The 284013-nt window shown below is 44.2% G+C and overlaps 11 protein-coding genes, 1 long non-coding RNA gene and 1 other non-coding gene across 59 annotated transcripts; 4 read left to right on the forward strand and 9 right to left on the reverse strand.

Annotated features, from left to right (window-relative positions):
• Positions 1-7803: 7803 nt before the first annotated feature.
• On the reverse strand, positions 7804-20066 carry UNC5CL (unc-5 family C-terminal like). 2 transcript variants are annotated; one of them, XM_002746518.6, is made up of 9 exons: positions 20019-20066; positions 15527-15971; positions 14720-15020; positions 13739-14001; positions 12904-13005; positions 12561-12628; positions 11565-11665; positions 11300-11413; positions 7804-9798 (listed from the first exon to the last, which is right to left on the reverse strand). In XM_002746518.6, the coding sequence occupies exons 2-9, from the start codon at positions 15909-15911 to the stop codon at positions 9576-9578; spliced, it is 1557 nt and encodes a 518-aa protein (XP_002746564.1). In that variant the 5' UTR covers positions 15912-15971; positions 20019-20066; the 3' UTR covers positions 7804-9575. The 2 variants fall into 2 exon arrangements, with proteins under 2 accessions (XP_002746564.1, XP_008992633.1); XM_008994385.5 differs by having other exon boundaries at positions 20014-20066.
• Positions 20067-22586: 2520 nt separating this feature from the next.
• TSPO2 (translocator protein 2) lies at positions 22587-25755 on the forward strand. 2 transcript variants are annotated; one of them, XM_008994379.5, is made up of 4 exons: positions 22587-22628; positions 24157-24349; positions 24736-24877; positions 25117-25755. In XM_008994379.5, exons 2-4 carry the CDS (start codon positions 24177-24179, stop codon positions 25312-25314), a joined length of 513 nt encoding a protein of 170 aa, XP_008992627.1. In that variant the 5' UTR covers positions 22587-22628; positions 24157-24176; the 3' UTR covers positions 25315-25755. The 2 variants fall into 2 exon arrangements, with proteins under 2 accessions (XP_008992627.1, XP_008992632.1); XM_008994384.5 differs by lacking the exon at positions 22587-22628 and adding an exon at positions 23668-23731.
• Positions 25756-34389: 8634 nt separating this feature from the next.
• On the forward strand, positions 34390-46007 carry APOBEC2 (apolipoprotein B mRNA editing enzyme catalytic subunit 2). Its single transcript, XM_002746520.7, has 3 exons — positions 34390-34675; positions 42326-42890; positions 45603-46007. Exons 1-2 carry the CDS (start codon positions 34545-34547, stop codon positions 42867-42869), a joined length of 675 nt encoding a protein of 224 aa, XP_002746566.1. The 5' UTR covers positions 34390-34544; the 3' UTR covers positions 42870-42890; positions 45603-46007.
• OARD1 (O-acyl-ADP-ribose deacylase 1) lies at positions 45239-55627 on the reverse strand. 5 transcript variants are annotated; one of them, XM_008994402.5, is made up of 6 exons: positions 55545-55627; positions 53276-53355; positions 52880-53024; positions 51833-51891; positions 50604-50716; positions 45239-48903 (listed from the first exon to the last, which is right to left on the reverse strand). In XM_008994402.5, the coding sequence occupies exons 2-6, from the start codon at positions 53312-53314 to the stop codon at positions 48801-48803; spliced, it is 459 nt and encodes a 152-aa protein (XP_008992650.1). In that variant the 5' UTR covers positions 53315-53355; positions 55545-55627; the 3' UTR covers positions 45239-48800. The 5 variants fall into 5 exon arrangements, with proteins under 5 accessions (XP_008992650.1, XP_008992649.1, XP_002746568.1 ...); XM_008994401.5 differs by lacking the exon at positions 55545-55627 and adding an exon at positions 54144-54170; XM_002746522.7 differs by lacking the exon at positions 55545-55627 and adding an exon at positions 53995-54170.
• NFYA (nuclear transcription factor Y subunit alpha) lies at positions 54652-81715 on the forward strand. Of its 31 annotated transcripts, none has more exons than XM_008994389.5 (11): positions 54652-54762; positions 56863-57039; positions 60692-60827; positions 62485-62571; positions 65407-65553; positions 70983-71114; positions 71584-71689; positions 72903-73069; positions 74287-74460; positions 76077-76178; positions 79107-81715. In XM_008994389.5, the coding sequence occupies exons 3-11, from the start codon at positions 60753-60755 to the stop codon at positions 79158-79160; spliced, it is 1044 nt and encodes a 347-aa protein (XP_008992637.1). In that variant the 5' UTR covers positions 54652-54762; positions 56863-57039; positions 60692-60752; the 3' UTR covers positions 79161-81715. The 31 variants fall into 31 exon arrangements, with proteins under 31 accessions (XP_008992637.1, XP_054109941.1, XP_078225237.1 ...); XM_054253966.2 differs by having other exon boundaries at positions 72921-73069; XM_078369111.1 differs by having other exon boundaries at positions 62485-62568.
• A 1011-nt stretch (positions 81716-82726) lies between these two features.
• Positions 82727-179726, forward strand: LOC100393267 (uncharacterized). Of its 7 annotated transcripts, XR_013534209.1 has the most exons (16): positions 87807-88744; positions 90698-90909; positions 96182-96539; positions 96994-99589; positions 99909-101750; positions 102396-104434; positions 111524-111796; positions 112725-117166; positions 122470-123087; positions 124602-124825; positions 125746-125863; positions 126993-152160; positions 173343-173748; positions 176137-176377; positions 177406-177533; positions 178317-179726. XR_013534209.1 is itself a non-coding variant. In XM_078369128.1 (9 exons), the coding sequence occupies exons 1-5, from the start codon at positions 82731-82733 to the stop codon at positions 99943-99945; spliced, it is 528 nt and encodes a 175-aa protein (XP_078225254.1). In that variant the 5' UTR covers positions 82727-82730; the 3' UTR covers positions 99946-100075; positions 100815-101750; positions 102396-104434; positions 111524-111796; positions 112725-113235. The 7 variants fall into 7 exon arrangements, 6 of the variants coding, with proteins under 6 accessions (XP_078225254.1, XP_054109946.2, XP_078225258.1 ...); XM_078369128.1 differs by lacking the exons at positions 87807-88744; positions 96182-96539; positions 122470-123087; ... (5 more) ...; positions 177406-177533; positions 178317-179726 and adding an exon at positions 82727-82866 and having other exon boundaries at positions 96994-97049; positions 99503-99589; positions 99909-100075; positions 100815-101750; positions 112725-113235; XM_054253971.2 differs by lacking the exons at positions 87807-88744; positions 122470-123087; positions 124602-124825; ... (4 more) ...; positions 177406-177533; positions 178317-179726 and adding an exon at positions 82727-82866 and having other exon boundaries at positions 112725-113235.
• On the reverse strand, positions 136338-141352 carry TREML1 (triggering receptor expressed on myeloid cells like 1). 2 transcript variants are annotated; one of them, XM_002746524.5, is made up of 6 exons: positions 141262-141352; positions 140774-141106; positions 138285-138387; positions 137807-137895; positions 137255-137307; positions 136338-136913 (listed from the first exon to the last, which is right to left on the reverse strand). In XM_002746524.5, the coding sequence occupies exons 1-6, from the start codon at positions 141302-141304 to the stop codon at positions 136599-136601; spliced, it is 936 nt and encodes a 311-aa protein (XP_002746570.1). In that variant the 5' UTR covers positions 141305-141352; the 3' UTR covers positions 136338-136598. The 2 variants fall into 2 exon arrangements, with proteins under 2 accessions (XP_002746570.1, XP_008992635.1); XM_008994387.4 differs by lacking the exon at positions 137255-137307.
• Positions 146198-150854, reverse strand: TREM2 (triggering receptor expressed on myeloid cells 2). The gene is made up of 5 exons (XM_002806700.7): positions 150781-150854; positions 148979-149329; positions 147511-147601; positions 146564-146757; positions 146198-146471 (listed from the first exon to the last, which is right to left on the reverse strand). Exons 1-5 carry the CDS (start codon positions 150818-150820, stop codon positions 146455-146457), a joined length of 693 nt encoding a protein of 230 aa, XP_002806746.4. The 5' UTR covers positions 150821-150854; the 3' UTR covers positions 146198-146454.
• On the reverse strand, positions 163893-163999 carry LOC118153230 (U6 spliceosomal RNA). Its single transcript, XR_004742487.1, has one exon. It is a non-coding gene; the product is annotated as a U6 spliceosomal RNA (small nuclear RNA).
• On the reverse strand, positions 176401-194879 carry TREML2 (triggering receptor expressed on myeloid cells like 2). Of its 3 annotated transcripts, XM_078369108.1 has the most exons (7): positions 189815-194879; positions 187462-187623; positions 186229-186411; positions 183726-184046; positions 180110-180500; positions 178285-178388; positions 176401-177978 (listed from the first exon to the last, which is right to left on the reverse strand). In XM_078369108.1, exons 3-7 carry the CDS (start codon positions 186287-186289, stop codon positions 177905-177907), a joined length of 951 nt encoding a protein of 316 aa, XP_078225234.1. In that variant the 5' UTR covers positions 186290-186411; positions 187462-187623; positions 189815-194879; the 3' UTR covers positions 176401-177904. The 3 variants fall into 3 exon arrangements, with proteins under 3 accessions (XP_078225234.1, XP_054109937.2, XP_054109929.2); XM_054253962.2 differs by having other exon boundaries at positions 187462-194879; XM_054253954.2 differs by lacking the exons at positions 187462-187623; positions 189815-194879 and having other exon boundaries at positions 186229-186499.
• Positions 194302-204513, reverse strand: TREML4 (triggering receptor expressed on myeloid cells like 4). Its single transcript, XM_002746525.7, has 6 exons — positions 204332-204513; positions 203777-204121; positions 203263-203313; positions 202709-202769; positions 195321-195452; positions 194302-194878 (listed from the first exon to the last, which is right to left on the reverse strand). Exons 1-5 carry the CDS (start codon positions 204390-204392, stop codon positions 195356-195358), a joined length of 615 nt encoding a protein of 204 aa, XP_002746571.2. The 5' UTR covers positions 204393-204513; the 3' UTR covers positions 194302-194878; positions 195321-195355.
• Positions 204514-238249: 33736 nt separating this feature from the next.
• LOC118152858 (uncharacterized) lies at positions 238250-261436 on the reverse strand. Of its 2 annotated transcripts, XR_008480639.2 has the most exons (4): positions 261359-261436; positions 256706-256823; positions 238559-238631; positions 238250-238444 (listed from the first exon to the last, which is right to left on the reverse strand). It is a non-coding gene; the product is annotated as an uncharacterized LOC118152858 (long non-coding RNA). The 2 variants fall into 2 exon arrangements; XR_004741792.3 differs by having other exon boundaries at positions 238250-238631.
• A 1919-nt stretch (positions 261437-263355) lies between these two features.
• TREM1 (triggering receptor expressed on myeloid cells 1) lies at positions 263356-277280 on the reverse strand. Its single transcript, XM_002746581.8, has 4 exons — positions 277206-277280; positions 273012-273371; positions 271457-271649; positions 263356-265893 (listed from the first exon to the last, which is right to left on the reverse strand). The coding sequence occupies exons 1-4, from the start codon at positions 277252-277254 to the stop codon at positions 265788-265790; spliced, it is 708 nt and encodes a 235-aa protein (XP_002746627.1). The 5' UTR covers positions 277255-277280; the 3' UTR covers positions 263356-265787.
• Positions 277281-284013: the final 6733 nt, after the last annotated feature.

Consider the following 284013-nt stretch of genomic DNA (forward strand, 5'->3'; position numbering starts at 1 on the left):
ATGGGGTTGGGGTTGGGCAGGAGTTTTTGAGTGGCATCACAGTCCAGGCTTTAGAATGGGGAGGCTTGAATGAGCCCAGATCCTTCACATGGGAAAATCACTAACCATCTCAGCCCTCAGCTCTCTGTGAGACAGAATCCAGGGTGATAATGGATGTGGCACAGCCTAGTGAGCTGCAAGGGGCTATCACAGGTGAGGGCTGATTTTTGGTCTAAGGGGATCTGCACACCCCACCACCAAAGCTGCCCTTTGGGAAGGTAACAGATGACCCTCTCCAAGGTCTGAACAAGTTTCCAAAGGTAAGCTGCAAAGAGCTTGGCAACAGTGTGTGTGTGTGTACCTGTGTGCATCTCTGTGTCTGTGTGCACACATTTGTGTGCACGTGTATGTATGTGAGCAAATACACATGAGCAGCACCAGCCAGCTGGGCAGCCAGTCATTTATTCATATGGATGACTTGATTTTTGATTGAGTTAACAAGTACTTCTTAAGCAGTTTCACAAAGGCCTGCAGTAAATTGGATGCTATACAGGAACCCTATAAATTTTACAACCCAGCGTTCTTCAAATATTGGAATAATATAAAAGGTAAGTAAGGAGTAAGGGGAAAGAAGAGCAAACACTAGAGAAGGGGGACCCGTGGGAAAGTGGGTTAGAGGAGAATGAGGAGGGTTGGTTGTCCTTCTGGTTTCCAAGCACCAGTGGGTCCATTCACCAATGAATACAAACCAACCCATTGTGCAAATCACTAAACTACATCGTCTGTCCTAGTCTGAGCTCATATTCACTGCAACAGCTCACGTGGCTGAGTCCTTATTAAGCTCTGGGCACTACACTAAGTGCTTTATATATTCTGTCTCATTTAACCCTGACCACCTTGAGGACTGGTACTATTATTGCGGCTCTGCTGTTAGCCTATTTTATAGGTGCGGAAATGAAAACACACAGATGTTAAGCAACTCACTCAAGGTCACACGGCTAGTAAATTGCAGACTCAAGCCTCTCTGCTTTCTAACCTAACCACCATGGGTAACACTTGTTTGGCCATAGGCCTCAGTCTCCTGTTTGTGAAATGGAACCACTCTATCAAGCTCTGCTTGCCCAATGCGTTGTTGCAAGAATCCACTAAAAAGTGATTGCCAAGGTGCACTGTGAACTTAGAAAGCCTAATGCAAAAGAACCAAACAGCATTGCTCCGAGTTTTGCTAAGATGACTCTACCTTAGGATCATCTAGAGAATAAAACAGTAGCAACCAGGATTAAAGTAAGCCTCCACTGTTTGGAAACAACTCTACAGGAAGGCTGTTGTTGATGTGCCTGACAGAGAATGGTTCCACGCCTAAGAGCTCACGGTTGTTTTTACCCCAACCACCTTATCAGAAGATATAGGAATCAATGTAGGTAGTGACATGCTCTGAGGACTCTCAAGAAGTCATATGGTGAGCTCCACATGCAGAAAAACTAAAAGCCCCTGGCAATAATCAACACCAACTTGCCAGCCATTGAATGGGTCACGGTGGAAGTGGATCCTTTAGCCCCAGTCAAACCTTCAGATGACTGCTGCCTCACAGAGTCCCTGAACCAAGAACTGCTCCTGACTCCTTCAGCCACAGACCCAGTGAGAGATTATAAATGACCACTGTTTTAAGCCACTAAGTTGGAGGGGTTGGTAATTTGTAATACAGCAATAGATAATTCATACAGCACCTATGATGCCTTGTTGCTTAAGTACAACATTGTTAAGTATTAATCAAAATTCTTGTTTTCAATGCCAAGCAAGAGAAACCAGTTCTGGTACATGTAAGCCACAGGGGAATTTTCAGGGAGGGTATCAGGGCTCACCAAATCCCAGAAAAGACTGGAAACTTGAGTTCAGGATCCCCTGGCAACATAACTCCAGCCCCAGTTCAGGGAGAGGAACAGCCAGTTGTGGAGACGTAGCCACACCTCCATATCTCCGAAGAGCCACTAATCATTCCACACATAGTGATTTAGTGCTTTCAGATTGCCATAGTGGAATACCATAGACTGGGTGGCTCAAACAACAAACACTTGTTCCTCACAACTCTAGAGAAGGGGATGTCCAAGATCAAGATTCTGACAGATACAGTGTCTGGTGAGGGCCCCTTCCTGGTTCCCAGACCACCATCTTCTCATTGTATGCTCATGTGGTAAAAAGTAGAGAGAAAAGAAGCAAGCTCTCCTGGGTCTCTTCTTCTAAGGTCACTAATGCCATTCATGAGGGCTCCACCTTCATGATCTAATTAATTCCCAAAGGCCTCACTTCCTAATAACATCTTATTGAGGGTTAGGATTTTAACATATGAATTTTGGGGGCATACAAACATTCAATCCATAGCACATCCTCAGTCTACTGTCTGAGGATTTGGTGTCTAGAGTGACAGAGATGTGATCATGTTCCAGCCCCCTGGCTGCACCAAGGGCAAGAGAAAGCATCTGCCCCTCGGCATTATTTCCCTCCAAGACAAATCCCACTAGGGAAAGATGATTCTTCAAAGCAAGTCATGGTGCTTTTAGAGAAGGGGATGGGATGCCCTGTAGCCGACATCAATCAACGTCCAGCCCAGTGGTCATTACATGGTGTTACAAAGACGAAGGCCTTGAATAACATTGAACCAGGCCATATGTAGGCTGTGGGCTTTATAGTCATTCATCCTCACAGTAGTCTTTCAAGGAGGATGATATCATCCCCATCATCCAGACAAGGAGGCAGAACCTCAGACACATTAAGTAACTTGCCAGAATCCACGTGGAAAGAGATGACGCTGGCTTCTAAGTTCGAGTCTGTGGGATTCCAGAGTCCTTACTTGTCCCACACAACCAGGCTTCTAACAAGGGCCTCAAGGGAATGGAATCACATTCTTGCTTTGATGAAGTCAAATAAACTAAAAAGAGTTTATTAAGGGAAAGAAACAGAGACTGAATTAAAGGATTCACCCGATCTTCTCCCAAGGAAGAATGTGCCTGAGTCATATCTGACTAGCTTGACCCAGAAAGAAGAGGGTAGTCACAGACAGAAAGGAAGGACAACACAGGCACCCAGAGACAGGCAGTCTCCATAACTCGAAACTTCCCAAGGTCTTACACCCTGTGTACTGAACATGGTCCACTTCTGCCACCTAGCCACAGATGGTCTCCTCAGCCAAAGCACGAGAAGCTCAACTGTGCTGAAACCCTGGGGGTGGGTATGCAGTGAGCACAAGCCACAGGTAAAGGCTTTCCTGGTAGATTTCCAAGATGACCAATGCCACCGGGTCCCCTTCTGTCACACGCCTTCTTTATATTTATCTGAGATTCCAGGGACAGGATGGCCAGCTCCTTTCTTAGATTGGGGAGTGGGCCCGTCCCCAACCCCATCCCCATCTACACTTTCTACCCCACTAAAGAACTTTTCTGTAATCCCATCTTCACCCCATTAGGCATTTTCTAAACATTATTCTTCATTTTCTAATTGTGTCTTTTCTGGGTTGTTTGGAAATGAAATCTAGTTTCATCTGAAGGTTGAGAGCTAATATAAAACGTATTCCTGTCCTTGGGCTAATATCTTCATGGCATCATGACACTTAGCATCTAGGATTGACGTTAGCTTTTTGTTGGCCAGAAGCCATAACATCTCTGCCAACAAGAAACTAGCATAGGCTGGATTAAAGTCAGCATGGGAAAGATCACCTGAAGATAAGAAAATAAATGAAGGGCCACCATGTTTCTGAGCACATAGTAAATAGTCAAATATGTGTAGAGAAGATAAATAAACATAGCTGTGTGAGGCTTTCAAAAGGATGAGGATGACAGGTCTCACCAAAAAGCATTTCCAGGCTTTTGTATTTTACAGACCAATATTTTTGTGTTTTGTTTTTTTAATTTGGGGCAGGGAAAATCAACATAGGATTAGTGTCTTTTTTTACTTTACCGAGTAGAGACATTTTAATAATGCTATCATCTCTTTACCATCCTTTCATAGGTTAATCGGCCTGTTAGCACAAGCAAATTAAGAAGTACGTGATCACACAATAAAGAACTGTCTTTCCAGAAAAAATCATTGGCACACTGGATACAGGTCTTTGTTTTACACACGCCTGCCACCACCACTGATGCCACTTCTGAGTAGTGGCATCCCTCTCTGGCTAGTTTAAGCACAAACAATATATTATGAAGCCCAGGTAGATGGTCCGTAAGTCACTGGAAAGGCTGTAGGGATATACTCCAAGCTGAGTTCTGTATTAACTCCCCGAACTACGCCAGGCAACTTGCCATTGAGGGAGCTGCTGCCACAGCCGCTGACCACTCTAGATCCTCAAAATGAGCACCAGCCTCATGCCCCGTTCAACTCCCTCTATTATTCAATTACAAATCAAAGTCCTACATGAGGTCGGCTGATTGGCTGAACCTACGCTTGTCTAGATCCCCATCTGCCAAGGAGTCCGGGGAACGCACTTGGTTTTCAGCCTCTGCAGTACACGGAGGCACATGGGACTGGAGAAGGCATTGAGTGAACCGATTCGCCACTGCTGGTGAGCTTTTTTTCAGATCATAGCATTTATAAAACACGTCAAGGTCTAAGCCTAGGTTATAGAATCACATTTGGGGGTAGGGGCATGAGAGCCCTCCTAAGGAATGTGTGCAGTCATGCTGTATTGAGAAGCCTCTGAAGGTCAGTGGTCTTACACAGGTACTTTATCACGGTTCTGACAGATACAGTGTCTGGTGAGGATCCTCTTCCTGGTTCTCAGACCATCATCTTCTCATTGCATGCTCATGTGGTAAAAAGCAGAGAGAAAGGAAGCAGGCTGTCCTGGGTCTCTTCTTCTAAGGTCGCTAATGCCATTCACAAGGGTTCCATTTTCATGACCTAATTACCTCCCAAAGGCCCCACTTCCTAATACCATCTTACTGAGGGTTAGGATTTTAACATATGAATTCTGGAGGCACACAAGCGTTCAATCCATAGCACTCTGTCAGAACCTTGATATGACACCTACTGAGTGCATGGCTGATCTTGACAAGGGGATTTGCTACCTGAGGCTATAGCGCGCCCACACCCTGACTGTAGTAGACATCTGTCATATTTGTGGCTTCTCACCAACTTTTGGGTAGCTTTTCCATATTTGGGGATATTCTCATGTAATAAGCCCCATCTCCCTGATATTGAAGTCAGAGTTTGAGTCAGAGTTCAGAGCTTCCAGCTGTCTTTCCAGCTAGGCATGTGGTCTGAGCTCTGACAACCCGCTGCCTCCACTAGAGAGCCGATTCAGAAATGAGTAGCATAAAGAGCAGGCAGTGCGTGGAGCTTCCGTTTTTGCTGGCATGGAAGGCAGCAGAGGCCTTAGCTTCAGAAGTGATGGTGAGGTCTGGTTGGTGACTCAGAAGTGGCATCAGTGGTGGTGGCAGGAGTGGCTAAAATAAAGTACCTGGTGTCTACTGCTCAGTAGCAGCAGCCGTAGTAATACCAGATTTCCCCTTCATTTTTCAGTCCAAAGCACAGTTTAGGGGATTGTTCCTGGAAACTTTACCCAAATCTATTTCTCAGCCTCCAAATGATTGCTTGTCCTAAGTTTCCTTTAATAAACCCCATCTGCCTCAACTAGCCAGAGTGAATCCTGCTGTCAGCAACCCACAACCCACTTGAGGTGCTAGGTAAGCCAGGAACACTGACCCTGAATCCACTGCTTCTACACCACGCTGCAGTGTGAGCCATTTCTGCAACAGAGCATATCAGCCTGGACCTCATCTCCCATTGCCTTCTTGAGTCAGGTACAAAGAAGGGTGGGAGGAAAGTGTCCTTCCCTCTGACTCCCAGCATCCCAGGAGCTCCTACGGAACAAGAATGCTCTTCTTCATTGGATTTTTATCACCAACAGTTGGTGCAGGGCGTAGCACAGAGTAGGTATTCAGCAAATGTTTGATAAATAAATAAATAAATAAATAAATAAATGGTTAAGTACACTAGAAAGTTAGACCCAGCTGGATTCCTAACGTAGATCTGTGCTGTCTGTTAACAGTACCCGGTAGCCACATATGGCCGCTAAACAATTGAAATGTAGCTAGTGCAATTGGGGAACTGAATTATTCTTTTCTTAGAGATGGAGTCTCTCTCTGTCGCCCAGGCTGGAGTACAATGGTGTGATCTTGGCTCACTGCAACCTCTGCATCCCGGGTTAAAGTGATTCTTCTGTGTCAACTTTCCGAGTAGCTGAGATTACAGGTGCACGCTGCCACACACAGCTAATTTTTTATATTTTTAGTAGAGACAGGATTCCCCAGGTTAGTTTCAAACTCCTGAGCTCAGGCAATCCACCAACCTCAGCCTCCCAAAATGCTAGGATTACAGACGTGAGCCACCACACCTTGCCCTGAATTTTTATTTTATTTCAGTGAACTAAAATTTAAAAACTGATATCTAATTCCATTTTTGGAAAACTTTTGGCTTGTTTAATTTGTGTATGTAAATGTATGTTTTAGCTATAAATTGTATAAAAGCTAAATTCAGATCAAATCTTTCCAATGAAAAATTAGCATACAAATTGCTGTAACTGCAATGTTTCCAGATTCCAAATACTTAATATAAAAACGAATGTAACATATACCATTAATTTTGTATTGATTACATGTGGAAATAGTATTCTGAATACATTAGGTTAAATGAAACTTATTATTAAAGTTGACTTCACCTGTTTCTATTTACAAATTTTTTTTTTTTGAGATGGAGCCTTCCTGTGTCGCCCAGACTGGAGTGCAATGGCATGATCTCAGCTCGCTGCAGCCTCTGCCTCCCAGGAGCAAGCAATTCTCCTGCCTCAGCCTCCTGAGTAGCTGAAATTACAGGCACCCGCCACCACACCTGGCTAATTTTTTGTGTATTTAGTAGAGACGGGTTTCACTATGGCAGCCAGGCTGGTCTTAAACTCCTGACCTCGTGATCCACCTGCCTTGGCCTCCCAAAGTGCTGGGATTACAGGCATGAGCCACCGCGCCTGGCCCTCTATTTACGATTTTTGATGTGACTACTAGAAAATGTAAAATTGTATATGTGGCTTTCCTTGAATTTCTGTTAGCACAGATCTGAACGTTAGCATAAATACCACTCAACGATCAAAGGGGATGCCAAGGACGCATGTTTCCTTTGAGCACCAGAGGCTCCAACCCCACAGACCTAGGCCCAACCTTACCCCTTCATTTCCCCAACCCCACTCCCAGACTCCAAATCCAGCAGGAGGAAGTGTAGACGTGGGCCTCTGCAACATGTGAAAGAGCAGAAGTCACAAACTTGGGGTTTGTAGGCAGGTGATTTAAGCAACCCTTTATCAGGGAAAGGGCTGGAAGTAAGGCCACAAGCAGTGATCAGTTGTTCTATTTAAAGGCAATATAAAAAAAAAAAGTCCTCAAGTGTGGGTGACCAGTGTGCCACATCTGCCCAAGTCTATGAAACCAAAGGCCCTGGGACAGCCTCTAATACGATAGCTTCATTCCAAGGAAGACATTAAAGCCCCCAAAGAGCTGTTCTGGTTAGTCTGAGTCAGGGCTAACTGTGAAGTCTCCTGATGCCACTGGGGCACATCATGTCTCAGCATTAGGTGCCAATACAAAACCTGCCGACTGGGTTTGATGTGAGAAAGGAAGGGTCTGCTTTATAGGAATCACTTGACCTGCATCTACCCTAGGATTGCCAAGCCTCCCTTTGACAGCACTGGAAACCCATTTTGAGAAATTGGAGTTGGGGCCAGAAAGCATTCTATCCCCATCACAGGAATCCTGTGGCTTCTGTTTGCAACTCCAGAAAACATGAAACCCTTAAAATGATTTATTCAGGGTAGGAAGGAACACAATGATGCCTTTGGCTAAACAGTGCTGGGCTACTGCACAGTTTAGTCCTGAGCTAAGTGGAGGGGCAAAAGGCAGGGCATCAATCTGGCATGACTGGCAGCCCCCGGTAGGATAAGCAGGACAGATGAGAAGGGTAGGAAGGATGGGTGGGGCTAGGGGAACACAGAAGGGACGGAAAGGCCTGGTTCTGCAGGCTTGCATCTAACAGAAAAGGAAGTGAACCTGCCTGACTTACCATGCGGGGCTCAGATAATTTTCATACTGGAAGCACAGCCTATAAAATGCTTCTCTCAAACCCATCCCCATAGGTGCCATTTTACCAAATCATTCCTACTCACATCTAAATTTGCCAATCTGAGGAAAATACAGTGAGTAACAAAGAAAGGAAATTTTCATATTTTATTATTCATCATTGATAAAAAGTTTTAATATTTTTTAATTAAACACAGAAGAAAATTGTGTTGCCAGAGAGACTGTTTGCCTGTCTTTGAACAAATTAACAACACCAGGTGCTGAATAAGTATCTGCTGACTGAATGGGGTGCTCTTTCATCCCTATCCTTTATTTCCCGACCCTAAACTGGATCTTAATCCATGGGGAAAATATCCCCACCCATCCATACCTAGAGTAGCCCTCTCTTTCAACAGTCTTTGATACATAACACTGGTTTAGAGGCACTTGCCTGAAGGGAAAAGACTGGGGGTTTCAGACAGAGAAAGAAACACACAAAGACAGGCCACAGAGACTAAGCAAAGACAAAAAGATCTTAGACAAGGGAGAGAGAATAACAGAAACAGGTGCAGAGAGGGAACAACTGTGGGAGGCAGGGACAGAAAAACCAAGTCAGAGAGACTTAAAACGCACACAGCTGGAGATAAAGAGATAAAAGGGTTGGGCCAGAATGATCATCTTGAAGTTTCTACTCAGCTTTCATGTTTTCGATAGAGATAATGCCAGCGAGAGGGGAAGACGAGGCCCAGGCGGGAGGATAAAGAAAGAAAGGAAGTTAGTAGAGGCGGAGGCAGACAGCCAAGCGTGCCTGGCCGGGAAGCCTCGTCCTACCCGGGTCTCACCCATAGGGCTGGGCTCCCATGCCCACTCTCCGCTCCTACCCTACGTCCAGCCACCCTCTTCCTCCACTCGCACTTAAAGATCTCCAAACCACTTGCAAGTCAAATCCTCTCTCGCCAACATCCTCCGTGAAGCATCCTCGCTGCTCCACCCCACACTCAGCTCTTCCCCTTTCGACTCCTAAAGCCACACCCAAATCCCCTAAAGACAGTGCAGGGCTGTTTTAGAGTTTGCACTTGGCTCCCGTGAAAGAACTGTGTGCTTGGCAGGGCTCCAGACCCTACCTCCTATATTCCAGTATTCTTCATGACACCAGCCCAGTGCTGGGTCTTCCTAAGTGCTGAGTACTTGGGGCCTCAGGGGCCCTAAAGTGCACGCGGAGACACTGGCCGTCCCCTGGTCAGTTTCGGCAGGCGGGCCACGCTGAGGCCATCTCCTGGGCTCCCGCGCCCTCTGCCGGCCAGGAGGGGACCCGCACGCGGGACAGTCTGCGACCCGAAGGGCGGTCTTACTGCTGGAAGACGGGCGCGGACGTCCCGGGCACCGTCAGAGGGTTCAGGGAAGGCTGGTGGGCACGGCCAGGAACAGCTGCTGTGTTCTTCTTAGGTGTGGGGGACAACCCCTCTCGCCCCCACACCTCCCCGGCCCTGCCCGTGGCGGCGCTCAGAGCTTCTCGTCCATCTCCAGGCCCTGGTTATCCTGAGCGCCCCCGCGCTGGGGGCCAGGGCTGCCTCCCTGTGTCCCGTTCAGGTAGTTCTGGATGGCGGAGGCGCAGTCCAGCCGTTCCATAACAGTCATGAGGTAGTGCAACTCCTGCAGGCTGCCGTTCTGCTCCTCAAACAACTCCAGGATGGCCGCTGCGGGGCTGCGCTGGCAGGACAGGAACCTGGGCGGAGGCAGGGGAAGAGGAGAAGGAGAAAGGAGCAGGGAGGGGCTCCTCCCCTCCTCCAGGCTCCCTGGGCTGCGCTGCGGCGAGCTCCGTCCCTCCCCCACCCTGTAGCTTTGGTCCTGGTCCTGCTCTTGCCTGCCTTCCAGGGGAAGCCTCAGAACTTTGAAACTTGAGATTATCCGGGCTTGGAGGCTAACCTCTGAGCCCTACTCCTCTCTAGACCTCAGTTTCCTCTTACGAAGCTGTGGACTTAGATAGAGGACCTTTAAGTTTGCTCCAGCTCTGATGTTCTGTAATTAATTGCCTTCTCTACCTCCCCCACCCCAAATACACCCCTAGCCTCCTAATTCCCTTCTTCCTCTCTCCTAGGCCACAACATCCTGCCCACTACTAAGGAAACACTTGCCCTAAACCATGGCTTTTTATCACCATCCTCCAGTGCACAAAAACCTCCCAGAGTCTCCATGCTTCATGAGCCTTTTCGGCTCATTCACCACCTGGCCTTGTGCTCTCTTTCTGCTTTCTCTCCCTTCTCCCATTCTCTCCCTTAGCTCAGGCCTCTCTCTTTCCCGCCTTGCACACACTACACCCCAAAACTGCTGCTCCCCAAAACAGAATGGCTGATCTCCTCTTCCCCATCACTTCCTCCCGGAAGCCCTTTGTAGTTCCCCCCTCCCAGGTGGAAGAGACCATTCTGCACCCCTCAGTTCAGACTTCTGGTCATAACCCCACAGTTCATTATTATTCTTGCTTCCGCTGTTTTCTGTCTCTCTTCAGTGTTATACAATAACGGATTCTTATAAGAAGGCACAAGGGACACTTGCCATTATTTTTCAAGCTCTCTGAACCCCTTACTAGTGTGTGTGCTCCTAGGAGCTGGGACTATGCCTCATTCATCTTGTATCTCAGTGCTTAGCAGTTTCCAGGGCATAGTAGGTACTTGATAAATGCTTAAATAAATGAATGATTTAAAAATCCACCCTGTTTTCAGGGTCCAGCTAAGCCCATCAGCTGGATAAAGACTTCCCTGACCACTGCACTCACAGTCTAGTTTTCAGAGCTTAGCTCAGAAATATTCTGCTGCTTTCTTTGTGATGTCCCTGACAGGGATCATGACTGCACCGTCACCCTCCTTGCTAACATTTATTGAATTAACATGTGCCAGGCACCCAGCTACATGCTTTACACACATTATCCTATAATCTGCCTTTCTAATCCTCAGGGCACAGCATGGCAAGCACGCAACACATACCCAATGACTTTCATGTTAATGGATTCATTGTTAAATGTGAATTGAGCACCCACTATACACCAGACATCGTTCTAGGTACTGATGATACAGTGATTAATAGAGCTGCCCTTTTATAGGAAATAGGGTGGAGAGTAGCAATTCTCTGACTTTTTAGTCACTCCCTTGCCTGGGATCCAGTCTCCAGAGTGTCCTGAGGACCCTGGCCCCAGCCCAGCATCCTCTCCCAACCACAGACCCTCTTCCTACCGGATCTTCATGCCGCAAAGCCCCAGGTGGGAGGCCAGTCTGCGCCAGTCATTGCCTGTGATGCTGTTTGGCTCCAGCAACATCTGCAGCTGCTCAAAGAGCTCTGGGGGCAGCCTGAGGCAAGAAAATGGGCATTCTTGGAAGAAAGGGACAAAAAGACCCAGTATGGTTCTCCCATACATACTTGAAATGCTGTAGTCACCCTGTGGGTGCTGGGGTAGGAGCCCAGCATCCCCCAGGCAGCAGCCCAAGCAACCTGTCTCACCTATTGCATGGGGGCGGCTGGGAGACGGGAGGTGGTGCTGCCCAGGACTCCTCCTCTGACGCCTGGAATCTGAGGATTTCCATATACTTGGTCTCCAAGCCCTGAGTCAACATGGGGCAGGGAATACACTTAGGGGTCACAAGGCACCCCCGAGGAAGAAGCTAGAGTCCTACCTCCATTCCTCATGTCTCTCCTTCAGTCTGTCACTCAGAGCCACCTTACCAGAAGATACAACCCTGCTCCACCCAGCACCCTCTACCCTCTGTCTCCCCGACTTCAGAACCCCACCCTCAGTCTTATGTTTGCCCACTGAGCTCTTTGGAAACTGGGGCATGACGACCAAATAGGGCACATCCTAAGCCATTGGGGAAGTCCACGGTGAGTCATGGGGCAGTGGGAGGTCATCCAACCCCAGAGACACTGATCTCAGGCATGTGTGTTCCTCCCTCCATTCCACCTTTCCCTTCCTCTTCTCCAAGTGACAACAGGGTATCTGCCTGCTCTCCACTAAGACCCCACTATGGTTCCCCGAAGACTCTCAACTCTGATTTCTTCGCATCTTCCCTTGGTGCAGCAGGAGGAGAGGAGAGGTAACTAACTCCCATCCCACCTACTCAAGACCCTCTTCCTGGTCACTTCCCACAATGAAGATACAAAACATCATCTCTCAAATATAGACAGTCAGCCTAGAGAGAAACCATATCAACCTGATGCCCCGGTTCTCTGAGTTGGGAGAAGGGGTTAAACTAGGGTTTGGTTCTTTTTAACTTCCTGCTGGATTCATTCACCAATAGACAAGGAGAGTCAGGGATCAAGTCTAACCCGGAGCCCAGATGATCTGAGACCCTCAAAGAGCTGGTACGGGGGCTCTGTGGAAAATGCCATTCTTACCTATGTGACTGGGACCACAGTTACGGGACACCAGACCCTGTGCCCACTTTGCCCAGGATTCCCCCCCAGGCCCTGCCCTTCCTTTGCCCCTCAGCTCCAACTCACATCCTGGAAGGTGTGCATGGTGACAATGATCTCATTGGCTAGGGCTGAGCAGTCCTCATTCTCACTGGCTATAAAGAGAAGGCAAGAGTGTGGCCAGTGAGTGAGGAAAAGGCCCGGGGTAAGAGCAGGAGAAGGTAAGGGACTCTACAGTAAGACTTGGGAAATCTGAAGAAGCTGGGGTTGAACACTTCATTTTTCTGTCTGCAAAGATCTGTGTAGTTCCTGGCCTTTAAGGGAAGGTCTGTGTGCATGGCTGCATGAGGGTCTGCAGAGCTCCAGGGTTACAGGGAAGGGAGGAGAGGAGAAGAGAGGGGAAGAGGTGCACACAGGGCTCCTGGGCTACCTGTTTTTCTCCGGAAGCAGAAGGAGCGGAAGGGGCACTTTCCATGCCAGATGTGGAGATGGGGAACCAGCTGGCAACTGCTGTCATCCACATTCTCCCAACCTGGGGATTAGGCAGAGAGCAGAGGGCCTCAGAGTGGGGCCTTCCACAAGTATTGATGGGGTTGTAGGAAGGCATGAAGACAGAACAAAGGCAGGAGGGTCTCAAGGGGATGGGAATCCCCAGAGCCTAGCAGGGACCCCAAGAATCCCCTTGCATCCTGTAAAAGCCCTCCATTCCTCCCTGCTACTGTGGGGTATAAGCCCTCTCCTCCCCACCTCCCACCTGATATCACCCTGTCCTAGAGGTGAGTGGCAAGGCTTCAGTAGACAGCAGAGTAGTCAAAGCCTTAGGGGCTCCATGAGGCTACTGCTGGCCCAGAGGTCACAAAAAGAGACTTGGGGCCTGGTACAGTTGCTCACGCCTGTAATCCCAACACTTTGGGAGGTTGAGACAGGCAGATTACTCGAGATCAGGAGTTCGAGACCAGCCTGAACAACATGGTAAAGCCCCTTCTCTACTAAAAATACAAAAAAAATTAATCAGGCATGGCAGTGGGCACCTGTAATCACAGCAGCCCTGGAGACTGAGTCAGGAGAATAACTTGAACCCAGGAGGCAGAGGTTGCCATGAGCTGAGATCATGCCACTGCACTCCAGCCTGGGCAACAGAGCAAAACTCCATCTCAGGGGGGAAAAAGAGATTTGGGGTCCCTAGATGTCCAGGGGAGGCCCAGAACCCTTCATTCTTGTGGGGCTCCTGATCATCCTGTCCCACGGGCCAGTGCCTCCCTCACCCTCTGAGATGTAAGTGAGCTTCAGGCACTGGTCGCCCCTGGCCCCAGTGAAGTCGAAGAGCTGGCAGGGCCCACGCAGGCGCCCACCATGGGGCTGCTCGTTGGTCAGGGCCCACTGCAGGGCACAGGGCGTGTTGTTGAGGAAGTAGACACGCAGCTGCAGGTGAGACTGTCCTGGTGCCAGCGGTGAGCAGAATATTGCCAGCTGCAGCCATTTGCGGGCTTCACGCCCCACAGGTGCCTCCAGCACACAGGTGTAGAGGCTGCAGAGGGAGCCGGTGTCAGACACTGGTGTGCAGGGAAGGCTAAGACACCAGCACACCTGCCACCAGGCTCCTGCAACCCAAGGGGCCTCTATGGGCTCTTCGAGGAGGTTCAGAGAGCACTTGAGGGGAGCACATAGGGATGTGAGGGATGAAAAGTGAGCACATCATGGTGACCGGTGACTGAATGGGGAGGACAGCTGGCAGGGGAGACAGGGAAAGTGGGCTCAGGGTCACCACGCTTGGGAGGGCACCTGCACATGGCTATACTCCTATCAATTGGTAGCAAGGAGGCTGGGAAGCAGAGGACCTAAGACTCTAGAAAGACAAAGAAATCAAGGACAGAGATGGAATGGAGTCTTAGAGAACTGGTGCGAAGTTTGGGGACAGACCTGAAAGAGGCACAGAATAGACAGAGATAATTTGAGAGAGAGAGGTGGGGAAGGGCAGGTCCCCTCTAGATAGAGAGATGGGGCTGAGTCAGACACTTCCAGACAGAGAGACAGCAGTGGGATTTGCAGTCCTAGATATGATTGGTATGAGAAAAACTGCTACAGACATGAGGAGAGAGGACCCAGAAAGGGACAACAGGGCATAAAGGATTTGCAGACCATCTTCTATACAGAGAGACGAAGATAAGGCAGACAGAGAAAGTGGGCAGGAAAGACAGCCCCCAGAGAGATGGGTGTGGGAAGACAGCCCAATGGCATGTGCCTACCTGAAGTGGGAGAGGTGGATGCGACACTCATCCCGGGAGGCATGGGTCCCCGGCCTCCCCAGCGGCCTCCATACCTTGGCATCCAGCAGGGCAGTGTTGCTGCTATAGGTGCGAGCCTGGCTGGGCTGCTGGGCGCAGTGTTTGAACGTGAGGATACAAGGCTTCAGGAAGGAGGCCCCATGGGGTCCACACGCCACCACAGGGCTTACCAGCCCCTGGGCTCGGGACAGCGATGGGGCATCTGACAGGTCCCACACCAGGATCAAAGACACCCGCTCCTGGCGGCCCACAGCCACAGCACCTGGGGAGGAGAGCGAGAGCTGAGATGGGCCTGCAGGCAGGCACACCCCTGCCCTGAAAGAGGCCAGGCCAGAGAGAAAGGAGGTGGGGCAGAAGCCCAGGAGAGACATCCCCAGTGGGACGCACAGGGAGGTGGTATGAACAAGAGCAAGATGACTGTAGAGCTGACTTTAGTGTAAGCAAGGCACTGCCCTTTCCTCCCAGGCTGCTGCTAGCCCATAGTGCGCCTTGTGTGAGTTTGCAAATGGTGCTCTTCCCTCCCTTTACTGCAGAATCGTCACAGCATGCTGGTTCATCAGAACAGGGCACTTTACTTCCACCTGCCGGGAAGTTGGCCTAAAAGATATGTGATATGTCCATCCCTGAAGTCAATAAAGCTGTACTCAAAATACAAACAATTATCAGAAGTAAAAGGTGTCTATGAACATTGCTCCCTCAGATGTGGTGACCTAATGCACGGTCTGAATCTAACAACTGTATGCGGAGAAGAGAGCCGGGAGCTGTTACCTGGCGGGATAAGCAAGGAGATGCCTGTATCCTGGAGCATCAGGCAACCACCACGGTGATCCACCTCTCGAGCCGAAAATACCAACAGTTTGTGCATCAGCTGGCGGACCACGGTCTGGCCTTGAGTGGGCGTGTGCAGCTCCTGGTAGAAGGCAGCCAACTCTGGCAGTGTGGCTGGCAGGTGCTGCCTTGAGACCTCGTCTTCTGGTGGGGGGGTAGGCTGGGACACTGGTTCCTCTTGACCATTTGGCATCCAGCAGGCCTGCAGCAGCCTTCTAGGACAGTGCCATCGAAGGCACTGGGCCAGAAGAAGGACACTTGCCACTGGGACCCCCACCAGCAATAGGAACTGGGAGGGTTGGAACGAACTCTCCTGGGGGCACATTCACGTGGTCACTCAATGCTGCCGGCTCTCCTTCACCCCGGGCCAGCCAAAGCCAAAGGCCTGGAGGGGAAGAAGGGGTCAGTATCAGGGTAAGCCCTTTTAAGTTGTGGAGTTGAAAGCTTGGCTTCCACATAACTGCAAGTTGTCTTCATTCCAGCGCACCCTGCACACTCCTTTAACCCCTCTCTCTTACTCAAGAACCTATTCTGGCTCCCCGTGACCTCATACATCAAGATAAACTGCTCTGAAGTAGAGTGAGCTTGGGTTTACAGTTAGAGAACATGAGTTCAAATGCCACCTTGGTCACTGTGGCTGGGTAAGCTTATCATATTGATGTAGGGCAGGAGAGCCCCAAAATTGGGGCTTAGCCTGGGAGGGTTTGTGGCTTCACCTAGGAAAGAACTCAAGGGAGAGCCAGTGGTATTAGACAGCAACTTTCATTGAAGTAGCAGAGTACAGCAGCAGCAGAGGTATGCTCCTTGCAGAGCAGGGCTAACCCTAGGCAGTGTGTCCAGATTGGCAGCTTGGGGGCATTTCTGTCATCATATTTATGTCCATTTTTAATTACATGCAATAAGGGCCGGGTTATTCAGAAATTTCTAGAAAAGGGGTGGTAACTTCGGGTCACTGCCATGGAAAGGGGCAGTAACTTCCAGGCATTGACATGGCAGTGGTAAACTGTCATGGCACTGGTGGGCATGTCTTATGGAGGGGTGCTTTGGTGCCTCTTCCCTGTTTCAGCCAGTTTTCCATCTGGTCAGGAATCAAGTCCCACCTCCTGCCTCAATATTGCTTAATGTATCTCAGTTTCCTCATCTGTCCAAATATCTGCCTTGATCTACAAGCGCTGATACAGAAAAATCTATAAGCAGAAAAAGCAAGTTGCAGAGAGATAAAATATTCTGAGCTCATTAATGTGAAAAACAAAACTGCATATAAATAGATACATATTTTTGGATGCATATATATAAATGTAAAGGTATAGAGAAAGGTCTAAAGCAGTAGTATATAATAAAAATGTAATGTGAACTACACATGTAATTTTAAATTTCCTGATGGCCACATTAGAAAGAAGAAACGGGATAAATTAATACATTTTATTTAACCCAATATATTCAAAATGTTATTATTTCAACAGGCAATCAATATAAAATTATGAGATACTTTTACTTTCTTCTTTCATACCCAGTCTTTGAAATCCATGTGTAATTTATATGAACAGAACAGCTCACTTGGGACCGGCTTATATTTCAGGTGCCCAGTAGCCACATGTACTAGTGAGCCCAGTCTTAGACCATGCAGCTCTGGAAGGACACACCCCCCAGACTATTCCCAAGGGTCACAGCACACTGAGAAGGTGGAAGGGGTGAACCAAAGCTTTGTATTTTCTTAAATCCTTTTCTCTGAACTTTGAATCTTTCACATCAAGCATGTATTTTGTATTAACTTTGTAATTTTTTTCTAAAGCTGTTAAAAGTGGGGAAAAAGTGCCTCTTGGGTAATGGTGAGGATGGCATAAGGTCATGTGAAAAGTATTCGTACATGATAAAGCACAGTCCAAGTGTTTCTTTATGTCCCTCCTTCTGCCAGAAAGGCCTGAAGGTAGCTCACAGGGATAGGCGACATACAACAAGAGTAACAAAAGCTAAAAGTGGAAGCAAAAAAAAAAAAGAAAGAAGAAAAAAAGGCGAGGGCCTACAGTGAGGCTGGAATGAGGCAGCGCAAAAGTACACACTCGCCTCCTGGTCACCTTGCTACCCAGCCAGGCCACAGGCTGAGAAGTCCCAGAAGCTCTTTCTGAGACCCTCCAGAACCCTCCTCCGCCTCCTCCTACTTCCCCTCTTCCAGTCCCTGCAATTTCCATCACCCCTGCCCAGGAGCCAGCCCAGGCTCCCCACACCTGCTCAGTTCTAGCCTCTGGCTCTCGCTCATGGTGTTTTCTGTTTCTCCACTCACCTGCACTCCCCACTTGTTTCCTCTCCCTACGTGGACCCTCCCGTTCAATAGCGCCTCCCGCTGGCGCACCAGCCTCTGACAGTCTCCAGCTCACTGAAACCTCCACAGCCATCCCACCGCACTGAGTCACTCTTCATTATGTGCTGCCATGTGTGATTTTCCCACTCAAATGAACATTTTCTATGCACCGGCTGTGTATCGGACACTGTGGGAAGTTCAGTCCTGCCAAAGATGATGTCTTATTTCGCTCTCAAGGAGCTTCTGCAGGAATGGAATTCACTGGCTTGGTAGCTGAGTTTTGTGAGGCACAGAATCCTCCTTCGGAGCCCTGGGAGGCCCCTCCAGTTGACTCACTAGAGGCTGCACTGGGACAGCTTCCCATGTCCAGTCCTCCCCATGCCCTTCACTCGCACTACCCACCTGGAACTGATGTTTGGCCCACCTTCTTTCTTCCATCCTCAGGACCCATGAAAACTAAAGCCCTTTCCCAGTGCCTCCCAGACTGGGGCAGAAGCTCCACTCTATCCTCAGGATTGAAGACTGGGGCAGGACCTGCTGCCCCCATGGCCTCACTGAAAATGTGAAGAGGAAGCAGAAGTTTGTTCTCTTTGCCTAAAGAGCCAGTCCTGCAGACAATGCACCAGCCTTCTTCAGCCAGGCCTCTTGGAGGGCACACAGGTGAATCAGGTGATGGGAAAGGGTTTGAAGCAGCAAGCGGCCCTTGATGTCCCATCATTCCTTTTGGCTCTCCCACATTAGTAATCATTATTTCAACTGTAATAACAATAGCTAACATTTGCAGAGCTTTACTCAGTGCCCCTGTGTTAAAGCACTCTCCACAGCCTGTCCCATCTCATCCTCACAGCAGCCTTAGGAGCTAGGTGTTATTTTTATCTCCATTTCACAGATAAGGAATCCGAGCTTTCTCCCCACAGTGAGGATGGATAGGGAATTGCTAAACAACTGAAGACAGGCAGGCAGAAGGAGCAAGGATGAGCAAGGACTTCCAGAGACGCCCCCTTTTCTCTGTCCACCCCTTCTTTTTCCTCAAGTATCTTTCTTTCCTTCTCTAGAAGAAATGAAGTTGGAAGAGAAAGAAGCAAAAATGAAGTAAAAACAAATAGAAGGAACGGAAGGTGCATCCTGAGTTCCGCGGTTATGCCCAACCCCCACCACACCCCCACCCACCAAGGCACCAGTGGCAAGGGATAGAATGGCTAAAGGGAAGAAAAGAGGCACCCCACCTTGCTTACACAGCAGCAACCTCCCTGGGGCCACCAAAGAGCAGAGTCCAGATCCCCAGTGAGGTGCAGCTCACTGGGTGGTGCAGCAGAGCCCCTGGCTCAGCCTCCTACCCTGGAGCAGTTGGCATGCACCGCTCCCAAAGCCCCACCAGGCCTCTCCTACGGAGGCCATTCCTTTATCTGGCCTGAAGCAGGTTAACGCCTCCTGGGCCAGCCCCGGGTTTCCCAGGCTGACAGCTCTTTCAGGCTGTCCTGGCCCTCACTCTATCCTCCCTCTGGCTCCAGAACGGGGAAAGGAACTCGGAATGGCAAATGGCCCCATTCTTGCTGAGAGGTATCTATGGCACTGCAGCCATTCAAGTGTGACCTGGAGCTTCCCAACCCCATGCCTGGACTCCTCATTACCCACGTCTCCAGTTTGTCTTAGCCCAGACCCCAGATCATCCGGGGTAGCAGGTCCCCAAAATGAGAGTCCTTTAGAATGTTGCCATCACCTGTCCCTAGGCAGTTGCATCCTGCAGCACAAAGATCCAAACTCCTGCTGACAAGTTCTGCTCACATCCTTTAAGAAAACTCTCAACCCTTCCTCCACCTCACTGGTTCTCCCTGTGCCTCCCCAACTCCTGAGAGATGGCCAGCTACTACATAACAAGTACTGGAATGGATGGTCCAAACACAAGCCATGAATAGCATTTGTTAATATAATAGACATTTCCGCAAGACATAGAATCCTCCCAGTAGTCCTCATACCCATTGACCAAGTCCCGTTTTCCTCCCCTCCTCCAGCAGAGAGTCCCTACACTCCAGCAGGCAGGCTAAGCTGGGCTGGCTCCTCCCTGGAGCTCCAGGTAACCCCATCGCAATGCCCATCCCCTCTCCAGCTGCCCCAAGGGGGTGCTCACCTTACCGTCTAGGTACTCTTAGAGGCTGCTGGCTGGTCCAGTTCCTTCTCTAGAAAGAGGTCAGCCAGACCCAGTCAGCAGGCCAGGAGACAGGTGGAAGTGGGCGGGGAATCCAGGCAGGAGTGGCCTGGCATTTCCTGGCAGAGTCCTGCCTCCCAGCCACCCTAAAGAGGGGTGAGGGAGAGTGTCCCTATCTATTGGCAAAGTCCAGCCCAGGTAAGGGAGTAGCTAGAGGATCCCACAAGTCAGTGAACTTGCCAGTCTAGGTCTGGAAGGAAGGAGGGAGGGAGGGAGACAACCTAGGTATAGGTGCTGCACCTTGAAACTCCTCCCTACAGTGCCCTCTGCTGGCGAGTGGCTGTCCCTAGCCAGAGGCTATTATTAATTTTTTTTTCTATTTTTTAAGAGATGGGGTCTGAGACGGGGTCTTGCTATGTTGCCCAGGCTGGAGTGCAGTGGCTATTCACAGGTGCGATCCCCCTACTGATCAGCACGGGAGTTTTGACCTGCTCCGTTTCCAACCTGGGCCAGTTCACCCCTCCTTAGGCAACCTGATGGTCCCCTGCTCCTGGTAGGTCACCATATTGATGCCCAACTTAGCGCGGACACCAGATCGGCATAGTGCACTACAGCCCAGAATTCCTGGACTCAGGAGATCCTCCAGCCTCAGCCTCCCCAGTAGCTGAGACTACAGTCACGCGCCACCACACCCAGCGAGGCTATTATTAAATTGCAGATAGTAGGAGAAGGGAATCTTAATCTGAGTTTCTGAAACTATAACACGCACAAGTGTCACCTGGGAGATCTTGCTAAAATTCAGGCTCTGATTGTGTAGCTCTGCTGTGGGGCCTGAGATTCTTCAGCTTGAAGAAGCTCCCGGGTGATGCCAATGCAACCGGTCCAGGGAGCTTAAAGAGTATCTAGTTCCAACTGCTCCCTGCACAGAGAAGACTTAGTGGAGGCACTGAGAGGGTTAATGACTCCCTAGGTGCTGGTGGACTTGAGATGTACCCATATCTGTTCCTCACACAATGTGCTTTCTACTTCCCTCACCCAGAGTTGGCAGGAGACACTGCTGCTTGGGAGACAGTTGAACTTTGGGGCCGTTTGCCATTCGGAGTTCTTAGAAACTCTGCCTAGGAGAGATGGTATCACAAGAGTAAAAACTCCTTGTGGAGAGGGACATTTCCCATGTTGTCTGCTATCCCCTCAGCTCCTGGGACAGCCTGACAGATAGAAAGTGTTCAATAAAGATGTCTTGAATGAATGAGTGAAGCAGTTGAGGGAAGAAGAAGCATTTTGGATCCAAGCAGCCAACTCTGAACCCAGGTGAGCCACATGTGTGATATTGGGCAAGCCACTTACCCCCTCTTAGCCTCACAATTCCCTTGTCTGCCAAATGCGGATAAGAATATCTACCTTGTGTGAGATAGTAATTGTCGTTATTGAGCTAATATATGTAAAATGCTCACCACAAAATGGGTGGTCAATAGGTGGTAACCGTTGTCACCACAGTCTGGCCTCCTGTAGTTGAGGAGGCTTGGCGAATACCCCCAGGCCCCTAGTTATCATCTCCCATAGAAAATAAGTAACTTCCTCTGCCTTGTCTCAGTTAATAATTCTCTAGCCTCTTGTCTCTGACTGCAATCCCTCCCCTCTGCTTCTTTCCCTGGTGGAGGTGAGAGGGTGGGATAAATCTCCCAGGGGAGCCCACTTCCCTAAAGTGCAGAGATGTAGCAAAGGAATGGGTAGAGAGCAGGCAACCTGGGAAGCAGACCTCATGCCTAAAGACAAGCCAGGAAGGGGTGCTCGGAAACTTGACGGGGAACAAAGGGAGTCAGGTAGGACTGTTTGTCTTTGTTGAACAAAGCTCTGAGTCACACAGGAGACTGGACCTTGCCAACAGACAGGGACACTCTTCCCTACCCCTCTTTAGGGCAGCTGGGAGGCAGGACTTTCTGCCAGGGAGGGCCAGGTCACTCCCGCCTGACTCCCCACCCACCTCCACTTGTCAGCTGCCTCCTCCTCTGAGTCCTAAAGTCCTAGGGGTTTGTGAATCATCTGTCAAGCTAGGGTTCTAAGCCAGGAAGGGTCATGCCAACCAGAAGGCTATAAGCAGGGGCTGTGTTCATGGATCATGAACTTACTTCCAAAGCTGGTGCTTGCCACCCTTGGGGACAATCCCAGTTATAGGGAGGATCTGGAGAAATTTGAGGGCTCCTACCACTCACTCCCATGGCCACAGAGCTGGTTCATGGGATGCAGAGACCACAGGCATCAATAGCATTATAACTTGGGGCTGAGCTGTCACAGGAGGTCCAGGTGTCACAGTGTTCAAACCCTCACCACAAACCCTCAAACATTTCATCAAGCGGTAGCCTCCAGAGGCCAGACATCAAGAAGGGTCTGGCAGGCCAGGGGGCCCCTCCTGAGAGAAACTCTTTGGAGCCATGAAACAGCAACTTGGACTTCCCAGCCAGTGTCACCACCCTTGTCATCTGAGAAAGGCAGACCAGCTGGGAGAACCACTCCACCCTTCTGCCAGCCCCACCCTCCTCTGCCGTCCACACATCATACGTCATCAGGCACCCTGCCTGGGAGGTGTGCTGCCCGAGGTAAGGGGAGCCCAGGCCTGGGAACCGGGAGGCACTGGGAGTGATGAGTGTCAGGAGAAAAGAGGATGGGGGCGGCAAGGGGCAGGGAGGGGGCCTCCACCACTGGACAGAAATATAGAGAAACAGGAAGGCATAAGATGAGCAAATGGGCAGTGAGGAGCAGAGAAAGACGAGTGAAAAGATGCACAGGCAGGCATGCTGCTCAGCTCTGTCCCAGAACCTCCAGGACCAGTGTCCCTGACCCTTGACAGAAAAGGATGGATTAGGGCCAGGCACAGTGGCTCACGCCTGTAATCCCAACACTTTGGGAGGCTGAGGCGGGGGGATGACCTGAGGTCAGGAGTTCACCAGCCTGACCAACATGGCGAAACCTCATCTCTACTAAAAATACAAAATTAGCCGGCGGTGGCGCACACCTGTAGCCCCAGCCACTAAAGAGGCTGAGGCAGGAGAATCATTTGAACTTGGGAGACGGAGGGTGCAGTGAGCCGATGAGCTGAGATCTCACCATTGCACTCCAGCCTGGAAAACAAGAGCAAAGCTCTGTATCAAAAGAAAAAAAAAAGGACGGATTAGGTAGTCAGTCCAGAACACTGAAAATAGATTGTTTTCTGCTCTTCAAATCTGGTCAATCATGGCGGGAGGCTGAAATCATGAACAAATGAGAAGAACGATATTAGCTGGGGCCTTGGTTGGAGGAGGGTCTGTACATTGTCCCACATGCCAATGACATTCAAAGCAACATGCCAGTCAGCATGGCAGCTTTTTAATCAAAGACCAGGCGTTGTTTCCTTGAAAAGTCAGGCCACAAGAAACCTGGATGCTTGTGCTTACCTGCTGACCCTCTGGAAATGGAAAGATGGAGCAGGAAGCTCATCCCCCACAGCTCCAGGGGTAGAAGAGAGCTAAGGCTGCAGAGAAAGGAATCCACAGTGTCAACAGGCTGAGTGTGAATTTGGGCAGGAGGTCAGCCTGGGTGGGCCCCATGAGTATACCAGTCTGATACTGTGAGATAAGCCTAGGGCAGATGGGCTACCCCATTCGTGACTAGAAAACAGCCCCAGGAATCTCTGGCTCCTGCTTTCAGATCGTGGTCTTTCCAGGTTAGTTGCTGTCAGCTTAGGTAGAAAATTTCTTGGTGAGGGCCAGCTACACCCTGAAGAGCTGCCCACTGTGGGAGGCAGAAAAGCTGGTCACTCAGGACCTGATCTCCAGGAGTCAGATGCACAAGGGGGAAGGACTTTCACTCAGAAGTGGTTATCAGTGCTGGGCCAAGTGTCCACCAAGTGCCAGAAGAGTGCTATGGAGAAAAAAAGTCCACGGAAGCCAGAAGATGGGCAAGTTGGGGCCTGGGGATGGAGAGTGCTCAGAGGCACAGGACTGGAGCTGGCCAGGGAGAGAGGAAGGACCTCCGGGATTAGACTTCCTCTGAGGGGCTCAAGCCAGGAAATGAGTCAGGTTAGGAGGCAGAGACAGACGAGGAGACACAGGGGAAGGCTCATCAGTAGCATGTTCTCTGCCTTCCCAGATTTTGCCTCCTCAAGGTGAATGCGGCTTCAAGGGGCCATCTTTGTGCTCTTGCCCCACCTGGGGCCCATCCTGGTCTGGCTGTTCACTCGTAATCAGATGTCTGGTTGGTGTGAGGACCCGAGGATGCTGTCCTGGTGCCCGCTCCACAAAGTCCTACTGCTGGTACAGACGATCATCTACTCTGTCGTGGGGTGAGTCCTTGTTTCTCACCTATGGCCCCAGTACCCACCGGGTGGGAGCAAGTCCCCTATATGCAAATTACTGCCATATACTGGCCTTCAAAGGCAGGCACTTTGTCTTTCCACTTATGGTGGGCCCCCCAGAAAGTAAGAAACCCTCTGAGGCTGCCTGGGGTTCCAGCTAGCTTTTCTTCCACCCTAAGTCTCCCTACCCCCTCCCCGACCTCGCTGTGCCAAGCTTCTCCTAACAACGCCCTCCCTGGCCCTCAAATGATGCCTAGACATATCTGCCCCCATTTCAGCCCATAAGGATATCCAAGAGTTTTTGTGCCAGAGAGCCTCCTCCATTTGCCATGGCACCCCCTCCATTGAGTGTTTTTGCTGCCATCTCTCCACAGCTACGCCTCCTACCTGGTGTGGAAGGACCTGAGAGGGGGCTTGGGGTGGTCCCTGGCCCTGCCTCTCGGCCTCTATGCTCTTCAGCTCACCATCAGCTGGACTGTCCTGGTTCTCTTTTTCATAGTCCACAACCCTGGTCTGGTAAGGCAACGGTGCTCAGTAGTAGAAGTAATGTGGGAGAGGGTGAAACCAACAGACCCCAGAGCAGATAATTCAGCAGAGCAATCGAGTGCAGGCAGATAACAGGTGGGCAGATTTCTCTGCACTCCCACTGTGTGCACAGAGCCCCAGGGACTTAGCTTGATGCTGGGCTGGGTACTGCAGAAAGGTGGAGGAGCCGGTTCTCGTGCAGCCAGCTGACCCTCAGCCCCTGTGCCCAGGCCCTGCTGCACCTGCTGCTGCTGTATGGGCTGGTGGTGAGCACGGCACTCATCTGGCATCCCATCAACAAGCTAGCTGCCCTGCTACTGCTGCCCTACCTAGCCTGGCTCACCGTGACTGCAGCCCTCACCTACCACCTGTGGAGGGACAGCCTTTGTCCAGTGCACCAGCCTCTGCCCACGGAGAAGAGCAACTGAGGCCCTAGGGAAAGGGAGAGGAGGGATGGCCAGGGTGGGGAGGAAGAGTCTGCAAGCAGGGCTGTGGAGCTAGGGCTCACCCCAATGGGACCACACTCCTGGGTCCCCTGGTGCCTTTTTTCCTTAGAAATCAGAAAAATGGGAAAGCGGGGGAAACTAATTTTACATCTAAATAATAAAATCCTATTAGTAACTCTGAGGGTATGATGTGAAGCGTGTGTTTGAATGTATAATATGATGCCTAGGGCGGCAGAGTGGGAATAGAAGCCTGTATGTGAGTGTGTGCACAGGAATGAATGTGTGAAGGCAAGGGGTGGGCTTACCAGTTTGCCTCCACTCACATGCCCTCCCCACATGGCAAAACGATTTAGCACTCAGACGTTTCATTATCTGAAAAACGAAAGCCTTTTACAAAGTGACAAAAAAGCCAAAACAGAAAAATACACTTAATAGAAGGGCACTAGGAAGCCAGGCCTGGTGACTCCCACCTGTAATGCCAGCACTGGGAGTCCGAGGCAGGTGGATCATGAGGTCAGGAGTTCGAGACCAGCCCGGTCAACATGGTGAAACCCTGTCTCTAAAAATACAAAAATTAGCAGTGATGCACACCTGTGTCCCAGCTACTCGGGAGGCTGAAGCAGAAGAATCGCTTGAACCCGGGAAGCAGAGGTTGCAGAGAGCCGAGATCATGCAACTGTACTACAGCCTGGGCGACACAGGGAGACTCCTCTGTCTCAAAAAAAAAAAAAAAGATACTAATTATATATGTTAAGGTTATGTAGTATATATTATACATTAATTTGCATATCAGATTTATGACACAATATCCAGTTATAACATATTATGGTTGTATGATATATAAGTTATGAATGTCTGATAAATAAGATTATAGACCAGTTTTGCTTTCATACATTCCTATGCTTTCCTTATTTTACATCAATTAATTACTATTAGAATAAAGCAAAGAACATTGAAAAAAAGAGATTAAGCCTCAGGGTGCTGACAGGTGAATTCACAGGAGCTGCATATTCAGACTTCTATCTTGCTTCGCTTTTTCTAAACCTTTTAGTGGCTTTTAAATTTTTGTCTCCTCCCTTCTCTGATTTTCTTCTGCCCTGGTTTTAAGGCCCTGATGGTGGCAAGGAGTGACCGCCCCTGGGTTCACGTCCCCAAATCTTTAATAAGATCAGCTGGAAGGCCCAGACACCTTGCAGTAGGGGGTCTCCACCTGCTACATCATGAGATCACTGGGAGCGTTTAAAAATCCTGATCAGCCTCTCCAGGGAGGAGGCCTGAGCACCAACATTTTTAAAACTCCCTGAGACCTTCTCAGGTGCAGCCAAGGCTGAGAACCACAGCTGTTGGGAGCTTTTTACATATTCCAGGGACCCCGCTAAGGACGCATAAATGAGAACGTTGCGGGTGGGCTCCTGGCATCTTTAGATTTAACAGCTCCTGAGCACTTCTGTCAGCCGCTTGAGCACAGATCATTTCTCAGAGTTCGTTTAGCCTTGACAATCTGAGGTTTTGTGAGCTGAGTTTTAGAGCTGAAACAAACTGTGTGCTCTCGGGTGAGAAGCCACGAGGGCAGCATAATTTGAGGAGAGGAGTGGCTCTTTCCAGAGCTCACCCAAGAAAGGGAGTCTGCAGCCTCCCCTCCTCCACCAAGGGCATGCTCAGCCCAGAGCGTCAGGTCACCGGCACCCCAGGAGGACACACACAGTGTCCCACCCACCTTTGTATCTCCAGCCCCAGGGCAGGGCAGAGCACGGAGTAGGTGCTAGTATGTTTTTATTTGTTGATTAATTGAATGATTAAATGAATGCATTGTCATGCGTTCAAAACAAAGGCTGACCAGCAACCTGCCCCCACCCCTATGCCCCACCGCTACTTCGGAACAACTGAAAAAACAACAGAAAGGTTTTAATCATTTTGGAAACTCCTGGTGCTAGTGTGCAGCTCAACCGAGAACCACGGCTGCAGGGCATTGCTTCTCAGTGTGCTCCAGAGACCACCTGAGGGACTTGGGACTCCAGCCCCACTTCATTTCAGACCCAGGAAATCAGATCATCTTGGGGAATGAAAGCAATAGGGTACAGTGTTTTGCATAATGGCCAAGGAGTCAGACCAACCTGGGGTTGGATACTGACTCTGTTATCTATTAACTGGTAAGCTGGTGCAACTTTTAGCTATAAATACTAATTGACGGAGATGAGCTCAGAAGCCACATTGCATGGGTTCTTACCCCAGCTCCACTACCATTGTGTGATCTTGGCAAGTGGGCACCCTAGATGTATCTTCCATTATCATTATTATCATCTCATAATAATATATGCGTTGTAATATATGCTACCAATTTTATCCAGGTTACCAGCTCATTCTAGAAGTTAGGTGGAACCTCCATAAAGATGTCCAATGCCTATGGTATTACTCTGACCTCCTCAGGGCAGACTGGAGCCGCTAACCCATGCTTTGGACTTGGCCCTAGAAGAAAGCTTAATTTGGGCAGCATCCCAAGCCCTGGGCTGCCATGACTGCCTGATACAGCATGAGCCAAACTAAAAAGATTTTTGGCCTTGTGCAGAAACTCAGCATGAAAGAGCAGAATCCCAAGTCCGAACTCTTATCCTCTGACTCCAAAGTTGTCCTTAAAATCCCCCTCTGCCCCAACTCCTTGGTTCCTGGTGAAGGGAGCCTCTAATCCCACAGTCTCCCGACCTCCCTGGGCCTATTGTCTTTCTCCTTACCCTACTTCCCAGTTCTGAGCCCAGCCTGGTGGACACCTGCCTTTGGCCCTCCTCTCTTGTTACTAATAGTTGTGCCTAAATAGGCTTGGAGCTGCCTCTTCTCTTTGTAAGTGTATCCCAGGATTCCACCATCCAAATTCTGTGTGTGCATTTTGTTCTGAGGCAGTATTTTTCCATTTGCCTCTGATTTGGTAAGTGCGAGACAGACAAGATCATAAGGCTCTGCAGATCTCCCGTCCAGTGGCTGGAGAGGCACTAGGTAAAATAGCAGACCCAGGAGGTGGCATATCTCATTCTATTGTATCCTAGTCCATCCTTTCCTCCCCTAAATCTTCACTCTTCCTCACTTTGCCGTTATCTGCAGAATGGAGACATAGAGGAGCTAGGTGAGAGGGCAGACTGGTAGGTCTATGTCCAGTGGACAAAGGTGGGTCAGCTGGGCTAGGAAGGGCAGAGCGCAGGAAGTGTTTATTCTGCACGTCTCTGGCTGCTCCTACCTACAGGCAGGTAGAGCTGATACACAGGGGAAGCCTGGAGGCCCCTGAATGTTGTCAGGCCTGGGCCAGGGTTCCAAAGTCTCTTTTCTTTTGTGAATAGCCACCATTTGCTTTATCTCTTGGCATTCCCATGTACCCCAAGCCCAGTTTCAGAGTCTTCCTAGAGGTCCCCTTTCTTGTAGTTCCAGAAACCAAGCACACAATCCCTTTGTTTTAAAGATTCTACTGCTGATTCTCATTAGCAGCTCACAAGGTACTCAGTCCAAAGCCCAACTTTGCTGAGGACTCTCAGATCTCGACCTTCCTCTTCTATCCTCAGGTAGAGCCCACCAAAACATTCGCCTGCCTCCCAGACTCCTCCCCCCAGTCGCACCCCCAAATGTCAAGGACACTCCATATGTTCAGGCTCTTCTTCTGGTATGCAAGCCAGGGGAAGCCATCCTGGTCATACCAGGGCCTCGACCATGTTCATCTGGGCTTTTGTCCCTTTCAAGTTTCCCTGGCCCACACAGAGATTATCTGCTAAGAGAAGCACCAGAAAAATCCCTCTAACACTTCCACTTGCGCCTACTCCAACACATTTCTCATCTAAAGGGCTGAAATTCTCCTCTCAAAAGTTGATTGTAGTTTATCACCTCCTCCCAGTAGGTTCTTTGGCCTTGCAAACACCCCTTCAAAGAGGAATTAGTCACCTTAATATACATGATCCTTATCAGATCACTTTCTTCAAAGACTGAAAGCGGCAGCCCTGGAAGCCAGGCAGTGCCACAGGAGCTGGGCAGTGCCAGGAGTAGCCACTGGAATGGAGACCATGGTGACCAGGACTAAAGCCCCAAAGCGGCAGCCCTGGGAGCCAGGCAGTGCCACAGGAGCTGGGCAGTGCCAGGAGTAGCCACTGGAATGGAGACCATGGTGACCAGGACTAAAGCCCCGGGAGTCGCCATTTTGACCAGGGCAGCATGTCCCACATGGCAAGGCAAGCATTGTGTCCTCTACAGAAAACCCTGTCCTGCCCTGTGATTCTGGTGCCTTCTCCAATCCCAGCCTCAGACTCTGGGAGACCCTTGGCCCCCTCCCCTCTTCGCTGGCCAAGGCTGCTCAAAGCCCTGAACGCCTTGTGTTTATGTCAACAGAGCAGTTGCTAGAGGAAGCAGCCTCCCGCCCTCCAGAGGGGTGCCTGGTGCCCGAGGCCTGTTGTTTGTGTACCTTGTCTCAGTAGTGACCGGAGGGGCAGGCACGCCTGGGCTGGGTGTCTGGGGCAACGTGCTGTTGGGGTCCCAGCTGTCCCTGCACATAAAGCACCGACTCCATCAATGCACCCCTGAGGTATCCTCTTTCACGGAGTGAGAATTTAAACCTTCCTCTGGTGAGGTTTCTATTTTCCACCAGCCCCCCTCCTAGCCTCTCTGCTCCCTTCCCAGTGAGGGCAGCTCCATATCCAGCCAAGATCCAACCATGCCTGACCCTGTTCTCTCCTTCTCAGCCACCTCCTAGAATCTCCGAATGTTTTCTGAAATGACCATAGGAAATGGGACAGGGAAAGGCAGGCTGCAGCATATCTCAGGCCTAACCCAGCTCCTTCCAGCCACTGCCATCCCTACAGAGGGGGCAAGGGCCTGCAGAGACAGGCTAAGACTTTTCCAATTCTGGTTTCCATCCCCACTTGCTAGCTGTCTGGTATCCTTACCTGTACCCCCACCACACAGATACACACACACACACACACACACACCCTTCATGTACCAATTACTTGCTAGAGCCTGGTCTTCCTGCAAGAACTCCTTCTCAGCCTCTTCAACTCCTGCTGGTCTCTGTCCTTCCCTTCTCCTGGCGCCAAGCCTCAGGGGTCCTGGCAGCAGATGAGACTGAATGGTGGAGGAGGTAAAAGTATGACTCTGGAAGCACATGGCTCTGCCCTCTCTAGCTGCATCACCTTGGGTAAGTCACTTAACCTCTCTGGTCTCAGTTTCCTCCCCAGAAGAATTAGGATAATAATAGTACCTACCCCAAACATCCTTGTGAGGAATAAATGAATTAACCTACATGATGTTTTTAGGGCAATGTCAGGCCAGCATCAAGGACAGTGTTAATGTCAGCTTTCCTTGTTACTAAATTCCAGGGAATATAACACAGTAGGAGAAGCATGGAACTTAGGAGCTGACAGATTTGGGTTCAAATCCCAGCACCCCACTGACTCCACGTGTGACCTTAAATGAAATACCTTATTGCCCAGAATCCTCCTGTGTAGCAGGGGGACTACTGATAGAACCTTACCCAATAGGGTTAACATTGGGAATGGGGTGTGCCAGCCCTTAAGAGTATAGAGGCAGCTGTAGGCAGGGGAGTCAAGCTCCTGGCATCTGATTCCCCAGATTAGTTGCTGCACTCTGGGGCAAGTAGGGTAAACTGGTCTGACTTGGAAAGAAGAGCCAGGGACCAGCCAGGAATTCAGGCCCCCAGGAGGTGCCATAAATAGAGCAGGCCAAAGGGCCTCTAGGATGGCAGGCTGGGAGAAGGGGAAGGCTCAGAGGAGCAGTGAAAAAGGAAGCTGTCAGTCATCAGTCTGGGGGCGGGCCCAGGGTCCTTTCCCAAATGTCAAAGGAAAATTGTCTATAGGTAAGGTAGGAGAAAGGGGTCACTCTTCAGAGAGGACCAGCCTGAGACCACCTGTGCACCATTCACTCTGAGCTGTTGGGAGAAGCAGGAAATTCTCACCACACCATTCACCTGTTGTCTTCACAGGCCCATTCTGCACCCTATTTTCAGCGCTTTGGCCATTTTGAAATAGAAAGCAGTAGCACAGCCTGTGTCACAGATGAGAAAACGGAGGCCCAGAGATGTCAAGTGATTTGTCCATGATCACACAATGAATCAGGGGCTAAGATGGGGATATGAACACAGAATATTTTTTGCCTCCTAATCCAGGGTTATACATGACAGCCAAAATAGAAGAACCTGCCCTTAGGGAAGAAGTCTTTCTTGCAAGGGAACAATGAAAACTGAAAGGGTCCATCCTCCTCGCTTTCCTCCGCAAGGCATTTTACTCTTCCTCCGTTGATCCAGGCATATCACCGCAGCTGGGCCTGGGAAGTGGGGGAGGGATGCATTTGTATAATAATGCGTCTGAGATGTTTAGTCAAAGGCAGCTGTGTGCAGCCCTGGGCATAACACTGAACTTCGGCTCGGAAGACCTCAACTCAAAGCTCGATTTTATACAAATCCCTTTACCTTTCTAAGCCTGGAGTCCCTCATTTGCAACATGAGCCCAATAATTCACAGTCAGGTGAGACTGGTGTAAGGACTAAATGAGACATTGCATGCCTGAGTGCCTGATTAATGCCCCAAATACGATAAAGGCTGGGAGCCCCTGGTGAGGCAGCGCCTTATTCATCTCTGTATTCTTGATATTTACCACAGCACCTGGAACACAGGAACCTTTGATAAATGTTGACTGAACAAGAGAATGAAATGAACTCTTTGCATTTAAATGTGGTATATTTGTGTGATAACAACATTCTTTGCAGTTTATCAGCTGCCACTGTCTTTTTGTTGTGGACATAGGCATTATTACCTCTACTCTGTGCTTTATTCCCCTGGAAAAATTTCTGAAAAAATAAGATCTGGATAAAAATGCTTTTAGTGGCCAGGAGCGGTGGTTCATGCCTATAATCTCAGCACTTTGGGAGGCTGAGGCAGGCAGATTACGAGGTCAGGAGATCGAGACCATCCTGGCCAACATGGTGAAACACCGACTCTACTAAAAATACAAAAAAATAGCTGGGCACGGTGGCCCGTGCCTGTAGTCCCAGCTACTAGGGATGCTGAAACGGAGGAATCGCTTGAACCTGGGAGGCAGAGGTTGCAGTGAGCCGAGACTGCACCACTGCACTCCAGTCTGGTGACAGAGGGAGACTCCATCTCAAAAAAAAAAAGCTTTTAGTAATAAGTCTAATGGTAGGGCGACCATATAATTTGTTGTCCATAGTGGGACACCTCTGGGAGTAAAGGGGTGCTATTAGCAATTATGCCTGGACAACAGGAAGAGACCATGAGCATCCCTGGCAAACCAAAATGCTGGGCATCACACTAACAGAGCACTCTGCTGTTTAGGAGGAGGGGGCCTAAATCTTCCAAGCCGTCTTGACTCTTCTCATCCCCACTGTGCAAATCCATTTGGAGCTGTTTTCAGATCTGTTCCCCAGTGTTCTACTGTTCCTCATTTTCAACCTGCAAGTGACCCTGACTCCTTCCTTCCACTTCCCTGAGAATGGCCTACAGTGTCTGCACTGCTCCAAACAGGAAGACTTGTGTGCCGCTAAGTACCCATCATGCGAGCTGCAAAAATCATCTAGCCATCCTCTGCTGCTGTTTCAGCTCAGGGTCTTTTCTAGGAGCCCCTATCATCTCTCTGGCCGCGGTAGGCTTCTCACTGGTCCCCAGCCTCTGCTGTCTCCAGGTGCTCAGACCACCGCTCATCTGTTCAGAGACAATGGCTTCCCACCCCATTCAGAGAAAAAGCAAGGTCCTTGTAACAGCCCATAAGGCCCCAGCCCCTTTTACCCTTGTTATCTTCCTGGCTTAATCCCTTAGACCTCTCCAGCCACTGAGATGTCCTTACTAGTTCCTTAAACACCCCAGGAATGCTCACTTCTCTGAGCCTTTGTTCATGTGGCTTCCTTGCATCAAACAAAAGCTTTCCTCTTAGGTATCCAAATGATTAGCTCCCTTGCCTCCTTCAGGTCCTTTTCAGTTGTCTCCTTTTCAAAGTCCTTCACCCTGGCCATCCTATAAGGTTGCAACCCCACCTCTTAGGACTTCCTGTCTCCCTTTCCTGTCTTTTCTCCTTGGCACTTATCAACACCGCATAGACTATGTATTTTACTTATCTTATCTGTTGTCCTGTCCCTGAGGCTCCACAGAACCTCACAGCAGGGATTTTCATTTGCTTTGTTCTTTTGCCATATTCCTGGTACCTGAAACAGCACCTGGCATAGAGTAGATGCTCAATAAACATTTGTTAAGATGAATAAAAGACTGACTGCGAAGGCACAAAGCACAGAGGTTGAATATCTGGCCTGAGGAACAATGGCCTGCGTTTTAATCCTGGCTCTGCACACTTCTGTGAGTCTCAGTTTACCTGTGTATAACGTGGGATAATACACATTGCCTCCCAGGGCTGTGGCAAGCATACATCTGATTTCATTTAAACCCCTAAACCCACTGCCTGGCCTATTTCCAAAATCTCTGAGCTGAGTAAATGGCAGCTATTGTTACTCAGGGAGGCTCCTGATCGATTTGACATTTTGCATTATGGCTTCGTAACAGGCAAATCAGCACCCACCGCTTTTGAGTCACAACTCACACACCTGCTCCCCAGACTGTCAGTCTTTAGCCCACCTCTTCCTGCGCCCCTCCTTTCCTGAACCCAAGTTCCCCCAAAGGAAATGGCCTGTGTCTCTTTGCAGTCACCCCCTTTCAACACACATCTCCTCCTGCTGAAATCTCAGAAGGCCACCCTCCTAAATCTCAAGATGCCCACCCTGTGGCCCCTTCCACACTCTCCCCCAGTGGAGCTAGGGAAGTTGGGTGGGAAACAAAGGTGAGAATACAAGGTGAGCTAAGAGGGAGAATTAGAGGAGAGTTGGCCAAGCCATACCCACCTGCCAGCTTCCTGTCTTTGCCTACTGATAAATAGGGGATACTAATGGCCAGATTTTCCATTCCCCCACAGCAGCACCCGCCGTCACTCAATTAAAAAAAGATAGAGGGAGAGAGTCTGGGGGAGGGGCAGGAGGCCTTGGCTATAAAGCCTGTGGCTGAGTAGGGAGAGCACGGGAGAGCACGAAACCTAGCCTGCTGGGTCCTTTTCCCCACATCCCTAGCCAGATTTAGCTGCTGACAGCTGCTTGGGACTCTGCCGCCAGGGCCTGGCCCAGATCTGCCTGCCTCTCCTCTCTCTCAGTGACTCCTGAGCCACAGCCCCTCCATGGCCCAGAAGGAAGAGGCTGCTGCAGCCGCTGAGGCTACCTCCCAGAATGGGGAGGACCTGGAGAACCTGGAAGACCCTGAGAAGCTGAAGGAGCTGATTGAGCTGCCACCCTTCGAAATCGTCACAGGGTAAGCCTCAGATGGGGCCTGGGTTCCGCTCCCTAGAAGAGTGCAGGCTTGGGGTAGGCTGTGGCAATTCAGGATGGTTGTATTAGGCGTCAGGGCCAGCTGCAACCCTGCAGCAGTGAGAGTGCACCAGTGGGCATGGCAGGGGTTGTAGGAGACCCAGCAGCAAATTCTCATGGCTTTTCAGGGTGACACCTTGGGCTCTCTAATCAGGGAGAGGTAGGAGGAGCTCCTTGGAGGCAAGGCCCCGGAATAAAACCACCTTTCAGGCCTCTCTGGATAGAGGCTTAGACCCAGGGAGTCTGGTGAGGACAGAGAATGAGGCTGGCACATATAATAGCTCTAGTCAAAATACCCCTTCCCTTCAACTTCCCTCTCTGTTCCTGAGTTGATATCTCCACTATCCATAGGCCTCTAGCCCTTTCTTTAGAGATTTTCCCTGGAGTAGAAGCTCCCAAGACAGGAAAGATAGATCCATCCTTTCCCAAGACTGAGAGAGAAGCAGCTTTTTTCTTATTAAATCTTTTCTGAGTCTCCTCAGGGGCTGTCTCACAGAGAAACAGAAATTACAGTGCAGGTAATGCAGACCAGGAGCTTATGGACACAGGAGCTGTTCCAACATGCTCAGGCATTGCCTGGAGGAACTGCGACCCAAAGAAAAGGGTCTACAGCCTGCAAAGAGGGGGCTGTGTACAGGGTACCTCTGTCTTATCCAGATCATACCATTTCCAGGAATAAAACTAAGTAGTCTTCTTTCTCTTCCCTTTCTATTCCTGCAGTGGAAGAACCTGCTAGATCCTAAGCAAAGAATAAAAAGAAAATATTTGAGGCCACATTTCCTCCCTGAACCAAACGTTTCCTTCATGGGGTCTCCAGGAATGCCCACAGGCAGAGCAGGTGGGAGACTAAAAGAAGTTTCAGGAAGAATGGAGGCATGATGCTTTCAAGGGGAAAATGAAGCCCTGAGTAGCAATTTGGACTTGATATTTTAAGTTTGGCATGTGATTTTCCAGTCAGCCACAGTTTTAGCATTTATAACATGAAGAAGCTATACTAGTGAAGTCCCTTTCAGCTCAGATATTTTCTGATTTCTAAGAGAACCTAAGGGAAAATGTATCCTATTTCCTGAGGCAAGAGTAGCCCCTGAACTTCCATTTGCCCATGCCCACCCAACTAATCTCACCCTCATCCTAGGATTAAGGGAGCAGCTGGGCACAGATTAATATAGACATAGGGAAAGCCTAGGGCAACCTGGCCAGGAGAGTCCTCAATTCCAGTGGCTTCTCCAAGGAAGGAGAGCCTTTTTCTAACACCTAAGCATGCTGGTACACGCTATCCCTAGTCATACACACATGCATGTACACAGACGCCACTCTGTGTGGCATTTCAACACAGGGGCAGGGTAGGTCAAGAACAGAATTATACTATGTTTGTTGAGCTAAACATGCCTTGGGAGTCCCAGAGCAATGGATCCTGAAGGGTTAAGTCCACTGATATAATTTACACTGGTCCAGGGCTTTATAATCACAACATAGTTTCATGAACATGAGCCCATTCAACACTCAGCACAAAGGGAGGAGAGGGAGATAGTATCCTTTCTACTGGTGTCTTATTCATTCTGGGTCCCAGGTTTCCCAGAGCTCCACATTATCTCCATCTGGGAGGTAGTGAGGGTCAGAGGCTTCCTAGGACTCAAGGGTCAGAAAAAAAGGAGGCACAGAAGGGGCAGCATTCTGAGCATTCTGAGAGCAGTTCAGGTGGGAGGTAGAGCCCTGAGTGTTTCCTGGCCACAAGTAACAGCTGTGGAGAGCTGTCTCCTGAGCCACTCTGGGTAAACAGATGGCTTAAAATAGCCCAGAGGTGCAGCTGGGTCTGTGCAGGGACAAGGTGAGGAATAGCTTTCCTCTCCTTCCCTCTCCAGATGCATTCCCCCAGGACTCCCTCCTGGAGTCAAGGGGATCAGCAAAGCAGCTCCTTTTCTAGCCTGGTCTCTAGAGGGCAGATCTTTAGTGCTCCTTATATTTGGGCCAAACATTAGCAGAAGAGCAGGTGGCTCTTCAGGAAACAGTCCAACATGAGGAGGGGGTAGCTGGAAGAAAGGAGCGATGCCCAGCTAAGAGTGATTCTGGTTGAACAGAGCACTCAGAATAGAAAGTGGCACTGAGCACATTAACAAAATAACATGGTAGAATGTTCTGGAAAAGGATCTAAGACTGCTGTAGCGTGCTGAAGCCAGCCCCTGTTGGTTCACGAATCTCTTCCCAACTCTGCATCCAGTGATGTCACCTCAGGAGCTTGAAACCTCTGTAATGGGAGTACTTACCTTATGGAAATCAGCAAACTTTAGAAATCAGGGATTTTTTCTTTTGTCAGAGAGCTAAGTGTTACACTTACCAGCACACCACTGAAAAACAGAAACCTCTCAAAGTGAGAGGAAGAGTAATGGAAAATGGATCCGGTTTGTTAATTCCTAAGATGGAGCTCTGAAGGATACAGTTTGAGGCCTGGAAAAGGCATCTTATGTATCATAACATCAATTTACTTTTTTGCGGGGAGGGGGAGATGGGGTCTTGCTTCTTGCTCTGTTGCCTAGGATGGAGTGCAGTGGTGCAATCACAGCTCACTGCAGTCTCAACCTCCCAGGTTCAGGTGATCCTCCTGCCTCAGCCTCCCGAATAGCTAAGACTACAGGTGCATGCCACCACACCCAGCTAAGTTTTGTATTTTTTATAGAGATGGGGTCTCACTGTGTTGCCCAGGCTGATCTCAAACTCCTGGCTTCAAGCAATCCTCACGCCTTAGCCTCCCAAAGTGCTGGGACTACAGGCATGAGCCACTGTGCCCAGCCTATACTAGCTTTGAGTGTCTATTGTTGTCCAAAACCTGAGAAGTTGGATTACTCACTCTTTCAAGTGAGGAAACTAAACCTCAGATGGATTAAGTCATATGGCCAAAGCTTGTAGATGGAGTAGGATGTGAACCCCAGGACTGTCTGGCTCCAAATCATCATACTCTATCCAAAAACCAAGGAGGATTCTTTTTATGTTTACTGAATAGGAGTTGTTATTTACGCCTGTTTCCTCCCTTAGTATTTAACCTCCATGAGGACAGCACTTTGTCTGTTTCACTGCTTTATCCTTAGCACCTAGCTCCTGATGGGTACTCAATAAATATCTGTTGAATAAATGAAAGACCTAATGAATAAGAACTTCTTGTGTGGTTCTTAGGCTGTCTGTCAGATGTTAGGATAGGGAGTGAACTGGGAGTTTCTTGAGGACAGCAGCTCAGGATGCATGAAGATCCAGTGGCACTAGGCTTAGATAGGAATTCCCCTGGCTCACGCCTGCTTCTGGATACAGCATGTTTTAGGGGAGCTCTGCGGCACCAGGGCTGGTTGTCTACCCAGCTCTCCAACCCAGTGAGAAGTGGCTGTGGCTCTGCCTGGCAGCACCCTTGATGTGTGTTTGGCTTTGTCTCTAGTTATGTTGTGTATGTTTTTGCAGAAAGCAGAACCTCCTATCCAAGGGATTATTATGGAACAAAGATAAATGGCATACAGAGTGATTTTTCTTCCAATCACTTCTTTAGCTACCAGTAGTTTACTCTGGCCATGTAAGGAACACAGAGAGGCAGTGTCCAGAGGAGAAGGGAGAGATAAGGAGTGAGGGGACTTCGACACCAGTTAACGCCAGCCACAGCCTTTTACCCTCACCCTGGCCTCTGGAGCACGCTGGGCGGTGTGCCATGAAGAAGAGAAGACAGCCCACTGACTGGCCAATCTGCCTTCCACAGAGGATTGGGGGCAGGTCAAAGCTCAGGTGTAAAGACCATGTCTCCCAGGGAAAACAGGCAAGTTCAGGGCCTGCCTGGGGCAGAATCCTATCCAGTCCCGCAATCTGGAGCTTCCTTCTCAGATCTAGGGAGTCAGGCTGCTAGAACCCTTGACTCCTGCTCTTACTACTCTTTCTGATTATGCCCACTCCTTGAAAACCACTTTGAAAAGTGGTCTGAGAAAGCAGAAGGCCAGTGAAACCAGCAATCCTCCCTCTTTCACGCCGGTCACCCAGAGGTCTAGTGAGGGAAAGCTCAAACAAGTCAACACACAATTACCTGTGAGTAGATTTTTCCACTCACAGATTATTTTGGAGCAAATGTTTAATCTCAGCCCAGCTTCAACTGCCCTCTGGGTTGCTTCCTTTCACAGCATAGATTTATGCTTAGAAAATTCAAACATTCTGAACATGAAGCTGAGAAAAACATGTATTACATTTACTCACATCCCTTCTCCCTCCATCCAGCAGACTATCTTCCCAGTTTTATTCTAGATATTTGGACTCTCTGTTTCCTCCCAAGTGAACTGAAATGCCCAGTAGCCTGGGTCTAAGCAGATGAAGTGTAGCTGGCCTTGTTGGCAGAAAGTATGAGGAAATGGTGCTTAACAAGGTGCTGAGGCTGGGGACAGGGAAGAGAAATCAGGCTGTAGGTTTCTATGCATGAAGTGACTGGATCAGGGAAAGAAATCTACCAACATCAGAGTCTCCCCTGACCACCATTCACACATTCACACACACACACACACACACACACCCCTCCATACCCCTTAACCAGTAAAATATTTTCTAGGTTAAATGTAAAGGGCTATAGTAAAATATGGTACTTAGGCATATCACGCTACTTAAAAAAAAAAATGCTAGTGCCTTTATTTAACAATTTAGGTGTCATTATTTCCTTCCTTCCACTAGTGGGCATAATAGTGTTATTTTGTGAGTCTACAGAATTGCCTGAGATGGCCACATTGTCTAGCTCCCTGGAGAAATTCCAGACCTCTACTACCTCTGTTCTGGTTTTCCCCCAGGACCTAGCTGTTTTCGTCTGTGAGAGGCCTAAAGAATCTCATTTGACCTTTTTGCTCCTTCTAGAAGACCAAGAAACCCATTCAGAAATCAAGCAAGTTTAGTCTCTGAGCAAGCCCAAAGGAACGACTAGGAACCAAACCTTCCCTGCCTTTCCTTTGATCCTTGAAAGCACTTCTTTTCCTAAGGCACCTAGTCCAGAAGGCCCAGCGGAGGGACACAGTAGATTCTAGGGCCGCTGGCCGGAGGCGTCGGAAACGGGTATTTATAGAGATGACCTTTCTTCCTCTCCCTTGGGTTTCAGGTTTCTCTGGGTCTTCTCCTCTTGACTGGGGAAGAGGAGGGGAAAATATCAGAGGTTAAGAAGGGCAGAGAGAAACAGCCACCACACAACCATCCAGGCAAATATGCATTGCATGCTTGGCCAAATTCACACTGGCCTAAATTCATACTTTCAAGTGAGATATAATGAGCAAAGTTGGAGCAATGATTTTGGAAGCTCCAGAAAGAAAGAAGGGACCACATGGCAGCTACTGCTTAAACCTCCAAGCTATTTGAGTAGCCATGAATACTTCCAGGGGTCCCACCTGATAATCCATCATGGTGGCCCTGGATTAGACTTCGGGAAGGGGGCAAAAGGCCTTGAAGAACAAGTTTGGGCAGGAAAGGTAAGCTCTATCCTTCTCAAAAGCAAAAGTGAAGGGACCATTTAGCAACTGGTAACATTCAGGAGTGGTCTGGTGGGGTGAGTGTCATTAGGGAGCACTCGCTATAAGTGAATGCCCAACAGGGATTGAGAAGAGGAACAGGGAACATCAGGTAATCCATCCTCCTAAAATGTTAAGTAAACAATAAACACCTCCAACTAGGGACAGAGGGGCTTAGAGAGCTAAATATAGTACCTGAAGGAATCCTGGGGCTGGGTCCTCAAACACATCCATCTCCATAGTGGAAAATGAACCTGACAGCAAGAGACATGGAAACTTGGGTGGATACATTTTGGAGACGGGCGGGGGAGAGGGAATCCTGCAGGGAAATAAGTCAAGTTTACTCATATCTTTGGCATCTGCTGCTTATCCCTAAGCAGCCAAGGCCCTAGGATACCAGGGATTCCCCTGCAGCCCAGAGAGTCTGGTGACTTCTTTGGGGAAAGAGAAGGAGTGGAGACAGGCAACAGTAGAATTAATAGTGCCACAGGTATCCCTTGGGACACCCAAAGAGATTACATTTTTAAAAAGAAAAATATTTAGTCTTTCTAGCTGGTACTCATCTCCTCTCCTTCTGACATTCTTCATCTCTCCTATTAAAATTTCATTTTCCTTGGCCTTTAAACTTGCACAAATCTTGCCTATTTTAGAAAAACATACACATACCAAAAAAAAAGGAAAAACAATCTTCAACTCAGATGTCCTCTCTGGCCTCTCTCTTTTTTCTTATTATTATTATCAAATTTTTCAAAATTCTTGGGCTTTTCCTGCTGTTTTCATTTCCTAACCATCCATCTCCTCCTCAAAGGCACCCACACAGTTCATCACCAAGTCTAGAGTCCTAAGACACCTACTGGACTTGTTCAGTTTCAGGCTTTTCCTCAGCTTCACACCATCTGCCTACTGCTACCACAGTAATCTTCCATGGACGCCACTTTTATTGTTTTTCTTCTCAAGAACCTGTGACAATTCTCCACTGCCTTCGGAATCAAGGCTAAATATTCAAGAACCTTCTACTGTACCTATCCAATCTTAGTAGTCTTATAATGTTCTCAGCTGTTTTATTTACGTCTTCTCTGTCCAACTGCAATCTAGCTGCCAAATTATAAGCATCTGGAGGGCAGAGACCAAGTCTTTTAAGATTTTGAAGTGACTCAGTACTAAATACAGGCTTAATTATCCCAAGATACCCTTGAGTAGTCTGGCCTCACAGATGATAACTCTTAGACACTTACCATGTGACAATCCCTTCACCTGAAAGTAAATATACACTTGAGAAATAGTCACTAGGAGAGCATGGTATTGCAAGTTTTAGGCCATTTCATGCCAAGATGCCATTTACGTGAGTTACAAGGAAGAGAAAAGAAAGCATGAAATGCTCTGCGAAATCTTTGTCTTGCTCCATCATGAGAAATTTTATATGCTTGCTACTTACCTGGCCACTTATTGGAATCATCCAGAGAGCTTTTTAAAAATACTGACGCTTGTTCATATCCTTCGCCCACTTTCGAATCGGGCTGAACAATGAGAACATGTGGACTCAGGGAGAGGAGCATCCCACACTGGTGACAGTTGAGGGGCAAGGGGAGAGACAGCGGGGGGTGGGGAGGGATAACATGGGGAGAAATGCTGGATATAATATGCACCTAAAGTAAAAAAAAAAAAAAAATGCTGAGGCTTGGACTACCTCACCACATGTTCTGATTTCATGGGTTTGGCATGAGGACCAAGCACTGAAATTCTTAGTCTTCTAGGTGATTCTAAGGCAGATTAAAGATTCCACTGATTTAGACATGTAGGGTTGTGTTCTGCTGGAAGAGTGATGGTGGAGACAGTGTTTGGAGACCCTTCCTAGTAGGGTGATCAGCATGCATACCTCAATCCAAATTCTCCTCCCTTTCAGATAAACCCTTCTGGATTTTTTCATGGCTTTTTTTTTTTTTTGCCACTGATGTTACCACAGGCAAAGCCTGTTTATAGTAAGAATGAATGGATCTTTGAAATACTGTTCTGGAAGGGCTACCTACTCTAGACTGGTTCTAGAAACAGGAACTTATCATTCTTTCCTGTCCTTTTATCTCCTTGACCTGCAGAGAACGGCTGCCTGCCAACTTCTTTAAGTTCCAGTTCCGGAATGTAGAGTACAGTTCCGGGAGGAACAAGACCTTCCTCTGCTATGTGGTTGAGGCACAGGGCAAGGGGGGCCAAGTGCAGGCAACTCGGGGATACCTAGAGGACGAGCATGCGGCTGCCCATGCGGAAGAAGCCTTCTTCAACACCATCCTGCCAGCCTTCGACCCAGCCCTGCGGTACAATGTCACCTGGTACGTGTCCTCCAGCCCCTGTGCAGCCTGCGCTGACCGCATTACCAAAACCCTTAGCAAGACCAAGAACCTGCGTCTGCTCATTCTGGTGGGGCGACTCTTCATGTGGGAGGAGCCAGAGATCCAGGCTGCTCTGAAGAAGCTGAAGGAAGCTGGCTGTAAACTGCGCATCATGAAGCCCCAGGACTTCGAGTACATCTGGCAGAATTTTGTGGAGCAAGAAGAGGGTGAATCCAAGGCCTTTCAGCCCTGGGAGGACATTCAGGAGAACTTCCTATACTACGAGGAGAAGTTGGCAGACATTCTGAAGTAGGGCAACTGGGCTCGGCTTCACGTGAGTTTTCCCAGTGCCATGGCACCATCACTTTAACTCAAGTCGAAGGTGTGAGGTCAGGTAGAATGAGTGATACATCTGATTTTCCTTTGGAGAGGTTTCATTTCTCTGCTTTTGACTGGTTATAAAATGTTTAGAATATCATGTTTCTTTCATCCGAATCCCTGTCCCTAAACTTTTCCCTCTCTCACTTTTCTATCAAAGTAACTTTCCCCTAACTTAAAATACTTAAGATTGACAGGGATCCTAAAACTTTCATGAGACAAGATGACCTTCTTTAGATTTAGATGGCACAAGGACCTGCTACTGAACCACAGCAGAGAAGATACCGAAATCCTCTGAGAATGCCCCTTTGTATATGTCAGGAATTACTAACTCTAGACACCTTTTAGATGCCCTGCTCCCATATCCACTGGTAATCTTACCATTCCATTTTTCTCTAATAAATATTTTCCAGTCCTTCAGGGCCAATTTCTTCACTTTTGGTAATTTTGAAATTCCCGAAATGGACTGATATTTAACTTTTTTTTTTTTTGAGACAGAGTCTCGCTCTATCGCCAGGCTGGACTGCTATGGCACGATGCCGCTGGCTTACTGCAACCTCCGACTCCCTGGTTCAAGCGATTCTCCTGCATAAGCCTCCCAAGTAGCTGAGATTACAGGCAGGTGCCACCATGCCCAGCTAATTTTTGTATTTTTAGTAGAGATGGGGATTCACCATGTTGGCCAGGATGGTCTTGATCTCCTGACCTCATGATCCGCCTGCCTCAGCCTCCCAAAGTGCTGGGATTACAGGCGTGAGTCACCACGCCAGGCGGTATTTAACTTTTTTTTAGCCAGACATGCTTTCATGTTTTCAAACAAATGGCTACACTTTGAAGGAGACCAATAATTTCTATGTGAATGTATAATACAAGAACATTTTCCTTATGTTGAGAAGACCTCAGCAGAATTCATGAGGGATGCCGAATGCAGGAAAGGGGATGATGTAGCAACAAGCTAGTCCATGCAGGAATATTTAAAGGGTTAAAAAGATGTTTATAAATCAGGCAGCAGCTCAGAAGTTACTTCTTACCGATAGCAAGAGGTGATAGGAGAACTGGAAGTAAAAATTAGCTATTTAAGCAAATAATTAGGACACAATTAAGGCCAATTTGGCCTCTTGCTGAGGGTAAATTAAACTCTTAGAGAAACAGGCCAATTACCCTCAGGAAAGAGGGCTAAGGGATCCTTCACTATCTTTTTTTGCATTTAGTCTGATCGGAGTTTGCACCTACCAAAATGCTATGACTAAGCCCCTTTGCAAGGCCCCAGTTACTGACCAAAATCTTCCAGTATAGAGAAGGGGTCTTCACAACACTCTTACCAAATTTAATTCTGCAACAACTCACCTATTACTAATACATGAAAACATGCTTCCATGAGGATACTTTTGGTCTTTCTTACTCTGACCCCTTAACAGAAGATGTCGTTTCATAGACATGTTTAGGAAATATCAATATTCCAGGGCTTGATGCTGGCAGGTGTTTTCTCTTAGACAGGCACACGGGGACCTGATCATTCTCAAGCTGAGCATTTGCCAACCCATTAAGACACAACTTTCAGGAAAAAAAAAAAAAAGACACAACTTTCGGCCTTTCTCAGAAAAAGCAGAAGCCAGCCACTGAATTCAGCGAGCCTATGGCAGGTCATACTCTGTGGTACTCCGCTCACATAAAATAAGACACTGACAATCGGTACGGGTGAACAGTAGTGAAAACAGATTTCTGAGGGTGCCTTCTGAAAATATAAAATTTAACTTTTAGAACTCCTTGAGGATTTTGTTAGTGTATGTACTATCATTATAATTATAAACCCAACACAAACTCTACAGACTAACTGGCAGCTTACTTTTAACTGCAGTATACTTTCCTTTTAAACATCTTTCAGAGTCAAGGGCCTAGCTGCCTAACTAGCAAGTCCTTGGGACTTTTTTTTTTCCCCCAGTGATTTTTTTTAATTAAAATTAAGCATTTCAAAGAAGATTTAAAAGATTTTAAATTTTAAATTGAGGGTTGTATCTTATACTAATCTAAACAGAAGTAAAAGAAATGAATCACTATTTGAGGAAAAATAAAATATTGAAGTCAGGTTATTTTTAAATATTAGTAGACATCTTCAATTTTAACCCTCCTCCCGTCAAATGTAACTGCATTTTCTGGACCCATTAACATGCTTCCCTGTCTATTTGAATTGCTCATGTTTCTGAAGGGAAAGATTAAAGATATAACAAGTTAAAAAAACAAAAACAAAACTGGTATGAGATGGAGTTGTAATCTAAAAGCCCAAAAGAACAACAACCCTTCTTATCTCGAGAAATGAGCATTTATTAAATGTCTTATTTTACATATTTCTTACTTCATCTTTCGTTTATTTAAAAAAAACCAGAATAGTATTTCATCCTATATCTAGTCAAAAGAACAGAGTTAAAGATCTCTTCTGGGGCTTTTTCTGTGTACACCACATCAAAACATGAATAAAAGATTGGGTTCTTATTTACTCAATCCTGGTCAATTTACTCGATCCTGGGTAAATCAGAAACCAAAGGAAACTATGAGAAATTCAGGGACTTGTTGGGAAGGGCACACAGAAACCTTAGTTCAAAAAGAAACTAGTCATTGTTGGGGGCCAGCAGGGCTCTCAGTAACACATTTTCTTTTTTGTTTTACCAAGGTCTTCCTGCTGCCATCCAGAGACAGCAGTGACATGTATAGCCATCTGGGACATGCCTGCCTAATACCATTTGGAGCTGGACAACATTCGACACCAACCAATCTTCCTGAACAAGGCCCTTAGAGGACTTGAAATATACTTCTCATGCCGTAGTTCATTTAGGCTGTGCCTCTCTCTCTAATGCTGCTCTTGGGAAGGAGGAAAGTGACCTGCAAGGAGAGAAATGCAACCATACATGGGCACCAGTCAACTATGAGACTGAAGGTCCTAACTGCTCACCCAAGGGGACTGCTTAATGCAAACAGCCTCAGACCCAAGGTTTAGATTTCTGAAATGTGCATTTTGAGTATTTTTTTTAAAAAAGAAAAACAACAACATTAATAAAAGTGGTGTGTTTTTCCCGTGGCCAGATTAAGAAACTTGAATATTTCAAAGTTACCACAGACAACTGAGCCAGTCCCAGACACAGGGACGCCCCAGGCTATGAACCAAGTCATAACATTACGAAGTGGGAGGGAAGGTTAAACCAGGACTTGGCTAGACAATACAGAATAACTCTCCCATACAGACATCTTACCGCAGTCAAATGAGGGCCTTTTTCTTTCTCTGTAGGCAAGTAATACAGTAGAAGGTGGAACAAAAAGCATGAGAAATCCAAGGTAGCCACATCCCAAATACCAATTAATAAGCAATTAGATTCTTGATTAGCAAGGAGCGGGTGAAAAGTAGGAGTTTAATGTTCAGATACACAGTCATTTTAAAGTATTCAATATGTGGTGTTTGATGATAATGGCAGGATGATGTCAAGTCTCATTTTTTAAAGGATTGTTTGAGTCCTATGTGGAAGCAAAAATTCACAAGTAAATTCCTGGGTGTTTGCCAAACTCTAACTACGTTTCCAGGAATAATGTGTTCACTCTGATTACCGGGACATGCCTTCCTTCCCCAGGCTTCAAGTGTGATAAGTCATCGGAATTTGACCCAAGACTACTATCTGCAAATAACAAAGTACATTCCTGCCAAGTCCCAGAATTCTACTTACAGCCAATCCTGGATGAGACTAGGTTTTGTTTGAAGAATGAAGGCTCATACTCCATGAAAAAAAAAAAAAAATTAAAATAACCATAATCTCTTTAAAAGTAAAGGAAATCTAGAAAATCCATGTTTTGACTTGTGTTAAGATTTACAGATGGTACCCAATTTACAATGGTTTGTCTTGCAAGTTTTTGACTTTCCAATGGTGCAAAAGCCACACACATTCAATACACTCTTCAACTGAACTCAACTTAAGATGGGGTTACCCAGACATAGCCCTAACGTAAGTTGAGGAGCATCTGTAATTGCAGAGTTAAACAAAATACTGTAAGTTTCTTTAAGTTTCTACTTATCCCCCACTCTCATTTTCAATTTTGTGTATTTAGACAATCTCTCCTTCCTTTTTCCCTTAATTTTATGTGGACAAAAGCAACACTTCAAGAAAAGCTTCAATCTAAAAGTTTGATAACGAACTTGACCCTCCACTGCCCCTACCCCAACAACATGAAGAACTTGTCTGTTCTGCCTAGAAATACAAAAGTGAATTAATTTTTTAACCTGTTGCCTCTTATCAGGCTGATACGTGATAAAAACACAAGTCTAAAGTACAAAGATTATATTTAACCAGTACTTTCCTGGTGTTTAAACCAGCCCCTTCTAAAATACAGTTGTTCTTTTATACTTGGGAAAGCAGCAAGTCCTGTGACAGTCCCAAAGTCACTCTGGGGAGAAAATCAATAGCAAGTCTGGCTGTTTTTCAACACCACAGTAAGGGGGAAAAAAGAAAACATCTAGTTTCCCCAATAGCTCTGATACTGAACCACTGGCTAAATCCATGAACTTTATTTTCTCACCAAGAACACAAAAGAGGACTGGTCTTTGTAGCTTCGGAAGTAAAGGGGACTATTTAGATCCCAGTTGGCTACGCATCCAAATCTTCTATGGAGGTTAAAAACACAAAAGCGGCCAACCAACTCCACCACCAAATTATACGTTTTTTTAATTGAGACAGGGTCTTGTTCTGTTGCCCACACTACAGTACAGTGGCACAACCACAGCTCAATGCAACTTCAACCTCCCAGGCTCAAGCCATCCCCTCCTGCCTCAACCTCTAAGGTAGCTGGAACTATAGGCGTGCACCAACACATCGAGCTCTCTCTTTTCTCTAGAGGCAAGGTCTCGCTATGATACCCAGGTTGGTCTCAAACTCCTGGGCTCAAGAGATCCTCCAGTCTCAGCCTCTCAAAGTGCTGGGATAACAGATGTGAGAATTTTTTGAGAGGAAGTGGCCTTTATTTTTTACAGAAGATTCATATGGATTTTTGAGAATCACTGATTGATTGGTCACTACTCTGTGCTAAATACTCTGCTAGGCATTTGACATATATTATTTCACTTGTTTTAATGATTAAATTCAGACAGGTTCAATCACAGAAACCATGCAGTGGACAAAAGAGAGAAAAAGTTCACCATGAGGAGATTCTAAAAACCTGCCTTTTGACTTGTCCAATTTTCTTATTTTTCACTTTGCTTTTCCTCCCACTTGGACTCTTTGTCTGACTGTTTGAAATTAAGCTGCAGGTGAATCCTCCATTACCCAAGACCAGAAAAAACAGACATAAGCACAGAACCTCCTAAATCCCCCAAAGATTTATTTTTCCATTTTTTTATCACCACAAATTTTTTGTTAACAATGTAGAATTGTGCAATTAAAATGAAAACTCTCCCCTCAGAGGATTCTGATGACATAAGGATAACACCAAGTTATGTGCGCAAACGACAAAAAAATGCCAAACTAACTGGAATGATCATCTTTCCTGAAATTTCTCTTAAAAAGCAGAGACGTAGAACCAATGCTGCCACCTAGCGGCCAGCCAAACAAATCAGGTAGAATACTGGAGCAAAACAAAGGTCAGTCCCAACAATCCAGTTTCCAGGCCTATTATCAGGCCACCCACTCCTTACTTTTCTGCAAAAAAAACCAAGGAATATATCATAAGCAACCCCTCCTCCACAGTCCTAGTCCAAGTACTTGAATACAGCAACCGAAGTTTGTCTTGTGAAACAGACTACTTCCCATGAAACTTTCCTCTGCTCATTTTAACGTAGGTCTGCCCAGTCAAGGTGACACAGAACATGGAAACATCCAAAATGTTTATTGATTCAGAGTGTGTACACAGTAATTTTGATGTCTGTTGCCTCAAATACCTCCTCAATCATCGCAGATACATTTTCCCATTGCAGACGATCAAGACCACATCCAATTCTGAAAAAGAAAATATCTCCATTGATGGTGATGAAAATATATGGGAATCTGCTCCTTCTCTCTTGTCAGCTATATCCACTCAAAGCATAAAAACAAATAATCTAGTGTCACACCCTTATAGGCAACCATGGTAGGAGTCTGGAAGTCAATTCTTGTTGTGAGTCACCTAAGACCATTCCTGGACAGGAATGACATCTAAAAACTATCGCTTGTTTTTGTCTAATAAGATACCACTTTCCAACCACTTCATATTACATTTAGAAATGTGTAACTGTCATGGCATGGGAGACTCATTTTCCCTCTATGACTACTGACTAAAATTGGCTGTGGATGGATGGGGAAAGGCTGGTATTTTAAAAATACACTTACGGTACAGAATGTTAACAAAAATAAGGAGAAAAGGGATGAGGTACAGGATCTCTGCAAAAAAGAATCAAGATGGAATGCTAGGAAATGGCAAAATGGCTGCAATCCAGGAATAAGGTTTTTGCAACACCTTGGTGAGAATAAACTCAGTAAACTCAGTCCATAAAACTCTACTACCTGACACCTTCCAAGATGTTACTCTAGTGATACTCAACATCCCTACAGAAAAAGAGACTCAAAATTGCTAATTTCATCTCATAATTTGATAATTAAGTCGGTAAAGAACTGTGATTTTAAAAAAAGTTTCTGATACATACACCATATATATATATATATCCAAGACCAGTGTAAAATAAGAGATATTGCAGCCACATTCAAAGTAACATATGGGACTCGAGATAAAACTGCATGCATGCTCAGCATTGACTCAAAACTACCAGGGTGACAGGAAGAGCTGAGGCCCATTTCCTGAAAAGAAAACAAAGGAACTACTGAACCCTCAAAGACATTCCCTTAAGTTCCCAATAGCTAAGGTCTAAGAAATTACATCAGGGACAGATCCTCCAGCTATTACCCACACTGACCACAAACAAGCATGCAGTATAAAAGACAGTGACAATTTACAACGTTCCTGACACAAAGTAATAGGTCTGGGAGACAGGAAGTGGTCCAACAGGGAAACCACCACTATTCAGTCTTGATTCTTTAGCCTATACTGCTTCAGGAATAGAGGTCCAGCTTCACGCAGAGGGTGCTAAGAATTCAACAAATGTGACTGAATAACAATGGTTCCTCTCTGCTAAGCTGAGACAGGTGTGTATTTCTTTTTTTTGAGACAGAGTTTCACTCTTGTTACCCAGGCGGGAGTGCAATGGCACAATCTCGGTTCACTGCAACCTACACCTCCTAGGTTCAGGCAATTCTCCTGCCTCAGCCTCCCGAGTAGCTGGGATTACAGGCACGTACCACCATGCCCAGCTAATTTTCTTATATTTTTAGTAGAGATGGGGTTTCACCATGTTGACCAGGATGGTCTGGATCTCTTGACCTCGTGATCCACCCGCCTCGGCCTCCCAAAGTGCTAGGATTACAGGCTTGAGCCACCGCACCCGGCCGACAGGTGTGTAATTGTCATGATACATTCAACTCAAGCTAGAAAATGGCTGTGTCTTGGCCTAAGCCCAGACAACTGGTTTACTGGTGGTTTTACAAAATTTTGACTTTTGTCCACCTTTAAATCTGCGTTTTGGGTTAAGCTTTTAAGTTGTCTTTGGGTAAGACAGTAAACCCCACTAATCAATTAAATCTCCATTTAGGGCCATAGATTTCCTTGCCTGGGCATGGAGAGGTCGGTGACTCCATTCTTCAGACAATGAGACTTCATTGCCTCTAAACTCTTCCGTAAGTTTTCGTAAGTTGGCTTGTGCGAAGCCCTTTTCTTTGTAATCTGAACACAAAGGATTCAAACTTTCATCCCAAATTGATAGCCAAAGAAAATCATCCCATTCCCCCAACATCCTAATAATGAAAAAAGGGCATTTTTAATTGAATTAGTCTAGAGCAAGGATGACAAATGTCACGTCATATTGCCCCTTCCACACTGTTACGGGAGATCCTCAAGAAATCCACTAAGTAAAGACTGAGAAACCCAGATTCTGCCACGTAGTAATCTTTCCTCTTCCCAGGAAACCCAAGATTAGCAGGTGGTGTCTAATGTCAATATTTTTAAGCAAGGTAGGTAAAATTCTCTGTGCCACTTCTAAGAGATAAGCTGCATATCTGTAACAAGGAAGAACGCATACCACCTGAAAATTTCCTGATTAAAAAAAAGGTCTCTCTTTATTTAGCAACTATGCTTGCTTGCTTGATGTCTCTTTATATAAAACAGAAAAAACTGGTAGTGTCCCAAAGTAAAAACACTGGAAGCCACATAAGCTTTAAGGACAGAATTCAAAGGGGTTAGGACATCTCCCTACTCAGTCTGCCATACAGATCAGGCTTGTAGGGGGTTAGCTGTAAGTTACCCACCACCATCACCAAGGAAGCCATACCCTTTCAGGGACCAAATAACATCTTGGACTGTTGAAGAACCCCACATTCAAGCAGTAGTTAGGAGAGGAGCTAGGTATTATTTGGCACTGCACTTATTTTTTTTTCACTCCCTTGCTGTCAGTGTGCTATTTGACATGGAGTAAGAGAAAAGCTCCTTTGAGGGCTCTGTCTCTTGAGACATTATTGCTTTTACCTCACTCTGCTTAGGAAATACAGTATAGGAGGCATTCCTAAGGTTTGCAAGTCTCAAAACAAGCCTATGGTAAATGGCACAGGACTTTCCCACACAGCTGGGATGTCACCTCACATTCCTTTCTAACCCAGTGCTCCAAGTAGCTGCCATCACTGGACCTGAGTAGTCATAAGATAGGAAGCTTTTTGACATTCTTAGTTGTCTAGAATGGAACATCATGATCAACACAAATGCAGTGCAGTCCATCTGTTCACCAATCCTTAAAATGTATTAAGAATCGGCCCTGAAAAAAAAGAAAAAGGGTTGGTCCCATCTTACCAAGTAATATATATATCGCCCATCTCTCTTCAGAATAGCCACTTCTCCAGATTCCTTTTCTAAGAAAAAGTTATTTAATAGTAGAAATGAAAAAGCAACCCAAACACTGATCTCTATTCTTAGATTTTAAAATCTTTACAAGTTTACCTCAGAACTAATTTTCAACATTGAAGGGAATAGGGAAGACCTACTGTCTCCCACAAACACTTTGCTTTTTATCAGCATTCCCAAATACTACATTCCCTAACTTACAACTGTTTAACAAATGTTTCCTCACAACCCAACTTTTGTCCTGCTTCTACTTTCAAATAAACCCTCACTTGTCCACAAACTTTGTCTATTACCTTTAAATTGTTTTGGAATGTATAGTTTATTTGCCAAATGTGTATTTATTCAATAATTATCTTTTTACATAAAAAGAGCTGTATAAGGCATTACAAGGAACACAGACATATAAAAAAGGAATTAGGACAGAATTTTCAATCCAGAGAAAGTATAATTGTTATAAATACCTACAATACAAAGCAGTAAGAAATTGCCTTTGTTTAAGGCTAAGAATCACTGTGGACACTGATTCTGTCAGCCTGGAATGTGGTCTGAGAAACTTTCAGAAGCTTCACAATAGGACTTTAGTGCACGTTTCTGGTTTAAAGTCACCAGTAGAAAGGGATGGGAGGGGTCTGTAAGGAAGAAGAGGTTTCTAAATTCCTCTTTGAAGAAAAAGCAGAGCATTGGTAAGTAGAAGATCTTAAATGCCAACCTATAGACTGTGCTAAGCATTTCAGAGTTACTACAAGTTTCTGAGAAGTGCAGTAATATCGTGAAGAAGGTTTTATGATAGAGGAGAAAGAGATTAAAAACCTTCATAGGAGTTCAGGTTTGATATGTTAAGGGTCCAAACTAGAGGCCATTCTTGGGGAGGAAAAATCTAAAAACATTTGGTTCTTAGGAATCCCCTCTTTACACGTGTATCTTGTTTATTAAAGTGTAACAGATCAAGAGGTGCTCTAGCCAGGGCAAACCAGGTAATCGGTTTCCAAAACTCACGTTGATTTAAAAGTTCTTCTACCCCTCCAAATTTCTTCTTGAAGAGGACAGCTATCCCAGCGTCCATGCGACAATCCTCACTGATACAGTGGGCTAAAGAGTCTGTTTTGGGGCATGCAAAAAGGTCTCCTTTCACATAAGTGATCTAAAAAATGTGCAAAGGAAAAGACAATGTTTTATTAGATGCAGAAAAATACTAAGCTATGTATTTTGTCCCCCACCACTACCTCTCCCTGTACCCCCCTTCCTGCAATTTGATTTAAAGCCAAATCTGCAGGATTTGACTTAACCACAATGAATTACAGCATGTGTAAAAGGAAAGTAATTAAAAGTGTTTAGGCTTTTGACCTGCACTATGAATTTCAGTTCACCAATAAGTGAATAGTTGTTACGCACTCTGCTTCCTTCTGGATCTTCATTAAGACTGCTGGCCATGATACTGAGTCGCTATTTCCAGAATTTAAGTGTTTCTTCAGCTATGAGAAGAAAAAAGAAAGTAAAAACAGGCAGTCTCAGTATGTAATATTGATTGCACTGTACACCCACTTAATAGGATTTTTACGCCAACGTTTAATCGATGAATGCGAGTTCGTTCGGCCCCTGGGAAGTAATTCAAAACTCTTCTGGAGCAAAGAGAAAAAACGCTTAGGTTCGGAGGCTGCCTGGATCTGCTCTCATTTGGCGCTTTCCTGGAGCGCCCCGCTCCGCCAGCCGAAGCAAAGCCCATCTTAAGACACGCCTCCTCCTTTCTCCACTGCCGCTCCCGAGCAAGGAGGATTTAGGACACTCCCCTTTTCTCTGCACGACTCAGAAGTATTTCCCCCGTGGGTTTGGCTTAGAAGAAAACAGGAAGGACTTGGCCACAGTCCCGTTAAGCCACAACCGGAATGTACCGGGTACAAGCGTGAGCCCCAGGCGTGGAGAAAGGAAGGCGGCCTCTCAAGGAACGTTCACCTCCCTCTTTTTTTTTTTTGGGCGGTGCATGGGAGAAGGAAAGAGTCTAGAGGAGCCTCCCATTCTCTGTCTCCTACTCTAGGGCGGATCCACGAGGACGCAGGGTCTGTCCTGGGGTCCTATGGAGGGTGCGGGGAGGCTCGCTCAAAGCCGCAACTTACCCGAGCCACCCTTCACTTGGAAAGGAGTCGGCTGTTCGGAGGTCCCCCGCCCCGCGGGGAAGAGCTCCGGATACGACCCTGGTAGGTGGGGAGCAGCGGACCAGCCCAAACCCGGAGCCAATCCCGCCACAGCCCTTAATTGCACGCACCTAAGATGGCCGCCCCCGCCCGGTAGCGGGGCGGAAACGAGCCCCTCTAGCTTGCTAGCCGAGCCCACACTCTTTGGCGATGGCCGCCGAACTTCCGGCAGTAAATTCCGTGGTTTCCCGCCGCCGCCCGCGCATGCGTAACGAGAATGCCCACTACAAGTGAGGAAGGGTAGCGCTTGCGTATTAGCCTCAGGGGTGTGTCCTAGTGGCCTCCTAGAAAGGGGTGGGCATTTGGCAAAGGGGCTAGTTAGCGCCTGCGTAGTACTAAGCTCAAGGTAGTGTTTTGAGTTGAAGGGTCTGGCGATTCTTGAAGGCGCCTGCGTATTTCTTCGACTGGAGGTGATGTTAAATCAGGAGGTGGGCGTGGCTGCCGGGGACGCCTGCGCGTTGCTCCTCCAAAGGGGTGGGGCGAGCCCAGAACTAGAGTTAGGGGGCGTGGTCTCAGAGGCGCCTGCGCGAAGGCGGTTGGAGGGAGGCCCGATTCCCCTTTGTTCAGGTTCGCCATTTTGCGAGGCAGCGGCAGTGGCGGCGGCAGCGGCGGCTGGAGCCTCTGATTGGGTTTCGGAGTCCGGTACTGGAGCCAATCAGCGCGGGCAGCGAACCGGGGGAGCGAGGCACGGTGAGTGTGAGGAGCCAATATCCAGCGGCCCAGAGCCGGCCCCAGCGCCCCGATTGGCGGGTCTCGCTGACCACTCAGGAGAGGCCCAGGCGCCTGTCGAGCCCCGGGAGTCGAGCTGAGCCTAGCCGAGTGGGGCGGCCGGCGGCCCCGACCCGGAGTCTGCGAGTGCCTCGGGGCACTCCCGCCCGAGGCCTGCAGGGGCCGCCCCGCGCCGGGATGGCACCCCGGGAGCAGGCACCTCGGGGCCCCGACCTTCGCAGAGTGCCAGGGCCAGTTGGGAATGCGTCCCCGTTCCCCGACTCTTAGGCCCAGGTTCTCAGGCCCCAGACCTGGAGCCACGCGCTCCCTGGGCCTCCGCGATTTTCTCCTGGTCATTCTGGCTGCACATTTAAACCCGCCCTTATAATCTCCACGCTCCGGCCCTTGGGACTGGAAGCCTCCCCGGGGCCCGCGCTCCCCACCCCCCGCAAGCCTGGTCCCTCTGTCTACAGTCCCTCTAGGTCGGAAGGAGAGGCCTGGGGAGGGTGCGAGTCGCGGCAGCGGGGCCCCTAGTGCGGCTGGCAATGGGGGCTGGCCCGCTGTCGCCTCGGAGCCCTACGGGCCCGCCCCCGCAGTCTCCCTGGCGGGGAGTGGGGGCCGTCAGTTCGCCCATTCCCCTTGCTTCGCCTCGCCCCACCTCCCAGCCCGCTCCGCCCGAGTCTCCGGCCTGGCGCCGTTACCACCCCTTTTGGCTCGTCATTTCCTCTCCCCCCCGCCCCGTTCGCCGAAGCGGGACCGCACACCTCAGTCTTGGAGCCCAACCAAGCGGTCTTCCTTTCTTGCCCGGGCTGTAAGACCAGTCCGTTCGGTGCCTGGAACCTCACTCTTAGAAGATTGATAGTCCTGCGTATTCTTTTTCCCGGAGGCTGCGCAACTTGCTTTTCATATTATTAGTCTTAACCACTGCTCATTTTGTGAATTATCCCTCCCGTGTGAATGTAGTACATTTTTTGAGGGAAGGGGGTCCTTTGTTTTTGCTTTCACCTTTCTGTGTTACTTTTTGTCAGGTTTGACTCAGTCCACTCATCTCTTGGTTTATTTTATTCTGATACACTTTGTTATCCTGGGTTAACGTTTTCTCAGCAAATGTTTAGAAACTTTAACAGCGTTGTGAGGTTTTCCTTAGGTTGAGAGGTTGCTGTTGCCAACCAATTATCCAGCAGTTAGTATATGTCAGATATAATCCATGTGTTGGGGAAGGAATGCATAGAGGTAAATAAGAACTGTGCGTACCTGATGGAAATTGACATGTGAACAGGTAGTTAATACCTTAGTGCTATAAAGGGGCCAAGTTCAGTGCTGTGAAGTATCAATGCGTGAGCTAGCCTCCGTGAAAGGCTTTTCAGCGCTGCACTTTTGATTGGCCTTGAAGAATGATGGTAATTCTTCAGATGGAAGAGCATTGCTTGCAGAGAAGCATGTGCTGAGGAAGCAAATTATACTGTTTGAGGTGGAAAGATGGGATAGGGAAGTGGGCAGTAGTAGTGATAGTTTAGTGGGGGAAACCCAGTTGGTAAACCACTTGTGTGAGTTGCTAAGGAATATTTTGGAAACCGTTATTATTTTGTGTGGAGGTTCAAGTAGAAGGGATCTAGAACTCTTATTTTTTCTTAAGATTGAAAAAACGAGTTTCTGACTTGTTTTAATGGGTTCTGCTGAGTTCCTTGGGGAAGTGGCTGAGTTCTTTGGGGAAGAAGAGGAGATTTTTGTCCTAGGACTCTGAATTATTTTCTCTCATGTGAATCTTCTGGTGCATCCTCTGGCACATAGAGGAGGTCTTCAGTATCTGGTGCTCATTTCTAAATTCACATTTAAGGTTATACAACTGGTAGGTTTCAGAAAACTCGTATTCCAGTGCTCTTTCAATTACTAAAACTTTGGGGACAGGTTTTATTTTCACTTTTTAGGAAGAGTTTTTGATTGTTGTTTAAATCATTTTCTTATTTCATTTGATCATCATGTTATCCATCTGCATTAGCAGATGAGATGATATGGCTTGAATAGTCTAAAAAACATTGATAATTGCCTTTGAAAAGTTGTTTTGTTTGTTTTTGGATACAGGGCTTTCATCTATTATCCAGGTTGGAGTACAGTGGCGCAATCATAGCTCACTGTAACTTGGAACTCCTGAGCTCAAGCCATCCTCTCATCTTGGTCTCCGAAAACATTGGGATTACAGGCATGAGCCACTGCATCCTGGCCTGGGATAGATGTTTTAACCTTAGGATTTAAAAATAGGTATGTACTGGTCACTTCAAAACTACTAAATACTTTTGCTTGGCATCTTTCTAAAAAGCATTATAATCCAGTCACTTTTTTTGCTAAACACCTTTCAGATCTCCACCAATCTGCAGAAGAATTTGTTTGGCATTTTGAGAGACAGGAGTTGGCCCGTAGCTTTTCTTCAGATATGGGACCTTTTAGTCTGCTGTTCACATGCTGAAATATTTCTGTTCTTGTTTTTATGCTCTCGTGATTTGTAGTACTTCACCTTCTTCCATATCATCACATAGCTAAATCTTTCTCTCACTTAAGACCAGTTCATCCTGCAGACATCTGATAGCAAAGAAAAAACAAAAACACTTCAAATAGTACCTTTTTTGTTTAAGCCTTGTTGATTTATCCCCTGCTGGAACAAACCTTTGTCCTCCAAATTCCCATGTTACTTTATCTCTTAGGATTCCAGTGTAGGTTTTCACTCCATTACTAAAAGACTCTTTGAAGTTAAGATCTTCCTTAGATATTTCTTTTTATTTTTAAAACCTTCAGAACACTGTCTGGCACATGGTATGTAGTTAGTGGAGAGAAGTGCATTAGAAAGCTCCAATCCAGAAACCTGTAGAATGATGGGGAAGCTGGACAGCCCTTTGCTGTAGTCTAGTCTTTTATCAAACATGTATCAGGACCCACTTGTTGAGTTGTGAAAGAAACTGAGCTAATGATGAGCAGTTTTAAATAATAGAAGGTATCTGCCATGATGATGGCTCACGACTGTAATCCCAGCATTTTGGGAGGCTGAGGTGGGAGAGTCCTTTCAGCTCAGGAGTTTAAGACCAACCTGGGTAACAAAGGGAGAACCCCTTTCTTAAAGAAAGAAAAAGAATAGAAAATATCCAAGGGCATCTTGTGTTGTTTAAGGGTAAATACTGTTTCATGATCCTTTATTTCAGTTACATGTTTTACACATTATGTGTGCGCTGAGTTGTGATAATGAAATGTGTTTCTTACTAAGGGTTGTGGTCAAAAAAGTTAAAAAGCTCCTGGTAGTGATTGTCAACTGTGGTAATCTTAGGGTTTTTCATATCCTTATATTACTAGTTGAGTTTCTGAAGATTTTAGCTTTGGAGTGTGTGTGGGTCCACATAGAATGGGTTCCTAGTGAGTGGTTGGCTAAATTTCAGCTTTTGCACCTTGGCATAGTGGGGTAAAGAATTGCACTGAGAAGAGAATGCACTAGGAAGACAATTTTCATGCTAGCCAGAATAAACACTCGTATTATTTATTCCTCTCTCTTTGAGGAAAAACCATTCAAAACTTTGTGTTAGGAACAAAAGCTAGACAAACTAAATCTGTCTAACTTAGTTTTTCATAATCTTGGGCAGAGAGGCACTTCGGGAAAGACTATCAGATTGTGTTGCAGTCTTGCTAACTAAAGCTCACAGTAGTAGGAACATAGGGATTTACTGAAGCCAGTTACTTACAGCATTAACCATTAACAGTATCAATATCATGATACAGGCTAAATCACTGTCATTAATGTGAGAAAAAACTCCTGTTAGATTTGAAGCTGCATTCTTTTTTACTCTTCAAAGTATAGTAGATTTAAATATTGCTAAATTGGTTTATTTGTAAACCAATTTGTTAACCAGGATAAACTAGTTAAGAAGAAAATCTGTGTGTTACATCTGTTAGTCATTATCATGTGCTTCAAGTTATATTTTACTCTTGTAAATGTACATCTTAAGATGTAATGGTCTGGGTATTAGTCAAGGAAAAAAATATCACACAAGAAGGAAATTTGGAGTGGGGGAGGCATTGAGACCGAAAAGACATTCCTTTCATGATCCTTATTTTTAAAGTCAGTTTATTGAGAGATAGTTTAGACACAATGTGTAATAATTTTAAGTATTTTGATGAGCTTTGACAAATCTGTATACCTGTGCAACCACTACCACAATGAAGATAGAAAACATTTTCATCACCCTACAACGTTCCTAATGCTCCCTGCCAGTCAGCCTCCCTCATTCCTGTCTCCCTGTAACCTCTACTCCCAAGGAACCACTGATCTATTTTCTGTCTCTAGATTACTGATGTCTTTTGGAGATTTTATATAAATGGAATCATATATATTCTTTTACATCATAATAAGTTTACAAACACAAATGTATTGTGTATTAGAGATAAAATAGAATTTAGGGAAGCCTGTCAGTGTCCCTAATAGACTCACAGTCTGGCTGAAAACCTGATTTTCCATTCTGTACCTAGAATCTCTGAGGAGCAGACTTAGTTGTCAACCAATTCCAAAGAGACTGGTGTAAAAATAAGAAAACCAGTTGGCCAGTGTGGAATGAAAAATAACGATTGAGTTTACTTATGTTGCTGATTATATTTATTCCTTGTTGGCCAATCTATATGTAAATCCAAATTATAGCTAGAAATCTGCCTAGTGAGCATTCCACTAGCACAAGAGCAGTGCTTCGGAGAACCATATGGCCACAAGTCATCTTGCTGTGATGACACAGCCTGTTATTTATGGCTTATATAGTCTTACATTGTATCCATTTTGATTATGTAATGGGCTTAATTTTTATTTTGATTAAATTTTATTATATTTTTTCCCAACATTCTGGTATAAGAATTTTCAAGTGTGCAGTGATATCAAAGGAATTTGAAGATAAACACCTGTATACCTGCCAGTTAGAGTCTATTATTAACATCTTACTATAATTGCCTTACCAGATATTTCTCCACCCATTCATCCAGTTTTCTTTTTTCTTTTTTTTTTTTTTCTTTTTTTTGATGCATTTCAAAGTAAATTTAGATATCAGTACACTTCTTTCTAAGTACTCGGACATACACTTGCACATATTTTGATTTCTTCTTTCAGACTGTATTGAGACACCCTTACAAGTGACTAATTCCACCAGCATGTGTGGATTTCTGTGGAGTGGTACTCTACTTTGCCACCACAATGAGCAGCTCAGTTAGGTCACATCATTTTATCATTCAGATATTGGAATTTATGAGGGTCTGGTGAGAAATTGGAGGGAAAGGACTATCTACACTTTTGTTTATGTATCTGTCGTCCCTCCCATATTTCCAAGATGAATTGCTCGTTTCGAATTTATATCATTTAAATTTTTAAACAAAGTCTTTATTAAAGGTCTCAGATACCACTTCAGTTTATCTAATTGTGTCCTTATTTTTGAAAGTGGATCTTCAACTCTTAAAGTCTATGAGAAGGGTAGATTTTACCATATGTAGTGGGCTTGAGTAACATGTTTGGAGGGAAGCAATTATGTGTTACAACTTAAAGAAGCTTTATTCTCTAGAGTATATGTGCAAACCTGAAAATCAGTGTTAATATAGGCCTTTTATTAAAGTGATGTTGTAGCTTAATGAGTAGCTCTAAGGTGCAGATATTGCTCTGACAGTTTTGAAAGGTAAGATTGCCAATAAGAAATGACTGAAAGCATTTTAGAAACGTGAAAATAGCGTTGTGTTATGATTGTGCCATGTAATCTTAGTTGAAAATGATACTAAATATAAACATTTCCTATTATCCTGTTTTCTTGTAAATAATGTACAGTGATAAATTATCCAGGTTGATTGCCTGGTAAGGCCTTTATTGACAATCTCACTTTAGTTTCTTTCCCCACCTTTCTAATAGGAGTGTACCTCACAGCCTTCTAGGATCTCCAGAGTGGACAGGAATCTCACTTGGAGGGACCATGGAGCAGTATACAGCAAACAGCAATAGTTCGACAGAGCAGATTGTTGTCCAGGCAGGACAGATTCAGCAGCAGGTATGGAAGTAAAACTGCTTTAAACATTACATCAATGAAACTGATAACAGCACCCTTCAATTGGTTGGTGTATTACCCAGGGGAATTATTTGAAAGGTACCAGATCTTGTGAAATACTGGGTCTGATGGCTTGTGCTAAAGTGCCATGTCCAGCCCGTGACCACTTAGAATCTACTCTTCATGGGTGCCTGGTTATAGTAAATTGCATCTTTTATCTCATTAAAAGTAAAAACATCTAGTCTGGTTTTCAGATGGAAATTTGGACTTTTCTTTTTTTCTGGATTCTATTTGGTCTTTTTCTCTTCTTGTTTGAGCTTAACCTGTGATTTAGTAAGCCTTTGACCACAATAGACAAACCAACATGGCTTCCTAGAAATCTTCTGTTCTTTGATTTGGTCTGCCACATTTTTTTATTCAGAAAAGTTGTGGTTTAATATTAGGATAATATTTAGACAGCAATTCTTATAGATAAGCACATATTAGAAAGGAATTTCCTGCTGGTGGTTTATTCCTTATTAATAGATTGCTTTCTTGAATTTATACGCAGGTTACATTTTCTGATGCTTTATGCTTGTGTTTATTACAGTAAAACTTCACTTATTTCCCACCCCTCGAAAAAAAGAAATTTATTATGCTTCTATTTGACCTTAGGCCAAGATTGATATTTTGGAGATACTTTGTTTTTGAAATGGAATTTAGCTAATATAGAAAAGTAGTAGGGAGGGCAAAGGAAGTATTGATGATGAGTTGTTCCCATCTAATGATCAAAGGAAGGAGCTACTCTTAATGAAAAGACAAACTCCCTTGATAGCTTTCCCTTCCACACAGCTGCTGTGGCTCTGGCAGTTTCCTTCAACCGCCTTTTTAGAGAAGGGGATTCCACAAAAGGCCCTCCATTCAGACCAGTGCCCTGGAGGGTGGGTTTTTATTCCTTCAGAATTTACCATTCGTGGATATAAAATAAGGTTGAATCACTGAAAACATGGCCCTCAAAGCAGTCCAGTTGGGTAGAAATAATCTTAGTTTTGAAGTGGGGCATGCTGATGCATGCCTGTAATCCCAGCTACTCTGGAGGTTGAGACAGAAAGGTTGGCTTAAGCCTGGGAATTCAAGACCAGCCTGGGCAAAACAGCTAGACTCCCATCTCAAAATAAGTAAATAAATGAAGGTTAAAAAAAAAATCATAGTTTTGGGGCATAAGAGCATTGACCTCATTAAGATGATTTTGGTTCACGGTGATTGCATTTAAGCCCCAGAATTTTTTGGTAGTTTCAGGGCTATTAAAACCTAATCATTATTTTCTTGTGAACGCATTAGAGGAGTTAAAAAGGGCATTAAATAATTGTGTTAAGTAGAAGTATCAGATTCCTATTTCTAGAGGGAAAGATTGCATTACAAATGCATCAATAGTTAATGATGACAACTATTTTGAGTTTTTGAGTCCCATTTTGAGGTCCACTCTGGAGGCAAAGGGCTAATATCTTTAATCCTACTACCTTCAACAAAACAGCTTCAATATAGGGAGTCTGTACATTTTGAAAGTCCTGTGTAGGGTGGGGCTTCCCTCCCTCTCCTCCAAGAGGTAAGGTGATCTCATGTCTTGAACTACACATTTCCTTCCTGACATATTTCAAGCTCTTCCTGTTCCTGTTCTCAGCAGCAGGGTGGTGTCACTGCTGTGCAGTTGCAGACTGAGGCCCAGGTGGCATCCGCCTCAGGCCAGCAAGTCCAGACCCTCCAGGTAGTGGTACCCTCTCTGATTCTCTGTGAGCACTGCATGAACTTCTCTCCTCATGTCTGGTGCTGTTTGTGTTAGGATCTCCAGTAGGAATGGCAAAGTCAGTTGCATGTCTTTGATGATGCTAACTTGTCTTTGAGGCTTATAAGATGCCAGTTTCCTAATGTTTCGTGCCAAGTCATATAGATACCCCATATCAATTTTCTAAGAATTGGATTTGACTAGTGTGTTTCTTTGAAAATGCCTACAAAAGATATGTTATAAGTGACAGGAATAAATTCTTAAAGTGACATTAGAAACTCTGATCCAATTAATTGCATGGTAAAAATTTTGTATATTTGTGTTATAATGGAGAAGGAAATATATACAAAGATAGACACATGACTGTCTAGGCTAGGCTGTGCTTTATTTTTGTTAAAGGGGCAACTCAACTGAAAAATTAGACTTGGCAAGGTTTATCTAAGCACTGAATCTTGTTAATCTCTTGTTAACTGCTATTGTTTCCACTACCTTTCCTGGGGAAATAGTGACCTGTCTTATCACTAGATCTGCAGAGACTACCCCAGATGCCTCTTGGTTAGGCAGAAGCAGGATATACTTTCTGTAAGTCTTAGGTGTTAAAGCCACAGTGATAATTCTTGATTAATCAGTACAGTTCCTTAACATTGTGTATGGCTAAGTATCTTAAATTGGGTTATAATTTGGCCAGTTCCTGTAAGAAATAGGAGTAGGAGCACTTGTCTACTCTGGGTATGTAGGTTACTTTTATTAAAATGACTATATTTTTGAGAAATTGGCAAGATTTGGGTACCCAACTTTTTCCCTCCATTGAATTAGAAATGATTCAAAGTCCAGCATCTCACTTTATTGCTAGTGCTGCTAAGCATTCTGCAGATAACTACTTCTTATTGTCATCATTTCACTTTATCCTTTCAGTCCCACGCCTACCCCTGCCACCAAAAGTGTTTGGTAATGATGTACAGCCAACTTTGAACATAAATTGAGCTGAAAGAAACTGACTTTGTAGGCACTCCAAAACTGTATTCAAATCTCACAGTCCAACAGCTTGTTAATGTTTTTCATGCTTGTTTCATCTTACTCATATATAAAACAGTATTTTGGATTGTCATTAACCCCTTGTGGAATAGAAATGTAACATGCTCTTAACTGTATGGCTTCTTGTTCGATGCATGTGTCTTTGTAATCATTTTTCTGTTGCAAACACAGTGAGCTCTTTGGAGTATCATATATTTATCATGTGCATGAATAGCATATCAGTGGGGGAGGAAATTAAGATGATGAATAGATAAAAAATTATTAATAGTTGTATCTTAAAACTTGTGTCTCCTACTTACATAGATTTTATTTAAAAGAAGCGGAAACACTTTATGGAAATAATAGGAACCTTTCCTCTAGGGATCCCATTATTTGGAGAGAATTTTAAATAGTTATTGGTTATTCATGCTATATGTATTCTGAGAAATCTTTCTTGATACAGACTATGCCAGCATTGGTGTAGCAAAGGGGATTTGATTTGGAATGAGGAAATAAGGGAAGGAGATAGCATGAGAAAGTCAGGCTGTAAAGTCCTTAAAAAAGTAAAGGTTCTCAGTGGACAGTTTAACAAAACCTAGGATTTCAGTGTTCCTGGTGATTCTAATACATTAGTGGTGTGGCGGCAGTGGTGCTGGTGATGGTGATTGTAGGGAAGATCTTACTATCTAACCTACTCATCTAGGACAGAACGATCTTTTAACTAATTGTTGTTATTTGCACATACTTTCACTACCATTAAGTGTGAGTATTTCAGTCATGAATATTCTCTTGTGTTACAAGTAATTTCTGTCAAAACAAAGATAGAGTCTGAAAATGAAAGTTTTGGACCAATCCATGGATCATTACAGTTTACTTCTAAAGCATTTTTAAAGTGCTTCCAGAAAGCATTCTATTAGGTATTTTGTATTGGGACTCAAGATGTGACAGAGCACTTGTAGTGACCTGGCTCCTACGGTAGTCTGTGTACTCACAGGAGCTTGAAGTTTGTACACTTGACTGCTCTGTGTAATTTCAATATTTGTTGTTGCTTCTGATAAAGCTAAAATAACCATGTGGATATAACAGAGGCCAGTGTGAGGAATTCCACCATAGAGACTACAAACTGACCAGAAAATATTTTTAGGAAATCTTTAGTAGTGGGCTCTTTCAACAACAAACCTATCTAGAATTAACAGAGTAAAATGAGCAGGGTAAAGGTATACGTTAGACATTTCGTTTTAGCTTGAGAGACTATAGGGAGAAAAGGGTCATCCTCTACATTAGCTTCCTTACAGAGCTGCTTGCTGTCCAGCCTCTTAGAGTCATTGCTGGGTAGAGTTTGATTTACTTCCTTCACATTATTTAAAATTTGTACTCAACCACCATCACCACCATCACCTCTCCCTCTCATTCCCTCCTCTCCCAGCCTTCACTAGAGACCATTTCTGGATTGGTTTAAACAGGCAACTAACCTTGCCATTATGATTAAATGTTTGTCAGTGACAAATGTTTATATCTATTGAGACTTCTCAAAGTTCAGTGACAAATGCCTTATATCTATTGAGACTTCTCAGAGACTCTGGATATACTCTATTATGTCTGACCTTAAAGTATTGAAATTGGCATGTAGTAACAGATATCATAGATACTTAAAAATAACTTAAGGACTTAAGACATACTTTCTTAGTGTCTTTTCTATCTTTTCCTTCTCTAGCAAGGCAGAAGAATAGTTCCAGTGATTTTCTTTTGGTAAAAACCAATTTGTATCTTATGTTATTTCATTGTTCTTATTTTATTTCATTCTAGGTCCAAGGGCAGCCATTAATGGTGCAGGTCAGTGGAGGCCAGCTAATCACATCAACTGGCCAACCCATCATGGTCCAGGCTGTCCCTGGTGGACAAGGTCAAACCATCATGCAAGTACCTGTTTCTGGAACACAGGGTTTGCAACAGGTGAGTAGTATTAAAAAATGTTGAGTACTATATCAGATGAGACGTTTCAAAGAATAGATTGTTACAAACTGATCATTGATGTTGCATTTAACTGCTTCCTGACCCACATTTTGCATTTAGTTGATTTTCTGCTTTTGTAGTTAGTACCAGTGATACAAACTAGAACTATGCAGAAATTGGACAGCTCCAGTAAAGATTAAGATATTAGGCATGAGCTTGAATTGCTATAAAGTATGTAAAGAGGTTAGAATCTAGTTTATAGTATATTTTATTTTAAAAGAAGCAAAAATGAATATTCTTAGAAAGTTAGAAAAATAACAAAATAAGCAAAAATGTGTCAATTAAGTAGAAAACTGACATATAGAAAGGGTAAGTAAAATCTAGATTGTTTAAACAGACCAATAAAACAGGTAAATCCAGTTGAAAGACGGATTGAGAAACACAAAACAAAAGTAAGCAAAGATGTAGAAGAGATTAAAGGAAGGTCAGGCGGGGTGGCTCATGCCTGTAATCCCAGCGATTGGGGAGGCCAAGGCAGGTGGATCACTTGAGACCAGGAGTTCAAGACCAGCCTGGCCAACAGGACAAAATCCCATCTCTACTAAAAATACAAAAAACTGGTGTGGTGGCACGTACCTGTAATCCCAGCTACTCGGGAGGTAGAAGCATGAGATTTCTTGAACCTGGGAGGTGGAGGTTGCAGTAAACCAAGATTGTGCCACTGCACTCCAGCCTGGGCACCAGAGGAAGATTCTGTCTCAAAAAAAAAAAAGAAGAGATTAAAGGAAATATGTGGAAGTGTTACATACAACACTGTGGCATCAAATTTTAAAAATTAGATATATCTCATCAGGATGGCAAGAACCAAAAAGAGTCACTATATCCACTGCTAGGATGGATGTAGAGAAAAAGAATTAATCATTATTTTTGGTAATTTCAAACGGTGAAGTTATTTGGGAAAGGCATCTCACTATCTGTTAAATACAATGAACACTTGAGCTAGCAGTTACACTTCTGAGAATCCTATAGGAAGAAAAGCATCAGTACTAGGGAGACATTACAAAGACACTTGTCATAGCATTGTACTAGCAAAAAATAAAATTGTAATCTGAGTGTCCATTAATAGAATAAGGAAATGGTTGGAATAAATCTTAATATATTCCCATATGGACTACTGCATCATCATTAAAGGAAATGAACTATGGGCTGGGCGCAGTAGCTCATGCCTGTAATCCTAGCACTTTGGGAGGCTGAGGCAGGTGGATCACCTGAGGTCAGGAGTTCGAGACCAGCCTGACCAACATGGAGAAACTGCATCTCTACTAAAAAATAATTAGCTGGGTATGGTGGAGCATGCCTGTAATCCCAGCTACTCGGGAGGCTGAGGCAGGAGAATCACTTGAACTCGGGAGGCAGAGGTTGTGGTGAGATTGTGCCATTGCATTCCAGCCTGGGCAATAAGAACAAAACTCCATCTCAAAAAAAAAAAAAAAATGAAATGAACTATTGAAGTGGGTGGGTTAATATTGAAATATTTTTAGTGAAAATAATTTGCAGAGAAATAGTGTGTGATCTCATCTTTGTAATTCATAACCAAACCCCCATGAGTATATGTTTATAGACATGGAAAAGGGAGTATGAGGGAGAACTATTAGCTTTTTACTCTACGTAAATCTTTATCTTGTTTCAACAGTTATCGCAACCACATTAACGTCTTAATTTTCTGGAGGAATTTCAGTTGAAAAAAGCAACCATGATCACACTGCTTATAAATCAAACTTGTGCTTTTTACGTATTCTCTTGTGTTTTTATCATAATTTTTTGGCATAATTGTACCATGCATGCGAGGTTGTTTCATTGTTGTTATTGTTGGTTTTTTTTTAATTCTTTCATAATGTTCAGTCAATTTGATGAATCAGAATTTCTAATTTATAAAATATAGTTAAGGATTTTGGTTTTCATTTGCTTTTGTTGGTAAACATACTTGGGCATGATAGTTTTATTTTTCAATTGAATTCTCAGGGTAATTTCTTTGGATTGGGGATTGCTTGGCAAAGGGTAAGAGCATATTTGAGCCCATTGGCATATTTTTGCCAAGATAGAATTATAGTTGGGATTAAAAATAGTTTTTCCATTTCTCCATGCATGAATATATGAGGCTTTAAATATCTTCTTAGCATGTGCTTTCCTCAATTTCCCATTGCTACATCCTTTCTGTTCCTCTGTCTTTGCTTCTGTTCTTCTCTCCAGCCCTGCTTGCTGTGCCGCCTTCTCCACTGTTCAGTAGAGACAATGTGGTATAGTTAGAAATAGTATACTGTGAGTGTAGTGATCCAGCTTTCATCACCAGGTCTGCCATTAAACAAGCATTCTAATCTTGGCCAAGTTATTTAATTATCTGTTTGCTCATCCAAAAATAAAATTTATATGAGATGACATCTAGGGTTCATTCTAGCTCTAAATTCTGTGATTTTTATAGGGTTTTATTTTGCTATAAGGAACCTTGAAAGAGTTGTTTATTTCCCTGCTTCCAAGTAGGGCTATAACTAACTGGGCAGAAAAATATATATTCTGTTACATAAATAAAGCTCTAGGTGAGATTCCATAGCCTACCTTATAATGCTTTATGTATAAGAGGTTTTTTTCTCTCATTAGTGTTCTTTGAGTAGCCATTTGTTAAAGAAGAGTACTTCTTAACCTTTTTTGAAGTATATTCTCTATCTTAGAATCCTAGTAAAGCTTGCACCCTGTAAGAAAAAGTACAGATGTCCAGTCACATGCAAAATTCTACATACAATTTTAGATTAAGATCCTTGGCCTGAGAAAGACACTGGAACCAGAAAGACAGCCAAGAAACAGATAGAAGAATGTTGGAAGTTGGCATATAATTAAAGTGGTGTAAACTTCAGTGAAGAAATGGCTGAAGAATGATACAGAAAAAAATTTGATTTCTACCTCATACTATATTTTTTTAAATATTTGCTAGATAGATTAAAGATCTAATGTAGAAAAGCAAACTTAGAAAATTCAAAAGAAAATACCGGAGTAATTTTTATACAATAGAGATGGATTTCTTAAAAACAAATTGACTTTACTTTAAAATATGCATTGAAATATAAATGTAACGAAGGTGAAGACTTGGAAAAGATATTTTTAATACATATTACTGAGTTTGTATTCAGAATATATATAAATAACTTTTATGTATTTATACAAAAGTAGAAAATGGGCAAAGAATATGAATAGATGGACATGGAAACCTAATAGCCAGTATAAACTCAGAAATGAAATAGGTTCACATAACCAGATAAATTTGCTTAATTATTTATTTGCCAGTACTTTCTGAATGCTAATTATGAGCTAAGTATTTGGAAAAAATAATTAAGAAAACCTAGGCAATCTATCCCCTAACAAAGGAGGAACCATGAATGTCGCTAAGACATGGAACCCATTGACCTGTTTTTTTCACCTTCGTTTTATTAGTAGTCCTTTTTTCTATCAACTGGTAGATTTTGTGATAACTTAAGGTTCCAGGCATGTTCTTCTCTCCCGACCAGGTTGGTCCAAGTTGAAATTTTGGATGAAAAGCGACCTGGCTATAAAAATCCATCTTTCTGAAAGTATCCTCCTTCCAAAGTGCCACCTCTGTTGAAGCAATGCTCAAATAAAAAGTTTGTTGATGGAATGAATGATTAAAGAAATAGAGAAGGGAGGTGAAGGGGCTTTGGGGGAAAACCTAGTTGAGTAGCCATGTATTCTCACTTTTAAGTTTGGGAGGTATTTTTGAATATAAAATACTAGAAATTTGAGCTGTGGGGTTTTCCTAACTGCTTTCTCTTTTGAGCTTAAAAAAAAATGCGTCCACTAGTTATGTGAAAATAGGATTTTGTACACCCAGCATTTAAACTGTATTGCAGTTTTTTAGTTCCAAAATTTTAGAGAAATATTTTTCAAGCTTCTTGTCAGGTTTCTGATAATACTCCTAATAAACTGGCTATAGCCATTTAAAAAAGAAAGAAAATAGATTTGAACAGCACACGATCGCTTGCTTTCCATAATTCTATCTAAGGTTTAGCTATCCAGTCCTAGGACCAAATAGGAGATACAAATTAAATCAACAAAAATTTGACAAACATTAATGACAGTAGTGAGTACTGGTGAGGTTATTGGAAACTAACAGGAGGAATATAATCTGTCACATTGCCTTAATTATCTATTACTGCATAACAAATTGTCCTAGAAGTTAGCAGCCTAAAATAACAAACATTTATTTTACAGTTTCTATGAGTTAGGAATCCTGGCACGGCTTTGTTGGGTTCTTTCAGGGTCTTTCTCAAGGCCCTTATCAAGGTGTTCTCCTGGGCTGCAGTCACATTTGACTAGGGTAGAATACATTTTGCGTTTTTTCTTCGTTTGCTTTTTTGAGACAGTTACTCACTATTGCCTAGGCTGGAGTGTAGTGGTACGGATCTTGGCTCACTGCAACCCTGCAACCTCTGCCTCCCAGGCTCTAGTGACCCTTCCACCTCAGTTCCCCAAGTAGCTGGGATCACAGGCATGTGCTGCTATGCCTGAAATAATTTTTATATTTTTCAGTAGATAGGGGGTTTTGCCATATTGCCCAGGCTGGTCTCAAACTCCTGACTGGATCTGCTCACCTCAGCCTCCCAAAGTGCTGGGATTACAGGTGTGAGCCATTGTGCCTAGCTCTCAACATTTTTAATATATTTATTATTTCCTCTGTAAAGAAGTACTTCATCATTCACCAAAATGACAAGGTTAAAAAATAATAGTAAAAATACTTCACAGTGTTTTTTGTTTGTTTAATTTTATTGAGACAAGAGTCCTACTCTTTTGCCCAGGCTGGAGTACGTTCAGTTTGTGCAGTGGTACGTTCTTGGCTCACTGCAACCTCCGCCTCCGGTTCAAGTGAGTCTCCTGCCTCAGTCTCCCAAGTAGCTGGGATTACAGGCATGCACCACCATGCCTGGCTAATGTTCGTATGTTTAGTAGAGATGGGAGTATCACCATGTTGGCCAAGTTCGTCTCTAACTCCTGACCTCAAGTGATCCACCCACCTCAGCCTCCCAAAATGCTGGGATTACAGGTGTGAGTCACAATTCCCGGCCCAGAGTGTATTTTAAATATACATGCTTTTCAGTATATATAATCATGCCACTGCTATCTTTTATAAAAACTGACATTGATTTCTTAATATGAGTTATCCAGACAGTGTTTGAAATTCCCTGATTGTTTCATAAATGGTAAATAACTTGTCTCTACTTCATAATCGAGGGCAGAGCAGGACTTCTTTTTTCCTCTTCAGAACATTTTCTGCTTTCTAGAGAAATGTGGATAACTCTCGGGAACCGAAGGAGACCAGTGTCAGTAGATTACAATCCCCTTTTTTTTTATGTTCTCTTTTGCAGATACAGTTGGTCCCACCTGGACAGATCCAGATCCAAGGTGGACAGGCTGTGCAGGTGCAGGGCCAGCAGGGCCAGACCCAGCAGATCATCATCCAGCAGCCCCAGACGGCCGTGACTGCTGGCCAGACTCAGGTAATTCCACTAGCTTTGTCACAAAGGAACACAACTGATTTGGAAGAGTCATATTTCATGTATAGTAAAAACGGGATGAAAACCATTAAAAAAAATTTTTTTTTTTTTGGCCTGGCACCATGGCTCACGCCTGTAATCCCAACACTTTGGGAAGCCAAGGCAGGTAGATCACCAGGTCAAGAGATTGACACCATCATAGCTAACATAGTGAAATCCCATCTCTACTAAAAATAAGAAAATTAGCAGGGCGTGGTGGCACATGCCTGTAATCTCAGCTACTCAGGAGGCTGAGGCAGGAGAACTGCTTGAACCTGGGACGTGGAGGTTGCAGTGAGCCTAGATCACGCCACTGCACTCCATCCTGGTGACAGAGCGGACTCTCTCAAAATTTTTTTGAGGACTACATGATTCTTTCCTTTGTTAGTATATTTGGGATCTATTGAATTGTGTCATTATTTATTTCCTCCAGACACAGCAGCAGATTGCTGTCCAGGGACAGCAAGTGGCACAGACTGCTGAAGGGCAGACCATCGTCTATCAGCCAGTTAATGCAGATGGCACCATTCTCCAGCAAGGTAAGTGTACCCATAGGTTTCCGTAGGACTTCTTGGGGCAACTTTATTGTCCCTTAGGCAGCTGACATCTTTAGAATTTTAGTGGTGAACTTGACACCACATACGTTTTGGACAAAAAAAAAAAGGTTTCCTTTAGCTCTCCAATGATTGTTAGTTTTTTGTTACCATCCATGACCAACAGTGATTCCATGTGTAGGAGTTCCAACAGTGGCTGTTAATCTAGGGATTGTGTAAGCATTTAGGGAAGAAATATTTCTAAATAGGAGATTAGAAATAGAGAGTTTATTAGTAAAGAGAAATAGATCAAAAATCAGGTTGACTTTAGAGTACTATTGCGGCTTATGTTTTTTTCTGGGTCACTCAGTTTCCTTATATAACTACATATATACAGCACTTTTACTAAGAAGAGTTCTCAAAGAGCCTCCAGTCTAGTAAGAGAGACTTTTGAACAAATAAATAAAATTCAGGGCCCTCGCAGAAGTATGTTCTAGGAATGGATAATGTAAATAATGGAGAAATCTGCTTGGCCTGGGAGCAAGAGTGCACAAACTGAACTTGAAGGCATTTAGAAGCACTTCAGTCAAATTGTTAAATCAAAAAAGGACATCTTTGTTAGATTCCATGACTTTGTGATTGAAAATTTGCAATATACAAGGTCCAGAGAGTGCAGTAACTATATGCTCTTGTATAATTCAGGGGAGGCCCTGAACTGGATTGAGCCCAGGCAAGAGCTCAAACAGAATGATGAACAAATCCTCAAGTGCTGCTGTTGATAGTTGGGGGACTTGGAATGCTTGGTTTAATTTTAACTTTTAATACTACAACTGACTCATTGTCAGTTTGAGATAAAGTATAAGTTTATAAAATCTCTGTCGTGAAGCAGATTGCTCATATGTCCAAGAGCAATAGGTATAGCTAGTCAGGCTGACCTATAGAAGAGGAGGCTTCCAAACCTTTTCACCTTTTGAAACTGCTAAGGACAGAGTTACTTACAACTGGGACCTAGATACTTAATAGAATTTCAGATATTGTGATTACTTGGATTTTATGTAGCACACCAGAGTGAGAGAGTACTTTTTCTCCCTTTGTGTTTTTCAGTGTGTTCTGCCAGGATGAATGAATGTGTACCAGATAGAAGAGGGACTAACTGTGTTCCCTTCTTTCTGTTCTGTGTGCCTGTTTTTTGTTTGTTTTATGTTTTGTTTTCTTAAAGTTACAGTCCCTGTTTCAGGCATGATTACTATCCCAGCAGCCAGTCTGGCAGGAGCACAGATTGTTCAGACAGGAGCCAATACCAACACAACCAGCAGTGGGCAAGGGACTGTCACTGTGACACTACCAGTGGCGGGCAATGTGGTCAATTCAGGAGGAATGGTCATGGTAAGATAATGTATTCTTCAGCTTTGTCTTTGATATTTTCTTGAACATGCAACTTGATGCCTCATAAAATCTGTTTATTATACTGACCTCTTGGGATCGAGATTGATCCTTAGGGCACTGTCAGTAATCTACTTTTACAATAACATTATGACAAACCATAATTCATTCTGAGCACCTACTATGTGCCAGGGACTGGTCTAGATGCTGGAGATAAAGCAATGGATAAATAGTGATTTTATGCAATTCTTTTCAGAATTCAAATAATGAAGGGAAGAATATACTAATCTTTGAGAATTAGAAAGTAGCATTGTCCATGATGGATGAAATAAGAAAGAAGCTAGCAATTAGAAAGACTGTAATTGATAGAGATACCAAAAAAAAAAAAAAAAAAGTGTGATGTAAATGTATTGGGAAGATACGAAGAGTTGGGTGGTATGAGTGAAAGCCAAATCCTCATGTCAAAATGGGATGTTATATGCATAAATTAAGAATGAGTAACGGAAGTCTGGACATAGTAAAGGAAGCTGTGAAAAGGAAGAGAACAAAGCCTGACTCAGTGGCATGCACCTATAGTCCTAGCTATTTAGGAGGCTAAAGGAGGAAGATGGCTTAAGTCCAGGAGTTTGAGCTCAACCTGGGCAACGTATAGAGACCTTGTCTCTACTAACTAACTAAATGATAAATAATTTTTAGAAAAGAATCAATATAGTTATTCAAAGTGGTTATAGTTTGGAAAGAGCTGTGGGGTACAGGCATTTGTTACTTGTTTTCACATACATTTAGTACAGTGTTTTCTTGGTGTTTTTAAAGAAAAAATAGGATTGAATTATAAGTTAACTATTAAATTACTTTTATAAATATAGACATTTAGTAGCACCTGGTCTATATATTTTTGTGCTCTTTTCTGTCTCATGACTACTATTCCTGACCATTAGATGGCAGCAGAAATATCTAGAGCCACAGGTGGACATGAATTTGGGCATGGTTATATTGTTTCTCAAGGTGGCTCCTGAACCCCCTATGACACAGTATCTGGGGTGTTTGTTTAAAGTGCAGATCTTTAGTGTAAATTTCTCAAGGGATCTGCATTTACCCAAGTACCCTCTAAAAGTTACTTTTTGTGGCATTTAGAAAAAAATGGATGAAGAGGAACCAAAAAACTGTTTCTGTGTCCATACTTCATGCCATCAACAAGCTCTGGTTTTCTGTTCACACAGATGGTTCCTGGGGCTGGCTCTGTGCCTGCTATCCAAAGAATCCCTCTACCTGGAGCAGAGATGCTTGAAGAAGAACCTCTCTATGTGAATGCCAAACAATACCACCGTATTCTTAAGAGGAGGCAAGCCCGGGCTAAACTAGAGGCAGAAGGGAAAATTCCGAAGGAGAGGAGGGTGTGTAAAACATTGCGAAGGACATAGGAGAGAATAGCAGAGTTCTACTTTTGAAATTATCTTTTATATGGCTTGTTTTCTTGAGTACCTTCCAAACAGTTGACATTAGGTACCTGTTGTCTCTGGTAAGAGTTAGCATTTGTTATTACTGTATGCAACTGCAGTTATAACAACAAAAACAAACAATGGCTTAAGTAAGATTTTATTCCTTTTCATACATAAAAGTAGAGCACAGATAAATTATCCTGGACTGATAGCACATTTTCACAGTTCTCAAGACCTGTTTCACTGCTCTAATATTGCTAGGGTGCTAAATACAGAATTTGGTTTACTAAGATTCCTGCTTAGGTTCCAACCTAGGAAGAAAGGGAACAAGAAAGGTACCCTTTCTTTTTCTTTCCCTTTTTTTTTTTTGTGTGATGAAGTCTTAGTCTATCACCCAGGCAGGAGTGCAGTGGCACAATCCTGGCTCACTGCAACTTCCACCTTCCAGGTTCAAGCAATTCTCCTGCCTCAGCCTCCTGAGTAACTGGGATTACAGGTGTGTCCCACCACACCCAGCTAATTTTTTTTTTTTTTCCAGACACAGTCTTGCTCTGTCGCCAGGCACCAAGCTGGACTGCAGTGGCGCAATCTCGGCTCACTGCAATCTCTGCCTCCTGGGTTCAAGCAATTCTCCTGCCTCAGCCTCCTGAGTAGCTGGGACTACAGGCGCGCACCACCACGCCCAGCTAATTTTTTTATTTTTCAGTAGAGATGGAGTTTCACCATGTTGGCCAGAATGGTCTCAATCTCTTGACCTCGTGATCCACCTGCCTTGGCCTCCCAAAGTGCTGGGATTATAGGCGTGAGCCACTGCGCCCGGCCAATTTTTGTATTTTTAGTGGAGACAGAGTTTCACCATGTTGGCCAGGCTGGTTTCAAACTCCTGACCTCAGGAGATCCACTCGGCCTTGGACTCCCGAGGTGCTAGAATTATAGGCATCAGCCACCACACCTGGCCAGTTACCCTTTCTTATAAGGAAACTTTCAAGAAGTTCTGTACCTTTCACTAGCCACAATTAAGCTACCTGATCACACTTACATGCAGATAAGGCTAGGAAAGTCCAGCCAGGTGTGGTGGCAAATGCCTGTAGTCCTACTTGGGAGGCTAAGGTAGGAGAATCACATGAGCCTAGGAATTTGAGGCTGCCGTGATTCATGATCATGCCACTATAGTCCAGCAGCGAGGGTGTCAGCATGAGACCCCGTTTCTAAAATAATAATAATAAACTTTAATGCCAGGAAAGTCTTTACTGAACACTCATTTCCCCAAATGAAATTTGGCCTGTTGTTACAGCAGAAGGGAAGGGTATATGTCGGAAAGTATAGGTGGTAATCTCTGTTACTTTTTAAAATTCATGCTGGAAGCATTCACATTCTTACAGTAGTTATATATATGGTTAGCTGTCTTAATAGGTGTTTTCTCCAAAGCTTTCATCATCATTCTAAGTCATAATTGTCCCTGTGGCTTTGATCCCAGTTGTCTTAAATTTTGGAGAATGGAATTTGTACACTAGATAACTGTGCTGGTTCTGGATAGTATTAATAGTTAAATGGTTTTTTTCTTGTTTCAGAAATACCTGCATGAGTCTCGGCACCGTCATGCCATGGCACGGAAGCGTGGTGAAGGTGGACGATTTTTCTCTCCAAAGGAAAAGGATAGTCCCCATATGCAGGTAAAAAGACTTACACCTTTTATTTTTCTCTTTATTACCTTGTATTGACCTGAGTTGAAGCCTTCAGCAGTATCCTCTTGCTATGTTCATACTTTGGGACTACTCACATTCTCTAAACTGGATGCACTCTGTGTCTTTTTAGATTCTCTTTTATCCTAAAATCACCAGGCCAGGCATGGTGGCTCATGCCTGTAATCCCAACACTTTGGGAGACTGAGGCGGGAAGCCCAGGATTTGAAGACCAGCCTGGGAAACATGGCAAAACCCCATCTCTACAAAAAATACAAAAATGATGCAGGCCTGGTGATGCATGCCTGTGGTCCCAGCTACTTGGTGGTTTGAGATGGGAGGATCTCTTGAGCCCAGGAGGTTGAGGCTACAGTGAACCAGGATGGCACCACTGCACTCCAGCCTGGGTGACAGAGTGAGACCCTGTCTCAAGAAGAAAGAATACTAAAGGTTTTTAATCCAGTGGTCTTTCTTTGCTCTTCATCTTTATCAGTTATTACTGTTAATTCTTTCTAGAAAATTGCAGTTTTCTTAATTTTCAAGGAACAAGTTTTATTACCCCATCACAAATATAATTTGAATGTTTACTTTTTTCCCTTCTGATGTGAGCCTGGTCTAATCCTCTCTTATTTGGCTTTGATTTATAAAATAGCTGCCTAATTTCCTTTCTTCTACTCTTGTCCCCCTGTAGCCTACTTGCCACATCTTAGTGTGGTCTTTTTTCAGTGTTTATCCTATCAAGTCACTGTTCTGATCAAGCTCCTTCAAACCCCACCCTTTCCCATTTGCACTTGGACTAAAATCCCAAGGGCTTACTACCACAGCCAGCAAAGCCTTACATGCTCCAGCTCCTGTCTACCTCTAACTTCATTTCTACTTCTTGGTCTCTGTGCTTTTGCTTACTGTTCATTGGTCTGTTTCCTGCCATGGGCCTTTGTCCTTAGAATTTTCAGTCTGTATGCCCTTTAACGGCATCTTTTTTCATGGCTGTATTCCTATCTGATAGGTCTTAGTTTAATTAAATACCCTAGCCTACCCTATCTAGAATAGGTCTCTTCTCTCTGTTTTCTTAAAACATCTTGCTTTTCTTTTTTGGGGTGGGGGGAGGTAGGAGTTGCCCAAGCTGCAGATATGATTATGGCTCATTGTATCCTTGACCTCCCAGGCTCAGGTGATCCTCCCACTTTAGCCTCCCAAGTAGCTGGGATTATAGCCGCACGCCACCATGCCCAGCTAATTCTATACTTTTAGTAGAGACGGGGTTTCTCCATGTCGGTCAGGCTGGTCTCAAACTCCTAGGCTCAATCGATCCTCCTGCATCAGCCTCCCAAAGTGCTAAGATTACAAGGACACACCATTGCACCTGGGCCTTTTCTTTACAGTATAATAATAAGTTTTTGAATTTTTTCAAGATTGTTTCCTTCACTAGACTGTAAGTTGTATAGAGCACAGAGAATTGTTTTGTTCTCTGTTGTATTTATTGAACTTAATTCTATTTAAGTAAGTTGGATTTAATTTAGATGTATTTATTGGGTTTAGTATCCACTTCTGAACTAAGCAATCAGTGTTTCTTGAATTAATAGATTCCTCCCATTTACTGACACGTCATTCTATATGAACATCACATTCCACCTGCACTATTGCAATATCCATCAAATTAATCTCCAGTTTCCTCTAATTGACCTTATATAGTATTGCCAGATGGTCATAAAACTGTTTTTTTTTTAAACTGCCAGTCCCCAGATCAAGGATACATGCTATTAACAAATAGTTTCTCATTTCTTAACTGCATCAAATGTCAAACTATTTCTGTATATCATCTAAGCAACTGTGCCTTATCACACCTCTCAGTGATCAAACTCGGTTTCCTCAGTGTCCCCACACATGAACACTAACAACTCTTTCAGTGCTGTTAGTCCTCACCTGTAGTGTGAGAGCTCCTCCCTTCTCATTGCTATTCATTCATACAGTGTATGAATGTGGGCCTGCCAGATACAGGAGGGCATGTTGCCATGTGCTAACAATATGAATCTTGGTCAGTTCAGCCTCTTTTATTTTTATTCGTAAAGTGGAATACTGTTGATACTTCTTCACAGGAATGTAGTAGGGATTTCATTCAGTAATCCACATTAGGCATCTATGTAGTGCCATACCTAGTGCATGGTGAGTTCAGCAAATGCTAGTTATTGTTTTTGCTCATTGTTCAAGACTCAGTCTTCCATCTCCAGAAGAATTTCAGCTTCTTCTCAGATCCTCCCTACCAAGGCTTCATGGCCTTGGTATGGGAGAACTAAAGGTGGTTCTGGCAGAGGGTTGCACAAAGCTTCCAAGGATTTATTCTTAACACTGTAGGTCTTAAGTAAAAAACAGCATATAGAGTTCAATGGAAAGAAGATTAAACGGGAGTCAAGAGTTGGGGGTTAGCCTTTGCTGGCTCCTAACTTTCTAACCCTAGTGCAGGCAAATCACTTTACCCATCTGGCCTTCAGATTTATCTGTAAAAAGAGTACGTTAAAGTGTATAGATTCTAATGATTCTTTCCAGCTCTGCTAAATACTCAGTATTTAAATGATGATCAAAAAACAACGACAAAAACATAGCATGACATGGTTTCTCTGGGCCTTTCCCTAGCCACCTGAATACCCTTAACTCTTAAGTATAGAGAGCAACACAAGATTTTTAGGAAGTGTTTCGCCATGGAGTGCAAACCAGATTTAAAATTGTTAAGAATAAGGTTTATTGTCTCTTCTTTCCTAATAGGGCTGCACTTTAAGCCATGTATGCAGTCTTAAGGTATATTACAAACCTTTGATTTACTTGGTAAAGTTGTGTGTATTCTCTTGAGGATAAGTAGTGAGAGCCATGAGTTCCTGTTGCTTTTGCAAAGGGCTTTAATCATCACATCATCTTCGTCTCTAGGATCCAAACCAAGCTGATGAAGAAGCAATGACACAGATCATCCGAGTGTCCTAACCCCAGGCCATGTGATGGAGCTGATCAAGGTCCTGTTCCTCACCAGTTTCTCACTGTTCCAGGAAATCGATCAACTCATCCAGTGGGACATTGACGATCACATTCTGCCCTTTTCTACAGGACAGAAACCACTTAGTTTTTAATAAGTGGCTCAGTATTACAATTGCAGCGATGCCTGGCAAATTGAAGTTGCAAGCCTTTGTCTTACTCTTTCAATCAGGACCTATTTCACAGTGTTGATGCCACTAACATTTCAAGGATTCAGATGATGCAAGGAGACACACGCCAGCCCAGCAGTAAATAAAGCACTTATGTTGACTGGTGAAGTCGGCCAACTCAGCAGGGAAGAACAACCTTCTCAACCAAAACTGCAGTCAGGAAAGTGGCAGCCCACTCCTTCCCATGGAATTTAGACAGCATTTATCCCTCTGGTAGGGGATCTCACACTGAGTAACTGAATGGACGCTTTGTATTCAGAGATGGCTCCCAGGCAAGGAAGTTCTGTCTTGTGATACGGAAATAATAAATTCCTGAGGTACATTCTTCTAATCTGTGGTAATAATAAGAATTTCTGTCTGCCCAGATGGTAGGTTGATATTTCTGAACTCAAGCCAAGAAAAAGCTAACTCTGGGATAGAATGATAAAAGACTGAAGCACTAAAAATATACATTGCTGAATCTCTTTTTCTAGCTTTGAAAAGTTGTGGTCTGCTTGTCCCTCTGTTGACTGGTCATCTGGACCATAGTACTTGCCATGGCTACTTCTAAGACAACGTAGAGGGTATTGGACCTTGAAACTGCCTTTCCTAAGTAGAGAAAAAGACTATTCAACAACTTCTTTACTGAAGCACTGAGGACATTTGTAGTAACTCCTAAAGGGAGAGCCAAACTATAGATTTTCAATCATAGACTTTGTGACAGCATTTGGGGAACTGAAAGGTTCATGTGTTTCAGCCTAGGAGGAGAGACGGGGAGACAGAGAGAGTAGCATGTATACCCATACGTTATAGAGCATAATTCTCCAGTAGTGGATACGGGGAATGGATCATTAAGATGAAGAGAGTAATTCTCATTTGCTCTAGAACCTTTAACAAGCACTGAAAGGAAGAAATCTGAGATTTGGTCCTTGACAGTTTCTGGAAAGCACTGATCAGTCATGCTGTCCCAGACAGAGTCCAGGTTACCCACTAGAGCCCAAAGTGGATGTTGGCTTCACTCTCGCAGCACAATGCTGGCCCTAGAAAGCAAGCATTCTCATTCTTCCCATGGCAGCTGATTCTTTGGTGCCAGTTTTCATGTTTTCTCCATAGGCCTTTTGCAGAAGTTTTCTCATTGCATCCATAACTGTGAGAATAAACTGCAGACTAGAAATAGACATGCCTGCAGGGTCAGGAACTGGTCTATTATTAACCAGAATAGGTTGTGCCTCAAATCTGTTTCTTTTCTACATGATGAGCCCTGAGAGAATTAAGATATTTCAGAAAAGTTGGCTGTCTTCTCTGGAAACAAGGAAAACCCAATAATTCTGAGGAACATGTGGGGTTAAATACCAAGAATAAAGATTAGGCCTTTCTTCTTTGACTTCAGCTTAACTGTATTAAGACAGAAAATAAATTAAACCCTGTAAAAACACCACAAGAAGAGATCATTGTAATGATAGAAATAGAGGTACAGAGCTATGCAAAGGAAACCGGAAGTGAAATCTTCCCAGTCCCAGGGATCTGGTAATCTATCCAGGCTTCCAGATGTCAAAGTGCTGATCCTTTGGTAAGCTCACTAGAAACTTCTGGCTCTCTATAAAGAGTTTCAGATATTAATGTTATTCAGTAAGTCCCAGTATTTCAGAGGATAGATTACTAACAATGAGGAATTTATATTCCTTGGTTAATTTAGGAGTCTAAGATGCAGAGTTAAGAAATTACTCAGATCTAACTGAGTGCTTAAGCCGCCAACAGTTATGCTATTTATTTGTGTCTGTAAGTTTGTACATAGTAATGCCAGCCTTGTTGCTGAATTTTTTATTTGGGGGTGGGGGGCTTAGTTTGAATTTTGTTTTATTTGAAATGCTTCAGTTGTCATTTTGTCATTGCATTTCAAATAGCTCATGATCCTTTTCTTGTGGTCACTTTAGCACACTATAGTAGCCCACAAAGTGGGGGCAGGGTATTGACGTTCAGATTTTTTCTTTGTTACTAGTTCTTTTATTCATTTTTATTTGTAACTCTAGTGATGACTTCACAGATGCAGAGTGAATGGATAAATGAATAATTGGTTTAATGCCTAGTTATGCCACTTGAGTGCTTTTTTTTTTGCAGGATAATATTAAGTGTATATATTTTAACTGCACTGATACATTGAACATGTCAGTGTCTATACCACTGGACCAACAGAGCATTTTGTGGCTATAGGGTGCCTGGTAATAATGTCTTGATTCTTCTTTGGGACTCAACTATATCGAAGGTTTTTTCCCCTAGCAGTACGGGGGGTACAGGGGATCGATCATTGATGTCATTGCAATTGTTATTTTTAAAATAAATGTATAAAAACACCAAAAAGTAATTTGACTTTTGAGGAATCTGCAACTCCTAGGTTCTAGGTTGTGTTTCCAATGCTGAAATTGCGATCTCCACCGACAAGATATGTCTGCATGCGGATGGTGTCACTGTAGGCAGTGTCAAACTTGTAATGTTTGGGCCTCTTGGCTTTTATCTCCCCTTAATTTCTTTCCCTGGCCCTTCCATTTTCTGTCACCTGCAGGCTGATCATACATTTGATGCTACTACTGTTTATCAAAATGTGATAAAGTAATTCCATGAGGAAAAATAGCCCTTATCACAGAAGCAGGCTTGATTAGGTACTGTAGAATTTCAGATAGTGAAGATGTACTTTTTAGAATTTGTTATATTTCCCCAACACAAAAACACTTTTCTGATGGTTAAAAATCCACAGCATGCTCACCTTGTTACTACCAGGAATCTCTAAGCAACAAAGACTAGACGCCTCCAGTATGCCATTATCACACACAAGAGACAAACAGCCCAGGGGAAGCATTCGTGATGAAACCAGTAGACCTGCCCTGGCAGCTAAAAGAGGAGAAAATCCTTGACAATGAAGGAAAGGGACTAACAGTATTCGATAGCTTTAGTCAAACTGTACTTAAGAAAAAAACAGTTTGCCTTAGATTTATGCCAATAGAACTTGCCCTTACCAAATTCAGAGATGACCCAAGATTCTACTTTGGTATGGAGTAAAGACTTAAGATATGTATCTCATATCAGCAGCTTTATCATAGGAGCGTCTTCACCTCCCCTGTTTCCAGGAGATTAGAAAAGACAGCTTTGCTCCTTTGAAAACGCCGACTGCCGCCACCTCCAGTGCCTTCTTCCCGCGGAAGTTGGCCCAGCGAAGGCTGCTGGAAGCTGGTGGGGCGGGGACTGCGGCGGCTTCCGATTGGCATTGCCCCAAGGAAGTCTGTGCGGATTGGTAGGCGGGAGGGCCCCCAGCAGAGCCTGCGATGCGGATTGGCTGCTGTACGGCTGGACCCTGTTTCCGGTTCCTAGACAGGCAATCATGGTGACTGGCGAGCGGCGGCTGAAGGCCCGCTTGGCGGCGCTGCTTCCCGACCTTCTGGTCTTTCGGAAACCGCGGGGATCGGAACCTGAGGTTGCCACGGCCCAGGGCGTCCTCCTAGGCGTCCATGTGACGGGTGAGGGCAAGGGCTGGAACTTTAGTCTCCTGGCCTGCGGGAGAGGAGGCCGTTGGACCTAAGCTGCGACGGTTACAGGCCTGGCCTCCCGCGAGCTAAGGCAGAGTTTAATTTCGTGCGGCGGCTTCCGCGGGAAACTTTGAGGGTCTTCGTTTTAGCGCGGGAGGACGCCTTTTGGGATGAACCAGCTTAGCCCTTGAGTTCGCCTCAAAGATGATGAAATTGAAACTCAGAGAGAGGAGAGGATTTTTACAGGACCACGTGGCGGGCTTTGAACCAGTTTCTCCCACCCCCGAGCATTTTCCATTAAGTGTTGTTTCAGACACTTCTTTTCTTCGTTCATTCAATCTTGGCATCCATAAGCATGTGCCCGCCGTTGTTCTAGGTTGTAGCGATCTAGCAGCCACATCTGAGAGTCGTTCATTTAAATAAATACTCTGTGTCGGGGATATGAAGATGGGTAATATCAGGTGCCTGTCTTCACCGTGTGAGTTCTACATGAAGCTTAAATCCATTTCCCTTGTCAGTCGTTCTCTAGCCAGACATGAGGAGGAATTCTGTGGCTTCCCATAGTCCGACAGCCTAAGAGAGTGGAGGAAAGAGCTGGCTCCAGATGAAAAGGGCACTATCTCCAGCTCCTGGAAGCAGAGAGGGTGGTCCTCTAGTTTCCCCAGTGGCCCCGGCAACCAGCCTGGCCATGAATAGTTTTTTTTTTTTTTTTTTTTTTTTTGAGATGGAGTTTCACTCTTGTTACCCAGGCTGGAGTGCAATGGTGCGATCTTGGCTCACGGCAACCTCCGCCTCCTGGGTTCAAGCAGTTCTCCTGCCTCGGCCTCCCGAGTAGCTGGGACTACAGGCATGCATGCGCCACCATGCCCAGCTAATTTTTGTATTTTTAGTAGAGACGGGGTTTCACCGTGTTGACCAGGATGGTCTCGATCTCTTGACCTCGTGATCCACCCACCTCGGCCTCTCAAAGTGCTGGTATTACAGGCGCGAGCCACCGCGCCCGGCCGAATAGTTTCTAAGTTACACCATGTTCATGGATAAAGGAATTACTCAGCTTGAAGGGATCTGTTTCCCTTAGCCAGATGTGTGGGGGCCAAAGAGTTTAGGATTTTCAGTTAACTTGGGGACTTCTGCTTTGTTGGTCAGGGTTTACAGCATTAATGGACAGGTTCAGCCTGATCTGCAAGTCAGAATGTGACATGGACAAACTGGCCTACATCTTCAGTTATTACATTAGTGACATCGTGGAGCATCAGTGATCATTGTAGGGTAACAAGATGTGGTGCTGGGCTCCTGGGGGTTTATAAAAGAAGGGGGCCAGAAGTACTTTAAAACAGGTACCAAAGGGTCATTCATTTAGCAGCATTTGTCTTTGGTTTCTTCAAGTTGCCACTGAAAAGCAAGACCTTTGCCTATTATCTGCCGTTCTACCTAGTTTCACATTCTATTGACTCAATGTTCAAAGGTGGGGAGGGGGAGCTAATTTACTTTGGACATTCGTATTTTATTTCAAAATAAAGCATTCCTTAGGTTGTCTGTTATTATAATAATGTATCTCAAGTGTGTATATAGACATAATTTATTAAACACTTTTTCATTCTGTTATTACATTTTGATCCAGTGAGGAAGGAATAGGAGTTTTCTTATGTTCTGTCATGTATTAAGCTTTTAGATGTTTGTCAAATGTCCGATATCTGGAAAAAAGCTCAATTGTGCAGTACACGTTTTAAGTACCTACTCTGTGATAAGCACTGTAATAGGTGCAGGCGAGGCAAGAACCCACTCTTGAACTTTTTAGTCAGGCTTACCCAACAGAAATTATTCCAACCTTATTATGCGTTTTAGTACTTATGTAACATTCTCTTTGTTTACTGACAGTGCCCTATATGCTTCTGTGCAACATTCTGAGATTCACCAGAGTAGTTACTTTGTGGCATCTCCATTAAGAATTTCATTATTTGGCTCACCCCTTATCCTTAAGGAACACATATGAAAGGTCTTTTGCTTTTTCTCATCAGGTTTGGATGAAGGGGAAGATAAAAATTCTACATTGTGTATGTACTCTAATACCAGCAACTGCTGGGTACTAGAAATACAGGGGAAAGTAAGACAGAGTATCTGCCCTCATGGAGTTTCCACTTTAGTGGGACAGACAATAAACACATTAATTGTAGCTTATACATTCTATTAAGGAAATAAACATAGTATAGCGGTAAAAAGAAACCGCAAAATAATTTTAGGGTAGGGGAGTGTATGAGACAGGGTGGTCATAGGAAGCTCCTCTGAGGAGGGATTATTATTACTATTATTTTATTATTTTTGAGACAGTCTCACTCTGTCGCCAGGCGCCAGACTGGAATGCAGTGGCACAATTTCAGCTCACTGCAACCTCCGCCTCCCGGGTTCAAACAGTTCTCCTGCCTCAGCCTCCCGAGTAGCTGGGACTACAGGTGCATGCCACCATGCCCAGCTAATTTTTGTATTTTTAGTAGAGATGGGGTTTCACCATGTTGGCCAGGATGGTCTCGATCTCTTGACCTCGTGATCCGCCTGCCTCGGCCTCCCAAAGTGCTGGGATTACAGACTTGAGCCACTGTGCCCGGCCAAGCAGGTATTATTCAAGCTGACACATGAAGGATGAGGGGAATAGCTTGTGAAGAGCTAGGAGTAAAGCATTTCAGGCAAATTACTAAGTGCAAAGATTCTGAGACAGGAAAGAGCTTGGCCTGCTCTAGGAACTAACAGAAAGCCAGTGCAGCCAAAGCATAGCTGGCAGGATGAAGAGTGGTTTGAGTCAAGGTTGGGAGAAGGTAGCTGTGAGATCACCAAGCTCTGTAGTCCATAGTAAAGAGTTGAATTATATATTTCTTTATAAATGAAAACTGGAAAGGTCTAGCAGGAGAGTCGTATGATCTGATTAACACTTTAAAGCTGATTTTGGCTACCTTGTGGAGATTGAATGCTGGTGGAGAGTGAATAGTAAGAATAGAAGCTGGAAGAGGCAATTGTTCTGGAAAGATGAAGAAGATTTGGTGTAATGCAGTGGTTCTCAACCTCAGCTGTGGTTGCCTGAGGAGCTTTTTAATTGTCTTTTTAAAACTTTTTAAAAGTATTTATTTATTCATTTATTTAGAGACGAAGTCTCACTCTGTTGTGCAGGCTGGAGTGCAGTGGTGTGATCTCAGCTCACCACAACCTCCGCCTCCCAAGTTCAAGCGATTCCTGCCTCAGCCTCCTAAGTAGCTGGCATTACAGGTGCACACCACCACACCCGGCTAATTTTTGTACTTTTAGTAGAGACGGGGTTTCACCACATTGGTCAGGCTGGTCTCGAACTCCTGACCTTGTGTCCACCTGCCTCAGCCTCCCAAAGTGCTAGGATTACAGGTATGCCACCATGCCTGGCCTTTTTTTTGGCGGGGTGGGGGGACTAGGGTCTCAGTACGTTGCTCAGGTTTGTCTTGACTCTTGAGTTTAAAAGGTTCTTCTGCCTCAACCTCTCAAATAGCTGGGACTACAGGTACTGTACCACCTTGCCTAACTAAAAATCTTAATACTGAGCTTCACCCCAGGCCATTTAAATCAGAATTTCTTTAGGTCGGCCCAGGAATAAGACATTTTAAAGTTTCATAGGCAATTCCAATGTGCAGTCAAGACTGGAAATTGTTGGTGTAGAGGTATGGCAGTGGAGCTGCTTGGGGTAGCTTAACCTAAAATATATCTTACAGGTTCAACAGACAGGAGTTGCTAATAGATTGAATTTCAGTGGGAAATGGTAAGAAAAGGACTTAGTTTTTGTGGCTTTCATAAATGAATTGTCATTTACCAAGACAGAAAAGACTGAACATTGAGAGAGAAAATCAAGAGTTCTGTTTTGAGTATGTTGAGTTTGAGATGCCAATAAGTCATTCAGGTGAAGAATGACTCCATTTAAGTGGAAAATTCAGCTATGATGGAGCCTGGAGCTCAGAGAAAAGATCTCTGTTAGAGATGAAACTGTGAGTTGATGGCATAAAGTAGGACTTAAAGAACCAATTGAGTTCATGTTGGGAGACCTTAAATAAAGAGAAAGAGCCTTTGGCTGAGGCTTGAGGAACTCCAGGGGAGGGTTATGATGAGGGAGAAAGAACCTACAAGAGAGACTGCAAAGCAGCCAGTGAGGTAAGGTACTATGATGACCCTGAAGCCAAAGGAGAGGTATTGTCTCTAGAAGAAAGCTGCGGCTAGCTGGGTTGAAAATGACAGCTGTCAAGTACAATGAGGTCAGAAAAGTATTGAATCTAGCAAGACTTGCTCTTGATGAGCTTGATAATTTGAAGTGGTGGTGGTGGAAGTTAGATTGGAGTAATCTGAGAAAAATAATGGCAGAGAAAACATTTAAAAGGAAGAGTAAATGGGAGGTGAGGAAAGTACATATTGCCAACTTTTTTGAGATTGGGGGTTTTGTTTGCTTATGAATGTAGCAGGAAAAACAAATGGAGCTAATAGGCAGAAGGGAAGGTAGAACCAAGAATATGTGGATTATTTTTGTGTGTTTTGGTTTCATTTTCTAAGCTACTGATGGGAATGTTTCAGTAGAGAGATTAGGAATGGTGTGAAGTTCTCGAGAAGGTAAGAGGGAACAAGATTCCTATCAAATAATGGCGTGACTTGGAAGAGAACAGGAATACTTCCATTTTAGAAAAGATGTATGTAGGTACAGATGGACTTAGGGGAGAAAATGAAAAGTAGGAAGAAGGAGCCCGAGTCTTGGAGTGAACAAATGGACAAGAAAGACATGAGGATAAACTCAGTAGGCCATTCTTTTGACCATAGATGATTCTGCCATGATCTGATTTATATCTGACTTTGAAGCATTTTCCTCTCTCTTCCTTGCTTTATTTCAGATATGCTCTGTTTTGGAGGGGATATCCTAAATATCACAGGTATTTTTCTGTTTTTCTGAATACTTAAAAGACTGAGTGAGGAGGACTGTATTTAGGTGGAATTTGGCATATTTGTTTATTCAGCATTGTTTGATTAATAGGCACTGGACCCTGGGGATACAAAGATGAGGAAGACATAGTCTCTGCCTCAAAGGATTCTCTAGTCTAATAGAAAAGCTTTGCCCAAATCAAGCTCTCACATGCTTTACATTTTTGTTTAGATTGAAGGACAGGAAAATAAGTGTATATGAAGCATTCTTGAGAAAACTAATGAGAAACTTGGCCATTAGTAGCAGAAGCTAAGCATGAGATGGGGAGGAGTCAAGCATGTCATATCAGGAGAACTCAGGATCACTAACAGCTGTGTTCCCCATAGTTGGCCTGTCTTCTCATTTAAACATAATAAAACCAGCCATAAAATTAGATACGAAGTCACTGCATTGGTTTAAAGGACATATGTTAAAAAAAAAAAAGACAAGAAAAAGAAAAAAATAGATACGAACTTGAATCCACCTTTTATGAACCTTTTGCTAGTACCTCTCCTCCCCTGTTTGGTAAGGAAAATTACCAAAAATATCCTTAGGACCATTTCAACTTCTACCTATGTAATGAATGATTTTGAGGATCTGAAGCAGTATTTTAACCTAGCATAATATGTATACAGCAAAGAAACCGTGCCTGATAACTTACATGATACCCACACTGGGTCACGTTGATCTTCTGCATTATTGAGGACTTTACCCTAGACCAAGTAAGTCTAGATATTTGGTCCCCATCAACTGATCCTGTATCTCTGCAGGGAACGTGCTTCTGGCACTCTGGAGAGTAGAACAAAACCAACTGAGTGACATCATTACCTTGGTGGCAAAATGCAGTCTGGAGATACAGGAGAAATTTGGGATCTGTCATACCAGAGAAGGCCAGGACCTGCAGTTAAAGTGAAGGTAGTACCTCCTAAAAAAGTGATCCAGTTGGTAGGGGGCAGAGGGGAGAATTCACTATAAAAACCTCAAAAGATAAATGATAAACCGGGAAAAAATATTTGCAATTCATATAAACAAAGGGTAAATTGCTCTACTAGGGAAAGAGCACCTAGAAATCAAGAAAAGAATAATACTATGTAAGAGAAAAATGGTCAAAGGACATGAGTAAATTATATATAGGCAACGAAATGCATGTATTTTAGCATGTGAAAAGATGATCAACATTCATAATAAGAAAAATGCCAATTGGAAGTACATTGACTACCTGTCTTACCTATAGATAGGCAAAAGTTCAGATGCTGGACAACATACTCTTTGAAAGTCTGTGAGGAATGAGCTTTTTCATACTGTGAGTGAACAATGGTATAAGGGTGATTTGGCAATCTTTATTATATTTATTTTTATTGTTTTTATTATTGTTTATGTCAACAAAAAATAAACCATATATATATTAAAAAGTCTTGTTTTCGCTTACATACCACCTATACTATTGACTCTTACAAGTACATTATTCCTTAACCTGTCAATCCTGGACATTTATCCTATAGGTATACCTGCACACATCTGAAATGTTGCATATGTAAGGTTATTGATTGTAATACGGTTTGTAATTTTTAAAAAATTGAAAACAATTCATCTATAGGAAACTGGTTAAGTAAAAAATATGTATATTCAATAAGATTATCTGCAACTTTTAAAAAATAAGATGTCTTGATATGGCCATATCTCCAAGATACAGTAAGTGAAAAAAAGTAAGATGCAAAACAGCATGTTTAGTATGCTACCATTTGTGTATGGAGGAAAAATAAGAATTTAAAAAATTTGTTTATATCTGTATAAAGAAACAGTGGGAAAATATATGAGAAATCAATAATATTACTAATATCAGGAAAATAGTAAAGATGTGCATGTAGGTGGAAGCTAGATTTTAAAATATACTTTAATATAGTTTACTTTTTGAACTATGTTATTGCTTGACATAATCAAAAATATAATACAATATAATAAAAATTTAAAAGCTGCATATAGAGGCCAAAGTTTCACCAATGGCAGAGTCCGGATTGGAGGGGAAACTCAATACACAAAGCTACTTCACAAGTGTTCAGAAACGTCTTTTAAGGGCAAAAGTTGGCTACAGCTATTATGTTTTGAGGAGCAGTGATAAAGAATTATATTCTATGTTATATGGCATCTCTTTTGTCCTGCCATCTTTTTTGCCTCTTTTGGTTTTTGTTTTATTAAGGATAATTGATACTATACATTGGCATATTTATACACTTTTGAAACCATCACCACAATAAAGATAGTGAACATACTTATCACTCAAAAAGTCTCCTTGTGCCCCTATATACACCCCTTCTTCCACTACTCCCCTCCTCCATCTCCAGACAGACAAAATGTCCATCTCCAGGTGTATTATATAAGAGAAGGAAATATGGTGGAAGCGACCCCACCCCCTGAGACAGAGTCTCGCTCTGTAGCCCAGACTGGCATGCAGTGGCATGATCTCAGCTCACTGCAACCTCTGTCTCCCGAGTTCAAATGATTCTCCTGCCTCAACCTTCTGAGTAGCTGGGATTACAGACACCAACCACCACGTCCAGCTAATTTTTTTGTGTGTGTTTTTGATAGAGGCGGGGTTTTACCACGTTGGTCAGTCTGGACTCAAACTCCTGACCTCGTGATCTACCTGCCTCAGCCTCCCAAAGTGTTGGGATTACAGGCATGAGCCTCTGCACCCAGCTGGAAGGTATTATTTTTAAAGGTTATCTCACCTAAGACTTCTGCAGCTGAGGGCAATAACAAGATTGGCATGATACATAAGGAGCCATGTGGGGATTCCATATCCTTCCTGTTGCATAGTTTCCCAACTGAGTTTGGCTGTTCTCCATTTATCTCATTTTTTCTGGATAGGTCTGTCTGCAGGTCGGATTTCCCAGGTTATTGTTGGAGATGAGCGGCAGCAATACCTCTTGGTGATTGGGCGGGATGTAGACGATGTCCAGTTAGCTCAGCGTTTGGCTCAGGCAAATGAGATTGTTTTGTCCTGGAACTGCTGGATGCTCTGCAAGCAGTATATGTTTGAAGTGGAAGTCATGAGGAGGATGAACCTAACCCAGATGAAGGTATAGAAAAAATCTGTTTTCCCACTAGTTGCATTATGATAAAGTTGGTTGGAAGTTTCGAGTGACTTTTTAAAATAGAAAGCTGCGGAAAAAGTGTATACATGAATGAATTTTAAAAATAGTTGCTTCCAATGTTAACATCAAATCAGATTGATTTGCTTGTTATAACTTATTCAAAATGGATAAAAATTATATCTTACATGTACTTAGTGCTTTAACATTTATAGAATACTTTATTATATGCTACCAATGTGAAAATTTGTATCCCTCTTTGTTTTTTACTTTTTTTTTTAGAGACAGGGTCTCGCTTTGTTCCCAGGCTAAAGTTCAGTGGCACAATCACAGCTCACTGCATCCTCAACCTCATCCTTTCAAGTAGCACACGCCCCACACTGGGCTAATTATTTTTTATTTTTAGTAGAGATGAGGTCTTGCTATGTGCCCAGGCTGGTTTCGAACTCCTGAGCTCAAGTGATCATCCCACCTTGACTCCCAAAGTGCTGGGATTATAGGTGCGAGACACCAGGCCTAGCTCCTCTTATACATGAGGAAATTAAGGTCACAGAAGAGAAGTTACTAGCATATAGCAGAGCTGGTAATGAAACCCAGATCTCAGTCTTCAAATCCTGTGTTGTTTCATTACTTATCCCCCGGCTGCCTCTTATAAAATGCAAATGCTCCCCCAAAATAATTAAATATGCTATTAATGTGATGTAATTATAGATACACACTTATAAAATGTTAGTACTGGAAAGGAATTTAGAGATTTTCTGATCCAAGCCTTATTTTAGAGATAGGAAAGATGCTACAATTGCTTAATAGATACTCAGACTCTTTGCCCAAGGCAAATACATGTTAACACTTCTTTCAGGTTTGGTGGGATCTGAAGATACGCCTACAACCTACCTCCCTGTCTTATCTCCAGCGTGGATATGTTGGGCGTTATTAGTCAGGGTTCTCTTAAAGGGATAGAACATATATATAAAGGGGAGTTTATTAAGTATTAACTTGCACAGTCACAAGGTCCCACAATAGGCTGTCTGCAAGCTGAGAAGCAATGAGAGCCAGTCCGAGGCCCAAAACTGAAGAATTTGAGTTTGATGTTTGAGGGAAGGAAACATCCAGCACTAGAGAAAGATGTAGGCTGGAAGACTAGGCGTGTATCGCTCATTTCATGTTTTTCTGCCTGCTTTATTTGCTGGCAGCTGATTAGATTGTGCCCACCAGATTAAGGGTGGATCTGCCTTCCCCAGCCCACTGACTCAAATGTTAATCTCTTTTGGCAACACCCTCACAGACACAGGCAGGATTAATACTTTGAATCCTTCAATCCAATCAGGTTGACACTTAGTATTAGCCATCACATGGGCCATTCCTTCCAGTGCTGGTCTGTTCTGTCCTTGAAGTTTGTATTGACCTGTGGCCTTCAAGAGTCCCACCCTTGGCCCTTACTCTTAAGAGTCATTTCTTTGGCCTTTACAGGCTGTCTTACAATGCCCTTAAGAATGCCTTTTGTCACTTTTAGCCTGTAACTTGGTCATTTCAGTCTCATTTAGTTTAGAATATAATAGATGTTAAGAACTAGATGGGGTATTAGAATTCATCAACTTTGACCACTTTAATTTAAAGAAACTAAGATCCAGAAAGGTTATGCTAGTAAACCAAACAGATGTCAGAGTCTCGAAGCTAGGTTTCAAGATCGGTGATTTTTTCCTTAAATATAATTGCTAATTCAGTATCTCCCAGAGTGTGTTTGGTAGAATGTTAGTCCCTTAATGTGCTCATGAAAAAAGAAAAGATTTTCATGGCCAAATATGTTTGGGAAGTGATGCAAATTATATTTCCTTCTTCAAGGTTCAAATGAACATTAACACATCAAAGGTTCTGAGTAGTGTTAAGGGAAAAAAATGGTTATATTTAGTTTTAGTCAGCAATACCCAAATTTACTTGGTCATCAAACATTCTTCTTCAGAAAGATCTATAAATATCCAGAGGAACTAATGTTCTAAGGAAGATATTTTTAGAAATGCCGACCAGATGCTAAAGCTTCAGAGTTACCTGTGTAGCCTCGGCAGCAGATACTATTGCTCATTTCTCTCTGCATCACATCAGCTCTCACTCAGACCCAAAACTACTTTCCGTGTCTTCTTTTTCAAAGATCCTGTTCACCTTGGGACATCCTCTGAATTCGTTTTTCTAATCTGAGAAATAGCTTCGGCTTTTAGCTCTTTTGGAGGAAGGATGATTCCCTGAATATTTCTTCAGGATATTTTTGAGACATAGGGAGTGAAGTCTCAGAATATCATCATTTTTATGGTTTTTTAGTGCCAGAAATACTTTATATATAATTACATATATCAAATAAAGAATACATTCTTTATCAGTGCAGAAAGGTCTTAAAGGAAAGAAGGAATATGGATTTCCAGGAAAAACAAGGAGGAATTATATAAAGTATAATAGAAAGAAATAAGAAATAACTAAGTGAGAAAAGTATTATTTGTTTCATGATTGACTTGTTAATAGCAGAGTTTCTGGCATACATAAATGCATTCATTCAACAAGCTTTCCTTGAACACAGTTACGAGCCAGGCACTGTGCTAGGTGCTATGGACATAAAGAGAACTAAGATTTTACCAGTTTAGCCGGGCGCGGTGGCTCACGCCTCTAATCCCAGCACTTTGGGAGGCCAAGGCGGGTGGATCACGAGGTCAAGAGATCGAGAACATCCTGGTCAACATGGTAAAACCCTATCTCTACTAAAAATAGAAAAAAAAAATTAGCTGGGCATGGTGGCGCATGCCTGTAATCCCAGCTACTCAGGAGGCTGAGGCAGGAGAATTGCCTGAACCCAGGAGGCGGAGGTTGAGGTGAGCTGAGCCGAGATCATGCCATTGCACTCCAGCCTGGGTAACAAGAGCAAAACTCTGTCTCAAAAAAAAAAAGATTTTACCAGTTTAGCTAAGTAAACAAGTAACTTTAATACAATGAAATTAAAGTTCAGGAATAAAATGCTATAGGAATTACAACAATGTGTTATGGGAAGACATAGTTAATTCTCCCTAGCGGTACCAAAGAAATCTTCACTATAAATATGACTTTTGAGCCAGGTTGAGAAGAAAAGTAGTTCATCAAGTGGAGAAGGTGGGAAGGGGCGTTTAGGCAGAGGAAGCATCATGAAATATTAAAAGATTTTCAGTCTTACTCTTCCTATGACAGCAGAACTGACAGCATGGTATTGTCTTGAGTGTCTGTTCTTTTCCCCCTGGGGTCAGCAAGCTGAGAGAATGAATAGTAAGAGACTCTTTTTTTTTTTTGAGACAGAGTCTAACTCTGTCTCCCAGGCTGGCATGCAGTGGTACAATCTCAGCTCACTGCAGCCTCTGCCTCCTGGGTTCAAGCAATTCTCCTGCGTCAGAATCTCTCAGCTGGGATTACAGGCGTGTACCACCATGCCTGCTAATTTTTATATTTTTATTAGAGACAGGGTTTCACCATGTTGGCCAGGCTGGACTCAAACTCCTGAGTTCAGGTGATCTGCCCACCTTCGCCTCCCAAAGTGCTGGGATTACAGGCATGAGCCACAGCGCCCAGCCAAGAGCCCTTAATCCTGTCCTTTGAGGAGGGCAAAGAATTTTGATGGCTTAGGAGATAATAGTGTTAACATGATTGCTACTTCTCACATTCTCTCTGAACTACTGAAAATTGTTTATAGATTTAATGTGAGACTATACTTCATTGCATAATCTTTCTCTGCCTACATATCTTGTTACCTTTCACATGAAATCTTCATGTCGGTGAGTAATTTCTACGTATTCTGTTATGTATGAATTGCTCCTTATCACCTTTGGGCTTTTGCATCCCCTAGAACAGTATATGACCTCTTTAAAAATAATTCATATGTCTAACACTCTCCTATCCCTAGACAGGTAAGACCACTTCTCCCATTATCTCTCTCAACTCCAAACACCTCTGTTCATGTCTGTGCTCCAGCCGTCCTGAAGTATTTAGCTTTGCATGACCACACCAGACGTCTCAAAGCCTTTGCCTTTTCCCACCAGAGTATCATTGCCCCACCTTTGCAGTTTCTTTGACTTTCAAGGTCTGACCAAATGTCCTCTCCTTTCTGAATACTCTGTCTGCTCTTCAGTGTGAATTAGTACATCTGTTCTGTTAATGTGCTCTATCTATCTCTAATGTGGAGTATTTGTCTTGCCAATATATAAGTATCTCTTCACCTCCCTCAAACCTACCACCCTCCTCCCTAGATTTAACTTCTCTAGGGCAGGATATTTTAAACATGGAGCCAAGTACTCTGTACTATGCACACGTCTCGGTGCTTAGTGAATGAAATGAATGTAAGTACATATGAATGAATTTTAAAAATATTACTCATTAAAAAAATTTGTTCCAATCTTAATTTACTTCAGAAACCCATCTGCAGTCCTGACATTCTGATTATTCCTTAACTATGCATTCTAGCATTATTTGATCCATTAACCCTGTATTGATATCTCTTGATCTACTCTCATTTTGGGGTTTTATTTGAAGCAACATGATATAGTAGAAATAATATTGGTGTAGGAGGCAAGAGGCCTGGATTCTCATTCTGACTCCACTGTTCACTTTTGCCATATAACTCTGGGAAAGTTAATCAACCCCTTCAATTTTTTTTTCAGATGGTATTTAAATATTTGCCTTACCACAGATGTAAAATTTTTAAAAATCTTTTACTGGCCAGATGTGGTGGCTCACACCTGTAATCCTAGCACTTTGGGAGGCCAAGACGGGTATATTGCTTGAGCTCAGGAGTTTGAGACGGACAGCATTGTGAAGCCCCATCTCTACCAAAAAATACAAAAATTAGTTGTGTGGTGGTGGTGTGCCTGTAGTCTCAGCTACTCGGGAGGCTGAGGTGGGAGGATCACTTGAGCCTGGGAAACAGAGGTTGCAGTGAGCTGAGATTGCACCAGTGCACTCCAGCCTGGGTGATAGAACAAGACCCTGTCTCAAAAAGAAAAAGAAAAATTTTTACTAATAATAACCCCCAACTAAAACTCCTGAATTAGGGGAACCATTCTGGTTTTTGTTGTTGTTATCTCCCTAATATTCAGTACTTTGTACCCCTCATGTTATATAGACTGACAGCAACTTCTGGCCTTTTCCATTCTCAAATGTAAAACTAGACTTCTGGGTCTAGGGAGTGGCAGGTCTAGTGCCTGACTTGGAGGCTTCCAACTGTATATTTACCCATTGTTGCTTTTCTGATCCCTAGACTTGTTTCCATCAGTGTCACCAATGGACCAGTGTTCTGTGGTGTGGTTGGAGCAGTAGCAAGACATGAATATACATGTAGAATAGGACATTGGACTGCTAGCTTTGTGACTTAAGGGAGGAAAGAAGAAGACGTAGTCCAAAAATTCTACAGCTGTCTTTCTGACAGTTATTGGCCCAAAAGTGAGTCTTGCAGCCAGAATGATAACTGCTTATCCAGGTTTGGTGTCCTGTGATGAGGTAATGTATCTAAGATTCATGCTACTTGCTTACAAGTTCAAGAAACTCCCAGAGAAAATGATGAAAAACATCTCTGACCCAGGGAACATATATGAATATCTTGGCCACAGAAGATGCATGTGAGTATCATTGCGTGATAGGTTTACTCTCATCTCTTCCAGAGCAATAAGTTTTTGATTACATGAAATTGGAAAAAAAGATGCTGCTAGTACTGGCATGCTGGAATAAGACACACAAAAGGAGGGTTTAGTGTCTGAGAGCTTTAGCTTTTATGTTTAGCTCTTAGATAGTTCTTCAGCGAATGTCCTGCTCTCCAACAGGAAGAGAATAGCAGTATGTCACTAACCCAGATCTTCTTTGTTCTTTTTTCTTTGTGTACTTCACTGTCCATTTACTTCCCCGAGCCTGGAACAATCAATGTTTCCTCTTTACTCCCTCTTCCCCCAAATTTTTAGTTTTTAAAACCCTTTTATTTAGAGCTCTGTACCGCCTTATCTGAAAGCATTTTCTTATGAAGACAGCTGTTCCTAATCTATTTTTAATAAATACACTTCCCTTTGTTCTTTTTCTCAGAATGTTTGGAAAAAGACATTTGGCAAGAAAGAGAAACATAAATCACCCTTTGTTAGGTATGTTTTCTTTTGTAACTTAAATCATATTTGTTTCAGCTGTAGATGGCTAAATGTGATTTAAAAAACAAAACAATGCAAGACTAAATGCTTTTAAGTTTATTAAAAAATAGCAACCTTCTTAGTGAAATTTTGAAGAGAACGTACTATTTCTTTTTCATGTCAAATATCCAAATTTCAGGTGAAGTCCTATAAGTGCCTGAGAAACACCAACATTTAATAATAATCTTTGTTAAGTCAGAGTTCAGCTATTGAGATCAGACCAGCTTATTGTGGATCATCTTTAGAGAAAAATTCCTCATCCTTAGCTTCTGGGTTGGGGCACTTTCAGGCTGCTTGGTGCCAGTGGCCTGCCTGAGAAAAATTCCTCATCCTTAGAATAGTGAAAATAGCACCAAGACTGTGATCACCCACACTATGTATTCCCTATCTTTATGTTTATTTTAGTCTATGCTTATTAGTCCATTATTTGCACATAGTAGTAACAGATCTTGAAGACTAAATTGATTTTAAGAAAATTTTTACAAAAAACATAAAAGGTACTCATGTCCAAAAGATGCCTAATTTTTCTGAATGTTGCTACGTAGGCTCTGGAATAAGCCCTCAAGACCAACATATGTTAGCTCAGAATTGATTTTCTGGAAAGAGATATGAAGCCCCATCAATAAATGAGATTTTTACAATTCTGGAGGAAAAAGGCCATTCTGAGAGTTAGCTTTGCAAACTGATTCAATTCAATAGAATATCTACTAAGAAGCACAGGAGTGTTAGGTGATCCCTGTCTCTCTACAAACCGGGAGAAAGAACTGGAAGTGTTCCAAGTGGCACAGCAAAAGTGTTTGCATCAGAAGAAGGGACAAGCAGTTCTGTATGAAGGTGGAAAAGGCTATGGAAAAAGCCAGCTGTTGGCTGAAATAAACTTCCTGGCCCAAAAGGAAGGGCGTAGGTAAAGACTCCTGCATTCTGACTTAGTCAGAGCCTATTTCTCTTGGGGCTTCTTTCCCTTGTTACTGAGACTCTTGTGTCATTAGATTCAGCATTCTTGGACTGGTGAAGCGAGTAACCTATGTGTGGTATGTGGGACTCTTGATGACCATAGTAATATTCACCAGGGTGTTGCCATTTATGCTGAAGGAAGCAGATTCCAAACAGTGCTTCTATGCCATCCAGACCCTTATGGCCATCTTCTTTGAAACTGATACATGCCCAGCCTATTACCGGCAAGAGTACCTACAAAGACAGCTTCATGGGTTAATGGAAGAACAACTTCACTGCCTTTTTAATGACCTCTTATTTGTGAAGATAATGAAGACATTGGCTTTCTGAATTAGATTACTATTACATTTTGTGGATATTCAGATTTAGGATTGTCTTCTATCTAATAATCTGAGGATACACATATGCGTATATGGTGGGACCAAGATTTGAAATTCCTTCAACACCAAAACTCAGGCTTTCTCCTTTCTAGTTGAATGTCCTGGAGCAAATCACTTAGCCTCTCTGAGTCACAGTTTTTTCATCTGTGAAATAACAATTATAGTACTGTATATGTTTTAATGTGAATTTTAAAGTAGATGGTAAACAAGAGATAATGCAATGAAAATGTATATTTTCAAGTGCTAAATGCATTTAAGGTGGCCATCACCAGTGGCATATCCCCAGGAATTATATCCATGTGTTCTTGAGTTGGTTACAATTTCTTTTATCTTTTAACCATAACTTCCTGTTCCCTTACTGCAGAATATATCTTTTTGAAACCAGCATCTGTATCTCAAAAGCCTTCAGAGGTCTAGGGTGTGTGGGATATCCAGTAGTAAGCAAACTAAAAATTCACTGGTGCACAATTTGCTTTATTTATCCTCTATCACTTCTAATCTACCCACCCTGCAGAGTATTATGGAATAGAAAATAGAGACACTAAGATCTGTCTAATCCTTCAACATATCCCTCTCTTAAGGTAGGCCTTGCTTGGGACTCTAAACTCTTGCCTACATAGATTAGCAGTCATCTCACTTTGGCTCTCAGGTCCCTCATAGTTCGCATGCCCCAACCTAGCACAGGAAACAATGTTAGGTGATGTCTATTGCATCTTGTTCTGACAAGTCTCATGTATAGGTTGGTCCTGGTATACTTGGAATAATTAGGATACTGGAGCTGCCCAAAATGTCATTGCTAAGTTCAATCTGTCATTTACTCCTTAGTCATAACCCTCTAAGGGTTTTTCTAGAGTCTGGTATGGAAAAGAGATAGATACCTGTCTCTAACCCTTCACGAACTCTCTCACCCTTCGAACTATATATTAATGTTAGATAGGCCCTTGTAACTCTGTGCTCAATCTTGCAGAAACCCATTCTCAGTCCAAATAGAATTGTTTGGTGTTCCCTTTGGAGAACCTGCATGTTTTTATTAGATTTTCATGTTAAATGCTAACATGTAATAATTTTCCTGGTCAGTTTCCTTTGTCCTTCAAAGTTTCACACGTGGATGACGAGGCCAGACAAAAGAAGGTTAAAGCATATTTTATTAAAGTACTTCAGGAGGTGGGTACTTTCACTACGTATCATTGACTCTTAATATGTGGAGATTATGTTTATTTTAATCTGTCCACATCACACTTTGATTCAGGCATTTCTTGGCCTGCCTATCTGTTAATATCTTCATTTTTATTTATCTACTTTTAAGCTTGGATTTATCCTGTAACACAGCATGGCATACTAGAAACGATCTTTGCTTTTTTCAGATCCTGTTTCTAAATAAAATTTTAGTAGTTTAATTTAACATAGTAGTTTCTAAATGCAGTTGTATAGCTATTTTACCTATGATTCATTAAAAAATGCTGATACTCAGGTTCTACCCTAGGATTATGGAATCAAAAATCTGTATGAGCAGAAACTGATGTAACAACCATTCTGGAAAGCAATCTAAAAGTAGCCAAATTTTAATAACATGTATCTCTAGACCCAGCAATTCAACTCCTGTATATATATCCCAACAAGTACATTTTTAACAGTGTTTGTGGAGGTCAGGTAGGTATCAGCATGAATGCATGCATGAATATGATGGAACAAAATGCAGAATTTAGAAATAGGGGAATATATGAAAATATAGCCTTATGAAATGATCTTAAAAACAGTCCTGGTTAGAAAAAGAGAAATAATGGGATCTGTAATACAGTTGCAGTTACTTAAAAACAATGTACTTGACAAAACAACAATGCACATTTTGTAAGAACACTATAGAAACAACTATGCAATAAACACATTAGAATGGTCACTTGAGGCAGTGGTTTTTTTAAGTCTGTTTGAATAGGGGCCGGTAATTGGGAGTGTAAACAGGTTTTTCAAAGTCTGTATGAGTGTGGCTTGGTAATTGGTAGTGCTGCCAAATACTCCCAGGTGATTCTGATGCATAGCCTGATTTGGAAATTGCTGTTTTAAGGTATTATGAGTTCCCACACAAGATGAAGCTTTTGCCAAAATGAAATATTTGAAAGCTTCAGGTTTGATTTGGAGAATATGTTGATGCTTATTTCATGTTTCAGTTAGAGTATTTTCTTGTCTACAGAAACCCAGTACTTTTTTAGGGATTCAATTTTATATTTATAAAGTAAAATATTACCTGGACTTCGTACATTTTGCTCTGAAAACTCTAGCCTGTGTTAACATTTTATTTAAATTATTGATGGGAAATTCATGGTAGATTTGAAAACCAGGTGACTTTATTTTTGATCAGAGGTCGTTATTGTTTCTTTGCTGTTCTTTCCAGGTAGTGAGAGAAACACTACTGATTTTCCTCATTGATGAGGCCCAGGATATGGATGCAGCTTCCTGGGAATTTTTGAAAACATTGCTCTCCAGTATGCCCATCATCATGGTGATGACGTTGACCCCTATCTTCACCCTGTGTGGCTGAGCCCAGCATTTCCTGCAGAGCCCTCAGGCTATCCTTATGCCTATTTCGAAATTGGCAACAACCTCACTGTTGAGAATGGCATGTTGGGAACTAGGGGTGGTGAGCATCCCCCAAGAGCTGCAGGTGTGAGTGGCTAGGACTAGCTGAGCACTTCATTAAGGGAGAAGCCAGTGCCATAGTTTAAGTGAGAAGCTGCAGGTCTTACTGGAATTGGGGGAGAGAATGGTATTAGTAACCATGATGAGGCCCTGAGACTAGATATAAGGGAAACAGTCTTCTTGTAATCAAGTAAGGGGCTGCCTCCCTGGGCTCTCCACCTAGGTTTTCACAAGACAATTAGGACTTGGGTGGCTTGCTTCATGTGTCAGTTATATGTGATCAGGCCACTTTCCGCCAGACCCTTTAGCAAGGGGATGTTTGTTTCTTTCAACATCAATAAAAGCAAAATAGTTGAGAAAGAAAAGTTATTGCCAAGATGCATTTCAAGGCCAATCAGAAATTACTTTTTTACATTTCTGTGCTTCTGCCTCCCTCTGTTAGTGTTTGCCATGAAGAGCTGACTTTAACAAAAGAAGATTCCTCAGTATGAAGTACTGTTATGCTTGGCTCCCCTAAAATGGTCATCTGTAATGTGAAATCCCTTATCTCCCTGCAGCTACCTTCACAGGTGCTTTGGAAACCCCCTTTATTGTGAGGTCCTATGCCAAGACCTTCTCTGTAAGGACATATTGCTCTTTCATGACCTACAAAAGGAGGAAGAGGAAAACAGCAAGTGGAAAAATCTCTCAGGTAAGCTTAGTTTCCCAGAGTTCTACCCTGGTCCAAAAGCCACTTGGCCTTTACAAGGTACATACTTTTTCTTTGCTAACATTATAGGCCACACTAGGCCTTACCAGATAAGCACACAATGCAAATATTATACAACGAGGTTGAAAACACTCAAGACTTGCCTCGGAAAACTTAATCCAGTCAATCTACAATAGTTCCTTTTATAAGCAGCCCAGGAAATTAGGATTTATAAACATGAAAGTCCAGAATAAAGAATTGTCCCTTATTGATGAGAAGAATGACTTGAAGATTTGGATGGGGGATAGAAGAAGGGATGAGAGTAGCAGAGGAATAAAGGGTAGAAGTATGTATAAAAGCAGAAAGGCATCCCAGAGCTGTGATGTAATAGAAGCAAAAGCTGTTATAAGGTGAACAGGAATAGTGATTAGGTGTAAGATACCAAGTGGTACAGGGAATGTTGTTAGTTTATAAGAGAAAATTAGAGAACAGGTAGACAGGTGAGGTAAAACACTTTAAACCACAGTACATTCCAGTCATCTTCATCCTTATAGGTTTTTTTTTACTAAATTATTGTATTTTTGCACCTTTAAAATTACAGTCAGTGAGAATGGTGCTTTCCTCAGTCATAGCCTTCTTTCTTTATAGCCATTGCCATGAAATCCACAATGTATAGTATTTCTCCTGCCAACTCTGACGAAGGTCAGGAACTTTATGTCTGCACAGTCAAGGATGATGTGAACTTGGATATGGTGCTTCTCTCACCCTTTTTGAAAGGTAAGTCCCTTGAAGACCTCAAGTGAACCAATTACAGATATCATTGCAATTTGTAATTTGGTGGGTGGTTGAGTATAGGTCTCTAATTATCATTCTGGCTTCATTTCTTCTGAAAAAGAAATCTACCTTCTAGAAATAAGTTCTGGCATTGACTGAAGAGCTCTTTGAAGACTTGTAATGCTACTTGAGTAAGGTTTTACTTAAGTGAGCTCATTGTTCTCTTTGGGACTGACTGATGACCTGGAAAAGTTTTCCAATTATTTAATTAAAAATAGGTCCTTAGTTTCCCTTTGTGCATATTCTTTTTCCAGAGTAGACAGTAAGCAAAGGAGATAATGTTGCTGAGATTTAAGAAAATCCATGGTGTTAGTGAGGATACAATGTTATGCACATAGCAAGAGTTTAATAAAAAAAGAGTGCAAAGTAGAATGACTGTTGCCATAAAGAATAAAGAAGCTATCAGAATCAGGTAGGCATAGTTGGAGAGGGGATGTTCTTCTTAGAAATGAATTGTTTCTTATTTTAATATTTTATTCAAGTGTCTGGTGGGTAAGGTACTAATACTTGAGGAATATTGTGATGAACAAGCATACCTTCAAGTTAGTTATAGCCATTGCCATGAAATCCACAATGTATAGTATTTCTCCTGCCAACCGTGAAGAAGGTCAGGAACTTTATATCTGCACAGTCAAGGATGATGTGAACTTGGACACGGTGCTTCTCCCACCCTTTTTGAAAGGTAAGTCCCTTGAAGACCTCAAGTGAACCAATTACAGATATCATAATTAGACACACACATGAAACAGCAGTATAGGACACCATGGTAGTTAAGGGCCAGGGCTCTAAAGTCAGAAAACCTGGGACACCATGGGCTCCTGCACTTACCGGCTATGGAACTTTCAATAAGTTAGTCAACTTCTCACTCATCAGTCAAATGAAGATAATAATAGTTCCTACCTCATGGGGCGAGTTGAGGATTAAATGAAATAATTTAGGACATAATAAATATTCCATGACTGTTAGCTATTACATTACAAGCTCTTTACTCTGGAGGTTTTAGGTTCAACAGAGACAGTTTACAATGATACAACTATGATAGACCATACTTGGCAATGGCTTTCCTTAGAAGGAAATACAGCATGCTAACAGGACAGCGGCATGTGCTTTTCTTCAATGAAAGTTTTCACAGCAGCTTGCATAGCCTTCCAGGGGCTAATCTCTGGAGCCTCAAGTAATAGCTCAGCTATGGTGAATGAAACCATGACTCATGGGTGCTTAGAAGACCAACTAAAGGCTTTGTTTCTTATAATGGTCCAAACAGGCATCGCTTTCAGGATCTCCAAGGGGCATGGCCGATTACAAGAATTACTATACCCAAGGAAACCCAAATCTGTGGCTTACCACAAGTTAATTCAGTTTTCCCAGTCCAAATTCAGTTTCCCAATTAGAGGTTATTCTTAGCATAAGCAATGTTACCTGGCAACACAGCTGATATTCTAAGTGTTCCTAGGAAACAGGAAAATTAACCCAAGGTAAACATTTTCAGGTAAGGAAAAAGGGCTTGTTAATTCACAAACTAAAATGAATAGCTCAAACACCCTTGGTCAAGATAAAAGGCCAAACTATATTGTGAAAGCCCATATATAAGTTGTAAAAGTGCCTAAGAAGGGGACTAGCATGATTATATATAGATATATAATTCTGCTACCAGTTAATATATTATTGGAATAAGAATGGGAGGAAATTAGATATGTACAAAACAGGGTATTATAATGATCCAGTTGAAAAAGAGTATTTGTAATAACATTGTTTAGGAGAAAACATACTCAAAAGAAAGATGAGGAGACTGAGAGAGAAGATGGCACTGTAGGACCAACTCAGGATTGCAGCTCCTAGTGAAACCACAGATGGTGAGTGGATGCCACATTTCCAGATGGATCTTTATTGCCCACAGACCAGGAGATTCCCAGGTGTAGGAGCCCCAAGGGCCGCCAGTGTGGCTGTTTGGGCTGGCGTGGCTGTTTGGGCTGGGGCTGCAGAGCAGCGGCACTCCGTACAAAATACACTGGTTTGGTTGCCCTGTTAAACCAGCAATTGGAGATTTTGGAAGGCAGATTAGCACATTAATCTGATTAAATGGGACTTAAACAGAAAGCCAGGCCAGGAGATTCCCAGGCAGCAACGTGGTTCCAGCTGGTGCAGTGGGTCACTGCATGGGAAATCACACAGATCCCAGCGCCCTTTCAGCAGGTGATTGGAACACCTGGGAGAGAGTCAACCGTTCAACTTAAAAAAAATAAAAAAAGGGCTCTGAGGCAGGGAGCCAGGTGATCAGGCTCGGCGGGTCCCACCCCCACAAAAACAAACAAAACAGCCATTGGAGATGCTCAGGGTTGAGAGTTTCATGGCAAGCACAGCTGAACCCGGCATGGTGCAGCTCAGAGGGGGAGAGGCGTCTGCCATTACCGAGGCACTCAACCCCGATGGAGGTACACTGCCATTGCTGATGCAGCCTGCCATTGCCAAGGCAACCCGCCATAACAGAGAGAGTCTGCCACTACAGAGGCAGGCCATCATCACCACGGCAGCTCTAACCACACCCATATAAACAGGAATACAGGGAATTACACATGGCAGCAGGGTGGAGCCCACAACAGCAGGGCGGAGCCCATGGCAGCAGGGTGGAGCCCATGGCAGCTCAGCATAGCCACTACAGGCAGGCAGTGATTAGACTACCTCCTTGCTGGGCAGAACAGTGCAACAGATACTCATAAATAAAGCCCTAACTCCACGGGACAGAGCACCTGAGGAAAAAAAAGGGGCTTTATGAGTTCTGCTGCAGCAGACTTAAACGTACCTGCCTAGCAGCCCTGAATGAACAACGGAGCTCACAGCTCAGCACTTGAGCTCCTATAAAGTACAGACTGACTCCTCAAGTATAAATTACAGACAGTTTCCTCAAGCAGCTCCCTGACCCCCGTATATCCAAAGAGTCACCTCACACAGGACTGATCAGACTGACGTTTGGCGGGCATTATTCAGGGACAAAGATAGCAGAAGAAGAAACAGGTAGCAGCAACCCTCATGGTTCCACAGTTGCTACAGGTGTATTCCAGGCAAGCAGGGCCTGGAGTGGACCTCAGTAGTACTACAGCAGAGGAGCCAGACTGTTAGAAGGAAAACTAAGAAACAGAAATACTTCATCATCAACAATCTGGACGTCCACTCAGAGACCCAATCGGAAAATCAGCAACTACTCAGATGACAGGTGGATAAATCCACAAAGATGGGAAGAAACCAGTGCAAAAAGGAGTAAAACACCCAAAACCAGAACATCTCACCTCCTACAAGGGACTACAACTCCTCACCAGCAAGGGAACAAAGCTAGACGGAGAATGAGTGTGATGAAATGACAGAATCAGACTTCAGAAGGTGGGTAATGAGAAACTTTGGTAAGCTAAAAGAACATGTTCTAACTCAATGCAAAGAAACTAAGAACTTTGAAAAAATATTTGAGGAAATGATAACAAGAATGGACAACTTAGAGAGGAATATGAGTGAATTGAAGGAGCTGAAAAATACAACACGAGAACTTCACAAAGCATGCACAAGTTTCAACAGCCGAATTGACCAAGCAGAAAAAAGGATATCAGAAGTCAAAGATCAACTCAATGAAATAAAGCGAGAAGCCAAGGTTAGAGAAAAAAGAGCAAAAATGAATGAACAAAGTCTCCAAGAAATGTGGGACTATGTGAAGAGACCTAATCTACGTTTGATAGGTGTACCTGAATGTGACGAAGAGAATGAATCCAAGCTGGAAAATACTCTTCATGATATTATCCAGGAAAATTTCCCCAACCTCGCAAGGCAGGCCAATATTCAAGTCCAGGAAATACAGAGAACACCACAAAGATATTCTGCAAGAAGAGCAACCCCAAGGCACATAATCGTCAGATTCACCAGGGTTGAAATGAAGGAGAAAATGCTAAGGGCAGCCAGAGAGAAAGGTCGGGTCACCCACAAAGGGAAGCCCACCAGACTCACTGCAGACCTCTCAGCAGAAACCCTACAAGCCAGGAGAGAGTGGGGGCCAATATTCAACATCCTTAAAGAAAAGAACTGTCAACCCAGAATTTCATATCCAGCCAAACTGAGCTTCCTAAGTGAAGGAAAAATAAAATCCTTCACCAACAAGCAAGTACTCAGAGATTTTGTCACCACCAGGCCTGCTTTACAAGAGCTCCTGAAAGAGGCACAACACATAGAAAGGAACAACCAGTACCAGCCATTCTAAAAACATACCAAATGCTAAAGAGCATCAACAAAATGAAGAATCTGCATCAACTAACGGGCAAAACGGTCAGCTAGCATCAAAATGGCAGTATAAAATTCACGCATAACAATATTAACCCTAAATGTAAATGGGCTAAATGCACCAATCAAAAGACACAGACTGGTAAATTGGATAAAAAGCCAAAACCCATCAGTGTGCTGTATCCAGGAAACCCATCTCACATGCAAGGATACACAAAGGCTCAAAATAAAGGGATGGAGGAAGATTTACCAAGCAAATGGAGAGCAAAAAAAAAAAAAGCAGGAGTTGCAATTCTCATCTCTGATAAAATAGACTTTAAAGCAACAAAGATCAAAAGAGACAAAGAAGGCCATTACATAATGGTAAAAGGATCGATACAACAAGACGAGCTAACGATCCTAAATATATACGCACCCAATACAGGAGCACTCAGATATATAAGGCAAGTTCTTAATGACTTACAAAGAAACTTAGACTCCCACACAATAGTAGTAGGAGACATTAACACTCTACTGTCAATATTAGACAGATCAACCAGACAGAAAATTAACCAGGATATCCAGGACTTGAACTCAGACCTGGAACAAGCAAACCTGATAGACATTTACAGAACTCTCCACCCCGAATCCACAGAATACACATTCTTCTCAGCACCACATCAAACCTACTCTAAAATTGACTACATAATTGGAAGTAAAGCACTTCTCAGCAAATGCAAAACAACTGAAATCATAACAAACAGTCTCTCAGACCATAGTGCAATCAAGTTAGAACTCAGAATTCAGAAACTAACTCAGAACCACACAGCTTCATGGAAACTGAACAACTGGCTCTTGAATGTTGACTGGATAGACAATGAAATGAAGGCGGAAATAAAGAAGTTCTTTGAAACCAACGAGAACAAAGACACAAGATACCAGAATCTCTGGGACACATTTAAAGTAGTCTCTAGAGGAAAATATATAGCAATAAGTGCCCATATGAGGAGAATGGAGAGATCCAAAATTGACATCCTAACGTCAAAATTGAAAGAGCTGGAGGAGCAATAGCAAAAAAACTCAAAACCTAGCAGAAGACAAGAAATAACTAAGATCAGAACAGAACTGAAGGAGATAGAGACACGAAAAACCCTTCAAAAAATCAATAAATCCAAGAGCTGGTTTTTTGAAAAGATCAACAAAATAGACAGACCACTAGCCAGATTGATAAAAAAGAAAAGAGAGAATAACAAAATAGATGCAATAAAAAACAGTAAAGGGGAAATCACCACAGATTCCACAGAAATTCAAACCATCATCAGAGAATATTACAAACAACTCTATGCACATAAACTAGTAAACCTGGAAGAAATGGATAAATTCCTGGGCACTTGTGTCCTCCCAAGCCTAAACCAAGAGGAAGCTGAAAGTATGAATAGACCAATAACAAGGTCTGAAGTTGAGGCAGCAATTAAGAGCTTACCACACAAAAAAAGCCCAGGTCCAGATGGGTTCACAGCCGAATTCTACCCGACACACAAAGAGGAACTGTTACCATTCCTTCTGAAACTATTCCAAATAATCCAAAAAGAGGGAATTCTTCCCAAATCATTTTATGAGACCAACATCATCCTGATACCAAAACCTGGCAGAGATTCAACAAGAAAAGAAAACTTCAGGCCAATATCCATGATGAACATAGATGCAAAAATCTTCAATAAAATACTGGCAGACCAATTGCAACACACATCAAAAAGCTTATCCACCATGATCAAGTAGGATTCATCCTGGGGATGCAAGGCTGGTTCAACATATGCAAGTCTATAAATGTAATTCACCACATAAACAGAACCAAAAACAAAAACCACATGCTTATCTCAATTGATGCAGAGAAGGCCTTTGACAAAATTCAACAGCCCTTTATGCTAAAAACCCTCAATAAACTTGGTATTGATGGAACGTATCTCAAAATAATAAAAGCTATTTACGACAAACCAACAGCCAATATCATACTGAATGGGCAAAACTGGAAGCATTCCCTTTGAAATCTGGCACTAGACAAGGATGCCCTCTCTCACCGCTCCTATTCAATATAGTACTGGAAGTTCTAGCCAGAGCAATCAGGCAAGAAAAAGAAATAAAGGGTATACAAGTAGGAATGGAGGAAGCCAAATTGTCTCTATTTGCAGGTGACATCATAGTATATCTAGAAAATCCCATCATCTCAGCTCAAAAACTCCTGAAACTGATAAGCAACTTCAGCAAAGTCTCAGGATATAAAATCAATGTGCAAAAATCACAAGCCTTCCTCTACACCAATAACAGACTTAAAGAGAACCAAATCAAGACCAAACTCCCATTCACAATTGCTACAAAGAGAATAAAATACCTAGGAATACAACTAACAAGGAACGTAAGGGACCTCTTCAAGAAGAACTACAAACCACTGCTCAACGAAATAAGAGAGGACACAAACAGATGGAGAAACATTCCATGTTCATGGTTAGGAAGAATCAATATCATGAAAATGGCCATACTGCCCAAAGTAATTCACAGAATCAATGCTATCCCCATCAAGCTACCATTGACTTTCTTCACAGAACTGGAAAAAACCACCTTGAACTTCATATGGAACCAAAAGAGAGCCCACATAGCCAAGTCAATTCTAAGCAAAAAGAACACAGTGGGGGGCATCACACTACTGGACTTCAAACTATACTACAAGGCTACAGCAATCAAAACAGCATGGTACTGGTACCAAAACGGAGATATAGACCAATGGAACAGAACAGAGGTATTGGAGGCAACACAACATATCTAAAACCATACAATCTTTGATAAACCTGACAAAAACAAGCAACGGGGAAAGGATTCCCTGTTTAATAAATAGTGTTGGGAAAACTGGCTAGCCATGTACAGAAAGTAGAAACTGGACCCCTTCCTGACACCTTACACTAAAATTAACTCCAGATGGATTAAAGACTTAAACATAAGACCTAACACCATAAAAACCCTAGAAGAAAATCTAGGCAAAACCATTCAGGACATAGGAGTAGGCAATGACTTCATGACCAAAACACCAAAAGCATTGGCAGCAAAAGCCAAAATAGACAAATGGGACCTAATCAAACTCCACAGCTTCTGCACGGCAAAAGAAACAGTCACTAGAGTGAATCAGCAACCAACAGAATAGGAAAAAATTTTTGCAGTTTACCCATCTGACAAAGGGCTGATATCCAGAATTTACAAAGAACTCAAGCAGATTTACAAGAAGAAAACAAACAAGCCCATTCAAAAGTGGGAAAAGGATATGAACAGACACTTTACAAAAGAAGACATACATGAGGCCAACAAACATATGAAAAAATGCTCATCATCACTGGTCATCAGAGAAATGCAAATCAAAACTACATTGAGATACCATCTCACGCCAGTTAGAATGGTGATTATTAGAAAATCTGGAGACAACAGATGCTGGAGAGGATGTGGAGAAATAGGAACACTTTTACACTGTTGGTGGGAGTGTAAATTAGTTCAACCATTGTGGAAGACAGTGTGTCAATTCCTCAAAGACCTAGAAATAGAAATTCCATTTGACCCAGCAATCCCATTACTGGGTATATATCCAAAGGACTATAAATCGTTCTACTGTAAGGACACATGCACACGAATGTTCATTGCAGCACTGTTTACAATAGCAAAGACCTGGAACCAACCCAAATGCCCATCAATGATAGACTGGACTGGGAAAATGTGGCACATATACACCATGGAATATTATGCAGCAATCAAAAACGATGAGTTCGTGTCCTTTGTAGAGACATGGATGAATCTGGAGAACATCATTCTCAGCAAACTGACACAAGAACAGAAAATGAAATACCACATATTCTCACTCATAGGTGGGTGATGAACAGTGAGAACACATGGACACAGGGAGGGGAGCACTACACACTGGGGTCTATTGGGGGGAATAGGGGAGGGACAGCAGTGGCGGGGAGCTGGGGAGGGATAGCATGGGGAGAAATGCCAGATGTGGGTGAAGGGGAGAAAGACAGCAAATCACACTGCCATGTGTGTACCTAGGCAACTATCTTGCATGTTCTGCACATGTACCCCAAAACCTAAAATGCAATTAAAAAAAAAGAAAGATGATGAGTGAGTAACCATTAGGTTGTGACAGAAAGGAAAAAAGTTAGAATTATTTTAAGGTTTAGGGCCTGGTGAATACTAATTTAATACTAACATTTATGTTACAATGTAGAGAGATATATTGAATGGCTTGAAGTTAAGATCTTTACAGTTATCAGAGACCTGAGACAGGAAACCTGACCTACATGTTTAGTTGAAAATAAGAAGAAAAGGGTCTGGATACTAATAGGTCAAGTAGATGGGAAGCATTACTATAGCTGAGTGATGATTTTTAGGTCTACTGAAAAAAGCTTTTGGTGACCATGGGAGAACAGCTTCAGTAGTGTAGTAAAAAACTGACTGATGTTGGCAGAGCAATGAATGGAAAATGAAGACATAGCTATAAGGCTCTTGCAAGAAGTTTGACTAAGTGGAGAAGGGCAGATTGAGGTGGGGGCAGTAGAAGGGGTACGTGAAAAGCATATCTTTTTTTAAAAGGTACAGATTTTCAACTTGATATATTCTAGATTTGTAGAAGTCTTGTTCATTGCTGATTGACTGATTGATTTTGGCAGAAACAGCAGTAAGCCAACTCGATCAACTGAGCCCAGAGGAACAGTTGCTGGTCAAATGTGCTGCAATCGTTGCTCACACCTTCCATACAGATCTGTTGCAGCACCTCCTGCCTGGCTGGGATAAAAATAAGCTACTTCAGGTGTTGAGAGCTCTTGTGGATATACATGTGCTCTGCTGGTCTGAGAAGAGTCAAGAGCCTCCTAATGAGCCCATATTAGTGCCTTTCTCTATCCACACCACTGATCAAACCAAAGAAAATAAGACAAAGTTAGGTAAGGAAGGGCTGTTCCCTTTTTCTCAGATCTGAACGAATAGTCCCTGTGGGGGTATCTGTGTTCAGAAAAACCATCAATTTCGTATATCAAGGGGTTCTCTCATTTGTTTAAAGATGGTGTTTTGTTATGTTGCCCAGGTTGTAATTCTTGGGCTCAACAGGTGCATACCATCACACCCAGTTTGAGGGCTTCTCTCTCAAAGCCTATGACTAAGAAACAAAAAGAAAATTATCATTTAAACCATGAAGGAGACATGGATATAGTGAAATATATATATGCTGTATTTTTCAGACTTGTCTTTATTTCAGAAATTCTAGCTCCTTGTTAACCCAGATGTTAGTATTTTGTTTTGATTTTTGGTTCAGAAAATATTGACATAATCTTTTATTGGCTTCTAGGTGCAAAGAATGACATAAAAGGATAAACCATCCCCTATTTTAGAAACTCCCAAGGAAGACAAACATATGTGGTATTGAAACAGACATGAACAAAGCAAGATATAAATAGCTTACAATCTTGAATTTTCCACCTGAAAATAAAATTGTAGCATGGACTACCCAAAGCACATACAATTTTCCTTTGACTTTGAAATATGTTTGAACCCTATATTTGAACAGAGCATTCCCTATGATTTAACATTTATAATAATTTGAAGTAAAATCTCAATTTAGAGAAACTATTATGAAATCAATGGTATATTTTTGTACTATTGATCATTTCTTCTCTGTTATACTTTATACTAGATATGGTCAATATCGATCTCAGAATAATGCAAAAATTTTTATACAAAGGAGGCGGTAATATCATCCTAAATTTACAAATAGAATTTTCTTCTACCCTAGCAGCCATGTGCTTGGGACTCTGCCATATTGAAGCTCGAAAAGTTTATAAGGGAAAATCTCACTTAGATTTTCCTAAATTCCAGATGGTGGTTCAGCCTCTCTTCTCACACTACAAGAAGAATTATCCCTACCTCAAACTGCGGTGTTGGAATTTGGAGTGCCTCTACTACGGGAAGCTGCTTGGGAGCTCTGGCCCAAGGAAAAACAGCTAGCTCTGCACCTTGAATGTGCCTGCTTTCTCCAAGACTTGGCCTGCCGCTGTGGGAGCTGCCATGGAGGAGACTTTGTCCCTTTTCATCGTTTTGCAGTTGGTTCTACTAAGAGTTCCAAGGGGACCTCTCGATTCTGTACTTACAGATACTGGCTCAGTGCTAACACAAGTGATCACAGACAAATTGCAGCTGCCTTCTCCCCAAGGTAAACTCAGGAGGCAGAAAGAGGATATATTGGTATTCATGTATGTGGAGTTCTTCATCAAAAAGTTGAAATGAGATTAAGGGAGAAAAGTAGATAGAAGGAACCACTTATTTATTCCTGAAGTACTAGAGATTTAAAAAAATGTAATGTCAGAATTAAAAGCAACATTAGAGATCACATTTGTTTTGATTGGCAATCTTGGGCAAATTACTTAACCTCAATCAATTGGGGACAGTAATAACATCAGCTTCATGGGCCAGGTGTGGTGGCTCATGCCTGTAATTCCAACATTTTGAGAGGCTGAAGCAGGTGGATCACTTGAGGTCAGGAGTTCAAGAGCAGCCTGGCCAACATGGTGAAACCCCGTCTCTACTAAAAATATAAAATAGCCCGGTGTGCTTGTGTGCACCTCTAGTCCCAGCTACTCAGGAGACTGAGGCATGATATTCGCTTGAACCTGGAAGATGGAGGTTGCAGTGAGCCGAGATTGCAACACTGCACTCCAGCCTGGGCGACAGAGTGAGACTCTGTCTCAAAAAAATTAATTAATTAATCAATAATAACAATAGCAATTTTACTGGGTCATTATGGGGATTAAATTAGTTAAAATATGTAGTATGCTCTGAACAGTGCTAGACATATGGTGAGTGCTCAATACACTTTAGCTATCGTTTTGATTATTACTATTATTTTTCATCTCGGTACACATATTGAGTCCTTGTGTGTATCAGATTCTACGCTAAGGAAAATGATGTGAATAAGCCTTGGTCTTTGCACTCCTGAAGCTATCTGTTTGGGGGTTACTACAGACATAGAGATAGAGAATTCTAGTATGTCATGGTAAAAGCAATGAAAATGAGAAGGGGCCATTAACTCAGCCAGGGAAATATGTCAGTGAAGACTCTCCTTTGAAGTAGATCATGTCAGAATTGTGTCTTGAGGGATAAGGAGGAGTTTGCTACCTGAAGAAGGTTTTAATAGTGAATAGATGTTCACCGTAGCCTGATAAACTATATCCCAGATGAGTTCATTCATCTTTGTTTTAACCTTTTCAGTCAGCTTACCTTACAGAACAACTCATTGCCTCCAGCTGTCAGAAAGTTTCTTTTTTCATAAGCATGTAAGCTGCCTCCTTGCAGCTTCACCCATGTTTCATAGTTATACCCTCTCCCATACTGGAAAATAGCTATCAAGACCCAGCCAGATCCTCTCCCTACTTTGATAAAAGAGGAGTTGGTTTAGTACTGGGGGTGGGGTGATGGTATGTGGAAAATGATAGATAGTTGCTGGCAAAGGGCTAAAATGAGGGATTTTGTGTATGATCCTAATTCCTCTTCTAGCTGTAACATCCCAACTATGAAGGTAGACCAATGACTTGGAGCAATTAGTCATTGGTTGATGAGCTCTATGGGCTTTTGCACCTTTTGTGCTTTCCAAAGTCTAGTATTATAAAGAAATTGTGCTATTTTTCATATTTCCTGTGTGACTCTTTGTTTTTGAGAGGTCAGCTTTTTTGCTTTGGATTAGACAGCCTGGTCCATCTATAGGAAAAAGGCCCAAGACCTTCTCAGCCCAGCAGAACCCTGAGGAGGCTTCCCAGACCCGAGGCCTTTGTGCATAGCCATTACAGACCAGGCACTGTCTGACTCCAGAGGGCGCTATTACAGAGGATATGATATGATGGTGCCTCTTGGAGTTGTGTACTGTGGTAGGGCTGCCAGTATCCTCTGTTATCTTAGCTGTGACTTAACATCATTATCATCAGAAAGCCAGTCCTTTTACTTAACCCAAATCCTCTCTAGAACAGTTCTCTTAGACTCCGTATCAATCCCAGCATCCATGCTGTTAGTTCCAATGGGTAACATCTCAACATCATTTCTAATAGTTGCTGTTATGATCTATTAGAAGGCAGCCTCAGAAGAAGAGTCAAATCTGTAGGATAAAAAGGTTATTTAAAGGCTTGCTAGGTAAAGCTGGAAAGCTCTCTTGGTCACTGACTAGGGAAGTGTGGTATCTTGTACTATCACAATTTTCTTCACTTGGTTTTAGCCTATACAGTTCATTTGGATCTGATCATGAACCTGATCCATACATATTCAGGGATTTCCTCTATTAGAAATAGCCAGCAAACCAGGATGGACACATTCTTTATTTTTCCTTCATTTTGAAAACACTGAGTGTGTCTTTCAAAAACAGAACTTGTTTGAAGGTTTGGGAATGAAGAGTTACTATCTGAATCACAAGCAATTGTGAAGGAATTTACAAAATACCATCTTAGTTTTGTGTTGTAAACTGCAGAGGAAAGGTAGTCAGGAATTTAAAATATCCTCAGTTCATCCAAACACAGAGAATTAATCATGTTTTTTTTCTCCCTACAGATAGTTTTCAGTTCCAAATGAAACCATCCAGAACTCAGGCAGCCTTCTCAAGTGCATGCTGCAGGTAGAGATGCTGAGGGTGAGCAAGGAGGGGCCAGAAGTGACAGAAAGATGACCATTAAACTGAGCCACTTATGTCAGTTGCAGATGGGCTGTGGTGACTCTTGTACTCAGCCCAGTATTCGGGTTAACAGAGAAGATTTGGAAAGGCAATTTTTGATTCTTTATAGGAAAATTATTTCCTAATGGTTGAGAAAAACTTTCTTTAATACCTTTTTATTTGTTTGTTTTGAGACGCAGTCTTGCTCTGTTGCCCAGGCTAGAGTGCAGTGGCATGATCTCAGCTCACTGCAGCCTCCACCTCCTGGGTTCAAGCAATTCTCCTGCCTCAGCCTCCCAAGTAGCTGGAATTACAGGCACATGCCACCATGCCTGGCCAATTTTTGTATTTTTAGTAGAGAGATGGTTTCACCATGTTGGCCAGGCTGATCTTGAAATCCTGACCTCAAGTGATCCACCCACCTTGGCATCCCAAAGTGCTGGGATTACAGACATGAGCCACTGTACCCAGCCTTTTAATAGCTTTTAAGTGCATTTTATAAGTAGCATATTTTTTTCTAGCTAGAAATTTGTCTTCTCAATTCTTTTTACCCCAGAGGATAGTAAAATGAATATACATTTCCTAACCATTTACCCCCTGGGTCTCTGATGCTTATCAGTGTTCGATGTTCCTACCTGGAGTTCAGCAGCCATTCTACATGCAGTTTTTTATCCCACTTATCTAACTTGATTTCTTACTATTTTCAAAAAAAAATCCATTCTACATGAACCACCCCCACACTAACCTGTATGTCTTTGTTCACACAATTCTCCCTTGTTAATGCTGAGTGACCTCCACATCTCCCCACCTATCAGTGTGTTCATCCTTCAAGGCCCTCCTCAGTCTCCACTTTGTTTAGATTATTATAGCTCAGAGAGGTCTGCCTTTTGAGCTCAGCTTGCCTGTGAAAAGTGCACTAGATTAATAGTCAGAGAGTTCAGCTCTAGTTTTGGTTCTACTTCTCAGTAGCTATGAAGCCATATGTAATCTCTTGGAGTCTCAATGACCTAAAGGAGATAATTCTTGCCTGCCTGAATGACAGGGTTGTTGTAGGATAAAATGTGGTATTAGAAAATTCAAATACACTAACAGAAAAAAAGTATCATTATTTATTGCCTTGTATCATTTTTATGTTTAATGTAACATTTAGATTATTTAACTATTCAAGTGTGGTATTTCTCCATTTAGATTGAGGTATTTAGATTGGCTTTCAGCTTTTAAAAGTTCCTAATAGAGCTTTGCAGTTATAGCTCTGGTTCCTGACTTTTAAATTTTTATGGAGTAATGGAGAAGGATAGACAAAGAATTAATGAATGATACCAGAAAGCTTCCTGGAAAAAGTGACTTTGAGACCTGGTAATGCCCAAATAAAGGTTGCTACTCTCAGTTATTCATTTTCTTTCCACAAAGAACAGAGGAAGAGTTCCTAGATCAAGTGAAGAGGAAGCTGGCCCAGATCAGCCCTGAGACAGACCTGTTGACCACAAAACCTTGTCACTGTAAGGATATCCTGGAGTTAGTGCTCTCACCCCTCACCCAGCATTGCTTGGTCATTGGAGAAACCACCTGTGTATTTTATTACCTGCTAGAGGCTGCAGCTGCCTCCTTGGACCTGTCAGATAGTTACATGGTGAGCAGGTTCTGCAATCCACCCTTCAGCTGAGCCTTTTACTGAGAATTTGATTGAGATTTCTTAACATTATAACCATGAGTGAAAAGTGGAAGAAAGCAGGAGAGGGAGAAGAGCTAGAAAGAAGGCAGGGAAAAAATGAAGTGGGAGTGTGGGAGCAGAATAGCACCAACCCATGTCAGCACTGCCTCCGACTCTTGCACCATCCAGCTCCTGTTTCTAGCTTGAAATCCAAATTGTATTCAAATTCTCATCTCGACTCTCATCATAACCTTACTCCAGCCTTTGCCCTAATCTCACCCCAGTATCATCCTAATCCTAATCCAGTTTCTTTATCCCTTTCCCTGTTTGGAGGCCTTCTTTTATTTGAGGAAGGCAAGCAGTCTTCTGGGCCAACCCTCAGCTTTTCCATTTTTGAAAAAACACAAGGTAAAGATCTGTAAGTTTGATAAGGCCACTTTCTGTCTTCTGTCAGAGGTGAGGGCAGAGGGTGACCTTGAAGTGCTGGCTATTTCTCCTTGAGTGTTACCCCATTATTTCTTTTAAAATCATTTTGTTGTTTTTTATGTATGATTGTAAATATGATAATGTGATAAAAGGTTATACACATTTAAAATGTTTATACACATTCTCAGCAAACTAACACAAGAACAGAAAGCCAAACACTGCATGTTCTCACTCATAAGTGGGAGTTGAACAATGAGAACACATGGTCAAAGGGAGGGGAACATCACACACTGGAACCTGTTGGGGGCTGGGGGGCGAAGGGAGAGATAGCATTAGGAGAAATACCTAATGTAGATGACGGGTTGATGAGTGTAGCAAACCATCATGGCATGTGTATACCTATATAACAAACCCGTACATTTTGCACATGTACCCCACAACTAAAAGTATAATAAAGAGAATAATAAATAAAATATGGAAATATATAATAGGTAGAAAGTGAAAGAGCTCCCACTAATCCTACTCCCTGCACCATAATTAATAATTGTGTGCATGTTCTACCAACTGTACACACACAGCCATATCATTATTGTTTTCCATTATTTTTCATAGGATCATATTCTACATTTTCTTATTCTTGCAGCTTGCTTTTATTCTTAATAGTTCAGACTGAACATGTTTACATATTGGTATGCATATTGATCCACCACATAGTTACAACTACCAAGTACTCCGCTGGCTAGATCATAGCTTAGCTACTCCCTTCTTCACGTGCATTTAGGTTATCTCTAATTTGGAGATTATTACTAACATTACTATAGTGACTATTCTTCCCTAAATATCTCTTTCTCCCCTTGTGAGAGTGTTTTCTGTAAGAGAAATTTTCAAAGGTGGAAATATTAAGGCACAATTTTAAAATTAATAAATATATCACCAAATTGCCAACTGAAAATATTATATCAACTCAAGTTTTTCCCATTTCTTCATATCCTTACTAACATCAGATACTATCAGTCTTTTCTAACCTTGCTAATTCCTAGACAAAGTTACATTGTTTTAATGTTTCTCTTAATTAAAGGTACATCATTCTTCTATGTTTATTGGTCATTTGTATTTCTTTGTGACTTACCCATTTATGTTCATTGAAGTAGATATAAGCTAGTTTTCTCATTGGAGCATATGTAAACTAATTTTATTTTTTTATTATTTTTTTTTGTAATTGCTATTATGTTTATTATTGTTTTTTTTTTAATTTTTTATTGGATTTTAGGTTTTGGGGTACATGAGCAGAGCATGCAAGACAGTTGCGTGGGTACACACATGGCAGTGTGCTCTGCTTTTCTTCTTCCCTTCACCCACATTTGGCATTTCTCCCCAGGCTATCCCTCCCCACCTCCCCCTCCCACTGGCCCTCCCCTTTTCCCCCCAATAGACCCCAGTGTTTAGTACTCCCCTTTCTGTGTCCATGTGTTCTCATTTTTCATCACCCACCTATGAGTGAGAATATGCGGTGCTTCATTTTCTGTTCCTGTGTCAGTTTGCTGAGGATGATGTTCTCCAGATTCATCCATGTCCCTACAAACGACACACTCATCATTTCTGATTGCTGCATAATATTCCATGGTGTATATGTGCCACATTTTTCCAATCCAGTCTATTATCAATGGGCATTTGGGTTGATTCCAGGTCTTTGCTATTGTAAACAGTGCTGCAACGAACATTCGTGTACATGTGTCCTTATAGTAGAACGATTTATAGTCTTTTGGATATATACCCAGTAATGGGATTGCTGGGTCAAATGGAATTTCTATTTCTAAGGCCTTGAGGAATCGCCACACTGTCTTCCACAATGGTTGAACTAATTTACACTCCCACCAACAGTGTAAAAGTGTTCCTTTTTCTCCACATCCTCTCCAGCATCTGTTGTCTCCAAATTTTTTAATGATCGCCATTCTAACTGGCGTGAGATGGTATCTCAATGTGGTTTTGATTTGCATCTCTCTGATGACCAGTGATGATGAGCATTTTTTCATATGATTGTTGGCCTCATATATGTCTTCTTTCGTAAAGTGTCTGTTCATATCCTTTGCCCAATTTTGAATGGGCTTGTTTGTTTTTTTCCTGTAAATCTGTTTGAGTTCTTTGTAAATTCTGGATATCAGCCCTTTGTCAGATGGGTAGACTGCGAAAATTTTTTCCCATTCTGTTGGTTGCGGATCCACTCTAGTGACTGTTTCTTTTGCCGTGCAGAAGCTGTGGAGTTTCATTAGGTCCCATTTGTCTATTTTGGCTTTTGTTGCCAATGCTTTTGGTGTTTTGTTCATGAAGTCCTTGCCTACTCCTATGTCCTGGATAGTTTTGCCTAGATTTCCTTCTAGGGTTTTTATGGTGCCAGGTCTTATGTTTAAGTCTTTAATCCATCTGGAGTTAATTTTAGTGTAAGGTGTCAGGAAGGGGTCCAGTTTCTGCTTTCTGCACATGGCTCGCCAGTTTTCCCAACACCATTTGTTAAACATGGAATCCTTTCCCCATTGCTTGTTTTTGTCAGGTTTATCAAAGATTGTATAGTTGTTTGTATGTTGTGTTGCCTCCGGTGCCTCTGTTTTGTTCCATTGGTCTATATCTCTGTTTTGGTACCAGTACCATGCTGTTTTGATTACTGTAGCCTTGTAGTATAGTTTGGAATCCGGTAGTGTGATGCCCCCCGCTGTGTTCTTTTTGCTTAGAATTGACTTGGCTATGCGGGCTCTCTTTTGGTTCCATAAGAAGTTCATGGTGGTTTTTTCCAGTTCTGTGAAAAAAGTCAATGGTAGCTTGATGGGGATAGCGTTGATTCTGTAAATTACTTTGGGCAGTATAGCCATTTTCACGATATTAATTCTTCCTAACCATGAACATGGAATGTTTCTCCATCTGTTTGTGTCCTCTCTGATTTCGTTGAGCAGTGGTTTGTAGTTCTCATTGAAAAGGTCTCTTACGTTCCTTGTGAGTTGTATTCCAAGGTATTTTATTCTTTTTGTAGCAATTGCGAATGGCAGTTCGTTCTTGATTTGGCTTTCTTTAAGTCTGTTTATTGGTGTAGACGAATGCTTGTGATTTTTGCACATTGATTTTATATCCTGAGACTTTGCTGAAGTTGCTTATCAGTTTCAGGAGTTTTTGGGCTGAGGCAATGGGGTCTTATAGGTATACTATCATGTCGTCTGCAAATAGAGACAATTTGGCTTCCACCTTTCCTATTTGAATACCCTTTATATCTTTTTCTTGCCTGATTGCTCTGGCTAGAACTTCCAGTACTATATTGAATAGGAGTGGTGAAAGAGGGCATCCTTGTCTAGTGCCAGATTTCAAAGGGAATGCTTCCAGTTTTTGCCCATTCAGTATGATATTGGCTGTTGGTTTGTCATAAATAGCTTTTATTACTTTGAGATACGTTCCATCGATACCGAGTTTATTGAGGGTTTTTAGCATAAAGAGCTGTTGTAAACTAATTTTAATGTAAACCTTAAGATAATTTGGTTAGGAGAGTAAACTTAATGTACATAATGTCTTGAAAGACAATGGAAATATTAGAATTGTTACATTGTTGAATTATTTATGCTTCAACCAAGAGGTCTTCAGAGCAAAGTTAAATAATTATTCTTTCCCCTTATAAGAGAAAGTTATTGTACAGTCCTCCCAAGATTGTTCTAGAATCACATAGACTTTATTACTTTCTTGAGGGATTCAGCCTTAGAATGTGAAGATACTGGATAACTTCAAGGTAGTTCCCCAGCTCCCATTCCACATCTACTATGGTTCAACCTGTTTAGGAAGGAGAGAGAAAGGATTTGGTGATATTATAGATGCTTTCAATGCCATGTGAGAGCATCTGGGTCTCCACTCAAATGATGGTCCCATCTCAGTCTAGCAGCATATTTTAAATCACAGCCTTCTTCTACTGCCCACTGACAAATGTGCGGGAGATGAGAAAGGAGGGTGCTTTTGCCATCCTCCTTGCCATCCTATTTTCTCAACCCTTTACTTGCTTTTGGCCATACTGATGCTTGTTAGTGGGACTGCTAACCAGGCTGTGCTCTAGCTCAGCTCACTCTAGCACCTCAGAGCATAGCCTGGTTGGCAGTCACACTAACAAGAACCTCAATTACCCCAATTACACATCTCAAAAGAGCCAGTGTGTTATATCCAAAACCTTATATTTGCATTACTTCTTGTTTTCCCATCTCCAGGTCTGCTTCAACATGGGACACATTACTTTAGCCAAAAAATTGGCTAGGAAAGCCCTTCGACTGCAGAAAAGGAATTTCCCTTGGACCTGGTTTGGTGTCCTTTTCCAGACATTTCTGGAAAAGTATTGGCATTCCTGTTCACCAAGCCAACCTCCAAATAATCCTAGTGAGAAGTGAGAAGCCTCCCTAAAACTGTAGTTAACTGGCCTGAGTTTTGCCTTTTTTACCTAAAACTACTCTTTTACAATCAAGTAATCTTCAAGCATCTAACAGGCAAGCAGATAAAAAGACATATAACAGCCAGCATACATATATATGCATGTAACAGATAAGTGTATAACATACAGTTCTCACTCTTCCATCTTACTCCCCCAGTCAATTATGTGTAGCAAATAGGGATTCAAAGAAATAATCTTTTTTTGAAAGCTCTCCCTGAACTTTTCTTGATCAAGAGGGACTAATTAAAATGGCATATGAGGTTAGGAGTAGTGAGATCCGAGAACTCTTTCCGCATTTGGACATCTGTAGATGGCCTCATGATAAGCAGACTTGGAGCTCTTATGAAGAGGAAAGGTTGGACATTAGTAAAGAATAAGGGTGTGCTAACCACCCTGTGTCTCAAAACAGTAAGAAAAAGTTGGCAGTCCTGCAGCAGTGGGTGCATTGCCTCTCCCTACTCTGGCAGCTCTATAACCTGGAGGCCACAGCCAGTAGCTGCAGGTTTGCTTGCCTCGCTACTCTGATGCAGGAAAATTCAGCTGAGGAGCTTGCAAATGAAGCCCAGGTAAGCAAGTCCTTTGGACCTCACTTAGAAACCTCAAGTGCTGTGGAGAAAGATCCTGCCAAGTTCCTGGTTTTAGCAAGGTTCCCCAACCCAGACTTAACTGGACAACACTGATCATGTGTTCAAGCGAGGTTTCTTAATTTGCAGTTTATAGATGGGTTTCCAGGTATGAGATTATCTGTGAACTCTCTGAACTGAATGCAGAATTTTATGTGTATATTCAAAAGAACCTTTAGGGGCTGGCAGGAGGAAGAAAAGGGGTCATAGCTTTCATCAGATTCTCAAAGAAGCCTGTGATCTAAAAAAGGATTTGAAACTGCTGATTTAGGAAAAAACAAAAGAAAACGTGTCTTCCTAATTTTAGTGTCTTATCTTTCTGTCTTATCCACATATGCAACAGCAAACTATTTGGTGAACACCTCTTATATGCCAGGCACTGATCTTGACTCCAGGGAAATATAGTAAGTGATATATACAGCATGTTGGGTGATAATCAATGCAGTGGAGAAAATTAAGTGGAGACAAGGGGATGTGGGATTCTGTGAGGTGAGGGATGGGGTATAGTTTTGAACAAAGTGGTCAGGGAAAGCTTTACTGAGCAGGTGACGTGAGTAAACATCTGAAGGAGGCAAGAAAGCCAGGCTGTCTGGGAGTAGAGAATTCAGGCAGAAGGCACAGTAAATGCCCAAGGCATACCCTCTGTGTTTGAAGGACAGTGTGACTGGAGGGAAGGAAGAGGAAGCTAGTGAACCAAGAGATGAGGTCAGAAGGACTGGGAAGGGGTAGGATGGCAAATGGTGCAGACCTTAGATAGGCCACTGTAGAAGTTTTGGCTTTTACTCTGATGGGAAGCCATTAATGGGTTCTGAGAAGAGGAGTGACAGTATCTACTTAAATTTTAATAAGATCATTCTGTCTACTGTGTTGAAAGTATCCCAAAGGGGTCAAGGAAGGAAGCAGGGAGACCAGTTAGGAGGCTATTGCAGTAATATAAGCAAGAGATGGTGGTGGGAAAATAAGTTGAGGCTGGTCTTTTGTCAAAATAGAGCCAACAGGATTCACTCATGGATCAGTTCTGGAATGTGAAGGAAAGAGTCAAGGATAATCCCAAAAGTTGTTAGTTGAAATTACAGAGGGATAGAGATGCTCTTAATTGGGATAGGGACGTCTACAGGAAGAACAGATTTGGAGAAAGATTTGGGAGCTAGGCTTTGGGCATGTTTTATTTTAGATGCCTATTGGACATCCATGTGGAGATGAGACTGGTTAATACGAGTCCAGGTGAATACACAAGTCTGGGGTTCATGGGAAAGGTCTGCACTGGAAATAGACATATGGGAACCATCAGTGTGCAAATACTATTTAAAGCCATAGGACTGGGTGAGAACACCAAGGGAATGAGTATAGAAAAGAAAAAAGGTCCAAGGACTTTGTTAACAGCTCCAGTATCAAAAGGTCAGAGTGGTGAGGAGAAACCAGCAAAAGAAATTGAGAATAAGCTGCCAGGGAGATGAGGAAAACCAAGAAAGCATGACATCCTGGAAAGCTAGGAGAGAGTGTTCCAAGAAGAGAGCACTAACTATGTCAAATGTGCATGTAGTTATATAGAAATCTAGGCAGCAGCCCTGAAGAGCTCTACACAGCAAATATCAGAGGTCTTAAATTAGAGAAGACAAAGAAGTAGTTTAATCATTGTTTTGAAGGTGAAAGTCATGGATTGGAGAGGCAAAGCAGAAGCATGTAGAGAATCAGTTTGTTTAAAGACAGGCAGTGAGAATGATTCAATTAGAACTGCAGGGGTGAAAAGGAGCATATTTTTCCAGCTGGGTTGGAGGCAAGTGGTAGGGATACCAGGAGTTCAGACTGAGTGAGCATCAAGGCACTATAAAAGGCTCTTACAGAGGAAAGGAACAAAATGGAAATGTCATGTGAATGTACAATGGGAATATTTTGCCCTGTGTTTGTTGTCCTGCAGGTTGTCTCTACCTACGTGGACCTCTCTCAGTTCTCCCAGACCATGGGCAACAAGGAGACATGGCTGCACAATGAGCAAATGGCCATCCAAAAAAGCAGTTTATGTTGGTTCTCCAGGGAGGGATTGTTGGTCACAGCTCAGCTCATGCAGGCCCTTGCCTACACCAAGCTCTGCCTTGGCCATCTTGACTTCTCCATCAAGCTGGGTAATGGGACTTAGAGCTGGTGAGTCTAGGGCTTTTAGAGAGTACATGCTCACAGCTAGACCTCACACAGTGCTCTTGAACCTCCTCAGGTTTTCAAGCTCGCGAGATAGGCAGATACCTCAAGAAACCAGCTCTGGAGAATCTGGTCCTCTCAGTTCTCTTCAGATCTGCATTTCTGAAGAAGTATTATCTTTCCCTTGGCCACTGCAGAAGCATTATCTTAAGTGTGGAAGAGTCAGGAGTGGAAATGAAGTCAGAGCTGCTATATATTCCTCAGTACTTGGGGCTCATGGACAAATTTTCTTCAAAAAGAAAATTCTGCAGGGAGATAGAAAACTGTAGCAGCTCAAGACCCTGGAAATGGTCTCAGAGGCAAATTCCCACCTCCTTTGCCTAAAGATGGGTCTGATCCCAGGCACAGATGTTCTCTATAAATAGAGCTGTGAAGAGGAGATCTAGGGGATGTTAGGCTGCTTTTAGGGTATAAGACCCCTTCCTTTCCTACCCATCCTCCTTACTCCCTAGCTGGTCCCAGTGGCTCAGTCTCTTGGCAGATTTGGTCTGTGTGTCCCTGTACTGGAGAGTCAGTGGGCACTCATTTCCCAGGGTTATGATGTCCTTGACCTGGCCTGCTTTTATCCTGCTTGCTTAGGTCTGCTGCTCTACAGAAAAGGTAAATCTTGCACAGGTCTCTGCTGTACTCCTGAGGGATTCAGACCTCAGATAGGGCTCTAGGTTTGGAATACAGGCAGTCATGAACCTGTCCCTCAGGCATGGCCTCTTCCTCTGACCTCTGGCTCCTTAAAGTCTGGGTACCATGCTGTGATTCAGGGGTGTCTACCTTTGGGGTATTGTTTCCTTCCCTGTGTCACACACCTTCTGTACTTTAGTTCCTACACTAACAATATATGCTAGCCTGGTTACCTTCTGTGTTCACAGGATTGCTGTGTCGGCCCTTTAGCAAGTGTCTGCATTTTGTTCAAATATATGAGCACAGCTGTGTTTTAATCTCTCAGAGCAACGTCATGCTGGGAGTCCACTCCTCCCTGGCCATGCGGTAATGTCTTACTCAAAGGCTGTGGGAAAATATAGACATTTAAGCCATTTAGCTATCTCTCTCCACCAGGCAGGACTGTTGAACATCTCTAACCAACTTTTAAAGCCTATATACCTCCTACCCCTCCTGTCTTATTAGAAGCGCTCTTGTCCTTTAACATGTTTTGGCCTATAGGTCAAGGGTTAAGTTTAGGTTTCCATTTAAGTGCTAGAGTAACCCATAACAAGGCTAAATATGACTGGTCTCCTTTTAAGTTTCCTTGTATGTGAGTTAATAGCCTTGGTCACTTTCAAGCATCACTGCACTTCTGACTGTCCAGGAGGTCTTAGAGCCTTAAAGAAGTGACGGTTTTAAGCAAAAGCCGTGGCTGATAAGCAGTGGATATTGCTGAAAGCTGTTACTTTTTTCCTCCAGTCACAGTGGCACCTCTTTGAGCACTATTTCTCTAAGGCTTGCCAGTTGGTGAAAAGAACCAATGCCTCGATATTTGGTGCTCAGGGCTTTGTCCAATTCCTAGAGTGCCATGTGCTAATGTTACAGAAAATGCCAGAGGGTATCTTCATGCATATTCCCCTAGAGCTTCGCAGCCAAAACCTCGAGGTACCTGTTTCTCAGCTGCCCTTCAACTAACACCTAACTCACTTCGTTCTACCCTATGATGCTTTCTGCCACCTGAATCTCTTCCTTACTTTCCCTTTTACTGGCTCTGACTCCCTTTACTCTGAACCCTTTGTTTCTCCACGTAGGAAGTTTCCACCTCCCTTATGTATCCTTCCAGATATTATTGCATCCAGGTCTGGACTGGGTTTCTTAACTTTCCACCTTTGCCAGCTACTACCCAGTGTCATTAAAATATTGACATTTAGCCCTGCTCAGTGAACCTATACTCTATGGTTCAGTCTATAATTTGACACATCTACCTACAGCCCTTCTGAGTCTAGAACACATTCCAATTCCTCTGTATCCCCAAATCAGTTTTCCAGGCCCACTTTACCTTCAGTAACTCCTTCCTGTTCCCCTAGTCATGAGTGAATATGTTGAATGAGGACCTTTGTAAGTTCTGATGAAGTGGCATGTTAGGGGAATGAAGCACTAATCCCAGAGCTAATGTGCCTTCTTTTCCTTTCAGTACTTTAAAGAGTTTTTCTCTTGATGTGTGACCTGCCCTATCACCAGTGGGTATCTGAGCTTAAGGCCTCTGTAATGAGATATGAAAAGAGAATTCATGTCCCTGACTGACAGCATCAGGACTTTTGATACCTGCTTCACCAGGATTTGGATAACAGGAGACTTTCTGGAGGAAGATAACTCTTAGAAATTTAGGATACAGAGTAAGCATTTCTTCCTGGAACCTTGTGTGAGAGACATAAAGACAGTCTCAGATTCTTACTCACAAGCAGTTAAAGGCTGTACCTCTGAAGTAAAAAGGGACACACAGATATAAGAAGTTAGTCCTTGCTCTAGAGGTAAGTATAGTCCTCTTCCTAGTGCTAGCTAGACCCTGCCTGGACAAACAGGAATACCTTACTATTATTAAACAGCAATGTCTTCAGCTTCTCTCAGCCCTTTGTTTCAGCATTGGTAACCCTTAGGCATAGAAAGTTCTTTGCTCTTAGCCAAAGCAATTGAGTTGTTTCCTTGGAGTAACTGGATGGTCATTAAGGAGAGGAAAAGGTCTTAGAAGTCGCAATATAATGTCTATGAAGGTGAATGGTAAGATTAGGCAAGAAAAGGACAGGAAAGAATGTATTTCCTTTCCTCAGAGCCCTGCAAATCTCCTTTCCCAGGGCTGCTAGTTAAATTTGTCATTGCTGAGGACATTCTTTATGTTCCTTTCAGGATTTGACAGAGTGGCTGATGTCAAGGAGAGAAGGATGCAAAAGAAACTCAATATGTATGTGTTAAAAAAAAAACAATACTCTGAAGGGACCATGATTCTTTTATTGTATATAACATAAGGAAATGCCCCCAAATTCTCCTTTTAAAGCTATAGTGTACATATTAAGTATCCTAGCCTTTACAGTTACTGCTATCTATATCTTTCTCAAAATAAAAGCCTGTGTTTTCTGAGACATACCACTTAGATCTTTTTTTAACTCCTAACAGTCATTAGCACAACTCTACCAGAAGTTAAAACCAGGAGTAGCTGGGAGGCCGGAAGGCCTTAAGATGAACATCTTCTATAAGATGGGATCCATTAGCAGATGAACAACTATGACCCTAATAAAGAAGTTGTCATTACTTAAGGAAGGCTGGTAGTGCGAGTGCCTTGGTGTTGCCTTCTTTTGGCACAGATATGGTAATGGGCTCCTAAAAAGTCAAGGAGTCTTTTCAGAGGTACAAAGGGCTGTGGGAATGCATTTCCCCTTAGTGCGATGTGATTTGGGCATTTCCAGGTGAAATTGTGAAGTTGCCAGAGTGTGTATAACTTTAGCTTTCTTCCTTTTTCTCCTATTTGGAGTTGCTATCTTTGGCCTTTACCTGTTTGATGGTCTTTCTTCCACTGAGTATGATCTTTCCATTGGTTTCTTATGCTTTATAACTAATCATCTAGTGTCCATAGAGTGAATTTGCTAATGTTATGATAGTTGCAATTCGTTATTTACTTACTTGCGCTTGAAATACATTGTTTAAATCCTCTATCAACTCTGTGAGGCAAGTACCCATACTACAGATGAAGAAATGGAAGCCTGGGAAGAATTTACCCCAACAAACACAGCCACAAAATGGTACAGCTGCGCTTTTAACTCAGATTTGATTCCAGAGATGATGCTAGACTTTGCAGACTTCCATGGAAACCAGGCTTTCCTATACCCAGTGTTCACTGTTCTCTTCAAATGGCCAAGATCAGAACTTTAAGGACAGGAAGGGAGATGTTTATGAAAGGGAGGCCTGTACTTGCCCTTTAAATCATGCAATCTAATCTATACATTTCCTCCTTCCACTTTCTCCCTCTTGATACCTTTCTTCTTCTTGTCCCTCTATTCCCTCCATCTTCTTCCTTGCATTCCTCCCATCTTACTTCCTCCTTTCTTTCTTCTCACCCACTTTCCCCTCTGTCCTCCTCCCTCATTCCTTTAAATTTCTGGGAGGTAATATAGAGTAGTAGTCCAGACAACGACTCTGGAACCAGATAGGCTGGGTTGAAATTCTAACTCTGCTGCTTAATAGCTGCATTCATTTGGACATATAATTTATTTTCTATATGCCTCAGTTTCCTTTTCTGTAGATGGAGATAATATATCCTTTTGTCCTAAAAACAGGACAAAAGACTGTCATTATGAAGATTAAATGACCTGGCACATAGTAAGCACTCAATGACTGGTAGCTATTGTTATTGGTTCAGCTTTTATAATTGAAAATAGATGTTACATTTATGTGGTACAAAATTCAAAAGAAACAAGTCTGTAACAGTGAAAAACTCTCTCTCATCTCTGTCTTCCAGATACCAGTTGCCCTCCTCAGTGGTAATTAATGTTACCACTTCCTTGTGTATCCTAGCAAAATTATTCTATGTACATGTAAGCAACAGTATAAAGTGACTGCATCCTTCTTTCCCACAAATAGTGGTGTTAGATAATAACAACCTATACTACTGTATCCTTTTTTTTTTTTTTTTTGGCTTTCCCTTTTGGCACTTTTATAAATTGAGATAAAATTCACCCTTTTAAGGTATACAATTCGGTGCTTTATAGTATATTTGTAAGATTGTACAACCATCACCACTCTCTAATTCCGGAACATTTTTATCACCCCAAAAAGGAACTCTGGTCCCATTAGCAGCCATTTCCCATTTCCCCTTCCCTCATTCTTTGTTAACCACTAATATACTTTCTGGCTTTAAAGATTGGCCTATTCTGGACATTTCATTTAAATGGAATTATAATATATGGCCTTTTCTTTCAGTTAGCCTAATGTTTTCAAGGTTCATTTATGGTGTAGGATTACTTTTTATGGCCAGGTAACATTCCATTGTACCACCTTGTGGCACATGATGCCAGGTTTTGTTTATCTGTTCATCAGTTGGTGGACATTTAGGTTGTTTCCACTTTTTAACTGTTGCTATAAATAATGCTATGGTAAACATTCATGTACACGTTTTCGTGTGAACATAGGCTTTCAGTTCTCTTGAGTATATACCTATCTGGGCATTCCCAGGAATTGTCAGGTCATACAGAAATTCTGTATGAACTATTTGAGAAACTGTCAAACCTATTCACCAAGGCCACTGTACCATTTTACATTTTCACCAGCAATGATTGAGGATTCCAATTTTCCACAGCCTAGCCAACATTTATAACTATTCCAGTAGGTGTGAAGTGGTATCTTATGATTTTGATTGTATTTCCTTAGTAACTAATGATGTTGAGCATCTTTTCTTGAGCCTACTGGACACTAGTATGTCTTCTTGGAGAATGTCTATTCAAATTATGTGCCCATTTTTTAATTGGGGTTTTGCCTTTCATTGCTGAGTTTTATGAGTTTTTAAAATATATTCTGCATGGTAGATCCTTATTGGATTTGATTTGCAAATATTTTCTCCAATTCTGTGAGTTGTCATTCCACTTTCATGATGGAATCATTTTGCAACACAAAAGTTTTTTAGTTTTGATGAAGTCAGTGCATCTGTGTTTTTCTTTGGATCCTTGTGCTTTAAGTGTCATGTCTAAGAAACTATCAGCTAATCTGAGGTCACAAAGATTTACTCATGTCTTTTTCTAGGAGAGAAAAATTGACTGTTTTGTTTTAGCTTTTACTTGTAGCTCTTTGATGTATTTTGAGATAATTTTTGTGTATCATGTGAGGTCACGTTACAAAATCGTGCTTTTGCACGTGGCTATTCAGTTGTCCTCGCACCATTTGTTTTTTAAAAAAATATTCTTTGGCTCATTTGTTGTCTTGATACCCTTGTTGAAAATCAGTTGATCTTAAATGAATGGGTGTATTTCTGGCCTCTCCATTTATCCTACTGGTCTGTATGTCTATCCTTATGCTAGTACCATACGGTCTTGGTCACTGCAGCTTTATAGCAAGTTTTACAATTAGGAAGTATAAATCCTTCAACTTTACTCTTCTTTTGCAATTTTTTTTTTTTTTTTTTTTGCTATTCTGGGTCCTTTACATTTACATATGAATTTTAGGATTAGCTCATCAATTTCTGCCAAAAGGACAACTGTAATTTTGATAGGGATTGCATCAAATCTATACATTAATTTGGGAAGAATTGCCATCTTAACAACACTAAGTCCTCTGATCCATGAAACTCTGATATCTTTTCTATATATTTAGGTCTTCTTTAGTTTCTTTCAATAATGTTTTGTCATTTTAATGTACAAATATTACACTTATTTTGTTACATTTGTACCTAAATGTCATATTCTTCTTGGTACTATTATAAATGGAATTGTTTTCTAAATTTCATTTTTGGATTGTTCATTGCAGGTATACATAAAAATACAACTGATTTTGTGTGTATTTATTTTTCCTTTTTTCTCAGACAAGTTAGAGAATGTGTATTGATTTTGCATCCTGAAACTTTGCTGAACTTACTAGTTCTAAGTTTTTTTGTAGATTTCTTAAGATTTTACATATTCAAGATCATGTCATCTGAAAATAGATGGTTTTCTTTCTTTCTAATCTGGAATCCTTTTATTTCTTTTCTTTGTCTGATTTCTCTTTCTCAGAACCTTTAGTACAATGTTGAATAAACGTGGCTAAGAGTGAATATTCCAATCTTGTTCCCAATCTTGCAGGGGAAACTTTCAGTCTTTCACCTTTAAGTGTGTTGTATGCTTTTGATAGGTGCCCTTTATCATCTTGAGGAAATTCCCTTCTATTCCTAGTTTATTAAGTACTTTTGACATGATATGGTGTCAGATTTTGTCAAATGCTTTTTCTGCGTCTGTTGAGGTGACCATGTGGGTTTTGTCCTTTGTTCTATTAATATGATATGACATCATATTGACTGATTTTTAAGTGTAAAATCAATTCTGTGTTCCTGGGATAAATCCCACTTTTTCATGGTGTATAATACTTTCTATTTGTCACTATATTCTATTTGCTAGTATTTTGTCAAAGATTTTTAGATCTCCATTGATAAAAGATGTTGCTTTGTAGTGTTTTGTTTTGTTTTGTTTTGTTGTGATTTCTTTTTCCGGGTTTTGGATTAAGGTAATACTGGCCTCATAGAATGAGTTTGGAAGAATTCCCTTTTCATTTATTTTCTGCAAGGGTTTGTAAGGGGTAAGTTTTAAAATTCTTTAAATATTTGTTAGCATTCACCAGTGAAGCCATCTGGGCCGGGCTTCTCGTGAGAAGTTTTTTGATTGCTAATTTAACCTCTCTACTTGTTATAGATCTATTCAGATGTTTATGTCTACTTGAGTCAGTTTCAGTAATTCGTGTCTTTCTAGGAATTTGTTCATTTCACCTAGGTTATCTTAATTTGTTGATATATAATTGCTCATAGTATTCCTCTATAACCCATTTTTATTTCTTCATGTCAGTAGTTCTTCCTCGTTTCATTCTTTATTTTAGTCATTTGAGTCTTTTTTTTCTTGCTAGTCTAGCTAAAGATTTATCAATTTTGTTGATCTTTTCAAAAAACCAACTCTTGGTTTTGTTGATATTTCTCTATTATTTTTCTGTTCTCTATTTCATTTCATTCATTTCTGTTCTAATTTTTGTTATTTTCTTCCTTTTGTTTGCTTTGAGTTTAACTTGCTTTTCTGTCTAGTTGTTTCAGGTAAAAGATTAGATTGCTGATTTGAGATCATCTTCTTTCATGTAGGTTATTAAAGCTGTAAGTTTGATTCTAAGCACTGATTTTTCTGCATCCCCTAAGTTTTGGTATGTTGTATTTATATTTTTATTTATCTCAAAGTGTTTCTAATTCCCTTGTGATTTCTTCTTTAACACAGCTGTCATTTAGACATATGTTGTTTAATTTCTACATACCTATACATTTTCAAAATTTACTTCTGTTATTAATTTCTAATTTTATTCCATTATGGTAAGAGAACATACTTTGTATAATTTCAATCCTTTTAAATTTATGGATACTTGTTTATGGTATAACATATAGACCATATATTAGGCCATAATATACGTAGAATATGTATTCCTCTTGTGTACATGCAGCATTCTCTAGGATACTCTAGGATATTAGAGAAGGCTGCATGTACACATGAGAGGAATGTGTATTCTACTGCTGTTAGGTGGAGTGTTTTATAAATCTCTGTTAGGTCTAGTTGATGTACAGAGTTGTTCATGTCTACTGTTTCGTCACTGATTTTCTGTCTACTTGTTCTGTCCATAATTGCAAGTGAGATATTAAAGTCTCCAACTATTACTGTTTAATTTTCTATTTCTTTCTTTAATTCTGCCCATTTTTGCCTTGCATATTTTGAAACCCTATAGTTAGGTGCATATATATTTATAATTGTTGTATCTTCTTGATGGATTTGCCTTCTTATCATTATAAGAATTTCTTTTGGTCTCTAGTAACAATTTTAGTCTTAACTATTTTGTCTGATATTCATATAGTCATTTCAGCTCTCTTTAGCTAGTTTTCATGGTGTATGTTTTTACATTCTTTCACTTTCTATCTAACTTTTTTCTCCTATAGGCAACATTTAGTTGGGTCATATGTTTTTAATTCATTCTGCTAATTTCTGCCTTTTGGAATTAAACATTCCAAATTCGTTTACATTTAATGTAATTACTATAAACTTAGATTTATGCCTGCCATTTTATCTGTTTTCTATTTGTCTTATATCTTTTTTCCTTTCTTCATCAACTACCCTTCTGTTGTGTTAAATAATGTTAACTTTAGATTTATAATTAGTACTCTATGAAGTTCTCTTTTAAATGAGCTAGACAGGGAGAAAGACAGTTTTCTTCAGTAAACATTCCCTGTATTAATACCAGCCTTTGGTTAATTTCCAGATTTTTTTTTGAGACAGCGTCTTACTCTGTCACCCAGGCTGGAGTGCCGTGGCATGATCTTTGCTCACTGCAACTTCCACTGCCTGGGTTCAAGCAATTCTTCTGCCTCAGCCTCCTGAATAGCTGGGACTACAGGCATGCACCACCACATCCGGCTAATTTTTGTGTTTTTAGTAGAGATAGTGTGTCACCATATTTGCCAGGCTGGTCTCAAACTCCTGACCTCAGGTGATCCATCTGCCCCAGCCTTCCAAAGTGCTGGGATTACAGGTTTGAGCCACCATGCCCAGCCTTCTTGTTGCTTTTTGGAGGAGATAATTTTCAAAGGTTCTTACTCTACCATGTATCAGGTTTAATGTATGAGTTCTTTTATGGCTTTTGGTGTCATTCTTTAAAGGAATTTTTCCTCTAAAATTATTTTAACTATTCCTCAACAGTTTTTCAACTATCTTTTAGGTCAACTTTATCAAAATAGTATTTGCTTATAGGAAAATGCACCCATTTAATTGATAGGTTTTGACAAATATATATATATCTGTAATCACTAGCACAATCATGATAGAGAACATTTCAACCAAAAAAGTTGTTTCACTTCCCTTTGTCATCATTCCCATTTCATCAATACTCCCAGCTTCAGTACAAAATACTCTCATTATTTTTAATTGTCTTTATTTCTCCTTTGTCATTTCTTATTTCACTCTTCTTAAGTTGCCTAACAGTGTCTCTTTAATTTCATTTTTTAAAGAATTCATTCTTTTATGTATTAATTATATCATTTTTCTCTTTTAAAATTAACTATTTGAATAAGATGCTTAATTGTTAAAGAGTGTGAATTTTCCTCTGAGCACTTCTTTAACTGAATTCCAAAGGTTCTGCTATGAGGAGGTCATCTTACCATGTTGCCTGCATTTGCCTTACTTTATATTGAATATGTTTCTTATTAGAAAATTTAGAATGGCAGTATTTTCATCTTAGAAGTTACTTTTACAACTATGACTTTGGTTGGTATTCATAGATTTCCTACCATGATCAATGATGGAATTTTTATATTTCCTCTTCCCCACCACTTAATTGATAGTTATTTTTCTTAGTATTTTCCTTTGTACTCAAAAGTAAAAATGTACTTTTTACTTCTGTCATATTCTAAAAACTTCTAAATATATTCAGACCATGGTGAGTTTTTCCAGAGGGTTCTTTTTATTCTCTATTCTGCCCTTTTTTCTGCCACTTCCCCTTTCTGGCAGTCCCTCATCATAAGCTGATTGGTGGACAAATTGGAGCCCAGGACACACCACTCGTTCTTTCTCCTGAGGTGCCTATGTCAAGCTCAGGATCCCTCCAGATGGTGAAAACCTCTTTATGCCTAGCTGTTTGTGATTGTAACAAGACTGGGTTACTAAGCGTTTTAGCACAATGTGGGCAAATACATACATCCCTCAGTATCTGTGGGGGATTAGTTCTGAAACCCCCTGTGGATACCAAAATCCATGGATGCTCAAGTCCCTTATATAAAATGGTGTAGTATTTGCATATAACCACACATCTCATATACTTTAAATCATCTCTACATTAAAATACCTAATACATTATAAATGTTATGTAAATAGTTGTTATACTGTATTGTGTAGAGAATAATGACAAGGAAAAAAATCTGTACATGTTAAATGCAGACATAACCTTTTTTCTAATATCTAAAGAAATATTTAATCTAATATTTAAAGAAATATCTAATTTTTTTTCTAATATTTTTGATCCACATTTGCTTAAATCTGTTAATGCAGAACCCATGAGTATGGAGGGTTTACCATATTTTCAAATACAACAGTTTCAGCAGAAGAAATTCTGGAAAGTCCTTAAAGGTTCTTTCACCCCTAGCCTGGACTGACTTTCATTTATACTTGACCATGGCCATACCCTTACCATTCCCTTTTCCCTCCCCTCAGTTCATTTCTCCACTGGGCCCTTCTCAGGCTCCAGGGTTTAGACCAAAGGAAACAGTCTACCAGATGGCCACCTAGTTAAGAGACAGCCAGCTCTGGTAAGACTGATGCCTGTAAAGGTCTTCTGGTGCTAGAAAATCCTTTGTCCTGCCAGGGAACAGACTTGGTGTCTATTTTCATTTCTGTACTTATTCCTATATCTTTTCAGTCCCATTTCTCACACACCATTTGTTCTGGGTCTCTTTTAACCACCATTAACCTAATACCACCCCCACCCCATCACATGTTGTCACATCATGTCACTTATTCACAAGGTGCAGAGCAGAAAGGAGAAGACCTTCTTTGACTCAAGAAAATGAATATATACTTAGAGGTATCACAAGAGAAGCAAAAAATACTTTTGAAGAAGACTTTTCAGTATCCCTTGAATCAAATCATTATAGTGTTCTGACCAGGGAAGGAAACCATTTCCCCACTGAGAGACAGGAGATCATACAGCACAAAACTTAGACCAGAGTCTTTTCAGTTCACAGGCCAAGCAATCAGTCAGACTTGGACAGTTTCCTTTCCCATTCAGTCATTAAGAGTTTGCACATCATTATTAGGGTTTATTTAGCCCAGCATGTAATGGCAGAAGAACTAGTGGGAGAGTGGGTGGCAGGGAGGTCTTCCCCAAGACATCTCAGTCATATCTGAGCATCAGTTTCCCTGTCAGTAAAGTCAGGACATTGGATTCGATCTTAAAGTCCCTGCTCAGATAACCTAAGGATCCTAGGGCATGAGTTGGCTGGCTGGATGCACAGAACCCCCAGGGATGGTCCTCATGAGTTCACATTGTGATGAGCAGCTTAGCTGGATGGAGTCTGATTGTTAGGTGGATTCTGGGCTGGCCCACAGGAGGCCCCTCCACCTTTGTCCCCTCCTGGGAAGATTACTGTGGCATATGTCACAGGCTCGGAGCAGACCAGGACCTTAGGAGGTAGTGGGGGCAATGAGGATGGGGCTAGGGGTGAAGGTTTGCCTGATGGGGGATCAAGAGGTAGGCTGGCATAGGTGGTATCATCAAATGAAGGTGGCGAGTCAAGCCTAACATATGGTACATCCAAAGGCAATTCAGCAGCCAGTCCAGAGTCACTGACATGGTGGACCACTGAGGAGGGATTCTGTAACAAAAGCAGGCAAATCAGGAATGCCTCCCTCTGCCCCAGAACTCCCTTTGGTGGGAAGCCCAGGACCGCACTAGATCTATCTCTTGAGTCCTGAGTACATCAGTGGGCAAGAAGGCTTCATTTTGAAGATTTTCAAGCCCCAAGTTTTTCCCCAAATCTGAGAAGGTGGGATGCCAAGGGAGACATTAGTGTCAAGTTTACAGCATTTAGGAAGAGGGTTTGAACCCCAACTAGGTCCCAGTCCTTTTTCCACCCCGTCATCCTAGGACCTCTCAGTGAGTATGATGGATGGAAAGTCTGGGGAATTTGGCTATGGGCCTGCAGAGGCCTCTTACCATGCCTGAAACTCTGCTGCTCAGGAATCGGCCACAGACACCCAGCCTGTTCCCTGGCAGGACAGACAACAGCAGCATAGTCTGCTTCTGGGGCTGGCTCAGAGCCTTTCCCTCATTCCCTTCCTTCAGAAGCCTCTGAAATCTCCTCACTACTGCAGACTCACCTTCCCTGGACCCACCACCAAACCTTTACCTCTTCCATCTCCCCAGCCTGCTGTAAATCTCCCCACCCATTTACTGCTTCCAGAGCTCCCTTCCACCCACCTCAGCACTCAGCCTACCTCCTAAAACCCTTTCTTTACCTTCTATAATGCCCTTCCACTGTATTGCCCTACCCCTTCCAATTCCTGTCTTTCTGTAGGCCTGCTCCCACTGAATCTCCTTCCCTCCCCTCCATCCCTCAGCCCTGGGAATTCTAGGATATGGGGGTCTTGAGACAAGCCCAGACAAATCCATTTGTAGGGGGACCTAGACTCCTGGCCTTATCTACACAACTAGTTGATAAAGGAATGTTAGGGCCAGGCTAGGCTAGGAAGAGAGAAAGCCACCTACCTTTTTTCCTTTTGGCCATCACAGCAAACAGCACCACTGCCGCCACCAGCAGGCCTAACAGGAGCACAGCACCCCAGATCAAAGGAATGCTGAGGAACAGAAAGGGATAGGCAGGCTTAGACCTGAAGCCTGTGGGGAGCTGCTGGCCAGGAGCCCTGGAGCAGTGACAGAAGGGTCACATTCTTGGTTGGGAGAGGTAGATGGAATGGAATGAGGATGGCTGACTGAGGCAGGGAAGAAGAGGGATGCACTAAGATATCCTGGCCAATGATTCACCAGCATGAAGGGACCATGGCTGAACCAGGACAGAGAAGGGGTGTGTGTGTGTGTGTGTGTGTGTGTGTGTGGTCTGTCCAGAAGCTCCCGAGATGTGGGAAGAATCATAAACTTTCCCTTTGATCTAGTTTGGAGCTCTAAACAAGTTATTATCTCTACCACCACCCTTCTCCTGGCCTCCCAAATCTAATCTTTTCAGTACCTCTTCTCATCCTGGCGGGGTTCCAAAGGGTTGGCACTGCCTGCAGGGTCTGAGAATGCGTTCTCAGACAGGCTGCCAAGCTTATGAGTCTCTTCTTCCTCCTCTGTCAGGCCAGGAACACAGTCAGAAGGAAACATTTAATGAGTGCATTATTTAATATCCTGTTGAGGTCTGAGGGACTGGAGGAGTGGAGCCAAGGCAGGAGAGGTCTCCAGGAAGGAACTCAGAAAGGGGAGGCTGGGATGTTCCTTAGGGGCCTGTCACTCCACAGGTCAGGAAATGGCACTGACTCTTTATGTCTTTACCTGGTTGTGACTATATCCACTTTTCCCTTTACCACCGGCTCCCCCCATCTTCCCGCTGCATTTCTTCGCTTTTACCTGCTCCACCCTTCACCCCTCGGGCCTTATCAAGCTGTTCAGTCTATGTAAAAACACCTGCTGGGTGATTTGTACAGACCACCCCTTCCCACCCCAGAATAGGTTTCTCCAACTCTCATCCTCAATGGTGACCTAGCTCCTGGCTCTCAAGGGTCTCAAATGGGGCCTCTTCACATACCTGCAACCCTGCAACCCCACCCCAAGTTCTGCCCTCCAGACTGAAGAAAGTCTGGGTGGGCCCTCGTGTGATGCAACATTAACCAACTGACCTTCCCTGAGAGCCTTGCTGGGATCCTGAGACTGGGTTTGAGGACAAAGCCTCTGTCACCCCTGCGATGTGCTTGACCTCTGGCTGCAGGACTTGGGGTTGGTTTCTCTGGGCCTGGAGACTTGTCTTAGCAACCAGGGCAGTCCTTTCAGACCTACTGGAATGGGGCCTTGCCTTGTTCTTGAGAGAGTCATCCTTCCGATTCCCCATCCTATGCCACACCAGGAACTGGGGCTGCTGTGGCACATGTCCTGCCCTCCTGGTGCCTATTGGGCCACCTATGACCACCTTCTCTGAAGCTAAATGCTCACCTGAGCTGCAAGCCATATCATCTCTGAATGCCATGCTCCACCTGCCTGCCTGAACGTCATCCTCCACAGTACCTGCCCCATGGCAGCAAGTTGGGGCTGCCATGTCCCTGTCTCCTGATCCTCCTCTCCTTTCCAGGTCCCTGTTTCCCTGATCCTCCCCTCAGAGAGTCTAATCTTGTCACAATTTGCTTTTTAGGGAGTTAGAACTTGAATTTAGTAACTCAGAGTGTCAAGGAATGAGGAGGGCAAAGAATGACAAAGATTAACAATATATAATATAAAACAATAACCACAGGCTTGAGATGAGAAGAATGCTAATGACAACTTAGTCTACCCTCTTACTGAGAGGGAAAAAACAAGGGAAGGAGCCAGGCATGGTGGCTCATGCCTATAATCCCAGCACTTCGGAAGGCCGAGGTGTGCGGATCATTTGAGGTCAGAAGTTCAAGACCAGTCTGGCCAACATGATGAAACCCTGTCTCTACTAAAAATATAAAAATTATTCAGGTGTGGTGGCGGGCACCTGTAGACCTAGCTACTCAGGAAGCTGAGACACAAGAATCACTTGAACCCAGGAGGCCAGGGTTGCACTTGGGCAACAGAACAAGACTCTGTCTCAAACAAACAAACAAACAAACAAACGAAAACAAGGGAAGGGAAAATGCTCTACTTAATTTTATTATTTGGGGATTGGGCATAAACTCTTGAGAAAAAGAAAACCTAAAAGTGAAAAAATGGCCAGTATCCATAAAAGAAAGAGTGGCCATCTGTGCTTCAGGTAGCTGGCCATCATTTTCCCTCTAGAACCTTAATTTTTAGAACATCCCATCTTTCTAAAAAAAAAAAAAAAAAAAAAACTTTTTAATATTTTAAAATTTTATTTTAATAAATGCTTACATACTAGAGAAGTTATAGGCTGTGGAAATGAAACCTGCAAAAACAGTGTTTTCAATACTGAAAATAGGGTCAAGAATATTGGCTTAAAATATTACTGACACTTTTCCCATTTGTAAAATGAAAGGAGTTGAAGTAGTTCGGGCACTGAATGTACGTGCTTGTAGGTGAGACATACTAGATACCCTGCGAAGACCTATAAAATTAAGTAAGGCATGAATTCCATAACTTTTAAGCCATCAAGCCCGCTTTGACAGGAATAAAACACTGGAAGCTACAAAAATTACTTCTGGTTTATACACTCAGATTCAACATTGCTTAAAACATTTCTAAGTAGAAAATAAGGTAGCATCAAGAGTGTTGAACATGCTGGAAGAAGAGGCCAAGCCCCGGGGGTGGGAAGGCCATGCCTTCCTGTGGGGCAGCGCACTAGCGTGGAACGGGGAAGGGGATGGTTTTCAGCTGATTTATCTCAGTCTTCCCACCCAGTTGAGTTTCCGCTCCCTGCAGAGCTGTCAAGAGGATATCTCCTCAGAATGCCTCCTCCCCAGCTCCTCAAGATCCCAAGAGCCCTGGCAATAGATGGAGGTGGGGAGGGTAGGTCCAAGAGGTGGCAGCTGGCCTAGGGTAACTCACCTGGGGGCAGTATGTTCAATGAGACTCTGTGCAAAATCTGGGGCCCCTTGGCCCCCTCCACCATGCAGCCATACTCGCCAGCATCCTCCTCCTGCAGGGTAACCATTTCCACCTGCAGCAGGCCTCCACCCAGGTCCGTGAGAAATGTACGCCTGCTCGCTGGAGCTCTGCGATCCACAGCTGAGGACACCAGGGGCTGGCACCCCTCCGGCGAGAAGCGACACCACACCTTCTGAGCCTTGACATCCTGGAGCTTATAGTGGCACTGCACAAGAATGGAGCTTCCCACAGGTGCCTGCAGCACCTCTGGGAGACTTCCAACTACGCCCTGACCTGGGGAAGGAAATAGGGTGGGAATGTTGGGCAGGAGTTGGGAGCACCTCCCAGCCCAGCTGCTGGCATGGGTGTGGCATTCACAATAACACGATACTCCTGGGCATGGGGCTGAGCATATGGGACCTGGAGCTGCAGCTCCTTCTGAACCTTACCTTCTAGTCCCAAGAGCAGCAGCAAGAGCAGGTTGGGGCCCATGGCTGTGCAGAGAATTGTCAACTCCTGGACTTGCCTGGGCACTGAGACAGCATTCCTCTGAGGGCAGGAAACATCTGCCTCAGACAGTCACGTGGGGTTCTCAGTGACCATGGGGTGGGAGGCAGAGACTGGTGGGCACCTCCAGGGGTGGGGATAGGGAGCTCTTCCAAGCCCTGGTTGGCTCAGTGCTCAGGAACTACCCCGAGGGTAGGGGTGGGCAAAACAGGGTGAGAAGACCCAAAGAAAGCCAGAAGCCTGTGGGGGCTGGAGCCCAGCTAAGGAGTGAGAGGGGAGAATTGTGACAATTGGAGGACAAGAGAGAAAGAGAAAGGTGATCTTCAGGATCTTCCTAATACAGAATCTGAGGGCGCACAGCTGTGGAGGAAGGTAGAGTACCCTGCACCTCACCCAAGGCCATTCTCACTCTCAGTTCTTTAGGCGTGCCCCCCCCCACCACCCAAGCTTTCAAGAGGTTGTCCTTGCATGCAGCACAGCCTCAAACAGGAAGTTTCACCTTGATCCTGTGCCCAGGACTGGGTCTTTCTTCATTTACTGTCCTGGACACTCTAGACCTTTTCCATCAGGATCCACTTTCTTCAGTTCTTGGAAACAAATTCTTTCTTTGATACTTCATGTCCATTTTCTTCTCCCCTCCATTTTTCTGCAACTCTTTAACTAGTTGGTTACTAAATGTCATGTCTCATTTTTATATGTATTCATCTAATTTTTATATCTTTTCTCTCTCATTTTCCATCTTTTTGTCTGTTTTGTTCTGTCTTCAAGAAGATTTTCTCATTTTTCTTCCATCTCTTCTATGATTGTCTTTTAAATGTTATTTTTTATTTTTTAATATTTTGAATTTGTAAGACAAGATATTTCTTCTTCTTGGAGCATTCTTCAATTCTGGCAGACTATTTTTGTTTCATGACTGCTCCATCTTCTCTGTTGGAAGACAATTCTTCATGAATATTTTCACATTGCCGCAAGTTCTAGTCCTGCGCAAAGGGCACTGGCCAAGCTTTGCTGAAGGGTGATTGAATAGCAAGCATGCCTTGAGTGCAACATCCAGAGACTTGCTAGCATTCTTCCTCTTCTTCACCGGAGATTTGTTTACATTCCAGAGTAAAGGTCTCTGCCCCCCGCCGCCCCCCCCAACTCCCCATCTCTCTTCTCTCTCTCTTTTCCAGAGAGGAAGATATACCAGAGTCTCTATATAAACTCCAAGTCTCATAATTTGGGGGTTTCTCTCCTGTGATGCAAACTCATAGCCTGAACAGGAGGCACCTGGCTCTCATTCATGTTGCCCTGTGGAATTGGGCTCAGGGAACTGGGACAAAATGAGAGTAATAAACCTAATAAACTATCTGACCTCAGACACAGGGAAAGCACCAGTGGTCAAAGAGACTGCAGCAGCTTGGGATGGGCAGGAGGAGTGTAGCACCCTCATTTAAAGGGCAAGACCTAGAAAAGGGCCTGGAAAGGTCATTCCCCCTCACTCCCATTTCCTCCCTTCTCTCTTTATGTTTTCCTCTCTTTTTCCTTCCTTCCCTTGGGAACAAGGGAAAACTGGGAGCAGAAGCTTGAGAAAGCCAGTTAATGTGTTAAGCTGGGCCTCAGGAAAGTGACCAACTTCCCCGTGAAGTGGAAGTGAAGACTGGGTGACCAACTTCTGAGGGATTTCTTGGGACATGGGACGTTCTCTGCAAAAACTGAGAAAGCCCTGAACAAACCAGGACAGCCTCACTCTAGTTGGTGATGTGTTTACATCTTACCAATACATATCAGGCTTTCTTTGATTTTCTTACAAGAAAGTTATTTTCACACTAACAAACCACCTGGGCATGTTGTGTGAAGAGGGAAACTATTCAACACTGAACTAGGTGTTGAATATGGTCCATTGCTGGGTGATGGGACAGAGGTGATCAGGCAAGATCCTGGCCTTCACAGAGGCATCGTGTTGCTGGGCATTAGATCGAGGAAACTAGTGTTTATTGAGGACCTACTATGTGCCTGGCCAAGGATCTTCACAAATGTTCTTTCTTTCTTTTTTTTTTTTTTTCTTTTGAGAGAGAGTCTCACTCTGGCACTCAGGCTGGAGTGCAGTGGCACAATCTTAGCTCACTGCAACCTCCACTCATAGGTTCAGGTGATTCTCTGCCTCAGCCCCGCAAGTATCTGGGACCACAGGCATGTACCACCATACCTGGCTTTTTTTTTTTAATTTTTGGGGGGCGGGGGTAGAGATTGGGTTTTGCCATGTTCTCCAGGCTGATCTAGAACTCGGCCTCAAATAATCTGCCCCCTCAACCTCCCAAAGTGCTGGTATTACAGGCATGAGTCACCACATCCGGCCACAAATGTTATTGCTTTCAACCTCACAAAAACCATGCAAAGTAGGGGAAGTGGTTGTTTTGTTTATTTATTTCTACAAGTGAGGACGCTGAGGTTTAGAGGGATTGAGGAACTTGCCTAAGGTGTCTTAGTAGAAGGCAGGATTGAAATTTGAGGCCAAATGGCCTCACTCCCCTTCATTCCAGGGTGTTCCCAGAGAATCTAAGGCAGAGGTGCCCGTGGTAATTCCAATCCAGAGGTGGATGTCTCTAACACAACAGAGAAGGAAAGAGAAAGGCCAAGCTCCCATAAGAAGAAAAGCCTGATTCTAGGCTGGGGCTGATGGCAGCCACTGTGCTCCAGCACCAGGCAGGCCCTGGGGAGCCTCCCAGGCCATTTCATCAGCATAGGTGCCCACAACTGGGGCAGGAGGTAGGTGGTGAAGGTGCAATTTGGGGTTGGCTCATTCTTGGTGTCTATACTGTACCCTGGATCTATAGAAATTGGAGCACTGCCCCAGGACACAATGAGGAAGTTGAATGTGCCCCTGAGCCAGGGAGGCCACGGGAATACAGATTGGACCAGAATCCCAGGGCTCTAGGGCAGGAGCCAGCAGAGCAGCTTATATGGGGAGTGGACAAGGCAGGGTTGGGGCACAGTTGGAACCAGGGGAGTGATGTGTTGAAGGGAGGCTAGTACATGAGGACTGTGCCAGGGGCTCCATCCTTGTGATTAAAAACCTCAGGGCCAGGTGCAGTGGCTCACGCCTGTCATCCCAGCACTTTGGGAGGCTGAGGCAGGTGGATCATGAGATCAAGAGATCGAGACCATCCTAGCCAATATGGTGAAACCCCGTCTCTACTAAAAATACAAAAAGTTATTATTATACTTTTAAGTTCTGGGGTACATGTGCAGAATGTGCAGTTTTGTAGTTCTCATGGGATCTGATGGTTTTATAAGTGATGGTTTCTCTGAGCTCTCTCTCTCTCTTTCCTGCTGCCTTGTGAAGAAGGTGCCTGCTTGCCCTTCACCTTCCACCATGATTGTAAGTTTCCTGAGGCCTCTCCAGCCGTGCAAAACTGTGAGTCAATTAAAGCTCTTTCCTTTATTAAAAATGTGTGTGTGTGTGTGTGTGTGTGTGTGTATATATATATATACACACACACACAAAATTAGCTCAGCATGGTGGTGCACACCTGCAGTCCCAGCTACTTGGGAGACTGAGGCAGGAGAACTGCTTGAACCCAGGAAGTGGAGGTTGCTGTAAGCCGAGATTGCACCATTGCACTCCAGCCTGGTGATAGAATGAGACTCTGTCTCAAAAAAAAAAAAAAAAAAAAAAAACCTCAGGTGCCCAAGTCCAGGTTAGGTGGCAAGGGGCAGCCATCTGAGCTGTGGCCACAGGGGCTCCTGGGTATCCACTTCTCTAGGGTTTGGTCCAGAGAGCCTGAGAATATGGCCAACTCTCTTCCTCTTTCCCCTGCAGCTCACCCTCAGGGGAGTCTCCTCCCAGTTTCCCCCTGACTCTTGGCCTGGCTGGTGTGTGTGCTGAAGAGAGACATGAGGTTGCGTGGGCTGCCCTGGCTGTCCCCTTGGCCCTGAATACTCCTCCCCGTGATGTCCTCATGGTTCACTTCCTTGCCCCCTTCAGGTGTTCCTCAAATGGTACCTTCTGGCTGCCACATTTAAGATGGCATCATCCCCTGTCCCTCCTGCACACCCATACTTCTAACTCTGCTTCATGTTAATTTTTTCCTCAGCACTTTTGCCCTCTGACAGGCTATCAGATTTACTTACTGTGTACATGGTCTGTCTCCTCTCCTTACAGTAAAAGTGAGCTCTGTGTGGGTAGAATTCTCACCTGTTTTGTTCACTGTTATATTTCCAGTGCTCAGAATAGTATCTGCCACAGACTGGTTGCTCAAACTAATAGTTGTTGAATAAATAAGTAAGAGTGAGTTAGAGGAAAGAGCACCTTGAACACCAAGTGAAATTTGGATTTCCAGGCTCTACTGGGGATTTTGAGTGCATTCCTTTCCCGTGTTGAGCCTCAGTTTCCCTTCTATACGATGCGGGGCTTGAACCGTCAGCTCCCAGTTTGATATGCTGTGCTTTATCAAATGTGATATGCTGTATTTAACAAGCCCTTGCCATTTCTCTGAAAGGGAAGTGACATGATGAAAACAGAGTTCTAAGGAGATGAATGGGTGAGTGTGCCAGGATTTGACCTTGGTGGGGGAACTGAGTCAGCTGGAGGGGTCTTTGGGGCAGGGAGGCCCCATAAGCCAAGGGAAGCTGATAGAGAGGGTGAATGCTGGGGAGGAGAGCAGAGGAAGACTGGATGCTAGAGAAATCCCAGAGGAGGAGGCAGGACTTGGCAATCAGATCTAGGGAGGGGAGGAAAGAAGAAAAAAACTGGCTGACTGGAACCTGTGAGAATGAAGGGATGTGGTATCCTATGGTCCTGGGCCTCAAGGAGCCAGGTCTCTTATCTTTTTCTCATCCAAATTTATTTTCCTACCCCTGTAGAAAAAAATGAGACTTTTATGAAGTCCAAAACTATCCAGTTAAATATGACAGTCTTGGATTTATTTATGAGTGTTTAATGTCCAATGCCCAGAAGTTGTCAGGTGATCTTACCACCTCCCGTCTCCCCCAACTTGTCCTTGCTTCCAGGATCCAGGAGAAGCAGGGTTCAGGCAGAATAGCCTTTTGCCAGAGCAGAAGAACAAGGAGTCCTGGTGACCAAGTGGCAAGTGTGCAGGCTGGGCTGGTCCCTGGTGGGACTTATCCTGGACTTTTCCTCCCATCCTCTTCCTTCACGTGTCTCTCAGCCCTGCAATAGTTCAAGGACTCATGCGGCCCCTCTCATTGCCACCTCCCATTTCTGCCCAGTCCACCCTCAATGACTGTGCTCTCCAAGCTCACCTGGCAGAGTTTGGAGCTGGTGCCCCGGGTCATGGCCACAGTCCAGTTCACTGAGTGGATGTGTCCTTAGCTTCTGCCCATGCCAGGCTGCAACCCAGAGGGCGCTGGCTGCTAGAATCTTGATGAGAAAGATGCAGGCCAGGAGGAGAAGAATGGAAGTGGGTGGCAAGGGGATTTCTTCTTCCAAGAGGCTCCTTGGAGAGACAAGGAGGGCAGGTGGGAGCCTTGAGATGGCCTACAGACTAGAATCTTCTCTCAGGGAATGGGGAGAAACCAGGAGCTTCTAGGAGCTCAGCACACTTCCCCACCCAGCACCATCCCTGGGACAGGCCTTTTTGGGGGCTATGGGAGCCCATAGTCAAGAGACTTGAGTTCTAGGCATACTCTGCCACTAACTTGCTGAGTGCACTTAAACACATCACCTTCCCTCAGTGAGTGGTTTTCTTCTGTACATAGTAGTATACCACGGTGTGTGTGTGTGTGTGTGTGTGTGTGTGTGTGTGTGTGTACATACACGTGTGCTTAGGTGGTTATATAAGCAATGTTTAAATATCAGTACGCAGGCATGGACCAGTTAGAGCTGATTCTGGTCCTACCAAAGAAGCAGAGATCTGGGGGTCCTCGCTTTGTACTAAAGTATGAAAACTTTCGTTGTTGCTTAATTACAGGGATGTCTGGGAGCTGCCGGGGAGGGGTGGGAGCTGCTATTCAGGAGTCTCAGAGCAGCCACTCTTTACAAACCATTATAGGAAGACTTCTATAATGTCACACTAACTAACTAACACATAGCAGCTGGCGGGAGGGGTATTTAGGTAAGACACATTCAGGGCTCTTCAGGCTCCAGTTGCCTTATAATTTGTAGTTCAGGACACCCAGCTCCCACCCCCTGTCAGGCTCTTCAGAGTGAAAGTCTCCCCATGAGTTTTAGGAAAGACCCATCACTTTACCTGGAGATGCTGTGCTCCACATGGACATCCTCGAAGCTCTCAGACTCCCCGGAGACCCAGAGATCTCCAGCATCCTGGTGGTCCAGGGGGTCTATGGGAGGCAGAGCCATGAGCCTCCAGCCCCTTCCTCCTTGAGGCAGGGGGAGAACTTTGGTGGGAGAACCCTTCTGGATGCGGTTAGGTCCCCTGGGCTCTGGTGCTATGTGAATCAAGTCATTAGGCTTCATAAGCCTCAATTTCCCCACTTATAAAGTGGGCAGTTAGGAACACTTCCTTAATAGCAGGATTGCTAGGGTTCTGTGAGGGCACCACTGTGCAGCGGTGTCCAGCACCTCATTGGAGCTCATTAACTGCAACACCCCCATCCTTCCACACAAGGATGAGAAGGGCTGAGAAGGGCAAACGCAATCATGAATGTACTTGAATATCCTATGTAAACTGTCAAGCTGTCTACACGAGCTATGGGTTATTGTTATTTTTCTGTCTCCCTCTTGGGAGCTGGCTAAGGGAGTTCACCACTACCCACCGCCCTTAGAAAAGTGGTGGAGGTGGGGTTTGCATCTAGGGCTGGCAGTCTCCCCTGGCCTCCCCACGTTAGGCGAATACTACTCCTGACCTCATTTCCATGGTAAAGAGCCATACTGGGGGAGGGGTTGGAAAAGAGGAGATTCAGAAAAGGCCTCTGCAGCCCCAGATTTGTTCTATGGGTCACAGTTGTGTTCTGGAGCCTCAAGCAGATCTTCCTGGACAGTGGTCCCTGTGCAAAGCTCAGGGGTGTGGGAAGGAGACACCCTGACTCACCTACCCACACCTGGACTGATGGTCCCAAGACAGTTTAGTAGCAGGAGGCTCAGAGCAAATGACACACCCTGTCCCCGGACCCCAGAACTCACGGGAACCCTGTGGGGCAGCAGGACAGACACCACCCTTTCCATTCAGAGGTGAGAAAATGGAGATCCAGAGAAGTGAAGCACATTGCCTGGCACAAGCAAGTGTTCCTTTCTAGGGGTGCAGGTTGCGGCTAAACTTTTGTTGACAGGGCCACTGGTTGGTTGGTTGATTGGTGAGGGAATAAATTACTCTCCTCCTCCTCCTTAGGGACCTCCTATCATGTTCACCTGCTAACTGGATGGAGATGGAGAAAGCTGTTTGGGGAAGCAGGGTCAAGGCCAGGCTGGCTCACAGGGTGCCTTAATGCAGAGTAGAGAAAGGTATCCTTTTTGCAGGTGATGCAGCTCTGCCCCAGAAAGCACAGCCTGGCCAAAGGAGTCTGTGGTGGATTTTGACCCCCCTTGTGCAGTGAGCAACCTGCACAACTATCCTTGGTAGCCCTGAGTGGGGAGATGAGACCCACACAATGGGTTTTCCCAGGATCCCTGAGAGTCCAGAGGGTGATTCTGCACACAGACACCCAAAACATGAGGCCTGGAACAGGGGCAGGCCAGAGAGGCAGCCACTTCCCACTCACCTTCCAGCACCTCCACCAGCACCCTCCTGAGGGTGTCAGCCTCACTGCCATGGAGGATCTGGCACTGGTAGAGGCCTGCGTCGTGGGGTTGTAGATTCTGCAGCGTAATGGTGAGAGTGCCACCCAGGGTATCATCTGTGATGACTGTGCTCCCATTCTGCCTCCTCAGGAAGGACAGCAGCCACAAGTTGTGCGTGCTGACCACACGATAGCACGGGCCCTTCTCGCCCAGCTGGCGGCACCAGGCCTTGCGCCTCCCCCATTGCTTCATGGAGTCATAGGGGCAGGACACCTGCAGGGACTGGCCGGCCACACCCTGGAACACTGTGGTGTTGTGGGCTCCGGACAGCTCTGGGGAGGAGACATTCATTCACTTCTTCATTTACCAAATGCGCATTGAACACTTGCTCTGTGCAGTGACCTAAACAGACAAAAATTCTGCCCGGAAGGAGCTTAGGTTCTTATACAAGTTGGGAGCAGGTGGCACAGCCCAGGCATGTGTTTGTAGGAAATTGGGAACCAGGAAACCTGGGATCTGTGTTTGGTTTTCTCATTATTGGGCTTGCTGGGCCTCTTTGGAGAAGTAACTGAACCTGTCTGGGCCTATTCTGGAGGCACTTGGTATTAAGACCCCCTCCAGTTCTACTCTGCACACCTCTTTGCTGTCATATGGGACTAGAACCTCTCAACCTGGGGCTGACTGGGCATGCACTCCCTGCCCCGCCACTCTTGCTTGCTCTGCAGCCACCCACGTTGGTACCGACTTTCCTGACCTTTAGCTTCCAACTTCCCTATTTCTGTGGCTTTGTTCCCCTTTCAGGAAGGACCCGTCTCAGAGATATTTTGGGGGAGACATGAGACTGCTATTTTGGAAACCCTCCTTAGGGCAGGGGAGACGGGCTTAGAGCACCAGGCTACTGCTGGGGAAGGAGCTGTAGCAGAAGCCCCCAGAGCCCTCTGCTGTGACTTCTCCTCTCTCGGTCCTCCCTTGCCTGCTATCTTCAACCATTACTGTGACAGAGGCTTAAAAGATAGCACTGGGGAGCTGGTGGCCTGTCTTCAGAAACTAGAGAGCCCAGATGAGGAGTGGCCAATTCCCACCTCACCACCTCCTATTCACACCTCAGGACTCCACCTTCCCCTCCCCTCCCCATCTAGGAAGCTGCAGGAGCAAGACTTCATTTGACACCATCTCTCTTCTTGCTCAGGTTTGTCCAGTGCTCTGGGGGAGCAAAAGATACACTTCCCTCAGTGGGGAGAAACAGTTGTTTACAAAAATTTGGTGTGTCAATTTCCCCCAACTCAGTGACAGAAATCTCCAGGCCCCTCACCTCCCATCAAGAGCTGAGGACAAGAGGACCTTCAGAGCAAAGGAGAGAGTGCCCCAAAGATTCAGATGAACGTCCTAAGGTTCTTTCCTCCTTTATAACTGTAGGGACTCGTACTTAGTGGCTTATAATTTCAGAGGCTATTACCAGTGCCAGTACCCCCCAAAGCTTCCCCCAACTGCCAGCTAGTGCCTGGGATGCCACTGTTAGCACTCCTTCCCTCCCAATGCAACCAGAGCCCACCAGCCCCTTACATGTCCACATGCAGGAAGTCTGGGGCTGGGTTTTGATACAAGGTAGGGAAGGAGGGTGTGAAGAATATGGACAGAGTGGGGAGGAGTGCAGAATAGGACACTCAGGCATACCGAGGACTGCCACCTCTTTCATAATTCCTCCCAGGGCCCGCCACCTGCTCCCCAACCACATGCTCAAAGTGAGGAAAGAAGGCATCACAGGGCACAGAGGGGTTCCTACCTGTGACAAAGAGTAAGATGAGCAGCCGGAGAGGCTCCATGCCACCCTTTCCCAGCCAAGGGAAGATGCAGAGTGCCTTGTGCAAGATCTCGTCTTTCCCTTGAACTGCAGAAAAGAGAGGATCAGTCATGTCAGGCACTGCCCACAGGAACTGGGCTTCTGGGGATTGAGCAATAGTCAGGACTGGGGTCTGGAGGCGGTGCAGGGTGGGAAAGGAGGGGGAGAAGGAGTTGGCCATTGCAGCCCTGGCGGAAGGAGGCCGAGTCTCCCAGATCTCTGGTGCCAGCCAGGGTGGCCCCCAGATGGCTGGGGCTTGTAAGGCCCTACACTGCTCAGTTTCCTTGCAGAGCCTAGCCCAGGAATCACAGTCCTCACAGCTGTATTCTACCAGCCGCAATGCCCGCCATCTTCTGGTTTCAGCCTGCAAGGTTTGGAGAACAGCTGTGCCCATAGAAGCCAGGACACTCACCCAGCCCCTCTTAATTCTTTCCCCCAGGGCTGTCATTCCTGTAGTGTGGCAGCAGTTAAGTATACAGCTTGGAGCCAGGCTTCCTCACTTTCTGGGTGTGTAACCACCCATCCAAAATCCACCTGTGTCTCAGTTCCCTGATCCGTACAGTGGGAATAACAATAGTGTGAAGGGTTATCAGGAACACCACGTGGGTTCTACAGGTAAAGTGCTTTCCAGTAGGGCCTGACATACAGCATTCAATGAATATGAACTGTTACCATTATCCTAGTTAGAAGGGAAAAGGGAAATGGGCTGTTCATAAGACAGAATTTTCTCTCTCACTTGGAATTTTCTGCCCCAGTTTAGCCTTCTTGGAACTGTTGGGTGTCTCTTGTGTGCACATTTTCACACTGGCATTTATTTTGTGCACACACATGCTTGAACTCCTGATCATCCAACAGGATGGGACAGGATATTTTCCAGAGTACTGGGGGTAGGGGTGTGTTTTTCTAAAGGTGCAGATTCCCATGAAGGGTGATCCAAGCATGGGGACCCACATGTGCTAAGGTACAAAGGTGTGAAATGGCCCAGTGCATCAGGGATTGGCTGGGGGAGGCTTGAGGCAATTCCAAGGGTAGGAAATTGAGTTGTGCTGGGAGTGGTAGCAGAAGAGGCTGGAGAAACCTGCAGGGGCCTGTGGATTGCCAGGGTCTGCTTTAGTTTCCTGCAAACACTCACTTATTTGTTCTTTTATTCATTTATTTACTCATATTTACTGTGCATCTACCTTACAGGAAGGGAATGTGTTTGGAGATGGGAATTCACAGGAAGGAGAAGACAGGCCTCCACCCAGAGGGCCAAGCGTTGCCCAGCCTTGCTTCAAGGACCTGGGGGCTGAAGTCTGAGGCCACCTGAAGATCACTCTGCAGGTACTCTTCTAGGGTCTTTTTCTAGACGTCAGGTTTATTGGCCCATAATTTACATTTACAAAAATTTACCCCGTTTAGATGTCTAGTTGTATGAATTTGACTAACTCATACATCTATGCAACAGCCATCACAATCTCCATGTCTATGTAACACAACACCACAATATAGGTTTCATTCGGCTCAAGCAAGAGCCCTCGTGCCCATTTTAGCTAGTCTCTTGCTTTCCAGTCCAAGGCCTGGCAAGTGCTGATCTGGCATCAGTTTCTGCAGCTTCCTGCCCTTCCTAAAATGTCATAGACATGGAATCATACAGTATGTAGCTTCTTGGGTCAGTCTCCATTCACTCATCAGAATAAATTCAGCTTGCATCAAGTTGTGCTTCTCAAGAATTGATTCCTTTTTATTGCTAAACCATCTTTCATTCTATGGTTGAACCACAAGGAGGGTATTCATTCACCCTCTGATGGACATTTGGGTTGTTTTTAGTTTGGGACATTTATGAATAAAGCCACTATAAACATTCATGTACATATATTTTGTGGGGACACATGTTTCTATTTCCCTGGGATAAAATCCTGAGAATGGGAATGCTAGGTCACATGTAAGTGTATGTTTAAGTCTACAAAAGCTGCCAAAGTCTTTTTCAAAGAGGCTGTACCATTTTTACATCCTTCTCAGCACTTAATATTGTCAGGTTTTTAAAAGCCTTTCTAATAGGTCTAAGGTGATAGCTCATTCGATTTTAACTCGTGTTTTTCTAATGAGTAGTAATATTGGACCTTTTTATTGTTTATTGCCATCTATACCTTCTTCAGCAAAGTATTAGTTAAAACTTTTGTCCGTTTTTAATTCTTTATTATTATCATCATTATCGAGCTGTGAAAATTTTTTATATCTTCTGGATAGCAGTCCTTTATCAGACATGTGATTTGCACATATTTTCTTCCAGTCTGTAACTTTTTTTCTCATTTCCTTGGCAGCATCTTTCAAATGGGTAGATTTTATTGCTGAAGAAGTCCAATTCCTTGAGTTTTCTTTTTATGATTTGTGCTTTTTTTTTGCTCTGTTAAAAACTTTGCCTACCTCAAAGTCACAAATATTTTCTCCTGCCAATAGAAGTTTTATAGTTTTAGATTTTAGACTGTGGTCTCTGATTCATTTTTCATTAATTTTTGCATGTGGTATAATATGTACTTTGCAATTTTTTAACATATCGATGTCCAATTGTACTAACATAGTTTGTTGGGAAGACTATCTTTTCTTCATTGAACTACCCAAGTATATTTGTTGAATTGACATGTAGGTCTAGTTCTTGAATGTTCTGTTCCATTGATCTATGTGTCTATTCTTTCTCCAATGTCACACTGTCTTGATAACTTACATTAAGTCTTAAAATCAGTGGTTCTTCAAAATGTTTTTAACTATTCTAGTTACTTTGCTTTGCCATGTAAAATTTAAAATCAGCTCGTGGATTTCTAATCTTCTTCTCTCCACCCCCAAAAGCCTGTTGGGCTTTCAGTTGGGATTACATTGACTTATAGACAACACTGTTGAGTCTCCCAAGCCATGGACACAGTTCAGCTGCCCATTTATTTCTTCTATGATTTCTCTCATCAGTGTTTTCTATTTTTCAACATAGAAATCTTGGATATATATTTTTTAATTTCTATGTAAAGCAGAAACTGGACCCGTTCCTGACACCTTACACTAAAATTAACTCCAGATGGATTAAAGACTTAAACATAAGCCCTAACACCATAAAAACCCTAGAAGAAAATCTAGGCAAAACCATTCAGGACATAGAAGTAGGCAACGACTTCATGACCAAAACACCAAAAGCATTGGCAGCAAAAACCAAAATAGACAAATGGGACCTAATCAAACTCCACAGCTTCTGCACGGCAAAAGAAACAGTCATTAGAGTGAATTGGCAACCAACAGAATAGGAAAAAATTTTTGCAGTTTACCCATCTGACAAAGGGCTGATATCCTGAATTTACAAAGAACTAAAACAGATTTACAAGAAAAAAACAAACAAGCCCATTCAAAAGTGGGCAAAGGATATGAACAGACACTTTATAAAAGAAGACATACATGAGGCCAACAAACATATGAAAAAATGCTCATCATCACTGGTCATTAGAGAAATACAAATCAAAACTACATTGAGATACCATCTCACGCCAGTTAGAATGGCGATCATTAAAAAATCTGGAGACAACAGATGCTGGAGAGGATGTGGAGAAAAAGGAACACTTTTACACTGTTGTTGGGAGTGTAAATTAGTCCAATCATTGTGGAAGACAGTGTGGCGATTCCTCAAGGACCTAAAAATAGAAATCCCATTTGACCCAGCAATCCCATTACTGCATATATATCCAAAGGATTATAAATCATTCTATTATAAAGACATGCACACGAATGTTCATTGCAGCACTGTTTACAATAGCAAAGACCTGGAACCAACCCAAATGCCCATCGATGATAGACTGGACTGGGAAAATGTGGCACATATGCACCATGGAATTAATATTGCAGCCATCAAAAACGATGAGTACATGTCCTTTGTAGGGACATGGATGAACCTGGAGACCATCATTATCAGCAAACTGACACAAGAACAGAAATGAAATACCGCATGTTCTCACTCATAGGAGGGTGTTGAACAGTGAGAACACATGGACACAGGGAAGGGAGCACTACACACTGGGGTCTGTTGGGGAGAATAGGGGAGGGACAGCAGGGGGTGGGGAGTTGGGGAGAGATAGCATGGGGACAAATGCCATATATAGGTGAAGGCGATGAAGGCAGCAAATCGCACTGCCACGTGTGTACCTATGCAACTATCTTGCATGTTCTTCACATGTACCCCAAAACCTAAAATGCAATGAAAAAATTAAAAATTTATATGTGAATATTTCATGATTTGGGGTCCGATTTTACATGAGTCTAGATTTCCGTATCCCAGGGAGAAGCAGAACTCATAAGCTCCATAGGCTTTATCTTACTTTCTGGTCCATTTAAGCTGCATGTTGGCCCCTTGTCCCAACTCCTTCCCACCTGAGGAAAAGGTCTTTAAACCCCCTGGAAAAGCAAAGGCACCAAAAAAATCCTCACCAATCACTCACAGCACATGTACATCTGATGCTCTTCTTTTAACTTGTGTTACTTTTCCTGCTCCCTCTATCCCCATATTTGAACATAAGAACATTTCTGCATGACCCCGCTCCCAAGCACAGGACCCTTCTTTTCCCTTTGCTAAATCTGAGTTCAAAGATACCTGCCACCCCACATCTGGGCACAGAGTTCATGTCCTTCTGTCATTACATCTGAATTTCATCACTCACTGATGCGTTCATTCATTCATGTGCCAGGCATGGTGTTAACAGAACCATGGAGCCTTGGTGTTCCTAGACGTGATGGTGACCATTGCTGAGAAAGCTTCAGAACCAGAAGCATGACTGAACACAAGACATGCTCCTGATGTCTAACTTTAGCTGAGACCTCACAGCTGCCTGGTCATCCTCTTCAGAACTCCTGGAGGTGCCCTGGTAAGCCCTACAGTAGCTGTTTCAAATCATCACTCTCCTCAAACACACACTTTCACTCCCTTCTCCTTCCTCCCTAGGAGTAAATTGAGACTGTCAAGTATGAGCATTCTCACCCTCTTTCAGATCAGATCCTCCATTATCTTCCCACCTGCACCCAGCCAGCCTGAGCAGCCAGGAAAGCACTAGATGTTGGTCAGGACCATGGCCAGCGCCAGCCACTGTTCTAGGCTCGGGAGGCATGTGACCGGAACAGCTGACATAGGAACAGGCCTCTCAAAGCTGGAATAACTACAGTTCTATCGGGCTTATCATCAGCCCAACCTGGGACAGCCCCTGCAAAGCCTTGCCTGAGAAATGGGCTTAAGGCAGTGATTGGTGATGTTCACTCCACCCTCGGCTGGGGCCACCAAACTACAAACAACAGAGCCCACAAATTTCATTCACCAATAAGCAGCCACTTTAGACTTCTCTTTCCCAGTTAAGTCTTTGATTGTGTTCTCCTTTCACTTTATCTTACCTTCCTGCAACCAAACCCCTGCCTTCAGGTCCCAACCTTTATCCCACCTCTGATCCAGCTTAGACTTGACCCTTCTTCCCATCTCTCTCTTTGTATTTGTACCATCATCCTGTGACACTTTCAGCTCAGGCAACTCTTCCATTTTAACACCTCATATTTTCCAAATTGAAGATCTCAGCCTCTGTTCAGGCCCAATGAATCCCCTCTCCATGGCAAGCCATCTCCTGGGGAGTGTGTGTGCATGTGAGTGTGTGATTATGACACTGGACTAGGTCTCAGGCAGACAGCTGGCCAGTTTGGCAGCAGCTAATGGGCCCAACTGAAGTGATGCTGGATGTTACACCAAGGGAAGGGCTGGTTGAGAACTCAGGAGATGAGACAAACCCAGGTTCTCAACCCGGTGCAGACATCGCAGGCATTATAGGGCTGAGGTGGAAGCATAGGGAACCTCTCCTGCCTCTTGATTCAGTCAGAACTGCTCCAGATTCTGACTGGCGTTAGGAAGGATATCCAACCTGCCCATGAGGGAATAGTGTGGGTACTGAAGCCTGAGTAGGGGTTAAGCACACAGACTTTGGCTTCTTAAAAATCTCTGCTTAAACCCAGATCTGCTATTTATTAGTTATGTGGCTCTGGACAAGTTTCTTAACTCTCTGAGCCTACCTTCACTATCTGGGTATATAAAGCTATGGCATATTGTTAATAATAAAAAAAAAAGGTAGCCAGTATATTTTCCTTCCTCCTCAGTCTATTTCTTCCTGAAATCTTCCTTCTATCCTCCTGCCTCCCTCCATCCCAAGTGTCCATTTCCTTTTCACAGGTGACCATTCTCTCTGCTCTAGATGGTCCCCTGCAACTTGCTTTCTCACCTGGTCCTCTCTTCCAGGGTCTTTGATTTCTCCACTCTCTCTTGTTCACACATTTCTTCTTTTTCTGTTTTAAAAAATAAGTTTCAACCTTTTCACTATGTGGAGAATTTAAAATATACACAAAAATACAAGTATAATAAGCCCCATCTACGAATAAGCCATCCTCAACCAGTTAATCAACTCATGGCCAGTTTTCAATTGGTCCACTCCCTGTCTCATGTATAATTTTGAAGTAAATCCCACACATCATATTATTTCATCCATAATGATTTCAGCTAAGAGACTGTTTTAAAACTGAAAGTAAAACCTACAGAATTTCCCATTGTTTCAGCAATGTCATATATATTTTCCAGGCTTAAAAAAATTACATCCGAACAAGTCTGCACATTGCATTTGGTTGATACATCTTTTAGGTCTATTTTATTTTACTTGGTTTTATTTTTGTTATTTGTTCGTTTTTAGGGTTTTTTTTTTTTTTAGACAGAGTCTTGCTCTGTTGCCCAGGCTGGAGTGCAGTGACATGATCTCGGCTCACTGCAACCGCCACTTCCCGGGTTTAAGCGATTCTCCTGCCTCAGCCTCCTGAGTAGCTGAGATTACAGGTATGCCAACACTATGCCCTGCTATTTTTTTGTATTTTGCTAGAGACAGGGTTTCACCATGTCGCCCAGGCTGGTCTTCAACTTCTGAGCTCAGGAAATCCTCTTGCCTCAGCCTCCCAAAGTGCTGGGATTCCAGGCATGAGCCACCATGCCCAGCTTTTTCAGTCTATTTTACTTTGTGGTTTCCCTCTCCATCTTTATGTTCCCTTGCAATATATCTGTTGAAGAAAGCAGATTCCTGTAGAATTTCTTGTGATGTGAAGTTTGCTGATTCATCCCCACAGTATTGTTTAGCTTTCTCCTCTGTGCCCCACATTTTCTATAAATCGATTCTTAGCTATAGAGGCTTTTCAGATTTTTTCTTTGGCAAATACTTCATAAGTGGTGGTACAGTCTTCCACCAGGAGGCACCGCACCTGACGTGGAGGGGTGCTCCTTTTGTCATGCTAGCAACTGTTCTTGCTCAACACTGAGATCCACTAATTCATTTGAGGTTGCAAAGTTGATCATTCCTTTTTATGTGTTATTCGGCTTACTTCTGTAAGGAAAGTATACTTACTCTCACTCATCATTTGGCCTGTACAAGAAAGGCAAGAGGAATGCTTTATTCTTTCTTTAATTAACATGTTTTTAAAATCATGCACTAGTTCATTAGCACTCTTCAATTATGACTAGATTTTCGTTTTTGGTATAATTATAAATGAATGATTTAGACATGTTTGATATATGACAATCTATTATAGTTAGTATTGTTATTGACTTTCAGATTATTCTTTTTTTTCTTATGAGACAAGGTCTCACTCTTTTACTCAGGCAGGAGTGCAGTGGAGTGATTATAGCTCACTGCAGCCTCAACCTCCTGAGCTCAAGCATTCTTCTGCCTCAGCTTCCTGAGTAACTAGGATTACAGGGGGGTGCCACCATGCTCAGCTAACTTTTAAATCTTTTGGTAGGGTGGGATTTCACTATATTGCCCAAGCTGGTCTCAAACTCCTGATCTCAAGCAATCTTCCCGCCTTGGCCTCCCAAAGTGCTGGGATTTCAGACATGAGACATTGTGCCAGGCCACATTAATCTATCTGTGACCAGTAGTTAGTTCTTGAGTTCTTTGGGCTAATCCAAGTAGTCTTTGATGGCCTCTTTGCCATGTGGATGAGAAGATATCCCAGGCGTAGTTTATATATTTCTTGCTAGACCTGGGTCAGCCATTTTCAGGGAGCCCTGCTTCTTTTTTTGTAACACCTGGTATTTCCAGACCACAATCTGGGCACTTTGGGTGTTGATTGCTAGTTTGTTGGCCACTGTCTCTAGGATTCTTTAGTGGACAAAGAGATTAAATATGTTTTCTTTTTAATTAATTCTTTGAGAATCTATGCTGATACTTCCAATACAAAATCTGGACTACAGATAGAGCTCTCATTATGCTTCCATCTTGCATCTGTATCTCTTTTCTCTCACATTGAGAATCCTGGTTCATAAGGGTTCCAAAATGATAACATTAAGATATCATATATGAGAACTAAAAAGAAAATTCTAAGCCCCTCAACTGACTGAATGGACCATTTCTTGGCCAAGTGGACCCTGAGGAACCTTGAAAACTGAGTTCTCAGCCACGATGGATAGGGGTCTAGACGCACCTCGTTATACCCACTCTCTCACTAACACCATTAGCCTTTCTGCTCTGAGTGCTAAAGAGAAAGCAACCCTTTCGAAACACGTCACCACAGAGACCAACAAATACCTGATGCTGGTCCTCCATTTCTGCTAAGAGTCCACCGAGCAGGGACTGATTCTGGCCAGTCTATGGCGAGTGCTCAGTAAGGGCCCTCATGTCCTCTGCTTCAGCTTCTGAAGTCAGGGGGCAGGAAACCCCATGCTCAGATCATACTGAGGCTGCCACTCTTTGAACACGGGTCCCCATGAAAAGCATGAAGTTCAATTGCACATGTTCCTCCTTCTCCTTTCACAAATATTCATGACTCCTCCTATAGCTGACTGAATATGTGTATTCAGCCACCCTGCTCCACATACATTCCTGTTCCCTCTGCCTCTCCCTCAAAGTGTCTGTTTTTTGGCTTCTAGCCAGAGTCTATGTTCTGGCTTATGACAGGCCTATGCAGCCTGTCAGCATGGCCACCCTGAGGGCTGCAGACTTTTATGAGAAATAAAGCTCTCCTTTCCATATTTGTGAACCTTGTCACTCTTCAGTTGACACACAGTTACTCATTTGCTTCATCTTGCATTATGGTTTAAGAGTCTCAGAATAATAACACCAATGTTCTCATTAGTAATATGTATACTGAAAAGTATTAAAAATTTCTTGAACTTCTAGCTGGGCGCAGTGGCTCACATGATATTCCCAGTACACTTCGGGAGGTTGAGATAGGTGGATCGCTTGAGCTCAGGAGTTCAAGACCAGCCTGAGCCACATAGCAAAACCCCATCTCTGTCAAAAAAAAAAAAAATTAGTTGGGTGTAGTGTCACATAGGTCCCAGTTACTCAGGAGGCTGAGATGGGAGGATGGATTGAGCCTGGGAGGTAGAGGTTGCAGTAAGCCAAGATTACACCACTGTATTCCAGCCTGGGCAAGAAAGCAAGACCCTGTCTCAAAAACATTTCTTTTTATTTGACTTTTTATTTTCAGGGTTTATCCCACTAGGGATGTACAGTTACATTACTATATGAAGGTGCTCCTATCTGTATTATACTGCCAGCTTAATACACAGCTAGACTCATGCTTTTCTTTTTCTTTTTTTTTTTAATTAGGGATGGCTTTTGTGATGTGATATAATGAGAAATTCATATTTGGTCTCAGCCCCCAATTTCTGAGTCAGAATTCCTAATACCTTTGTAGATAGGTGTTGTGGGATAAGCTTCTTTGTTAATATTTGGTCTTTAACCCTGGTTCCTGACAGAGCACCTAAGATCTTTGTAATTTTCTGAATAAAAGGACACTCTCACATAGAGCTCCTAAATCCCTTGGAGTTTCCTGGGTGTTAGGAGTGTTTTTTCATTCTAATGAAGCCATCCTTGGTGAGCTCCTGAATAGCCTTAGAATGGGGGCTGGTTGCCATAAGACCCAACCGTGTGAGTAGAGGATTGAAACTGTCAGCTCCTTTCCCCACCCTAGACCTCCAGGGAGTGGAGAAGGGCTGAAGGTTGAGTTGATCACCAACGGCTAATGATAGAATCAGTCATGTCTATGTAATGAAGTCTCTATAAAAACCTCAAAAGACAGGATTCCAAGAGCTTCCAGATTGTGGAGAAGATGGAGGTGCCTCGAGAGTGGTGTGCCCAGACAGGGCATGGAAGTTCAGTGCCCTGTTCCACATGCCTTGCCCTATGCATCTCTCCCATCTGGCTGCTCATCTGTATCCTTTGTAATATACCTTGTCATAAACAGGTAACATTAAGTAAAGTGTTTCCTTGAGTTCTGTAAGCTGCTCTAACAAATCAACCAAATCCGAGAATAGGATTGTGGGAACCACTGATTTATAGCTGAATTATCAGAAGAGTAGGTCACAGTCCGGAATTTACAACTGGCATCTGAAGTGGTGGCAGTCCTCTGGGACAGTCCTTAATCTGTAGGATCTGATGCTATCTCCATGTAGGTAGTGTCAGAGTTGAATCAAGTTGTAGGACACCCTCCTGGTACCCACTGGAGAATTGTTTGTCGTTGGGAGGGGGAAACACATACCCATTTTGATGACCAGAGGTGGGATATTTTGTACTGAATGTTTGCTACAATTGTTTAGTAGGAAAAACTGTTTGTTTGTTTGTTTGTTTACCTATCTCAGATGACTTTGGTGTTTTGTTTTTGTTTTTTTTTTTGAGACAAGGTCTCGCTCTGTCACCCAGGCTGGAGTGTAGTGGCACCATCACAGCTCACTGCAGCCTTGACCTCCTGGGATCACGTGATCTGTCCACGTCTCAGCCCCCTGAGTAGCTGGAACCACAAGTATGTGCCACCACACCTGGCTAATCTTTGTATCTTTTGTAGAGACAGGGTTTTGCCATGTTGTTCAGGCTGTTCTCCAACTCCTGGGATCAGACAATCTGCCCAACTCAGCCTTGCAAAGTGCTGGGATTACAGGTGTGAGCCACCATGCCCAGCCCAAACAACTTTTCATTCATGGCCTTCAGCTGCTTCTGTGCACATGCTCCTTAGAAAGTCCTAAATGGCCTCCTCCCAGCTCCAGCATCTCTTAAGCTTTTCTTCTGCCTTTGACATAGGTGACCACTATGCTGGTTCTTCATGCTTGCTCCCACCCCGACCCGTGCTCTTCCTTGCTCATTCCTGCTCTGTCCCTGGGAGACTGACCCCTCTGGACCCTATGCCCAGGCTTACTGCTGGGTCTGGCCAAAGAGATATTGAAAGGAGCTTGGAACGTGGGAAGAGAAATAAGCTGTGGTGTTTGTTTCTCCCTACCTCATCCATGCTTTGATGTGGTTCAGACACTGGCTGATTTCCTCTATGGCCACAGCTCCTCCATGACTGCAGCTCTCACTTGGCTCCAGTAAGAGAATCCTCCCTCCCTGTTCTTTCAAGCCCAGGGTGTTAACAGCTTTCTGCATTTGGATGCGTCACCATCCCCTGCTGGTTCCCTTATCCTTACCCATTTTTTAAAGAACCTTGATTAAATTATCAGCAGTTAAGCCCTTTGTGCATGCATCTATTTAGAAACTTGGCTTATACCTAAGTTATCCTTTTCACTCTTATTGGATAAAGTGAGAGAGCCTGGAGCAGCTCTCCCCAGGGGCACATTCATTTATTCCACTAAGCACCTACTATGTGCCAGGCACCATGCTGGGGACTGTGGGGGGGAACTAGGAGAGGGACAGCGGGGGCTGGGGAGCTGGGGAGGGATAACATGGGGAGAAATGCCAGATATAGGTGATGGGGAGGAAGGCAGCAAACCTCATTGCCATCTGTGTACCTATGCAACAATCTTACATGTTCTTCACATGTACCCCCAAACCTAAAACACAATAATATATATACACGTGTATATATAAATTAATGTTTTGTGAAACACCAAGAATTGACTCTAAATCCTTCAACAGCTACAGTAAGCTTACTCCCCTTAGCTCTTGATCCGCTGCTTTTGTGTTACAAGGCTACTGCTGTGTAACAAACCCCACCTTTAGTCAATCTCGTGCCTTGGATCTCCAAGCCATCACCACAGCCTCAAATATCACAACTCCTAAAGCACAAGACATAAAATATCAGGGATCAGAGACATGGAGGATCCACTCTTTCACCTACCTCAGCCCCAACTTACCAAAATCTGATTTTGGCTAAGGAAACATGTCTTCTTCAATGGAGACATTAATGACCTATCAGTGGGCGGGAAAAGGATTAAAGAGCCAGGAAAAACTGGCTCAGGGAGAGATTTGGTTGGGAGACGTGAGCGAGACGGTAGCTGCTGGGTATTACCAGTAAGATAAATATGAACTTTAAAAGAATACACACTCGTGTGTTTCCTTGGGGAATAAAGTTGTAGATTACTCTGATAATGTGTGTGGGTATGTGTGTGTGCACGTGCATGCCTGAGTTTCCGAGAATGAAACTCCGTGAAAGACAAGACCACTACAAAGTCCAGCTTGTAAATGAGTTACACATATAACAGTGGCAAGAGGAGAGGAACAGGGCTTATTTTGAGAAATCCAGCAAGGATTTTCAGAGGAAAGAAGCTCAGGTAGGAGAAGCAGTAGCAGTTGGGAAAGAGAAGACAGGTCAAATTTCTATACCCAGGGGAAGCTTCCCAAAGGATTTAGAACTTACGTTAAGAACTTTCATTTCACAGTATTTTGACTATTGGAAGAGACAAGTAGTTGTTCACCCAACTATTTCCTTCTGAGCACACAGCTAGACTATGTCTTCCTACCTCTCTTGCAGTTAGATGTGGCCACATGAGGGGCTTCTGAAAGAAATGAAGTCAAAGTTTGCTACTTCCAGGGCTGTTGCATAAAGCCTCCTGTGCAATATTGAATGTTCTCTCTCTCTTTTCTCATTTGCTGCCCAGATATTGAGGGTGCAGTGGAGGCCTCTGAGATTCTAGAGGACAAGGAAGCCACTAGCTGGAAGAAACTTGGGTTCCTGAGTGATGTGTGGAGCAGAGCTTCATCACCAACCTCCATGTGATTGGAGTGACAAATAAACTTGTTAGATCTTTTTTTTTTTTTTTTTTTTTAAATATGGAACGCTTCACAAATTTGCGTGTCATCCTTGCGCAGGGGCCATGCTAATCTTCTCTGTATCGTTCCAATTTTAGTATATGTGCTGCCGAAGCGAGCACTTTTTTTTTTTTTTTTTTTTTGAGACAGAGTCTTGCTCTGTCACCAGGCTGGAGTGCAGTGGCACGATCTCAGCTCACTGCAACCTTCGCCTCCTGGGTTCAAGCGATTCTCCTGCCTCAGCCTCAGGCTCCCATCACCATGCCCAGCTAATTTTTTTTTTTTTTTTTTAGTGGAGTCAGGGTTTCATCATGTTGGCCAGGATGGTCTCAATCTCCTGACCTCATGATCCATTCACCTTGGCCTCCCAAAGTGCTGGGATTACAGGTGTGAGCCACCGCACCGGCCTATATATGTTTTTTCTATGATTATTATCATAGACTCTTAGAATTAGAAAATGTGAGCTCATCTGTCTCTCTGGCTATATATGTGTATATGCGTGTGTATAGACATATATATTAAATAAATCATTACAGGCATATTTGAAGCCCCCCACCAATCTCTGTATAATTGCATCTAGCGAGATTTGAATTCCTCTAATTACTAGTGAAGTTACACATTATTTACATGCTTTTGGTTTTTTAATTTTCTGCGTTTTATTTGTTTCTCTCTAAAAGCCAGTTGAAAACGATCTGTCCTCTTTAGTGAGTTGAGTGAGTTCTTCATAAATTTTGAGCACTAATCTTTAATCAGTTCTATGTATTGAAAATGCCTCTCCCTGTCGATGGCCCATACTTTCACTTTGATTATGGTATCTTTTTTCTTCCAAAATTTTCAATTTTAATATAGCCAAATATGTCACATTATTTTACCCTTTATGCTTTTTCACCTAGGCTGGATTGCAGTGGCATAATCTCAGCTCACTGCAACCTCCACCTCCTGGGTTCAAGTGATTCTCATGCATCAGCCTCACAAGTAGCTGAAATTACAGGTGCTCATCATCATGCCCAGCTAATTTTTGTATTTTTAGTAGAAATGGGGTTTCATCACGTTGGCCAGGCTGGTCTCAAACTCCTGGCCTCAAGCCCCCCAAAGTGTTGGGATTGCAAGCGTGAGCCACTGCTCCTGATCTTGCTTAAGAAATCATTCTGGCCCCTGAAGTCATAAGCAAGTCATATTTTTGTCTAAACATTTTATTGTTTGGCTATTCACATTTAGGTTGATAACCCCCTGGAATTTATTTTCATATAAGACATAAGCTAGGAATCTAATTTTATGTTTTTCCCCACATGGGTAGATTGTTGTATCCGCAATAATTAAATATTCTCTTATTTCCCCCTGAATCATAATCCCTGCTCTGTCAAATATCAACTTTCCATATATACATGGATCTGTTCCTTCCACCTTGATTCTGTTGCCTTGGCCAGTTTTCCATTCTAGGAATGCATGGGTCGTTACTACAACTTCATAGTAAATTTTGGTTTCTGGTAGGCTAAGGCCATCTCCTTTCCCCTTAGTCTCGTTCATCACATTTGTCTTGGCTATTTGTTTTGATTGTTGGTTGCTGCATAATGAACTATCTCAAAACAGTAGTTTGAAACAACCACCCAAAAATCAAATAGGCAGGTTGATGAATAACATCTTCTCATATTGTGTCATGTGCATCAAGAGCAAGATCAAATAGGCAGGTTGATGAATAACATCTTCTCCTATTGTGTCATGTGCATCGAGAGTATAGGGAGATGAAGTGAAGGGAGGGCCCACTGTGTGGCCTGAAGAACAACGCGCAGGGAGGCGGCTGCTTACACATTCAGGCATGCACAGTGGCCCTAAAGCCTTCTGGGGCTCCAAAGGCCAAGGGCCAGCTCTCCCTCTCCATCCTGTCCTGCTCCTCCTCACATTCCCCTCCTGTGGAGCCTGAGGTTCCCATGGCTGCCCTGGTACTGAGGTAAGGAAACGATGTACATTCTTGAGACCATAGCTTCAGAAAGGTGCCTCCAGGCCTTTGATGGTAGCAGGGTGGTAGCCCTTTCCCTGGGTCAGGGTTGGGAGGAGGAACCTACATCCTGCTATCTGGGGCCACTGGTTAATTGACAATCTTGTTTCTTGAACTCCCTAGCTGAATCAGCTGCACCCTTGTTCTCCCCTCCAGCTTCCCAGAGGCTTGCGCCAGGAAAGGTTATGCTTCCCCCATCCTCTCCATCCTCCCCTAGCACTTTCAGCATTCCTCTAGCTATAGCCATGTTTGCTGTGTAGTGTCATTGTTTTTCCATCCATCTCCCTAACACACAAACACACACACACGAAATCCTTAAGGGAACAAAAACCCAGAAGTATAGTGATTAAAACTTCAGAGTCTAGAATTCATCATTTACTAGCTGTGTGCATTCAGGAGATTATGTAACCTCTCTGTGCCACAATATCTCCACATGTAAAATACCTTACAGGGATATTTGAGCCATTAATCCATGAAAAGGAATCTGGCATATAATAAGCAATCCATAAATGTTGGCTTACTAGAATTAATCTCTGTATCCTCAACCCTGAGCACAGTGCCTGATGGTTCAGCAGCCTCCCCTAAATGCTTGTGTAAAGAATATAAGTCAGTCAAAACAGTTGGAGCTGACCCTGGGTGGTAGTTCACCCCTGCAATCCAAACACTTTGGGAGGCTGAGGCAGGAGGATCACATGAAGCCAAGAGTTCAAGGCCAGCCTGGTCAACATGGGGAAACCCCATCTCTACTAAAAACACAAAAATTAGCCAGGATTGGTCGCATGCACCTGTAGTCCCAGCTACTCAGGAGGCTGAGGCAGGAGAATCACTTGAACCTGGGAGGCGGAGATTTCAGTGAGCCAAGATAGTGCCATTGCACTCCAGCCTGGGTGACAGAATGACTGTTTAAAAAAAAAAAAAGAGTGTTGGAGCTTTAGATCTGGGTAAATCCTTTGGTTTTGATGGTTCATGAGTGTGGCTCCTGGTGCTGCAGCCAGACCAAAGCAGACAGGAAACCCAAGTCAGGGATCGTTTGGTGGAGATAGGCTCTTCCAGTGGGTATGTAGTCTAAAATACAGATGAAGCACAGAGGCCCTGTCAAGAGCCTATAACTATGAAGGACCAGAGGTCGAATGAGGCCACAGTTCAACGCAAGTGACCTTCCCAAAACAGGGCTAGGTCAGGTGGAAAGGCACTGTGCAGCAATCGCCTAGCCTTCAGCAGTCAGATCCAGCTTGCAGCAGGAAACTAGGGCAGGTAGGGCAGGACTGGAACCTCAGGAGCCTGGGTGACACTCAGAACACCCCGTTCCCCACCTCGTACGTTCCCCATCTCCCTCAGCCTGAGTTTCTGGCCCTACAGGTCTGCCTGGTTATGGCTCCCATAGAGCCATAGGCTGAGGACAGAACCACATCCTTGACACTGGGACCCTGAAAGGTGGATGATGGCAGCAGAAATGTCACAGTCGGAAGTAATAGGAGCTTCCCTACCTTCCTCCCAGAGGAAGACCTCATCCTCACAGCCTGGCCCTTCAGGCCTCAAACCTTCCACTCTCCTCTCCATCCGCCTCACTCCCCTTCTTCGCATGATGTAGCCTGACCTCAGTCTCATCTTGTGGACAAGGCTGATGTCACACTGTGACTGAGGACAAGCCAAATCCTGTTTGACAAAGGCATTCACAAGCCAGCTGCCTAAGCAGGAGATAGTGAGCTCCCTGCCCTTTGACAGATGGAGGCAGAGACTTCATGACTCCTTACTGAAGTCTGTAGGGAGGGTTTTGGCACCCTATTGAAAACTGGAATCAGGGCTGTTTAAGGTCACCATTGGGAAGTTATGAGTCAGCAACTCCAAGAAATCTTCCTCTGATGTTGCAGGACACCATTCTTCCACTCATTGGGCCTGAAGTTCCCAGAGTTCAAAGTCACTTCTTGGGGGCACACCATAAAAAATGGACCCCTGACTCCAGAAGTGCCCTTTGGAACATATGTGGGCCAAGCAGGAGGCAGCCCCCAGCCCACTCTGTTTGACTAAGATGCAGCTGACGTTATCCGACTTGACAGTGATTCTGTGGAAGGCAGAGGAGCCCAAATCAGTTTTGATGGAGCTGTGTGGATGGCCATAGGGAAGGAAGGTCCCTTGCCACAGCCTGCCTGGCAAAGAAAGGGCTAGGGCCAGGGAGACTCCTGAACAGTAGGCACTACCCACATCCCGGCATTCCTTCTGGCAGGGTCATAAGAATCTCATGGGTGGGAGGGGAGCAGGGGCTGGGGCTGATGTCGTCCTGGTGTTCCTGTTCAGCGGTAGACTTGATCATGTAAGAGACAGTGAGCGGGGCGCCCATCTGTTCACCCACACTTCAGAGCTGCCCACCTCTAGCCCCCAGCTCTGGATGGGAGGAGCCCACACCTGGACTAAGGACTCTGAGAAGCACCATGTGCCTGCAAGCAGATGGCAAGGTCCAAGTGAGTTCTCCTGGATTTCACTCACAATGCAGCGGTGCAGTGCACGTGGCTTTAGATGACATAACCCATTGCCACATGTATATTGGCTATATTCCTGCCTCCTCCCACTTCCTGGCCTCCACCTCCTCCCTCCCGTCCAGAGGGGAAGGAGGGTGAAAAAGAGATAAAAATACCAAAGAACTTGAATCTGTGGTCAGGTGACTTGCTGCTATCTATAAGCCTTGAAAGAATTGCAATGAATGTTATCACTACTGGCCAGGGCCCGGCACTGGGTCACGTCCTCCACGTTTGCACGACCCAGGCTCCCTCCTGGAAATACCTCTGCCAACTAATAATTTGCTGCCTTTGTCTTGTCCCCTCCCCTGCCTGTTCCCACTCACACTGCGTATGAACTAACAAATCAATGAAGCCAAAGATTGTAAGGCCAAATGCCCAGCCAATGGACAATGACACAGTTTTGCCTCCGTTTCCCTTTAGCGTTGTAAGCCTATGAAAGAGGAAAGAAGCTGCTTCTCGGGGAGCGCAGTGAATAAGGCATTAGCCTCCCACAGCTCCAGACTGAATAAAAAGCCACTTCCTTTCTCAGTTCCGTGTTCAAGAGGTTTGTTTCCTGCCGATCCTGCTACACTCTGGTCTCTTCTGTTTTTATTGTGTTTGAACATTTCGTTTACTTTCAACCTCTTATACCTCTCCACTCCCCACCCCTTTCGGCGCCCCTGGATAAACCTCTGCTTATTCAATAGGGCCCAGGTGGTGTTACCTCCTCTGTGGAGTCTTCCAGGGTGAGTGGATGTACTCCTGGCCTTGTCCAGTAACCTGACCCCTCCTTTCACTGGGCTTCCATCCACCATGCTTCTCTGATGCCACATACCACCTGCGTCACAGCCCGTCATTCACGTTCTGTCTCTGGCCCAGCTGTAGGCTCCTCCAGCTCATGATGGGATATCAAGGTTTTTGGGCCCCATTCCAGAGCCTAGCCTTGCTCTGTGCCCTCCAGGGAATGGGCAGTAAAGACAGAGCAGATGATTGGGGTCCTCCAGGTGCCCATTGGACCAAGTGGCTTGGCAGGCTCAGCAACAGGGAGGGGTCTGACCATTACAGAAAATGGCAGGAGAGCTTGACAACTCTAATTTCAGGAGGAGTGCCCAGGGGATCCAGGAATAGTGGTGACCCCTAACTTTTTGTTTTGAAAGTTAATGACTCTCAACTGACAGGGGCAGGTCCAAGGGGAGGATCCAGGGACCCTGAGCTCCAGGCTGCTATAACTCCCAGCCTCACCTGCTAAGTCTCATGTCAGCCTCATTGTCTAGCTGTCTCCTGTGTCACATTTCTCCACCCCACCCCATTACTCAGTGATCTTTCTTGACTACAGCCCTTTGAGAGGAGGCTGGGAGTTAGGGTCAGGGGTAGGTATGTCCGGAATGGACCATTAAGCCCTTTGTGCTCGAGCATGGGGAAGCTTTAATCTCATTCCGAATAAATGGAGGAGTCCTGTTAGTAGCAGCAAAATATGTTAAGGGAGATATATGTGATGTGGAAGGAAGAGCCAAAAGCCAGCAGGTCTGCGTTCTGGGGCTGGCTCTGCCCTTCAGCAGCAGTGACCTTGGGCCAGGGGCATTTATTCTCCATGCCCCCAGTTTTCAGCAAAGAGAGGGTGGAAGTAAAAGATTTCTAGGACCCTCTCCAATTCTAACACCTTGTGATTCAGAAAGTCTAAGACCCACAAATAGGAAGGGAGAGAACTTACCCTGAGATATCACCAGAGGAATGGTTTTGAGAACAGAGTTCTGTGAAAATGTGGAGATTCCACATCTGAGTCCTGTACCTCCAATCCATCATGGTAACAGTGAAGATGCCAGTGATCATCCTGGTTGGAGTGGCGAGAGTCCCAGGCTGCTGTCCTGGCCCTGTTCACTACTATGGCAAATGTATTGGCTGATGTTTTCCTGCACCAGCTTTTCACCTGAAAACGGTGGGAGGGCTAGTACTGGCATCTCACGGAGCTTGTGTTGCCTTCCAGGGTAGGCAGCAGCTCTGTCTTCTGTGCCCAGGAACCTGAGAATAAACCCTCAGGTCAGGAGCCCCCTAACTGCCATGGCAGGGCTAGGGAATGTTCTCAGGGAGTGAGACAGCCTTTACAAAAAATATAACCGAGACGGTGAAAGAGAGCTGACCTAGCTGACTCCATCTTGCTTCTAATCTCCAAGCTGTACTTGTCTATTCCTGGGCATAGGCCCACTGAACTTTGGGAGAACTTAATTTATGGTTTGGCTTTGAAACAAAGATAATAATAACAACCCTTTCCCAAAACAAACCTTCCTGCCTGGGGACTAGATCACCTTTGCAAGACTAACAAATTAGCCACAAGATTAGAAAGTATGGTTTAGGAGCCATACAGCTAGAGGCTGCGAGATTCTGAACCTCCCCAAATTGCTCTCAGGGATAACATCACCATTGTAAAAGCTAAGGTCAGTGCTTGAGTTATTTTGCAGAACCTGCACTCGATGGATCAGCTGGCCCCACCCAGATCAATAAACTGGCTCATCTGGTCTTGTGCCCCCTGTCCACCCAGGAACTGACTTAACTCAAAAAGCCAGCTTCGACTCCTCGTAATTTCGTCTCTGACCCGACAATCAGAACTCCCACTCACTGGCCCCCTACCCACCAAATTGTCCTTCCATCTCCTGCAGCTGGCTCTGTGTGTATTGCTCTTTCTCTGTCTTGACAGATCAGCTCCATCTAGGCAGAGGCAAGGTGAATTCATCTGGCGGTTACAGGAGCAACCCTCTTGGTGCCTACACTCACGATGTACTCCAGAGCCAATCTCTGGCCACAGCTCCACCCTGTTCCCTGCCCTTGCCTCTACACAGGCCCCTTCATGCCCACCTAGTCCATCCATCTTCCCCTCTCTCATCCCGTCTCCCTCCCTTGGCCCTGCTCCCTGAAGCCAGGAGCTCCAGCAGGACTCTCAGCAGCAGGTGTATGGCCTCCAGATCATGTGTCCTCTTCTTGAGCGGGGCTGGGGGCAGGGGAAGGGGCAGGAGAGGAAAGTGAGGGAGCAGGGAACCCCTGGGGAGACAGAACCAGTGCTGGCAGGATCCGGCCCTGGGGATGAATTGCTGAAGAAGGCAAGGAAGGCCTCCCTTGGGGAAGCAAGAGACCTAGGAGGAAGCGGGAGACCTTGGCCCATATGAGCCCCTCCAGCTGCAGGCTCTACCTCCAGGCCTGGAAAAGCCTCAGCCTGTACTCGGTAGCTCCTGCTGGGCTCCTCTGGCCCCAGCCTCTACCCACTTGTCAGGCCATCTCCCTCCCACTAGGGCTGGGGGTGGGGAAAGCTGAGAAGGGCCAGGAGAAAACTGGTGAAATAAGAACTTTTCTCCTCTCCCCGCTATTCTACCACTTCCTCCCTAGCCTGAAGTTTCTCATCCCCACCCAGCTAATGCACAGGCTGAAGGTGAGTGACAGCATTAGGGGGCCTTTTGGAGGTCTGAACCAGAAACTGAAGACCCACTGGCCCCCAGGGGTCAGAGACTTCATGCCCAGGCCTGCCTGGGAACTGGGAAATTCCATGGGGACAATAGGGGGAGAGGAGAAAGGAGATGGAGATTCATTTCCAGGAATGGAGGTGCAGGGGGTGTCTGTGGCAAAGGTGGGAGAGAGTAAAGCTGGGGAAGGGGAAGATGGGGACGGGAGGAGGAGGGGAAAGGGCATCTCAGCCCCCAGATCTTATCCCCCAGCTCTGAGCTGCCATAATCATTCCAGAGCCTTTGATGAAAGATGACACTAATCAAACATATTTTTTAAACAATTGTCCTTAGATGAACTATAGAAAACCTGTTGTCACAGGCTATTGACGGTTAATAAACAACAAAGGAAAGAAAAACTCTAAAACTGTGGTGCTGCAGGTGGAGCTCCTGGGCACAGATCAGGTGCAGATTAGCAGGGGAGGTTTAAAGCGCTCTGGACCAACGTCCAGGGAAGAGAAGAGCAGGAAGCAGGATGGGGCACGTGAATCCAAAATATCAGAGACAGGTCGCAGTCAATTCAGAAAGTCTCCTTTGCCAAGGTTAAGGACGTGCCCGTAACAGCCTCAGGAGCCCTGACAATATGTGCCCCAGGTGGTCGGGGAGCAGCTTGCTTTTATATATGTTAAGGAGACATGAGACATCAATCAATATATGTAAGACTTACATTGGCTCAGTCTGGACCAATGTCATTTGGTCTGTGGTGGGTGCAGGCAGGGGGTGGGGAAGGCAGCTTCCAAGTCATAGATAGATAGGAGACATAAGGTTGCATTTCATTTTTTTTTTTTTTTGAGATGGAGTTTTGCTCTTATGGCCCAGGCTGGAGTGCAATGGCGTGATCTCAGCCCACTGCAACCTTTATTTCCCCGGTTCAAGCAATTTTCCTGCCTCAGCCTCCCAAGTAATTGGGATTATAAGCATGCACCACCACGCCTGGCTAATTTTTTGAATTTTTAGAGAAGGAGTTCCTCCATGTTGGTAGAGAAGGGGTTCCTCCATGTTGGTCAAGCTGATCTCGAACTCCCAGCCTCAAGTGATCAGCCTGCCTCTGCCTCCCAAAGTGCTGGGATTAGAGGCACAAGCCACCGTGTCAGGCCAAAAGTTACATTCGAGTCCTCTATCAGTCTTTCACTGAATGCATAATTTATTCTGGCTCAGCGAATCTGTATTTTTATATAAACAATAGTGCAGAGAAGCAATCAGATACACATTTGTCCTAGGTGAGCAGAGGGATGACTTTCTGCCCTGCACCCGTGAAGACCACCCAATAGTTTACATCGCCAGGGTGAAAATCACAGAACTGCTTTAGGGTAAAGATCTTGAGGCCCACAGAGAATTGTCTTGTGTGCAAATTTTAGGGAGGTGCATAGTTTTTTAATCATTCTCATTTAGGAATAAAATGGGAGGCCAGTTTGTCTGCTGTCGTTATTGACTTTCCCCTCAGGTTAGTGATTTGGGGATTCTGAGATTTATTTTCCTTTCACAGGCAGAAGGAGAAGTTGGGCTGCAACAGAGGCCATAAGGAAGCTCAGGCTACCCTGGGAGGAGTTTTGAAGATGGGAGGGCCCTTCAGGACTTGTCAATCAGTCAAGGGAAGCAGGGCCTGAGAGGGGAGTCTGGCCTTGACAAAGCAGCTCTCTGCAGCTGAGGAAGACCCCAAGGAAACAGGCATAGGAGACCTGCCCTTACCACTCCTAATGTCCATCAGTCCCGAAGAAGGAGCCGGCAGCACAGCATCCATGCTGTCAATCTGATCCAGAGTGAAAGCAGGTTTTGCAGCCGTCGAAGAGAATTCTTGATTGCTGGGCTCCATTCAGGCATGTGTACAATCAGGAAGGACTGGATTTACTTTATTTGTTCTTCCATTGGCCATGAGGGTCAGCCCTTCCCAGGTGCGTGTTCTATGTCCACAGCCTGTTGCTCAGGAAGCTTTGTTATCTCGCCTGCTGAATTGAGCAGCCTGTCCAATGCCCCACCTGCCCTGCACCTCCCTGCCCTGGATCTGCTGTGGCTCTGGGAGCTTTGAGAAGGGGGAGAGAGGAGGAAGGAAGTGAGAGGATGGCATGTTTAGGAAAGTGTCCAGTTAGGGCTGGGGACATGGGGCATGGGGCATGGAGTCTATAGCTCCTCAGCCCGGTGTCCTTACTATGGAGTTCACAGGGGAGCAGGCTCCTAGGATGAGCAAATTGTGCTGGTTCACTTGGTTCCAGGAGCCCCACAGGAGCAAATAGAGACAATTGGTCACCCTCACACCTACCGCACTCTACTTCAGGACACAGCTAAAGGCCTCTGCTTGAGTCCAGCAACCACGTGGTGTGTGGCCACATCCCCACCCACCCTCCACAGCTCCTTCTCATCAAGCCTCCCCATGGCTCCCAGCTGCCATGGCCTGTGCAGTCTCTGCACCTAGATCTCATCTCCTGACTCCACCCCATGGTCCCGGCCTCAGATAGAGCCCCACCTCCTCCCTGAAGGCTGCCCAGCTGGCCAGAGCCTAGAGGATTCCCAGTTCTCCCATCTCGGAAGGACTTGAGGACCTCCTGTCTCCTGCACTGTGGCTTCGGACCCTGTGCTGAGGTCTGGGGTGTACCTAGCAATGCCAGGCCTCTCTTCCTTCGGAGGCTGTGACCAGACTGAGGCCAGGGCTGGCTCCTGTTCTTTTCTGCTGTGCTCCACCGCACTCAGTGCTGAGCTGTGTCCATGCAGCTGTTCTGCGTGTGTTACCGGAAAGGGATCCCAATTTAGACCCCAAAAGAGGGTTCTTGGACCTCATGCAAGAAAGAATTCAGGGCAAGTGCATACAGTAAAATGAAAACGAGTTTGCTAAAAAAGTAAAGGAATAAAGAATGGCTGCTCCATAGACAGAGCAGCAACATGGGTTGCTCAGCTGCTTATATGTGCTACTTCTTGATTATATACTAAACAAGGAGTGAATTATTCATGAGTTTTCCAGGAAAGGGGTGGGCAATTCCCAGAGCTGAGGATTCCTCCTCTTTTTAGAACACGTAGGGTAACTTCCTGATGTTGCCCCAGCATTTGTAAACTGTCGTGGTGCTGGGAGGAGTGTCCCTTAGCATGCTCATGCATTATAATTTGTGTATAATGTGCAGTGAGGACGGCCAGAGGTCACTTTCGTTGCCATCTTGGTTTTGGTCAACTTCTTTACTGTAGCCTGTTTTATCAGCAAGGTCTTTATGATCTGTATCTTGTGCCAACCTATCTCACCCTGTAACTTAGAATGTCCACTCATCTGGGAATGCAGCCCACTGGGTCTCAGCCTTTTTTTTACTCAGCCTCTATATAAGATGGAGTCACTCTGGTTTAAACACCTCTGACACACATACCCAAAGAAGTGAGAAGGGGCTTCAGAGCTCATCTCCACCCTCCTGTGACAGTCTCACCAATGCACCACAATGTAGCAGTCTCTCGCTATTTGAGGTATCATCTGGAGTTCTTTGTCTCACAACCATGAAAATTAAGGAGCATGGACATCAAGGGTGAGGTTGGTGGGAAAGTGTAATAAGCAAAGGAAGAAAGCTCTCTGCCTGAAAGAAGAGGGGGCCTGAAAGAAGGTTGCCATTTTTACAGTTGATGCAAAGGCTTTTATAAGAAACTGGTAAGAGCTGGGTGTCTCATTTGCATAAGGCATGAATTTCTGGTAGCTCCCCCAGAAATTCCTGTCCTTTATTTATTTATTTATTTTTTTTGAGATGGAGTCTCACTCTGACACCCAGGCTGGAATGCAGTGGTGGGATCTCTGTTCACTGCAACCTCCGCCTCCTGGGTTCAAGGGATTCTCCTGCCCCAGCCTCCTAAGTAGCTGGGACTAGAGACATGCACCACCACACTTGGCTATTTCTTTTGTATTTTTAGTAGAGATGGGGTTTCACCATGTTTGTCAGGCTGGTCTCAAACTACTGACCTCAAATGATCCACCTCACTTGGCTTCCCTAGCTGGAATTACAGGTGTGAGCCACTGCACCCGGCTCCACCCTGTCCTTCTAATGTGCAGGTGCTTAGCTTGAGTTACTCCATATTGCTTTGGTCCCCTTACTCCACATGTCAGGGGATGAAATTTTCCATTGTGGGCATGTTTGGGCAAGTCCCCTGTGTAGTCTTTCTTATCTGTGAGCCTGTGGGCATGTCTTAGGCAAGCCCCACTGTAAACGTTCCCTTATTTGTGCCTGCAGCTTGATTTTTCAGGCTGTTCTTTTGTTTAAAAGAATTCAAATGCCTGCCAGACCGGTTTCTTCCTTTCTCTTCTCTCACATCTTTTCCAGATGAGGAAACAGGATCACAGAGGGGCAGTGACTTGCCAAGGTCACACTGAGATGAGTCCACTCTGTACCCTCCCCTCTTCAAAAGAGGACCTTACCAAAGGGACTGTCATCAGGGCCCCCAACATCCATATAGCGATGACACTTGGGAAGAGAGAGGACAAAACCAAGAAATAGAATCCTAAGGTCTTAAATGTAACATGGGAAACAACATTACAGCTGGAAAACAACATAAGAAACAATGGTAATGAGGCATTTACATCGTTGTACTGCTTATGTTCTTTTATATTGAAAACAATCTTGAGAAGTAGAAATTACTATTCTCTTTCACAAGGAAAAATGGGGCCAAGGGTTAGTGACTTGCTGAGGGTCACACAGTGACAGAGTGGCATCTCAGGTCCCTGTCCCTGACTTCTTCCCTAGTGCTCCTCCCCGCAGGCATCTCACTCTCAGAGGAAGCAGGACCATCAGTGCTGCTAGTGTGAGCTCTTGGGGAGCTATTTTCAACCAGGTGTGTTAAGCTCCCTCCTAGTACACATCAGGGTGGTGGCCACACCCTCATGATAGGGAGAACAGCTATCTTAGCAGGTTGCTTGCCAGACAGAGATGTGTGTGTGTGTGTGTGTGTGTGTGTGTGTGTGTATGTGTGTGTGTCCTGGATGGAACCGGAGCTGTCAGTTCTTCAGCCTCAGTATTCCCTCTATTGCCCCCTCCTGGACATAGGGAAGAAGTTCCTCCTTCCGGCTGTTCCCCAGGATTACTCCCTGCCCCTTCCGCTCTCCCCACATCCATCCTGAAGTGAGCCCCTCTGGCTGATCACCAGGGTCCTGGCTGTGTCACTTTCCTGGCCATTGGAACGTCCCTGACCCAGGGTTGAATGCACAGTTGTCACATTTATCCCTAGGTGCTATTCCAGTCACTGCTGGTCAGTAGACTCCCCTCTCTGGGGGAGTCCCCCATGAGAACTCAGACCTGGAGCCCAGATGTAGAAGCTGGGGGAAAGAGCCCCAAGTCCAGCCTCTCAACTTCAGTCTGGGGAGAAACTGACCCTGCAGCCTAGAGGCTCTTAGCTGTGTGTTTCTTAGGGGGTAGCGGCCAGTAGGTGGCAGCAGTGAGAGCATGGGCTCTGCAGGGTCCCGGGACAGGAGGGAGGAGCAGCCCCAGTCAGGGCAGGGCCAGCAGAGGTCCAGCAGAGGACACGTGGCCTGACGGGGGAAGGTGCCAGTCCTTCTGTGGGTCCCCAGCTCTTAGTCACTGTCTCCTCTCCTCCAGGATGGGACATCGCCGCCTCTGAGACTCGTGAGCCCAACTCTCTTCCCTAAGCTTAGGGGAAGCTGGAGCAGAGCAGAAGGAAGCAGACGACACAGTGGCGCTGGTGGGAGGAGCAGCTCAGCCTGATAGTAAGGGTTTCTGAGGCAGACGGGAGCTGAGGTTCTCTGTAAATAGCCCTCTCAGGGTTCCCCTGCCCTCCACCGAGAGTGCCAGAGTCTGCGGCTTTGAGCAGAAACCACTGGACACATTTTCTTGGGACTTCCTGCCTGATGCCCTTTGCTCTGGGTCCCTCCCCAGATTCCTGCAGCCCAGGAAAACACCGGGCTGTGGGGCTGCTCAGGAGGGCAGCCTCTGGTTATAGGAAGGCCTGGGTGAGTCCAGCACTGCACAAGTCCTCCAGTTTCATCTGATCCAGACTGGCCCCAATCTTCACCCCTCCTCTAGCACCCTGGGGCCACTCTGGGAGACGCTCCCCAACCCATGTGTAAGTGGCCTCAGATCAAGCAGGCTTCCACAGTGGCTCTGGCCTTCTAGGTGGGTCACGTCTAGAAGGATCGCTGCACATGCTGTAGCCTGCAAGAAACAGGGAGAGCTGAGGAAGGGCCCTGCCCTGACCACGGTACCCTGATGCTCCTCCACCAGCCCCAGCCCTAGCCCCTTTCTGGCTCTGCCTCTGGTTTCTTCCAGGTCATCCCCTTAGGGTTGTGCTGGGTGGTCTCTGCCTGGCCACCCTTCTCCCTAGGTGGAGGCCTCACAGTCTTTTTGACCTTTGACTGGACACAGGTCAAGGACCATACCACCTGGGACTCGAGGTCATAACCCTTAGCGCAGTTACACAGAGCTCTGCCCTCAGGAGGCTGGGAGGTGGGCTCTACTCACTTCCCATGTGTCTCTTCTTCCAAAACCCATAGACCACGATCAGCATCAGCAACAGGAGGAAGGTCAGCACCACCACAAGCACAGTGGAGTAATCATCCTGGTGCCTGAGGAGAAGGGACAGAGCGGAAGAGGGTGAGAACCAAGGTTCCCCACCCCAACCCACGTTGGAGTCAGATAATCCCAGCAACAGAACCCACAGAGCATGCCCTTCCTGGGGGAGATGCCCACCCTCTTCCTTGCGGACCTGGCCATAGGAGAAGAAAGTGGGCCACCTGGAGTTAAGGGGAGGACATCCTCAGGTAGAGGGGAACATCTCTCTACTTTGCTACCTCTCTTTCATTAGGCCCCCAAATCTGTTCCTCACTGAGGATGAGGATTCTAGGAGACTCCCATCTGTGGCGAAAGAGATCAAGATGCTTGCTGTCCTCAAGGGGCCTGCGATGCCTCTTCCCCACTCTGTCCTCTGTAGCAGATGCTGTCAGGGCATGCCTGTATCCCTTTGCCTGTATCATTTCCATGCACACAGATCATCAGCACTCCTCTTCTGTGGGCAGGAGGCTGAGGTCTTTCTCTTGTCACTGGAGCCCTCTATGCCACACACAGCAGTCAGCCCGCTGCCGATGACCGATTGGAGTTGGTGTGTAACCACCCCGGCTCCTTTGCCCTTCAGATGTGTATTTGATGCTGGATCTCAGAGTCTCCCATTGGAAATAGGCTCTTGTTGTGCACAGTAGCTGCTTGGTTAAGTACTCTTTATTGGAGGACTTCCCCGCCCTGTCCCACTCCCCCACCCTTTTTTCAGTGTTCCACATAAGATGCAAATCCCTGCCTCAGAGTCAGCTTCTCTAGGGGAACCCAAATTAAAGCATCCCCCATTTTTCACTTCCTACTCCATGAGGTCCATTCTTGCCCCATCCTCACCCTCTTCTCTCCATCCACAGACTCTTCAGGCCACCATCCCCTGACATGCTCATCTCTAACTCTCATCCCCACTGGCCCTAATTCTACAGACTCTCCTCACCCCCTACCCTCATCTCTGCAACCCTCCTCTCCCTGATACTCCTCCAACTTACCTTCTTCTTCCCAGACTCTCCTCTCCCACAGCCTTCATTTTGCCTCATCCTCATCCCCCTGACCCTAATGCCCCCAACTCTCATAGTCCCCTACTCTCATCCCTGCACCTCTCATCTCCCCCTTTTATCCCGACCCTTCTCTCTGCTGACACTTCCTCTAACCTTCTTCCTCCACACCCTGCTCCCCACTGACCCCTCCTTCTCCTTGTCCTCCTTTCCCCTGACCTTTCTCCCGGACCCTTTTTCCCCCATCCTCCTTTCCCCTGCCCCTCCTCCATATTGAGCCTCTTTTTCCCTGCCCTTCATCCCCCAACCCTTTCCCATGCCCCTCCTCCCTATTGACCATCCTCTCCCACCCTCCTTTCCCCTGCCCCTCCACCCCACTGACCCTCCTCCTCCCCCACCCTCCTTTCCCATGCCCCTCCTCCCCACTGACCCTCCTCCTTTCCCCTGCCCCTCTCCCCTCCCGCTCCTTTCCCAACTCTCATTCCCACAGACCCTCCTTTCTTCTGACCTCCTCTTTCCCCTGACCCTCTCCCCCCAACCCTCCTCTCTCCTGCCCCTCCTCCCCATTGCCATCCTTTACGTCACTTCCAGTCCTCCACCTCCCATTCAGAAGGAGGCCATACTGGGTTCCTGAGGAGCAAAAGGGGAAGGTTAGACATGAGATTTGCACCTCAAGGTCTGTATGGGCACTAAGTGCTGGTGCCACATCTGGTAAAATGTCACTCAACCCCAAGCCCCATGGGTACCTGATGGAGGGTAGTCTGTTGAGGAGAGATCTGCTGGTGAGGCAGAGCCCTGTGGTGGGCGATCTGGTGCTGGGGTGACCAGACTTAGTGGAGATGGATTCTTGGACAGCAGAGGCATTGCTGGGAGACGCAGTCACTGTCTGGGACTCCGTGGTCCTCCTGGATCCCTTTCTGGTGGTGCTGGTAGCAGTGAAGCTGTAGCCTCTCTTGGAGGCAGGTCCGGTGGAGGCCAAGAGGGTAGCCAAGGTAAAGAGTCTAGGGGTGAACACCATCATGCCAGAGGTGAAAGGGGCATCAGGGCCAGAGGTAGGGGCTTGGCCAGTTGTAACAGTTTCACTCTTGAGGATGTTGGCCAGATGTGTGAAAGGAGTGTTCCTCTCAGTTTTGGGAGCTAAAAGACAGAGAGGGAGGAAAGTTAGACTGACTTGGGGGCCTCAGTGCTGGGAGCAGGTCCTGGCAGCCCACACAGTTTCCTGGATTGTGGGATGGGTACCTGTGCTCTTCTCTTCTCCTTGACCTTGGGCCTAGGATTCTGGCTGCTGAGTGATCAGATGTGTATTTGTTCACAAAGTGATATCAGGAAGAAAGAAGTAGGCATACTGAAGAAGGGAGGGACTGTGATTTATTTTTCCCTCCCATGTCAGGCCACCTGTTCCCTCTCCATCCCCATCCCTCTCCTGTCACTTTCTCAGCCCTCTTCCTTCCCATAGGCCAAAAAGATTTCTACAAAATCATGTCAAACAGGGACTTTAGCTGTTCCATAATTGACAAGTAGGGTCCAGAGATGAGGACAAGGAGGCATCAAGGGCCCTCAAATTCCAAAGAAAGCTGCAGTTACTGGGGTCAGACACTTTCCTTAGGAGCTCACTAAGAGATATCAGACTGGTCCTGCTACACTCACCCGTCAACCCAGCCCTTTTCCACCCCATTTTCTAGAAGCCTGGGTTCTGGAGAGTGAATGACGAGGGAGGTGGAGGAGCTTTGAGGCATCCTAGCAGTGAGTGTTGGTTCTGTCTCAGCATGGAATGAGAAAGTTGGAGAGAGAGGCTGCTGCATCCCGCTCCTGTGCATGGAAAGGACAATTTCCTAAGGGCCAAATGGTCATCATGGAAGGTGGCTGCACTTGAGCCATTTTTCTGGGGAAAGGAACTCAAAACAAGCAGCATTGGTGAGGATAAGGATAGAGCAAGAGGCTCACCTGGAGCCACATCATCATCCTCAGCAATGAGGGCACCCCCAAAGAACTCTTCAAAGAATTCACACATCAGTGCCTTGGGAGAGCATGTGGACACTCAGAAAGACTCTCAAAGGGCTGGCAGACAAGGAATGACATCCACCAGAGAGAACACTCCTGCAACACTCAGTTAAGCCACAAAACCATCTCTCCTTCCCTTGTTCCTACATCAACATGCTAAGAGGGCCAGGAGGAGGTAACCAAGAGGAACCCCGCCATCCCCACACCCTAAGATTTAGGATGGGGAGCTGAGCAGCCAGCAAACTTCCTTCTCCACTTTAGGTGCCTTGGGCCATACAACCTGGTCTTCAGGGGTCAGCAGAATATCCTATACTGCTAGATGACTAGAATTTGTAATTAGACTAAGGATTATTAAATTTTCTAATAACTGACAAGGTCTGCAAAAGTTGGAATCTTCACAAATTGTCCTCAAGAAGTGGAAAGTGAGATTTGACATAACATGATTAGGGGAAATGATGAGAAAAATAAAAGCATTTAATGTTCAATGTTTCTGACCCTACAAATTAAGACTTCAATGAACCAGTTTCAACTTCCCTGCATCTAACTCAGAACTGGAGAGGGGAGGAATAAGATTTGGCTCCACATTTTAGCGACAGCATTTTCCCTAGCTCAGACCCCATGGAAGATGCAGATGCGATCGGGTTAGGGGAACAGGGAAAGGTGGATAGTAAATTGCATAACTGGCTGCTTTTTTTGGACTCTTTAGCTGACTCCTTTCCCTTTTCTATCTTATAAATGCAGAAGGACCTCATGGCTTGGTGTTCCACTCTTTTTTTTTGCCTACACTCAAGGAAGAGCTTTTAGATCTTGATATTTTTTTAGCAACTTTATTGAGATATAACTCACATCCCATTTACAGTATAAAGCTCAATGGTTTTTTAGTATGTTTACAAGGTTATGCAACCACCATCATGGTGAATTTTAGAACATCCTCATCATCTCCAAAAGAAACCCCTTACTGTATATCTATGACTCTGTATTCCCTTTTCCTTCCCCTAACCCTACGCAACCACTAATCTACTTTCCGCCTCTACAGATTTCTCTAATTCCCTGGACTTTAAATAGTATCTTTATAGAGATGCTTTCAAATACATATCCCAGCTCTGACCTCTCACCTGAGCTCCAGACAGATATATCCACTGCTGGCTGCATTTCCCTACCTAGGATTCTAGAAGGTATCTTAAACTTAACATGACAAAAGAGAACTCTTGATTTTTCTTCTCCAAATTAGCTCCTCTTTCAGATTTACCCTTTGCGATCAATGGTACCATCATCCACCCGATGATCAAATAGAAAACCTTGGATCATCGATGATTCCTCCTCTTGGCTCACCTCTCAATTGAGCAAATCCTGTCCTACCTCCAAAATGTATGAACTGAACAGAAAGTCTGAAAAACAGACTTGAGCCCATTCACGTCTCTCTGCCACTAGTGCTTACATTGTACTCCAAGCCACTGTTATTTCCTGCCAGATGCCCACAGTGGCCTCTCTGACCGTGTTCATCCTCAACAAGGGGCCGCTACATTCTTAAAAACAAGTCACGACATACTCTCTGAGCTCTCTATTACCTTCCTCTTATACCCAAATGCCATCATATGGTCTTCAGGGCTGCCTGACTCTCCAACCCCATCATTTACTGTCCCATGCTCACATGGAGTCATTAAATACGCCTTATACAAGCCAAGCTCCTTCTGATCTCAGGACCTTTGCACATGCAGCTCTCACCACAAAGTGACCTTCAAAGCACCAAGATTTCAACAGGGCTGGAGAACGCTCACCATTTAGGGCTCTGTTTGGTGTCATATACTCAGGAAGGTGTACTTCAGTAGCTCCCCCATCACTGAGTCATTCCTTAGTTCATGAATACCTCTAGTTACCTGCAATTATTTGAAACACTTCCTAGTTTCTTGTGAACACCTCTTGTTATCTGCTGTTGTTTGCCTGGATAGTAAGTGTGCCTGTCCTCTCCCATAGGACAGGACTGTGAGTGTTTTTGCTCACTCTTGTCTCCTTAGAGCCTAGAATAGTGTCTATCACATAATAGGGGCTGAGTGAATTATGGCGAAGCAATGAGTGAATGAAACACAGCACAGACAGTCCCAAGGTTGAACCTCATCTCAGCCACCTGCTAGCTCTGGGACCCTGGACAAGCTCAGAGTCACATTGGGTTTTCAGGTCTCATTATCCTCATCTGTAAATGGTGACAATAGTGTCGTGAATAGTGCCATAAAGGCACTCTGAAAACACTACAGTGCCACATGACCACGGATGGGTTACTATCCTTATCATCTCTGATGTTAGTGGAGTGTAGGGCAGGGAGGGCTCCCTCCACCCATCCCAGTGCCCCTCCAGCCCACTCACCTGGAGACACGTCCAGCCAGATGCCCAACATGGGGTACAGGGTCCCGGAGCTGTTGCGCATGCACCAGTATCGGCCCGAGTCCTGGAGAGTGAGGGCCGTCATGGTGATGTTGACCACCTTGGCCTGGGCATCGTCCTGCAGCAAGTAGCGGGGTCCCTTCGCCCAGACTCGGGTGAAGCCAGGCTCACACTTCCTCCTCCTGATTTTGCACCAAACCTTGCCGTCCACACGATTTCTGTAGCCCTTGTAGGAGCACAACACAGACAGAGTCTCCCCTTCAAAGTGCCTCACTTTTGTGTATGCGCTCTCGGCGGGGGGGCCTGGGGAAGAGACAAGGCTCGTTGGATAAGGTCTGGCAAGAGCAGAGGAAGAAGGCATCGTGAAAGCTGAAGATCATGGTGAAGGGTCACGTGGATATTGTCCTGCTGTCATGGAACCCACATGATTGAGGGGGAAATACAGCCCCACCCCAGGGAGCTTGCCCCAGTCTGAAGGGTGGTACACCAGCCCTGAAAACAGCTGGCACCCAGTATTATGGGGGAGACACAGGCCCCTCCCTCAGGAAGCTTTCAGTCTGGTGGAGGAGGCAGGTTTATCCCTCAGGGAGTCTCAGTCTAATGGAGGAAACACAGCCCTGACACTCGGAGCTCCATCAGACACACCCCTTTCCTCATGGTATTCTCTAGTCTGATGGGAGAGGGACAAGCTCTGCCTTCAGGGATTCCCAGGGAATTCTTGTGGGATAGACTCAGGTCACGCCCTCGGTAAGATAGATGCAGAGACACAAACACAAGTCATTACGTTCTGAAATTCCAGTGCCCAACTAATTAGGTACATAAGAAAATCCAGTATTTGAAAAAATCATGAATAGTTCTTTATTTCATAAATATGCTCACTGAAGTCCTCTTTAAAGAATAACCTGCCTTAGTTCATTCTATCTGGTGTTTACTTTTAAAATATTCTAGTTACATAAAACCCACAGGTGAAGCCTGTCCAAATGTACATGTAAACAAACTCCCAATGGAGTGCGAACCACAGGATTCACCAATTGTTCATGTTCCATCTGCAGTGTCTTGCTCTCTATGCTGAGGTGTAAGATGTGGTCCAAGCCTTCAGAACCCACAGTCTGGTGGAGAGAGAGCAGAACTGCTGTGTGGGGTGACTCGGGACAGATGGAGGGAGAGAGCTGCCGGGGGTCCCTTCACCCCTGCGCCCAACCTAAGCTCAGCACTGATTCTTCTGATAATTTTACCCCAGAGCCTTTCATAAACACACATTAAAAAAAAACTTTACAGCAGAGTAGAGAATAGAGAGCCCACATTTTAGAGTCAAAATAAACAAGGGCTGAAACCCTGTTTCTACCACTTAACTGTGTGATCAGGGCACGTGTTTGATACTGAAATATCAAAACAGACACTTGTCACTTGACTGATACAGAAACAGATATATTTCTGTGTCAGTCAAGTGACAACAGCACCACACCGCTCACAGGTTGCTGTGAGAATTCTGCCCCAGGTCAGTGCTTTGCACACTGTGGGTGCTCAATGCATGCTTCCTTTTCCCACATGCAGAGGGCTCCCAGTTCCCCCAGTGGAACCCAGAGCTATGAAAGTCAAGGGCCCAGAACCCAGGACATCTGTCCCGCTTCCCACCCAGCAGTTACTAGTTCTGAGGCTCTGTGTGAGGCAGCGCCCTCTCTGAACATCCCTCTGTTCCTTGCAAACTAAACAGAATGATCTAACTCCATTGCTTGGTGGATGAGCCCAGAATTTCTGAGCACAGGAGAGACCCCTTTCTGCCCTGGCAGTGGGAAGCTGCCTCTCTATCCTCTGGGAGGTGCAGACCTCCAGAGGTGGGTGACCCTGGGATGGGTCTCCAGGGCACTGTGTTCACGTGTGCCTACAACTCCCACCCTTCTTACCGGCAGTGGTGAGTGAGTTTTGCCAACACCCACTATGCCCAGAACTGAACAGGAAGTGGTAACTTGGTTGCTATGGCAGCAAGCGGGCAGGAACGGGTGAGGTCCCTCAAGGAGCACTGGTATATGTAAGGTGGGAAAGGCATTCAGAGATTGGTCTCTTCAGGACAGAGGCAAGGACAGGATGTGGCATCAGCATTTCAAGTAAAATGCTCCAATTCAGTTCAAAGCACTCATGATGCAATGACTGCTGTCATAACTAAACAGGCTTCCTGACACAGGCCGGGCCGAGGTGGCTATTTGTGTGAGGAAATAAAGTGACGCTGCTTTGAAGCCCGAAGAAGCCTAGGAGATAAAGGGGCCAACGCAGAGAGGGTCCAGAGCTTTATCTTAGCCTGGGAGGCTTGGATTAGCTTTGCCTGGGGCCTGATCTTAGCATAAAGAGCTACTAAGTCAGCACTAATCTTCTTCCCCAACCCACAAAACACAAGAAAATTGCAGGTAAGGAGGTTTAGATAAAAGGCCCTGTGCTCCTGCCTCTGTTCCCACTCCCTCCTCCACAAGGCAGCCCCTTCTCCCCTCACCTGAGATGCAGCCCTGTGGCCACGGCAGCAGCAGCAGCAGCAGCAGGAGCGAAGGGACCATGGCTCCATCCAGCTGGGCAGTCACAGGCCCAGCAAGGGGCCACGGCACCCCGGGGATCCAAGGTGAGGGCCCAGCCGACACAGGACGTGCCACCTGGGCCTGCCAGGGAAGGACGTGGGGTTCTAAAAGTGAAGATACCCATTTAGGGAAGTGAGGCAGTGTGGGACCCACTGTCCCCAGCCGACCGCAGGAGCCCATAGAGCCTATCGCAAGGGCAAGGGCGGTGCTGGCAGCTGTTTCCGCCCTTTTCCTCGGAACTTCAGGCAGGTGTGGCTGCTCCACCCAGTATGCAGGCCAAGCCCAGGTTGGGCTAACAGTCAGAGGGCTCCCAGCCCTTCCCAACCTCCCCCGGGAACTGGTCCCTAGGATCCAGCTATGGCGTTGAGGTGAGGCTTCCGGAACCTCAGGTACAGACTTTCCTGGAATCTTCTGGGCTCAGAGACCCAGGAGTACAGGCTCTCAGGCTGAGATGGAGCATCTCAGACCCTAGTTTCTTACATACACACATTCACAGGGAAGTTCGTGTCAACTCTCATTCATTCATTCATTGCAGTTGCATTCTTCCTGTTCCTTCCTCTCTCTCTCTCTCCCAGGTTCCTGTCTGCTCAGAACAGTCACTTTGTGTTTACTGTTGCGAATGACCTCTTACAGGCTCACTTGAAATCTTACTTTTGTCAAGGGGAAAAAAAAATCCAAATTGTAGGACTCAGGGCATAACGTTTGGGTAGAGGGAGGGGTTTCTGTACTCTCACACATGAGTGTGTGTGCACATGCACTCACACTCAATCTCACTTTCTCTTTTATTCACTTTCACACAAACACACACACACATGCCCATGCACAGAGTCTCACATACACCCCAACGGCCCCTCCTCTGCCCTACCCCTGCATCTCCTGTCTCTATTCCTCTCTCTGCCTCTCCTCCTGTCGTCTCTACTCACCATCAGCTCCCTCTACACTCCTAGTCCCTCCCACAGGCTTCCTAAAGCCACCACAGGGCTTCCCCTCATCCACCTCACCTCCAGAGCCCTTTCCTCCTGTGCCTCCAGCCTCCATCAGCACACAGGCAAGCACCCTCCACTTCCTCCTGCTCAACCCTATCTCGCCTGTGCAGCCAACAGCTCCAGTGGAAATGACCCAGCACTTGGCCCAAGACCTCACCCTTCACTTACCCCAAGGCCTAGAGTCAGAAGCATCGATTTCTGATGTCCAGTAGCTGTGTCATCTGCTCCTTCAGTGTGTGGGGGTCCAGTTGGACCCCCATGGTTATGTATGCTCCCCCTACTCACCAGTGCTACGTTTCTACTCCTTAGATGGGACTGTCAAAAAGTAAACTGAGGCACAATAAAAATTTAAACGGATTATTTGAGCAAACAACAATTCATGAATCAGGCAGCTCCAAACAGAACAGGTGGAGGAACTCCACTGGCGGGACGCAAGGGCAAGGCTCCCACAGGACGAGTAAAGCGAAGAAAATATTTAATTGGTTACAGTTCTACAGTTCCCCTAGTTGCCCTAGCCTGTTGGAAAGACACTACTTATTTATATAAGTTCATTGGCTTCTTCTGACTGGTTGAGCTTAAGTTCTGTTCTTCCTTAATACACACATTTATAAGAAATAGCGCAAGTTAAGTTTCACTGATGTTTGCAAATCAAGCAAGGTTGAGATCACTTATGAGGCCTGACTGATTTTGTCTGCTCAGGGACTCTTCAGGCCTGGTCTCCATTTTCATTAATTTTAACAGGACTCAAAGCAAAAAGTCCTCAAGTTTGCATGGTCACAATCTTAAACTGACCTTGAACCCCCAAACCCCAAGCAAAGAATTTTATCTAGACTAACCCTAAACTTTTATAGTCTCTCAACTCATTCATTCATTTGTTCCTTCCCACAACCTAATTGCTATGCATGGGGCTTGGTAGGCACTGGGGACATGGGAATGAGATACAGTCGCATGGCCACAATCTTAAACTGATCTGGAACCCCCAAACCCCAAGTTAAGGATTTTATCTTAACTAACCCTAAACTTTTATAGTCTCTCCACTCATTCATTCATTTGTTCCTTCCCACTATCTCATTGCTATGCATGGGACTAGGTAGGCACTGGGGGCACGGGAATGAGATACAGTTGTCACTTGAGACGTCTCCACTTACAGATGTGTTTTGTTTTCCTTTTTCACCCTTCCTTTTTCAATGTTTCCCACCCAGTACTCAGAACATCCTGAGCTCCCTAAGTTCAGAGGCCATCTCCCTCCCTAACGTACACAGTATGCTCCTTCATTCCTTCCCCCAACAGAACAGTAAGTTGCTTCAGGAGTGGGGATTTTTCTCTTGTGGGACTTCAAGTGCCTGGAATCTGTGCTTCTATGAAACCCCTGCAGTGTGCCCAGTGCTGAGCCAGTGATCATCAAAAGTGTGACCCTTGGGATCACTGTGCTGATGAGGGTGGAAGGAATCAAACACTCATTCACCAATCAGGGAAGTATCCACTGGATGCAATCTTTCTTGAGAGAAATTTGGAAGCATTCATCAAAATTGTTAAAAATATGTATGTATTAGACTTATACATCCATCATTTGATTTAACACAGCAGTGTGTTTTGCCTTTATATTTATTTTTCCCTTGAGAAAATTAAGGTCTGATCTACATAGAGTACTATTTACCCTTTTTAATGAACAGTTCTGCAAGTTCTAGAGACTTGCATCCAATGCCATAATGGAGACAGAGAAGAGTGCCATCATCTCCAAAACTTTCCCCTGCCCCTTGTCAGTCATCCCTTCAGTCCCGGACAAACACTGATCTGCTGGGGTTTTTTTCCTATCGTTTCTCTCTTTTCAGAATGGAAATAGGACAGTATGAAGAACTTTCTGTTGACTTCTTTTGATTAAGTCTAACATATAATTTTTGTGGATCATATTTTTATGTCATATCTGATAAATCTTTGCTTAACTCAAGGTCATGATGATTTTTTCAACAGTTCTGTGAGATATAATTCACATAATATAATACTGACCCTGCTGGGTGCAGTGGCTCACGCCTGTAATTCCAGCATTTTGGAAGGCCAAGATGGGAAGATCACAACGTTAGGAGTTTGAGACCAGCCTGACCAACATAGAGAAACCCTGTCTCTACTAAAAATATAATAATACAAAAATACAGAAATACATCATTTCAGGCTCCTGTAATCCCAGCTAATCAGGAGGCTGAGGCAGGAGAATCGCTTGAATGCCAGAGGTGGAGGTTGTGGTGAGCTGAGACCGTACCACTGCACTCCAGCCTGGGTGACAAGAGCAAAACTATGTGTCAAGAATAAATAAATAAATAAAATAAATGTGACCCATCTAGAGCATACAATTCAGTGGTTTTCAATATATTCACTGAGTTGTACAACTAACACCACAATCCAATTTTACAGCATCTTCATGTCCCCCCAAAGAAACCCCATGCCCATTGGCAGGCACTCCCTGTATCAGTTTCCTATTACTGCAGACTTGGTGGCTTAAAGCAATGGTACGTGATTATCTCACCGTTCTGAAGGCAGAAGTCTGAAGTCAGTCTCGCCGTATTGCCATGAAGATGTCAACAGGGCTGCAGTCTCTCCGGAGACCCTAGGGAAGAATTCGTTCCTTGCCTTTCCAGCTTCAGGTAGCTGCCAGCATCTTTTGGTTTCACTGTTTTACTCCAGTCTTCAAGGCCAGCATCTTCAATCTTGCTCTGCTCCAACCTCACGTCACTTTCTCCTGTTTGTGTTCAAATCCCCCTCTGCCTGTTACATAAGGATACACGTGATTGCATTCCGTGCTCATCTGCGTAATCTCCCCATCTCAAGATGTTTAACTTACTCACGTCAGCAAAGATCCTTTTTTTTTTTTTTTTTGCCATATGCGGTAATAATCACAGGTTCCAGGGACTAGGACACAGATTTTTTGTTTTTTTGGTCGACAGTTCACAGTTTATGGACACAGATATTTTTTAAGAAGCCATTTATTTATCAGCTTACCACAGTCCTCATTCCTACAGTCCCAGGCAACCACCAATGTTTTGTCTTGATAGATATATCAGTTCTGGAGATGTCATGAAAATGTAATTGAATAATTATTCTTTCACTTAGCATAATGTTTTCCAGGCATGTCCATGTTGTAGGTATACTTGTGCTATAGATTGTATTAGTACCTCACTCCTTTTAAAGGCTGAATAATATTCCACTGAAGGGATATATATGTTTCTTGCATATGGTAATATTTGTCAGGTGACAGCTATTTTGTTTCCACTGTTTAGCTATTAGAAACAGTGTTACTGTGACTATTCATGTACAAGTTTTCATGTGGACATGCGTTTTCATTTCTCTTGAATACATAACCAATAGTAGAACTACTGGGTCATATGGCAACTCTGTTTTTTAACATTTTTAAGAACTACCCGGCCGGGCACGGTGGCTCAAGCCTGTAATCCCAGCACTTTGGGAGGCCGAGGCGGGTGGATCATGAGGTCAAGAGATCAAGACCATCCTGGTCAACGTGGTGAAATCCCGTCTCTACTAAAAAAAAAAAATACAAAAAATTAGCTGGGTATGGTGGCGCGTGCCTGTAATCTCAGCTACTCGGGAGGCTGAGGCAGGAGAATTGCCTGAACCCAGGAAGCGGAGATTGCGGTGAGCCGAGATCGTGCCATTGCACTCCAGCCTGGGTAACAAGAGAGAAATTCCGTCTCAAAGAAAAAAGAACTACCCAATAGTTTTACAAAGTGGCTACAACTTTGACACCCTCTCCAGCAATGTAGGAGTGTTCTCCTTTCTCTACAATCTCTCCAACACTTATATTGGCTTTCTGTTTATAGCCATCCAGCAGATGTACCCAAGTTTTGAATTGTAGTTACCTAACGACTAATGATATTGAGCATCCTCACCTTGAACATGTACAATGTGCTCATTTGTATGTCCTTGGAGAAATGTTTCTTCAGTCGGGCTGTTTGTCTTTTACAGCATTTGCACAACAATGTGTCACATTTTTCTGGCTTCCATTGTTTCAGATGAGAAATTCACTACAATTAGAATTGGTATTCCTTTATAAATGATTATTTCTCTCTGTCTGTTTTTAAGGTATTTTCTTTGTCTTCACTTCTCAGAAGTTTATTTATGCTGTGTCTTGGTGTGTATTTCTTTGGGCTTATTATATCTGGGATCGAATCAGATTCTTGAATTTGTAGCTTTAGATCTTTGGCCAAATTTGATTAGTTTGGACATTTCTTTGAATATATTTTCAGACCCACATTTTTGTCTCCTTTCCTTCTGGGACTCTGATGATGCAAAGGCTAGCGCTTACATTAATGTCCATAGACAGCTGAGATTATATGCATTTATTTTCAGTCTGTTTTCTCAGTCTGCCTTCCAGTTAACTAATTACATCCTCTCTCATCTCCACTCTCCTATGGATTCCATGTAGTGAGCTTTTAATTTTAGTTATTGTTGTTTTTAGTTCCCACATATTTTTTGTTATTCTGTTCCCAGAAGAAGAAAAAAAAGAGTAAATGGAGCAGAGGAACTATTAATATTTGAAAAAGCAGTACCAAGAATTTTTCAGAATTAAACAAATATCTACAACATCAGATCAAATGTGTTCAGAGAGTACACATTTGGATAATATAATGAATAACTGAATATCCCATACTAAACACATTATAATAAGAACTCAAAGAGAAAATTATTAGCATGTTCCAGAGATAAAAGAGGTCAGTAAAGATGAATAACCAACAGATTGCTATCAGGCATTTCCATAGCAACACTAAGAAGGTAAGAAAACAATGAAATATGTTCAAAATTTTGAAAAAGTATATGTCTTTTACATGTTAACTTATGACACAGAATTTGCCACCCACTTGAAAACTGTGGTTAAGAAATTTATGACAAATTTGAGGCTAAGAATGTTAAGCTAAAAGAGTTAAAAGTTATAACTAAATGCTAGTCTTAGCATCTGATTGAGGGAGATGTATTTTTGTTTAGTTCACTTTTATCCCATTACCAAAGTTCTTTAAGTAAAGCTCAATATTTCCGTACTGTAAGAGAACCTGTCCCAATCTGCTGCAGTTGTATAAGTTCAATAAATCGAGAGAGGACTGGGTTCAGCCACATACCACTGAACACCAAATAGCAGTGGCTTCAGCCCACAAGCGTTTGTTTTTAGGTATCATTTTCATTATACAAATTCCCAAACATACACAAAAGCATCTCACAAAAAAGAGATAATCGGCCAGGCATGGTGGCTCATACCTGTAATCCCTGCACTCTGGAAGGCCAAGGCGAGTGGATCACTACCAGCCTGGCCAACATGATGAAACCCCGTCTTTACTAAAAATACAAAAAATTAGCCAGGTATGGTGGTGGCTGCCTGTAATCCCAGCTACTCGGGAGGCTGAGGCAGGAGAATCGCTTGAATCTAGGGGGCGGAGGCTACAGTGAGCTGAGATTATGTCACTGCACTCCAGCCGGGGCAACAAGAGCAAAACTCCATCTCAAAAAAAAAAAAAAAAAAAACAAGAGAGGGAGATAATCATACATGTACACCCCATTTAGCATCACTCAGCTACATTTATTCTTGCCTTCCTTTTTTTTTAAATTGGCAATACCATTCTATACACGGTGCTGTGTACTTCACATAGACTCACAGAAAACATAAAATCTCTAGTATCTAGATTCATGTTTTGGGCAACACAGCTGGAAGCATTATTTAGACATCTGAGATCCTAAAACCCAGCTGATGCCACCTGGGTATAAGTCCTAAAGGAAGTCTCACCTGATTCCACCAGAGAACATGATGGACAATATTTATCACAGCATTGTTTGCGACATTGAGAAGGGAAGGCAAAATAGCACATGCAGCCTGAGTTCTGAATGATACACTGTGGGATATGTACACAATGGAATAAGCAATGAAAAAGTGGGCTGTGTATATATACCCAGGAAGGAGCAAAACAAATATATGAAAAAGGTCTATCACAATTTCTTATATCTAAGTTAAAATACAGCCACAGGAAAAAAAATACTGCATGCTTTATAAGAATGGATTCAAATTTAAGGTTACATGTCAAATGCATTAGAGAGCTTGCTCAGAAGGGAAGGCAACTGGAAATAGGGAATGAGGATTAAAAAAATAAAGAAAGCAAAAGTGTTGCCTCTCACAGATAGATGATGGTCACGTGGCAGGAGTTGAGATATACATGAAGAGACTTCCATTTGATGCCTGTATTAGTCCATTTTCATACTGCTCTGAAGAAACACCTGAGACTGGGTAATTCATAAAGAAAAAGAGGTTTGATGGACTCACAGCTCCACATGACTGGATAGACCTCACAATCATGGTGGAAGGTGAAGGAGGAACAAAGGCACATCTTAGATGGTAGCAGAGAGCATGGAAAAACAGGAAGGGAAAACCTACCTCCATGATTCAATTACCTCCCACTAGGTCCCTCCCACAACACGTGGTGATTATGGGAGCTACAATTCAAGATGAGCGACTTGGCTGGGGACACAACCAAACCACAGCAATGCCCTTCCCCAAAAAGAGTGAAAGAAAATGGTACTCCCTTTATGGTAGCCTTGTTTAGGGCTGTCATTCAGCTGATGCACTGGTACCCCAGGTTGGTTGCTCATGGTGGACCCCCATTCTGAATGGCCAATCCCAGCCTTGCTAGATGTTACCTGGTTGAAAAATGACTGTGCCTCTTCTTTCTTCACAGATATGTGCTCCTCTTCTGTTCCCTGAAGATTTATCTGTTACTCAACATCAATAATGTTAGTTCAACTTGATTTTTCACTTTTAGGCTATGAGTCTCCTCACATGTTAAACAAACAGGTTTTTGGCCCCTAATGATCAGATTCCATTGAATGTTCTGGTCCTGTTTTAGGCTGCTGAATTGACTGCTCTCATCATTTGAACACATCTCATTTTTTCTTTTACTTCTAGAACTTCCTCAGTTTCCAGTCTGCTAATTACAACCTTTCTTAGTTTCAATTTTATCATTTATTTTTAAGTCATTTCTCTCTCATTTAGGATATCTGGGGCGGGAGATAAGGAGGGGGAGGGGATACATCTGCCCTCTTGCTCAGTTGTACCTGACACATTTCAGTTCAGAGGCTGAATTTAATTAAGCACAAAAGGAAATTCATAGAACTCTCAGGCAGAGCACAGGGAACAAACGGAAAACGTGAGGCATCCTGGAGACCTGCTGAGGCAGGGCTGAGAGAACCACAGAGTGTTGGAGAGGAGGAGCCGGCGCAGCTGAAGATGCTGAGCTGGGCATTGACCCGGATGCAGAAACCCCCGCCAGGGTCTTCCCAATGGCGGAAGTAGATGTAAGAGGGCTCAGTGCAGGGGTGAGAGGTCACCACCAGGGAGATCGGGGGGCTGAAAGTTCTCTCCAACGGGCTTGGCACTGGCCTTTCCTCAAGGGAAGGTGGGGCCCGATGCTTAGAGCGGCTCCCAATAGCTGGACGGGGAAGAACCGGGATTCCTCGTGGATCCACGCTGCGGCTCACGCACCCAAGGGACCTGGGCAGGGCTGGCCTGGGACAATCAGAAACCTCCATCACTACTGTCCTGAGATGGGACAAGAGGAGGAAAGTCAGGAATGGAAGTGATGCTTTCCCCGACCCTCTTTTCTGCCCCTTTGTCTCACCCTGTTCCTGTTACCTGTTCTTCCTCTTTTCCTCCTCTTTCTCCCTGTCACCTGCTTCCTGCCCTGCCCCTTTCTGTTTCCTAAACCTTCTGCCCAGGCACTCTCAGCTTTGTCCTTCTGGCATTGTCCTCTCAAGACAAAGACAGAGGCAAAGCCCTGGAATGGGACTCCTGGAAAGTCTCTGTATTTTTCTGTCTCTGTCTTTAAGAAGGCAGCAATTGCAAGTAAACACATATTAAAATTGTTCTCAGCTGTCATTTTTCCTGCCTCTGTGATCTGGCTGCTTCTTCCTAGCCATCTTTCTAGAAACAGAATCTGGCTCCAGCTCCATTGTCCCCCAGGCCAAACCCAGGCCCCACTCACCGGTGGCACCTGCAGGTCAGGAGCACAAACGGGACTCACGGCATCAGCCCCTTGGTCAGGAGGAGTCCACACAGAACAAAGACCAGGAGTCTGGGGCCAGCTGAGCCAAGGCAGAGGGGGGCACTTGATTTCCTGCAGTGGGGAAGGAGAAAAAAGGATGGACTTGGGCCAGGATGTCACCTGCTTCTGTGGTGTCCCTAAAGCAGGCCCCTTGTGGCTGGAGCTGTTTGTATAAGGGCCCACCCCGAATTGACTATGACACAGGGGTGTGGGGCAGAGGCCACTGAGCTCTCTGTGACTGAGAGGAGACCTGGTCAGAAGGAACCTCAAAGTCTCCAGTGGAGGAAAATGCTGCCAGAGGAAGAACAAGGGATTGGAGTTTAGGGAAGGGAAGGGATGGAACCAGGGGAGCGGGAACTCTCCCTAATCAGGTCAGGTAGGACAGGACCATCAGGAGCCTCTTAGGAATCAGAGCCAGGTGCATCTTCAAGACCAGCCAGATATTACACCTGAAGGAAAGAGGCCCAGAGACTGCACGGGACCTGAGCAGACCCTTACAAGCAGTGACAGAGTACAGACCTAAACCTCCTGTCTGCTGATCCCAGGGATCCTCCCAGATACCCTCTGTGTGGCCCCTACTCCTGGCCTAGCTCTGATTCTGGGACTTCCTATCCCAGCAAATCTGCTTTTTTCTAGTGGCCTTAGTAGCTTTCTGCTTCAGTATTATTATATGGTAAAGCCAGTGAGCTCTTTTTATATCCACGTTTTTATGACTGACTTAGCCAGTTATGTATCTTCTTTTTTATTTGGTATCATTTTAGAGTAAAATTTTCAAGTTCTTTGCAGAAGTAAACAAGTTGTGTTTGGGATTACATTGAAAGACTTCTTAATTTGGGGGAAACTGACGTCTCTACAATATTATTGCTTCTTCCAAAGTCATGTATTATTTCTATTTATTCAGATCACCTGTCAATTTTTAACATTTTATACTTTTCTCCAAATAGGTCTTGCTTAAATTAATTCTTTCTAGAAACTTTATAGACTTTGTGACTGTAATGAAAACGATCTTATTTTTCTAACTAATTATTCCTCATAGAGGTCTTGTAATGTGTGTCCGTTACTTTTGTATCCGGCAGCCTTGCTAAACTCTCTTGTGAAATCTAATGGTTTGTTGTTTCTCATTCTTTTTCTGGGTAGATGATCCCATCATGTACCAGTCACGACAGTTTTTCCCTCTTCTTGTCTAATCTTCCTTCCTGTAACCTGTTTTCCTTTCCTTCAGGCATTGATCAGAACCTCTAATATTATAGAAGACATTAATGGTAGCTGTGGAAATCCTTAATTTGAGTTTATGCTTTCTCTACTAAACAATGTTTATTGTGATCATTGTTGTACAAACTTTACCAAGTTATCTGTTCTTATTACTATTTTATAAGAGCTTTTTCATATGACATAATGTGCTGAAGGTTCCCAAATGTATTTTGTGCTTCAGTTGACTTTTTTCCTGTAGTTTATGAGTTTGGTTTATTTATATTAATAAATGTTTTAATCTAAGATCACTTATATTAGTAAGTAACGTAATCTAAGATTAGATTTTCTGAAGTTGAACAATCCTTTCTGTTTTGTGATAAAACTCTACTCAATCATAATACAGTCTTCTTTTTGATACACTCCTGAATTCAGTCAGCTAACAGTAATTTGTGAATTGGCTCCATGTGCATCAGAGAAATGGACCTGTAATTTAGTTTTCTTGTATCCCCCGTAACTGGTTTTGAGACTTTGATGACACTAGCCCCTTCAAATGACCTGGGCTGATTCCACTTCTCTTCTATTTTCTGCAACATCTTGTATGAAATATCAATCAAATGTTTCTAAAAGATTGTGTTACCTGTGAAACCATGTGAGTCTTGAATTTTCTGTGAGGATGGTGCTTATCTAACATTTCAGTTTTCTTATTTATTAATCTATTGAAATCTGTTTCTTCTTGTGTTAGTCTTCGCAGTTCATATATTTAGAAATTTGTGCACTTCTAAGATTTAAAATGGCAAGATTTTGTTCAGAACATTGGATACAACGAGTTCTAAATTCATCTTCAAAGAATCAGTATGTCAGTGTGTTCAGTTCTTTGTCCTCCATTTTAAAGTTTAACTTCCTCGTGCTTTCAGTAAGCAATCATTTTCACCAGTTCTAATCGGTAGTTCACATCTGTTCCCCTAATCCCCTACTCCATCCTGACTCATCCAGGTCACCTGCTTTGCCCTGAGTCATCCCTGCTTACCTGCTCCGTCCTGACTCATCCTGGTCACCTGCTTTGCCCTGAGTTGTCCCTGCTCACCTGCTCCGTCCTGACTCATCCTGGTCACCTGCTTTGCCCTGAGTCATCCCTGCTCACCCGCTCTGACCTGAGTCACCTGTTCCATAACCAGTTTTCCCGCCACTCACTCGCCCTGCCATTCTGGCTCATACTCCTGCTCTCGTTAAAATAGCCAATCAGAATTAGCTTAGACTGTGTGGTCTAACCCTGGCCAATTGGGGAACAAAGCAGCAGTAAGGGCTACCTGCATCAAGTATAAGAACCCCTTCACCTCCCTTGTCCAGGTGTGTGCTGGTCATTGCTCCATCTGGGAGATGCACCCTTCTGTAGCAGAAAATTGCCTTGCTGACATAATTTATATTTGAGTGCTACTTCTTTCATGGCACTGAAAATTTACATGTAGCACTAATTTATTTATTTTAAAATCTCTATAGAATGAATGCATGGTAATTTTCTTTTTTTTCTTCAATTTGTTGTTATCATCTCCTTTTATCTTCATTTGTCTTGACAACAATATGGCTATCTTTTTAAACTTTCAAAGAATGAATTATGACTTTCTTTGATCTTCATTTTCAACCATTTAATTTATTTCAGCTGTTACCATGATTCTTTCCCTCCTTTATGATTCTTTGGGCTTGCTCTGACACTCATGTTCCATCTTCTTAAGATGCTTCCTTAGCTCATTAATTGGAAAACTTCCATGTTTTCCAACAAATGTATTCAAAGCTACTAACTGCTCTCTGATATTAACTATGCCCCATACTTTTTTATATGTAGTGGTCATATATCAAAATATATTTTTTTACATACTTAATAATTCACATATGAATGTATTAATAATTAGTTTGAAAAGTACTATTTTACCTTTACTTCTCTTATGCATTCCTTTTTTAAAAAATTTTTTTTAGAAGATGGGTTTTCACCATGTTGGTCAGGCTGATCTTGAACACCCAACCTCAGGTGATCCACCCACCTTGGCATTCAAAGCGCTTGGATTACAGGTATGAGCCACCACTCCCAGCCCTCTTATGCATTGCTAATGTCATTGCGTTAGGTTTGGAGAATAGATTCTGTGTCGTATTGATTCCCTGCAATTTCTTCACACTTCTTTTATGTCTTCATACAAGGTGTCCTTTTGTAAATACACTCCATGTACTTTACAGAAGGTATACTATCTATTTTTAATTATGGAGAGGGTTATAAACATGCATTTGTACTTATGCATAGTTTGAATAATATGTATTTATGAATACTGTATTTTATAAAATATACATAATATGTTTATGTAGGTTAGAACATTTTTCAATCTTAAACTACATGTTTTTTTTTCTTAAACTACATGTTTACATATTTGAAAATATTTATTTAAAATTATAATTTATTACATATTTATCCTATATTCTTATATATCTGATTATATATATATAACATATTTATAAATAGTATATGATGGCATAGTACCTGGAATTCATTAGTTATTTGGCTTAGACCTTAAACCCCTCTATTTGGTTTTTGTCTCATTGGTCTTTGTTCCTCTGAGAGGTATGTGAACCTCCAACTACAATAGCTAATATTTACTTCTTGCATTTTTGATAGTGTTGCTTCATATATCTCAGGGCCAAAATTTAGGCCCACGTGTGTTTATAATGGCTCTATTTCCACATTCAAGTGCATCGTTCATCAGTATATGTTACATATCTTTGTCTATTTTATAGACATATGTATAGACATAATATTTTATCTTAAATTCTATTTTGTTCAATATTAAGAGTGCCAGAACAGTTTATTTTGTTTCCTAATAGTCAAATATATTTTTCTGACTTTTTCAACTTTTTAAGATCTTTTTGTTAGTATATTTAACTCTTATAACATTGCAATTTCAAAACTCAAACGGTGTCTCTGTCCTTATCTTGTAAGTTTAATCCACTTAAATTTATTGGAATTGCATTTATGTTAGGACTTACTTCTACCTTTTTATTTCCTATTTTCATTTATTGTGCTTAATTTTTTTAAAATTCATATTGAACTTTCCTTTGGCTAGAGTTTCATTTTGCTGGATGAAAGGATAGACATTCTCTTGATGTAAACTGAAGACTCATATCTACATTGATTTAATACAGTTGCTACATTGAGCTTGTCTCATGAGACAAGTACCCAACCATCCTTTCATGGGCTTCTAGTGTGTACTTCTCACCCCATGTTGATATTGTCTAGTACAGGGGTCCCCAACCCCTGAGCCACAGACCAGTATCAGTTTCTGGCCTGTTAGGAATCAGGCCACACAGCAAGAGGTGTGTGGTGGACAAGTGAGATAAATTCAATCTGTATTCACAGCTTCTCCCCCTCACCTGCATCACTGCCTGATCTCCACCTTCTGTCAGAGCAGTGGTGGCATTAGATTCTGCAGTAGCACAAACTCTATTGCGAACTGCACATACCAGGGATCTAGGTTGCATGCTCCTTATGAAAATCAAACACCTGATGATCTGTCACTGTCTCACATCACCCCAACATGAGACTGTCTAGTTGCAGGAAAACAAGCTCAGGGTTCCCACAGATTCTACATTATGGTGAGTTGTATAATTACTTTATTATATACTGCAATGTAATAATAATAAAGTGCACAATAACAATAATGCGCTTGAATCATCCTGAAATCATCCCCCTGTCCTAGTCATAGAGAACTTGTCTTCCATGAAACCAGTCCCTGGTGCCAAAAAGTTGGGGATCACTGGTCTAGAATGTTATTTTTCAGTGATCGTGAATGTATTTTCTCTTGTTCTTCATTTTGCTCTTAGCTGCCTTCTCTATGAATCAAGAAAAGATAAAAATAAACTTTGTCAAGACGCTGGGCACACCTCTTGCAGCATCTCCAGGGGTTACTTTTCATCCCAGCGGAGTCTTTCCTCCAGGACCATTTTCAGTCAGGATCTTTGCATGTGGCTAACCTTTTGAGGCCTTGAGAGTCCAGAGGTTTTATGATTTCATGATGGAGTGACAATTCGGCTGAATACAAAACACTAGATAGAAAGTTTTTCTTTACTTATTTAGAAATATTAATTATCTTCCTACCCCTAGTGTTCCTCTTAAGAACTCAAAGAGAAATCTCATCTTTTCATTTTGTAGGTGATTTGAAAGCCTTCAGATCTTTCGGTCTATTTTTCATGTTCTCTCCTTTTACATAATGGGTCTAGAGGGGTGTGTGTGTGTGTGTGTGTGTGTATTTGCTGTTTTCCCCTATTTGGCAGCATATAATCTTTTTGAGGTGAGGTCTTTCCTTCTACAGTTTTGGAAAACTTCCTAAGATTTTTTCTTCAAATATTTCTTTCTTCCATTCTTTATCTCCCACAGGCTATTGATACTCATAAGTTAGTACATCTACTTTTCTCATCACTTCTCCTAACTTCTCTTTCTAAGTCTCCAAAGCTTTCCACGACCTTCCATAAGAATTCCTCACTCTTCTTACAGCTCACTGGCCAGCCACAGCCACATTTTATCACACATGTTGTGGTCTATAATACTTTTAGAACTATGTTTACCATTTGGCTTTTTTTTTCCAATGGATCTTCCTCATTATCCACATAGTTCATGTCTCCCCTCACCCCTTTGGCCAGATGATCATAGGTACTTAGAGTTCCTGTGGGACGGGCAGAACTTCCCATAGTTCTGCTTCACAGGTTTCTATTGTTGGGTGTGTTGTCATTCTTTTAAGGTAGTGCTTCTACTAAGAAGCCTGGTTATTTTGGCTCGTGAACTCAGATTCCACAGGGCATATTAGATACAGATCTGGTAATGGGGAAGAAAGGAAGGCTAAATCCTCTGCCCTTTGAAAGTTAACAATGAGAGGAAAAAGCCCTATAGCAGGCAGTCCCCAACCATTTCGGCACCTGGGACCTGTTTTGTAGAAGACAAATTTTCCATGGACCCGGAAATCGGGGGCTGGTTTCAGAATGATTGAAGCACATTATATATACCAGGCACTTTATTTCTATTATATTACATTGTAATGTGTAATGAAATAATTATACAAGGCACCATCATTCACAGCAGAAGCTGTGGAATCCCGGAGCTTATTTTCCTGCAGCTGGATGGCCCTATCTGGGAGTGATGGGAGACAGTGACAGGTCATCAGCCATTCGATTCTCCTAAGGAGCATGCAACCTAGAACCCTCACGTGCACAGTTCACATCACTGTTCATGACACTATGAGAATCTCATGCTGCCACTGATTTGACAGGAGGCAGAGCTCAGGCAGTGATGCCAGCTATGGAAAGAGGCTATAAATAAGATGAGCTTCACTGGCTCACCACTCACCTCCTGCTCTGCGGCCCAGTTTCTAACAGGCTTGGGGACCCCTGCCCTAGAGCACAAGACCCCAGGGACCCCCATTAGCTGCCATGCTTGTCCTCTGGTTAGGGTTTCACCTTGAAAGTCCCTGAGACATAGTGTGTGTAATCCACCCACCCTGGAGTTTGCAGGAGGAGAGGGCTGGGGAGGAAACGCTCTGCCACTTGGTTGTCTATTTTCATCAATCGCTCATGGCTTTTGCTGTGCTTCATGGTCCCCAGGAGCACCTGTGACCTAGTCTATTGCAGCCTGTTCCTACAGTGAAGGGGAGGCTGTGATGGCCTCCAAACCCATGACCACAAGGATAGGAGCAGAATGTAAGAGTATTCCTCTCATCTTTCTCTTGCTGACATCTCCAGCCACCATCTGCCCCAGGCTGTAGTCACTCTCTTCATACTCAGCCTTCAACACACCAACACAGCCTCCAGATTCCACATTTTCTGGGTTCCATTTTATCTCTTTACAGAAATTCATGCTGAACTGTCTGTTTCATGGTTCCTCCACAATTAACAACCTGCATCCTCTTCCCCTTTCCTCTCTATCAAACTTTTGTTTGGGGACAAACAAAAGTCCCCTTTCCTGGCCTAGGGACTCCACGGCTGTGCCCTATGGCCCAAACCACCAGAGAAGGATTCTTGGGTGCCCTGGACCTGATTACAAGGTTCAGGAGCTACTCAGGCCCTCTGTTACCAAGACCTCCTTCCCAGTGGCAAAACCCCTGACCTACCTGGTCTCAGAGCCATTGATGGAGGGATGGTCAGAGTTCCCCTCTGGAGAAGTGATCAGAACTAAGAAGGACACAAAGAAGGCAGTGATTGGCTAGGGGACCAGAATAGAGAATGGGATAAGGTCCCCAAAGTGTGAAAGGAATGGGAGAGGGGCCAGAGGCAGCTCCTAAGTATCCCTTAGGTCGACGATAGCTGAGGCCTGAGATCTCTGCAACCAGTTGAAGTCAAGTCTGGCACTGTCCTCTCTATGGTGGTGGGAGGCCAGGAAGGAGCAGGAGGGCTGGGACATGTGTGCAAGGCCTTCCATATGGACTCCCCTCTGGGGATACCCACCCATCATCATGAGAACATGGTGGTCTTCCTGATCACATCAGATGGTGCATGTTTCTCTCCCTAGGTGAGAGCGGATTCTGAAGGTAGCTTCCCACCAGCCCAGGGCCCAGGAGATCAGCTGCCAAAGTCAGGCCTCCCTGGTTTCCCCTTCCCTGAATCTGAGGCTCCCAATCTACCTGATGACCCCTTTTATCAACCCACACGGGGGCTTCCAACCTACCTGTGCTTGTTGGGAGCCAGGTAAGGGTCCACACAGGAGATGTGGTTGGGGCTAAAGAGAAAAGACAGCAGAGAGTGACTCTCCAGGGGTCCAGAGGGGAATGGGGTCTACCCCATACATGAGAGGAGGTAGAGGGCCCAGAGGCAGACCCTCAGGATGTCTTAGGTCAGGAGTGGCCTGTGCCTAAGATCTGTGTGCCAGAGCTGTCAGTGTGTGTGCATGAAAAGAAGAGATGTGGGTGTGCCTGTGTAACACAAAGAGAGATTCAGAGTGACAGAGAGACTGTGTCTCTGTCCAGGGACCTCTGGGGGTATCTTGCCAACAGTCGGGGCCAGGATGGGCAGGATGAAGCAGAGGCGAAAGGCTCTGTCTGGGGACAGGATCTTTGCTCCCCTCGGACCAGAGCAGAAGACCTGACAGGATGGGGGATGATAGAGGCATGGGAGGGGGGATGACATTTCCTTCCCATCCCTGTAGGGTGGCACAGGGGAATTTCCTCAAGAAAAGAGCTCACCTGGAGATACCACCAGGCTGATGTTTCTGAGAACAGTGATGATGTTTTTGGAAGTGTTGTAGATTCCACACCAGTAAGATCCTGAGTCATTCTGTGTCAGTTGATTCATGGTGATATTGAAGAAGCCAGCGTTGGGCTCATCCGAGATTTTGTACCGAGACTGCTGAATTGCTGTCTGGGTCTTGGAGGTGGTGACCAATAAGGTACACGTATTTGGAGATGTCTGCTCACACCAGGATTTGGGCTGATAGGGCCCTGTCTTGGGTGAGTACCAGCATTGCAGGAAGAGAGTCTGTCCTGAGTGTCTGTGAAGTTCTTCAGGCACAGCACCCTTTACCCAGGAACCTGCAGAAAGAGACCCAGGTCAGAGCTGTGGAGGAACCCAACCTCCCCTCTCACAAGCTGGGAAAGGGGAGAGGGAACTAATTCTGATGCCCACATCCGGAAGAAGGTTCCCAAATTCTGTCCTCTGGTCAGAGAGACACGCTGCCCCCTGGCCCCACTCATTCTTCATTCCTCTCCTTACCCTCCCTGCCCTCTTTCCCTCCATGGCACCTGAGGCCAGTAGCAGCAGCAGCACAGGTGGTAGCAGCAGGTGTGGACCCCCGCAGGCCATACCAGATCAAATCTGTCTCTAACAGTGGAGAGGAGAAAAGGGGGAACCCTCTGAGAAGAGGGAGTCAGATGCTGGGTCGGATTCTGGCCCAGGTTCCCAGTGTCTCTGAGCTGGCACAACTGAGGAAGGTCAATGCCTTGCTGGGGAAGTGACTGGCCTGGGAGGGCGGGCTCTGCAGACCAGGGGAGGAGGGGCATCCAGGCCTGGACAGCAGCCATCAACTATAGGATCTGTCTCTGGGCCTAGGCACCTCAGTGCTGCCTGTGTTGCTCTGCTGCCTTTCTCTGAACTTCTCCCTGTGTCTGCTGCTTTAGGCCCAGCCGGTCATGCTTCTCCTCTGTTGTTAGGGGCAGCTCTCAGCCTGGCCAAGAATAAAGCTGCTGAACTGAGGGGTCATCCCTCTTTCCTTCTCTCTACGCATTTCCTATAGGTGGTCAGGGTCCTTGGAGGCATGACCCGACTCCTGAGTCCTTCTGGTCTCAGCCATCGTGGCTCAATGACGAGTTTTGACCCTGGAACATTTTGTGGGGGACAGATTTTAATCCCAAGAATATTAAGATGTTCCCTGGAAATGGTGGGGCCAGGAGACCAGGGAGGTAAGAGAGTGCTGGTCAGGGAGACTTGGAGGGGAAGGCAGGCAGCAGTGGATCCATTATGGGAGCTCGGGATCATCTCAGTCAGCACTTGTTGGAGGAACACACGAGTGGGTGAAAGAACGATGTGCGTGTAAAATGTGTAGAGGAAGAAAATGGCCAAAGTGGAGCTATCTAGCAACAAATCAGGTGGTACTGGGTTACTACCCAATGTAGATAAGAAATCTCCGGGGGTCAGCGCTGGTGTAAGTAAATGGCCACGTAAAGAACTGGGGGAGAATAGACAAACATCCCGTGTGTAAGGATTTGGCCGTATTCAGAATGCTGGTGTTCCCCCATCTCATATATTCAAACTTAGCTTTTATGTGATGGCATTAAGAGGTGAAACGTTGTGGGAATTTCTTAAGTGATGAGGGCTTCACCCTCAAGAATGACATGAATGCCCTTATAACAGAGATTGCAGGAACCAGATTTGCCCTGTCTGACACGAGAGGACAGCGTTCACACCTTCAGCCAACTGAGGATGCAGCAAGAAAGTGCCACCCTGGAAGCAGAGAGCAGCCCTGAGCAGATGCCAAATCCACTGACACCTTGATCTCTGACTTCCCAGCCTGCAGAACTTTGAGAAAGATGTTTCTATGACTTCTCAAGTCCCATTCTAAGGTATCTTCTCATAGCAGCCTGAAAGGACTGAGAGAGATTGCAAACAACACTTACATGTATTCTGCCCTCAGGAAGAGAGCATAAGTGCCACTGCTTAAGCATGGGCTGTGCAGGTGACTTTCCTCCAGAGAACAGCATGCAGAAGGCAGAGAAGAGTAACTCCACAGTGGGGAAACCTGCCACTCATGGTGTCAGCCAGGCGACCAACGTGCAGACCCACAGAGATAACTCAGGTCGTTAGAATGTGGCATTGACTTGACGTGATGACAAGGGCAATTAGCTGTGCAGTCTCCTTTCCCAAAGCTTCTAGCCCCACGAGAAAAACATCAAACCAATTCCACATGAGGGACAATCTACCAAATACCTGAGCAGTATTCCTCAAAACCGCCAAGACCATCAAAAGTAAGAAATTCTCAGAAGCTGCTGTGGGTAAGAGTAGTCTAAGCAGACACGAAGATGAAAAGCAAGGTGGCGTCCTAGGTGGGACCCTGGAGCGCACAAAGTACACGAGGTAAAAGCCAGGGAAACTGAATGAAGTAAGAACTTCAGCTCACAACATCTACCCCAGAAACAGAGGAGAATGACTTCAGCACGGGCGGGGGATCGGACAGACTGGGTAGGTATTGTTGAAGACACACAATTTAAGGTAGAAAAGACAAGTTCAGACATCTATGGTACAGTATGGTGACAGGAGTTCATAACTGTGAATTGCACACTTGAAAATGACAAAGAGAACAGCGTTTTTTAAAACATAAAACAGAAACTAACTTTATTTTTCTGGAACAAGCAGGTACTAAATATTGAGACAGCAACTTTCCTGACAGAGGCTGCTGGGAAAACACAAAACCGCACAGAGGAAGAGTTAGGTTGAAGAGGAAGCACTGATGTCCCTCCGGGGTGGCTGTCCCTTGGTCTCCTTCCAACACGGAGGCCATAGGCCCTGGTACCCCCCAGAGAATGGTCTGGCACCCATTGCTTCCTGATCCACCTCAGCCTATTTCCATGCACAAGATCCCAAGACCAGCCGAGTCCCATATGAATTGAGCGTGTGGTCACAAGTCACATTGTGCCTGACACCCCAGCTCCCTGCCAGGCATCCCCTGGAAGAGGGGCCAGTCTGTAGAGGTTTCACCGGTTGCTCTCTTTGTGGCCAACACATCCTCCCTGCCCAGGTCAAGCCTGGTTTCCTCCCAGCCCGGTCACCTAGGGCAGGGCCTGGGGGTCCACTCCAGCCACAGGCCTGACCCAGGAATGGAGCCAGAGGCAGGTCACACCTAGAACCTGCTGGGGCAGCCACCAGGCCTGTCTTCACTGGGCTCCTTCCTGCATCTTGACTAGGACACTGGCAGCTGAACCAATGTGTTCAGGGACAGCGCTGTTGCTGGAGGGATGGGGAGGGGAGGGCTCCCAGCCTCCTGCTGCCTTGGCTATGCTCTGGCTCTGGGAGCAGGAGGTCCTCCAGGCCTGATGGGGGCGTCGCCCCACCCTGGTAGATGGACAGTCTCAAGTGATTCCTTCAGGCAGAGCCTCTGGCTCTCTAGACACATCTCAGTGCCTATCATGGTGGGCAGGGTGACAAAAGCCCGGAAGGTGGCAGCCAGCCTGCTCCACGTTCCAGTGGAACATCTCCAGCACTTTGTGGCACTCCCTTCTGTGCCGTGGACCCAGCCCAAAGGCCTGCTACACCTTCAGATACTGGGCAGCCCTCTGCAGGCTCCAGCCGTGGCTCTGCAGGGCTGTCTGGCACTCCTCCGTGGTCACCCCACGCACCATGGCCTGCAGCACCTGAATCTTGTCTGCTAGCTGACCCCTTTCTGGTCCATCCCCAGGGCAGCCCTTCTGTGGTAACAAACAGTGGCCCTCAAGACTGGTGGCCGGGCCCCTGGATTGCTGTTGGTGGTGAGGAAGTTGGCCTTGGCGTTTGAGGCAGCCTCAGGTATCAGTTGAATGGTGGCAGTGGGGACCTTGGTGCTGGATGGGGGCAACAGCAGGGCCACAGGCAGGAAATGCCAGTTTCTCAGGGCTCTGTGTCTCATGTAGGAAGCACTGGTAGTGCTCAGATAGGGCGGTCACTCGGACAGCAGGTAATAGTGGGTGCTGATGACCTTCTTGCCATCCCAATGATGGGCAGCATGCATGAACTAGCCCATGGACCAGGTGCCTGGATCACCTGGGTAGTGGTGTACTTAGGGTCTGAGGCAAAGCTTTGGGTGGTGAGAGTAGTTTTTAAGCATTCTCACCACAAAAAAATTAAGTGTATGTGGTAACACTTGATTTAGCCATTTCGCGATTAATGCACACATCAAACCATGTCACCATCATGACAAATATGAGTTCTACTCATCAGTTTTGTAAAATCATAATAGTAATGTATCAGTATTGGTTCATTAGTTGTGAGAACTGTGGGATACTAGTGGACTATGTTAATAATAGAAGACGTTGGGCATAGCGCATCAGGGAACTATGCAATACCTACACAGCTCTTCTGCGAATCTGAAAGCACTCTAAGTGTAAAAGATTAACACGTACAGAAACAATTTACACAAAGCATAATTAATGATTTCTTGATACATAAAAAACAGCAAAGTTTTAGGAAATCTTAGTGTGGCTAGGTGTAAAGCACAGTGACTGCAGCTAGTGAAGGAATTCCATCATCCCAGCTCCGCTTGCCACTCTGCACAGTGGCCACGGATATGACCCTGGGGGTGTGGAATTCACAGGGCTGGTTTTTCCTTGGTGTTACAACAGTGAGCTCTCCCTAGGTGTCCTCAGTTTTCACTGTGTCTTGCTGAGATAACGGGATTGCCTCAACACCCTAAAATGGGCAGGAACTCCAGTCTTCTGAACACCCACTTATCCCTGGTCCTGCTGTGGAATGGAGCCCCCAGGAGCCCCAGGAAGAAGGGCAACGAGAGGCAGGAGGAGGTGGGAACCTGGAGTTTCTGAGGAAGAGGACCAGGAGGCTGGGAGCCCAACCTGTCACTAGGCACAAAAAGGATACTCAGGTAAGAGGGGACAAAAGGAGGAGGGTCTCCAGTTACTTACTGCCCATGACCTTGTGCTCTCACCACTGACTCACCTAGCAGCTCAGCTACTCTGTCTACCTGGACTTCTCAGCTCAGGAAAAGGCCTCTGCCTGCATTAAGGTCCCATAATCCATGTTTATACCGTCTCTAGCTTCCTACATGTCTAAACGCCATGGCCCCGGCACTGCCTGCCATGCAGGTCCTGCCTCAGACTGCACTGGTGCTTGGCTGCCTTCCCAGTAACCCAACTCACTTGAGTGGGGTTACATGGCAGCCTCTTGCTGAAGCTAACGTAGATAACTCCAGCCTGCACACCCCCACGCTCATAAGCACTTAGTGGCTGGCTACACACTATGGCTCCTGATCCTGTGCTGTGTCCTGCTGCTGCACTACAGTGGACACTCTTCCTTCCTCTGCAGCCATGCTGTGAGTTCCATGTGGGCCAAGCCAGATTCTCTCCTTCTCTTCCGGAGCCCTGCCTTGCTCATCCCTGTGGTGTTGTCCCCGCATGTGTCTTGGTCTCATGTGGAAGGGACCACAGAGCACATCTCCAGCCTCCTTCCTTTCTCACTCCGAGTTTGAACTGGAGAGTGCCTCAGGAACATGTCCAAGATTTCATAGCAAATGTCACAGCTGCTCTGGGCACTTGAACCTGGACCCCAAACACATAGCCAATGAATACCCACTGCTGAGCTGCCCCATCCACCATGACCTCAGGCAGTCTGTCCTGAAGGCTTCCAGAATATACTACCCCAAAATATGTCATGTTGGCATAAGGATGATTTTGAGCTGAAGGCATTGTGAACCAGCAGATCCAGGCAAAATTCTCTGCCCTCCTGTATCTGCCTTTAAACAGAGCATAAAATTTCCTTTTTGGATATGTCCCCCACTTCTGGAGTAGAACAGCACACATAAAAGATGGAGAGTTAATCCCAGCACTTTGGGAGGCCGAGGCAGGTGGATCACAAGAGATCGAGACCATCCTGGTCAACATGGTGAAACCCTGTCTCTACTAAAAATACAAAAAAATTAGCTGGGCACGGTGGTGCGTGCCTGTAATCCCAGCTACTGAGGAGGCTGAGGCAGGAGAATTGCCTGAACCCAGGAGGCGGAGGTTGCAGTGAGCTGAGATCGCGCCATTGCACTCCAGCCTGGGTAACAAGAGCGAAACTCTGTCTCAAAAAAAAAAAAAAAAAAAAAAAAAAAAGAAGATGGAGAGTTGACACTGAGAGGAGTTTGCATAAACTCTTACTAAAATAGCCCTTGTCTTCCATTCATTCCCCCATAGATTTCCTAGTTGCTTCCAAGGATATATTGCCCCTTGAAGCCGAAACCCCCTTTCCAATGGTAAAATGGTCTATGAACCCCTGGTTCTGCTTGAGTGTCTTTTTTTTTTTCTGTGAACTCCCATGCACATAAATCTTAATAAAGATTGTATGTTTTTCCTTCTATTGATCTGCCTTTTGTTAGTTTCCTTCACAGCCTCTCAGATGAAGATCCTAAGGAGGTAGAGGAAAACTTGCCCCCCTGCAGTGTCTATCAAGCATCCAAATTGCCTGCACTGGCAGGCCCAAGACATGACCCTTGGAAGAGACTCAGGATAAAGGGCAACAGGACTGAGGCACCAAAAAAACAGAAACTCTTCCCTTGAGAAAAAAGATTTAAAATATGATGTTTTTTCTCTTTAACATGAAAAACTGCTTTAAATAAATGGAAACTATCAACCAAAAGACTTAGGTGTCAAAGCATGTTGTACTGCAAGATGTTTAATCTGTATGAATAAGACGGTAAATTTGTAACAAGGAACTGAGCACTTCGTTAGCTGACCAGTTTTGTGGAGGCAAAGTCTGTGAAGAAGCATCAGCCTACATAATTTTCTGTAATAGTGGAAATGTTCTCTCTCACTGTCCATCATGGTAGCCAGTAGCCATGTGTGATTGTTGAGCACATGTCATGTGGCAAGTGTGACTGAGGGTCTGAATGTTTCTTTTTCATTCAATTCTCATTAATTTACTCTTTGCTTTTGACTTTTTTCTAATTGAGACATGATTATTGTACGTAACTATGGAGTACATAGTGATGTTTTGATACATACAATGCAGAGTGATTAGATCAGGTTAATCAGCACATTCATCATCTCAAACATGTATCATTTCTTTGTGTGGAGAACCTTCAAATTCCTCTCTCTAGGTATTTAAAAATATATATTATTGCAACTATAGTCATGCAACACTAGATCTTTTTCTTCTTTTCTAGCTGTAATTTTGTATCCTTTAAGAAAACTCTGCTATCCCCTTTGCCCTTGACCCTACCATTCTCAGCCTTTAATAACCTCTGTTCTACTCTTTACTCCATGAGATCAGCATTTTTAGCTTCCCCATGTGAGTGAGAACATGCCACGTTTTACTTTCTGTTCCTCCTTATTTCGTGTAACATAATGCCCTTCAGGGTCATCCATATTGCTGTGAGTGACAGAATTTTATTCTTTCATAGCTGAATAGTATTTCATTTTGCATTTATGCCACATTTTTTGTATCCATTCATTTTTCATTTGGGTTGATTCCCTATCTTGGCTATTGTGACTATTTCTGCAATAAACATGGTGTAGATATTACTTCAGTATATTGATTTCTCTTCTTTTGGGTATATACCCAATAGTGGGATTGCTAGATCATATGGTAGTTCCATTTGTAGATTTTTGTGTTACCTCCATACCATTATCCATAGAGTCTGTACTAGTATACATTCCCATCAACAGTGTATTATAAAGAGTTCCTTTTCAAACAAAGCAGGAGGCATCACACTAGCAGACTTCAAACTATACTACAAGGCTACAGTAGTCAAAACAGCATGGTATTGGTACCAAAACAGAGATATAGACCAATGGAACAGAACAGAGGCATCAGAGGCAACACAACATATCTACAACCATCCGATCTTCGACAAACCTGACAAAAACAAGTAATGGGGAAAGGATCCCCTGTTTAATAAATGGTGTTGGGAAAACTGGCTAACCATGTGCAGAAAGTAGAAACTGGACCCCTTCCTGACACCTTACACTAAAATTAACTCCAGATGGATTAAAGACTTAAACATAAGACCTAACACCATAAAAACCCTAGAAGAAAATCTAGGCAAAAACATTCAGGACATAGGAGTAGGCAAGGACTTCATGACAAAAACACCAAAGCATTGGCAACAAAAGCCAAAATAGACAAATGGGACCTAATCAAACTCCACAGCTTCTGCATGGCAAAAGAAACAGTCATTAGAGTGAATTGGCAACCAAGAGAATGGGAAAAATTTTTTGCAGTTTACCCATCTGACAAAGGGCTGATATCCAGAATTTTCAAAGAGCTAAAACAGATTTACAATCAAAAAACAAACAAGCCCATTCAAAAGTGGGCAAAGGATATGAACAGACAGTTTACAAAAGAAGACATACATGAGGCCAACAAACATATGAAAAAATGCTCATCATCACTGGTCATCAAAGAAAAGCAAATCAAAACCACACTGAGATACCATCTCATGCCAGTTAGAATGGTAAACATTAAAAAATCTGGAGACAACAGATGCTGGAGAGGATGTGGAGAAATAGGAACACTTTCACACTATTGGTGGGAGTGTAAATTAGTTCAACCATTGTGGAAGACAGTGTGGGGATTCCTCAAGGACCTAGGAATAGAAATTTCATTTGACCCAGCAATCCCATTACTGGGTATATATCCAAAGGATTATAAGTTGTTCTACTATAAGGACTCATGCACATGAATGTTCATTGCAGCACAGTTTACAACAGCAAAGACCTGGAACCAACTCAAATACCCATCGATGATAGATGGACAGGGAAAATGTGGCACATATACACCATGGAATATTATGCAGCCATCAAAAATGATGAGCTCGTGTCCTTTGTAGGGACATGGATGAATCTGGAGACCGTCATTCTCAGCAAACTGACACAAGAGCAGAAAATCAAACACTGCATGTTCTCACTCATAGATGGGTGTTGAACAATGAGAACACATGGACACAGGGAGGGGTGCACTACACACTGGGGTCTGTTGGGGGGAAATAGGGGAGGGACAGTGGGGGGTGGGGTGTTGGGAGCTGGGGAGAGATAGCATGGGGAGAAATGCCAGATATAGGTGAAGGGGAGGAAGGCAGCAAATCACATTGCCACGTGTGTCCCTATGCAACAATCTTGCATGTTCTTCACATGTACCCCAAAACCTAAAATACAAAAAAAAAAGAAAAAGAAAAAGAAAAGAAAAAAGAATTTCCAAGAGGGACAAATTATGAAAAAAAAAATGAGAGAGAGGGTTCCTTTTCTTCACATTCTTGTTAGCATTTGTTATTTTTTTTTGTTTTTTTGATAATAGCCCTTCCATCCTGAGTGAGAAAATATTATATTATGGTTTTGATTTGAATTTCCCTAATAATTATTGATGTTGAGGCATTTTTTATATATTTATTGACCATTTGTATGTCTTTTTAAGAAGTGTCTGTTCAGAGTGGCAAGTTGGATAAAGAAGCAAGACCTAACTGTATGCTGTCTTTGAGAGACCCATCCTACTTGCAATGACTCCCACAGGCTCAAAGTAAAGAGATGAAGAAAAATCTACCAAGCAAAGGGAAAACAGAAAAAAGAGTGGTTGCCACTCTGAACAGACACTTCTTAAACAACAAAGATATAACATACAAGAATTGCTGGTATGTTAAACCAGCTAAAACATTGTTAAGAAAAAAGTTTATACTACTAAACATTGACATCAAAGAGTTAAAAAGGAACTCAAATTAACAACCTAACAGCATACCTAAAGCCACTAGAAAAACAACAGCAAACCACCCCCAAAGTTAGCAGAAGACAAGAAATAACCAAAATCAGAACTGCACTGAAGGAAATTGAGACGCAAAAGACTATACAAGAGGTGAACAAATTGAGGAGCTGGTGTTTTGAAATAATAGATAAGACTGATAGACCACTAGCTAGAGTAAAAAATAAAAAAGAGAGAAAATCCAAAAAAACACAATCAGAAATGACAACAGGGACATTACTGCCTGGTCTGTCCCACAGACCCTGGCTGACAGATGAAATGAGTACTCAGACACAGGTATGCAGTATAAGAGCAGCTAGGTAACTGCCTGGCTCTAGTGGCCAGTGAGCAGCCCCAGCTTGCTTTTATTCAGTGCAGGCACAATGCTGAAAACCTGGAGCAAACACAACCTGTAGGTAACATTTATTGTTTCCCTTTCAGGGAATGTTATGTTTGTGGATGATCAATGGTCAGTTCCTGACCAACGTAAGTAAACGAGCCTGTTTAAGATAAATTCCCCCACACTCCCTTGTACCTGCTCTTGTCCTCTGCCTCAGGGTTATAGAACAGCTGCCTTCAGCTATTCTCTCCTGGGGCTCTGCAGAACCTTCGGACCTTTCAGAAGGTTTGTGTCCTTTCCCTATAGATTTTCCCACCATTCTGATCTATCCCCCACAGATCTTAATCTGAGAGGCTGTGAATGAAACTAACAAGAAGCAGATCAATAGAAGGAAAAGCATACAATTTTTTTTTTTTTTAAGACGGAGTTTCACTCTTGTTACCCAGGCTGCAGTGCAATGGCACGATCTTGGCTCACTGCAACCTCCGCCTCCTGGGTTCAGGCAATTCTCCTGCCTCAGCCTCCTGAGTAGCAGGGATTACAGGCACATGCCACCGTGCCCAGCTAATTTTTTGTGTTTTTAATAGAGACAGGGTTTCACCTTGTTGACCACGATGGTCTTGATCAAGCATACAATTTTTATTAAGATTTATGTGCATGGGCATTCACAGAAAAAAAAAAAGACACCCAAACGGAACCAGGGGTTCACAGACCATTTTACCATTGGAAAGGGAGTTTCAGCTTCAAGGGGCAATATATCCTTGGAAGCAACTAGGAAATCTATGGGGGAATGAATGGAAGACAAGGGCCATTTTAGTAAGAGTTTATGCAAACTCCTCTCAGAGTGGCAAGCGGAGCTGGAATGATGGAATCCCTTCACTAGCTGCAGTCACTGTGCTTTACACCTAGCCACACTAAGATTTCCTAAAACTTTGCTGTTTTTTATGTATCAAGAAATCATTAATTATGCTTTGTGTAAATTGTTTCTGTACGTGTTAATCTTTTACACTTAGAGTGCTTTCAGATTCGCAGAAGAGCTGTGTAGGTATTGCATAGTTCCCTGATGCGCTATGCCCAACGTCTTCTATTATTAACATAGTCCACTAGTATCCCACAGTTCTCACAACTAATGAACCAATACTGATACATTACTATTATGATTTTACAAGACTGATGAGTAGAACTCATATTTGTCATGATGGTGACATGGTTTGATGTGTGCATTAATCGTGAAATGGCTAAATCAAGTGTTACCACATACACTTAATTTTTTGTGGTGAGAATGCTTAAAAACTACTCTCACCACCCAAAGCTTTGCCTCAGCACCTAAGGACACCACAACCCAGGTGATCCAGGCACCTGGTCCATGGGCCAGTCCATGCATACTGCCCATCATCTGGGATGGCAAGAAAGTCAGCAGCACCCACTATTACCTGCTGCCCAAGCGGCTGCCCTATCTGAGTACTACCAGTGCTTCCTACATGAGACACAGAGCCCTGAGAAACTGGCATTTCCTGCCTGTGGCCCTGCTGTTGTCCCCATCCAGCACCAAGGTCCCCACTGCCACCATTCAACTGATACCTGAGGCTGCCTCAAACGCCAAGGCCAACTTCCTCACCACCAACAGCAATCCAGGGGCCCGGCCACCAGTCCTGAGGGCCACTGCTTGGTGCCACAGAAGGGCTGCCATGGGGATGAGCCAAAAAGGGGTCAGCCAGCAGACAAGATTCAGGTGCTGCAGGCCATGGTGAGTGGGATGACCACAGAGGAGTGCCAGACAACCCTGCAGAGCCATGGTTGGAGCATGCAGAGGGCTGCCCAGTATCTGAAGGTGTAGCAGGCCTTTGGGCTGGGTTCACGGCACAGAAGGGAGTGCCACAAAGTACTGGAGATGTTCCACTGGAATGTGGAGCAGGCTGGCTGCCACCTTCCGGGCTTTTGTCACCCTGCCCACCACAGTAGGCACTGAGATGTGTCTAGAGAGCCAGAGGGTCTGCCTGAGGAAATCACTTGAGACTGTCCATCCACCAGGATGGGGAGATGTCCTCATACAGGCCTGGAGGACCTCCTGCTCCCAGAGCCAGAGCATAGCCAAGGCAGCAGGAGCCTGGGAGCCCTGCCTTCCCCGTCCCTCTGGCACCAGCGCTGTCCCCGAACACATTGGTTCAGCCGCCAATGCCCCAGTCAAGATGCAGGAAGGAGCCCAGTGAAGACAGTACTGGGGGCTGCCCCAGCAGGCTCTAGGTGTGACCTGCCTCTGGCTTCATTCCTGGGTCAGACCTGTGGCTGGAGTGGACCCCCAGGCCCTGCCCTAGGTGACCCGGCTGGGAGGAAACCAGGCTTGACCTGGGCAGGGAGGAGAGGATGTGTTGGCCACAAAGAGAGGTAGATTAGCAACTGGTGGGACCTCACAGACTGGGCCCTCTTCCAGGGAACGCCTGGCAGGGAGCTGGGGTGTCAGGCACAATGCAACTTGTGACCACACACTGAATTCATATGGGACTCGGCTGGTCTCGAGATCTTATGCATGGAAATAGGCTGAGGTGGCTCAGTAAGCAATGAGTGCCAGACCATTCTCTGGGGGGTACCAGGGCCTATGTCCTCAGGGTTGGAAGGAGACCAAGGGACAGCCACCCCGGAGGGACGTCAGTGCTTCCTCTTCAACCTAAGTCATCCTCTGTGCGGTTTTGTGTTTTCCCAGCAGCCTCTGTCAGGAAAGTTGCTGACCCGGTATTCAGTTCCTGCTTGTTCCAGAAAAATAAAGTTAGTTTCTATTTTATGTAAGAAAAAAAACTATTCTCTTTGTCATTTTCAAGTGTGCAATACACAGTTATGAACTCCTGTCACCATACTGTACCATAGATGTCTGAACTTGTCTTTTCTACCTTAAATTGTGTGTCTTCAACAATACCTACCCAGTCTGTCCGATCCCCCGCCCGTGCTGAAGTCATTCTCCTCTGTTTCTGGGGTAGATGTTGTGAGCTGAAGTTCTTACTTCATTCAGTTTCCCTGGCTTTTACCTCGTGTACTTTGTGCGCTCCAGGGTCCCACCTAGGACGCCACCTTGCTTTTCATCTTCGTGTCTGCTTAGACTACTCTTACCCACAGCAGCTTCTGAGAATTTCTTACTTTTGATGGTCTTGGCGGTTTTGAGGAATACTGCTCAGGTATTTGGTAGATTGTCCCTCATGTGGAATTGGTTTGATGTTTTTCTCGTGGGGCTAGAAGCTTTGGGAAAGGAGACTGCACAGCTAATTGCCCTTGTCATCACGTCAAGTCAATGCCACATTCTAACGACCTGAGTTATCTCTGTGGGTCTGCACGTTGGTCGCCTGGCTGACACCATGAGTGGCAGGTTTCCCCACTGTGGAGTTACTCTTCTCTGCCTTCTGCATGCTGTTCTCTGGAGGAAAGTCACCTGCACAGCCCATGCTTAAGCAGTGGCACTTATGCTCTCTTCCTGAGGGCAGAATACATGTAAGTGTTGTTTGCAATCTCTCTCAGTCCTTTCAGGCTGCTATGAGAAGATGCCTTAGAATGGGACTTGAGAAGTCATAGAAACATCTTTCTCAAAGTTCTGCAGGCTGGGAAGTCAGAGATCAAGGTGTCAGTGGATTTGGCATCTGCTCAGGGCTGCTCTCTGCTTCCAGGGTGGCACTTTCTTGCTGCATCCTCAGTTGGCTGAAGGTGTGAACGCTGTCCTCTCGTGTCAGACAGGGCAAATCTGGTTCCTGCAATCTCTGTTATAAGGGCATTCATGTCATTCTTGAGGGTGAAGCCCTCATCACTTAAGAAATTCCCACAACGTTTCACCTCTTAATGCCATCACATAAAAGCTAAGTTTGAATATATGAGATGGGGGAACACCAGCATTCTGAATACGGCCAAATCCTTACACACGGGATGTTTGTCTATTCTCCCCCAGTTCTTTACGTGGCCATTTACTTACACCAGCGCTGACTCCCAGAGATTTCTTATCTACATTGGGTAGTAACCCAGTACCACCTGATTTGTTGCTAGATAGCTCCACTTTGGCCATTTTCTTCCTCTACACATTTTACACGCACATCGTTCTTTCACCCACTCGTGTGTTCCCCCAACAAGCGCTGACTGAGATGATCCAGAGCTCCCATAATGGATCCACTGCTGCCTGCCTTCCCCTCCAAGTCTCCCTGACCAGCACTCTCTTACCTCCCTGGTCTCCTGGCCCCACCATTTCCAGGGAACATCTTAATATTCTTGGGATTAAAATCTGTCCCCCACAAAATGTTCCAGGGTCAAAACTCGTCATTGAGCCACGATGGCTGAGACCAGAAGGACTCAGGAGTCGGGTCATGCCTCCAAGGACCCTGACCACCTATAGGAAATGCGTAGAGAGAAGGAAAGAGGGATGACCCCTCAGTTCAGCAGCTTTATTCTTGGCCAGGCTGAGAGCTGCCCCTAGCAACAGAGGAGAAGCATGACCGGCTGGGCCTAAAGCAGCAGACACAGGGAGAAGTTCAGAGAAAGGCAGCAGAGCAACACGGGCAGCACTGAGGTGCCCAGGCCCAGACACAGATCCTATAGGTGATGGCTGCTGTCCAGGCCTGGATGCCCCTCCTCCCCTGGTCTGCAGAGCCCACCCTCCCAGGCCAGTCACTTCCCCAGCAAGGCATTGACCTTCTTCAGTTGTGCCAGCTCAGAGACACTGGGAACCTGGGCCAGAATCCGACCCAGCATCTGACTCCCTCTTCTCAGAGGGTTCCCCCTTTTCTCCTCTCCACTGTTAGAGACAGATTTGATCTGGCATGGCCTGCGGGGGTCCACACCTGCTGCTACCACCTGTGCTGCTGCTGCTACTGGCCTCAGGTGCCATGGAGGGAAAGAGGGCAGGGAGGGTAAGGAGAGTAATGAAGAATGAGTGGGGCCAGGGAGCAGCGTGTCTCTCTGACCAGAGGACAGAATTTGGGAACCTTCTTCCGGACGTGGGCATCAGAATTAGTTCCCTCTCCCCTTTCCCAGTTTGTGAGAGGGGAGGTTGGGTTCCTCCACAGCTCTGACCTGGGTCTCTTTCTGCAGGTTCCTGGGTAAAGGGTGCTGTGCCTGAAGAACTTCACAGACACTCAGGACAGACTCTCTTCCTGCAATGCTGGTACTCACCCAAGACAGGGCCCTATCAGCCCAAATCCTGGTGTGAGCAGACATCTCCAAATACGTGTACCTTATTGGTCACCACCTCCAAGACCCAGACAGCAATTCAGCAGTCTCGGTACAAAATCTCAGATGAGCCCAACGCTGGTTTCTTCAATGTCACCGTGAATCAACTGACACAGAATGACTAGGATCTTACTGGTGTGGAATCTACACACTTCCAAAAACATCATCACTGTTCTCAGAAACATCAGCCTGGTGGTATCTCCAGGTGAGCTCTTTACTTGAGAAAATTCCCCTGTGCCACCCTACAGGGATGGGAAGGAAATGTCATCCCCCCTCCCATGCCTCTGTCATCCCCCATCCTGTCAGGTCTTCTGCTCTGGTCCGAGGGGAGCAAAGATCCTGTCCCCAGACATGGCCTCTCACCTCTGCTTCACCCTGCGCATCCTGGCCCCAACTGTTGGCAAGATACCCCCAGAGGTCCCTGGACAGACACACCATCTCTCTGTCACTCTGAGTCTCTCTTTGTGTTACACAGGCACACCCACATCTCTTCTTTTCATGCACACACACTGACAGCTCTGGCACACAGATCTTAGGCATAGGCCACTCCTGACCTAAGACATCCTGAGGGTCTGCCTCTGAGCCCTCTACCTCCTCTCATGTATGAGGTAGACCCCATTCCCCTCTGGACCCCTGGAGAGTCACTCTCTGCTGTCTTTTCTCTTTAGCCCCAACCACATCTCCTGTGTGGACCCTCACCAGACTCCCAACAAGCACAGGTAGGTTGGAACCCCCTGTGGGGGGAGATAAGAGGGGTCACCAGGTAGCTTGGGAGCCTCAGATTCAGGGAAGGGGAAACCAGGGAGGCCTGACTTTGGGGACTGATCTCCTGGTCCTGGGCTAATGAGACACTACCTTCAGAGTCCACTCTCGCCTAAGGAAAGAAACATGCACCATCTGATGTGATCAGGAAGATCTCCATGTTCTCACGATGATGGGTGGGTGTCCCCAGAGGAGAGTCCATATGGAAGACCTTGAACACATGTCCCAGCCCTCCTGCTCCTTGCCTCCCACCACCATGGAGAGGACAGTGCCAGACTTGACTTCAAGTGGTTGCAGAGATCTCAGGCCTCAGCTACCGTCAACCTGAGGGATCCTTAGGAGCTGCCTCTGGTCCCTCTCCCATTCCTTTCACACTTTGGGGACCTTATCCCATTCTCTATTCTGGTCCTCTGGCCAATCACTGTCTTCTTTGTGTCCTTCTTAGTTCTGATTACTCTCCAGAGGGGACCTCTGACCATCCCTCCATCAATGGCTCTGAGACCAGGTATGTCTGGGGTTTTGCCACTGGGACAGAGGTCTTGGGAACAGAGCACCTAAGTAGCTCCTGAACCTTGGAATCAGGTCCAGAGCGCCCAAGGGTCCTTCTCTGGTGGGTTGGGCCGCAGGGCACAGCCATGGAGCCCCCAGGCCAGGACTGAAAGTTTTTTTTTTTTTTTTTATTGGATTTTAGGTTTTGGGGTACATGAGCAGAGCATGTAAGACAGTTGCGTAGGAACACACATGGCAGTGTGCTTTTCTTTCCTTCTCCCCGTCACCCACATTTGGCATTTCTCCCCAGGCTATCCCTCCCCAACTCCCCCTCCCACTGGCCCTCCCCTTTTCCCCCCAATAGACCCCAGTGTTTAGTACTCCCCTTTCTGTGTCCATGTGTTCTCATTTTTCATCACCCACCTATGAGTGAGAATATGCGGTGTTTCATTTTCTGTTCTTGTGTCAGTTTGCTGAGGATGACGTTCTCCAGATTCATCCATGTCCCTACAAACGACACAAACTCATCATTTCTGATTGCTGCATAATATTCCATGGTGTATATGTGCCACATTTTTCCAATCCAGTCTATTATCAATGGGCATTTGGGTTGATTCCAGGTCTTTGCTATTGTAAACAGTGCTGCAATGAACATTCGTGTGCATGTGTCCTTATAGTAGATCGATTTATAGTCTTTTGGATATATACCCAGTAATGGGATTGCTGGGTCAAATGGAATTTCTATTTCTAAGGCCTTGAGGAATCGCCACACTGTCTTCCACAATGGTTGGACTAATTTACACTCCCACTAACAGTGTAAAAGTGTTCCTTTTTCTCCACATCCTCTCCAGCATCTGTTGTCTCCAGATTTGTTAATGATCGCCATTCTAACTGGCGTGAGATGGTATCTCAATGTGGTTTTGATTTGCATCTCTCTGATGACCAGTGATGCTGAGCATTTTTTCATATGATTGTTGGCCTCATATATGTCTTCTTTCGTAAAGTGTCTGTTCATATCCTTTGCCCAATTTTGAATGGGCTTGTTTGTTTTTTTCCTGTAAATCCGTTTGAGTTCTTTGTAAATTCTGGATATCAGGCCTTTGTCAGATGGGTAGACTGCGAAAATTTTTTCCCATTCTGTTGGTTGCGGATCCACTCTAGTGACTGTTTCTTTTGCCGTGCAGAAGCTGTGGAGTTTCATTAGGTCCCATTTGTCTATTTTGGCTTTTGTTGCCAATGCTTTTGGTGTTTTGTTCATAAAGTCCTTGCCTACTCCTATGTCCTGGATAGTTTTGCCTAGATTTCCTTCTGGGTTTTTATGGTGCCAGGTCTTATGTTTAAGTCTTTAATCCATCTGGAGTTAATTTTAGTGTAAGGTGTCAGGAAGGGGTCCAGTTTCTGCTTTCTGCACATGGCTAGCCAGTTTTCCCAACACCATTTGTTAAACAGGGAATCCTTTCCCCCTTGCTTGTTTTTGTCAGGTTTATCAAAGATTGTATAGTTGTAGATATGTTGTGTTGCCTCCGGTGCCTCTGTTTTGTTCCATTGGTCTATATCTCTGTTTTGGTATCAGTACCATGCTGTTTTGACTACTGTAGCCTTGTAGTATAGTTTGAAATCCGGTAGTGTGATGCCCCCCGCTGTGTTCTTTTTGCTTAGAATTGACTTGGCTATGCGGGCTCTCTTTTGGTTCCATATGAAGTTCATGGTGGTTTTTTCCAGTTCTGTGAAGAAAGTCAATGGTAGCTTGATGGGGATAGCGTTGATTCTGTAAATTACTTTGGGCAGTATAGCCATTTTCACGATGTTAATTCTTCCTAACCATGAACATGGAATGCTTCTCCATCTGTTTGTGTCCTCTCTGATTTCGTTGAGCAGTGGTTTGTAGCTCTCCTTGAAGAGGTCCCTTACGTTCCTTGTGAGTTGTATTCCAAGGTATTTTATTCTTTTTGTAGCAATTGTGAATGGCAGTTCATTCTTGATTTGGCTTTCTTTAAGTCTGTTATTGGTGTAGACGAATGCTTGTGATTTTTGCACATTGATTTTATATCCTGAGACTTTGCTGAAGTTGCTTATCAGTTTCAGGAGTTTTTGGGCTGAGGCAATGGGGTCTTCTAGGTATACTATCATGTCGTCTGCAAATAGAGACAATTTGGCTTCCACCTTTCCTATTTGAATACCCTTTTATTTCTTTTTCTTGCCTGATTGCTCTGGCTAGAACTTCCAGAACTATATTGAATAGGAGTGGTGAAAGAGGGCATCCTTGTCTAGTGCCGGATTTCAAAGGGAATGCTTCCAGTTTTTGCCCATTCAGTATGATATTGGCTATTGGTTTGTCATAAATAGCTTTTATTACTTTGAGATACGTTCCATCAATACCGAGTTTATTGAGGGTTTTTAGCATAAAGGGCTGTCAAATGCCTTCTCTGCGTCAATTGAGATATTTATGTGGTTTTTGTTTTTGGTTCTGTTTATGTGGTGAATTACGTTTATAGACTTGTGTATGTTGAACCAGCCTTGCATCCCCGGGATGAATCCTACTTGATCATGGTGAATAAGTTTTTTGATTGGCTGTTGCATTCAGCTTGCCAATATTTTATTGAAGATTTTTGCATCTATGTTCATCATGGATATTGGCCTGAAGTTTTCTTTTCTTGTTGGGTCTCTGCCGGGTTTTGGTATCAGGATGATGTTTGTCTCGTAAAATGATTTGGGAAGTATTCCCTCTTTTTGGATTGTTTGAAATAGTTTTAGAAGGAATGGTACCAGCTCCTCTTTGTGTGTCTGGTAGAATTTGGCTGTGAACCCATCTGGACCTGGGCTTTTTTTGTGTGGTAGGCTCTTAATTGCTGCCTCGACTTCTGACCTTGTTATTGGTCTATTCATAGTTTCAGCTTCCTCCTGGTTTAGGCTTGGGAGGACACAGGAGTCCAGGAATTTACCCATTTCTTCCAGGTTTACTAGTTTATGTGCATAGAGTTGTTTGTAATATTCTCTGATGATGGTTTGAATTTCTGTGGAATCTGTGGTGATTTCCCCTTTATCATTTTTTATTGCATCTATTTGGTTGTTCTCTCTTTTCTTTTTAATCAATCTGGCTAGTGGTCTATTTTGTTGATCTTTTCATAAAATCAGCTCTTGGATTTATTGATTTTTTGAAGGGTTTTTCGTATCTCAATCTCCTTCAGTTCAGCTCTGATCTTAGTTATTTCTTGTCTTCTGCTGGGTTTTGAGTTTTTTTGATCTTGCTCCTCTAGCTCTTTCAATTTTGACGATAGGGTGTCAATTTTGGATCTCTCCATTCTCCTCATATGGGCACTTATTGCTATATACTTTCCTCTAGAGACTGCTTTAAATGTGTCCCAGAGGTTCTGGCATGTTGTGTCTTTGTTCTCATTGGTTTCGAAGAACTTCTTTATTTCTGACTTCATCTCATTGTTTACCCAGTCAACATTCAAGAGCCAGTTGTTCGGTTTCCATGAAGCTGTGCGGTTCTGGGTTGGTTTCTGTATTCGGAGTTCTAACTTGATTGCACTATGGTCTGAGAGGCTGTTATGATTTCAGTTGTTTTGCATTTGTTGAGCAGTGCTTTACTTCCAATTATGTGGTCAATTTTTGAGTAGGTGTGATGTGGTGCTGAGAAGAATGTATATTCTGTGGATTTGGGGTGGAGAGTTCTGTAAATGTCTATCAGGTTTGCTTGCTCCAGGTCTGAGTTCAAGCCCTGGATATCCTTGTTTATTTTCTGTCTGGTTGATCTGTCTAATATTGACAGTGGAGTGTTAACGTCTCCCACTATTATTGTGTGGGAGTCTAAGTCTCTTCATAAGTCATTAAGAACTTGCCTTATGTATCTGGTTGCTCCTGCATTGGGTCCATATATGTTTAGGATCGTTAGCTCTTCTTGTTTTATCGATCCTTTTACCAGTATGTAATGCCTTTCTTTGTCTCTTTTGATCTTTGTTGCTTTAAAGTCTATTTTATCAGAGATGAGAATTGCAACTCCTGCTTTTTTTTTGCTCTCCATTTGCTTGGTAAATCTTCCTCCATCCCTTTATTTTGAGCCTTTGTGTATCCTTGCAAGTGAGATGGGTTTCCTGGATACAGCACACTGATGGGTTTTGGATTTTTATCCAATTTGCCAGTCTGTGTCTTTTGATTGGTGCATTTAGTCCATTTACATTTAGGGTTAATATTGTTATGTGTGAATTTGATACTGCCATTTTGATGCTAAGTGGCTGTTTTGCCTGTTAGTTGTTGTAGATTCTTCATTATGTTGATGCTCTTTAGCATTTAGTGTGATTTTGGAATGGCTGGTACTGGTTGTTCCTTTCTATGTGTAGTGCCTCTTTTAGGAGCTCTTGTAAAGCAGGCCTGGTGGTGACAAAATCTCTGAGTACTTGCTTGTTCACAAAGGATTTTATTTTTCCTTCACTTCTGAAGCTCAGTTTGGCTGGATATGAAATTCTGGGTTGAAAGTTCTTTTCTTTAAGAATGTTGAATATTGGCCCCCACTCTCTTCTGGCTTGTAGTGTTTCTGCCGAGAGATCTGCTGTGAGTCTGATGGGCTTCCCTTTGTGGGTAACTCGACCTTTCTCTCTGGCTGCCCTTAGTATTTTCTCCTTTATTTCAACCTTGTTGAATCTGACGATTATGTGCCTTGGGGTTGCTCTTCTTGCAGAATATCTTTGTGGTGTTCTCTGTATTTCCTGCAATTGAGTGTTGGCCTGTCTTGCTAGGTGGGGGAAATTTTCCTGGATGATGTCCTGAAGAGTATTTTCCAGCTTGGATTCATTCTCTTCGTCCCCTTCTGGTACACCTATCAAACGTAGGTTAGGTCTTTTCACATAGTCCCACATTTCTTGGAGACTTTGCTCATTCCTTTTTGCGCTTTTTTCTCTAATCTTGGTTTCTCGTTTTATTTCATTGAGTTGGTCTTCGACTTCAGATATTCTTTCTTCTGCTTGGTCAATTCGGCTATTGAAACTTGTGCATGCTTCGCGAAGTTCTCGTATTATGTTTTTCAGCTCCTTTAATTCATTCATATTCCTCTCTAAGTTATCCATTCTTGTTATCATTTCCTCATATCTTTTTTAAAGTCCTTAGTTTCTTTGCATTGATTTAATACATGTTCTTTTAGCTCACAAAAGTTTTTCATTATCCACCTTCTGAAGTCTAATTCCGTCATTTCGTCACAGTCATTCTCCGTCCAGCTTTGCTCCCTTGCTGGTGAGGAGTTTTGGTCCTTTCTAGGAGGCGAGGTGTTCTAGTTTCGGGTGTTTTCCTCCTTTTTTCGCTGGTTTCTTCCCATCTTTGTGGGTTTATCCGCTTGTCATCTGCGTAGTTGCTGACTTTTCTATTGGGTCTCTGAGTGGACACCCAGATTGTTGATAATGAAGTATTTCTGTTACTTGGTTTTCCTTCTACCAGCCTAGCCCCTTCGCTGTACGACTGCTGAGGTCCACTCCAGGCCCTGCTTGTCTGGGGTGCACCTCTAGCAGCTGTGGCACAGTGAGGGATGCTACCCGTTTCTTTTTCTGCTATCTTTGTCCCACGATGATGCCTGCCAAATGTCAGTCTTTTGGATATAGAGGGGTCAGGGAGCTGCTTGAGGAGACAGTCTGTACTATTTTGGAGCTCAATTGCTGAGCTGTGAGCTCTGTTGTTCATTCATGGCTGTTAGGCTGCTATGTTTGATTCTGCTGCAACAGAGCTCATTAAAAAAAACCCTTTTTTTCTCAAATGCTCTGTGTTGGGGGGTTCGGGCTTTATTTTTCGATGTTCGATGAGGTGTCCTGCCCAGCTAGAAGGCAGACTAGCCACTGTTTGGCTGCTGAGGCTCCGCCCTGCTGTTGTGTGGTTCGCCCTGTTCCTGCAGGCTCTGCTTTGGTCTCCGCCACACCCTGCGGCGGAGTCTCTTCATTGTAGCGTGTTGCCTCAGCAACGGCAGGCTGCGTCAGCAGTGGGCGTGTATCTCAGTAGGGACGGGTTGCCTCGGCAATGGCTGGCTGCGTCAGCAGTGGGCGTGTATCTCAGTAGGGACGGGTTGCCTCGGCAATGGCTGGCTGCGTCAGCAGTGGGCGTGTATCTCAGTTGGGGCGGGTTGCCTCGGTAGTGGTGGACGCCCCTCCCCCACAGAGAGTCTCGGACCGTCTGCTCAGGATAGTTTGAAATCGCGGTTTTGTTCGTCCCACTGGGTGTCCCAAAAGATCTGTCCCTGCAATCCCCTGGGCTGGCCTACTGTCCAAGTCTCGTTCAGTCTCAAGTCCAGCTCTCTCAAGTCTCAGGTTGCCGGTTCAACACGGCACCCAGACAAGCGTGCCCTGTGGGGATTGCTGGGTAGGGCTGGCCGCCACCGCCCCGGCTGCCGGCTTCGCCAGGCAGACCTACTTCCTGGCATCCCTTGTCTTTTTTATACTTGGGAGTTTCCCCGTTCTGTGGGCAACAAAGATCAGTATGGAAATGCAGCTCCGACTCACCGTTTGCAGATTCAACGAGAGCTCCAATCCTGGGTTGTTCTCACAGCGCCATCTTGAGTCCTCCCAGGACTGAAAGTTTGATAGAGAGGAAAAGGGAGGAAGATGCAGGTTGTTAATTATGGAAGAACCCTGAAACTGACAGTTCAGCATGAATTTCTGTAAAGAGATAAAATGGAACCCAGAAAATGTGGAATCTGGAGGCTGTGTTGGTGTGTTGAAGGCTGAGTATGAAGAGAGTGACTACAGCCTGGGGCAGATGGTGGCTGGAGATGTCAGCAAGAGAAAGATGAGAGGAATACTCTTACATTCTGCTCCTATCCTTGTGGTCATGGGTTTGGAGGCCATCACAGCCTCCCCTTCACTGTAGGAACAGGCTGCAATAGACTAGGTCACAGGTGCTCCTGGGGATCACGAAGCACAGCAAAAACCATGAGCAATTGATGAAAATAGACAACCAAGTGGCAGAGCGTTTCCTCCCCAGCCCTCTCCTCCTGCAAACTCCAGGGTGGGTGGATTACACACAGACTATGTCTCAGGGAGTTTCAAGGTGAAACCCTAACCAGAGGACAAGCATGGCAGCTAATGGGGGTCCCTGGGGTCTTGTGCTCTAGGGCAGGGGTCCCCAAGCCTGTTAGAAACTGGGCCGCAGAGCAGGAGGTGAGTGGTGAGCCAGTGAAGCTCGTCTTATTTATAGCCTCTTTCCATAGATGGCATCACTGCCTGAGCTCTGCCTCCTGTCAAATCAGTGGCAGCATGAGATTCTCATAGTGTCATGAACAGTGTTGTGAACTGTGCACGTGAGGGTTCTAGGTTGCATGCTCCTTAGGAGAATCGAATGGCTGATGACCTGTCACTGTCTCCCATCACTCCCAGATAGGGCCATCCAGCTGCAGGAAAATAAGCTCCGGGATTCCACAGCTTCTGCTGTGAATGATGGTGCCTTGTATAATTATTTCATTACATATTACAATGTAATAATAATAGAAATAAAGTGCCTGGTAAATATAATGTGCTTCAATCATTCTGAAACTAGCCCCTGATTTCCGGGTCCATGGAAAATTTGTCTTCTACAAAACAGGTCCCAGGTGCCAAAATGGTTGGGGACTGCCTGCTATAGAGCTTTTTCCTCTCACTGTTAACTCTCAACGGGCAGAGGATTTAGCCTTCCTTTCTTCCCCATTACCAGATCTGTATCTAATATGCCCCGTGGAATCTGAGTTCACGAGCCAAAATAACCAGGCTTCTTAGTAGAAGCACTACCTTAAAAGAATGACACCACACCCAACAATAGAAACCTGTGAAGCAGAACTATGGGAAGTTCTGCCCGTCCCACAGGAACTCTAAGTACCTATGATCATCTGGCTAAAGGGGTGAGGGGAGACATGAACTATGTGGATCATGAGGAAGATCCATTGGAAAAGAAAAGCCAAATGGTAAACATAGTTCTAAAAGTATTATAGACCACAACATGTGTGATCAAATGTGGCTGTGGCTGGCCAGTGAGCTGTAAGAAGAGTGAGGAATTCTTATGGAAGGTCCTGGAAAGCTTTGGAGACTTAGAAATCAAAAAGAAGTTAGGAGAAATGATGAGAAATGTAGATGTACTAACTTAAGAGTACCAAGAACCCGCAGGAGATAAAGGATGAAAGAAAGAAATATTTGAAGAAAGAATCCAGGAAGGGTTTTTCAAATTATAGTAGAAGAAAAGACCTCACATTGAACGGATTCATGTATTGCCAAATAGGGAGAAACAGCAAACACACACAGAAAAACACCTCTAGACCCATTGTGTAAAATGGGAGAACTTAAAAAACAGAGGGAAATATCTGAAGGCTTTCTGATCACCTATAACATAACTGTGAACTTAATTAGACTTCTTAAGAGGAACACTAGAGACAAGAAGACAACTGAGTAATATTTCTAAAGTACTCAAGAAAAACTTTGTATCTAGTGTTTTGTATTCAGCCAAATTGTTACTCCAGTGTGAAATCATAAATCCTCTGGACTCTCATGGCCTCAGGTTTGGCACTTGCAAAGATCCCCACTGAAAATGGTCCTGGAGGAAGGACTCAGCTAAGATGAAAAATAAACCCTGGAGATGCTGGAAGAAGTGAGGGAGAAACTGTGCCCAGCATCTTTGGAACATTTATTTTTATCTTTTTTGATTCATAGAAAAGGCAGCTAAGAGCAAAATGAATAACAAGAGAAAATACATTCATGGTCATTGAAAAATAACATTCTAGACCAGTGATCCCCAACCTTTATGGCACCAGAGACTGGTTCCATGGAAGACAATTTTTTCATGGACTTGGAGGTGGGGGGATGGTTTCAGGATGACTCAAGCATATAACAGTTATTGTGCAATTTTATTTATGTATTTATTTATATCATTATTACATTGTAATATATAATGAAATAACTACACAATTCACCATAATGTAGAATCTGTGGAAGCCCTAAGCATGTTTTCCTGCAAGTAGATAGTCCCATCTGGGGGTGGTGGGAGACAGTGGCAGATCATCAGGCATTTGATTTTCATAAGGAACGTGCATCCTAGAACCCTCGCATGCCCAGTTAATAATAGGGTTCATGCTACTATGAGACTGTAAAGCCACCACTGATCTGACAGGAGGCAGAGCTCAGGCAGTGATGAGCATGGTGTGGAGGGGCTGTAAATACTCTGAAGCTTCACTTGCTCACCAGCCACTCCCCTCCTGTCGTGCAGTCCAGTTCCTAACAGGCTGAGAACTGGTACCGATCTGTGACTCAGGGGTTTGGGAACCCTGTTCTACACAATATCAACATGGGGTAAGAAGGAGAGACCAGAACCCCATGAAAGGATGTTTGGGTACTTGTCTCATGAGAGGCAATATGAGGATATTGATAAGTTCAATGTAGCAATTGTACTAAATCAATGTAGATATGAGTCCTCAGGTTACATCAAGAGAATGTGTACCCTTTCATCCAGCAAATAAAACTCTAGCCAAAGGAAAGTTGAAATTGAGTTTTTTAAAAAAACAGTAAATGGAAAAAATGAAATGAAAAGATAGAATTAAGTGCTAACATAAATGCAATTCCAACAAATTTAAGTGGATTAAACTCACAAAATAAGGACCAAGACACTCTGAGTTTTAAAAATTGCAATGTTTTACTATCTATAAGAGACACACATACAGAAAGGTTTTAAAAGGTTAAAAACGTTAGAAAAATATATTTGACTATTAGGAAACAAAATAAACTGTTCTGGCACTCTTAATATTGAACAAAATAGAATTTAAGGTAAAATATGTCTATAGAATTTGTGTATTAAAAAGACAAAGATATGTAATATGTAGATGAAAGATGCACTTGGATATGAAAATAGACCCATCATAAACTATGTGTGCTTAAATTTTGGCCATGTAATATATCAAGCAACATTATCAGAAATGCAAGAAGGAGTAAATTATTAGCCATTGTAGTTGGGGGCTCACATACCTCAGAGGATCAAAGACCAATAAGACAACAACTAAACAGAGGGGTTTAAGTTTTAAGACAAATGACTAATACATTCCAGCATGGTACCATCATATATTTATAAATATGTATTTTATGAGATATTTATTATAATATAGGATACATACATAATAAATACGTATTTTCAAATATATAAAATATGTAGTTACAGATTGAAAAATACAGTGTTCATAAATACAAACAGTGTAAGCACACGTATATGTTTATGAACCTCTACATAATAAAAATGGATAGTATACATTGTGTTAAGTACATGGAATGTATTACAAAAGGACATCTTGTATAAGGACATGTAAGAAGCATGAAGGAATTCCAAAGAATCAGTATGTCATATAAGAAACATGAAGGAATTCCAAAGAATCAGTAGTCTCCAAATCTAATGCAATGACATTAGGAATGCATAAAAGAAGTAAAGATAAAATAGCACTTTTGAAACTATTTATTAATACATTCATATATGAATGTTTATGCAACAAATATATTTTGATAATATGATCACTATATATCAAAAAGTATGAGGCATACAATATTAGGGAGTAATCAGTATCTTTGAATACATTTGTTGGAAAACATGACAGGTTTCAAATTAATGAGCTAAGGAAGCATCACAAGAAGATGGAACATGAGCATCAGAGCAAGCCCAAAGAATCATATAATTGAATTATTGAAAAAGGAGATCAAAGAAATCCATAATTCATTCTTTAAAAGTTAACTAAGATAGATATGTTCTTCTCAAGACAAAGGAAGATAAAAGAAGATAATAAATAAACAGCAAATCAAATAAGAAAATAACCACATACTCAATCAACAAAAATTTTTAAATAAATAAATCATGAACAAAATCTTGTTGTTTTCAATCCTGGAAGCACACAATTTCCTAAAATATGAACTGCCAAGTTTAGCACAAGAAGAAACAGATTTCAATAGATGGATAAATAAATAGGAAAACTGAAATGTTAGACAAGCCCCTTCTCACAGAAAATTCAAGACTCACATTGTTTTACAGGTAACGCAATTTTTAAAGAAACATTTGACTGATATTTCATACCAGACACTGTAGAAAATAGAAAAGAAGCAAAAACAGCCCAGGTCATTTGAAGAGGCTAGTGTCATCAAAGTCTCAGAACTAGTTAAAGGAGATACCCCAAAAAATTAAATCGTAGGTTCATTTCTCTGATGAACATGGAATCAACTTCAACTCCCAAATTACCATTAGCTAACTGATTCAAGTGGGTATCAAAAAGAAGGCTGTATTATGATAGTTTTATCACAAAACAGAAAGGATTGTTCAACTTTAGAAAATCTATTTGATATAAGTGAACCACATTCACAAACCACAGGGCAAAAAAAAAAAAAAAAAAAAAAGTCAACTGCTCCACAAAAGCATCTGGGAACCTTCAGGACATTTATGTTACACAAAAAATGCTCTTAATAAAATAGGAATAAGAACATATAACTTGGTAAAGAAGGTACAACAATAATTACAATAAAGATTACTTATTAGGGAAAGTACAAACTCAAGGATTTCCACAGCTGCCATTAATGTCTTCTATAATATTAGAGGTTCTGATCAATGCTTGAAGGAAAGGAAAACAGGTTACAGGAAGGAAGATTAGACAAGAAGAGGGAAAAACTGTCGTGACTGGTACATGATGGGATCATCTACCCAGAAAAAGAATGAGAAACAACAAACCATTAGATCTCACAGGAGAGTTTAGCAAGGCTGCCAGATACAAAAGCAACAGACACACATTACAAGACCTCTATGAAGAATAATTAGTTAGAAAAATAAGATCGTTTTCATTACAGTCACAAAGTCTATAAAGTTTCTAGAAAGAATTAATTTAAGCAAGACCTATTTGGAGAAAAGTATAAAATGCTAAAAAATGACAGGCGATCTGAATAAATAGAAATAACACATGACTTTGGAAGAGACAACAACATTGTAGAGATGTCAATTTCCCCCAAATTAAGAAGTCTTTCAATGTAATCCCAAACACAACTTGTTTACTTCTGCAAAGAACTTGAAAATTTTACTCTAAAATTATACCAAATAAAAAAGAGGATACATAACTGGCTAAGTCAGTCATAAAAACGTGGGTATAAAAAGAGCTCACTGGCTTTACCATATAATAATACTGAAACAGAAAGCTACTAAGGCCACAAGAGAAAAGCAGATTTGTTGGGACAGGGAAATCCCAGAATCAGAGCTAGGCCAGGAGTAGGGGCCACACAGAGGGTACCTGGGAGGATCCCTGGGATCAGCAGACAGGAGGTTTAGGTCTGTGCTCTGTCACTGCTTGTAAGGGTCTGGTCAGATCCTGTGCAGTCTCTGGGCCTCATTCCTTCAGGTGTAATATCTGGCTGGTCTTGAAGATGCATTTGGCTCTGATTCCTAAGAGGCTCCTGATGGTCCTGTCCTACCTGACCTGATTAGGGAGAGTTCCCGCTCCCCTGGTTCTATCCCTCCCCTTCCCTAAACTCCAATCCCTTGTTCTTCCCCTGGAAGCATTTTCCTCCACTGGAGACTTTGAAGTTCCTTCTGACCAGGTCTCCTCTCAGTCCCAGAAAGCTCTGTGGCCTCTGCCCCACACCCCTGTGTCATAGTCAATTCAGGGTGGGCCCTTATATAAACAGCTCCAGCCACAAGGGGCCTGCTTTAGGGACACCACAGAAGCAGGTGACATCCTGGCCCAAGTCCATCCTTTTTTCTCCTTCCCCAAGGCAGGAAATCAAGTGCCCCCCCACTCCTGGTCTTTGTGCTGTGTGGACTCCTCCTGGCCAAGGGGCTGATGCCGTGAGTCCCATTTGTGCTCCTGACCTGCAGGTGCCACCGGTGAGTGGGGCCTGGGTTTGGCCTGGGGGGCAATGGAGCTGGAGCCAGATTCTGTTTCTAGAAAGATGGCAAGGAAGAAGCAGCCAGATCACAGAGGCAGGAAAAATGACAGCTGAGAACAACTTAAATATGTGTTTCCTGGGAGGCGTAGGCGGGTGGATCATGTGATCAAGAGATTGAGACCATCCTGGCTAAGGCAGTAAAACTAAAATACAAACTATGTACGTTTGCATAAATACAATGTTTGTATTTATATACGATATACAAATACAATATACAAATTTATATACAACATACAAATACACTACAAATGTTTGTATTTGCATAAATGAAACTAAAAATACAAAATATTAGCCAGGTGTGGTGGTGTGCATCTGTGGTCCCAGCAACTCGGAGTGCTGAGGCAGAAGAACTGCTTGAACCTGGGAGTCCACTCTGCTCCACTACATGGCAGCCTGGGCGACAGAGTGAGACTCTCTCAAAAACAAGACAAAACAAATAAATAATGAATACATGTTTCCTTGCGATCTCTGCCTCCCTGCCAAAACAAACCTTAGAAAAAGAGAGACTTTCCAGGAGTCCCATCCCAGGGCTCTTCCTCTGTCCTTGTCCTGAGAGGAACAAGGCCAGAAGGACAAAGCTGAGAGTGCCTGGGTGGAAGGTTTAGGAGACAGAAAGGGGCAGGGCAGGAAGCAGGTGACAGGGAGAAAGGAGGAAAAGAGGAAGAACAGGTAACAGGAACAGGGTGAGACAAAGGGGCAGAAAAGAGGGTCAGGGAAAGCATCACTTCTGTTCCTGACTGTCCTCCTCTCGTCCCATCTCAGGACAGTAGTGATGGAGGTTTCTGATTGTCCTAGCCCAGCCCTGCCCAGGACCCTTGGGTGTGTGAGCCACAGCGTGGATCAGGATGAATCCCAGTTCTTCCCCGTCCAGCTATTGGGAGCTGCTCTAAGCATCGGGCCCCACCTTCCCGTGAGGAAAGGCCAGTGCCAAGCCTGTTGGAGAGAACTTTCAGCCCCCGATCTCCCTGGTGGTGACCTCTCACCCCTGCACTGAGCCCTCTTACATCTACTTCCGCTGCCCTGATTTCCTCCATTGGGAAGACCCTGGCGGGGTTTCTGCATCCGGGTCAATGCCCAGCTCAGCATCTTCAGCTGAGCTGGCTCCTCCTCTCCAACACTCTGTGGTTCTCTCAGCCCTGCCTCAGCAGGTCTCCAAGATGCCTCACATTTTCCGTTTGTTCCCTGTGCTCTACCTGAAAGTCCTATGAATTTCCTTTTGTGCTTAATTAAATTCAGCCTCTGAACTGAAATGTGTCAGGTACAATTGAGCAAGAGGGCAGATGTATCCCCTCCCCCTCCCCATCTCCTGCCCCAGATATCCTAAATGAGAGAGAAATGACTTAAAAATAAACGATAAAATTGAAACTAAGAAAGGTTGTAATCAGCAGACCAAAAATTGAGGAACATCTATAAATAAAAGAAAAAATCAGATGCATTAATATGACGTGAGCAGGTGACTCAGCAGCCTAACATTCATCCGTAAATGGAACCTGATAATCCAGGGCCGAAATTTTGTTTGCTTAACAAAAGGAGATTCATAGCCTAAAAGAGAAAATCAAGTTGAACTAACAATAATTGACGGTGGGTGAAAGATAAATGTTTTCCGGAACAGAAGAGGAACACACATTTATGAAACAAGAAGAGGCACAGTCATTTTCCAACTAACGTCTAGCGAGGCTGGGATTGACCACTCAGAATGGGGGTCCACCAACGACAACCAATTGGAGGTACCAGTGCATAGCAGCTGCATGCCAGCCTTGAAAAAGACCACCTTAAAGACTGCACCGTTTTCTTTTGCTCTTTTGGGGGTGGGCCCTCAAACAGAAGACTCTTCATGTGTATCTCAGCTCCTGCCTCCTGTGCATCACCTGTGAGAGGCATCACTTTTGCTTTGTTTCTTTATTTTTTTAATCCTCATGTCCTATTTCCACTTCCCTTCCTCTCTGAGGCAACCACTCTAATGCATTTGATATGTAACCTTAAATTTGAATGTATTCTTGTAAAGCATGCAGTATTCTTTTTTCCTGTGACTATGTTTTAACTTACTTAGAAGAAATTGTGATAGACCTTTTCCATATGCTTGTCTTACTCCATGCTGGGAGCATATGCACAGCCCACTTTTTTTCAGTGCTTATTCCATTGTGTACATATCCCACAGTGCCTCATTCCGAACTCAGGGTGCATGTCCTGTTTTGCCTTCACTTCTTCATATCATAAGTAATGCTGTGATGCATACGCTCCATCATGTTCTCTTGTGGAATCATATGAGACTTCCTTTAGGATTTATACCCAGGTGGCATCAGCTGGGTTGTAGGATCTCAGACCTCTAATTAATACTGCCAGCTTGCACTGCCTGTACCAAGAATCTAGACTCTAGCGATTATGTTTTATTTGAGTCTATGTAAGATATACAGCACAACCTGTGGAATGGTGTTGCCAATAAAACAAAAACGAAGGCAAGAATAAACATAGCTGAGTGATGTTACATGGGGGCCAGATGTATGATTAGCTCTACTTTTGTGTATGCTTGGAAATTTTCATAATTAAAATGATACCTAAAAATAAAACACTTGCATGTTGAAGTCACTGCTATATGGTTTCAGTCATATGTGACTGAACCCAATCCTTTATTTATCAAACTTACACTACTGCAGTGGGTCGGGACAAGTTTACTTGTAGTAGGAAATATTGAGCTTCACTTAAAGAACATTGGTAGTGGGACGAAAATGGGCTAAATAAAAATAGATCTTCCATAATCAGATGCTAAGAGCTAGCATTTAGCTATAACTTTTAAATATTTTATCTTAACATCCTTGGCCTCAAAACTGTCATAATTCCCTTAGCCAGAATTTTCAAGCAGATGGTAAATTCTGTGTCATAAGTTAACATCTAAAAATATGTATCTTGCTTTAAAATTTTGAATATTTTTTATTTTTTTACCTTCATAGTGTTGCTATGGAAACAGCTGATAATAATCTGATACTTATTCTTCTTTACTGACCAATTTTATCTCTGGAACATTTTATAATTTCCTCTTTGAAATTTTTATTATAATGTGTTTAATGTGGGGTATTTAGTTATCCATTCTTTCTTTTTCTTTTTCTTCTTCTTCTTCTTTCTCTTCTTCGTTCTTCTCCTTCAAGCAGAAAAGGGTGAGAAGAGTAGGGGAGGGGGTTGGGAAGCCCGGCAACAAAAGGGGGAACAAGAGAGGGAGCGGGAAGCCAAAAGACTACAGTACCTGTTATTCCCAGATGGTATCCCATCCATGTACTAACCAGGCCCGACCCTGCTTAGCTTCTGAGATGAGAGGAAATGGGGCACGTTCAAGGTGGTATGGTATGGCTGTAGACGCCTGCATCTACTCCTGACTGCCACGAGAGCCCACGGGGCTGCAGGGGTGGACAGTCACAAAGAGGTCCCAGGCTGCCACAGGGGCGCAGGTGGGCAGAAAAGGGGGAGAAGAATCGGGGTGGTTGGGAAGCCAGGCAACGAAAGGGTGAAAGAGGGAGGGAGCAGAAAGCCAAAAGCTTAATTATCCATTCTATTTGGAACTCTCTGGACACATTCAATATGATGTCTTCCATATTTGTTCAATTTGGATAATTTTTTCAAGTAGTTATTCTACCCCATTTACTCCTATTGCTCCTTTGGGGACTTCTTTGAAGAGATATTGACATTTCTATTTCTATCCTCTAGCTCTTAACGTTTCTCTTACACTGTCTTTCACTTTATTCCCTCCTAATGCCTTTAGGGAGTGCTCCCTGACTCTTTCCCTTACCTACGCATTCTTCTGCTAGTCATTGCATTCAGAGTTCTTTATTTCAACAATGATCATTTTCTTAATCAATATTTCAAATTTTTTCTTCTTCATTATTGCTTGCTCCTGTTTTATGCTTCTAATGTTGTCCCTTATTGCTCTGAGAATATCTATCATGCTTATTTAAGTCATTGTTCTCCCACTGGTTCTGCTTTCTCTGTAATATTCAATTTATTGCTCTGTAAGAAATTTGTTCAATTTATTCTTTTTATATTATTTGGTAATTTTTCTTGTGTTCTCATTTTTTATCCCCTTCTTACCTCTTTTTTTGAGGATCAGTGAATTACTACAGATTTCACTGCCTAAGGAAGCCCCAGAGGCAAATAGAGTTGATGAGTTTGCCATAAACTGTCCAAATATATAGATACACTTACTCTATCACAAAGATAGCCATTCACATCAGTGAGTGTATTTAACAATGAAAATAGAGTGCATTTAACTATTTGGAAAAAATTAAATGTTACCCTCTTTTCATGCTACAATCTAAAATAAATTTTAAATAGATCAAAGAATTAAGTGTTAAGTGAGAAAATGTTAAAGAACTAAAAGAAATAACTCTATAAGGATTCAGTTCTAGTAAGGACAGGCATAAACAACCAATACAAGAGAGGAAGAAACCACAGAGAGAAAAGGCTGAGAAATTTTCCAGAATTAAAATTTTAAAACTAATCTATATCCAAAATAAGTCATAAAGAAAATGAACAAGAAAATAACAAACTCCAAAGAGTTTTTTGGAATTAAACTAGAAATCAGTAGCAGAATACCAAAAGGATATTTGGGAACTAAAAATTACAACAACCAAAATTAAAAGCTCACTAGATAAACACCATAGAGGAGTAGAGATGACAGCAGATATCATTAGTGAACTAGAAGACAGATCAATAAAGTTCACTCGGTCTGAACAGAGTGAAAACAAATGAAGAAAACCTCAGCTATCTGTATGACATTACCATGAGAGCTAACTTTTGAATCATCAGAGTCCCAGAAGTGAAGGAGAAAAAGTGTGGGACTAAAAAAATTATTCCAAGAAATGTTTAAGCTTCTCAAATTTGGTCAAAGACCTAAAGTTGCTGATCCCCAAAAGAAAGCTTTTGGGGATGATGGCACTCTTCTCTCTTGATTATGGCATTGGATACAAGTCTCCAGAAGTCTCAGAACCATTCATTAAAAAGGGTGGATAGTATTGTATGTAAACTAGACATTAATTTTTAACGGGAAAAATAAATGTAAAGACAAAATACACTGCTTGTGTGTTAAGTCAAATGAAGAATGTAAAAGTTTAATGTATATACATTTTTAATGATTTTGACAAATGCTTCCAAATTTCTCTCAAGAATGGTTGAATCCAGTGCATACTTCCCCGATCGTTGAATGAGTGATTCCTTCCACCCTCGTCAGCACAGTAATCCCAAGGGTCACACTTTTGATGATCGCTGGCTCAGCGCTGGGCACACTGCAGGGGTTTCATAGAAGCACAGATTCCGGGCACTCGAAGTCCCACAAGAGAAAAATCCCCACTCCTGAAGCAACTTACTGTTCTGATGGGGGAAGTGATGAAGGAACGTACCATGTGTGTTGAGGAGGAAGGTGGCCTCTGAACTCAGGGAACTCAGTAAGTTCTGAGTACTGGATGGGAAACACTGAAAAAAAAAAAAAGGGTAAATAAGAAAACAAAACACATCTGTAAGCGGAGATGTCTCAAGTGACAACTGTATCTCATTCGCATGCCCCTAGTGCCTACCTAGTCCCATGCATAGCAATGAGGTTGTGGGAATGAATGAACAAATGAATGAATGAATGAGTTGGGACACTATAAAAGTTTAGGGTCAGCCAAGATAAAACTACTTTGCTTAGAGTTTGGGAGTTCAAGGTCAGTTTAAGATTGTGGCCAGGCAAACTTGAGAACTTTTTGCTTTGAGTCCTGTTAAAATTAATGAAAATGGAGACCAGGCCTGAAGAGTCCCAAGCAGACAAAATCAGTCAGGCCTCATAAGTGATCTCAACCTTGCTTGATTTGCAAACATCAGTGAAACCTAAGTTGAGCTATTTCTTGTAAATGTGTGTATTAAGGAAGAACAGAACTTAAGCTCAACCAGTCAGAAGAAGCCAATGAACTTATATAAATAAGTAGTGTCTTTCCAACAGGCTAGGGCAACTAGGGGAACTGTAGAACTGTAACCAATTAAATATTTTCTTCACTTTACTCGTCCTGTGGGAGCCTTCCCCTTGCGTCCCACCAGTGGAGCTCCTCCACCTGTTCTGTTTGGAGCTGCCTGATTCATGCATTGTTGTTTGCTCAAATAATCCATTTAAATTTGTATTGTGCCTCAGTTTACTTTTTGACAGTCCCATCTAAGGAGTAGAAACGTAGCATTGGTGAGTAGGGGGAGCATACATAACCATGGGGGTCCAACTGGACTCCCACACACTGAAGGAGCAGATGACACAGCTACTGGTCTGGGCTTTGGAGTAAGTGAAGGGTGTGGTCTTGGGCCAAGTGCTGGGTCATTTCCACTGGAGCTGTTGGCTGCACAGGCAAGATAGGGTTGAGCAGGAGGAAGTGGAGGGTGCTTGCCTGTGTGCTGATGGAGGCTGAAGGCACAGGAGGAAAGGGCTCTTGAGGTGAGGTGGATGAGGGGAAGCCCTGCAGTGGCTTTAGGAAGCCTGTGGGAGGGACTAGGAGTCTAGAGGGAGCTGGTGGTGAGTAAAGACAAGAGGAGGAGAGGCAGAGAGAGGGATAGAGACAGGAGATGCAGGGGTAGGGCAGAGGAGGGGCTGCTGGTGTGTGTGTGTGTGTGTGTGTGTGTGTGTGTGTGTGAGTGTGAAAGTGAGACTATGTGTGTGAGTGTGAGTGTATGTGCACGCACACCCATGTATGAGAGCACAGGAAACCCTCCCTCAACCCAAACTTTGTGGGAAACCAAAAAGATTTCAAGTAAGCCTGTAAGAGGTTATTTACAAGAGTGAACACAAGTGACTGTTCTGAGCAGACAGAAGCCTGGGAGAGAGAGAGGAAGGAACAGAAAGAATACATCTGCAATGAATGAATGAATGAATTCGAGTTTATAAGAATTTCTGTGTGAATGTGTGTATGTAAGAAACTAGAGTTCATGATTTCCACCTTATTTTGAGAGCCTGCTCTGCTGGGTCTCTGAGCCTGGAGGATTCAAGGAAAGTCTGTACCTGAGGTTCCAGAAGCCTCACCCCAGCCCCCTAGCTGGATCCCAGGGACCAGTCCCTGGGGGAGGTTGCGTAGGGCCAGGAGCCCTCTCTGTTAGCCCTCTTTGGGCTGGGGCCACAGACTGGGTGGAGCAGCCACACTTGCCTGAAGTTTCAAGGAAAAGGGCAGAAACAGCTGCCAGCACCGCCCTCAAGATAGGCTCAATGAACCCCTGCAGTCGGCTGGGGACAGTGGGTCCCACACTGCCTCACTTCCGTAAATGGGCAGCTTCATTTTTAGAACCCCAGGTCCTTCCCTGGCAGGCCCAGGTGGCACATCCTGTGTCAGCTGGGCCCTCACCTTGGATCCCCGGGGTGCCCTGGCCCCTTGCTGGGCCTGTGACTGCCCAGCTGGATGGAGCCATGGTCCCTGCGCTCCTGCTGCTGCTGCTGCCCCGCGGCCACAGGGCTGCCTGTCAGGTGAGGGGAGAAGGGGCTGCCTTGTGGAGGAGGGAGTGGGAACAGAGGCAGGAGCTTTAGATCTTTATCAGAAACTTCACTTCTTGCTTTCCTGGCCCAATTGTCTTGCTTATTTTTTGTGGGTTGGATGAGGAGGAAGTTAGGGCTGACTTAGTGGCTCCTTACCAGAGACCGCTGGGCATGGTGGCAGTTGGCAAAACTCACTCCCTACTGCCTGGAGAAGGGTGGGAGTTGTAGGCACACATGAACACAGTGCCCTGGAGACCCATCCCAAGGTCACCCAACTCTGTACCTCCCAGAGGGTAGAGAGACAGCTTCCCACTGCCAGGGCAGAAAGGGGTCTCTCCTGTGCTCAGAAATTCTGGGCTCATCCACCAAGCAATGGAGTTAGATCATTCTGTTTAGTTTGCAAGGAACAGAGGGATGTTCAGAGAGGGCGCTGCCTCACACAGAGCCTCAGAACTAGTAACTGCTGGGTGGGAAGCGGGACAGATGTCCTGGGTTCTGGGCCCTTGACTTTCATAGCTCTGGGTTCCACTGGGGGAACTGGGAGCCCCCTGCATGTGGGAAAAGGAAGCATGCATTGAGCACCCACAGTGTGCAAAGCACTGACCTGGGGCAGAATTCTCACAGCAACCTGTGAGCGGTGTGGTGCTGTTGTCACTTGACTGACACAGAAATATATCTGTTTCTGTATCAGTCAAGTGACAAGTGTCTGTTTTGATATTTCAGTATCAAACACGTGCCCTGATCACACAGTTAAGTGGTAGAAACAGGGTTTCAGCCCTTGTTTATTTTGACTCTAAAATGTGGGCTCTCTATTCTCTACTCTGCTGTAAAGTTTTTTTTTAATGTGTGTTTATGAAAGGCTCTGGGGTAAAATTATCAGAAGAATCAGTGCCGAGCTTAGGTTGGGCGCAGGGGTGAAGGGACCCTGGCAGCTCTCTCCCTCCATCTGTCCCCTGAGTCACCCCCACACAGCAGTTCTGCTCTCTCTCCACCAGACTGTGGGTTCTGAAGGCTTGGACCACATCTTACACCTCAGCATAGAGAGCAAGACACTGCAGATGGAACATGAACAATTGGTGAATCCTGTGGTTCGCACTCCATTGGGAGTTTGTTTACATGTACATTTGGACAGGCTTCACCTGTGGGTTTTATGTAACTAGAATATTTTAAAAGTAAACACCAGATAGAATGAACTAAGTCAGGTTATTCTTTAAAGAGGACTTCAGTGAGCATATTTATGAAATAAAGAACTATTCATGATTTTTTCAAATACTGGATTTTCTTATGTACCTAATTAGTTGGGCACTGGAATTTCAGAACGTAATGACTTGTGTTTGTGTCTCTGCATCTATCTTACCGAGGGCGTGACCTGAGTCTATCCCACAAGAATTCCCTGGGAATCCCTGAAGGCAGAGCTTGTCCCTCTCCCATCAGACTAGAGAATACCATGAGGAAAGGGGTGTGTCTGATGGAGCTCCGAGTGTCAGGGCTGTGTTTCCTCCATTAGACTGAGACTCCCTGAGGGATAAACCTGCCTCCTCCACCAGACTGAAAGCTTCCTGAGGGAGGGGCCTGTGTCTCCCCCATAATACTGGGTGCCAGCTGTTTTCAGGGCTGGTGTACCACCCTTCAGACTGGGGCAAGCTCCCTGGGGTGGGGCTGTATTTCCCCCTCAATCATGTGGGTTCCATGACAGCAGGACAATATCCAGGTCACCCTTCACCATGATCTTCAGCTTTCACGATGCCTTCTTCCTCTGCTCTTGCCAGACCTTATCCAACGAGCCTTGTCTCCTCCCCAGGTCCCCCTGCCGAGAGCGCATACACAAAAGTGAGGCACTTTGAAGGGGAGACTCTGTCTGTGTTGTGCTCCTACAAGGGCTACAGAAATCGTGTGGATGGCAAGGTTTGGTGCAAAATCAGGAGGAGGAAGTGTGAGCCTGGCTTCACCCGAGTCTGGGTGGAGGGACCCCGCTACTTGCTGCAGGACGATGCCCAGGCCAAGGTGGTCAACATCACCATGGCGGCCCTCACTCTCCAGGACTCGGGCCGATACTGGTGCATGCGCAACAGCTCCGGGACCCTGTACCCCATGTTGGGCATCTGGCTGGACGTGTCTCCAGGTGAGTGGGCTGGAGGGGCACTGGGAAGGGTGGAGGGAGCCCTCCCTGCCCTACACTCCACTAACATCAGAGATGATAAGGATAGTAACCCATCCGTGGTCATGTGGCACTGTAGTGTTTTCAGAGTGCCTTTATGGCACTATTCACGACACTATTGTCACCATTTACAGATGAGGATAATGAGACCTGAAAACCCAATGTGACTCTGAGCTTGTCCAGGGTCCCAGAGCTAGCAGGTGGCTGAGATGAGGTTCAACCTTGGGACTGTCTGTGCTGTGTTTCATTCACTCATTGCTTCACCATAATTCACTCAGCCCCTATTATGTGGCAGGCACTATTCTAGGCTCTAAGGATACAAGAGTGAGCAAATACAGACACAATCTTGCTCTATAACAATTGCAAATAACAAGAAATGTTTGTAAGAAAATAAAACCCTGGCGAACTGGAAAGTAACTCGGTAATGAGGGAGCTGTGGAAGTACTGAGGATCAGAAAACACCTCCCTGAGCAGATGACACCAAGCAGAGCCCTGAATGGTGAGCGTTCTGCAGCCCTGTTGAAATCTGGGTGCTTTGAAGGGCACTTTGTGGTAAGAGCTGCATGTGCAAAGATCCTGAGGTCAGAAAGAGCTTGGCTTGTATAAGAAAGGCTTATCTGGCCAGGCGTAGTGGCTCACACTTGTAATCGGCACTGTGGGAGGCCAAGGCAGGCAGATCACTTGAGGTCAGGAGTTCGCGACAAGCCTGGCCAACATGGTTGAAACCCCATCTCTACTAAAAATACAAAAATTAGCCAGGTGTGGTGGCATGTGCCTGTAATCCCAGCTACTCAGGAGGCTGAGGCAGTAGAATCACTTGAACCCAGGAGGCAGTGGTTACAGTGAGCTGAGATTGTGCTATTGCACTCCAGCCTGGGCAAGAGTGAGACCCTATCTCAAAAAAAAAAAAAAATGCTTTTTTAGTGGCTCCATATTGAGTATGGGACAGTGATTGACTAGGTTGGGGAGTCCAGCATCCCTGAAGCCTGTGAGATGGAGTTTGGGTGATTCTAAGTACAAGAGGAAGCTATCAGAGAGCTGAGAGAGGTGTGTCATAGCTTGTTTTTAAGTATGTAGTAGCCACTTGACAAGGACAGACTGTGGAAGGTATGAGCATGGGCAGAGCGACCATTGTGAACACAGTGCATGCTTCCAGCCTGAAGGGCGAGACAACCTCTTTAAAACGCCAGTACCAGCCCTCCCAACATTTACAGGTGGAAAGTTGGTGCAGGAAAATAACAGCCAATACATGTGCCATAGTAGGGGACAGTCCCAGGACAGTGGCATGGGAGCCTCGATACTTCATCCAGGATGATCACTTCTATGGCATCTTCACCGTCACCATCACTGAACTCCCAAGTAGAGGCCTTGGGATTCTATGGGTGTGGAATCTCTCAATCCCATGAGATCTCTATCGTCAGAATCATCTGCCTGGTGTTTTCTGAAGGTGAGTTCTGTTCCTTCTTATTGGTGGGTCTCAGACCTCCTGAATCACAAGGTATTAGAGCTGGAGTGGATCCTAGAAATCTTCTCCTCCCACCCTCTCTTCGCTGAAAACTGGGGGCATGGAGAAGAAATCCCTTGGCCCGAGGCCACTGCTGCTGAAGGGCAGAGCCAGTCCCAGAATGCAGACCTGCTGGCTTTTGGCTCTTCCTTCCGCATCACACATATTTCCCTTAACATTTTTTGCTGCTATTAACAGGACTCCTCTATTTGGAATGAGATTAAAGCTTCCCCATGCTTGAGCACAAAAGGCTTAATGGTCCATTCCGGACATTCCTACCCCTGACCCTAACTCCCAGCTGTAGTCAAGAAATTCCACTGAGTAATGGGGTAGGGTGTAAAAATATGACACAGGAGACAGCTAGACAATGAGGCTGACATGAGACTTAGGGGATAAGGCTGGGAGGTGTAGCAACCTGGGGCTCAGAGGTCCTGAGTCCTCCCCGCAGACCTGCCCCTATCAATTGAATGTCATTAACTTTCAAAATGAGAAGTTAGGGGTCACCACTACTCCTGAGGCCCCTGGGCACTCCTCCTGAAATTAGAGTTGCCAAGCTTTCCTGCCTTTTTCTCTGATGGTCAGGACCCCTCCCTGCTGCTGAGTGTGCCCAGCCACTTGGTCAAATGGGCACCTAGAGGACCCCAATAAGCTTCTCTTTCTTCAGTGCTCAAGCTTTGGCTCACTGCCCATTCCTTGTAGGGCAAAGGGCTAGGCTAGGCCCTGGCTAGGGACTCAAAAGCCTTGAGGTCCCATCCTGAGCTGGAGGAGCCCACAGCTGAGCCAGAGAAACAGCATATGATGAAGGATTATGATGCAAGGTGGTAGGTGGCATTAGGGAAATATGGTGGATGGAAGAATAATGAAAGCTGGAAAGGAGGGGGAAGGTTTAAATTTCTAGTACCAGGGGAATTTTAAACCTATAAAATAAGGCACATATGGAATACATTAATAAAAGCTAACTTGTAAAGCAGTATGCCACAGGCACAGGTGAATGCAAGGTAGAATGAATGATATGAAGTAGAGTAATCAAGGATTTATTCTTGAAGAAGTTGGGGGCATATGGATTGGTGAAGAATAGCAGGCAAGTGCAGTTCCAATAAAGTGAATAGCCTGAATATGTCTTTCTTCTTCTTTCTGCCTTTCCTCCCTCCCTCTTTTCCTTCTGTCCTTCCTGACTCTAATCGAGGCTCATCATACACTATTCTTAGGTTACAGCAAAAGGAAACCCTGCTTCTTGGCCATGTCTATTTCCTTCCTTAGCTCCATTTACCCTAACACTTACCCATCCACTCACTCATCCATCTTTTCATCCACTTACTCTTCATACATCCTATCCATTCCCCCACTCATCCATCTATTCATCCATCTATTTATCCACCCATGATTCATCTGTCCACCCACTTCCAAATAATTTATCTATTAAATCACCCACTTATCCATCCATCCATTCATCCAATGTGCCTTTTCACAGGTCTCTTAGGTACCCCTGCCTCCAATGTGAATCCTACCCAGAACATGCCTCAGATTCCCACAGTTCTTACTACCCACTAAGGCCCTGAGCCCACTGTATACCAGCCCAAGAACCATGGCCCAACCTCCACCCAAGTCAACTGCTGATGTCTCCACTCCTGGCCCACAGTCAACAATAAAAATGGGACAAATGTCATATGATTTCCCAGCCTTTGGGCCCCAGGTTTGGACACTGAGTCCGTTGTTCCCCAGTCCATGTGCTAAGAGGATGGGGGAGTGTGAGAAAGGGGAGGGTGGGCAGGAGCCGACTTTAGTCACATTAGTCTGGGTAGAAATGTCCAGGGAAGAAGGAGGTGGTGATGGAGAATAGGAGAGGCTCTCTGTCAGCCAGGCTGTCCTCCCCAGTTCACCTTCCTCGCTTTCTTGCAACCTGAGTATTAAGGAGACGGAAATGGCATCTTCCCCAGATTCCAATGGACCCCATCCAACCCCAGGGTCCTGATGGGTAGTGGGAAAGCCCTCTCTGAGTGAGGGACCCTGGATCTAGTGTCAACCTGACTGACTGACTGACTTTATGTGAGTCAAGAGCCCTCTCTGGCTTTAGCTTCCTTGTCAATTCAGCAGGCATGCTAGAAACCCAGAGCTAAAGACATTGTCCACCTAACAGCTCTCAGCAGGAGCCACACCTTAGGGCTAAATGCAGTCCTGGTTTTTGCTTTGTTTGGTTGGTTCTTTAAAAAAGAATACTGATGTGTGTGCCCTCATACACAGACCAATAGATTCAGAATTTCTGGAAATAAAGCCCATCTGAGTACTTTTTAATAAACACCTCAGAAAGAAATTCAGAGAGGAAAGGACAAACAAACTGAGGAATGAGAAAGAATAGAAACTCTTTCTTTTGAAATAAAAAAATTTAATGTGATTTTTTTCCCTTTAAGAAGAAAAATCTGCATTAATTAAATGAAAATTATTATCCAAGCTACTTAAGTATAAAAGCACATTGTGCTATAAAATATTTAAACTGTATTAATAAGAAGCTAAGTTTATAACAAGGAACTGAATGCTTCTCAGTTGACTACTTACATTGAGGCAAAAGTCTATAAAGCAGCATTTCCTATGATGGTGGAATGTTCTCTGTCCCTGTCCAACATGGATTATCACACTGGGCATGTGTGATAATTGAGTACCTGACCTGAGACAAGTGAGTGAAGGACTGTAATTTCTATTTATCATTTAATTTGTGTTAACTTAAATGTAACTAGCCCCCTTGACAAAACTTTGGGAGTGTTTTAACGCAACTTTAGGACTTACTGAGAAGTTTGTTTCAAGGTTGGTCTTTCAAAGCAGGGGCTGGGCTGTGATTAAGTAATGATCACAATCAAACAGTACAGGATTGGTAGAAGCAATAAGATGAGGATCCTTTTTTTTTAACTTTAGGTTCTGGGGTACATGTGCAGGTCATGTAGGGTTGTTGCATGGTGCATACATAACCAGGTGGTTTGCTGCCTCTATTCCCCCTTTGACTATATCCGGCATTTCTCCCCATGTTATCCCTCCCCATCCCCCACTGTCCCTCCCCTACCACCCCCCCACCCCACTAACTGCCCCCAGTGTGTGATGCTCCTCTCCCTGAGTCCATGTGTTCTCATTGTTCAACACCCACCTATGAGTGAGAACATGTGGTGTTTGGTTTTCTGTTCTTGTGTCAGTTTGCTGAGAATGATGGTTTTCAGATTCATCCAAGTCCCTACAAAGGACTTGAACTCATCGATTTTTATGGCTGTGTAGTATTCCATGGTGTGGAAATATGTGCCACATTTTCTTTGTCCAGTCTATCATTGATGGGCATTTGGGTTGATTTCAGGTCTTTGCTGTTGTATACAGGGTTGCAATGAACATACACATGCATGTGTCTTTATAGCAGAACGATTTATAGTTGTTTGGGCATATACCCATAATGGGATTGCTGGGTCAAACGGAATTTCTATTTCTAGGTCCTTGAGGAATCGCCACACTGTCTTCCACAATGGTTGAACTAATTTACACTCCCACCAACTGTGTAAGAGTGTTCCTATTTCTCCATATCCTCTCCAGCATCTGTTGTCTCCAGATTTTTTAATGTTCGCCATTCTAACTGGCGTGAGATGGTATCTCAATGTGGTTTTGATTTGCATTTCTCTAATGACCAGTGATGATGAGCATTTTTTCATATGTTTATTGGCCTCATATTTGTCTTCTTTTGAAAAGTGTCTGTTCATATCCTTCACCCACTTTTGAATGGGTTTTTTTTTTTTTTTTTGTATATCTGTTTTAGTTCTTTGTAGATTCTGGATATTAGCCCTTTGTCAGATGGGTAGACTGCAAATATATTTGCCCATGGTTCACTTTAATGATGGTTTCTTTTGCTGTACAGAAGCTTTGAAGTTTAATTAGATCCCATTTGTTTATCTTGACTTTTGTTGTCATTGCTTTTGATGTTTTAGTCATGAAGTCCTTGCCTATACCTATGTCCTGGATGGTTTTGCCTACATTTTCTTCTAGTGTTTTTATGGTGTTAGGTTTTATGTTTAAATCTTTAATCCATCTGGAGTTAATTTTAGTGTAAAGTGACAGGAAGGGGTCCAGTTTCTGCTTTCTGCACATTGCTAGCCAGTTTTCCCAACACCATTTATTTAACATGGAGTCCTTTCCCTATTGCTTGTTTTTGTCAAGTTTGTCAAAGATCAGATGGTTGTAGATGTATGGTGTTGCTTCCGAGGCCTCTGTTCTGTTCCATTGGTCTATGTCTCTGTTTTGGTGCCAGTACCATACTGTTTTGATTACTGTAGCCTTGCAGCATAGTTTGGAGCCCAGCAGTGTGATGCCTCTGGCTTTGTTCTTTTTGCTTAGGATTGGCTTGGCTATGCGGGCTCTTTTTTGGTTCCATGTGAAGTTTGAAGTGGTTTTTTTCCGGTTCTGTGAAGAAGGTCATTGGTAGCTTGATGGGGATAATGTTGAATCTATAAATGACTTTGGGCAGTATGGCCATTTTCACAATATTGATTCTTCCTAACCATGAGCATGGAATGTTTTTCCATCTGTTTGTGTCCTCTCTTATTTCATTGAGCAGTGGTTTGTAGTTCTTCTTGAAGAGGTTCTTTACATCCTTTGTTAGTTGTATTCCTAGTTATTTTATTCTCTTTGTAGCAATTGTGAATGGGAATTTACTCTTGATTTGGCTCTCTGTCTGTTATTGGTATATAGGGAATGCTTGTGATTTCTGCACATTGATTTTGTATCCTGACACTTTGCTGAAGTTGCTTATTAGTTTGAGAAGATTTTGGGCTGAGACAATGGGGTCTTGTAAATATACAATCATGTCGTCTGCAAATAGAGACAGTTTGACTTCCTCCTTTCCTAATTGAATATCCTTTATTTCTTTTTCTTGCCTGATTGCTCTGGCTAGAACTTTCAATACTCTATTGAATAGGAGTGGTGAGCGATGGCATTCTTGTCTAGTGCCTGATTTCAAAGGGAATTCTTGAGCTTTTGCCCGTTCAGTATGATATTGGCTGTAGGTTTGTCCTGAATACAGCACACCGATGGGTCTTGAATTTTTATCCAGTTTGCCAGTCTGTGTCTTTTAATTGGGGCATTTAGGCATTTACATTCAATGTTAATATTGTTATGTGTGAATTTGATCCTGCCATCTTGTTACTGGCTGGTTTTCTTGCCCATTAGTTGGCTCATATTCTTCATCGCATTTTTGGTATTTGCCATTTGGTGTGCTTTTGCAGTGACTGGTACTTGTTCCTTTCCGTGCTTAATGTTTCTTTCAGGAGCTTTTGTAGGGCAGGTCTGGTGGTGACAAAAATCCCTCAGTAATTGCTTGTCTGTAAAGGATTTTATTTCTCCTTCACTTATGAAGCTTAGTTTGGCTGGATATGAGATTCTGGGTTGAAAGTTCTTTTCTTTAAGGATGTTGAATATTGGCCCCCACTCTTCTGGCTTGTAGAGTTTCCCTCTGTGGGTGATCTGACATTCTCTCTGGCTGCCCTTAGCATTTTTTACTTCATTTCAACCCTGGTGAATCTGACAATTATGTGCCTTGGGGTTGCTCTTCTTGAGGAATATCTTTGTGGTGTTCTCTGTATTTCTTGGATTTGAATGTTAGAATGCCTTGCTAGGCATGGGAAGTTCTCCTGGATAATATCCTGAAGAGTGTTTTCCAGCTTGGATTCATTCTCCCCATCATATTCAGGCACACCGATCAAGCATAAATTAGGTCTTTTCACATAATCCCATATTTCTTGAAGGCTTTGTTCATTTATTTTCACACTTTTTTCTCTTGTCTTGCCTTCTCTTTTTATTTCATTGAGTTGATCTTCAATCTCTGGTATCCTTTCTTCTGCTTGATCAATTCGGCTGTTAAAACTTGTGTTTGCTTCACATAGTTCTCTTGCTGTGTTTTTCAGCTCCATCAAGTCGTTTATATTCTTCTCTAAGCTGGTTATTCTAGTTAGCATTTCATCTCACCTATTTTCAAGGTTTTTGGTTTCTTTGCATTGAGTTAGAATGTGTTCTTTAGCTCAGAAAAGTTTGTTATTATCCACCTGTTGAAGCCTGTTTCTGTCAATTTGTCCCACTCTTTCTCAGTCATATTGTGTTCCCATGTTGTTGAGGAGTTGTGATCCCTTGAAGAATAAGAGGTGTTCTGGTCTTTGATGGTTTCATCTTTTTTGGGCTGGTTTTTCCCCATCTTTGTGAATTTACCTGGCTGTGATCTCAGGGAGCTGCTTGATGAGGTCACTTGTCTGCCTGTTGAGGCACTACTGGGTTTCTAGGGACTCCTTCAGGTTACTAGGTAAGCTTCTTGTGTCTTTTTGTTTACACTGGGAGGTTAGGCCCACCTCTTCCATGGACATGGAGGCACTGCTGGGTGGTCAAGAACACCACCCCATTGCTACGTAGGCTTCCTGTGTTTTTTGTTAAAACATGAAGCCTAGTCCCACCTCTTTAATGGTGTGTTGTGTCTTTCCTCCACAGAGCTGGATCATTCAGGGCTCAGCTCAGACTGAGGCACTGACTGTGTAACCCACTAGAGTTAGTGCTTCAGCCCTCTGGTGTTTGTGGGGGAGGGTAGGGACCCACCCAGCCGCAGTCTGTCTCCCTGCTTTCAGCTCCCTCTCTCTCCAGTCATGGGGCAGGCGCCAGCCCAGCTGCTCCATCCGTCTTCCTGCTTTCAGCTCCCTCTTTCTCTGGGCAGGAGGAGGGGGCAAGGGCTCAGTCCGCAGGCTCTCCCAGCTGGCTTATGGGCTTATGCATTTGCTTAGGTCTGTGCACCAATATGGGACACCATCCTGGATTATTATTCAACTCTGCACTTGTAATTCCTGGTGCTTGACTGGCAAAGACCCCCTGTTCTGTGTATTGCTGAGGATTTGGTGGAAGCGCTGTATCTCGACCGGAGTGCCATATGGGAAGCCTCCAACTCACCTGTCAGATGAACTTTCTGAGTGAAGCAGCACCCCTGCCCACCATGGTCTGCCCTGCCTGGGCTTTGCTCACCATCTGACCAGACCCACTGAAATGCACAGGTACCTCGGTTGGAGCTAGGAGATCTCTCTATTTCTGTGTCTCTCTTGCTGCATCTCTCTCACTGCGTCTCTCTAGCTCTCACGGTTTTGTGCACTGGAGTTGTGTCTATTCAGCCATCTTGACTTCCCTAAGATGAGGATCTTGAAGTGGGGGATTGAAAGAGTTTTAGGCTGCCAACTACCTCTTAATGCTTTCCCTTAAAGAGTTGATGAATCTTTCAGGAAGTTCCTGAATGAACAAGTAAATCATTTTCCTGAACAAGAAAACTTGGAAAAGAAATTGCCAACATAAAATTTTCTTTTTTTTTTTTTTTTTGAGATGGAATCTTACTCTGTCACCCACGTTGGAGTGCAGTGGCATGATCTCAGCTCACTGCAACCTCTGCCTCCTGGGTTCAAGCGATTCTTCTGCCTCAGCCTCCTGAGTAGCTGGGACTATAGGCGTGAGCCACCATGCCCAGCTAATTTTTGTATTTTTAGTAGAGACAGGGTTTCACCACGTTGGCCAGGATGGTCTCAATCTCCTCACCTTGTGATCCACCCACCTCAGCCTCCCAAAGTGCTGGGATTGCAGGCATGAGCCACCATGCCTGGCCAAATTTTTCTAACAATATATTACGGACAAAAGCAACATAGGGGAACAGCTCCATAATATTGCCTTGACAACCTTGCATGTGCCACATAGGTCACACTGGCAGACACATGAACTACAGCTAATCTGAAGCATGGCAGAATGCCTGCAACCCTTCTAGAACATGAGAGGATGGAGCTTGTGAGAACCATTGCCCAGTAGCTTCTCTGCCTCCCCTGAAAGATAGTTCATTATGCCCTCCTGAGTTCTGATGAGGCCAAAAGCTCTGTCTCATACCTCAAAATAGGGCTGCAGGTTATGAAGCCACTTATCTGCTTCGAGAGTTGACTCCTCAGCAATGGAATGTCCCACAACTCATATTGCAGTTGTCTGGCCCCTTTTGTTTTTGGGTATGGGACAAGAGCCATGAGATGCTGGCATCTTTGCCTAATCTTTCCCTTGTTGTCTGTGTAAATAATAAACTGACTGAACGCAAAAGTGGCTCACTGCATTATTAGCGGTTGTATCAGTCAGGACTTGGCTTTGGCACAGCTTGGTCTCGTATGAACTTGACAGGTGACAAATAACAGACTGAGACAAGATATTTGCAATTGCTAACATAGAATAGTATCTAATTTTTTTCCAAGATGGCTTCCTGGAGGCATTTTAACCATACCTCATCCACTTAGAAGAAGGAAATAGTGTGCAGACAATCACACTTTGAATACATTATCCAAGAGGGAACTTGAGAGTTCAACAGAAAAGCCAAAGAAAAGTCTAAAATCAAGGAAATAGAAGGAAAACAGGAAGCTTGTGTGGTTGGGACCAGCTGGGAACCAAAAGAGACTTTCCAAATGGGAGAGAGTGAGTGAGAGCCTTTCTGTGATCCACTTTCCCACTGGGACATCATACAATCCAGGACACAGGAGTGCACCTTGACTCTCCAGTCCCTGAATCTAACTTGCAGAGCTGCTGGGAGACTGTGAGAAGAAACTTCTCCATGGAGGTAGTGTGCCCTGGGTTTCACACCCTTCTCGAGACCTAAGAAACTGCCATTCTTGACCCTTGCTTTTAAAAACTTGTGTGTGGTCCTGTGAACTAATGATGGCAGTCTTAGGTGTTAGGGAAACTCAGACTGCAAGTGGCAGAACCAGCGCTTGAGTAGGGAATAGGTTCCCACAACCAGGACTAAGAAGAAAGCATAGTGTAGACTTCTGATTCAATGCTGGAACAGGGCACACCTCCTCCCCAAAACCTGAGCCGGACAAGATTTGGCTCAGTGACTTGGTTGGGCTGGGCGGGGGTTCCAGGGCTAAGTTACAGGCCAGGTGCAAACTGCATGACCTGACTGAATAGTTGTTTACTATAATAGCCAGGAGATGGGAGGGAGCTTCACCAGGACTAGGGCATAAGAGGAATGCAAATCCTCAACCAGTTGCCAAATCTGTGGCTAGTGGGACCACCCCGACACTTATCATTTAATTTGTGTTCATTTAAATGTAGATAGCCACCTTGACAAAACTTTGGGAGTGTTTTAAGGCAACTTTAGGACTTATTGAGAAGTGCACCTATGGCCAGACCTCAGTGCAACAATAGCTGCCCCTCACTCAAGCATTTTGCCAGAGGCCTGAGTGCTGCTCCATCCCCTTGTAATAGCTGATGTGTGCATTCACCATCAGAGGGTCTGAGTATAGGCTTTCCCGGCCCAGCTTCATCCTACCTCTCACCCGGAGACAGAGTCCAGAATTCAGTCTCCGCGGGGTTTCACAACCCAATCCACCACCTGGGACTCCCACACATTTTCCCCTATGCAGGACAGAAGTCAGGCATAAACACCCTACCACTCCCACCTCAGCTGGCTGCTCCCTGCAATCTCCACCTACTGGCCTGGAGGCCAAAAAACTAGGCATCACAGGAACATACCTCAAAATAGCAAAAGCCATTTGTGACAAACTCACAGCAAACATACTGAATGGGGAAAAGTTGAATGCATTTCCTCTAAGACCTGGAAAAAGACAAGGATACCAACTTTCACCAATCCTATTCAACATAGTACTGGAAGTCCTAACCAGAGCAATTGGGTAAGATAAAGAAATAAAAGACATCCAAATTGGAAAGGAGGGAGTCAAATTACCCCATTTGCTGATCCCATGATCTTATATCTGGAAAAACTTAAAGACTTCACCACAAAACTCTCATATTTGATAAATGAATTTAATCAAGTTGCAGGATGCAAAATAAATGTACAAAAATCAGTAGCGTTTCTATACACCCATAATTATCTAGCTGAGAATAAAATAAAGAAGGCAATCCCATTTGCAATAGCTTCAACAAACAAATTTAAATATGCAGGAGTATATTTAACCAAGGAGGTGAAAGACCTAGAAAAAACTGATGAAAGAAATTATAGATGATGTAAACAAATGGAAAAATTTTTCATGCTCATGGATCAAAAAAATTAATATCATTACAATGACCATACTTCAGTTAATGGGGTTACTATTAAAAATAAAAATAAGGCCAGGAACAGTGGTTCACACCTGTAATCCCAGCACTTTGGGAGACTGAAGCAGGTGGATCACCTGAGGTCAGGAGTTCAAGACCAGCCTGACTAACCAATATTGTGAAACCCTGTCTCTACTAAAAACACAAAATTAGCTAGGCATGGTGGCACATGCCTGTAATCGCAGCTACTCTGGAAGCTAAGACAGGAGAATCGCTTGAACCCGGGAGTTGGAGGTTGGTGAGCCAAGATCACACCATTGCACTGCAGACTGCTCAACAAGAGCAAGACTCTGTCTCAAATAAATAAATTGATTAATTAAAAAATGAAAAAATAGAAATAAATAGGCTGGGTGTGGTGGCTCACAGTACTTTTGGAGGCCAAGGTGAGTGGATCACCTTAGGTCAGGAATTTGAGACCAGCCTGACAAATATGGTGAAACCCTGTCTCTACTAAAAATACAAAAATTAGCCTGGCGTGGTGGTGTACACCTGTAATCCCAGCTACTTGGGAGGCTGAAAAGGGAGAATTGCTTGAATCCAGGAGGCAGAGATTGCAGTGAGCCGAGATCGTGCCACTGCACTGCAATCTGGGTAACAGGGTAAAACTCCGTCTCAAAATAAATAAATAAAATGACCATACTGCCTAAAGCAATCTACAGATTCAATGCAATCCTTATCAAAATATCAATATTATCATTCACAGAATTAGAAAAACATAATCCTAAAATTTACATGGAACCCAAAAAGAACCCAAATGGCCAAAACAATTCTAAGCAAAAAAAACAAAGCTGGAGGCATGGTGTTACCTGACTTGCAATTATATTACAACACTAATATAATGATAATAACCAAAACAGCTTGGCACTGGGTAAAAATAGACACATGGATCAGTGGAACAGAATAGAGAACTTGGAAATAAAGCCACATATTTACAGCCAATTCATCTTTAACAAAATTCGCATGAACATACGTTGGGGAAAGGACACCCTTCTAAATAAATGGTGCTGGGAAAATTGAATGTCCCCATGCAAAGGAGTGAAACTGGACCCCCATCTCTCACCGTGTACAAAAATAACTCAAGATGGATTTAAAACTTAAACGTTAAGACTTAAAATTATAAAAATAACAGAAGAAAACCTAGGGAAAACTCTTCTGGACATTACTTTAGGCAAAGAATTTATGACTAAGACCTCAAAAACAGAGACAACAAAAACAAAAAATAGACAAATGGGGAGTTAAAAGCTTCTGCACAGAAAAAAAAACAGAGGTGAACAACACTTCAGAATGGGAGAAAATATTTGCAAACTGTATCTCCAACAAGGGACTGATATCCAGAATATACAAGGAACTCAAGTAATTCAACAACTACAAAACCCATTAAACCCAAATAATCCCATTAAAACATGGGCTAACGACATGAATAGACATTTTACACCAATCAGAATGGCTATTTAAAAAGCCAAAAAAGAACAGATGTTGGCAAGGATGCAGAGAAAATGGAACTCTTTTACACTGTTGGTGGGAATGTAAATTAGTACAGCTTCCAAAAAAATAAATTTCTCAAAAAATTAAAAATAGAACTATCATTTGATCCAGCAATCTCAACTGGATATCTAACAAAAGAAAAATAAATCAATATATCAAAAAGATACCTGCACGTCTGTGTTTATCTGCACTATTCGCAATAGCAAAGATATGGAATCAACCAAACTGTCCATCAACAGATGACTGGATAAATAAAATGTGATATATACACACAATAAAATACTATCCAGCTATAAAAATAATGAAATCGTGTCTTTTGCGGCAACATGGATTGAACTGGAAGTCATTGGTTTAAGTGAAACAAGTCAGACACAGAAAGACAAATACTGCATATTTTCACTTATAAGCTGTCACTAAAATATGTGTACACATGAACATAGAGAGTAGATAATAGGCAACAGACTCAGAAGAGTGAGGGGTTGGGAGTGAGGTAGATGATGATAAATCGTTTAATGGTATAATGTACGTCGTTCAGGTGATGAATACCCTGAAAACCTTACTTGGACATTATGCAACTTATACATGTAACCAAATTGCATTTGTACCCCATGAATTTATAGAAACAATTTCAAAATCTAAACTAACTAAGGGCTTGTTAAAAATAGACAAGCAGGCCAGGTGCAGAGGCTCACCCAGCACTTTGGGAGGCAAGCCGGGTGGATCACCTAAGGTCAGGAGTTCAAGACCAGCCTGATCAACATGGAGAAACCCTGTCTCTACTAAAAATACAAAATTACGGGGGAATGGTGGCACATGCTTGTGATCCCAGCTTCTCAGGAGGCTGAGGCAGGAGAATCGCTTGGATCCAGGAGGCGGAGGTTGCAGTGAGCTGAGATCGTGCCATCGCATTCCAGCCTGGACAATAAGAATGAAACTCGGTCTCAAAAAAAAGAAAAAGAAAAATAACAAAGTCAACAAGTGGAAGGAAGCCAAATAGAAAATGGTTAAAAATAGGTTATACATTGCAGTAAAGAACCATATGCCCAAGAAACCTATCAAGAGATGTTTGATCCTGTTAGCTAGAGAAAAACTAATTTAAAAACATGGAGCTGTCACTTTGAACCCATCTGATTGGTAAGCACATGGAGGGTGGATGACACCAGGAGTTGGTGAGAGTGGAGGAAAGGGAGATCCTTGAGCCCTGCTGGGGGAGTGCAACATGACCCAGCATTCTTGAGAACAACTGGGAGCTTCTATGTGGCTTAAACATGTGGGTGTCCCATACCCAATGTTCCATCCCTGATTTATGCTTTATCATGCTTACTTCTTTTTATGCCCTGTTTAGAAAATATTTGCCTTCTCCAAGATCATTTTTTCTACATTTTCTTTCAGAAACTATATTGTTTTCACCTTTCTATTTAGGTCTATGGTGTATTTCCAATTAATTTCACCTGCAGTGTGAAGGAGTTAAAACCTATTTTTTTCTGGGTGGGTATCCAACTGATCGTTACCCTTTGATAGAAATAACATCTTTTCCACACAAAATTGCAGAGGCCCGTCCCAGCCCCCACTCACCCAAGGCCCAGGCTTTCCTGAGAAGGACAAACAGGACGGAGAACACCAGGCCTTGTCCAGGATGAATCCACACATCAGAACAGTGGCCGGCACTGCCAGATCTGCCAGGTCAAAGGCAAGTGTGGACTGTCTAAGTCTGACCCTCCTGAAGATACAAGGGTGGGTGATGCCCTCCGTTACCTTTGCAAAGGACTGAAGTTTTAGTATTTATGTAACAAGGGGGTACTAAGACCAAATTAATAAAATGTTCCTGAGTCAGGAGCAGTGGGTGATGGAACTGCTTGACCAACTGCATTATTAATTTATAATCAGCCTGTCAGTGACTGGGTATCCTTGGATGTTTCTCAAGGGCTGGGAAATTATTTTATTCTATTACATGGGTTCAGTAGGTTCCAACCATCCTGTCCATGGCTCTGTCCCTTTTTCTTGGTCAACTCTTTATTTACAGATCCTATGATGTTCAATTTCAGTCCCAGTCTGTCCTGATATACACATATTCAGTTTAGCATATATTCAAATAGCAGAAGAGCAATGTCCTGTGCTAATGGTGGCCTCTTAAAATCACTAGCTTGGAAATAATTTTTTTATTTTTATTTATTTATTTTGAGATGGAGTCTTGCTCTGTCGCCCAGGCTGCAACCTCTGCCTCCCAGGTTCAAGCAATTCTTCTGCCTCAGCCTCCTGAGTAGCTGGGGTTATTGGAGCCCACCCCCACACCCAGCTAATTTTGTATTTTAGTAGAGACGGGGTTTCATCATGTTGCCCAGGCTGGTCGTGAATTCCTGAACTCAGGCAATCCAAAGTTCTGGGATTACAGGAGTGAGCCACCGTACCTGGCCTTGCAGAGTTTGTAGAGAAACTTGAGGCAAAAGCACTGAACTCCAGCATCCCAGTTCCACCTCCCCATGTAAGCAGACAGGCTTATTAACAAAGGAGGAGGCACGATTGGCAGTGTTTCCACCAATGAGAAGCAACCGAAGGTCAGCAAAATGCCCTTCCTTTTCCTCTCTAATAACTGTGCCTCATCTACTGCTATTGAAATCCCTGAGTAGAGGAACGGCTTTTCATTGACCAAATGGGGGCCATTTCATTGATTCACCAGGTATAATGAAATCAGATGGGTCCCTCCCTGTAGGTCCCATCTGCACCACTTACCTGCAGAATGACATAGTGAATAACTTAACCTCTTTTTGTCTCCTCTTCTGCAGTGAAGACAGCAGCACTTATTTCAGAGTAAAGAGATTAACAAGTTAAATGCTTGGCATATAGCACATGTTCAATTACCCAGTTTCTCCAGCAGGCCCTCTGCCATAGAGTAAGGTAATATTTTTTTTTTTTTTTGAGTCAGAGTCTCACTCTGTTGCCCAGGCTGGAGTGCAGTGGCACAATCTCGGCTCACTGCAACCACCCCCTCTCGGGTTCAAGCGATTCTCCTGCCTCAGCCTCCTGAGTAGCTGGGATTACAGGCATGTGCCACCATGCCTGGCTATTTTTTGTATATGTAGTAGAGACGAGGTTTCACCATATTGATCAGGCTGGTCTTGAACTCCTGACCTCATGATCCTCCTGCCTCGGCCTCCCAAAGTGCTGGGATTACAGGCATGAGCCACCATGCCCAGCCAAGATAATTTTTTATATCACCTAGTCCAACATCCTTGTCTTACAGGTGAGAAAACTGAGGCCCAGAGAGAAGCTATTGACTTTCTCAAAAAAGTCACAAAGCAAGAGAATGGAAGACCGATGTCCCCTGATTTCAGGCCTGAAATTTTTCCCATCATTCTGTGATGTCTGTCAAACAGCCCCTCATCATTGAGCAGATTGTGCCTAAGGACACATCATTGTACCAAAGGACACCCTTCCCTGACCAGGTCCTGCAGCTGCTCACCTTTGCACCAATACCAGCCAAATCCAATGGTGCAGGACAATGGGGTCCTGAGGAGAAAGGGAGTCACACACTGACACTGCCTCAAGTCCTGCCTCCAGAGCTCTATCACCATGATCATGACCATGGCTTCCGTGGATAATCCTCCAGCGAGTACCTCCTGGCCTGGACCTGTTTAGGTCTTTGTTTCTAGTCTTCATGAGCGCCAGACTCTCTGGGGGACACTGGCTCCCCACCCACTGCCAGGCCTTCAGGCAGAAGGCATATTTCATGATGTCGTAAGAACAGATCATGGTCAGGTTCTGTCCTTCTACCAAGCACATTGACTTTAAGCACTTCGCTGAGCAAACATGATTTCTTCCCTCACCTCTACATCCCCAGCCCCAGACACAGGATCACAGACAAAGAGTTTGCCTAGCTTCATCAAGCATGTAGGAGTGATTATTTCTGTGATTATTTTTAAATGACTCTGCAATCATGCATGTGTCTGTGTGCATATAAATATGTATATATATGTACACATATATATATACACACACACACATATGAGCAAATAAGGCAAATATCCATCATGGTTGAACTTTGAATCTAGGTGATGAGTTGACAGTGACTATTCTACATTTTGTAAACTGGAAAATGTTCGTCATTAAAAGGTACAAAAGAGCTTTGCCTGATTTACCACCCATTTTCTATTGTACTTGTGGTGGCCCAGGCGTGCCTTTTGCTTCCTGGTACACAGTTCTTTTGTCTTTGTCTTTTGAGACAGAGTCTTGCTCTGTCGCACAGGCTGGAGTGCAGTGGTTCAATCACTGCAGTCTTGACCTCCTGGGTTCAAGTGATCCTCCCATCCCAGCCCCCTCAAGTAGCTGGGACTATAGGTGCATGCCACTATGCCCATCTAACTTTCTGTTCTTTATAGAGACAGGGAGGCAAAGGTTGCAGCCTCAGCGACAGAGCCAGACTCCATCTAAACTCCATCTCACTATGTTGCCCAGACTGATCTTGAACTCCTGGTCTCAATCCATCCTCTCACCTCAGCCTCCAAAAAGTATTGGGATTATAGGTGTGAGCCGTAGCACTTGGCCTCACACAGCATTTTGTATTAGCTCCTAGTGTCCCCCAAGACAGATGCTCTTCTCACTCTTCTCCCTCTATATCTATCCCATCTGGTCTCAGAGGGGAGTCAACCTGAACAGTTGCAGCTGGCACTAATCTCTTTCTCCTCTTCATCCTCAATATCACAGATCACCCTACACCTGGTTCCATCATCATTATCTCCATCATAATATTTATTAAGCACTGATTAGGTCCTAAATACTGAGCCAAGGGCTTTCCATCCATCCATTAATTCTTAGGGCTACCCTCTGAAGTAGGTACCACCTACAAATAAATACCTGTGAGTCGGTTCCACTTACAAATGAGGAAACTCAGCCGAGCAGAGGTTAGAAACCTTACTCAAGATCACGTACATAGAGTGTGGCTGAGATGGGATTTGCCTCAGCCCTGTCTTATTCCAGAACTCTTATCCTCTTCTCCACACTCCCTTTGTGCCTTGCTAGAGTGACTTCCACCGTTTTGTTTTCATGTTGCTACTTGTCTTTTCGCTGTTCTTTACCTTTTGCTCTGCTAATGACTCCTCTGCACAGTGAGTGAATACGTTTTTAAGGGAATACTTTGCCTCACTTGTCTCTACATCTCGCAGTGCTGGGGGATTGCTTGATTGAATCCACCTAATTCTCTCAACTTCAAGATGCAGTAGAGAAATCTCCATCTTCTGTTTCATCGCCCAGTCCCTGCTGGGTCAGGGTGGACCAGCACAGTCTGCATCCATTGCCTTCCTTTCCCTTTTCCATCTGTACCACATGACCTGATCCCATTCCAGTCCATCCCAAAGAAATGAGAGGAAACTCCCCTTAGTGGGCACTTCTGCTGGGCTGTCTATATCCCTCTCCCTGGTGCCCACTCCCCCAGCCTGCTTATCCACTCTCCCTACCTGTAACAGCAGCAGCAGCAGCAGCAGCAGCAGCAGCAGCAGGAGCAGCAGTTAGGGCATCCCCAGAGCCCTGCCCCCTCCACTCTATCTGCCACCCAAATATGTTGTCTGCTGGCTGGCCCAGGGCCCCTTCCAGTTGCTGCAGGATGTTGCACCACATATGTGGTCATCATCTCCCCACGAGGCTGGACAGTTATTTATTAATATTGAGAAATCTTGGAGGTAAGCATGACTGGGGGAGCAGCTCAGGAAGATGCAGAAGATGAAGACAGGCAGGCTGGCCATGCTTGTGACAGCTTCCTTCCTGCCATCATGATGTCACAGTCCTGATGGGAACACTCAGTTGCTTCCCTTTCTGCACCATGGTGAGTCTAGACCCACCCACCTGAGGTCTCTACTGTGTTACTCTCCGCCTCAGGCCACCAACCTCCTCATCACTGACCACTGAACCCACAAGCCTGCACCCCAGTCTCCCTGTGAAATGGTACTGTGCAAACAAATATTGTTCACCCATCAAAGCCAGGTTCAAGCCTTTCTGCTGAACTCACCCTCTTTAATATCAGCCTGCACCATGGTTCCCAAGCACAGGCATGTGGCTTCATTCTGGAAATGTGGCACACGTACACACCTGGGCTCCACCCCCAGGCATTCTGATTTGGCAGATCTGGGAAGGGGGCCAGGAATCTGTATTTCAACAACAGCTTAGGTGGTTCTGTGGCAAGGAGTTCAAATTGACCACGTCTGCAAGAGCCCTGCAGCACATCTAAGGGGCTCAGGGGTTTTATCTGAGGACCAAGTGTGAGTTTCTCTGAGCATCCTGTCCAGGCGTAGGCATGGAGATCAGTTATAACAGTAATATCTGATCAGGTGCAATGGCTTACACCTGTAATCCCAGCACTTTGGGAGACCAAGGCAGGTGGATCACAAGGTCAGGAGTTCAAGACCAGCCTGACCAACATGGTGAAACCCTATGTCTACTAAAAATACAAAAAAATAGCCGGGAATAATGGCACACGCCTGTAATCCCAGCTACTTGGGAGGCTGAGGCAGGCGAATAGCTTGAATCCAGGAGATGGAGGTTGCAGTGAGCTGAGACTGTGCCACTGCACTACAGCCTGGACAACAGAGCGAGATTTTATCCCCCCCCAAAAAAAACAGTAGTAGCAGTAACCACCATGGCACCATGGATTGAAGACCTACTGTGTGCCAGGTGCTTTCTTTACTCAAGCATCTCCTTGGATCCTGTCAACATTGGGAGATGGTATAGTGGAGGTGTGTTATCTTTTGACTCTCCAGCACCAAACACCTTTTCCTTTTGGGGGGGACAGGCCCCAGTGTATGAGTTTCACTCAGATGCAGAGCTCTGCTCCCTTTTCTATTGAAGATGGAGGCAGATATTCCTCCCACCCCTCTCCCGGCAGCTATGCTGCAAGCAGCTGACTTGATCTGCCCTGGCCACATGCATGATTCTGCCCAGGATCCCAGACCTGAGGCTGAGACACAAATGCAGGGCCAGTTGGAGATGACTTCCTCAGAGGCAATTTAAGGATTCAGAGTCCAGGAATAGCATGGTGGCCTCCAGTGTCCAAGGCAGTAGCATTGATGGCAACATGGCCAGAATGTCTCATGTGGCCTCTGCTGTCCATTCTCTCTTGGCTTCTGCCTGTTTTCTAAACCCAGTCCTCCAGACTCTCATCAACTCTGAGTTACTAATATTCCCCTAGAATTTCCTTGCTATTTTATATAGCCAGAGTTGGATTCTGTTGTTGGCATCCAGAATCATCACTGGCATGGTTAGGCACTATCGTGCCCATTAAGCCAAGGAGGAATATTGAGGCCCAGAAGGCTAATTGAGTCACCCAGGATCAGACATCCTGCAAGGATGCAGAGCCGGGATTCAAACCCAGACACTGTTTTCCTCCAAGGTCTGTGTCATTAACCATGCAACACTATTGTATCTGTCGAGGTAACAGCAAGACACCAGTAGCTCATTGAAACTGGGTAACTGAGAAGTATTTAATAAAAATGTGCATAGAATTTAGGGAATCCAGTAAAGGATGCTTCAGTACGCTGAAGGTGGCAACAGTGGAGGGTCATTCCCACCGCTGGGCCTACAGAGGAGAGGATAGAGCAAGTGGCTGGACTTGGAGATGGGCGTTGTTTGCTGAGGGGCTTGAAGGAGACTTCAGAGAGGAATGCAGCACTCCCGCCACCTCCCAGGGAAGGAGCCCCAGGACTGACCCTGACCTCACTCTCTCCCCACCCTCTGCTCTCCTCTCATGCTTCCCATTGGCTCAACCAGCCAGAAGGTGACAGCCAGGGAGCCTGCTGGTTTAGCCACACTGGTCAGGTTCCCAGGCAGGATGGGGAGGATGGAGCGTGGCATGGCCTGTAAGTGCAAATGGGAGTCTCCAGCACGGCCATTTGTCTTCCAACTTAGTGCATATAATTTTTCAGGCACATTTAATATGTCAGACTTAACTAACACTTGATCTATAATAAGTTAAACATGTTGGACTGTGCAGTGGGTTATGTCTGGATGAATCTGTATGAATGTGTCATGGGCTTTGGTAAGGAGTGTAATGCCATATTGGAAACAAGCTTGAGATCCACTAAGAGGAGCTGTATACTAGGATACAGTAGGTCTGCAGGGGCCCCAGACTCTAAGCATTTGCTTTATGCTCCAGGAGAATCTGACGCAGTTGGTCTAAAGACCACACTCTGAGAAACACTGCCCTTGTGTGTTGTGCCCCTCCTGGAGTGCATTTAGTGATCATAACCCCTTCCCCTGGTCACTTTGAAAACTTCATAAACAGGAGCAATGCTGGGATTGCTAAACTGCAGGTTCCAGACCAGCAAACTCAGCACACGAACACTGCATGCTGTATGGTCACTGCCTCTGAGCTGCTTGGTTCTTTTAGGTAGGAAAATTAATGTGCTAAGATGAACAGCTTCTGTATCTAGTGCATCTGCGAAGATTCTCACCAGAGCACCAGGATGAAATAAATGCCCCCCTATCTTCTAATGGACTCAACATTGGGGTTCATAAATCATCAGAACCCTGGGCAGGTTCTGATAGAGCAGCATTTTGGGGAATGGGGAAGTCCTTATGTGATGGAGCAGGCTCAGGAAGTGGAAGCTGGAACTCCGTGTGCAGTGAATTTTTTCCACAGAAGTGGTGCTCATTGTAAAAATACATTTACCTAACATGAGACACACTATGTGTGGAAAAGCATGATTACTCTCGGGAATGGAAGATGATATCTGCCCCGGACATCATTAAATTGGGCTGGAAGGACCCACCATCCTTTTCCCACCCATGAAGCCCCTTTCCCTTTAAAGCTCAAATGGGAAATAGCAAAATCTTGATTGAAATCCATGGGAGATTGCAAGACACTGGTGGTTCTGAACACCTACCTACTTCACAGGGAGGGGACTGGAGAGAGCATGGAAGCTGAAGCAGGTATTCCAGGAGCAGACTGAGAGAGGAGGAGGAGGGCAGAGTGGGGAACAAGGAGAGCATATGGGGCAGCCTCCAGAAGCTTCCATGGGGAGAGCTTGCCTCCCTCTTGTGTAATACTGGAAAAGAGGCATTTAGACACAGGCAGAACCCCTGGTTATTCTATTCTATATGGCTTTGGGGTCCTTCAGGTAAGGAGCTCTTCAGTTTTCACTCCTGCCAGCGGGCAGTAGCTTACTCATGTGGCCTCATTCTAGTCACATACATCTCTGCCTTCATGGGGCTATTTTCAGGCTCCAGAGATAATTGCACATAGGTGTCTGATATTGTCTATCAATGTTATCCCATGGATCCCATCTCATCCTGCCAGTGTTTTTCCAAGACAAGATATTCAGTTTAACTGTTTTCTCTGAGAAAGATGCACTTTCTCACCATGAGGTCTTATTTCTCCATGTTCCACAATCTTCAACGCCCTTTTCTTGGAGTGTTGGAAAGAACCACATATAAGCGTGAAAACCAAGTGTCTGATGCTACAAAGAGGAAGTCCCAGCATGGGACAAGGAGGATGCTTCTGCAGTTGGAGCTCTGTCTAGGTTAGGCCCAAATTGTATGGTCCAGGGCAAAACAGAGCAGAAGGATCAGGTGTGCCCTCTGCACATCACAGCTCCCACAAGAAATTACGATGAAAAGCATTGAACTGTCTGGATTTCATGCAAACGCCAAGTAGCTGGTGGAATGAAGAACCAGGCATGTTTGGCGCTGTAACTTCTTTTCTGAGGGGCAAATGCCCATCCAAGTGAGAAACGAGGGCAGTAGGCAGGAAGGTGAGATCCTGACTTTAGAAATAGCCAGTGATTACAGATTTAATTCGTGTTATTAATTCCCCCAGACCTTTTGTCTCCTCTCTCCTCTCTTGGCACAACTGCCAGATGGATGTGGCTGGAGGTCAGTTCTCATGGGTTCGTAGGTCTAGGGTCCAAATGACTTCAGCGTGACAGCAAACAGGACAGAGAAGACAAGGCTCTTACTTAGGAATCCGCCAGCCATGAGAATGACAATGTTGAACACAGGAACCCTGGGGGCGAGAGGAGACAGCGCTACTGCTGAGAAAGTCTCCCCCACACGCATGTGTTTTCTCTAGAAAACACCTTCATGTCCCACTCTTACCTGATTAGGTCCTTGCTGCACCTTTCCTGCACTGCCTGACCCTGTGCTTTTAGCTTTGTCTCATTGCCAAAAACTACTGATTAGAAATAATCCAGTGGAGAGTATAGGTCCCTGTCCAGGAGAGGCACTGGAGAGAGACGATCGGGCTGGTCAGAGCATCCTCCTTCCTGTGATGTGGCAGGGAGAGGGGACCCTGGCCAGGAAGCCTGCTCTCTGGTCTCAGCACCATGCCTTGCCTCCTGGGGTAGTCATTCTCACTTCTTTTGCCTCAGTTTCCTCACCTATAAACTGAGAAGAATCCAACCCTCGTGAAAATCTCATCACGAATTTTATGGATTTTGGCGAAATGATCCTAAGTGCTCTGGATAAACAACATTGGTTTCAGAAGATAGAGATGCAAAGGAGTGAAGGCACTTGGCCAGTTCCATCAGCAGACACGCAAGCAGATGCGAGCACCAGGACGTGGCATGGTAAGGCACAGGGACAGACAGACGGCAGTGGAGCAGAAAGTCCAGATGCAGAGTCAGTGCCGTGTGAGGACTTAACGTCTGAGGAAATCGGGGGCCCAGTGGGTAAGTGGAACGTGGTGGCATCCACCCGTGGTCCCAGCTTCCTGGAGGCCAAGGCAGGAGGATCATTTAATAAATAGTCTTGCAGTATCTAGACAGCAATATAATTACAGAGTAGTCTTTTCTACAGTTTATAGCATATAGCAGAATAAATCTTCCCCTGGACTAAAAATTTAAATAAAATTTTAAAATCCAAGAAAAGTTACCAGGAAATAGAATCAAGCACATTAAGGAATAAAGCAAAGCAACTGATTTAAAATCAACACACACACCTATACAAAACTTAGAATCACGTGCACAAACTAGCCAAGAGGGAAACGGCGTAAAGGAGGTAGAAAGCAGAAAACTGCCTATTTACCTGAAATCCACCCCCAGTCAAGGGCCCTGCCTTGTAGCACAGGGGACTACATTCCCAAGGCTGCCTGGTCAAGTTCAGCAACTGGTGGAGGACAGGGGGCAGGGATGAGGGAGAGACAGGTGGCGAGGGGCAGGGAGCCAGCGAGAGAGACGCTTGCTCACATGGCTATGGTGCACTGAGCATCCTCAGCATCTGCCCCAATTCCAGTGCTGCATCCTGGATGTCCTGGCTTCTGAGCTCTGCTCACTGCACCTCCTCCCCAAGTCTCTCTGGCCAGCGCTCTGTGTTATCCACTCTGAGTGCTCTACCATTGTCCTACACTGAGCTCCTGGGGGATGTCCACTCCCAACAGGCCAACTCCTGTATTTCTTTTGGGGCTGCACACAGGCTACCAACCCCCTGAAAGACTGGAAATTCATGTGCTTGGTCTTGGTTGGAGCTGCTCTTGCTCAATTACTGCCCCTTATAGGGACTCCAAGTGTGACCCAGGAGTCCCCAGAGCTCCTTTGCAAGACTGAGCCAGAGTTACCCTGTAAGACACCCCTTGGTTATGACAGCCTTGCTTGGCTTCCTTCCCTTCCTGGTCCTGCTTCCTCAATGGCTTTGCAAGAAATCACTACCTAAAATATTTTTCTTTTTACAGGGGCTTGATTGCAGCTCACTGAAGCCTCTATCTTCCAGGCTCAAGTGATCCTCCTGCCTCAGCCTCCCAAGTAGTTGGGACCATGGGTGCACATCACCATGCCAAGCTAATTTTTAATTTTTTTGTAAAGACGGGATCTTGCTATGTTGCCCAGGCTAATCTCAAATTCCCAGGCTCAAGTGATTCTCCCACCTCAGCCTCCCCAACTGATGGCTGTGAGCCACCATGCCTAGCACTAAGACATTTTAACAAAACTTTATGGCTTGCTTCTGGGGAATCTACCTAGAGATAGGGTGATAGTGGTTACCTCTGTAATGCCTCCCCATCCCAGGTTAGCATCTCAGCTCTTCCATCACCTTGGCAAACAATTATCTGCATTAAATTCCTTCTTTTCATGGATGGATGTGGCGGCTCACACTTGTAATCCCAACACTTTGGGAGGCTGAGGTGGGAGGATTATGTGATCCCAAGAATTCAAGATCAGCCTGGGCAACACAGGGAGAACCCAATCTCTACAAAACTAATACAATATATTAGCTGTCCTGGTGGTATGTGCCTGTGGTCCCAGCTACTTGGGAGGCAAAGGTGGGACAGGTTGAGGTTACAGTGAGCCAGGATCCTACCACTCCACTCCAGCCTGGTTGACAGAGTGAGACCATGTCTCAAAAAGTAAAAAACGGGGGGAGAGAAAAGAAAAGAAAAAGAAAAGTTTCTTCTTTTCAAACAGCTAGAGTGGCTTCCACTTTCCAGACTGGACTCTGGCTGACAAGGATAGTTGATATTAGATTATACATGAAACTAACAGATAAAAGAGAGAAGCAACTTCTAGTAGCAAGGCAGGAAAATAGGGTCTGGAGGCAGGGAACTTAAGGCCAATTCATGCTGAATCAAGGAGCAACACAAGGTCTGGGGACAAAGAATCAAAGACAGTTTCAGGCTCACTTCCCAGAGGTGGATCAAAAGGAACACTCCTGGGGCTGAGAGCAGGGAACCTAAGGCCAATTAATGCAAACTTTCTTTTTTTTTTTTGAGACAGAGTCTTGCTCTGTCACCCAGGCTGGAGTACAGTGGTGCAATCTTGGCTCACTGCAACCTTTAACTCCCAGGTTCAAGCAATTCTCCTGCCTCGGCCTCCCAAGTAGCTGGGATTACAGGCACATGCCACCACACCCAGCTAATTTTTGTATTTTTAGTAGAGACAAGGTTTCACCATTTTGGCCAGGCTGGTCTTGAGCTCCTGACCTCAGGTGATCCACCCTCTTCGGCCTCCCAAAGTGCTGGGATTACAGGTGTGAGCCACTGCACCTGGCCAATGCAAACTTTCTAAAGCTAAACCAAACGGAAAAACCCCATCTCCCCATGCCCCAGTAGCAAAAGATCAAAGGCAACTCTCCCTACACCCCTCCCCCTTCCACCACGTCTCAGATGGAAAGGGAGAGTGCCTTGGATTGGCCATTGGCCAAGCAAGGGACAACCATCCCTTGATAGCCATAGTGCGCCAATTCACCTCAGCCTTTCGTTAGCCACAAATCTAATTCTTCATCTATATAAGGGGTAACCTAGAGGAACCTCACATGGAGTATTTAAAACCCAGAAAACTTTCTAACTGGGCCCTTGAGCCACTTGCTCAAGCCCACTCCCACCCTGGGGAGTGCTTTCTCCCTTAAATAGATCCCTGCTTTCAACAAGGTATGGTGGCTCACGCCTGTAATCCCAGCACTTTGGGAGGCCGAGGCAGGCAGATCACAAGGTGAGGAGTTTGAGACCAGCCTGACCAACATGGTGGAACCCCGTCTCTACTAAAAATACAAAAATTAGCTGGGTGTGGTGACACACACCTGTAATCCCAACTACTGAGGAAGCTGAGGCAACAGAATCACTTGTATCCAGGAGGCAGAGGTTGTAGTGAGCAGAGATCACGCCACTGCACTCCAGCCTGGGTGACAGAGCAAAACTTCATCTCCCCGCCAAAAATTAATAAATAAATAAATAAATTCCTGCTTTCACTGCTTCATTCCTTTATTACTTAATATGTCTTGTACAATTCTTTGTTCAAAAGGCCCAAAACCTGGACACTCAAGGCCCTCCTTCTCTTAACAGTAGGAATATGGTCAAAGGTTATATACTCTTAGCTTACATATTGCAAAATGAAGGTAGAAAGAAAACAAAAAAGCATTGACTCTTAGTGTATTGTTCATCTGATTTACTCCACAAAGATTTAATGAGCACTTTGTTCCCCAAACAATGTAATGGGGGAAAAGGCACTCCCACTACACATATGGAGGTGGAGTCTACACTCATAGAGAAATTAGGACAGGCACCAGTTCGCACGCATTTTAGTAGGAATATGATTTAACTCACACTATTTAATGATTGAAATTACTAACTCCATGTCTGTAAGCCTGCAGTGACACTGCTTTATCTGTGCACCATGAGTCACACTGCAAATTGTTTCCAGTCTTTTGGAAGACCATTGGTAGATGCCATTTGGATACAAAGTGGTAGCACTGCTTAAATTATCTCATGAAAATTTCATTTGAGTTAATTACCTAAAAGAAGAAAAATTCATCTGCAAGTATCTGTTTACCTCAGAGTTACCAACACTGTATCACTGTCTAAGAACAGGCCAAAGATGATGTCAGTTATGGCTTCCCAATGATAGAAAAGTATGCATTTATTGAAATGATGCAATTTAGGTAGCAGCATCAAATAATTTCAGCAGGCAAAAGAATAAAAGCATTTACAATTAGACTTACTCCCATATTAAAATATGTATAAACATGAATAAAGACTAGAAGAGAATATGAGAAAAACATGTGAGACTAGTGGCAATGTGGAAGAATATTTCCTTCCTTGTTAATTCAATATTTAATGTTAAACACATTCTAAGATAAATCAACGTTTAATAACTGTAAAGAGGTATGAGATTGAGAAGTTAGTGTTCTTAAGTTTGCCCACACATTAGAAATCTCCTGAAGATCTTATTAAAAATACTGAGGGCAGGCGCAGTAGCTCATGCCTGTAATCCTAGCACTTTGGAAGGCCAAGGCAGGGGGATCACAAGGTCAAGAGATCGAGATCATCCTGGCCAACATGGTGAAACCCCGTCTCTACTAAAAATACAAAAACTTAGCTGGGCATGGTGGTGCCACCTGTAGTCTCAGCTACTTCAGAGGCTGAGGCTGAGGCAGAAGAACTGCTTGAACCTGGAAGGCAGAGGTTGCAGTGAGCTGAGATTGCATCAGTGAACTCCAGCCTGGGTGACAGAGCGAGACTCCATCTCAAAAAAGAAGAAAAAAAATACTGAGATGGACCTTATCTGCAAAAATTCTGATTCTATTGGTCTATAACTGGGCACATGCAACACTATTATTTAAAAAACAACAAGGTAAAAACCAATACTGCATTTAGCGCTAACGTGTGGCTCCTGCTGAGAGCTGTTAGGTGGACAATGTCTTCAGCTCTGGGTTTCTAGCATGCCTGCTGAATTGACAAGGACACTAAAGCCAGAGAGGGGGCCTGACTCACACAAAGTCATAGTCAGTTAGTCAGGCTGACACTAGATCCAGGGTCCCTTACTCAGAGAGGGCTTTCCCACTACCCATCAGGACCCTGGGGTTGGATGGGGTCCATTGGAATTTGGGGAAGATGCCATTTCCCTCTCCTTAATACTCAGGTTGCAAGAAAGCAACCTGGCTGAAGGACAGCCTGGCTGAGAGCCTCTCCTTATTCTCATCAGCACCTCCTTCTTCCCTGGACATTTCTACCCAGACTAATGTGACTCATGTCTGCTCCTGCCCCATCCTCCCCTTGCCCTCACTCCCACATCCTCTCAGCATGCTGACTGGGGAACAACAGGCTCAGTGTCCAAATCCAGGGCCCAGGGGCCTGGAAACCATACCTGATGATATCTGTTGTATTTGTAATGTTGATTTCAGAGCCAGGCATGGAGACGGTAGCAGTTGACTTGGGTGGAGCTTGGGTCACAGTTCTGGGGCTGGTATACAGTGGGCCCAGGGGCTTAGTGGTGGTAGAAGGAATATTATCCACATTCTGGGTAGAATTCTTATTGGAGTCAGGGGTACCTGAAGAACCTGCAAGAAGACACATTGGATGGATGGATGGATGGATGGATGGATGGATGGATGGATGGATAAGTGAATGGATGAGTGGATGGATGAGTGAGTGGTTTGATGGATGAAGTGTTGGAAAGTGGGTGGATGGATGGATTGGTGGATGGACAGATGGATGATGAAGTGGGTGAATGGGTGGGTGAATGGATGGATGGATGGATGGATGAAAAGGTGGATAAGTAGATGGATTGGAGGTGGTAGGGTAAATGAAGCTGAGGAGGGAAATGAGCATGGCCAAAAAGCAAAGTTTTTTTGCTAAAATGAAAGAAATACTGTGAGGTCAGCCTGAGTCAGAAATCAAAAGAAGGAAAGAAGAAAAAAAAAGGGCAGGAAGTGAGAGAGAGCAGAAAGAGGGAAGAAGAAAGAATTTTTTGGCATTGGTATTGTTGGAAATGCATTTGACTTCTGTCCTTCACCAATTCATGTGCCCCCACCTTCTCCGAGAATAGTTCCAGGCTTACTTTATTCACTCTGCCTTTCATTCACCTGGCTTAGAGCAAATGGCTTTAAAAGTTATCTTTTATTAATATATTGTGCATGCACCTTGGCTTTCTCAGGCTTAGAATTCCCCAGGTCCTGGAAACTTGAACCTGCCACCCTTTCCTCTGTCTTTCATAATTCATTCCTTAATGCAACATCTACTGAGGGCCTACTTTGTGTCACAAACTACATTATTCGCTAAGGGTGCAGCGTCCAGGAAGGCACGGGTACCTCCCTCCAGCAGCTCTGAAATGTATAGCGGACAGATAAGAACGAGCCTCTCCTATCCAGTGAGATAAGAGTTGTGTACAAGGGGACACAAAGTGAGCTCTGGAGACTTGCTCCCCCAAAATGGGAGCCATGGACCATCAGCATTGGCATCATCTGGGAGATCATTAGAGATGCGGACTCTTGGGTCCCGCCCTGTACCTATTCAGTTGGAGTCTTCATTTGAAATAAGATCCCCAGATGATCTGTGCTCCCAGAAAGATCTGAGAGGGACTGCTTCAGAAGCACACAGTCATGCCACCAAATGCATCCTCAGGAGGGGAAGCCAGGGCATTACTTCTAAGTGGAGAGCAAGCAATGAGACTAAATTATCTTAAATCTACCACTCACCTTAGTTGTACCCCAATTCCTACCACAGCACCCCAAATTAGGCTCTGCTATCCAAGGAGAATCTCATGCTTGGAAGGTTCTACTTACTATTGGACCTCAGATGAGAGATAAGGAGCTTCTGGGAGGAAGACAGGCTGCTAGGAATCCTGAATCCCAGTTCTGCTGATGCTACCACCACTCTCCCTCACCTGGCCTTCCTTTCCCCACCAATCCCAGGCCACTCACCCCTAGCCACCACCAGCTGGATAGGACGGAACAGCATGCGAGGCTCCTTGGGATGCTGGCAGATCACACACCGATACAGTCCAGAGTCTTCCACTTGGAGGTTGGTCATTTGGACATGCAGTAAGCCATGATCATGGTAATCTTCCAGTATGATCCTCCCCACTTGGACCGGATGGGAATTCACTGAAGGCATCTCTGTGGTTGCCAGTGTCTGGGGCAGCTCTTTTCCCTCTCTTATCCTCTGCCAAGCCTTCTGGCTGTTGTCATACATTCGTATCTCATAAGGACAGTACACAGTCAGGGTCTGTCCCTCTTCCAGATCAAACCTCTCCTCAGGTAATTCAGTTGCAGCTTGAAGTTCTATAAGCAGGGAAAGAGAATTGGGTTCTGTGAGGAATTATTTTTCTCTCTCTGGGGGGAAAAAGGAGAGGAACTGCCTGTTTTTCTTGTCCAACCTCCCATCTTTCAGACAAAGTTCTTGAGGCCTCCAAAGAAAATGCAACTTTCCCTGCAAACCAGTACTAGACCTCATATCTTTTCACTGTGAGTAGGTTTTTCACTATAAGGGTGAGACTGCATATGGTCCATGAGGCTCAAATTTCATAAATGATCGGGAGAGGAAGATGGACTTTGAGAGGAAGAAACCACCTGACTGGAGACAGAACATGGGACGCTGTGCTAAGCCCACAAGTGCTACAGCATGGTGGGTGGGAAAGATTACAAGGATGTGCAGCAAAGAGTGAATGCAAAGACACAGTGCTAGCAGAGAGTGGCTCCAAGGACAGCTTGAGGAGCTTCACTAAGTCAGGACAAAGAGATCAGTTCAGAAGACCATTGGACAACAGTGAGGAACCCATCTTGAAGGCAAGCCGTCTGACCTCCTGGCACTCCTTTCTCCCCTCCTTGGGTAGCAGAGCACCTGTTTCCAAGGGAACCATCCTGTGTGGCTCTACTGTTGGGGTTTTCCACGTTCTTAAGGAAGGACACAGGACACAGGCTTTGCCAATCAAAGTACCCTATCTCGGGACCAGGCACCATGGCTCACGCCTGTAATCCCAGCACTTTGGGAAGCTGAGGTGGTAGAATCACCTGAGGTCAGGAGTTCGAGACCAGCCCCACCACATGGTGAAACCCCATCACTACTAAAAATACAAAAAATTAGTCAGGCATGGTGGTGCATGCCTGTAGTCCCAGCTGAATGGGAGGCTGAAGTGGGAGAATCACTTGAACCTGAAAGGAGGAGGTTGCAGTGAGCCAAGATCATGATACTGCATTCCAGCCTGGGCAACAGAGCGAGAACTCTGCCAAAAAAAAGAAGTACTCCATCTCTTGCCAAGCTGATTGGTTTAGGAAGGGGCACATGGCTGAACTGGACCAATCAGAACCCTTCCTGAGACTGCTGTTGCCATTAAGAGAAATGCTTCTTGCTGGGATTGACAGGTCAGTGAGATGTGAAACTTTCTGCCACGTGGGAATAGGCTGCCTGAGAATGGCTAAACAGGCAGAAAGAGAGTGGGAGGAAGAGAGATGGGGGAGAGTGCAGGGGTGGCGGGGGGGAGAGAGAGAGAGAGAGGGAAAGAGCACCCCACATTATCTGAGTCAGGGATTCAGCTGTGCTCCAACGGAGCACCCCTTGTACTTCCCAGTTACCTGAGCCAAGAAATGCCCCCTCCTATTTTTGATGTCAAGGAGCCAACAGCAGTAGTTCTCAACTGGGGAGCAACTTTTGCTCCCCCACCCCCACAACCCTCCCTGAAACACTGCACAATATCTAGACATGCTTGGTAGTTATAACCAGGGAGAAGGGTGGATGCTGCTAACATCTAACGGAGACCAGGCTAAGCATCCACAGCGCACGGGACACAACAAAGAAGCATCCCACCCCAAATGTCGATAGTGCCAGGTTTAAGAACTCCTGGGTTACAGTGACAATAGTTTCCATCTCATTCTTGGAGGCTGAACCAGGTTAACCACCTAGAATTGGGAATGGTCATCTGGTCTCATCCAAGGGAGCCCTGCTGATGGGAGGCTAAGCAGAGTGAAAGTGAGAAGACCCAGGTCCATGTTTTCAGCTGGACACACGGGGCTCTCGAAGTTTGCTGAGAGACTGTAGCTTACTCACTCAGGCCTGGAGTACCTTCCCCCATGGAGTGCCGGATAACGGAGTGGACAGTGCTGCTGGGTCTACTGTGTGGGTCAGGGTAACACTAGTACTGCTGTTATTAATACCACACGCTTAGATCCTTTCAGGCCTGGTGAAAAATGGCAAGCACTGCCCCATTCATGGAGCCCCTGTCATGCCCACCCCAGGATAGGCCAACAGATCTGCCTAACCTTGGGAAGATCCAATTCAGGAATTCGTGAGGATTCTAAAGGTAAAACCAGGCTTGAAAGCCAGTTCTTCTGGAAGCAGACTCCAGTTTCTAAGGAAACCTTGTAAACAGACCTCCTGGGCAATTCCCACAAATTCCAGCCAGGAATGCCCCTCCAAGAGGCAGCTGAGCAGGGGCTGAGTGTTGTCTGAAACCAAGCCTGGTTCCCTCAGTTGTTCCATTGCTCATCAGACAGTGGCTGAGAGATTTCTCTATCAAAGGCGCTGTGTTGAGCTCTTTGAAAGACACACAGACTCCATCTCTAAGTGGCCATCACTGAAGCCCTAACCTCTGAAGCTAATGTTACAGATAAATCTTTATTTGCCAGCTCCCCAGGGAAGGTGTGAGTTACAGGTGACTGAGTTTGCAAACTTGCCTGTCCTTCATGGAAGGAAGGAGACAGTAAGAAGTGAAGGCTGCTGAGCTGTCTGTGCACCATTGCAAGAGGGGAATTCCTTAGAATATGTTAACTAAAAGGGTAGCAAATACTACCTATTGAGTATTATGTGCTAAGTATTTTTAAAGACTATCTTATTTAATCTTTATAATTTAAAAGGTTGATACCATTACTCTCCCCATTTTATAATTAAGAAAACTGAGGCACAGAGAGATTATATGATTTACCCAAAGTCTCACCATAGTTAAGTGCTAGAGCTAGGTTTCAAACCCAAGAACTCTTGTTCCATCTAAAGCACTGAGCTACATGGCCCAACACAGTCCGAGAGAGATTAGAGCAGCACTGGCCCAAGCATGAATAGGTTTCCAATTGCAAGGAGCATTCAGGATAACCCCTAGTCTATTACCACAAGGCACAGTGAAATATATGCCACCGGTTTTCTCTCACACAAGTACATAACCTTCAGCCCTCTGCCATCTCCCACGTCACCTTCAGAAAAAGACGAATCAAACCCAAGGAAATGCACTTGTCCACGAGGACCTAACTCCCTTCTGCCCACCTAGATTATCCTCCCAGCTCCCAGAAGACCCAGCGCAACATCTGAGCACAGGCTCCAAAAGGCAGTTGTGCATGACTCTGCTCAAAGTATAGGGCCCAGGAAAATACCTCTCCCTGAATTTTCATGCCTTCCCAAGGCAAGCCTCGCTTTTAACTCATATTGACACTTTCCTCCTGTTATTCATAAGGACTAAGAGGAGGAGTGAATAAAGCCCCCCATGCTTCTGGTTTTGGTGCAGATGTGAGCTGTGCGGGTCACAAGGGGAGAGACGAGGAAGGGCTGGGGCACGGCCAGCTCTGCCGAGCCTTAGCGACTGTGACCTCCAACCCCAGCATGCCATGAAGAGCTGGGATGATCACCTCCACCAAAAAAAACCAGCCTCTTCTGGTCACATCTATGTCTTCTGAAGCGAATCCTCCTCAGCAGTAGTACATTTGCTAGCCCATAGTAGACCCCTGGGAAATATTTGTTAAATAAATTCTGTCTTTCGGGTTTGACAGGTTGTCAACATCAAACACATCATGATAGAATATAAGAAAAAAATTTCAACATGAAATAAACTCATTTTAGATCACGCCATGATGAGGTTTACTCTATCATTATTCCCAGGCCAGGCTTTGCATGTCCCTGACAACATCGACCTGCACAGACATCTTGCTTCCCTGACTCTCTCCTCCTTTTATTTTTGTGTGCAGACACTGCACATTCTCCTGATTCTGCTAAGTTTGGGTAGAGCAGCAAGGTCTGGCTTAACTGCTGGTTGGCTCTATCCTGGATGGCCCCATCCTCTAAAGCTTCAAAGGAAAAGGGCTCCCCAAGGTCCTGAACCAAACGCCTCCCCGGCTTACTCCCCTTCCTTGTCTTACCTGAGACAAAGAGCATCCACAGCAGCCCCCAGTGCCTGGTCTTCCTCATCCTTCCGTGCACCAACTCCAACTGCTGCTGAGGGCTCCCAGGACAGCTACAAAGCACCACACTGACCTAGAGGCTCCGGAAAGTTGCACAACAGGATGTGAGGCCATTCCTGGGAGGCACTGAGCCTGGACTCGGTTTCATCACCAGTTGCTCTGACTCCAGACATCAACGCAAGAATCCAGAGACCAGGACTCACTTCTCAGTTAAGTTTCTTTGAACTCCAGTTCTCCTTTCTGTGGTAATAAAGACAATTACCTTTCAACCTCATAAAATCGAAGGGAGAATGATACTTGAATGTAAATCAAAGTAAGGCATTAATATTAGGAAGGGGAACAGAGGGCCCTTTGCTCTCCATTTACATCCAGTTTAGTGTAATGAAGCGAGTCAGGCCTACAGAGTCACAGGCTGGGAAAATCATATCTCATCTTAGGGTTTTTGTGACGACATGTTTCTATGTCCCGACCTGCTCAGCCCCACCAGTTCTCTAGGCTTCTGCTAACCTGGGGTGCACCTCCTCTTCATCACCAGGAGGGCCACACTCTGCACTTGTCCTCAGCATTGCCACAGACATGGCCTGGGAGCTCACAGGGGTGCAGGAACCCCAGAAACAGTTTGAGAGGACACTGCCATCACCCAACAAGAACAGACTTCGATTTTAAAAGGAAACCACGTTCAAGCCACTGAAGAAAGAAGACAAAATCTAGCAGATTTTGTACTAGAAGCAATAAAAGGCAGATTTGACGGTGTGAAAATCAAATCTATAACGGAAAGGATTTGCTTCAGAAATATTCCCAAATGTGAAATGAATAAAGACATTTAGAAGAGCTCAGAAACTTAAAGAGAGGACAAATCATAGAGCTCCAACCTATAAATCGGAGATGTTCTTAAAGCCTAAATGGAATGGGGGATCACAAGCAAGATTAAACATTTATCTTAAAAATATGCTTTCCAGGTCTGAGAAGAAATCTAAAATCGGAGGTTGAGAGTTCAACATAGGAAGGAAAAAATTCATAAGGTGAGACCTAGAATAGGAAGTTGCTAGGTAAAAAATTTCAATTTAAATAGAAAGACTCCTGTTAAACAAACAAAAATAATAATAATAACTTGGTTTCTTCAAACAAATTGAAATAATCAGGACTCAGATTTCTTCTCTGAGTAACAAATACCAGGAGAGAGTAGGATGAGGTATAAAGAACATTGTGATCCTAAAATTTTACACCCAAATTGATTGCTACTCGAGTATAGAAACAGCTAAAAGGTACTGTCGTGTCTGCAAATTCAAACAACAATCAAAAAAACTTTCCAGGCTAACTTTAATTTTTTTAATTAAAACTGTTCAATGTAGCAATTTATAAATATAGAAAATAAACAAATCATATTATTACACTTTACAGAGATCATTTGTAGTGGAGATTTTACTATTTTTATTTTTTGTTTTATAAATAACGTCAGTAAACAGGCTTCAGACATACTTGAATTGAAATCTGCTGGCCCCTCCTTTTGCTGGACTCAAACAGTCCCGAAAGAGGAAAAGCAGACGTCAGAAAGGTCTTGAAATTTTCTGACTCAGAGGAGCCTGCCTGATTTCTGTGGTGATGAGTCAGATTAATACAGTTCAGTTCAGTGAATAAATCCCTTTTCTTACAGCAAAGTTAATATTCCACACTTAAATAATAGTGAGTTCCATACTTTCTACATTTTTTTGTCTTCACACACTTTGTGTAGAGGATTAAGTTCCTGGAAGATTAAGAGGAGCTTTGAACTAAGGCCAAGAAGGATTTCTAATTAGACTTGACTATCACGGGAGGCTGAGTGCTGCTCCTTCACTTTCCTCACTACGGCCAGCACCTGCATTTAAATTAGAATAAAGTAGAATGAAGTCTTTCCCCACTTGTCTGATCTATGTGCGTACTTGAGGTCAACAGTGTAAACAGTCATGTGTCACTTAATGACAGACACATTCTGAGAAATGTGTCGTTAGGTGATTTTGTGCTGTGAGAGCATCCTGGAGTGCACTTGTACAAACCTAGACGGCACAGTACACGTCGGCTGTATGGCATAAGTCTATTCATATTAGGAAGGGGAATGGAGGGCCCTTTGCTCTCCGGAGACCCCCCTCCATTCACATCTGGTTTAGACAATTACCTTTCAACCCCACAAAATCTAAGTGAGAATGATACATGAACATAAATCAAAGTAAGGCATCTTCCTAGGCTGCTAACCTGCACAGCAAGTTACTGCTCTCAATACTGTAAGCAATTGTAACAGAGTGGTAAGTATTTCTGTAGCTAAACATAGAAGAGGAAGAGTAACAATATGGTATTATAATATTTTATATATAAATATATATACACATATATTTATATGTTATAGATGTATTTTTATATATTTATATGTTATATATATTTATGTACAATATATTATATGTTATATTTATATATTTTATATATATTATGTTTCTTTTAATATTTTTTTCTGGGCCCAAACAACTGTCCACTGTTTATTGAGAACACCGTAGATGGAAAGGAGGAATGCCCTGTACCACACTGTGGTCACCACTGACTGGGAGCCAGGCCCAGAGAGCACTGGCAGAGCTGGGGGTGGGCTTCCCATCACACACTGACCATCTCAATGAGGAATGAGAGGACCATGCCTAAGAGCCTCAAATGGAGACTGATTGGCCTTGGACTTTCAAAAACAGAGGGTATGGGTATGGGGACTATGAAAAAAAATAGGAACTCTAAGATTTTTTTAAAAGGTCCTCTGATAGCATCTGCTCTCCAGGGCCCAAGAGTGGCAGCAAGGGCCTCAGGCAGGCCGACAGGCAGGCCAAAGGCTTCCAGAGAAGATCAGTGATTTGGCTGAGATAGTCAGCTACACAAAACTGGCCAGTCACAAGCACCCAGCAAAACTTCATCCATGCTCTGGGAGGATGGGAAAGCACCCGGTCCCTTGAGAATATACAAATATTTACCATATTATCTTTGCTTGTTACAAAAACAGTTAAGAAAGCTTACAGCAGATTATTTACAAACAGTTTCCCAGGATATGATGAAGGCACAGGTGGACTGGGTTGGAGGATGGGATCTGTGGGGGCAGAGCAGCCATAGCAGCACAGATGATCCCAGGCTAGGTCTTCTCCCTAGGCTTCAGGCTCTGCAAGGCACTGGACTCTGCTACTGAGAGGGTGGCTCAATTATTCTTCTGGAGGAACTTCATTTTGTTGCCCAAACCTTGGAGAAACTTATTCATTCGACTCTGCTCAGTTTCTGGGAGTTCCTCTAAGTACTGCTCCACTCACTTTCTTAGCTCTGTCTTGGATGAAGCTAGCAAACACGTGAGACTCCATAAAAACCTCAAGCAAGCAGTGGAAGCTTTTGGAAGCCACAGAATTGTGAAAAGCCTCGCTGAAAGGCCCTCTTCCTTCTCACTCTATGTCGTGAGCATGTTACATATTATGTGCAGGTCATATGCATGTAACATGTTACTTGCATGGTATGAGCATGTCACATGTGTGTTGTTACATGCACATCATATACGTACATATATTGTCATATACATGTTATAAGTATGTTCTATACATGCCATAAATGTTCTTTGTTTTGTACGTGTCTTAGATATGTAACATGTAACATCTATGTTATATACCTGTAATAAACATTTAAAATGTTACATGTGTGCCAAACATGTCACATATGATGCATGTTATAAGCATGTCGTATTTTCCATGTTATGTGTAATGTGCTATATGTATGTGCACATTGCATTTTACATTATATACATGTTACATGTAAGTTATAGTTTACATACATCTTATAGGTATGTTATATATGTCATACATGTTATGTGTGTTATATATGACATATATGTTATGTGCATGTGATATGCATGGCGTGCATGTCATACCAGTAATATGTACATGTTACATATATGTCATATATGTCATGCAAGTTATGTGCATGTTATATGTATGTTCATGTTTGTGCACATTATATGCATGTCATGCATGTCACCCATGTCATAAATGTCATACATTTCATATACATGTTATGTGTATGTCATATTTATCATAAACGTGACAGCATATATGTCGTAAATGTCACACATGTCACATTTGTCATACAGGTCAAATTGGTGATGCATGTCGTACTTGTCATATGTGTTATATGTCCAAATGTCATATACATGTAGTGTGTCGTATGCATGTCATACTTGCCATATATGTTATGGCATGTCACACATGTCATGTGTGTCATACATGATAAACACATGTCATATTTGCCATGCATTATTTAAGTCATGAATGTCATCCATGTCATATACACGTTATATGTATGTTATATGCACGCTCTCGTTTATACGTTATACATGTGACATACATGTAGCATGTATGGAAAATATGACATACATGACAGATATGGCATGTATATATTGATGACAAATGTGACATGTGGCAGCTATGACATACATATAACACATGACATACGTGACACACGTGTCACGTGCATGTTATATTTGTCATCCATGTCATATGCATGTCATATTGGTCATCCATGGCAAATGACATTCATATAACATGAATGACATGTGTAACAGATAAAATGTATGGCAAACATGACAAGTATGACATACATATGATATGCCATGTATGGCAAATCTGACATGCATATGACATGCATGGCAAATCTGAAATACCATAAATATCCATGAAATACCATGGATAACCAACGACATGCATACATGTGTGACATGCATAGCATGTCAGATTTGTCACACGTGTCACATACATGTCATATTCGTCGTGCATGTCATATTGGTCATCCATGGCATCTCATTTATCATACACATCATATGATGTCAGATTGGTCATCCATGGCATACCGTATGAATATATTTGATATATGTCATATTTGCCATACATGTATGCATGTCATTTGCCAGTTATGTCATGCATGCCATACATGTCATGCATCTCATATTTGTTATATGCATGTCACATGCATGTCATATCTGTCACACATGTCATATTTGTCATACATGTTGTGTATTTCACATGTGTGACTGTTTAAACGTGACTGTGCATATATGTATATGGCATGCATGTGACGTGGATGACAGGAATATGGCATGTATGACATGTACATGACATGTGTGACAAATATGCAATAACATGTATAAGTATGATGTGTGTGACATGCTATATGTATATGACATGCATGTGACACATGCATGCATGTGATATGTATGGCTAATATGATGTGCATATAACATGTGTGGTGTGCATTACATGTATGTCACGCATATGACATGTATAACATGTATAAATGTGAACATGCATATAACATGTATATTATATGGATGACATGCATGACATATAACATTATGCCATATCTATGTCAATCTATGTCACATCTGTTATAGCTATGTCATATTAATGTCTGTCCTATCTGTCATACCTATGTCATCTATGTCTATGCCTATGTCATATCATTGTCATATCTATTCATATTTATGTCTAGCTGTCATATCTGTCATACTTACATCTATGTCCTATCTACATCCTATCTACATCTTATCTGCATATTTATCTTCTATCTACGTCTTATCTACATCCTATCTACGTCTTATCTACATCCTATCTATGTCTTATTTATGTCATATCTATGTCATATCTACATCCTATCCAGGTCTTATCTATGTCATACGTACATCTATGTCCTATCTACACCTTATCTATGTCATATCTATGTCATATATCCATCCTATGTCTTACTTATGTCATAACTATGTCATAGTCCTATCCACATCTTACCTATGTTATATATGTACATCTACATCATATATGTAGATCTATGTCACACATGTATATCTATTTCATATATGTATATGTCATGTACATATATGTCATATATTTATATAAATGTGATGTATATGTGTCATATATACTTTTATATAAATATATATTTTTATATAAACATATATATGTTATATATTCACATATGTTATATATTCATATATTTGTTATATATTTACATATGTTATGTATATTTATATATAAATATATATTTATATATGTTATATATTTACATATTTCTATATGTTATATATAAATATATATTTTTAATATGTTATAAAAATATATAAATATATATAAATAAATGTTTATATACATTATATATATTTGTGTACATAAATATATATGTTATACATTTATGTATATAAGCATATAAATATGTATAACATATAACATATACTTATGTAATGTATGTATGTGTAATTATATATTATATATATATATGCATGCATGTATGATAGGTATTAGACCTTTGACTTAGATTTATTTTCTAATATATCCCAGGATTTTTTTAGTTACATCCATTTTAATGAGCTCTAGTTTCTCAAAAATATTTAGATAGAAATATTTCTTATCCCACTATTGTATCAGTTCAAAGTTGGCAAAGTTTACCAATAATGTCATAAAGTATGACTAGATTATCAACAATTGATTCGAGTATGTTAAGACATATTATAGAAATATTTTGCTAAAACTTTACCAGGTCATGTATAATGATTATACTAGGTCCACACAATTTTAAATTGTATATGGATTAGAAAACCCAATTTTTTTAACTTTTTTTAAGACTGGAGTACAGTGGTAAATCTCAGCTCACTGAAACCTCCACCTCCAGGGTTCAAACGATTCTCCTGCCTCAGCCTCCCGAGTAGCTGGGATTACAGGCATGTACCACCACACCTGGC

Source organism: Callithrix jacchus, chromosome 4 (assembly GCF_049354715.1).
Source record: "Callithrix jacchus isolate 240 chromosome 4, calJac240_pri, whole genome shotgun sequence".
NCBI lineage: Eukaryota > Metazoa > Chordata > Mammalia > Primates > Cebidae > Callithrix > Callithrix jacchus.

Bases quoted from the DNA above. Each gene is read 5' to 3' on its own strand.
- UNC5CL (XM_002746518.6), bottom strand. From the start codon at position 15,911: ATGTGCCCCCAGGAGAGTTCGTTCCAACCCTCCCAGTTCCTATTGCTG. The intron at 13,006-13,738 runs GTGAGGGAGGCA...CCTAATCCCCAG, and splicing joins GCTCACTTACATCTCAGAGG to GTTGGGAGAATGTGGATGAC. The intron at 9,799-11,299 runs GTAGGAAGAGGG...GCCTCCGCCCAG, and splicing joins CTTTGCGGCATGAAGATCCG to GTTCCTGTCCTGCCAGCGCA.
- TSPO2 (XM_008994379.5), top strand. From the start codon at position 24,177: ATGCGGCTTCAAGGGGCCATCTTTGTGCTCTTGCCCCACCTGGGGCCC. The intron at 24,350-24,735 runs GTGAGTCCTTGT...ATCTCTCCACAG, and splicing joins ATCATCTACTCTGTCGTGGG to CTACGCCTCCTACCTGGTGT. The intron at 24,878-25,116 runs GTAAGGCAACGG...CCCTGTGCCCAG, and splicing joins TAGTCCACAACCCTGGTCTG to GCCCTGCTGCACCTGCTGCT.
- APOBEC2 (XM_002746520.7), top strand. From the start codon at position 34,545: ATGGCCCAGAAGGAAGAGGCTGCTGCAGCCGCTGAGGCTACCTCCCAG. The intron at 34,676-42,325 runs GTAAGCCTCAGA...CTTGACCTGCAG, and splicing joins CCCTTCGAAATCGTCACAGG to AGAACGGCTGCCTGCCAACT.
- OARD1 (XM_008994402.5), bottom strand. From the start codon at position 53,314: ATGGCCAGCAGTCTTAATGAAGATCCAGAAGGAAGCAGA. The intron at 51,892-52,879 runs GTGAGTTTTGGA...ACTTTTTCTTAG, and splicing joins AGAAGAACTTTTAAATCAAC to AAAAGGAATCTGGAGAAGTG. The intron at 50,717-51,832 runs GTAAGATGGGAC...CTTTGTGTTCAG, and splicing joins GGCGATATATATATTACTTG to ATTACAAAGAAAAGGGCTTC.
- NFYA (XM_008994389.5), top strand. From the start codon at position 60,753: ATGGAGCAGTATACAGCAAACAGCAATAGTTCGACAGAGCAGATTGTT. The intron at 62,572-65,406 runs GTGGTACCCTCT...ATTTCATTCTAG, and splicing joins AAGTCCAGACCCTCCAGGTA to GTCCAAGGGCAGCCATTAAT. The intron at 74,461-76,076 runs GTGTGTAAAACA...TTCTTGTTTCAG, and splicing joins AAATTCCGAAGGAGAGGAGG to AAATACCTGCATGAGTCTCG.
- LOC100393267 (XM_078369129.1), top strand. From the start codon at position 82,731: ATGGTGACTGGCGAGCGGCGGCTGAAGGCCCGCTTGGCGGCGCTGCTT. The intron at 97,050-99,502 runs GTATGTTTTCTT...TTTCCTGGTCAG, and splicing joins CATAAATCACCCTTTGTTAG to TTTCCTTTGTCCTTCAAAGT. The intron at 99,590-99,908 runs GTGGGTACTTTC...GTTCTACCCTAG, and splicing joins TTATTAAAGTACTTCAGGAG to GATTATGGAATCAAAAATCT.
- TREML1 (XM_002746524.5), bottom strand. From the start codon at position 141,304: ATGGGCCCCAACCTGCTCTTGCTGCTGCTCTTGGGACTAGAAG. The intron at 141,107-141,261 runs GTAAGGTTCAGA...TTCCTTCCCCAG, and splicing joins GCTGCTCTTGGGACTAGAAG to GTCAGGGCGTAGTTGGAAGT. The intron at 137,896-138,284 runs GTACTGAAAAGA...TCTGTTCCTCAG, and splicing joins CCCCGCCAGGATGAGAAGAG to CATTCCTTTGATCTGGGGTG.
- TREM2 (XM_002806700.7), bottom strand. From the start codon at position 150,820: ATGGAGCCTCTCCGGCTGCTCATCTTACTCTTTGTCACAG. The intron at 149,330-150,780 runs GTAGGAACCCCT...TCTCCTCCCCAG, and splicing joins CATCTTACTCTTTGTCACAG to AGCTGTCCGGAGCCCACAAC. The intron at 147,602-148,978 runs GTGAGTGGGAAG...TGCCTCCCATAG, and splicing joins GCTGGTGGAGGTGCTGGAAG to ACCCCCTGGACCACCAGGAT.
- TREML2 (XM_054253954.2), bottom strand. From the start codon at position 186,487: ATGGGCTCCTGCGGTCGGCTGGGGACAGTGGGTCCCACACTGCCTCAC. The intron at 184,047-186,228 runs GTGAGGGGAGAA...TCTCTTCCCCAG, and splicing joins GCCACAGGGCTGCATCTCAG to GCCCCCCCGCCGAGAGCGCA. The intron at 177,979-178,284 runs GTGAGTAGAGCC...TGTTTCTTGCAG, and splicing joins GAAGAAGAGACACATGGGAA to GCTACAGCATGTGCAGCGAT.
- TREML4 (XM_002746525.7), bottom strand. From the start codon at position 204,392: ATGGCCTGCGGGGGTCCACACCTGCTGCTACCACCTGTGCTGCTGCTG. The intron at 204,122-204,331 runs GTGCCATGGAGG...CTCTTTCTGCAG, and splicing joins GCTGCTGCTACTGGCCTCAG to GTTCCTGGGTAAAGGGTGCT. The intron at 195,453-202,708 runs GTAGGTCAGGGG...TCCCCACTGCAG, and splicing joins ATCAATGGCTCTGAGACCAG to GAAATCAAGTGCCCCCCTCT.
- TREM1 (XM_002746581.8), bottom strand. From the start codon at position 277,254: ATGAGGAAGACCAGGCACTGGGGGCTGCTGTGGATGCTCTTTGTCTCA. The intron at 273,372-277,205 runs GTAAGACAAGGA...CCCTGCTTATAG, and splicing joins GTGGATGCTCTTTGTCTCAG to AACTTCAAGCTGCAACTGAA. The intron at 271,650-273,011 runs GTGAGTGGCCTG...GTCTTCTTGCAG, and splicing joins CCAGCTGGTGGTGGCTAGGG to GTTCTTCAGGTACCCCTGAC.